This window comes from Pristis pectinata, chromosome 12 (assembly GCF_009764475.1).
Source record: "Pristis pectinata isolate sPriPec2 chromosome 12, sPriPec2.1.pri, whole genome shotgun sequence".
In the NCBI taxonomy this organism is placed as follows: domain Eukaryota; kingdom Metazoa; phylum Chordata; class Chondrichthyes; order Rhinopristiformes; family Pristidae; genus Pristis; species Pristis pectinata.
This window is the reverse complement of record NC_067416.1, coordinates 43203508-43470054: the sequence shown is the minus strand read 5'-3', so window position 1 is coordinate 43470054 and position 266547 is coordinate 43203508. Positions and strand designations below refer to the sequence as shown.

Below are 266547 nucleotides of genomic sequence, written 5' to 3'. Positions count from 1 at the left end.
CAAAATGTACGAAGGTGGGTAAATCTGCAGGGCCTGATTATGTACGGCCAAGAACACCATGGGAAGCTAGAGAAGAAATTGTGGCAGCCTTGCCTGAGATATTTGCATCTTTGTTAGCCACAGGTGAGGTGCCTGACAACTGGAGGGTGGCTAATGTTCTGCCTTTATTTAAGAAGGGCTGCAAAGAAAAACCTGGGAATTTGGAGGGCTCATCCATAGAAGCAATTTAGGTGGAGCTCAGAACTAGGACAGGTTCAATTAAGCTGATGGGTTTATACTATTGACCACCCCCCTACCCCTACATAGCCATTGAGATGTGGAGGAACAGAAATGAGGAAAGGTGCAGAAACAACAGGGTTTTCATAGTGGGGAACTATATCTTCCCCAGTATTGATTGGAATTTCCTTAATACAAGCAGCGTAGATGGGGCGGGATTTCTTCAGTGCATCCAAGAGGGGTTCTTGGAACAGTATGTGGAGAGTCCCACTGGAGGAGAGAACATACTGGACCTAGTTTTGCGAAATGAGCCAAGCCAGGTGACGGACCTGTTAGTAGGTGAACATTTTGGGAAAAGTGACCACAACTCATTATGTTCTAAGATAGTTATGAGTAAGGATCAAATTGGATCTTGCAGGAAGGTACTAAATTGGGGCAGGGCAAATTACAACAGGACAAGGCAGGAACTAAAGGGCGTTGACTGGGAGCAGCTGGTGTTGGACAAGTCCACGTTTGATGTGTGGGAGCTGTTTGAAGACCAGCTGATCAGAGTTCAGGATCGATGTGTTTTGGCAAGGAGCAAGGACACAGATGGTAAGATAAGGGAACCATGGATAACCTGAGAGGTCCTAAATTTAGTTAGGAACAAAAAGGAAGCATATGTAAGGTTTAGGAATCTAAAATCAGACTGGGCCCTTGTGGTAGCAGGAAAGTGCTCAAGCAGGCGATCAAGAAGGCCAAAAGGGGCCATGAAATTACCTTGGTGAGCAGGTTTTTATACTTGTATTAAGGAAAAGAGGATAACTGAGGGGAGGGTAGGTCCACTCAAGGATAAAGGAGGGAATTTGTGCTAGAGTCAGAACAAGTAGCTGAGGTACTAAATGAGAACTTTGTGTCAGTATTTACGGAGGAGAAGGAATTGGAGGATAGTGAAAACAGAGTGGGGCATGCTAATGTGCTGGGACATTTTGAGATTAAGGAGGAGATAGTGCTGGGTCTTCTGAAAAGCATTAAGGAGGATAAGACCCCAGGGCCTGATGGCATAGATCCCAGAATATTGAAAGAAGCAAGTGAGGAGATTGCTGGAGCTTCAACAGGGATCTTTGTGTCCTCACGAGCAACAGGTGAGGTCCCAGAGGACTGGAGAGTAGGAAATATTGTGCCTTTGTTCAAGAAGGGAAATAGGGATAATCCAGGTAATTATAGGCCAGAGGGCCTCGAGTCAGTGGTAGGGAAGCTATTGGAGAGGATACTGAGGAATAGGATTTATGGAAAGGCATGGTCTGCTTAGGGACAGTCAGCATGGCTTTGTGCAGGGCAGGTCATGTCTTACAAACTTGCTTGAGTTTTTTGAGGAGGTGCCAAAGGAGCTTGATGGGGGTAAGGCAGTGGACATTACCTACATGGACTTTAGTAAGGCATTTGATAAGGTCCCACATGGTAGGTTGATTCGGAAGATAAAGATGCATGGGATCCAGGGTAAATTGCAAGTTTGGATTTGGAACTGGTGTGCCCATAGAAGACAGGGAGTAGGAGTGGAAGGCTGTTATTCTGGCTGTAGGTCCGTGATCAGTGGTGTTCCACAAGGATCGGTGCTGGAATCTCTGTTGTCTGTGATATATATCGATGATTTGGATGAAAATGTAGATGGGTGGGTCAGCAAGTTTGTGATGACACCAGGATTGGTGGAGCTGTGGACAGTGTAAAGGACTATCAAAGAATACAGTGGGATATAGACCAGTTACAGATATGGGCAGAGAAGTGGCAGATGGAGTTTAATCTGGGCACATGTGAGGTGTTGCCCTTTGGGAGGTCAAATGAAAGGAAAGTGTGTACAGTTAATAGTAGGCCCCTTAATAGCATTGAAGTACAGGGTGCAGAAGAAGTTTACCAGGATACTGCCTGGATTAGAGGGTATGAGCTATAAGGACAGATTGGACAAACTTGGGTTGTTCTTCCTGGAGGGTCGGAGGCTGAGTGGAGACCTGATAGAGATTTTTTAAATTATGAGAGGCATAGATAGGGTAGATGGTCAGAATCTGCTCCCCAGGGTAGAAATGTCAAACACCAGAGGACATGCTTTTAAGGTTTGAGGGGGGATGTTTAAAGGTGATGTGAGGGGCAAGTTTTTTACGTAGAGAGTAGCAGGGGCCTGGAATGGGTTACCAGGGGTAGGAGTGGAAGCAGGCAGTTTGGTGGAGTTTAAGAGGCTTTTAGACAGATACATGAATATGAAAGGAATGGAGGGATGTGGATGATACACAGGAGGAGGACATTTAGTATAAATTAGCATCAGGATTGGCACAACATTGTGGGCTGAATGGCCTTTCCAGTGCTGTTTTGTTCTATGTTCCATAGACCAGTAAGCCAGATCTGTTGCAGGCGAGGTACTGGAGGGGATTCTGAGGGATAAGCATTTGGCAAGATGGAGGTTGATTAGGGATGGTCAGCATGTAATTGCACATGGGAGATCATGTGTCACCAATGTGAGGTTTTTGAAGAAGTAACCAAGAACGTCAATGAGGACAGGGCAGTATGCATAGTCTACATGGACTGCAGTAAGGTCTTTGATAAGGTTCCGCATGGTAGGCTGCTGTGGAAAGTTAGATCACAGGAAGAGCTAGCGAATTGGATACACAATTGGCTTAATGGTAGGAAGCAGAGGGTGATGGTGGGAGGTTGCTTTTCGCACTGGAGGCCTGTGACTGATGGTGTTCCCCAGGGGTCAGTGCTCGGCCCATTGCTATTTGTCATCTTTATAAATGATTTGGATGAGAATGTACAAGGTACGGTTAATAAGTTTGCACGACACTAAAGTAGGTGGTGTCGCTGACAGTGGTTCTCAGGATTTACAGAGGGATCTTGATCAGCTGGGTAAGTGAGCTGAGGAATGGCAAATGGAGTTAGTTCAGATCAGGGCCAGGTGTTGCATTTTGGAAAGACAAATGAGGGTAGGACTTTCACAGGGCCCTGGGGAGTGTCATGGAACAGAGGGACCTATGAGTACAAGTACGCGGTTCCCTGAAAGTGGTGGTGCAGAAAGACAGGGTGGTGAAGAAGGCTTTTGGCACGCTGGCCTTCATCGGTCAGGGCGTTGAGTATAGAAGTTGGGATGTTATGTTGCAGTTGTACAAGACATTGGTGAGGCTGCATTTGGAATTTTGTTCTGTTTTGGTTGCCCTGCTATAGGAAAGATGCCATTAAGCTGAAAAGAATGCAGAAAAGATTTATGAGGATTTTGCTAGGACTCAGGGGACTGTTATGGAGAGAGGTTAAGCAGGCTAGTACTTTATTCATTGGAGATTTGGAAAATAAGGGGTGATCTTATAGAGGTGTATAAAATCATGAGGGACATAGATGGGGTGAATGCACAGTCTTTTTCCCAGGGTTGGGGATTCATGAACTAGAGGGCATAGGTTTAACGTGAGAAGGGAGAGATTTAGTAGGAACCTGAGGGGCAACTTTTTCACTCAGAGGGTGATCCGTTTGCGGAATGAGCTGCCAGATGAAGTGGTTGAGGCAGGTACAATAATAACATTTAAAAGACATTTAGATAGCTACATGGATAGGAAAGGTTTAGAGGGATATGGGCCAACTGGGACTAGCTTAGATGGGAATCTTAGTTGGCATGGACCAGTTGGGCCGAAGGGCCTGTTCCCATGCTTTATGAGTCTATAACTACGGCCCTATAACAATGACGATGTCATTGGTTTCAAGTCTCGCCTCCTGACTTAGAAATAAACTTCCATTCCTTTGCTGGCATTGAGTGAATATTCTGAAATTCCCTAACTGTTTGTATTGCAAAGATGAGGCATTTCTCCATTTTTCCTTATGAAAGGAAGGAAACCATTGGGCCCATTGAGTCTACGCTGCTCTCAGAGCAGTCCCATCAATCCCATTTCCTCACTTCTCCTTTTCTCTCTCACATTTCCATTAACACTTCCCTGATCTTTCCACCAGCCACCTACATAAAGGGCAATTTACTGACCAACAGACCGCAATCGGTGAGGATAGGCAGCAGCACCTTGAGCATGATTATTCTCAGCACTGGTGCCCCACAAGGCTGCATCCTCAGCCCCCTACGCTACTCTCTATACGCTCATGACTGTGTGGCCAGATTCTGCTCTAACTCCATCTACAAGTTTGCAGATGAAAACACCGTCGTGGGCCATATCTCAAATAATGATGAGTCAGAGTACAAGAAGGAGATAGAGTGTTTAGTGACATGGTGTCATGACAACAACCTTTCCCTCAATGTCAGCAAAACAAAAGAGCTGGCCACTAACTTCAGGAAGAGGGGGGCGGTGTATATCAATGGTGCTAAGGTCGAGAGGGTTGACAGTTTCAAGTTCCTGGGAAGGAACATCAACAGTAGCCTGTCCTGTCCAACCACATAGACACCACGGCCAAGAAAGCTTACCAGCGCCTCTACTTCCTCAGGAGGCTAAAGAAATTTGGTTTGTCCCCTTTGACCCTCACCAATTTGTATCGATGCACCATAGAGAGCATCCTATCTCGATGCATCACGGCTTCGTATGGAAACTGCTGTGCCCATGACCGCAAGAAACTGCAGAGAGTTGTGGACACAGCCCAGTACATCATGGAAACCAGCCTCCCCTCCATGGACTTTGTCTACACTTCTCGTTGCCTCGGTAAGGCAGCCAACATGATCAAAGATCCCACCCACCTCGGACATTCTGTCTTCTCCCCCCTCCCATTAGGCAGAAGATACAAAAGCCTGAAAGCATGTACCACCAGGCCCAAGGGCAGTTTCTATCCCACTGTTATAAGACTATTGAATGGTCCCCTAGTACAATAAGATGGACTCTTGACCCCACAATCTACCTTGTTATGACCTTGCACCTTATTATCTACCTGCACTGCACTTTCTCTGTAACTGTTAAACTTTATTCTGCACTCTGTTATTTTACCTTGTCCTACCTCAATGCACTGTTGTAATGAATTGACCTGTATGAATGGTATGCAAGAGAAGATTTTCACTGTACCTCGGTAGTAAACCAATTTACCAAGTTACAGTATTTGAATAATCTGCCAGCCAGCAATTCTTTGGGATGTGGGAGGACACATCCAGAGGTAAAGCTCAGGGTCAACACAAAGCCTACACAATCAATGACCACAGTCATACAAGTGAGATAAAAAAATTTCTTTTATAATTTATTCCTGTGATATGGGTGCACTGCCACTGTGCTGCCTTCAGAACCACAATGTATAACAGTCTTGCCAGTGACAGCCATATCACAAGGATAATTTATGAAAGAAATGTTTTTCATCTCACTTACCACATTGAAAAAACCCACTATTTACTTCTGCCAACCACTCAATATTGTTACACTGGCCATTACACTTTGGTTGTAAATAGAAACATGCAAGAGATTTATATTTGACTGCTTTTGGAGGGGTCATTTAAACACATACACGTATTTGTACACATCCTTAATGAGACCACTGATCTCCAAACATCCCACTAATTTTTATCTTAAAGAGATTAAGATAAAATTTAGTGGGATGTTTGGAGATCATTTCAAATATCCTTGTTTATCCTTGTTCCCAAATAACTGCCGTATGTGGTTCTTATTACAAGATTGAACAGTTCTTTGAGTCTTGAGGCCACAAACCTGTTGCAGCTCAGAATGCATCATTTATCCAATTCATCAAGCATTAAGATGTACTCTAGTAGTTCCCTGTTAGCAATTGGATTCACTGAATCTCAGCTATCTATGTGCTGATAAATAGGATTAGTATTGATGCGTACTGCTTCTGTGCTGTGGGACTCTATGACTATATGTTGGTGAGGGACAGTGGATCCAAATGGCCAGTCTTGGCTGGTACCACTTTCCTATCCTTCCCTCTGGAGAAGTAGTAGACCAGTTGGCCAAAACTGTTGCAAAACAAAGTGCTGGAACACTCAGTTGGTCAGGCAGCATCTGTTGAGAGAGGAACAAAGATAATATTTCACGTCAATGATTGTTGGAGAGTTCAGTAAAGGGGTAGATGAGAGTCTAGTGCAGGTCTCCATAAAGAGAAGTTACTCGATGCCTTGGCAGGCTTAAGGGTGGATAAATCCCTAGGACTGGATGGGATTTATCCCAGCCTGCTACACGAAGCAAGAGAAAAAGTTGTTAGAGCTCTGGCTGAGATCTTTAAGTCTTCACTGGACACAAATGAGGTACTAGATGACTGGAGGACAGCAGATGTGGTTTCCCTTTTCAAGAAGGGCAGCTGGAAAAACCTGATAATTATAGACCTCTGAGACTTACATCAGTGGTAGGGAAGGTACAGGAAAAATTTCTGAGGTCGAGATTCAGAGATTCCCAACATGTCCTTGTCAAGTGCAGATCTTGTCTGAATTCTTTGAAGAGGTAATAAGGTGTATTGATGAGTGCAGGGCAGTAGATGTGACTTACATGGACTTCAGTAAAACTCTTAACAAGGTCCCACAGGGAAAATTGGTCCAAAAGGTTAGGGCCCATGGGATCCAGGGCAAGTTGGAAAATTGGATCCAAAATTGGTTGGCAATGGGAGACAGAGGGTGATGGTGGAGGATTGTTTTTGTGATTGAATGCCTATGACTAGTGGTGTCCCACAAGGATCGATGATGGGACCCTTGCTGTTTGTAATATACGCGAATGACTTGGATGTGGATGTGGGAGGCAAGATCAATATGTTCGCGGATGACATGAAGATGGGCGGAGCTGATGATAACGTGGAAGGTAGCCTTAGGCTGCAGAGAGAAATCGATATGTTGGTGAAATGGGCTGAAAAATGGTGTGTAATCCAGACAAATGTGAGGGAATGTTTTTTGGGAGGCGAAATGAGGCTAGAACCTGCACCATGATTGATGGGGTCTTAGGGAGGATTGAGCAACAGAGGGACCTCGGCGTACAAGCCCATAAATCCTTGAAGGTGGCAATACACATAGATAACGTGTCAGGAAGGCAAACAGGACACTGCTCCACATGAGTCAGGGCATTGACTATGGAAGTAGGAAGTTTACCGTCCAACTTTATGAAACCTTGGTCAGACGCTGGAGTACTGTGTGCAGTTCTGGTCGCTAAAGTATAGGAAGGTTGTGATAGCACTGGAGAGGAGATTCACCAGGTTATTGCCTGGGATGGAGCATTTTAGTTATGTGTGAGAAGAGACTGCAGAAGTTAGGCCTGTTCTCCTTGGAGTGGAGGATGTTCATAAGGGACATGATTGAGTTGTATAAAATTATAAAATGGTAGATTACAGGAAACTATTCACCATATCAGAGGTAGATAAAACTAGAGGCAAGAGACCTTCTTCATCTGTAGTGTGGTTAGTTCAGGATGGAGGGTGTTTAAAGACCAACTGCACAGAGTACAGGACAGGTATGTTCCAGTAAGAAAGAAGGACAAGGATGGCAAGGTAAGGGAATCTTGGATGACGAGAGAGGTGGTGAATTTAGTCCCATCAACAACATCAGGAAGTTAGGAGAGTCAGGAGGGGCCATGCAAAGTTCTTGGCAAGCAGGATTAAAGAGAATCCGAAGGCATTCTATACATACTGTACATCAATGGCAAGAGGAGAACTAGAGAGAGGGTAGGAGCAATCAAGGTTAAAGGAGGGAACATGTGCTTGGAGGCGGAGGATGTGGGTGAGGTCCTAAATGAGTATTTTGCATCGGTATTTACCAAGGAGAAGGACGTGGAGGATAGTGAGATCAGTGTAGAGCGTGCTAATATGCTAGGGCATTTTGAGATACAGAAGGAGGTAGTTTTGGGTCTCTTAAGAACATTAAGGTGGATAAGTCTGCAGGGCCCCAGGTTATTGAGTGAGACAAGAGATGAGATTGCTGGGGCCTTGACCAATATCTTTGTGTCTTCTCTAGCCACAGGTGAGGTCCCGGATGACTGGCTAGTAGCTAATGTTCCTTTGTTCAAGAAGGGAAATAGGGATAATCCTGTAAATTATAGACTGGTAAATCTCAGGTCAGTGGTAGGGAAGTTATTGGAGAGGATTCTTAGGAATAGGATTTATGAGCATTTGGAAAACCATGGCCTAATTAGGTATGGCTTTGTACGGGGCAAGTCATGTCTTAGTAACTTGATTAAACTTTTCGAAGAGGTAAAAAAAGGTGATTGGTGAAGGTAGAGCTGTGGATGTTGTCTACATGGATTTTGGTAAGGCGTTTGACAAGGTCTCTCATGGTAGGCTAATCCAGATCCATGGTGACTTGACTGTTTGGATTCAGAATTGGCTTGCCCATAGAAGACAGAGAGTAGTTGTTGATGGGACTTATTCTGGCTGGACGTCTGTGCCTAATGGTTTTCCACAGGGGCCTGTACTGGGATCTCTGCTGTTTGCGATATACATAAATGACCTGGATGAAAATGTGGATGGGGGGGTTAGTAAGTTCGCAGACAGTATGAAGACTGGTGGTGTTGTGGATAATGTAGAAGGTTGCCAAAGGATACAGCAGGATATAGATCAGTTGCAGTTATGGGCAGAGAAATGGCAGATGGGGCTTAATCTGGCCAAATGTGAAGTGTTGCACTTTGGGAGATTAAGTGTAAAGAGACAGTACACAGTTAATGGCAGGACCCTCAACAGGTTGATAGGGTGGTAAAGAAGGCATACGGCATGCTTGCCTTTATTAGTCGAGACACTGAGTTCAAGAGTCAGAAAGTTATCTTGCAGCTTTATAAAACTCTGGTTAGGCCACATCTGGAGTATTGCATTCAATTCTGGTCGCCCCATTATAGGAAGGATGTGGCGGCTTTGGAGAGGGTGCAGAAGAGGTTTACCAGGCTGCTGCCTGGTTTAGAGGATGTGCTATGAGGAGAGTTCGTACAAACTTGGATTGTTTTCTCTGGAGCGGTGGAGGCCGAGGGGAGACCTGACAGAAGTTTATAAGATTATGAAAGGCATAGACAGATGGTATCTTTATCCCAGGGTTGAAATGTCTAATACCAGAGGGCATGCATTTAAGGTGAGAGGGGGCAAGTTCAAAGAGGATGTGCGGGGCAAGTTTTTTACACAGAGAATGGTGGGTGCCTGGAATGAGGTGCCGGGGGTGGTAGTGGAGGCAAATGCAATAGAGGTGTTTAAGAGGCTCTTAGCCACAAGAATATACAGCAAATAGAGGGATATGGACTTGTGCAGGCAGAAGGGATTAGTTTAGTTAGACATTTAATTACTAGTTTAATTAGTGTGGCACAAAATTGTGGGCCGAAGGGCCTGTTCCTATGCTGTACTGTTCTATATTCTAAGTACCTGGAATGCACTGCCTGAGAGAGTGGTTGAAGCTGGGTCGCTGACAGCATTTAAGAAATGTTTAAATGAACACTTGAATCGCTAAGGCACAGAGATCTATGGAGAAGGGATTAATACAGACAGATGTTGGAGGATGAGTTGAGCCAAACGGCCTGTTTCTATACCGTCAGGTTCTATGATTCTATGGTTCTGATTAAAGGTTAATTTTGTTTTTCTCTCCACTGATGCTGTCAGACCTGCTGAGTATTTTTAGCTTTATCTGTTGTTATTCAGAGTCTCTTTTAATGATAACATCTTTTTAAAAGCTTAATTGCATCCTTCTATGGTGGCCAGAACTGCACACAATATTCCAGAGGATCTATCCTGGGCCCAACACATTGATGTAATCACGAAGAAGGTACACCAGTGCTGTGAAGCAGGTTTGAGGTCTCAAAGGACAAGGACTCTGAACACAGTCTTAGAGTTAAATGATTTATTTACAAAGACAAACATGGGGAAAAGGTAATGGGGGCAATACACACATGCGCACCGGTGATAGCAAGCATGGGAAAATCGCAACAAGGGTAAAATACACACATGCACACACAATGTACTGGGTACAGACAATCAAGGAAAAGCGATACAATACCCGCCACCCCTTGACTCAGTGCAGGCAGAGCTCTATGCTACTGGGAATAGTAACTTAGAATGCTCTTAACCCTGTTGAAGTGCATACCTTACCAACAGTCTTTCCAGCGTCATTTCACAATTCCTCAGAGCAATCAAAGAGAGCGAACCAGGCACATGTGACATTCTTTATAGTGCTGGAGGGCTGGGGGGGGGGTGGTCCAGCCCAGGTAGTTCAATAAGGCCAATGGCCTGGTGCCAGCAGGGGCTAATTGATCACAAAAGGCCAATGACCCGAGGCCAAGTACAAAGGTGCTTAAAGGGGCCAATGGTCAGGTGTGCACTGATGGGTGGGGTGGAGACAGACCTTGATTGACAGTGATATGTCTTTTGACCAGGTAATGGGCAGTGCTGTCACGTGACAGCCACGGCCCTCCACAATACAGCTAGTGGCTCTACTTCGTTAGGAGTTTGAGGAGATTTGAGGAAACTCTTACAAATTTATATAGGTGTATAAATTTTTGACTGGTGGCATCACAGCCTGGTCCTGAGCCTCCAATACACAGAATCACAAGAGGCTGCAGAGGGTTGTAGACTCGGCCAGCTCCATCACAGGCACAACCCTCCCGGCCATCGAGGGCATCTTCAAGAGGCGGTGCCTCAAGAAGGCAGGTCCTCACCTTCTGGGACATGCCCACTTCTCATTACTACCATCAAGGAAGAGGAACAGTAGCCTGAAGACCCACACTCAATAATTCAGGAACAACCTCTTCCCCTCCGCCATCAGATTTCTGAACGATCCACGAACCCATGAACACTACCTCATTATTCCTATTTCCCTTGCACAATTTATTCATTTTTGTAATTTACAGATTTTTATGTCTTTGCACTGTACTGCTGCCACAAAACAACAATTTTCATGTCATATGTCAGTGATAATAATTCTAATTCTGATCTTGTACAGCTGTAACATGACATTCCAACTCCTGTACTCAATGCCCTATCTGAAGAAGACAAGCGTGCCAGATGCCTTTTCACCATCTTCTCTATCTACGTTGGCACTTTCAGGGGACTGTGTACTTATACCGCTAGATATCTCTGCTCTACAACATTCCAGAGGGCCCTGTGTTAGTCCTGCCCTGGTTTAACTTCCTAAAATGAATCATCACACTTATATGAGCTAAATTCCACCTGCCATTCCTTTGCCCACTTCCCCTATTGATCTAGATCCTGCTGTAACCTTAGACAACCTTCTTCACTGTCCACCACACCACCAATGTTGGTGTCAGCCACAAACTTACTTATCATGCCGCCTTCATTCTCATCCAAATCATTAATATATATGACAAACAACAGGGGAGCCGGCATCAATTCATGCAGTACCCCACTGGTCACAGGCCACCAGTCTGAAAATCAACCCTCCTCTGACCCCTACCACCAAGCCAATTTTGTACCCATTTGGCTAGTTCACCCTGGATCCCATGTGACCTAACCTTCTGGACCAGTCTACCATGCGGGATATTGTAAGAAGCCTTGCTTAAGTTGATGTGGACAACATTCTACTACTGCATCCCTTATACCCTTCAAGGGATTTGCTTGATGCCAGTTGCCTATACCTGACATATGCCTCCTTTATCCTGACCACAGTCACTGAGTCATAGAGTCATACAGCAAGGAAACAGGCCCTTCAGTCCAACTCATCCATGCCGACTGTGTTGCCCAGTGAGCTAGTTCCATACGTCCGCGTTTGGCCTACAGCCCTCAAGAGCCTCAATGTCCCTTGTCAGCCAGGATTCTCTAATCCTGTCAGCCTTGCCCTTCACTCAAACAGAAACATATTGGCCCTGAACTCTCCCTATCTCACTTTAAAAAGCCCCTCACTTCCCAGACATCCTTTTATCTGCAAACAGCTTCTCCCAATCAATTTTTGCAAGTTCCTGCCTGATACCATCAAAATTAGCATTGCCCCAATGTAGGACTTTGACTTGTGGACCATCAAACATAGAACAATACAGCACGGTACAGGCCCTTCAGCCCACAATGTTGTGCCGATCTATATGACCATCTGCACCCTGACCAATCTAACCCTTGCCTCCTACACAGTCCATAACCCTCCATTTTTCTTGCATCCATGTGCCTATCTAAGAGTCTTTTAAATGACCCTATAGTATCAGCCTCTACCAACACCACTAGTAGTGCGTTCCAGGCACCCACCACTCCCTTCCAGGCACCCACCATATCTCCCATAAACTTTCCTCCTCTGACCTTAAACTAATGTCCTCTGGTATTGGCCATTGCTGCCTTGGGGGAAAGGTGCTGGCCTCCACTCTATCTATGCCCCTCATAATCTTATGAACTTCTATCAAGTCATCTCTCATCCTCTGTCGCTCCAAAGAGAAAAGAGAACCTTTCCTCATAAGACATGTTCTCTAATCCAGGCAGCATCCTAGTAAATCTCTGCACCCTCTCTAAAGCTTCCACATCCTTCCTCTTATGAGGTGACCAGAACTGAACACAATAGTCTAAGTGTGGTCTAACCAGAATTCATGGCTCTTGATCTCAATTCCCCGGCTAATGAAGGCCAGCATACCATATGCCTTCTTAACCACCCTATCAACTTGTGTGACAACTTTGAGAGATCTATGGACTTGGACCCCAAGATCCCTCTGTTCCTCCACACTGCTCAGAATCCTGCCATTAATCTTGTACTCCGTCTTCAAGTTCGTTCTTTCAAAGTGTATCACTTCACACTTTTCGGGATTGAACTCCATCTGCCACTTCTCCGCCCAGCTCTGCATCCCATTGTAACCTATGACAACCTTCTACACTATCCACAACACCTCAAACCTTTGTGTCATCTGCAAACTTACTAACCTATCCCTCCAGTTCCTCATCCAAGTCGTTTATAAAAATCACAAAGAACAGTGGTCCCAGAACAGATCCCTGCGGAACACCACTAGTCACCGATTCCTAGTCAGAATACTCTGCATCTACTACCACCCTCTGCCTTCTGTGGGCAAGCCAGGTCTCCATGGATCCCATGCCTCATGATTTGTCAAACACTTTACTGAAGTCTATATACACCACATCCACCGCTCTACCTACATCTATTTGTTTTGTCACCTCATCTATTTTTTTCAATGGGGAGCGAGAGGCAAGAGAGCAGAATCAGCCGAGGAATTCTGAACAGATAAGTTTTTTTTCTAACGGTTCAGGGATAGCAGGGAGTAACTGCGCAGTCAGTCGGTAGCACGCGAACAGTTTAAAACGAGAAGAAAAGTCTTCGGCGTTTTCGATTGGGAGCAAGAGGCGAGCGAGCGAAATCAGCCGAGGAGTTCCGAACAGATAAGTTTTTTTTCCTAATGGTTTGGGGATAGTGGGGAGTAACTGCACAGGTGTGTGACGTCAGTCGGTAGCGTGCGAACGGTTTTAAAAGAAGACCGCCATAACCAGCGGGCAGCGTCGGAGCAGGCAGTGGAGTGAGAGGGAGCAGGGTGTTTGGGCTTTGGCTCAACAGGCTTCGGCGTAAAGGGGCGAGGCAGGTGAGTAGCTGGTAGGTAAAGGTATGGTTTACTTGTTAGCTGTTACTGTTATAAATTTTTGAGTAGGATAAAACTAGGTAGGGAAAGAATTAGTTCAGATGGAGGACATGGTGGTGTGCTGCAGCTGTTTGATGTGGGAGCTCGTGGACCCTGCTGTGATATACGGTGACCACATCTGCAGTAAATGCTTGAGGCTGGAGGAACTTCAGCTCAGAATTGATGAGCTGGAGTCGCGGCTTCAAACACTGTGAAGCATCAGGGAGGGAGAGAGGTATGTAGATACCGTGCATCGGGAGATAGTCACCCCCCTTAGAGCAGGTACTTCTGCGTCCAGGGAGTAGATAGAATGGTGACTGTCAGGGGAGGGAAAAGGAAAAAGAAAATGAACAGGCAGATAGAGCAGAGGACCCCGGAGGCTGTTCCCCTCAGTAACAGGTTTTCTGCTTTGGAAGCTGTTGAAGGGGATGACCTGCAGGGGCCTAGCAGCAGAGGCCAGGTCTCTGGCACTGGGACCGGTCCTGCTGCTCAGAAGGGAAGGGAGGAGAAGAGGAAGGCGGTAGTGATAGGGGACTCGATAGTCAGAGAAACAGATAGGAGGTTCTGTGGCAGTGAGCATGAATCCCGGATGGTATGTTGCCTCCCAGGTGCCAGGGTCCGGGATGTCTCTGATCGGCTCCACAGTATTCTTGAGCGGGAGGGAGAACAGCCAGAAGTCATGGTACATATTGGTACCAACAACATAGGTAGGAAGAGGGATGAGGTCCTGAAAAGTGAGTTTAGGGAGCTAGGCAGAAGGCTGAAGAACAGGACCTCAAGGGTAGCAATCTCAGGATTGCTGCCAGTGCCACATGATAGTGAAGGTAAGAATAGGAGGAGATGGCAAATGAATGCATGGCTGAGAAGTTGGTGCAGGAGGGTAGGTTTTAGATTTTTGGATCATTAGCATCTCTTCTGGGGAAGGTGGGACATGTACAGAGAGGACGGGTTACACCTGAACCTGAGGGGGGCCAATATCCTTGTAGGCAGGTTTGCTAGGGTGGTTTGGGTGGGTTTAAACTAGTTTGCGAGGGGGATGGGAACCAGAGGGGTAGGTCAGAGGAAGAAGTGGATGGGGAAAAGTCAGATCTAACATGTAGAGAGGCTTTGAGGAAGGAGAAGCAGAGTACGGGGTATAAAAGTAGAAAGGTGGATGGGCTAAAGTGCATTTACTTAAATGAAGGAAGTATCAGGAATAAGGGTGATGAACTGAGAACTTGGATAAGTACATGGGACTATGATATTGTGGCTCTTGCAGAGACTTGGCTGTCACCAGGGCAGGAATAGATATCGAATATTCCTGGTTTTCAGTGTTTTAAAAGGGATGGGGGGGGGGAGAAGAGGAGGAGGGGTGGCATTACTGGTCAGGAATACTATTACAGCTGCAGAAAGGGTGGATAATGTAGAAGGATCCTCTCTAGAGTCAGTATGGGTGGAAGTTAGGAACAAGAAAGGAGCAGTTACTCTGCAGGGAGTATTCTATAGGCTCCCCGGTAGCAGCAGGGATACTGAGGAGCAGATTGGGAGGCAGATTTTGGAAAGGTATCATGGGAGACTTCAACTTCCCAAATATTGATTGGCACCTGCTTAGTGCCAAAGGTTTAGATGGGGCAGAGTTTGTTAAGTGTGTCCAGGATGGATTCCTGTCACAGTATGTTGACAGACCAACTAGAGGGAATGCCGTATTAGGTAATGAACCAGGTCAGGTGACAGATCTCTTGGTGGGTGAGCATTTGGGGGACAGTGACCACCGCTCCCTAACCTTTAGCATTGTCATGGACAAGGATAAGAGCAAAGAGGACGGGAAGATATTTAATTGGAGAAGGGCAAATTATGAGGCTATAAGGCTAGAACTTGAGAGTGTAAATTGGAATGACATTTTTGAAGGAAAATGTACTATGGAGATATGGTCGATGTTCCGGGATCTCTTGCAGGATGTTAGGGATACATTTGTCCCAGTGAGGCAGAGAAAGAATGGCAGGGTGAAGGAACCATGGGTGGCGAGAGAGGTGGAACAACTAGTTAGGAAGAAGAAGGCAGCATACGTAAGGTGTAAGCAGCAAGGATCAGACAGGGCTCATGAGGAATATAGAGCAGCAAGGAAGGAACTTAAGAAGGTGCTGAGGAGAGCAAGAAGGGGACATGAAAAGGCTTTAGCGAGTAGGCTTAAGGAGAATCCCAAGGCTTTTTTCTTGTATGTGAAGAGCAGAAGGATGACAAGACACTTTGGAAGGACAAACTCCAAGGCGGAGTACAAGGTTAATGGCAGGATTCTGGGGAGTGTGGAGGAGCAGAGGGATCTTGGGTTTCATATCCACAGATCACTGAAAGTTGCCTCACAGGTGGATAGGGTAGTTAAGAAAGCTTATGGGATGTTAGCTTTCATAAGTCGAGGATCGAGTTTAAGAGCCGCAAGATAATGATGCAGCTCTACAAAACTCTGGTTAGACCACATTTGGAATACTGTGTCCAGTTCTGTTGCTTCATTATAGGAAGGATGTGGAAGCGTTGGAAAGGGTGCAGAGGAGATTTACCAGGATGCTGCCTCGTTTGGAGAGTATAGATTATGAGGAGAGACTATGGGAGCTAGGGCTTTACTCATTGGAGAGAAGGAGGATGAGGGGAGACATGATAGAGGCATACAAAATATTAAGAAGCATAGATAAAGTGGACAGCCGGCGCCCTCTCCGAGGGCGCCAATGCTCAATACAAGAGGGCTTGGCTTTAAAGTAATGGGTGGGAAGTTCAAGGGAAATATCAGAGGGAGGTTTTTCACCCAGAGAGTGGTTAGTGCATGGAATGCGCTGCCTGGGGTAGTGGTAGAGGCAGGTACGTTGGTTGAGTTCAAGAGATTGTTAGATAAGCATATGGAGGAATTTAAAATAGGGGGATATGTGGGAGGAAGGGGTTAGATAGTATTAGGCATGGTTTAAAGGTTGGCACAACATGGTGGGCCGAAGGGCCTGTATTGTACTGTACTGTTCTATGGTTCTATGCCTCCTTCTTTTTCCTAACCAGAGCCTTGATATCTCTTGTCTTCCAGGGTTCCCTACTCCTGCCAGCCTTGCCCTTCACTATAACAGGAACATGCAGACCTTGAAATCTCATTATCTCACTTTTGAAAGCCTCCCACTTGCCAGACATCCCTTTGCCTGCAAACAACCTACTCCAATCAACTCTTGCAATTTCCTGTCTAATAGCATCAAAATTTGCCTTGCCACAATTTAGAAGTTAACTTATGGACAAAATCTGTCCCTTTCCATGGCTAATTTAAAACTAATAGAACTATGGTCACTGGTCCCAAAGTGCTCCCCAACTGTCACCTCAGTCACTTGTCCTGCCCTAGTTCCTTAGAGTAGGTCAAACTTTGCCCTATCCCTTGTTGGGCCTTCAATATATTGCGTGAGGAAATATTCCTGAACTCAATTAACAAACTCCACCCCATATAAGCTCTTATCACTATGGCAGTCCCAGTGTATATGAGGAAACTTAAAATTCCCTATTATGACACCCTATTATTCTTCTAACCTTCTTGCAATTTTCCTGCATATTTGTTCCTCTAATTACAGTTGACTATTAGGGGGCCTATAGTATAACCCCAACAAAATGATCATCCCCTTCTTATCTCCCAGCTCCACCCATAAAGCCTCACTGGATGATCCCTCAGTAATTTCATCTCAGACTACTGCCGTGACGTTGTCCTTAATCAGAATTGCAACCTTCGTTAGGAGTTTGAGGAGATTCGGTATGTCACCAAATGCACTGACAAATTTCTATAGATGGAGAGCATTCCAACTGGTTGCATCACCGCCTGGTATGGAGTCTCCAATGCACAGGATCGCAAGAGGTTGTAGACTCAGCCAGCTCCATCACGGGCACAACCCTCCCCACCATCGAGGAGATCTTCAAGAGGCGATCCCTCAAGAAGGTGGCATCCATCACTAAGGACCCTCACCATCTAGATCATGCCCTCTTCTCACTACTACCATCAGGGAGGAGGTACAGGTGCCTGAAGACCCACACTCAACAATTCAGGAGCAGCTACTCAGGAGCATAAACCCACTATTATGATATAATGACCCCTTATTTATAATGATCCATGAACCCAGTATTCCTTTTTTTACACTATTTATTTATTTTAGTAGTTTATAGATTTTATGTCTTTGCACTGTAATGTTTCTGCAAAACAGCAAATTTCATGACATATGCACTGATATATGCAGGTAAAAAACCTGCATATGATGGAAATCTAAAACAAAAAGTATAACAATGTATTATTATTTAGAGAAACACAGGCACTATTACTGCAGTCACAAGAGTTATTTGCAGTTGCAAGTGGATACCATTCATAGAAAGGTTTTTGATTGGGGAGAACATTACAGCAGTGCTTATGGAGGACATTCTTGGGAGATCATCCGGTAAGGCTATTTGGGTGGTATTTAGAAATAAAAAGGGGATGATCACTTTGCCGGGATTGTATTATAGCCTCCCACCCCCCCAGTAATCCACTGGAAATATGCAGGTAGGTTGCAAATAGCTGTAAGGATAATTGTATTAGTAGGTGACTTCAACTTCCCTCATATTGACTGGGACTGCCACAGTGCTAAGGGATTAGATGGGGCATAATTTAAGTGTGTCCTGGAAAGTTTTCTTCAAGTAATATGTAGATGGCTCTACTGGAGAAGGGGCAACACTTCACCTTCTCCTAGGAAATGCGGCTCGGCAAGTGACTGAAGCATCAGTGGGAGAGCACTTTGGGATCAGTGACCATAATTCTATTCGTTTTAAAGTAGTGATGGAAAATGATAGGGTTGGTCCACAAGTTAAAGTCCTAGATTGGCACAAGGCAAATTTTGAAGTCATTAGACAGGAACTTGCAAAGGATGACTGGCAGAGGCTGTTTACAGGTAAAGGGACAACTGGCAAGTGGGAGGCTTGTAAGAGTGAGGTAGAGAGAGTTCAGAGATGGCAGATTCCTGTTGGATTTAAGGGCAAAACTGGAACCCTGGATGATGAAGGATTGAAGATCTCGTCAGGTAAAAGGAGGAGGCATTTGACAGGTAGAGGATGCTGGGATCAAGAAAATCCCTTTGTGCATGGGAAATCACATCTCACAAATTTGATTGAGATTTTTGAAGAGTTGACCAAGAGGACTGACTAGGGCAGGACAGTAGACGTTGTCTACATGGACTTTAGCAATGCTTTTGACAGGGTCCCGTCATTAAGGCGGCATCCATCATTAAGGACCGTCACCACCTGGGACATGCCCTCTTCACATTACTACCATCGGGGAGGAGGTACAGGACCTGAAGACCCACACTCAATGTTTCAGGAACAGCTTCTTCCCCTCCTCAATTAGATTTCTGAATGGTCTATGAACCCATTAACACTACCTCATTATTCCTCTTTTGCGCTATTTATTTATTTCTGTAACTTAGTAATTTTTATGTCTTGCACCGTACTGCTGCTGCAAAACAACAAATTGCATGATATATGTCAGTGATAATAAACCTGATTCTGATTCTGATTCTGAAAGGATAGTTTGGAAGATTGGATCATATGGGATCCAGGATGAGCTAGCCAATTGGATACAAAATTGGCTTAGTGGAAGGTGTCAGAGGGTAGTAGTGGAGGGTTGTTTTTCTGATTGGAGGCCTGGGATCAGTGCTGGATCCACTGTTGTTTATCATACCTATTAACAATTTGGATGAGAATGTAGTTGGCATGGTTAGTAAGTTTCTGGATGACACCAAAATTAGTGGTACAGTGGAGAGTGAAGAGGGTTATCTAAGATTACAACGGAATCTAGATCCACTGGGGAAGTGGGCCAAAGAATGGCAGATGGAATTTAACTTGGATGAGTGTGAGGTGTTGTACTTTGGGCATGACTTACACAGTAAGTGGTAGGGCCCGCGGGAGTGTTGTAAAACAGAAAGGCCTTGGGTTCAGGGAGACGGGGTGGTGAAGAAGGTGTTTGGATGCTTGATTTCATCGGTCAGGACAGTGAGTACAGCAGCTGGGATATCATATTACAACTGTTCAAGTCATTGACGAGACCATACTTGGAGTATTGTGCACTTCTGGTTTCCCAGCTGTTGGAAGGATATCATAGAAAGGCTGCAGAAAAGATTCACTAGCATGTTACCAGGACTGGAGAGCTTGAATTATAAGGAGGGGCTGGGTAGGCTGGACTTTATTCCCTGGAGCATAGGAGACTGAGGGGTGACCTTATGCAGGAATATAAAATCACGAGATGCATAGAATGGTCACAGTCTTTTTCCCAGCATAGGGGAGTCTAAAACAAGGGCATTGGTTCAAAGTGAGAGGGAAAAGATTTAAAGAGGACCTGAGGGGCAATGTTTTCACACAGAGGGTGGTGGATATGTAGAACAAACTGCTAGAAGAGGCTGTAGAGGCAGATAAGGGCCAAACATGAGGAAATGAGATTAGCTTAGGTAGGCAACTCGGTTGGCATGGATGAGTTGGAGCAAAGGGCCTTTTTCTGTGCTGTACAACTCTATACCTATCACTCCTCTAAATCAGAATGTACAAGCCTGACCTTTCCAACTTTCCTCACAATACAACCTATCCATTCTAGGCATTACTCTAATAAACTCTCTCTGAACTGTTCCCAGCACGTATACAAGGAGACAAATACTGCATGCACTACTCCAGATGTGGTCACACTAATGCCTTAAATTAACTGAAGCATTACCTCCCTACTGTAGTGTGTAATTCACCAAACAATGAATATTCAGTTAGTTTTCTTAATTATTTGCTGTACCTGCAGATTAGGTTTTTTTTGTAAATCATTGACTAGGACATGCCGATCCCTCTGCAGGTCAGAGTTCTGCAATCTCTCACTGTGTAAATAAGATTTTTGTTTTTCCTGCCCAAACAGACAACTTCACATATTTCCAATTGTACTCCATTTGCCAGATCATTGCTCATTCACTTAACTCATCTATACCCCTCAGTAGCTTCCTTATGCTCTCTTTACAACTTACTTTCCAACCAATGAAAATCAAAAAAAAAATCAGATGCTAAAATCTGAAATAAAAATATAAAATGCTGGAATCATACAGCAGGTTGGGCAACTTGTGTGAAAAGATAAACAGTTAATGTTTGAGGTCAGACACTCTTCTTCAGAACTGAACAGAGTATACTGTACGAGATCAGAAGTGCAAGTGAAGACACTCTATAGATGCAGACGTGAAAGAATTCAGTCAGGCCTCCATTTGACAAATTCACTCAAGCTGCACAAGTGTGTCTCGACTGCTTGTGTCTTGATATTGGCGGGAAGGGAAAAGAGGAAAGGACAAGTGTTGCACCTCCTGCATTCATATGGGAAAATGCAATAAGATGTGGAGCGGTTGATGAGGAATGGGAGCAAGGATGAGTGTCGGGAAGGGGAAAGTCCCCTTGAAATGCTGAAAGGAGAGAGGGGAGGATGTATGTGTCTTGTGATGGAAGCGTTTTGGAGCTGGTGGAAATTGTGAAGGGTGGTCCATTGAATGCGAAGGCTGATGGGGTAGAAGGTGAGGACATGGGAACTCCGTCCAGGTGGAGAGGGGATGAGAACAGAAGTGCGAGGAGTACGGTCAAGGGCTCTGTCGATGGAAGATGGGAAGCTACAGTTCAGGAAGAAGGAAGATGATGAGAGGCACCTCTGCAGAAAGTCTCATCATTAAAACAAATATGACAGAAATGGAAGAACTAGGAATCATAGAGTCATTGCAAAGACGTAGGGGTAGGTTAATTTGGGCTTAAAATGGGCGGCGCGGACTCGTTGGGCCGGAAGGGCCTGTTACAATGCTGTAAATAAAATTGGTTAAATTTATTAAAAATTTATACATTTATTAAACTTATTAAATTTATTAAAATTTAATAAATTTTAAATGATTTAAAATTTATTTAAAAAATTATTAATTTATAAAAATTTAGTTGTACAGCACAGAAACAGGCCCTTCATATCACCATGACCATTCATGGCCATTCTGGTCTTCTTGCCCATCTACACCAGCTGGTGCAGCAGGGAAGGATTGAGGTATTTGGACCATTGTGTTCTCTTCTTGGGCGGAGGTCATCTGTACAAGAGGGACAGGTTGCACCTGAACTAGAGGGGACTAATATTCTGGCAGGCAGACTTGCTAGAGCTACTTGGGAGAGCTTTAACTAGACTGGCAGGAGAGTGGAACCCTAAGTGGCAGTGTGGCAGATGAGAAAGTTGAGGCAAATATAGAAGTTAAAGTAAGCAGGTCCAGTAGGCAGGACAGGGAGCAAGGAAGGTCTGATTGGCTAAGCGACATATCTTTAATGTAAGAAGCCTGACAGTTAAGGCAGATGAACTCAGGGGGTTTAGACAGATGCGTAGGTTTGTGATATTGTAGCTATTGCAGAAACATAGTTGAGGGATGGGCAGGACTGGCAGCTCAATGTTCCAGCGTACAGATGGTACAGGCATGATAGAGGAGGAGGTAGCAGAGAAGGGTGAGTTGTGATATTGATTGGAGAGAACATCACAGCAGCACTTAGAGACGATATTCCTGGGGGAATATCCAGAGAGGCTGTAATGGTAGAACTTAGAAATAAGAAAGGGGTGATCACTTTGATGGGATGGTACTATAAGGCCTCCCAATAACCAGTGGGAATTAGGAGAGCAAATATGAAAGGAAATCGCAGAAAGGTCTCGGAATAATGCAATAGTGGGTAATTTTAACTTCCCTCATATTGACTGGGACCACCATAGTGCTAAGGGATTAGATGGGGCAGAATTTGTCGAGTGTGTCCAGGAAAGTTTTCTTCAAGCAATATGTAGATGGCCCCACCAAAGAAGGAGCAACACTTCACCTCCTCTTAGGAAATGAGGTTAGGCAAGTGACTGAACTGTCAGTGGGGGAGCACTTTGGGATCAGTGACCATAATTCTATTGGTTTTAAAATAGTTATGGAAAAAGGTGGGACTGGTTTAGATGCGGCAGAATTTGTTAGGTGTATCCAGGAAGGATTCCCGACACAGTATGTGGACAGGACAACTAGAGGAGAGGCCATACTGGATCTAGTACTAGGCAATGAACCTGGTCAGGTGACAGACCTCTTGGTGGATGAGCATTTCAGAGATAGTGACCACAGCTCCTTGACCTTCAGCATAGCCATGGACAGGGATAGGAGCAGATGATATGACAAAGGTTTTAATAGGGTGAGGGCCAATTACAATGGTATTAGGCAGGAACTTGGGAGCATAAATTGGGAACAGATGTTCTCAGGGAAATGCACAGCAGAAATTTGGAGCCTGTTGAGGGAATACGTGCATGGGGTTCTGGATAGGGTTGTCTCACTGAGACAGGGAAAGTGTGGTAGGGTAGAGCAACCATGGTGGACAAGAGAGGTGAAACATTTAGTCAAGAGGAAGAAGGAAGCATACTTAAGGTTTAGGAAGCAAAAGTCAGACAGGGGTCTTCAGAGTTGTAAGGTAGCCAGGAAGGAGCTTAAGACTTAGTGGAGCTAGAAGGGGACATGAGAAGGCCTTGGCGAGTAGGATTAAGGAAAACCCCAAGGTGTTCTACACATGAGGAACAGGAGGATGACTAGAGTGAGAGTAGGACCGCTCAGGGATAAAGGGGAAAACGTGCCTGGAGACAGAGGAGCTAGGGGATGTCCTTAATGAATACTTTCACAAGATCACAAGACAAGGGAGCAGAAGCAGGCCATTCGGCCCATCGAGTCTGCTCCAAGGAAAGGGAAATAGAGATGAGAAATGGGGAATGGGGAAAGAAGAAGAAAAAAAAATTATTCTAATCCCAATTTCCGGCCTTATCCCCATATCCCTTGATATCCTGACTATTTAGATATCTATCTATCTCCTCCTTGAACGCCCCCACTGATCTGGCTTCCACTGCTGTACGTGGCAAGGAGTTCTACAAATTCACCACCCTCTGGCTAAAGAAATTATTCCTCATCTCTGTTTTGAAACTGTACCCTCTAATTCTAAGATTGTGCCCTCTGGTCCTGGACTCACCCGCCAAGGGAAACAGCCTAGCCACATTTACTCTGTCCTTTCCTATCAATATTTTAAATGTCGCTATGAGGTCCCCTCTCATTCTTCTGTACTCCAGTGAGTACAGTCCAAGAGCCGACAAACGCTCCTCATACGTAAGCCCTTTCATTCCTGGAATCATCCTCGTAAATCTCCTCTGAACCCTCTCCAACGTCAACACATCCTTCCTAAGATGTGGGGCCCAAAACGGCACACAATATTCCAAATGAGGCCTCACTAGTGCCCCGTAGAGCCTCATCAACACTTCCTTACTTTTATACACTATACCTCTCGAAATGAATGACAACATAGCATTCGCTTTCTTTACCACCGATCCGACCTGGTGGTTAACCTTTAAGGTATCCTGCACGAGTACCCCCAAGTCCCTTTGTACTTCCGTGCCTTGGATTTTCTCTCCTCCTAGATAATAATCTGCCCACTTATTTCTGCTTCCAAAGTGTACAACTGCACATTTCCCTACATTGAATCTCATCTGCCATTTCCTTGCCCATTCTCCTAAACTGTCTAGGTCCCTCTGCAACCTTCCTATCTCTTCAATACTCCCTACTCCTCCCCCTATCTTGGTGTCATCTGCAAACTTAGCCGCGAAACCATTTACTCCATCATCCAAATCATTAATGTACAAGGTAAAAAGGAGCGGTCCCAACACCGACCCCTGCGGCACACCACTAGTAACCGGTAACCAACCAGAACGAGATCCTTTTATTTCCACTCTTTGCTTCCTGTCAACCAGCCAATGCTCCACCCATTCTGTTATCCTACCCGTAATTCCATCACCTCTCATCTTATTAATCAGTCTCTTGTGAGGCACCTTATCAAAGGCCTTTTGAAAGTCTAAATACACAACATCTACCACCTCTCCCTTATCCACCTTACCTGTGATTTCTTCAAAAAACTCCAATAGGTTGGTCAGGTAGGATCTTCCCTTCACAAAACCATGTTGGCTAGGACCTATCCTGCCCTGCGCCTCTAGGTATTCCGTAACCCTGTCTTTGAGGATAGATTCCAATAACTTTCCCACCACTGACGTCAGACTAATAGGTCTGTAATTTCCTTTATGCTGCCTCCCACCTTTCTTATACAACGGAACTACATTTGCGACCCTCCAGTCCTCCGGAACCATGCCGGAATCTATCGATTTCTGGAAAATAATCGCCAATGCCTCCGCTATCTCTAAAGCCACCTCCTTCAGAACCTGGGGATGCACCTCATCCGGTCCGGGAGACTTATCAGTCTTTAGTCCATTTAGTTTTCCTAGCACCTTCTCCCTAGTAATCTTAACTGAACTCAATTCCATTTCGTGAGACTCCTGACTAACCGGCACATTGCTGATGTCCTCCACGGTGAAGACCGATGCAAAATATTCATTCAATTCCTCTGCCATCTCTCTATCGTCCATTATAATAGCTCCTGCACCATTATCAATAGGTCCTATATCAACCCGTGTCTCTCTTTTACACCTTATGTATTTAAAAAAACTCTTAGTATCTTTTCGAATGTTATCCGCCAACTTCCTTTCATAATTCATCTTTTCTTTCCTAATGACCTTCTTAGTTTCTCTCTGCAGGTTTTTAAAAGCTTCCCAGTCTTCTGTTTTCCCACTAATTTTTGCTTCTTTGTACGCCGCCCCTTTTGCTTTTATTTTAGCCTTCACCTCTCTCATTATCCACATTTGTGCCTTTTTTCCATTAAAAACCTTTTTTCTTGGAATATATCTATCCTGCAATTTCCTTATTTCCTGTAGAAATTCCTTCCATTTCTCCTCTGCCGTCCCTCCAGCCAGCTTACTCTTCCAATCAATTAGGGCCAACTCCTCTCTCATACCATTGTAATTTCCTTTGTTCCACTGAAATATCGATACACCAGTTATCAGTTTCTCCTTCTCAAACTTGAAACTGAACTCAATCATATTGTGATCACTGGTTCCCAGTGGTTCCTTTACCTTTAGTTCCCTAATCACCTCCGGTTCATTACACAGCACCCAATCCAAAACAGCCGATCCCCTGGTGGGCTCTTCAACAAGTTGCTCTAGAAAAACGTCCCTTAGATATTCCACAAACTCCCTCTCCTGAGTACTACCGCCATTCTGGATTTCCCAGTCCACCTTCATGTTAAAATCCCCCATAATTATCTTCACATTGTCACTCTGGCATGCTTTTTCTATCTCAAACTGCAACTTATCGTCCACTTGCTGACTGCTATTAGGGGGCCTATATATGACTGCTACTATTGTCCTTTTACCCTTGCTATTCCTTAGCTCCACCCACAAGGATTCCACCTCCTCTGACCCAATATCCTTCCTTTCTATCGATTTTATATCACTACTAACCATCATGGCCACACCTCCCCCTCTGCCTACCCGCCTATCCTTCCTATACACTGTGTACCCCTGGACATTTAGTTCCCAATCACATCCATCATAAAGCCATGACTCGGTGATTGCCACAATGTCGTATTTATTAACCTACTTTGCTTCAGTGTTCACTAGGACACTAGGGAGAGGGACTTTGATGAATGTGAGGTCAGCATACAACATGCTAATGTGCTGGAGCATGTTGAGGTTAAGAAAGAGGTAGCGTTGGAGCTTCTGAAAAACATTAGGATAGATAAGTCCCAAGGACCGGATGGGATATACCCCAGGTTACTATGGGAGGTGAGGGAAGTAATTGCTGAGGCGTTGACAATGGTATTTGCGTCCTCGCTGGCCACAGGAGTGGTACTGGAGGATTGGAGGATGGCAAATGTTGTTCCCTTGTTCAAGAAAGGTAATAGGGATAATCCTGGGAATTATAGACCAGTGAGTCTTACGTCAGTGGTGGGCAAGCTATTGGAGAGGATTCTTAGCGACAGGACTTACAAGCATTTGGAAAAGCATAGTCTTATTAGGGATAGTCAGCATGGTTTTGTGAGGGGCAGATCGTGCCTCATGAAACTAATTGAGTTTTTGAGGAACCATAGAACCATACAGCACAATGCAGGCCCTTCGGCCCACCATGTTGTGTCGACCTTTAAACCACGCCTAAGACTGTCTAACCCCTTCCTCCCACATATTTTAAATTCCTCCATATGCTTATCTAACAATCTCTTGAACTTGTCCAACATATCTGCCTCCACCACTACCCCAGGCAGTGCATTCCATGCACCAACCACTCTCTGTGTGAAAAACCTCCCTCTGATATCTCCCTTGAACTTCCCACTCATTACCTTAAAGCCATGCCCTCTTGTATTGAGCATTGGTGCCCTCGGAGAGGGCACTGGCTGTCCACTCGATCTATTCCTCTTAATATTTTGTATACCTCTATCATGTCTCCCCTCATCCTCCTTCTCTCCAAAGAGTAAAGCCCCAGCTCCCGTAGTCTCTCCTCATAATCCATACTCTCCAAACCAGGCAGCATCCTGGTAAATCTCCTCTGCACCCTTTCCAACACTTCCACATCCTTCCTATAATGAGGCGACCAGAACTGGACACAGTACTCTAAGTGTGGTCTAACCAAAGTTTTGTAGAGCTGCATCATTACCTTGTGGCTCTTAAACTCGATCCCACGACTTATGAAAGCCAACATCCCATAAGCTTTCTTAACTACCCTATTCACCTGTGAGGCAACTTTCAGGGATCTGTGGATATGAACTTCCAGATCCCTCTGCTCCTCCACACTGCCCAGAATCCTGTCATTTACCTTGTGCTCCGCCTTGGAGTTAACCCTTCCAAAATGTACTACCTCACACTTCTGCAGATTGAACTCCATCTGCCACTTCTCAGCCCAGCTCTGCATCCTATCAATATCCCTCTGCAGGCTTTGACAGCCCTCCACACTATCCACAACACCACCGACGTTTGTGTCACCTGCAAACTTGCTAACTCACCCTTCAACCCCCTCATCCAAATCATTAATAAATATCACGAAATGTAGAGGTCCCAGAACTGATCTTTGTGGGACACCACTAGTCACAGCTGTTATGAGAAAGGTTCTTTTGGTATCTTAAAGATAAAGGTATCTGGACACACAGTCTTTGTACTTTAAAAGAAGGATTTTATTCACAAAGACCGACATGGGAACAGAATGTGAAGGAACAAATGCACCCTCGCACACTCGCACTAGGGTGATCGTGAAACGTGGGGGGAGTTGCAACAGAAGTGAAGTGCACACACGCTCACACACACACACACACACACACGCACACACACACACACACACACACACACACAAAACGAACTAGTACAAGCGATCAGGGAACGAACAAATACATTGTCTGGACCCCCTGAATCAGGACAAACAACGACTCTACGCTACTGGGAATCTACTCAGGGTGCTCCTAGACCCCTGTGGAAGTGCACCCTCTCACCTGTGGTCTCAACCCCAGCAGCAGTCGGAAAAGAGAAAGAGAGCCCACGTGTACCATCTTTTATAGGGCTGTAGCGGGGTGGAGCCCACTCAGGTGAAACAAGCCAATGATTCAGGGTCAAGAACAAAGGTGGGTTACAAGCCAATCCTCAGGTGTGCTCTTTAATGGGTGGGGCGGAGCCGGACCCTTGATTGACAGTGGTGTAGCTTCTGACCCGATAGGCAATGCTATCATCCGACCATGGGGGTCAGTAGTGTTGTCATTGTCATCTGATCCCTGGCCTTTCATACTACAACAGCCCTCCAATCTGAACGCACTCCCTCCACCACAACCCTCTGCTTTCTACAGGCAAGCCAATTCTGAATTCACATGTCCAAGCCTCCCTGGATCCCTTGCCCTCTGACCTTCTGAAGAAGCCTGCCATGTGGAACCTTGTCAAACGCCTTACTAAAATCCATGTAGACCACATCTACTACACTACCCTCATCAATCTTCCTGGTCACCTCCTCAAAGAACCCTATCAGGCTTGTGAGACAAGATTTTCCCTTCACAAAGCCATGCTGACTGTCCCTAATGAGTCCATGATTCTCTAAGTGCTCATAGATCCTATCCCTTTCCAACAGCTTGTCCACCACAGATGTAAAGCTCACTGTCTGTAATTCCCTGGACTATCCCTACTACCTTTTTTGAATAAAGGGACAACATTTGCCACCCTCCAGTCCTCCGGTACCATTCCCATGGACAACAAGGACTCAAAGATTCTAGCCAATGGTTCAGCAATCTCCTCCCTCACCTTGTGAAGCAGCCTGGGGAATATTCCGTCAGGCCCCGGGGACTTATCTGCCCTAATATTTTCTAACAGCTCCAACACATCCTCCCTCCTGATATCTACATGCTCAAGAACATTAACCTTACCAACACTGTCCTCAGCGTCATCAAGTCCCCTCTCCTTGGTGAATACTGAAGAGAAGTATTTATTGAGAACCTCACCCACTTCCACAGCTTCCAGGCACATCTTCCCACCTTTGTCTCTAATCGGACCTACCTTTACTCTCGTCATCCTCCTGCTCTTCATGTATGAGTAAAAAGCCTTGGGATTCTCCTTAACCCTACTCGCCAAGGCCTTTTCATGTCCCCTTCTTGATCTCCGCAGCCCCTTCTTAAGTTCCTTCCTTGCTACCCTATATTCCTCACGAGCCCTATCTGATCCTTGCTGCTTGCACCTTATGTATGTTGCCTTCTTCTTCCTAACTAGTTGTTCCACCTCTCTTGAAGTTGTTCCGCCTCTCATGAAGTTGTTCCTTCACCCTGCCATTCTTTCTCTGCCTCACTGGGACAAATTTATCCCTAACATCCTGCAAGAGATCCCTGAACATCGACAACATCTCCATAGTACATTTTCCTTCAAAAATGTCATCCCAATTTACACTCTCAAGTTCTAGCCTTATAGCCTCATAATTTGCCCTTCCCCAACTAAATATCTTCCTGTCCTCTTTGCTCCTATCCTTGTCCATGACAATGCTGAAGGTTAGGGAGCGGTGGTCACTGTCCCCCAAATGCTCACCCACTGAGAGATCTGTCACCTGACCTAGTTCATTACCTAAAACTAGATCTAATATGGCATCCCCTCTTGTCAGCCTGTCAACATACTGTGACAGGAATCCATGCTGGACACACTTAACAAACTCTGCCCCGTCTAAACCTGGGTCAGGTACAGGCAACTGGGATCAGGTGAATCCCGGGAGGAGTACAGGGGATGCAGGAGTATATTCCAGAAGGAGATCAGAAGGGCAGAAAGGGGGCATGCGATAGCTTTGGCAGAGAAGATTAAGGAGAATCCAAGGAGATTTCGTAAGTATATTAAGGGTAAAAGAGTAACTGGAGAGAGTCCAGGCCTCTCAAAGACCAAAGTGGACATCTTTGTGTGGAGCCGCAGGTCCTCAATGAGTCCTCAATAGGTGTTTCTTCTCTGTTTTTACCATGGAGAGAGACATGAAGCCTTAAAACATTGAAATAGTTAATGGGGATGTCTTGGGGATAGTCTGCATTACTGCAAAGGAGGTTTTGCATGTCTTAAAACATATGAAGGTAGATAAATCTTCAGAGCCTGATTGAGTATATCCAAGAACACTGTGGGCAGCTAGAGAAGAAGTTGTGGGAGCACTGGCTGAGATATATGCATCTCCGTTAGCAACGGGTGAAGTGCCAGAAGACTGGAGGGTGGCTAATGTTGTGCCCTTACTTAAGAAGGGCTGCAGCGAAAAACCTGGGAACTATAGACAGTAAGCCCAACATCTGTTACTGAAGAGGATTCTGAGGGATAAGACATACAAGCATTTGGAAAGACAGGGGCTGATTAGGGATAGTCAGTATGGCTTTGTGCATGGGAGATCATGTTTCACAAATTTGATTGAGTTTTTTGAAGAAGTAACCAAGAAGGTTGATGAGGTCAGGGCAGTAGGCGTAGTCCATATGGACTTCAGTAAGGCCTTTGATAAGGTTCCGCATGGTAGGTTGCTGTGGAAAGTTAGATCGCATGAGATCCAGGGACAGCTCGCTAATTGGCTTGATGGTAGGAAGCAGAGGGTGATGGTAGAAGTTTGTTTTTCAGACTGGAGGCCCATGACCAGTGATGTTCCCCAGGGGTCAGTGCTGGGCCCATTGTTGTCTGTCATCTATATCAATGATGTGGATGAGAATGTACAAGGCATGGTTAGTGAGTTTGCAAATGTCACTAAAATAGGTGGTGTCGTTGACAGTGAAGATGGTTATCAGGAGTTACGGAGAGATCTTGATCTGGGTAAGTGGGCCAAGAAGTGGCAAATGGAGTTTAATTCAGATAAGTGCAAGGTGTTGGATTTTGGAAAGACAAATCAGTGTAGGACCTTCACAGTGAACAGTAGGGCCCTGGGGAGTGTCGTAGAACAGAGGGAGCTAGGAGTACATACACATGGTTCCCTGAAATTGGCATCGTAGGTAGACAGGGTGGTAAAGAAGGCTTTTGGCACGCTGGCCTTCATCAGTCAGGGCATTGAGTATAGCGGTTGGGATGTTATGTTGCAGTTGTACAAGACGTTTGCATTTGGAATATTGTGTTGAGCTTTGGTCTCCCTGTTATAGGAAAGATGCCATTAAGCTGGAAAGAATGCAGAAAAAATTTACAGGGATGTTGCCAGGACTCGAGAGACTGAGTTATGGAGAGAGGTTGAGCAGGTTGGGACTTTATTCATTGGAGTGTAGGAGAATGAGGGGTGATCTTATAGAGGTGTATAAAATCATTAGGGGCATAGACAGGATAAATGCACAAAGCCTTTTTCCCAGGGTTGTGGAATCAAAAACTGGAGGGCATGGGTTTAAAGTGAGAGGGGAGAGATTTAATTGGAACCTGAGGGGCAACATTTTCTCCAAGAGCTTGTCTGTATATGGAATAAGCTGCCAGATGAAGTGGTTGACGCAGATACCTTAACAACATTTTAAAGGTATTTGAACAGGTACATGGATAGGAAAGTTTAGAGAGATATGGGCCAAACATGGGCAAATGGGACTAGCTTAGATGGGAAACTTGTTCAGTATGGACCAGTTGGGCCGAAGGGCCAGTTTCCATGCTGTATCTTTGACTCTATGTTATTGTTTTAATTGTTCCAACTATAGTTCCTGAATGAAGGCTCTGTTACCATAAGAGATAGTTGACAAGTACCAAGGATATTTTGTTAAAGACTATATTTTCTGTGAGGGAGAGAAGCCTTATATCTGGAAGCATATGCAGTTTGAGACAATAGTGTCTTAGACCGCTGTTGTTCACTATGTAGACATTGGCCACAAGGTTATCCTTACTGCCTTCTATTGTGATGGAGGAATCAACTTACTACTCGTGAATGAAATTTTAAAATCAGAAATAAAGATTAACTTTCAGAGCATGATTTATAGGTTAAATGCATGAATAGCTTATATCCAAATTAGGAGTAGGTCACTCAACCCCTTGAGCCTGCTCTGCCACTTAGTAAGTTCATGGCTGATCTGATTGCAACCTCAATTCTGCATTCCCATATAACCATGGTAACTTTACACCCATTTGCTTATTATGAATCTATCTATCCCTTTCTTAAAAATAGTTAAGGACTCTGCTTCCACTGCCCTGTGGGGAAAGAATCCATGAAGTGCTTTGAGAGGCTGGTCATGGCACGCATTAATTGCAGCCTCCCAGACAACCTCAACCCACTGCAATTCACCTACTGCCGAAACGGGTCTATGGCGGATGCCATCTCCCTGGCCCTACACTCATCTCTGGATCATCTAGACAGTAAGGACACCTACGTTAGACTATTGTTTATTGACTACAGCTCCGTCTTCAATATTATAATTTCAAGCAAACTCATCACCAAACTCTGGGACCTGGGACTCAACACCTCCCTCTGCAACTGGATCCTTGAGTTTCTGACCAACAGACCACAATCAGTGAGGATAGGCAGCAACACCTCCAGCACCATTATTCTCTCAACACCGGTGCCCCACAAAGCTGTGTCCTCAGCCCTCTACTGTACTCCCTATATGCTCATGATTGTGTGGCCAGATTCTGCTCTAATGCCATCTACAAATTTGCAGACGATACCACCGTTGTAGGCCGTATCTCAAACAGCGATGACTCAGAGTACAGGAAGGAGATAGAGAGCTTAGTGGAATGGTGTCATGACAACAACCTTTCCCTCAAAGTCAGCAAAACAGAAGAGTTGGTCATTGACTTCAGGAAAGGGGGCGGTGCACGTACACCTGTCTACATCAATGGTGCTGAGGTCGAAAGGGTTGAGAATGTCAAGTTCCTAGGAGTGAACTTCACCAATAGCCTGTCCTGGTCTAACCATGTAGATGCCATGGCCAAGAAAGCTCATCAGCACCTCTACTTCCTCAGGAGGCTAAAGAAATTTGACATGTCCTCCTTGATACTCACTAAGTTGTATCGATGCACCATAGAAATCATCCTATCTGGATGCATCACGGCTTGGTACGGCAACTGCTCTGCCCAGGGCCGCAAGAAACTGCAGAGAGTTGTGGACACAGCCCAGCGCATCACAGAAACCGGAATCCCCTCCTTGGACTCTGTCTTTACCTCTTGCTGCCTTGGTGAAGCCAGCATAATCAAAGACCCCACCCACCCGCTCCCATTGGGCAGAAGATACAAAAGCCTGAAAGCACATACCACCAGGCTCAAGGACAATGTCTATCCCACTGTGATAAGACTATTGAACGGTTCCCTTGTAAAATAAAATGGACTCTTGACCTCACAATTTACCTTGTTATGACCTTGCACCTTATTGTCTACCTGCACTGCACTTCCCTGTAACTGTGACACTTTACTCTGTATTCTATATTGTTTTACCTTGTGCTATCTCAATGCACTGTGTGAACAATGCACGGTATGCAAGGCAAGTTTTTCACTGTACCTCAGTACAAGTGACAATAATAAACCAATTCCAATTCCAAAAAGAATCCTACAGACTCTCTAAGAGAAAAATATTTCACCTCACCTATGTCTTAAATGGGCAACCAGCCCCTTATTTTAAAATGGTGACCCCTCTTTGAAGATTCTACCAGAAGAGGAAACAAACTCTCCACATCCACCCTGTTAAGAACCCTCAGGATACTTTTTGTTTCCTGGAGTGTAGGAGGATGAAGGGTGACCTTATAGAGATATATAAAATCATTAGGGGGCATAAATAAGGTGAATAGTCAGAGGTTTTTCCCAGAGTAGGGGAGCCTTAAACTAGAGGGCATATATTCAAGGTGAGAGGGGAAAAATTTAAAGCAGATCTGAGAGGCAACTTTTTCACACAGAGGGTTGTTGGGTAGATGGAAAGAGTTGCCAGATGAAGTGGTAGGAGGTAGGTCCAGTTACAATATTTAAAAGATATTTAGACAGGTACATGGATAGGAAAAGTTTAGAGGGATATGGACCAACACAGGCAAATGTGACTAGCTTGGTCAGCATGGACAAGTTGGGCCAAAGGGCCTGGTTCTGTGCTGTATCACTCTATGACTCTTATAACGAGGAGAACCAGAATAGTGAGACAAGGGATGCGCAGTTCGATTGAATTTATCAAGTGGGGGTTTGATTGAATTCTTTCATGGATGCATCTATAGAACGTCTTTGTTCTCACTGAATCAAAGGCAGCAGGATAATCTGAGTCAGAGGAAGCTCCGTTCAACATCAAATACATGCACTCCTGAAACTCTTGTGCACTTGCTCTGGTCAACCATGATTTTTAACCTTGAAAGTGACTTCATAAGACTAATAAAAGTGAGAAAATTGACATTACTCTGAAGTTTGATTTAATTACGGATTCAGTAGTATGGTGATCCGTTACAATAGTACACCCATCGAGAGGTCATGAGGAGGGTCATCACTCTTTCCAAATGGATGCCTTAGAGTATTATTATCTTTGGGTGACCCTATAGTGCAAGGATCAATTCAATGGAGAGCAGAAAGACCTAGCTCTTACCTTTAAATGACTCCATTGTGATTAACTATTGGACCATTTCAGGGATCAGCACCTGCCTCAGTATGCCTTCACATTGTTGTTAATCTGAGAATTAAGAGTGCCATTGGTTGTCACTTCATGCTGTACTTGACTTCTGAAACAGGATCTCTTTTGCATCTGCTCCCTCTCCCCAGCACCCTCTCTTTCTGCCCTCTCAGTTGATGGCAAGACAATAGTTAACAGAAAGGTCTGTTTAGCACAAGGGAATTAACCCAGACAGGAGATCAATGATACAATTAGCAGGCAGTATATGAAATAAGACTGGTAGAATATAGCTTTACTAGTATCCATTATAAAGGGGCTGCAGTGTTTGGTGATCATATTGAATCAAATAATGTATTCAGTAAGTACTTGTCCTTTCCAGTTATCTCTCTGCATGGAAACCATAGATTCCAAGACTTGTGTAGATTGTGTAGCCTTCACCTAAAGGTTACACAATCTGAAAGATGAACACTGTGCTTCCATGTGATCTTTCTGATGTTTGTGTTAGTGGTTGGCTGCTGGAATAAGGAGGAATGCTGCATACTCCTTGGGATATTGTCCAAGCCACTTGACAAGAAAATTGCTGTGAACATTGCTCTAGTATGAATCAATTACAAACAATTACACTTTATAGAGAGTCATAGGGTCATACAGCACAGAAACAGGCCCTTCAGCCCAACTGGTCCATGCTGACTGTATTGCCCAGTGAGCTAGTCCCATCTGCCCATGTTTGGCCCATAGCCCTCTAAACCTCTCCTATCCATGTACTTATCTAGTTGGCATTTAGATGTTGCTTATGTGCCTGCCTCAACCACTATTTCTGGCAGCTCATTCCAAATACTCACCACCCTTTGCCTGAAGAAGCTGCCTCTGATGTCCCTTTTAAATCTCTCGCCTCTGATCTTAAACCTGTGCCCTCTTGTTTTCAGCACCTCCTCCCTGGGAAAAAGACGATGCGCTTTCACCCCTCATGACCTTACGTACCTCTATCAGGTCACCCCTCCATCTCCTATTTTCTGGGGAATAAAGTCCTAGTCTATGCAACCTCCCCTTGTAACTCAGGCCCCCAAGTCCAGGCAACATGCTGGTAAATCTTTTCTGCATTCTTTCTAATTTAGTAACATCATCCCTATAACAGGGCAACCAAAACTGTATACAATACTCCAAGCATGGCCACATCAACTTCTTATATAACTGTAACGTAACTTCCCAACTCCTATACACAGTGCCCTGACTGATAAAGGCCAGTGTGTCAAACGCTTTCTTCACCACCCTATCTACCTGTGACGCTACTTTCAGCGCAGTATGCACTTGCACTCCTTGGATCATCTGTTCCATAACACTCCCCAGGGCCCTACCATTCACCATACAAGTCCTACCCTGGTCTGATCTCCCAAAATGCAATAGTTCACATTTATCTGGATTGAAAGCCACTTGCCAGTCCTCAGCCCACATACCCAGTTGATCAAGATCCCCCTGTAATTTTTCTTTCTTTTTCAATCTTTTTATTGAATTTCAAATTAATATACATAACATTAATGATTATACACATGGTGCAAAGAGATTGGGATAACAACAATAACAGTTAATATATATACTCACAAGGAGTAAAATATATAATCTGGACCTCCTGATCTCTTGCTAAGTGAGCGTGATACAAAGAAAGTTGAAAAGAGATTTAATTATACGGAAAGAGAACCCCCAAATCAAAAAAAAATAAACAAAAGCAAACCAAAAACTTCAAAAAAAACTGGACTGATATTTCTTTGGTTAAAACAAAACATTATTATGTCGTTAGCTCGGCTCCTCTATATTCAAAGGTTATTGGAAGGGATTCGGAAAAGGTCTGCTTATATCATATGGAGATACTGAATAAATGGACTCCAAACTTCTTCAAATTTAAGCGAAGGATCAACAGTACCACTCCTAATTTTTTCTAACTTTAAACATGTTATAGTTTGAGAAAACCATTGAAATGTGGTAGGAGATATAGGGTCCTTCCATTTAAATAGAATGGATCTCTTGGACCCGGGTGCCAGGGTCCGGGATGTCACTGATCGGGTCCACAGGATTCTTGAGCAGGAGGGAGAGCAGCCAGAAGTTGTGGTCTATGTTGGCACCAACGACATAGGTAGGAAGGGGGATGAGGTCCTGAAGAGTGAGTTCAGGGAGCTAGGCAGAAGACTGAGGAACAGGACCTCCAGGGTAGCAATCTTGGGATTGCTGCCGGTGCCACGCGATAGTGAAGGCAGGAATAGAAGGAGGTGGCAGATAAATGCGTGGCTGAGAAGTTGGTGCAGGAGGGAGGGTTTTAGATTTCTGGATCATTGGGATCTCTTCTCGGGAAGGTGGGACCTGTACAGAGAGGACAGGTTACACCCGAACCAGAAGGGGGCCAATATCCTTGTGGCTAGGTTTGCTAGGGTGGTTCGGGAGGGTTTAAACTAGTTTGTGAGGGGGAAGGGAACCGGAGGAGTAGGTCAGAGGAAGAAGGGGATGAGAAAAAGTTAGATCAAACAGGTAGAGAGGCTTTGGGGAAGGAGAAGCAGAATACAGGCTATAAAAGTAGTAAGGTAGATGGACTGAAGTGTGTTTACTTAAATGCAAGAAGTGTCGGGAATAAGGGAGATGAACTGAGGGCTTGGATAAGTATGGGGGACTATGATATTGTGGCTATTACTGAGACGTGGCTGACGTCAGGGCAGGAGTGGATATTGAATATTCCTGGTTTTCGGTGTTTTAAGAGGGATAGGGAAGGGGGGAGAAGAGGAGGAGGGGTGGCGATACTGGTCAGGGACACTGTTACAGCTGTGGAAAAGATGGATGTTGTAGAAGGATCATCTCTAGAGTCCGTATGGATGGAATTAAGGAACAAGAATGGAGCAGTTACTCTACTAGGAGTATTCTATAGGCCCCCTGGTAGCAGTAGAGACATAGAGGAGCAGATTGGCTGGCAGTGTTTGGGGAGAAGCAAAAATAACAGGGTTGTTATAATGGGAGACTTCAACTTCCCAAATATAGACTGGAACCTGCTTAGTGCCAAAGGTTTAGATGGGACGGAATTTGTTAAATGTTTTCAGGAGGGATTCCTGATGCAGTATGTTGACAGGCCGACTAGAGGGAATGCCATGTTAGATCTAGTTTTAGGAAATGAACCGGGACAGGTGAAGGATCTATTGGTGGGTGAGCATTTGGGGGACAGTGACGATTGCTCCATAACCTTTAAAATTGTCATGGACAGGGACAGGTGCAGAGAGGACAAGAAGATATTTAATTGGGGAAGGGCGAACTATGAGGCTATAAGGAGAGAACTTGGGAGTGTAAAGTGGGATGCCCTTTTTGAAGGGAAATGTACCATGGAGATGTGGTCGATGCTCAGGGATCTTATGCAGGATGTTAGGGATAAATATGTCCTGGTGAGGCAGAGAAGGAATGGCAGGGTGAAGGGGCCGTGGGTGACGAGAGAGGTGGAACGACTAGTTAGGGAGAAGAAGGTAACATACATAAGGTATAAGCAGCAAAGTTCAGACAGGGCCTGTGAGGAATCTGGAGTAGCGAGGAAGGAAATTAAGAAAGGGCTGAGGAGAGCTAGAAGGGGACATGAAAAGGCGTTGGCTAGTAGGGTTAAGGAAAATCCCAAGGCCTTTTTCAAGTATGTGAAGGGTAGGAGGATGGCTAGGGTAAAGGTGGGTCCGATTAAAGACAAAGGTGGGAGAATGTGCCTGGAGGCGGCGGAAGTGGGAGAAGTTCTCAATGAGTACTTCTCTTCGGTATTCACCGAGGAGAGGGGTCTTGATGACGTGGTAGGGAGTGCTGGTAAGGGTAATGTTCTCGAGGTTGTAGGTATCAAGAGAGAGGATGTGTTGAAGTTGTTAAATAATATCAAGACGGATAAATCTCCGGGGCCTGACAGGATTTTCCCCAGGCTGCTTCGAGAGGCAAGGGAGGAGATTGCTGAACGGCTGGTAAGGATCTTTGAGTCCTCGTTGTCCACGGGGATGGTGCCGCAGGATTGGAGGGTGGCGAATGTTGTCCGCTTGTTCAAAAAAGGTAGTAGGGATAGTCCAGGGAATTACAGACCGGTGAGCCTTACATCTGTGGTGGGTAAGCTGTTAGAAAGGATTCTAAGGGATAACATCTATGAACACCTGGAGAATAATGGACTGATTAGGGACAGCCAGCATGGCTTTGTGAAGGGAAGATCTTGCCTCACAAGCCTGATAGAGTTCTTTGAGGAGGTGACGAGGAAGATTGATGAGGGTAGTGCGGTGGATGTGGTCTATATGGATTTTAGTAAGGCGTTTGATAAGGTACCTCATGGTAGGCTTCTTCAGAAGGTCAGAGGCCAAGGGATCCAGGGAAGCTTGGCTGTGTGGATTAGGAATTGGCTTGCCTGTAGAAAGCAGAGGGTTGTGGTGGAAGGAGTGCCCTTGGATTGGAGGGCAGTGACTAGTGGTGTCCCGCAGGGATCGGTTCTGGGACCTCTACTCATTGTGATATTTATAGATGACTTAGATGAGGGGGTGGAAGGCTGGGTTAGTAAGTTTGCGGACGACACTAAGATCGGCGGTGTTGTGGATAGTGTGGAGGGCTGTCGGAGCTTACAGAGGGATATTGATAGGATGCAGAGCTGGGCTGACAAGTGGCAGATGGAGTTCAATCCGGAGAAGTGTGAGGTGGTACACTTTGGAAGGACAAACTCCAGGGCAGAGTACAGGGTAAATGGCAAGGTACTTGGCAGTGTGGAGGAGCAGAGGGATCTGGGCGTTCATATTCACAGTTCACTGAAAGTTGCCTCACAGGTGGATAGAGCAGTTAAGAAGGCCAATGGGATGTTAGCTTTCATAAATCGTGGGATTGAGTTTAAGAGCCACGAAGTGATGATGCAGCTTTACAAAACTCTATTTAGACCACACTTAGAGTACTGTGTTCAGTTTTGTTCGCTGCATTATAGGAAGGATGTGGAGGTGATGGAGAGGGTACAGAGGAGATTTACCAGGATGCTGCCTGGATTAGAGCGTATGGAATATGAGCACAGGCTTAAGGGGCTAGGGCTTTATTCACTGGAAAGGAGGAGGATGAGGGGAGACATGATAGAGGTATATAAAATATTGAGAGGAATAGATAGAGTAGACAGCCAGCGCCTCCTTCCTAGGGCACCAATGCTCAAGACAAGAGGGCATAGCTTTAAGGTTATGGGTGGGAGGTTCAGGGGAGATGTCAGGGGGAGGTTTTTCACCCAGAGAGTGGTTGGTGCATGGAATGCACTGCCTGGGTGGTGGTGGAGGCAGATACATTGGACAGGTTCAAGAGTTTGTTGGATAGGCCCATGGAGGAATGTGAGATAGAGGGATTTGCGGGAGGAAAGGGTTAGATAGTGCGAGGGTCGTTTGATGGACGGCACAACATGGTGGGCCAAAGGGCCTGTTTTGTGCTGTATGGTTCTATGGTTCTATGGTAATGTAACAAAAGCAATCATACGACAAGCAGAAACAGATAAGTGGCAAGAATCCATCATTGGTAAGCCAAAAACTGCAGTAATAGGATGAGGTTGTAAATCAATATTCAATACAGTTGAAATAATGTTAAAAATGTCTTTCCAATATTTTTCCAAAAGAGGGCAGGACCAATACATATGTGTCAAGGAAGCCACCTCTGAATTGCATCTGTCACATGTAGGATTTATATGGTGATAAAAACGGGCTAACTTGTCCTTAGACATATGGGTCCTGTGAACTGTATCAAAGAGTGTCTAGCACACATTGAAGATGTATTAACTAATTGAAGAATTTTCTTCCATGTCTCTGTAGGTAAAAGTATCTGGAGTTCTCTCTCCCATTCATTCTTAATTTTATCAAGTGTCTCTATATGTATTTTCATAGTCAGATCATAAATTATTGCTATCAAGCCCTTCTGATCAGGATTAAAACCTAAGATTTTTTCCGTACTTTCAATTTTATATGGTATCGGAAAAGAAGGTAAAATAACTTTTAAAAAAATTTCTAATCTGTAAATATCGGAAAAAATGTGATCTGGGCAAATTGTATTTATTAGACAGCTGTTCAAAAGACAAAAAACAGTTAACACTGAATAAATCACGAAAGCATGTTATTCCCTTCATTTTCCATAAAGAAAAAGCTAAGTCAATTCTGGATGGTTGAAAGAAAAAATTAGATTGGATAGGACTTGATAAAATAAATTTATTCAATCCGAAAAATTTACGAAATTGAAACCTTATTCGTATTGTATGTTTAACTATTGGGTTAGTCATTTGTTTACTCAATTTAGTAAGTGCAAAAGCAAGTGAGGCTCCTAAAATAGAAACTAGTGAAAATCCTTGCACTGATTCATACTCAAGGTACACCCATCGAGGACGTTGAATTACATCTAAATCTAGTGCCCAGAAAATTAAATATCTAATATTAATTGCCCAATAGTAAAATCTAAGGTTAGGCAAAGCCATACCACCATCCTCTTTTAATTTCTGTAAATATTTCTTACTTAAAGTTGGGTTTTTATTCTGCCATATATATGAAAGAATTTTAGAATCAATAGTATCGAAAAAGGATTTCGAGATAAAAGTTGGAACTGCCTGAAATAAATACAAAAATTTTGGTAAAATATTCATCTTAGTTGCATTAATTCGGCCAATCAATGATCGAGACAATGGGGACCATTTAGTAAACAATTGTTTAACATGATCAATTAAAGGTAAAAAGTTAACTTTGAATAAGTCCTTGTGCTTCTTGGTAATTTTAACACCCAGGTACATAAAATAATCGGTCACTAATCTAAATGGTAATTGCCTATAAATTGGGACTTGCATATTTAATGGGAAAAGTTCACTCTTATTAAGATTTAATCTATAACCAGAGAAAACACTAAACTGAGCAAGCAGTGATAATACTGCAGGGATAGATTTCTCCAGGTTAAAGATATAGAGTGACAGGTCATCTGCATATAGTGATATCTTATGGGTCCCCTTTCCATGAGTGTTACCAAGTATGTTAGAGGAGTCCCAGAAGGCAATTGCCAAGGGTTCCAAAGCAATATCAAATAATAAAGGACTTAGAGGGCAGCCCTGTCTGGTGCCTCAAAAAAGCCTGAAAAAGGGGGATCTCTGATTATTAGTAAGTATTGAAGCCATAGGTGTATGGTAAATCAATTTGATTGCAGATATAAAATTTGGGCTAAAATTAAATTTCTCAAGCATGTTAAATAAATATTCCCATTCGACTCTATCAAACACCTTCTCGGCATCTAGCGAGATAACACATTCTGGAATTGTAGATGAGGGGGTATATACAATATTCATTGACCTCCTAGTATTAAAATGCAAATAACGATTCTTAATAAATCCTGTCTGGTCATCAGAAATAATTTGTGGAAGTACCTTTTCCAGTCTAGAAGCCAATATTTTGGAAAAAATTTTGGAATTCACATTCAATAAAGAAATAGGCCTATAAGATGCACATTCAGTGGGATCTTTATCCTTTTTAAGAATTAAAGAGATAGTTGCTTCATAAAAGGATTGTGGTAATTTACCAACTAATAGGGCATCTTTAAAAATTTTACCTAACCAGAGAGAGAGAAGATCAGAAAAGGATTTAAAAAATTCAACTGTATACCCATCGGGACCAGGTGTTTTACCCGAATTCATTGAAGAAATTGCTTTCTTTATTTCTTCCTCCAAAATTTCTTCCTCTAATATTAAATGTTCATCAAGTGATAATTTCAGAGTCTTCAAATTCCTTAAAAATTCATGCATTGATGTAGAGTCCTCAGGAAATTCTGGTTGATATAAAGAAGTATAAAATTCTTGAAAAGATTTATTAATTTGATCATGGTTCACTGTGTAATTACCATCTCATTTACAAACTTTAATAATCTGACGTTTAGTTGAAGCAGCTTTCAGTTGGTTGGCCAACAATTTACCAGAGTTATCACCACATATATAAAACTGACTCCTGGTTTTGAGTAATTGATTTTCAATTGGAAATGTTAATAATAAACTGTGTTGTAATTGAAGTTCAGTTTTCTTTTTATAGAGCTCCAAATTAGGAGCATCAGAGTATTTTTTATTGATTTCTTTAATCTTATCAGCCAATATACGTAATTCATTATTAGTTTATTTTTTCAATCCAGCAGAGTATGAAATAATTTGACCACGGATATAAGCTTTAAAGGTATCCCATAATATCCCACTGGAAATTTCTTCTGTAAAATTAGTTGAGAAGAAAAAGGAAATCTGTTCTTTAATAAAATGGGCAAAGTCTAAATCCTGCAATAGAGAAGGATTGAGTCGCTGTTGTCTGGCACCAGAGAGTACATCCGCTAATTTAATTGATAGTTTTAATGGCACATGATCAGAAATGGCAGTTGCATAATACTTACAGTCAATAACAAATGGAGCTAATTGAGAGTCAATAAAAAAAAGTAATCAATTCTAGAGTAGTTGTGATAGACATGAGAAAAGAATGAAAACTCTTCATCATGTGGGTGTAGAAATCTCCAAACTTCTAAAATTCTGGAATCAACTAAAAAGGAATTAATAAAGACAGCGGATTTGTTTGGAAGTACTTGATTTGACACAGATCTGTCCGTCGAAGGGTTTAAACAACAATTGAAATCTCCACCCATAATCAACATATATTTGTTTAAATTAAGTAAAGATGCAATAAATGTTTAAAAAACTCAGGATGATCAACATTAGGTGCATAAACATTAACCATAACAACTTTATTGTTATGAAGTAAGCCAGTAATTAATAAAAATCTACCATTCGGGTCTGAAGTTGTTTCATGATGAACAAATGAAATCGAGGAGTCTATAAAAATAGAGACTCCTTTCACCTTTGCTTGTGAATTGGAATGAAACTGTTGACCCCTCCAAAATCTACAAAAGCACTGATTATCCTCTCTCCTAATATGAATCTCCTGTGCAAAAATAATCTGAGCGTTCAGCCTATGAAAAACTTTAAAGATCTTCTTGCGCTTAATTGGATTATTTAAACCGTTCGTATTCCATGAAGCAAAATTAATCATCTTATCCATTTTAATAGACTAAAAAACATATGGTATGTAAAGGGTTAACCTTACTGCACAGGAGACTCATTAACAGGAAGAGGAAAAAGAGTTCGAAGAGGAGCCGGATATGACAACAATTCAGACATATTTGTAGTTTATCAGTCCAGAGGAAGAAAACAACTAACCTAAAAACAGCCCCACCCCCCACACACAAAAGCCCGAAAACTGGACAATAGACAGCCAGAATGCTGCCCACTAAATTACTTAACCCCACCTCTTTTGGTGGCAAATCTCCAAGTTAAAAAGAATGCAAGACACCATTGATAGTCAAAACATGAGGGTAGAAATACCCAAAACAAAATTTCAAAATGTAAACAGGCCTGCTGAAAAAGTTCTACAGAGACAAAAATACAAAATTCGACATTTAGGAAATGCAATCTTACTGATATTTCAAAAGAAAAAAAGCGATCAGTCACTCAGTCAGATTCTTAATTATTACAAAAACAATTAAAAATATTAAAGTAAAATAATAAAAAGAAAAAAAGAATTGTTACATAGAAACATGGTAAGTATCCATGTTCCAGAACCAAGCATCAGAGTGTTAACAAAGGGCAGGAAAATATCTCTGGACTTAGAAAACATTTGAATTTGTAAGTTAATTATTACCTGGTAGACCAAATAAGTATAAAAATCAAAGAATAGCACGTTTCTTAACCATCTGAAGTCAAAAGTTAATCTTTGAGAAATTCTTCGGCTTCCTTGACGGAATTAAACCATCGGTATGATTCGTTGGGGAGTACAATCCTCAAATGAGCTGGGAACAATAATGCAGGTTGATAGTTCCCTTGATAAAGTCACGACATAATCGGTTTATAACGCAGTCTCTCTTTCATTACTTCTGGGGTGTAATCTTCAACCAGACGAAACTTCCAATCTTTATATTGGATCATTCCTGGATGACGAGCGATTTGAATCAAATGCTCTTTAGTACTCACATAGTGAAATCTCAACATTACTGGCGGTGGTTTTTGCTCTGCCGGGGGTTTTGGTCTTAACGCTCGATGAGCACGATCATGTGTAGGACGTACAGAAAAAACTTCAGAGCCAAGCACATCCATCAGAAGTTTAGAAAAGAATTCAACAGGATTACCAGTTTCAGCATCTTCAGAGAGGCCAATGATCCTCAAATTATTTCTCCGACTGGCTTTCTAAATCAATAATCCTCTGTCTTTGCTGTTCCAGTCTTTGGTTGGTCACAGTTAAATCTTTTTCCAGTAAGCTCAGTCTACGATGTCTTTGCCAGCTTCATCCAGTTCAGCAATTAATTGCTGTTGTTTAGCATTATCCTGTGTGAGTGTTGTTTGTCTGTCTTCAATCTCCTTTAACAGAGTTTCCAAAGTGGCGAATCTCTGGTCAAGCTTTTTATCCAGTTGAGAAATAGCTTCCAAAGTGAGTTGACGGTCTCCATTACCCTTGCTATCAGCTGCAGCTTTAGCTCTGGTGTTCATTCCGGCAATTAAAGATCAAAATCAGTCTTGTAAAAGTATTATAAAAGTGTAATTAAAGGGTGGTGTACAAGAAATTAAAAGGTGAGTGGAGCAGAGCCAAGATGTGACCTACTCCATCTAGCGCCGCCAAGAGAGTCCTGTAATTTTTCATAGCCTTTTGCACTACCATAAGGTGATCCCTGACACCATGTCCAGTTTGAACTTGCCCTCCGCGTCACCTGGCATTGACCTTCTTCATTTGCACCTGATTTGGCTGGTGTTCATCGAGGCCCAAATACCTGTCATCCTCATCTTTTTATCTTCTTGCCTTTCTGCCATCCAGAAAGTCCTCAGGCAGGGGCTCTGTTTGCCATGTTGTGGAGTAGAGCAGGACCCCCTACCTGATCATTACTGAAGGACACCCCCAGAGTGTTGACCTTGAGGCTAACAATCACTGTGCTCCTTGTCCTTGTGGCTTTCATCGTAACAGTGCCCATTTGATAGGCTACAAAGTACACTGGAGTGAAAAGCCATGAAGGAGGGGGATGGCCTTTATCATCCAATTTCCATTCATCAAGGGAGCATGTTCCCTGAAAGATCTTAGGCACCTGTCATGACCTTGGAATGAAAAAGGAATATGCAGGCTTCCAGGATACTTTGTACAAAAAATTCTCCCTGATGGTCAACCACAGTGGCAACACAGAATGAGTGTAAACCTTTTTTATTCATGTAGAGTTCTGGGTACCATCTTAGAGGGCTTGGCAATGCTTGCAAATCTCTTCACCCATATAGCCTCAACTAATTTAAGGTAGATAAGTCATTCCTCCTGGAATATAGAGCAGTAATGGCCTCAGGTAAGGTGTGGTAAGCAGCAAACTGAAAGATCTGACCTAGATCAACAACAGCCATATGCAATGATCCTGGGGCTTGGAAGTTGAGTGTGACAGAGCAGTCCAGGCATCGATGTGGGTCTGTAGCTGAAGGTCATGGGTCTTCTTTACATCATGAAGCTACCGAGCACATGGGGTTTTAAACATTTATAGTTTGCTATAATTTGATTGAATTTCAAATGGAGATGCTGGCAAACTGCACAACTGCTGTGTCACTAGATGTTGGAAATGTAGCACTCTTGCAAATGTGAATCACTTTAGGAAAGGCCTATCATAATTTTCAGATGAAGTTATTATTGTATTTCATTCCAAAATATTCACTTGCATCATGCTGATAAAAGTGAAATGCAACTGATTTGCTCTACTGCCACGTTGAGGCCAGAGGCAGGTTGGAGGAGCAACACCTCACATTCCGCCTTGGGAGTCTCCAACCTGATGCCTCAACATCGATTTCTCTAACTTCTGGTATCTCCACCCCTTCTTTTTCTCCACCCCCCCACCCCCAACTCCTTTGTCTTCCCTTATTCCTGTGGCTCCCTTCCCCTGCCTTGATGACCTGCCCATCTCCTCTCCTCCCCTCCTCCATCCTTTATTTCATGGTCACTGTTCTCTCCTACCGGATTCCTTCTTCTTCAGCCCCTTGCCTCTTCTACCTGTCACACCTCAGCTTATTACATCCTCCCCCGTCCCACACCCACCTACCATCCCCCTATCACCTGAACTCACCTCTCCCCTGCCTGAGTGTGCTCCTCCCCCTCCCCCACCTTCTTATTCTGGCTTCTGCCCTCTCCCCTCCATGGATGCTGCCTGACCTGCTGAGTTCCTCCAGCACTTTTTGTGTATTGCTCTAGATTCCAGCATCTGCAGAATTTCTTGTGTCTCTGAATTTCCAAAACTATTTTCTCTTTCTTCTCCCACCCAACACTCTCCCTCTCGGACTTTCTCTTCCCCTTTCTCCTGTCCTCCATTTTCTCTTCCCCTGCCTATTAGTTTCCTTCCCATCTCTTATTCTATGTTCCTCATCCTATTTCTCGTCTCCTCACCTCCTCCCCAATCCTTTCTCTTCATTCTGTCTTCTCCCTTCCCAACACCTCCCATCACCTCCCTCTCTAGCTTTCTTACTCCTACCACACCCTCCTTCTCTTCCCCCATCCCCTTTCTTCCTCCCACCCTTTCTCTCTTGGGCTCCTGCTGCCCAGCAGGTCATAAGGGAGCTCAAATTAGAACTGCACAGTTAGTTACTTGCAGTCCAGGACATCAATAGATAGGGGGAGCTAACATCTGCCTCATGACAGTAGTGGGAGGGGTGAGAAGGGTCTGAGGTCCAAGGTCTGTAACTGGAGGGAAAAACTGTGACTGCTGTAGCTCTATAATGCACAAATTAGGAGTTTGATGGAATATTCAAGCAGGAGGGAGTTTAACCAGCTACTCTTGACATTCTGTAATGTTATCATTGCTGATTCAACTGAGATTCCACCGGACCAGCCATACAAATAACATGGCTACATGAGCAGGACAGAGGCGGGCATCCTTTGGTAAGTGACTCAACTCTTCACACTCCAAAGCCTTCCTATGATCAACAAAGCACAAGTATGGAGTATGATGAGATACTTTCCTGGATTTGTCTTCTTCTTCTCCTTAGGCAGGTCCTAGGGATCTAGGATGACTTGTTTCCACTCTGCTTGTAGGTCCTGAGGTGGCTCAGAGAGTCATAAAGCCTGGACGCATGCCAATTGATACACCACATTCCCACCGACAAATGGGCACTCATCTGTATTACCCCATTTATGCCACCACTCTCTCAGGCCATGCATTCCAGGTGCTCACCACCCTCTGGGTGAGAAAGGTCCCTCTCATATCTTCTCTAAATCTCTTACCCTTTGCTATAAATTTAAGTCTTCTATCTTTTCCTGAATAGGGAAAAGTTTCCCTCAGTCTACCCTATGTATATCCCTCGTAATTTTATGTATTTTGATCATGAGGTATATGAAACCTTATGATTAAGGTACATAAAACATCTTAACGTCCTCCACTCCAGGGAAAGCAGACCCAGTCTCTCCAGTTTCATGAGGTCAATGTGGGAATTGTAGACCCATCTGTGTCCCAATGACTCATGAAGCTTGACATCATCCAGGACAAAGTATCTTTTTTGATTGGCATGTATCCACTGCTCTAAACATTCACTCCCTTTGCCATTGCTGTATCTTGTCTGCAGAGCATACTGTCTTCAAAATGTACTGTGGCAAAATGCTGCAGCTTTGGTAGAATCTATCAAACCCACAACGTTTAACCTCCAAAAGGATAAGTACTTCAGGTACATGGGAAAATCACCACCTCACATTAATGATATATCCTAATGATATATACCTTCCATTTTTCATCAAAAGTTCCCTAGTCAACAATGCCTTCAAAACTGTAAAGGTTGTCTTCACCTTCACAAGGTTAACTAAAGATAGATAATAAATGCCGAGCGTGCCAGCGATGCCCTCATCCCATGGTGCAGGTAAGAGACGAGGGGGAGTTCTTGATGAAAGAGGACATAATAATGGTCCTTAGAGGGGATATTCTTGGGGGATCAGACACTGAGGCCATATGGGTAGAACTTAGAAAGGTCATTCTGATGGAATCGTATTTTAGGCCCCCCAAGTAGTTGGCGGGAATTGGAGGAGCAGATATGTAGAGAGATGGCAGCTAGTCGTAAATATAATAGGGTCATATTAGTGGGAGATTTTAACTTTCCTAATATTGACTGGACCAACCATAGTGTGAAAGGCTTGGACAGAGTGCAATTTGTGAAACATGTCCAAAAAAGTTTCCTTCATCAATACGTATATAGAGAGAACTACTAGAGAGGGTGCAACACTGGACCTCTTCCTGGGAAATGAGGTAGGGCGAGTGGTGTAAATGTCTGTCGGTGAGTACTTTTGGTCCTGTGACCTTATTCTATTAGATTTTAAATTGTTTTGGAGAAGGATACGACCGGTCCACGGATTAGGGTCCTGAACTGGGACAGAGCAAATTTTGGAGCCATTAGGTGGGATCTTGCAGAGATTGATTGAGTGAGATTGTCTGCAAGGAAAGGAGCATCTTCCAAGTGGGATGCCTTTAAACATGTGATGTCAAGAGCTCAGGGCCTGCATGTTCCTGTTAGGGTGAAGGGCAAGGTGGCAGGTTTCAGGAGCCCTGGTTGATGAGAGATATTGAGGCTCTGGTTAAGAAAAAGGAGGTATACACTTCACATAAGCAAAAGAGAATCTCTTGATGACTACAAGAAGTGTAGGTGTGCACTTAAGAAAGAAGTTAGGAGGCAAAAAGAGGATATGAGAAAGATCTGGCAGGCAAGCTATGGCAAAATCCCAAGATATTCTATAGGTATATTAAGAGTAAAAGGGTGGCGAGGGTGAGAATAGGTCTCCTTTAAAGATCAACATGGCCGTCTGTGTGAAACCAAAGGAAATGGGTGAGGTTTTTAATGAATATTTTTCTTCAGTTTTTACTGTGGAGAAAAGGATGGAAGCTAAGGAAATGGGGGAAATGAGTGGTGTTGTCTTGGACCACGTATGAATTAGCAGGGAGGGGGTATTGGAGGACTTAAAGTGCATTTAGGTGGATAAATCTCCAGGGCCTGACATAATGCATTCTTGGCCCTGGTGGGAATCTGGAGAAGAAATTGTGGAGGCCCTTGCAGAGATTTTTGCTTCATCTTTGGCCACAGATGAGGTTCTGGAGGACTGGAGAGTGGCTAATGTGGTACCATTGTTTAAAATGAGTAGCAAAAACAAGCCAAGAAACTACAGGCTGGTGAGTCTGATATCGGTGGTGGGTAAATTGCTGGAGGGGATTCTGACGCACAGGATCTACCAACATTTGGAGAGACAGAGTCTGGTTCGGGACAGTCAGCACAGCTTTGTGTGTGGGAAATCATGTTTGACAAATCTCTTGGGAGTTCTTCAAGGAGGTAACCAAGAGGGAGACGAGGGTAGGGCAGTGGATGTTATCTATATGGATTTTAGCAAGGCCATTTACAAGGTCTAGGCAGGTTAGTCTAGGTTAGATCGCATGGGATCCAGGGGGAGATGGTGGATTGAATTCATAATTGGCTCAGTGGTAGGAAGCAGAGGGTGATGGTTGAGGGCTGTTTCTCAGACTGTTGTTTCTGGTGTGCCACAGGGGTCGGTGCTGAGACCTTTGCTGTTTGTAATTTATATAAATGATTTGGATGTGAAAGTACAAGGCATGCTTAGTAAGTCTGCAGATGATACTGAAATAGGTGGTGTTGTAGATAGTGTAGAAGGCTATGAAAGATTACAGGGGGATCTTGATCAGCTGTGTATATGGACTGAGGATTGGCAAATGGCTTTCAATCCAGATAAAAGTGAGGTATTGCCTTTTGGGAGATCAGACCAGGGTAGGACTTGTACTGTGAATGGTAGAGCTCTGGGGAGTGTTATGGAACAGAGGGACCTTGGAGTGCAAGTGCATAGTTTGCTGAAAGTGGTGTCACAGGTAGACAGGGTGGTGAAGGTGGCATTTAGCATGCTGGCCTTCATCAGTCAGGGCACTGAGTATAGGAGTTAGGAAGTTATGTTGCAATTATATAAGACATTGGTGAGGCCACACTGTACAGTTTTGGTTACCCTGTCACAGGAACAATGTTATTAAACTAGAAAGAGTGCAGAAAGGATTTACCAGGATGTTGCCTGGACTTGGGGGCCTGAGTTACAAGGAGAGGGTGCCTAGACTAGGACTTTATTCCCTGGAGACTGAGGAGTGACCTGATAGAGGTATACAAGATTATGTGGGGCATAGAGAGTCTTGACAACATCTTCTATGTTCTATGTTCTTTTTCCCGGAAAGGGGTTGCTAAAAACAAGAGGGCATAGATTTAAGATCAGAGGCGAGAGATTTAAGAGGGGTATCAGGGGCAGATTCTTCACGCAAAGGGCGGTGAATATTTGGAATGAGCTGCCCAAAATAATGGTTGAGGCAGGCACATGAGCAACATTTAAAGGCCATCTAGATAAATATATGGATAGGAGAGGTTATGGGCCAAACACAGGCAGATGGGACAAGCTTGCTGGGCAACACAGTTGGCGTGGATGAGATGGACCAAAGGGCCTCTTTCCATGCTGTATGACTCTGTGACTCTTTTAAAAACTTTTTAAACTAAATTAAAAACTTTTTCACAAGAATCCTGGGAACAGGCTGAATGGGGATGGGGCTTTGCTGGGTATAAAACAATGTTAACACTTAATTTTAGAGAATACTCTTGGCTACTTTGTTACATCAGTTCTGGAACCAGGGAAAAAAGTTGGAGATTATCAAACTTTCAACGTCTGCATTCGCCCTGACACAGTCCTTATTTAATGTTAACCTGTGGGGTGCCCTCACCAGCTGTACATTTTGGGAAATTGCCATTCAACTTAAAGGAAGTAAAACTGCTCCTTGAGATTTCCCAATTTTGTGCTTCCAGTGAACAAAATGAGCTCATGTTTGCAAAATCACTTATTTATTTTTTTAAAAAAAATCAATTGTACACATATCCACTCAAAACCCCAAAAAATCACATACTCCCTGTCAGTATCAGCACTTCATTATATTATTGCAACCTAAAACCCAGAACTACCGGATAGGGGTCGGTGAATAATGTAAGCTAACAGCTTACACAGGAGGAATGGGTGCAATTTGGCCATCTTTGTAAATATAAATTTAATCAATACCAAGGGTAGCCCATATCCACAATTCATCCCTGGCCAAAATTATGAAAGATTACTTCTTTCTGATATTGTCTTAATTTGTGAAATGTTTAGTGTCACCTTGTGGTGGAACGGAAGGGTGTGGCAAACATCACTGTGCTACACTGAAGAGGCAGCAGCAAGATTGAGAGGTAGCAAACACCAAGTTGCAGCATAGCAGGGAAGCATGCTGGTTCTTACACCAAAACATGAGGAAATCTCACTACTGGCTTTTGAATGCCCAATACAATATAGTGCATCATTGCAGTAAATAGTAAGAACAAGAATTTGCAAAAAAATAGTAGGGCAGAAAGATATCAATCAAGGCAGCACAAAACATGCTGGTATACTAAGATCTGAAAATGCAGCTATACTAAAATCTGAGAATTTGAATGCTATCTTAACAATTTCATTGTGGTTTCTATCATATCTCACTGACATAGAAAATTATGCCTCATTCTCTATTAAACTTGCTGCAAGTTCCAAAATTGTTTTTCTTTATATCCCTGAGCCATCTGACAGATATAGATTTGTGATTTTGTTGCTCTAGTCTCTCTCTCTCTCTCTCTCTCTCGGGCTTTGATTATCAGAACCTTTACAAAGTGTTATAGAACTGTTGTACCTCCTTAGCATTTATTACACTATGTTGTTACCCCCTCATAACAAGTTTTATACAACATCATCAGGATTAGGTAAACACCAACAGCATCCTCTTCCTGATGCAGTGACATCTGCACCTTGATGTCCATAAGACCGTCCGCTCATCAGACCAATATCCACTGCATTGTACTCATAGATGATGTCCTCCACTCGGGTGGTATACAGCCAAGTTATCAGAACCCCAAAAAACTGTAAAACAGCAGAGAACAAAGCAGCAAGTGAAAAGTGGCAATAATATCCAAACTTAATGTTTTATAGTTGTTTCAGATAGTACTTGTGGTTTGTGTACAGTGATCCTCAGACTGCAACAGTCTTCAGAGTAAATGATAAGCATGTGCAATTTTACCTTTAAGCTAATCTTAAATTTAGTAATCAAATCTAGTGACTTTTAAAGGTGTCCTTGTAGATTTGAAGCTTTCTGCTTGAGGTTTCCGTTTCAGTTGAGGTAAACAAGTATAGTTAGGAGGGGACCCAATGCAAATGTAGACAAGCAAAATCTTTTAACCGAAGTCAGCTAGCTCCCCAGTGCTGCTTAGGAGTTTAATATGGGAGGTTCAGAGACCATAGTTTAGTTTGTATTGCAGTTGTCTTGAGAGAATAGGGTCTGTATCTCAATACAGGCTTTTGGTTTGACCATGTGACATTGGTGTAAGTTAGTTGATGAGTCTTTTCTGACATGCTTATAGTTTGTAAGTTATTAGTGAGGATGAGACTCAGCTGATGGGCACAGGGATTCAATAGCTGGGTCGGCAGACAAATATTTTTGTCGCTCTAGATGTGATTCCAGGATGGTATGTTGCCTTCTTCGTGCTTGAGTCAAAGGTGTCACTGAAGAGCTGCTGAGGGGAAGTTGGAAAAATAATAAGTGAAGTAAATAGGCAGCAAAGAAGGTCAAAGTCTGGAATTTGAAAAGACAAATTTAAAGGAGCTGTACCTGAATGCTTGCAGCATTGGTAACAAGATAAATGAATTAACACCACAAATAGAAATAAATGATGATGATCTCATTGCCATTATGGAACTGAGGCTACGAGGTGACCAAAGCTGGGAAATAAATATTCCACAATGTTCAACATTAGGAAGGATGGGCAAAAAGGAAAAGAGGATGGTGTGGCACAATTAATAAGGAGATCAGTACAGTGGTGAGAAATGACAGATCACGATGTAGAACTAGAATCAATTTGGGTCAAGCTAAGATATAGCAAATGGGAGAAAACATTGATAGAAGTTACTTACCGGTCTCCAAATATTAGTTGTAATATTGGATGTGACATTAATTAGGAAATCATATGTAGCAGGGATAACACAGAATCACGGGAGATTTTAACAATCCGGATGGACTGGATGAATATAATTTCATGTAATAGGTGGAAGATGAATTCATGAAATAAATTCATGAAATACCAGGTGCTTTTCTAGATGAATAAGTTGATGACCCAATTAGGGAAAAGGTTATTTTGAATTTCATATTGTGCAATGAGGGAGAATTAATTGATAATCTTGTTGTTAATGGGCTGTGGAGGAAAAGTGACCATAATACAATAGCACTTGACATTGAACTATATCACTTTTAAACTCAATGTGACACTAGGATCTTAAATTTACACACAGGAAGTTATGAAGTTATGAAAGGAGAGTTGCCTGTGGTTGATTGGGAGAAGACATTGAAAGTTATAGTAATGGATATGCAATGGTTGGCATTTAAATATGCAATGCACGAGGTTAAAAAAATCTTTTAAGTCACAAAAACCTAACAGGAAAAGTGATTCATTAGTGGCTGACAGGAGAAATTAAAGATACTATTAAGTCTAAGGAAGATGCTGATAAAGTTATAAAATTGCTCAGTTGATGATCACGAAAGGCAACACAGAATATGAGAGCAGAGTAGTGAGAATTATAGAAGTAGATTGTAAGAGCTTTTATCAGTAGGTAAAAAGTAAAAAATGAATGTGGGTACCTTACAGACGGGGAGAAGAGGATTTACAAGGGGGAATAAGGAAATGACAGAGGAAATAAAAATCACTTCTATCTGTCTTCAGAGAAAAGGATAAACAAAACCTGCCACATATATCAGAGAATCAAAGGTTTAGTGAGAATAAGGAACTAAGTATTAATCTAATAATGATGCTAGAGAAGTTGATATTCCAATAACCTGATGATTTGCATTCCAGAATTTTGAATGAGGTGGCTTTAGATATGGGGTATATTCTGGATATCATCTTCCAAGGTTTTGTACATTCTGAAATTGTTCCTTCCTATCATTTTCCAGGCAGCAAATGTGATCCCACTACTTAAAAGAGGGAGAGAGAAATGGGGAACTATCAACCTGTTAGCCTAACATCAGTAATAGGGAAAATGCTGAAATCTATAATGAAGGATGTAACAATCGAAAAGAACAGTAGAATTGAGCAGAATCAACATGGATTTACAAAATAAAAATCACATTTGACTAATCTGTTGGAATTCTTTGAAGATGTGACTAGCAGAATAAGGAGGAAGCCTGTAAATGTGGTATATTTGGATTTTAGGAATGACCTGCTTAGAGGACGTGAAGTTAGGGGTAATATATTGCTACAAATTGGGAATTGGTTATCAGACAGAAAGCAAAGAGTAGAAATAAATGGGTCTCTCTCAGGGTTGTAGGCTGTCACCGGTGATGTACCACAGGAGTCGGTGCTTAGCCCTCAGCTTTTCACAATCTATGTCAACAATTTGTTTGAAGGGACCAAATGTCATATTTACAAACTTACTGATGATACCAAATCGAGTGGGATTCTGAGTTTAAAGGAAGACGGGAAGTAGCTTCAAGGGAATTTGGACAGCTAAGTGAGTGGGTAAGAAGATGGCAGATGGAATTTAACATGGAGAAAAGTGAAGTTATCTACTTTGGTGCACGTGGCCTGAAAGCAGAGAACTTGTTAAATGGTGAGACAGTGGGTTATATTAATGTTCAAAGGAACCTAGGTGTCTTTGTGCACCAATCACTGAAGGCCAACTTGCGGGTGTAGCAAGCATTACAAGGGCGAATAGTATGAGAGGATCTGATACAAGGAAGTTTTAGTGCGATTTGGACAGGGCTTTGGTGAGATTACACCTGATGTACTGTGTACAGATGCAATGGAGGGAGTACAGCGAAGGTTCACAACTGGTTCCTGGGATAGTGGGTTTGCTGCATGAAGAGGGTGAGCAACTTGCATTCTTTAGAATTTACAAGAATGAAAGGAGATAGTGTAGTGGTTAGCGCAATGCTATTACGGCGCCAGCGACCCGGTTTCAATTCTGGCCACTGTCTGTGAGGAGTTTGTACATTCTCTTCGTGTCTGCGTGGGTTTCCTCCTAGTGCTCCGGTTTCCTCCTACATTCCAAAGACGTCTGGGTTAGGAAGTTGTGGGCGTGCTACGTTGGTGCCGGAAGCGTGGCGACACTTGCGGGCTGCCCCCCAGAACACTCTACGCAAAGATGCATTTCACTGCGTGTTTTGATGTACAGTACGTGTGACTAATAAAGATATCTTATCAAAATGTTCAAAATGCTTAACAAGCTTGACAGGCTAGATGCAGGGAACACGTTTACCCCGACTAGGGCTGGCAATCAGTTTCAGAATAAAGGGCAACCCACTTTGGACCTAGATTGAAGAAATTTCTTCATTGAGGAACCTTTGGAATTCTCTAGAGGACTGTGGAGGCTCACTCAGTCATTGCGTTCATTGAAAACACAGGAACGTGGGTGGCGTAATGGTGCAGGTGCTGCCTACAGCTCCAGTGTCTCATGTTCATTTCTGACCTCCAATGCTGTCCGTGTGGAATTTGCATGTTGTCCCTGTTATCCCGAAGTTTCCTCCGGGTGTTCGAGTTTCCTCCCACATCCCAAAGATGTGCTGGTTGATAGGTTAATTGTAGGTAGGTGGGTAGAACTGATGGGGATGTAGGGAGAATAGGTCACAGAAAAAATTGCTCTGCGAGGCAATATAGACTCAATATACTGAATGTTGTAAGGAAATAGGGACATGGACATTAAGGAGATCAAGGGATATGGAGATAGTGCTGGGAAATGGCGCTGATTTTAGTGAATGGTAAAGGTGGCTTGAAGGGGCAGATAGTCTACTACTCCTACTTCTTGTGTAACAGCCTTTCATCGAATAAGACAATCCTGGAAACAAATAATTTACAAACCTCATGTTTAAGAAAATCTCAGAAAATATTAAAACAATGTGCATTTATGCAGTAGCTTTATCAGAGAGAAAACTTTGCAAACTTTCAGGAAGACTGGGCTGAGAAATCCAGAGGCCCATGAAGGGAAATGTCCAACTTTCTGTCTACACATTTAAGTAACAACCTGGATTTGTATACTTTCAATGCATTAAAACATTCTGCAATATTTCACAAGATTCTAATCAGGCAAAGAATATGACACTAAGCTAAAGGAGGAGACAATAACATAACTTTGTCAATGATGTGGATTTTAAGGAGTGTCTGAACAAAATCTAGAAACTTTAGGGAGATGGGTCTTGCTAGAGGAAAATAACAGTTCAAAGATAAGGCAAAGTTCTCTGAGGAAAGTTAGGGCTGGAGCAAAGGAACCTTACAGTCATAGAGTTGTCCAACATTGAAACAGACCATTCAGCCCACAGCATCCATGCCGACCATCATGCCTATCGATATTAATCCCACTTCCTTGCATTAATTTCATATCCCTCTGCGTCCTGCGCTTTCAAGTACCTGTCCAAATGCTTAGAACCATAGAACAATACAGCACAGAAAACAGGCCATTCGGCCCTTCTAGTCTGTGCCGAAACTTTATTTCACTAGTCCCATTGACCTGCACCCAGTCCATAACCCTCCAGACCTCTCCCATCCATGTATCTATCCAATTTATTCTCAGAACTTAAGAGTGAGCCCGCATTTACCACGTCAGATGGCAGCCCGTTCCATACTCCCACCACTCTCTGAGTGAAGAAGTTCCCCCTAATGTTCCCCCAAACCTTTCCTTTTTCACCCTAAAGCCATGTCCTAGAAACATAGAAAAACTACAGCACAATTCAGCTGTGCCTATTCAGCTACATGTACCTATCTAAAAGTCTTTTGAAAGACCCTATCGTATCCGCCTCCAGCAGCCCATCCCACGCACCCATCACTCTCTGAGTAAAAAACTTATCCCTGACGTCTCCTCTATATCTACTCCCCAGCACCTTAAACCTATGTCCTCTTGTGGCCACCATTTCAGCCCTGGGGAAAAGCCTCTGACTATCTACCCGATCAATGTCTCTCATCATCTTATACACCTCTGTCAGGTCCCCCCTTATCCTCCATCTCCAAGGAGAAAAGGCCGAGTTCCCTCAGCCTGCTCTCATAAGGCATGCTCCGCATTCCAGGCAGCATCCTAGTAAATCTCCTCTGTACCCTCTCTATGGCTTCCACATCCTTCCTGTAGTGAGGCGACCAAAACTGAGCATAATACTCCAAGTTGGGTCTGACCAGGGACCTATATAGCTGCAACAATACCTCACAGCTCCTAAATTCAATTCCCTGATTGATGAAGGACAATACACCATATGCCTTCTTAACCACAGAGTCAACCTGTGCAGCCGCTTTGAGCACTCAGACCCCAAGATCCCTCTGATCCTCCACACTGCCAAGAGTCCTACCATTAATACTATATTCCACCAACATATTTGACTTACCAAAATGAACCACTTCACACTTATCTGGATTGAACTGCATCTGCCACTTCTCAGCCCAACTCTGCATCCTATCTATGTCCCTCTGTAACCTCTGACAGCCCTCCAAACTATTCACAACACCCCCAACCTTCGTGTCATCCGCAAACTTACTAGCCCACCCCTCCACTTCCTCATCCAGGTTGTTTATAAAAATCACGAAGAGTAAAGGTCCCAGAACAGACCCCTGAGGTACTCCACTGGTCACCGACCTCCACGCAGAATACGACCCTTCAACAACCACTCTTTGCCTTCTGTGGGCCAGCCAGTTCTTCATCCACACTGCAATGTCCCCTTGGATCCCACGTCTCCTTACCTTCTCCATAAGTCTTGCATGGGGTACCTTATCAAACGCCTTGCTGAAATCCATATATACTACATATACTGCTCTCCCTTCATTGATGTGTTTAGTCACATTCTCAAAAAATTCAATCAGGCTCGTAAGGCAGGACCTGCCCTTGACAAAGCCATGCTGACTATTCCTAATCATATTATACCTCTCCAAATGTTCATAAATCCTGCCTCTCAGGATCTTCTCCATCGGCTTACCAACCACTGAGGTAAGACTCACCGGTCTATAATTTCCTGGGCTATCCCTACTCCCCTTCTTGAATAAGGGAACAACATCCGCAACCCTCCAATCTTCCGGAACCTCTCCCGTCTCCATCGACGATGCAAAGATCATCGTCAGAGGCTCCGCAATCTCCTCCCTCGCGTCCCACAGCAGCCTGGGGTACATCTCATCCAGTCCCGGTGACTTATCCAACTTGATGCTTTCCAAAAGTTTCAGCACCACCTCTTTTCTAATATCTACATGTCCCCACTACAATCCCCTAGATCCTTTTCCGTAGTGAATACTGACGTAAAGTATTCATTAAGTACCTCTGCTATTTCTTCCAGATCCATACACACTTTCCCACTGCTGCACTTGATAGGCCCTATCCTTTCGCATCTCATCCTCTTACTCTTCACATACTTGTAGAACGCCTTGGGGTTTTCCTTAATCCTGCCTGCCAAGGACTTCTCATGTCCCCTTCTGGCTCTCCTAGTCTCTTTCTTAAGTTCCTTCCTTTTAGCCTTGTACTCTTCCAGATCTCTAACATTACCTAGCTCTCTGTACCTTTTGTATGCTTTTCTTTTCCTTTTGACTAGATTTATTATAGCCTTCGTACACCACGGTTCCTGTATCCTCTCGTGACTCCCCTGTCCCATTGGAACATGTCTATGCAGAACTCCACACAAATACCCCCTGAATATTTGCCACATATCTTCTGTACTTTTCCCAGAGAACATCTGTTCCCAATTTAATCTTCCAATTTCCCGCCTGAGAGCCTCATAATTCCCTTTACTCCAAGTAAACGCCTTTCTAGTCTGTCTGTTCCTATCCCTCTCCAGTGCTAATGTAAAGGAGATAGAATTATGATCACTATAACCAAAATGTTCACCCACTGAGAGATCTGACACCTGACCAGGTTCATTTCCCAATATCAAATCAAGCACAGCCTCTCCTCTTGTAGGTCTATCTACATACTGTGTCAAGAACCCTTCCTGAACACACCTAACAAACTCCTCCCCATCTAAACCCCTCACTGTCTGGAGATGCCAATCGATGTTTGGGAAATTAAAATCTCCCATCACAACAACTCTGTTATTCTCACACCTTTCTAGGATCTGCTTCCCTATCTGCTCCTCAATAACCCTTTCACTATTGGGCGGCCTATAAAAAGCACCCAGTAAAGTTATCGACCCCTTCCTGTTCCTAACCTCCACCCAGAGAGTCCATAGACAATCCCTCCACAACGTCCACCTTTTCCGCAGCCCTGACACTATCTCTGATCAACAGTGCCACTCCCCCACCTCTTTTGCCTCAGTCCCTGTCCTTCCTGAAACATCTAAAACCCAGCACTTGAATCAACCATTCCAGTCCCGGAGCCATACAAGTCTCTGTAATGGCCACCACATCATAGCTCCAAGCATTGATCCAAGCTCTAAGCTCATCCTCCTTGTTCACAACACTCCTTGCGTTAAAATAGACACATCTCAAACCTGTCTGAACATGTCCCTTCTCTATCACCTGCCTATGGTACTTACTCCTAGCTTCCTCTATTTGAGAGCCAAACACCTCTTCCCTAGTCTCTCCAGTACGGATCCCACCCCCCAACAATTCTAGTTTAAACTTTCCCCAGTAGCCTTAGCAAACCTCCCCGCCAGTATGTTGGTCTCCCTGGGATTCAAGTGCAACCCGTCCTCTTTGAACAGGTCATACCTGCCCCAAAAGAGGCCCCAATGATCCAGAAAACTGAATCCCTGCTCTTTACTCCAATCCCTCAACCACGCATTTAACCTCCTCCTCATTCTGTTCCTATACCCACTGTCACTTAGCACAGGCAGTAATCCGGAAATTACTACCTTTGAGGTCCCGCTTCTCAACTTACTTCCTAATTCTCTAGAGTCTCTTTTCAGGACCTCATTCCTTTCCCTACCTATGTCGTTGGTACCAATATGTACCAAGACCTCTGGCTGTTCTCCTTCCCCCTTCAGGATATCTTGGACGTGATCTGAAACATCCAGGACCCTGGCACCTGGGAGGCAAACTACCTTCCGAATTTCTTTCCTGCGTCCACAGAATCGCTTGTCTGCCCACCTAACTATAGAGCCCCCTATCACTAGTGCCGTCCCCTACCCATCTGAGCCACAGGGCCGGGCTCTGTGCCAGAGACACTGCCACTGTTGCTTCCCCCAGGTAGGCTGTCTCCCCCAACAGTACTCAAGCAGGAGTACTTATTGTCAAGGGGTACAGCCACAGGGGTACTCTCTAGTACCTGACTCTTCCCCTTCCCCCTCCTGACTGTGACCCAATTGCCTGATTCCGATGGTCCCGGTGTGACCACCTGCCTATAACTCCTCTCTATCACCTCCTCACTCTCTCTGAGCAGACGAAGGTCATCGAGCTTCATCTCCAGTTCCCTAAAACGGTCCCTCAGGAGCTGCAGCTCGACACATCGGGCGCAGATGTCGCCTTCCCGGAGGCAGGGAGACTCCGGGAATTCCCACACCTGACACTGAGTACAGGAAACTGCACTCATACCCCTTCCTTAACTCAAGTCACCTACCTTTCCTCGCTCCTTTACGCCGAAGCCCTTTGAGCCAAAGCCCAAAACACTCTGCTCCCTCTCACTCAGCTGCCCGCTCCGACGCTGCCCGCTGTATAGTCTGTTTGCTTTTTAAACTGCCCGCGCCGTGCCTGCGCAGTCCAGCCCCCACTCTACCACTTAAAACTTTTAAAACACTTATAAAAGTACTTTATAAAAAATCTAACCCTAGTAATTACAACCCTATTAAAAACTAACCCTTATAATTAATACCCTAATAAAAATGAAAAAAAGGAAAAACTTATCTGCTCCTCTCGTACTTATCTCTCCTAATCTAGGTGGAAAGCACCTACTCGCATTTACTCTGTCTATACCCCTCATAATTTTGTAAACCTCTATCAAATCTCCCCTCATTCTTCTACACTCCAAGGAATAAAGTCCTAACCTGTTCAATCTTTCCCTGTAACTCAACTCCTGAAGACATGGCAACATTCTAGTAAATCTTCTCTGCACTCTTTCAATCTTACTGATATCCTTCTTATAATTAGGTGACCAGAACTGCACACAATACTCCAAATTTGGCCTCACCAATGTCTTATACAACCTCACCATAATCTCCTATACTCAATACTTTGATTTATGAATGCCAGGATGCCAAAAACCTTCTTTACAACCCTGTCTTCTCAAATGTTATTGTTGTTCCTACCTCCACCACCTATCTGGCAACTTATTTCATATACCAACTACTCTTTGTGTGAAAAATTTACCACTCAGATCTGTTTTAAACCTCCTCCATCTCACATTAAACCAATGCCCTCTAGTTTTCGACATGGGAAACAGACACTAGGTATCTATCCTATCTATGCCTCTCATACTTTTATGTACCTCTATCACGTCACGTCTCAGCCTCCTTCACTCCAGGAAGAACAGACCTAGTCTATCCAATGTAAGATGAGATAAGATATTTATTTATTAGTCGCATGTACATCGAAACACATAGCGAAATGCATCCTTTTGCATTACTGAGAATGTGCTGGGGGCAGCCTGCAAGTGTCGCCATGCTTCCGGCGCCAACATAGCATGCCCACAGCTCCTAACCTGTACATCTTTGGAACATGGGAGGAAACCCATGCAGACACATGGGGAGAACGTAAAACTCCTTACAGACAGTGGCGGGAATTGAACCCAGGTTGCTGGCACTGTAATAGTGTTACACTAACCGCTACACTACCGTGCCATCCTGACGTCTCCTGATTACTCAAGCCCTCCAATCTAGGTAACATCCTTGCAAATTTTTTTTGCAACTTTCTTGCTTAATCACATCTCTCCTACAACCTGGTGACCAGAACTGCACATAATACTCCAAATGTGGTCTAACCGATGATTTATTAAGCTTACTAATGAAGAGTGGGTAAAATTAAAGTGCATGGGATTGTGGATAATGTACTGACATGGACAGAGATATGGTTGGCAGACAGGAAACAAAGAATAGGGATAAACAGGTCTTTTTCTGTGTTGTAGCTCGAGACTAGTGAGGGACTGCAGGAATCAGTACTTGCACCACGGCCATTCACAGTAAATATTAATTATCTAGCTGAAGGAATTGAATTTATTATCTCCAAGTTTACAGATGACACAAAGCTGGATGGGAGTATGAGCTGACAGGAAGATGTCGAGAGGCTCAAGTTTGATTTTGACAAGTTCAGCAAGTGGGCAAATGCATGGCAGAAGCAGGATAACGTTCATAAATGTGAGGTTATCCACTTTGCCAGCAAAAAAACAGGAAGGCAGATTATTACCTGAATGTTGACAGATGAGGAAAGGGGAGATGTGACCAGACCTGGGTGTCCTTGTGCACAAATCGCTGAAGTTAAGCATGCAGGTGCAGCAGGTGCTGAAGAGGCAAATAGTATGTTGTCCCTTGTAAAGGGAAGAATTGGATACAGGAATGGGGATGCCCTACTCCAATTGTGCAGGGCATTATTGAGACCACATCTTGAGTTTTGTGTACAGTTTTGGTCTCCTTAACTGAGGAAGGATGTTCTTGTTAAGGAAGGAGTGCAACAAATGTTCAGCAAACTGATTCTGGGATGGGAGGACTGATGTATGAAGAGATATTTGGGACGATTAGGCTTATGTTCCCTGGAGCTTAGGAGAAAGAAAAAGGACCTCATTGAAACTTATAAAATGCTGATGGGACTGATGCAGGAAGGATGTTCCCCAATGGTGGAGAAATTCAGAACTTGGGGGAGGGGGTCACAGCCTAAGAATGCAGGTTAATAAGCCATTTAGGACAGAGGGGAGGAGAAATTTCTCCAGCCAGAAGGTGGTGAACCTGTGGAGTTCACTACCACAAAATGCAGTTGAGGCCAAATCAAACCACATTCAAGAAGTTGTCATTCATAGTACCAGTAGCTAAAGAAATCAAGTAATAGAGTTGTGGAGTTCCACAGCACAGAAATGGTCCCTTTGACCCACAACATCCATGCTGACCATTTTGCCCTTCTACACTAATTCCATTTACACACATTAGGTTGGTATCCTTCTATGCATTGCAGAGAAGGATATGGACCTAATGGAATAGAACATAGAACTGAACAGCACAGGAACAGGCCCTTCAGCCCACGATGTTGTGCCCAACAAATTAAATTAATCAAATGCCCAACTAAACTAATACTGTCTGTCTACACAATGTCCATATCCCTTCATTTCCTGCACGTTCATGTGCCTATCCAAGACCCTCTTCAAAGCCTCTATCGTATCTGTCTCCACCACCACCCCCGGCAACACACTCCAGGCACTCACCACTCTCTGTGTAAAAAAACTTGCCCCGCACATCTCCTTGGGGGGAATGTAGGGATAAAGCTGGAATAGGGTATTTGATTTGAATGATTGACCATGATTATATTAAATGGTGGAGTAGGTTCAAAAGGGCCAAATGATATACTCCTACTCTTATTTTCTATGTTTCTTTGCAAGAGCTGCTCAGTTCTTGTTGGAGGAAAGGGTATAGTGGCTGGGAGGTGGGAGCAGAAAGGACTTTAAAGAATGAATTTATGCTGGAGAAGGGAGCCTGGGAACTACTTTTGCACTTCAGGCTAACCCCAGGGTGGTTGTTGAAATTACTTGAGCAGCATAAATGTTAACAATTGCTTGCCTTGGATTGAAGGAAATGATTCTGAGGAATGATTAAGAATTTTACAGGGAACAAGAGCCTCAAAGTACAAAGCAGGGAAGTGACTGAACAGCTAGGAAGTGTTATGGTAAATGGAAAATCAAATACTACAGAAATTATTTTTTGAAGGTAACTTGAAATTGGGGCAAGTTTTCTTTCGAAACAGGGTGGATAGTGAAGGAAAAGTGAAAGTATTGCCGATGAGGAATACAAGGAAGTATTTGGGTTCATCTTCACTGATTGACATAATGACAATAGAAACACTAAATGAGATGGTAATTTGGAGGATCAACCCATTAAGATTCACAAGGATGTTGGCAGGACTGGTGGGCTTGAGTTATAAGGAAAGATTGGATAGGTTCGGACTGTTTTCCCTGGAACAAAGGATCCTGAGGGGTGACCTTATAGAGGTTTATAAAATCGTGAAGGTCATAGATAAGGTTTTATACAGGGTTAGGGAGTCTAAGACCAGAAGGCATAGGATTAAGGTGAGAGGGGAAAGATTTAAAGGGGACCTGAAGGAGAGGTTTTTCACATGGAGGCTTATGGGCATATAGGATGATCTGCTAGACGAAATAGTAGAGGCAGGTACAATTATAACACTTAAGAGACATTTGGAAAGGTTTAGAGGGATATGGGCCAAATATAGAAAAATAGACTTACTTCAGGATGGGATCTTGGTTGACATGGACGAATTGGGCTAAAGGGCCTGTTTCTCTGCTGTATAACTCTAATACTCCATGAATATGGATGGTGTATTCTTAAAATATATATACTGATCTATCAGCCTCTGAAAACCGAAAAATTAAGTTGGATGGAGAGCCTTTGGCATAACTCATTCCAGCTTGCATGAATGACGAGAGATGTTGTAAGTTTAGTCAAAAAGAAAAAGGAAGCATATGTAAGATTTAGGAAGCTCAAATCAGACAGGGCCCTCGAGGAACAGAAAGGAATCAGGAAAGAACTTATACAGAGAATCAGGAGGGCTAAAAGGGGCCATAAAAAGTCCTTGGCAAGTAGGATTAAGGAGAATCCCAAGTCATTTGGGAAAGAACTGGTCATTGACTTCAGGAAAGGGGGTTGTGTACATGCACCTGTCTACATCAACGGTGCTGAGGCTGTGAGCTTCAAGTTCCTAGGAGTGAACATCACCAATAGCCTGTCCTGATCCAATTACATAGACTCCATGACCAAGAAAGTGCACTAGTGCCTCTACTTCCTCAGGAGGCTAAAGAAATTTGGCATGTCCCCTTTGACACTCACCAACTTTTATCAATGCACCATAGAAAGCATCCTATGGTATGGCTTGATATGGCAACTGTTTTGCCCAGGACCACAAGAAACTGCAGAGAGTTGTGGACACAGCGCAGCGCGTCACAGAAACCAGCCTTCCCTCCATGGTCTATACGTCTCAATGCCTTGGTGAAGCAGCCAACATAATCAAAAACCCCACCCACCCGGGTCATTCTCTCTTCTCTCCTCTCCCATCAGGCAGAAGATACAGGAGCCTGAGGGCACATACCAACAGGCTCAAGGACAGTTTCTATCCCACTGTGATAAGACTATTGAATGGTTCCCTTATACATTGAGATGGACACTTGACCTCACAATCTACCTTGTTGTGACCTTGCACCTTATTGTCTACCTGCAATGCGCTTCCCTGTAGCTGTGACACTTTACTCCATACTCTGTTATTGCTTTTTTTACCTGTACTACCTCAATCCACTCTGTACTAACTCAATGTATCTGCACTGTGTAATGAATTGATCTGTGTGAACGGTATGCAAAAGTTTTTCACTGTACCTCGGTACAAGTGACAATAATAAACCAATACTAATACCATTTTATATGCATATTAAAAATAATAGAGCAACCAGGGAAAGGGTAGGACAACTCGAGGGCAAAAGAGGGAATTTAAGCTTGGAGCCAGAGGAAGTGGGTGAGGTACTAAACAAGTACATTGTATCGGTAATCACAATAGAGGAGGATATAAAGGATAGAGAGATCAGGGAGGGGTATGCCAATATCCTAGGGCATGTTGATATCAAGGAGGTGGTGTTTGGTGGACAAGTCCCCAGGCCTGTTGGTATCTATCCCTGTGATTTGAGAGAGGCAAGAGAGGAGATTGCTGGGATTTTAACAGTGTGTCCTCTTTAGCCACAGGTGAGGTCCCAGAGGTCCCAATATTGCTCCTTTGTTTAAGAGGGATCATAGGGACAAAATAGGAAATTATAAGCCAATGAGCATTACATCAGTGGTAGGGAAATTATCAGAGAAGGTGCTTAGAAATATAGTTACTGACACCTGGAAAAGCATGGACTTATTAGGGATAGTCAGCATAGCTTTATGCAGGGGAGGTCACATCTTATGAACTTGATTAAGCTTTCTGAGTAGGTGAAGAAAACGATTGATGACTGGGTAGGGCAGTGGATGTTGTCTGCATGGACTATAGCAAAGCATTGAACAAGGCCCATCATGGTAGGCTGATCCAGAAGATCCAGGGGATCCACAGATACTTGGTACAATGGATTCAAAATTGGCTTGGCTATAGAAGATAGAGGGCAATGGTGGATGGGGTGTTATTCTCACCATTGTTTTTCGTACAGGGAGTGATAGGTGCCCGGAACAGCCTGTCAGGGGAGGTGGTGGAGGCAGATATGATAGCAACATTTAGAGGCATTTAGAAAACACATGAACAAGCAGGGGATGAAGGGATAGGGACCATGTGCAGGCAGATGGGATTAGTTTAAATTGTTCTGTTCCTGTGCTGTACTGTTCTATGTTAACATAGTCGCTAAGTAAGTCACTGCGGACTTCAAGCACTCTGTCGTTACTTGAATTCTCTGGTTTGTTTTTTTGAAGGTTAAGAGTTTTCAGACACTTAATTTATAGACACACAGATCGGGTAATTCCTAATGGAATTACTCGCTTTGAGTAAAAATCCTAACATGAAAGAATAAGTACCTGAAATATTATATCAAATGTTAACTTATTCTAAGGAAACGTTAGAAGTAAGAATGACATCTACTGTGATTTCACCCAATTACCATTAGCAAAAGTAATAAGAGTTTTCAGACCAACATTTACTCCTGGAGTTATAAAAATGAAGCACATCATTTGACCATTTGTCTTTGTGGGACACTTGCTTGCACTGAGGGGACAGTATATTTTTTAATTAATTCATGGGATGTGGGCATCATTGGTAAGGCCAGCATTTACTGCCCATTCTTAATTGCCCTTGAGAAAGTGGTGGTGAACCCTTATCTCAAACTCATGCAGCAAGTTTGGTGGAGGGAGTTCAGGATTTTGATTCCAGGGAGAGTCAGCATGGATTCATTATAGGAAGGTTGTGTCTGTCTGATTTGTTTGTTTTCTGAGGTTTCAAGGAGGGTGGAAAAGAGCAATGGATTTTAGGAAGGCTTGGCAAAGTGCCACAAGGTAGGCTGATAAGAAGGGAAAGACCCATGGAATCTCGGGGACAGTAACATGTTGGATTCAAAACTGGCTCAGTAACAGGAAACAAAAGGTAATGATCGATAGATGTTTTAGTGACTGGAAGGCTCTGTCATCAGTTTTTCTAAAGTATACCAGCGTTTGAGATTTATATTTAATTATCATGCTAAAGAAGTTTACAGATGATGGAAAAATTAGGTATGGGGTTGACAGTAAGGAAAAAAGCTTTACACTGTGGGAAGAAAGAGATGGTCTAGACAGTTGGGCAGGAAAGTGGCAAATGGAATTTAATCCAGAGTAGTCTCTGCATCTGGAGGTACAACAGAGCAAGGGATGTATACTAAATGAGAGGAAGGTGAGAGGTATGGAGGAATGAGGAACCTTGGAAAGTATGTCTCCAGATCCTTAATGTTGGTTGGATGAGTCAGTAGGTTACTTTGAAAGGAACACGGGATGCTTTCTTTATTAGCTGAAGCAGAGAATATCAGTGCCAGAAGTTATGCCAGAATTTTCTCCAATGCTAGTTAAACGAGAGATTTTGTATACTGTATGTAGAGTTCCGGTTATCATGTTACAGGAAAAGTCTGATTGCATTGGAGAGGACTGGAAATATTGCCAAAAGTAGAAAATTGCAGCTACGAGGGAATATTGGATAAGCTGGCATTGATTTCTTTGGGGCCAGGGTAGGGTGAGGGTTAGGAGAAATGTAACTGAGGTGTAGAAAATTTTGACGAATTTAGATAAATAGAAAGCTATTCTAAAAATACAGAAGCTAAAAAGGGGAAAGGGACATGTTAGTTTTGATCAAAAATTCTCTAACATCCCTGGAAAAGAATGATATAATTGATGGTTAAAAGACAATCTATTTGGTTAGCCTTAAAGAATGGTAGAGGAGCTAGATTGTTGTTGAGTGTGTATAACAAACAACCATATAGGAATAAATGAGAGGAGCAAACCTGTAACTAAATTTTAGAAAGAATTAAGAAGTGTCAGCATAAAGTCAGAAGGAATTCCTTAAATATGTACTGGATATCTTTCTTACCAAACTTCCAAGTCAACAATGTGCCTCTAGGATGAGCAGGTTCATAAACAGAATTTGGAAGATAGCAATCACAATATAATTAGCTTTCGAATTGTTGTGAAAAAGACCAAGGAACAATTAAAGATAAATTCTTCAATTGGAAGAGAACTAATTTCAATGAAACATGGGTTAGGTGGACTGGAATCAAAGTTGGGCAGAGAGGATCAAATAAATGACCCATAAATGGCTTTATATGAGCAGATATTTAATGTACAAACTAGAGAAACCCTGGGTTAAAGGAGAAGAGTATGAATTTAGATCTTTATGGATGACTAACGACCTAGAGGGAGAAATTAGATAATGCTGAAAATGGGATGTGCGGATAGGTTGCTCCAGTGTTAGTACTTCTTCATGAAGTGTAATTTTGGGAGCTGCTTGAATTACTCGTGACAACTGGCACTGACCGATGCCATGACTGTACCTCTTAAAAGGAGAAAGAAAAGGGTATGGTCACCTTAAATGGAAGGTGTTCAAATCATTCCACCATTGCTGGAAGACACTGCTTAGCTTTGGAGAGACTTGTTATAATACCACAGCAGGGTTGGGACAAGAACAAGCAGCCAGATTTTCTGAAAGTATTGAGAACTTCGATTTTATTTCTTGATAGTTAATGATATTGACATTTATTGTCCATTCCTAATTAACCTTAAACTGAGCCGGCAGTTAATAGTTAATCACATTAGTGAGTTTGGAGTCACATACAGATGATGATAGCAGATTAACTTTCCTAAAAGATATTAGTGAACCTGAGGGACTTTTTTATGACAATTGGCTGCAGTCCAGTAACTTAACCACTATGCTATCACACCAGTAACTTCCTAGTTAAAGACATAGAGAGTAGGAGAGGGGCCCAGGAAGAACCCCAGGTCCAAAACTGACGGGAGGAAACTATGGGGTCAAATTGACAGGTTGTGCACACAAGACTGAATTCAACACCAATAATTAGACCACTAACTCTTGATGCTTCATGCTATACACCTTCATCAAATGCCTAACAGTGTAAACTATTAATCAGAATTCTTACCTCCATGCATACATCTACCATACTATCACACATTTAGCAGTATTTCAGTAACACAACATCTCCCACTTAAACATGCTCCCACCTGTTTGATCATTGCTGGCTAATCAGCCAGACATTTAGAAATGCATTCATAAATACACTTCCATTTCTTACGAGAAAAGGTGGCACACAATCACTTCCAGCAACAATAGATGAGAGGTAGCCACTATTATACCCATCAGTGGAACATGGGCTGCTCTTGGAGTAGACACCAGAGTATATGTTGAGCAGCAGCACAGACTTTGTTCAAGGTTACTGTGCTCATATCTTGCATCCCATTTCAACAGCAATCCTTTCTGATTTACAAGATGCAGATGACATATGCACACACTTCTTACTTGCCCCTCACACTCATTGGCTATGTTCTTGTGTTTTCTCCTTTCATAAAACCCCTGCTTGCTGGGCTAAGCTCAGTGAACAGAACATCTCTCATGGGCCAAACATAAGTAAATGGGATCTTGGTCAGCATGGACAAATTGAGGCAAAGGATCTATTTCCATGCTGTATAACTCTATGAATCTATGAATAGGATAGATTGATTCAAATTTCACAAGTTCTTTATTGGCCATTTTTGATTGTAATTGTAAATCCTATATCACAAGGGAAGTTAAAGTCTTAAAGTTGTTTCCATGGTTGTAGTTTGCTAGATGTCTTTAACTTTATGCTGCGTTTGATAGCAGATCACAAGACCGAGGTTTTGAGTATTTTAAGAGGAGGGGACTCTAATGTGTTGCTGCCTGCAGGAACACTGTGCCTCAGACAGCAGTCAACCACTTGCACAAGTTATGCTGTGGAGGAGAGCAAAACCAGTCAGGGAATCCAAGTACCACGTTAAAATGAATAATAGAAACTTAGAAAATGAAGGATGTTCACTTGTTTGAATCCTGTTTAAAAATAGCATGTTAATAAACATTAATCCTCATTAGAACAAATACCTAACGCAATGGAAATTATGAACCATTTGACATTGTCTGTGTTGCAAGTGAAAGATGTTGAATTTACATCCACTGTTTTTCCTCTTCATACTGTCCTACATTCAACATTAATAGACCAACATGACATTCTGAGTTGAGTATTCAATCCAATGCACAATCTTTGCAGCTACAAACATAACAGAAAATCTAAACTGATCCCTACGACCGACAAACCTGCCATTAGTAACGCAGTCTGTGAGCGAGTTGTAAGTTGTCAGTTTGCTTACCTGACATACTGGCTAAAAACATAAGGAGTAGGAGTGAGAATGGGGCATACAGCACCTGATCATGGCAGATCTTTTACCTCAGGAAACTAACAGAAATTTCTTCCAACTAAATAAAGGGTCTCTCCTTCACAAATGTGGTTCTGAATCTAGCCCACTTTCACATTTTTTCCCTGTAGAAGGCCCACTCCTAATCCTTTCTCACCTCCTACTCCCAACATTTTCCTTTTTCAGTTTATGTCCAACAGGCACCAGCCACCACTATCCCTCCCCCAGCACAGCACACTCCAACAAGGCTACAGCCAGGTGGTTCTCACACACCTTGGCAATAGGAAATGGAGGGTGATGGTGGAGGATTGTTTTGTAGTTGGATGCCTGTGACTAGTGGTGTCCCACAAACATCGGTGTTGGGCCCCCTGCTGTTTGCAATATACACATATAATATATGGATGCGAGAAGCAAGATCAGTAAGTTTGTGGATGATACGAAGATTGGAGTTGTTGATAGTGTGGAAGGTTGTCTCAGGCTGCAGAGAGATATCAATATGTTGGTTAAATGGGCTGAAAGACGACAGATGGAATTTAATCCAAACAAATGTAAGGTGATGCATTTTGGGAGTACCAGTGGGAGGGGAGGAACACTGTTGGTGGGGACACTGTTGATGGGGATAGCCTCTCTAGGGAAAATAGTAGCAGTGGCCAGTTCAGTAGCACCATGACTAGCTCTGCTGTAGAGCAGGAAAGCAATAGTGAAAGGGGACTTTCTAGTCAGGGGCAGAGACAGGTGTGTCTCTATTTTGGAAAGGCAAGGTCTGACTGGGAATGGTTAGCATGGTTTTGTGCGTAGGAAATAGTTTCTCATAAATTTGATTGAGTTTTTTTGAAGGGGTGACCATGAGGATTGACGAGGGCAGGGCAGTAGATATGGTCTACATTGATTTTAGCAAGGCTTTTGGCAACGTCCCACGTGGTAGGCTGATCTGGAAGATTAGATCATATGGAATCCAGGGTAAGTTAGCCAATTGGATACACAAGTGGCTTGGTGGAAGGAGGCAGAGGGTGGTAGTGGAGGGTTGTTTTTCAGATTGAAGGCCTGTGACCAGTGGTGTGCTGCAGATATCAGGTTTGGGTACACTGTTGTTTGTCATCTATATTAACAATTTGGATGACAACATTGTTAAAATGGAGCAACACACAAAGGAGCTGGAGGAACTCAGCAGGTCAGGCAGCATCTGGAGGGAAATGGACAGTCGACGTTTCGGGTTTAGACCCTTCATCAGGACTGGAAAGAAAGAGGGGAGATGGCCAGTATAAAAAGCTGGGGGGGAATGGGCGGAGTGAGAGCTGGCGGGTGATGGGTGGATCCAGGTGAGGGGGGTGATGGACAGGCGAGGGAGGGAGAAGAGTGGGAATAATGTCAGAAGCTGGGAGGTGATTGGTGGAAGTGACAAAGGGCTGAAGAAGATGGAATCTGATAGGACAGGACAGTGGACCATGGAGTAAAGGGAAGGAGGCAAGGAGGGAAACCAGTGAGAGGAATGTGTGGGTGACGGGCAGATCAAAAGGGTGGGGGAGGGGAAAGAGATGGGGTGATGGAGGCCGGTGGGGTAAGGGAAAAAAGGGGGACAGAGGAGAGTGGTTACCGGAAGTTACAGAAATTGATGTTCATGCTGTCAAGTTGGAGACTACCAAGGAGGAATACAAGATGCTGCTGGAACCTTAAGTGTTGGAATACTGAGGTGTTGGAATACTGGCTGCAGTTCTGGTCGCCTAGCTATTGGAAAGATGTCATTAAGTTGGAAAGGGTACAGAAAAGATTCACAAGGTTGTTACTGGGACAGGAGGGCTTTAGTTAGGAGAGACTGGACAGGTTGGAACTGTTTTTTGTGGAGCAAAGGAGGCTGAGGGGTGACCTTATGGAAGTTTATAAAATCATGAGGGGCATCGATAAGGTGATTGTCATTGTCTTTTTCCCAGGGTAGTGGAGTCTAAAAGGTGAGAGGGGAAAGATTTGAAAGGTATCTGAGTGGCAACCTTTTCACATAGAAGGTGGGTGGTATATGGAATGAGCTGCCAGAGGAAGTGGTAGTGGCAGGTAAAATTACAACATTTAAAATACATTTGGATAGGCACATAGATAGGAAAGGTTCAGAAGGATATGGACCAAACATGGGAAATGGGACCTGCTCAAGCAGATAACTTGGCTGGCACGGACAAGTTGGGCCAAAGGGCCTGTTTCTGTGCTGTATAACTCCACAAATGGTAGGGTCTTAGGGACTACTGAGGAACAGAGGCACCTTGGAGTACAAGTCCATAGATCCTTGAAGGTAGCAAAGTGGGTAGGTAATGTAGTTAGGTGGGCATATGGGATACTGGCCTTCATTAGTTGGGGCACTGAATACAGCAGTAGGAGGTTATACTCCAACTTTATAAAACCTTGGTCAGACCTCAGCTGGAGTACTGTGTGCAATTCTGGTCACCACGCTGTATGAAGAATGTGGTTGTGCTGGAGAGGGTGCAGAGGAGATTTACTAAGATGCTGCCCGGAAGGGAGCAGTTCAGTTATGAGGAGGGACTGGAGAAGCTAAGTCTGTTCTCCCTGGTGTGTTGGAGATTGAGAAGGGACATGATTGAGATATATAAAATTATGAGCAGTATAGATAGGGTAGACTGCAGGAAACTTTTCCTCCATATCAGAGGTAGATATAACCAGAGGACACAGATCTACGGTGAGCAGAAAGTGACTTAGAGGGGATACGAGGGGAACCTTCATCACCCAGAGAGTGGTAAGCATCAGGAGTGTACTGCTTGAGGGAGTGGATGAAATGGGGTCACTGACAGCATTAAAGAAGTGTATGATGCGCATCTGAATCACCAAGGCATAGAAGGCTATGGACCAAGTACTGGGAGATGGGATTAATATGGAAGGGTTGGGCTGAATGGCCTGTTTTCATGGTCCACAATTCTATGACTTTATGACCGCTCTAAATGCCCACAATTAACCCATTTTTCTCACCTCTCCGCTGCCAGCTTTTCACTTTTCCATTCCAATAAACCTCTTCCCACAAGGGTCACCCCCCCCCCCGACAAAAATCCAGTACCTGCCCCACATCACACACAGCATGTTCCACATTCTCCCAACCGGCATTTCTCTCCATGGGGGCCAGGGAAGGTGGTAATGGGGGCTCAGAGCAGCCTGCATGTGTCAGGAACTACATCTTATAGTCTCTCCTTGTTTTATTAAGAAGAACAGAGGGGAAGTACATTAGGCTGGTGGTGAGGGTAGAGTGGAATCACACGTTGGAATTTTGAAGGGGAAGAGGACTGAGGAGACACTGGGCAAATATAAATGGTGTGGGAAGGAGGAAAGACTGGATTTGGACAGGGAGGGATATGAAAGGGCACGGTGAGTGAGAAGACCAGATATGGTGCTTTATTGAGGTTGCAGGATGGAGAGTATGGACTGCTTGGGATATTAAAAGGTACAAGTAGTGAGCGGAGAGGGGGAGAGTGGATAATTAAGGACAGTGGGAGTGAGAAGCAAGTAGGATTATAGAGATTGCAATTATTCTGATAAAGCCTCTATTGTAGGAAATAAGATTTTAGAATAGCCTTGATGGACATTCTCATTTCCTGCTCTGACAGCCTTTAGGACAAGGAATGGTACCAAACAAACAGGAGTAAGGTAACCATCCATCCCTAATCAGTTGTGACTGTCCTGACTTCCCGGCACTATATTGAATGATTATGGCCCAGAATGTCTCAAGAATAGTAGGTCCTAGGGAATATTGAGGAACAGAGGGACCTCAGTGTACAAGTCCAAGTATCCCTGAAGTTGGCAGGACAGGTAAATAAAGGCATATGGGATATTTCCCTTCATTATCCAGGGCATAGAACATAAGAGCACGGAGATTACGGTACAACTTTAAAAAACAATGGTTAGGCCAGAACTGGAGTACTGTGTACAGTTCTGGTCATCACACTGTAGGAAGGAGGTGATTGAATTGGAGACTGTGCAGACAATATTTACCAGATGTTGTCTGGGATGGAGCATTTCTGTTATAGTCATAGAGGATAGTGTTCCCATGCACCCGAGTCCCTTGTCTTTCTTGGTGGTGCAAGTCTTGGATTTAGGACATGCTGTCAGATTAGCTGAAGCGAGTGGCTGCAGTGTAGATCAGTGCAGGAGGGACTGCAAGAGTACCCGAGGGAACATGGAGTGCGATCTAGGAGGAGGGCTGGTCTGGAGGAAAACTCTGAAGATGTGACAAAGCACATTGATGAGGGTTGAGCAGTGGATGTGGTGTACATGGATTTCAGTATGGCATTTGATAAAGTTCCTCATGGAGGGTCATTCAGAAAATCAGGAGGCATCGGATCCAGGGAAACTTGACTGTGTGGATTCAGAATTGGCTCGTCTGCAGAAGACGAGGGTTGTGGTAGATGGAGCGTATTCTGCCTGGAGGTTGGTGACCAGTGGTGTTCCGCACGGATCTGTTCTGGGACCTCTGCTCTTAGTGATTTTTATAAATGACTTGGATGAGGATGTGGAAGGGTGGGTTAGTAAGTTTGCTGATGATACAAAGGTTGGTGGTGCAGTGGATAGTGTAGAAGGTTGCTGTAGGTTACAACAGGACATTGATAGGATACAGAGCTGGGCTAAGAAGTGGCAGATGGAGTTCAACCCGGAAAAGTGTGAAATGATACACTTTGGAAGATTGAATTTGAAGGCAGAAGACAAGGTTAATGGCAGGACCCTTAGCAGTGTGGAGGAACAGAAGGATCTTGGGGTTCACATCCATATATCCCTCAAGGTTGCCACGTAGGTTGATAGGGTTGTTAGGAAGGTTTATGGTGTGTTGGCCTTCATTAGTCAGAGTATTCAGTTCAAGAGCCGCAGGTAATGTTGCAGCTCTATAAAACTCTGGTTAGACCACACTTGGAGTATTGTGTTCAGTTCTGGTCACCTCATTATAGGAAGAATGTGGAAGCTTTAGAGAGGGTGCAGAGGAGATTTACCAGGATGCTGCCTGGATTGGAGAGCATGTTGAGCGAGCTTGGGCTTTTTATTCCCTTTGGAGCAAAGGAGGATGAGAGGTGACTTCACAGAGGTGTACAAGATGATAAGAGGCATCGATCGAGTGGACAGTCAGAGACTTTTTCCCAGGGCGAAAATGGCTCACACGAGGCGGCATAATTTTAAGTTGATTGGAGGAAGGTATGGGGGGGAGGATGTCAGAGGCAAGTTTTTTTTTACACAGAGAGTGGTGGGTGCGTGGAATGCACTGCCGGCAGAGGTGATGGAGGCAGATACATTAGGGACATCTAAGAGGCTCTTAGATAGCCACATGAATGATAGAAAAATGGAGGGCTATGTGGGAGGGAAGGGTTAGGATAAAATGTCGGCACAACATTGTGGGCTGAAGGACCTGTACTGTGCTTTAATGTTGCATGTTCTAAGAGAATCAAATACAATAATAAAAGAACAAAGATTAGGGGAATGGCAAATGATGAGGAGGCCTGTCACTGGAGGTCATGAATCATTTAGGTAGAAACTCAACTGGACATAACCGAAACATAAATATTGAACATAATACAGTATAATGTGGTATGGGCTCTTTGACTCATTGGTTTTGAGTGGGTTTATTGGTTGTATAAAAACTGTGCACAAGAATTTAAAATGAGTACATTGGTCATTTCCAGTGTGAATATTTAATTAAAGTTCTCCTTATTTGATGACCTCAAAGCAAAGGGCATCTCCGGTGGTGCAAATTCTTTTTGGCTTCAACTCAACAGCAGGAAGCTTTATGTAGAATTATATAATATTTTATTTTCTTCTTGTTGAAAATCATTTACACGCTGCAAGTCTTGAGTATAAATACAGCGAAAGTTGATTTTCACTGTGGTTTTGAACATCAATCTGTAAAGTGGCGAAAGGGCAGCAGACTGTGGAAGAGTAACCTCATTCTCAAGTTTATAGAAAGCTGCTCTGTGGTGTGCTAGGCTCTATATTCCAGATGATTATCAAGCAGCTTTACTGAAATTTCTTTTATTCTGGGCTGGTATAGTCATGGAAGATTGGGAAAAGTGATTGATCTTCCATTAGCACCATCACCCAAGTCATTAACATCTGAATTAAGCCCTTTCAGTGTTCTCATTGGGGGGTGGAGGAGTGGAACAATATTAATTAGTGCATATCCCAGGAAGAAATTTTAGTGATTCTATGACATGAAGTAAGATATAGTAAAGTTACCTGTGGCACTATTATACCCAATAAAAGTGCAGCCATAACCACGTAGTGTGCCAAGAACCAATTCAGTACGGTATCTGTGCACCCACGAATGTGGATGATTTGAAGAACACTGAGGCGCTGTGGATAAAGTATGAAATATGGGTGTCAGTCTTGACTCAGTTGATAGCACACACACCTAAGATTCAGAAAGTTGAACTTGAGGGACAGGAGCACAAAAATTTAGGCCAACACACCAGTGCTTGCAGTGTCAGAGGTGATAATGTTTGGAAGAAGTATTAAATTCTCTGCCCCCTCAGATAGATGTAAAAGATACTATTGCATTGTTTTGAAGAAGAGTAGGGGAATTATTCCCTGTTCCCTGTGCCTTAGGCTTGGAAGAAACAACAAACATACATAGCAGCCAGAAACAGTAACCTTGCAGATAGGACTTCAAAATATCAACTACAAGTGCACCGGCCTTGGGAACCAGAAGCTTGTGCCATGCACAAAATCAGGAACTGTCTGCACAGAACTTGGAAGAAGTAACTAGTGTGAATAAAAATCTCAGAACCTTGCAGCAGATCCCTAACATGATAAATACAGGAATAGTAACAGGACTTGAAAGCAGCTCATCGATGGGCTTCAAAACCAAATTATTCTAATGATCTGAGGTGCAGAACGTGGGTCCAGGAAGCAGGTCAGGTGCAGGAGCCAGTCCGTGCAAATATACTAAAACCTGCTTCCACACTATGCACAGAGCAAACTGAAAACAGGAACTGAAACCGATCTATGCATAGTTAAGCCTAATTATTTTGCAAACAGCAACTGTAAGCAATCTGTGTGTGGGAATCCTAAACAACCTCTGTTCTTGTATTACCACCGGCCTCCAGAGAGGACTGCGAACCAACCTCACAACCAATGTGATGCCGCCTATATTCATGCCTCCGCATACACAAATTGTAACCAACCTGCAGACTTAAGTCAGAACCCAAGGCCTGCAATCTATCTGAGCAAAGCATCTGCCTTTGGACAGAACTGATCACCAGCTCGTGCAAGGAAATGGTAACCCATCTGAGTGCAGCACTTGGACCCATCTACTGGTATGTGGGACTCATATGTACAAATTGTTTATCCTAGGTGGACAGTCGGGACCAGGAAGTTATTTATTCAAAGATCTTGGAATTTGCTTTTACACAGGATGACAAACCAGCCTGCATGCGCGACTGTCAACCAGCCTTTGCATAGGAACTATGGCTAATGCTTATGGGTCTACTATTTAACTTCAAAGTTGGAACTGTAATCAGTTGGTATACAGAATCAAGGAACAATAACCAGCACGTGCACAGGAAGTGGAACCAGCCAGCCAGCAACCTACACAGTACTTAGAATCAGAAATCATTCTGCATATAGGACTTGAAAGTTGCACACAGAGCCTTGGACAAGTTCTTTGCTTGCACATTACTCACAACTCATGAACATCTTTCAGGACCACTGCAAAGACCTGTGAACTTGCCCTTGCAATGGAATTTTAACTAAACTGCACATAGGAATTCCATCAAGCCTCTGAATAGATCTCCTGTGCAACCCGAATGCAAAAATGGATAAACCTTTAGCGAAATCAAGCAATACCGGGTAGTGTATGAAAGTGCCACCGAGGTAAATATCGGCCACAAATCCAGCCATTAACCCCATTAGTCTATTGAACGGCAGAGCAGGCATGAGGGGTAGAATGCCCTAATTCTAATTCTATTTCTTATGTTTTAATATAACCAGCTTGTGCAAGACTTTGAGCCAACTGGTATACAACAAAAGTTACAGGATTTAACGTACAGCATGAAATAATAAGGTTGTGCACTGGACTTGGTAGCAGACCATACAACTACATGGAATCATCCTGCATACAGGAATCATAACTATAGCAATTTAGCCACAGTACAGCACAGCCAATGACTTGTCATCATTACGCCCTTCCATGCCTCTGCAACAAGAACATTGTTTAATTTAGCCCATTAAGATTGAAAGAGGTATAGCCTTGGTTAATATTTTTAAAAATGAATTCTCATTACGTGAATGTTGCCTGCATGGCTATTTATTGCTAACCCCTAGGCTTTGAGAAGGAGGTGGTGACACAGTTTCTTGAATTACTATAGTCCAGATTGACCTTCCATTTTGCAACTACAAGCAACTTTGTAAGTGCCTGGTATTTCTCCTACTGCTAGAGATCATCCCATCCCCATTGTGAAGGACAATCACCTTCTCCAAACTTTGGTAATTGAGCTCTTTTGCCATATATTGTCTATCAAGTCTGTATTGAGGTCTTGACCAAATGGTGTTTGAAAATCCAATAAAGTCCTTAAAAAGAGCAGAACAATCTAGCCATTTGTTGCTCCACTGGTCTATTTTTAGTTTGCAGCAAAGTGATGGACAATGCACTAATGTGGCACTTATTCACCATTAATCTCCTCACTGATGCTCTGTTTGGGATTTGCCAGTACCACTCAGCACCAGCTCTCACTATGGTTTTGGTCAAAGCATGGATCAAAAAGCTAAGGTCCTGAAATGGCGTGAGAGTTACTGTCACTGACTGTGTGAGAAAGCAAGGAGCTTTATCAAAATGTAAGTCAGTGAGAATCAAGGGAAAATGTTTCCACTACAGTTAGACCTAGACCAAGAGAAGATAATTTTGTTGTTGGATGCCAATCACTCCAGCTGTAGGATATCACTGAGAGAAGTCCTCAGGCCATATCTTCTATCATAATGTCGTAAGTGGGGATGTTTGTTCATCATTATGTTTGTTGGTACCATAACTCCTCAAATGCACACATGGGCTGATAAATACATCTCAAAGTGCACAATAAAATGCAATGCAACAACCCATCCATGGTTTTGATGTTGGCATCTTCCAAACCTGCAACATTAACACCCAGAAAGACAAGCATGTTTGGGAACACCACAACTGCAAGTTCTCTTCCAAGTCATTCTCTATCTTGATATGGAAATATGTCACCATTCCTTCATCATTGCTGGGTCTAAATATTTACAGTATTTTTACTGGAAGGACTGAAGCAGTTCAAGAAGAGTGCTCATCACCATCTACTGCAATACAGTTATGAATGAACAATCAATGCTCGTGCCACTGACATTCCCTCAAATGAATAGACAATGGAAGTGTAGCTGGTTTGGGAAATGACCAATACATCACTCATAGTAGAGAAATAAAATAGAAAAGCTTGCTGGAAGTAGAGTGGGAAATAAATTACATTTAAAAATACATACATGCTTGTGAAGAGTTTTATAGCCACACATTGTATTGGCAACATCTGTCTAAAATGAGAAGGAAATATACAATTAATTTTTCACAGAGCAAAATATTTTCAAACATCCTTTTCTAATAATGTCATCATTCCCACATCGTTTCACTGATATAAATCAGTGAGAGGGAAAAGGTTTAAGAAGGACCAGAGGGGAGATTTCACACAGAGGCCAGTGTGTATATGGAACAAGCTGCTAGAGGAAGTAGTTGAGATAGGAACAATAACAACATTTAAAAGACATTTGGACAGGTACACGGATAGGAAAATATTTGGAGGTATACAGGCCAAATGCGGGCAAATGAGACTAGCTTAGATGGGCATCCTGGGCCTAAGGGCCTGTTTCCATGCCGTAATACTCTATGACTGAGCAATACATCACAGAAACAGACCCTTCAGCCCAACTTGTCCACACTGACCAAGGTGCCCATCTATTTGCCTGTGTTTGGCCCGTATCCCTCAAAATCTTTCCTATCCATGAACCTGTCCAAATGTCTTCCAAATGTCATTATTGTACCTGCCTCAACTCCTTTCTCTGGCAAAATTGTTCCATGTATGCACCAACATCTGGGTGAAGAAGTTGCCCCTCAGGTCCCTTTTGAATCTTTCCCCTCTCACCGTAAACGTATGTCTCCAAGTTTTTGGTTCCCTTTCTTTGGGAAAAAGACTGTGTGCATTCACCCTATGACTCCATGAGTCTAATTAGCAATGAGTAGGTCCTGCAGAAGTACATTTTTAATGTACAGGTGACAATTTTTGGACTTCACCTAGGAGTTCTGAATACTGAAATTTTTCTTTGATGTTTGAACTGGAATTAAGGAAAATTTCAGTATTCCAGGTGAGGCAGTCCTTCACTTGTGAATCCATTGATGTCATTTATTGCATCCGGTGCTCCTAGTGAGGCCTCCGCTACATCAGTGAGACCCGATGCAGATTGGGGTATCACTTCACTGAGCACCTTCACTCTGTCTGCCATAACAGCCAGGATCTCCTGGTGACCAGCTGTTTTAATTCCACTTGCCATTCCCTCACCGACTCCACTGCCAAGTTGAGGCCAGACGCAGATTAGAGGAACAGCACCTCATATTCTTCCTTAGTAGTCTCCAACCTGATGGCATGAACATTGGTTTTACCAACTTCTGGTAACCACTCCTCTCTGTCCCCCCTGTTGTTTTCCCTTATCCCACCCGCCCCAATACCCCTTCTCTTTCCCCTCCTCATCCTCTTGATCTGCCCATCACCCACACATTCCTCCATCCGGTTCCCCTCCTTACCTCCTTCCCTTTATTCCATGGTCCACTGTCCTCTCCTATCAGATTCCATCTTCTTCAACCCTTTGCTTTTTCCACCTATCACCTCCCATCTTCTTACATCATTCCCATCCCCACTCCTCCACCTGCCTATCTCCCCCCCTCACCTGGATCCACCTATCACCTGCCTGCTCTTGCTCCTCCCCCTCCCTCCACCTTCTTATACTGGCTATCTCCCCTCTTTCTTTCCAGTCCCGAAGAAGACCCTTGACCCAAAATGTTGACTGTTCATTTCCCTTCATGGATGCTGCCTGACCCACCGAGTTCCTCCAGCATTTTGTGTGTTGCTTAAGGAAAATTTTGGATAGTTTGACTACTCACTATCTCACTAGCTTGAGTGTGATTCATCTCCCTCTTCTTCTGGTTAGTGCCTACCCAACTCTACATCCTCAGTGCCTTTTTCACCCTTCACCCCCTTTATTTTTGTTTCCTGGGGTTGCCATGGAAAAGGTGACAGAAACAAAGCAAGCAGAAACAATGGTACAGTTCTTGAAGTTCCTTCCATTGCTCTGGAGGGCTCTGTAGCAGTCCCTTGTTCTCCAAGTCTAGTCTCAAACATTCACCCACTAAAGCTACCCTTCTGCCTTCCAGCACCTGATGCATGGATAAAGATGTTGCAAAAATCTCCACCAGAGCCCCAACAATCTCCTCCTTTGCTTCCCATAACACCCTGGGGATTTGTCCACCATAATGTGCATCAATTTCTCTAACACTTCCTCTTTCCTGATACACACACATTCCAAACCATCAGCATACACTTCCCCTCACACTCCATCCTCCCCATTCTTTTAACTGGTTAATAATGATGCAAAGTATTCATCGAGGATACCACATATAACCCCTGGCTCCACACAATGACTTCCGCTTTTGGTCCCCGAGGGGCTCCACTCTTTCCCTAGTTACCCCCTTGCTTCCTATATATATAAAAGGTTTTGGAATTCTCTTTAATTGGTTCCTTTAATTCCATTTCAGTGACTTTTTCAAGATCTCTCCTATATTTTCTACAAACCTCAAAAGACTCGCTTGATAACAATTTCCTATATTTGACATACATTTCCTTCTTTTTTCTGATCAAACCCTCAATTTCCTTTTTTAACCAAGGTTCCCTAATCTTATCATCTTTGCTTTTTACCTTACAGAAACACGCAGACTCTGAACTCCTACTATTTTGCTTTCAAACACCTCCCGTTTAACGGATGTTGTTTTCCCCTCTGGCAGCTGCTCCCATTCTACTTTTGCCAGGTCTTGCCTTATACAATTGAAGTCAGCCCTCGCTTAATTTAAGACCTTATCTCGAGATTTGACCTTATCCTTTTCCATGACTACCTTAAAGCTTGCCAAATTGTGGTCACTGTTTGCAAAGGGTTCCTCCCACCTCATTCCACAAAATAAGGTTGACTACTGCTCCCTTCCTAGTAGGCCTCCCTACATATTTGTTCCTTCAAATCCCACCAATTATTTGAAGGTCTAGAGTATAATCCCATCAAAGTGATCGTCCTTTATTATTCCTAAATTTTCTGTGTTCAATTCTAGTCGCCTCATTATAGAAAGGATGTGGAAGCTTTAGAGAGGGTGCAGAGGAGATTTATCAGGATGTTGCCTGGATTGGACAGCATGTCTTATGAGGATAGGTTGAGCGAGCTAGGGCTTTTCTGTTTGGAGAGAAGGAGGCTGAGAGGTGACTTGACAGAGGTGTACAAGATGATAAGAGGCACAGATGATCGAGTGGACAGTCAGAGACTTTACCCCAGTGCGACAATGGCTAACTCAAGGGGGCATAATTTTAAAGTGATTGGTGGAAGGTTTAAGGGGGATGTCAGGGTAAGTTTTTTACACAGAGAATGGTGGGTGCATGGAACGCACGGCCTGCAGAGGTGTGGGGGCAGATACATTAGGGACATTTCAGGGACTCTTAGACAGCCACATGAATGATAGAAAAATAGGGGGCCATGTGGGAGGGAAGGGTTAGATAGATTTTAGAGCAGGATAAAATGTCGGCACAACATTGTGGGCCAAAGGGCCTGTACTGTGCTGTAGTGTTCTATGTTCTACTAATGTAGCTTCATTTGCCAACCCCTCCAGGACATCCTCCATGAATACTGCTGTAATGCTCCCCTTGATCAGCAGTGCAACACCTCCTCCCTTGTTGAACACCAACCCCCCCATAATACCCAGGAACACCGAGCTGCCATTCCTGCCCATCCCTCAGTCCTGTTTCTGTGATTTCCACAATATCATAATCCCCTATCAGATTGCCCTTTTGAGTTCTGAGGGACAGGATCTACCAGCATTTGGATAGACAGTCTGATTAGCAGGAGTGAACATGGTTGTGTGGTGGAAAGTTATGTCTGACGAATCTTTAAGAGCTTTTTGTAGAGGTAATCAAAAGCGTAGATGAGGGTAGGGCTGTGGATGCTGTCTATTTGGACTTTAGCAAGGCCTTTGACAATGTCCCGCACTGTAGGCCAGTCTGGAAGGTTAGATCCCATGGAATCCAGGGAGACCTATTTGGGTGGATTAAAAATTGGCTCGGAGGTAGGAAGCAGAGGGTGGTGGTTGAAGGTTGTTTCTCGGAATGGAGGCTGGTGACTAGTGGTCTGCCGCAGGGGTCGATGTTGGACCATTGTTATTCGTTATTTATATAAATGATTTGGATGTGAATGCACAAGGCTTGTGGATGACATGAAATTAGGAGGAGTTGTTGATAATGAAGAAGGTTATTGTAGATTACAGGGGGATCTTGATCAGTTAGGGAAGTGGGCTGAGGAGTGGCAAATGGATTTCAATACAGATAAGTGTGAGGTGATGCATTTTGGAAAGTCAAACCAGCGTAGGACTTATACTATGAATGGAAGGGCACTAGAGAGTGTAATAGAACTGAGGGACCTAGGAGTACAAGTGCATTGTTCGTTGAAAGTGGCATCACAGGTAGACAGGGTGGTAAAAAAGGTGTTTAACATACTGGCCTTCATCATTCAGGGCATTGAGTATGGGAGTTGGGAGATTAAGTTGCATTTGTATAAGTCATTGATGAGGCCGCACTTGGTGTAGATAAGATCTTTATTAGTCACATGGACATCGAAACACACAGTGAAATACATCTTTTGCGTAGTGATTTTGGGGGGCAGCCTGCAAGTGTCGCCATGCTTCTGGCGCCAACATAGCATGCCCATAACTTCCTAACCTGTACATCTTTGGAATGTGGGAGGAAACTGGAGCACCCGGAGGAAACCCACACAGACACGGGGAGAACGTACAAACTCCTTACAGACAGTGGCCAGATTTGAACCCGGGTCTCTGGCGCTGTAAAGCATTATGCTAACCACTATGCTACCACAGTTTTGGTCACCCTGTTATAGGAAATACATGGTTAAACTGGAAAGAGTGCAGAAAAGATTTACGAGGATGTTGCCAGGACTAGAGGGCCTGAATTATAGGGAGAGGTTGGCCAGGCTAGGTCTTTATTCCTTGAAACATAGGATAATGAGGGGTGACCTTATAGAAGTGTTTAAAATTATGAAAAGGAATAGATAAGGTGGATGGTAACAGTCTTTTCCCCAGGGTAGGGGAGTCCAAAACTAGGGGGCATAGGTTTAGGGTGAGAGGGGAAAGATTTAAAAGGGACCTGAGGGGCAACTTTTTCACGCAGAGGGTGGTGAGTACATGGAATGAGCTGCCAGAGGAAGTGGTTGAGGAAGGTACAATAGTATCACTGGCACTTGGATAGGTACATGGAGGGGAGGGGCTGAGACAAATATGGGTCGAACACAGGAAATTGGGACTAGCTGGGTGGGCACCGTGGTCAGCATGGACTGGTTGGGCTGAAGGTCCTGTATCTGTGCTGTATTGCTCTATGACTCTATATGCTGATCTGCGCTCTTAGCTTATTCGTCTTACCTGCAAGGCTCCTTGCAATAAAGTAAATGCAGTTAAGCCTACCAGCCCTCTTAAGCTCCCCCACATATCCCTGGCTGCTCTGTCCACTAGGCTTGCCTGCTCCATTTACTACACATGTTTCTCTCTCCCCTCCTGCTACACTGTCCTTTAGGGTCCCAACCCCCTGCATCACCAGCTTAAACCATCCCGAGTAGCACTGGCAAACCTCCCTGTCAGCATATTGGTTCCTTCTCCAGTTTAGGTGCAACCTCTCCTTGGAACATAGAACAGTACAACACAGGAACAGGCGCTATGGCTCATGATGTCTGTGCCAACTATGGCGCCAATTTAAACTGCATATCTGCCTGAACATAGTCTATATCCCTCAATTCCCTGACTGTTTATATGTCTGCCTAAATGCCTCTTAAATGTTGCTATCATATCTGCTTCCACCACTTCCCCTGGCAGTGCACTCCAGGCACCTACTACTCTCTGTGTAAAAATAACTTGCCACATACATCTTTAAACTTTCCCCCTCTCACCTTTAACTCATGCCCTTTGGTATTTGACATTTCCACCCTGGTAAAAAGACTCTGATTATTTACCCTATCTATACCTCTCATAATTTTATATACTTCTATCAAGTCTCTGACATGCCAGAGAAATCAATCCAAGTTTGTCCAACCTCTCCTTGCAGCTAATACTTTCTAATCCAGGTAACATGCTGGTGAACCTCTTCTGCACTCTCTTCAAAGCCTTTCTGTACAAGTCACCCAACACAAAAATGAAGAAACATAAGACAGATCTAAATGACGTGTACACAGGAATAGTATCATCATTACCAACCACTGCTGCTCAAAAACTGTTGAGTGCAATAGTCTAACAGGTGGCCCAGAAGTGGTTTGATGCCGGGTCCTGCTAGACTACATAAAGCATTATTAGGCCCCACTGTTATCTACCAAGACTGCTTATGAGTCCAGAACTATTTCAGGTTGTTTTTTAAACTCTATTGCAGCCTTATCATTTCCAACAGCTCTTTGAAGATGCAGGTCTGAGCAGTGGGAGACCTTCAAGTAGGAGAACAAATCTTTGCAGCCTTTCTTGAATAAAGGCACAACATTAGCCACCCTCCAGTCTTCCAGCATTTCACCCATTGCTAACAATGATGCGTCTATCTCAGCTAGGGCTCCCGCAATTCATTCTTTAGCTTCCTACCATGTTCTTGGATATACCTGATCAGGCTCTGGAGATTTATCTACCTTCATAAGTTTTAAGACATCAAGTTACCTCCTCTACTGTAATGCAGACTATCCCCAAGACCTTGCCATTAACTATCTCAAGGTCTGAAGTTTTCATGTCTTTCTCCACAGTAAAAACAGCAGAGAAATATTCATTGAGGATCTCACCCATCTTCTGCAGCTCCACTCAAAGATATCCACTTTGAGGGGCCCTATTCTCTCCTTAGTTACTTTTTATCCCTTAATATACTTACAAAATCTCTTTGGACTCTCCTTAATCTTCTCTGCCAAAGCTATCTGATGCCCCCTTTTTGCCTTTCTGAATTCCCTCTTGAGTACACTCCTGTATCCCCGATACTCCCCCAGGGATTCACTTGACCCCAGCTGTCTGTACCTGACCCATGCCTCCTTCTTTTTCCTGACTACAACCTTAATATCCCTCGTTATCCACGATTCCCTACTCTTGAACTCTGCAAATCTTGAACTCCTGATATTTCACTTTTAAAAGCCCCCCACTAGCCAGACATCCCTTTGACTGCAAACAACCTACTCCAATCAACTCTTGCAAGTTTCTGTCTAATACTGTCAAAATTTACCTTGCCTCATTTTAGAACTTTAACTTGTGGACCAGATCTGTCCCTTCCATAACTAATTTAAAATTAATAGAACTATGGTCACTGGTCCTAAAGTGCTCCCCCACTGACACCTCAGTGTCCTGCCCTATTTCCCAAGAGTAGGTCAAGCTTTGCTCTCTCCCTGGTAGAGCATTCTTATTTATTGCCTGAGGAAACTTTCCTGAACAGACTTAACAAATTCCATCCCACCTAAGCCCTTATCAGAGAAACAAAGGACTGCAGATGCTGGAGGAACTCAGCAGGCCAGGCAGCATCCGTGGAGAAAAGCAGGCAGTCAAGCAGTCAAGATTTCAGGTCAGGACCCTTCTTCAGGACTGAAGATAGGAAAAGGGGAAACCCAATATATAGCAATACACAAAAAATGCTGGAGGAACTCAGCAGGTCAGGCAGCATCCGTGGAGGCAAATAAACTGTTTATTACCTTCCATGGATGCTGCCTGACCTGCTGAGTTCCTCCAGCACTTTTTGTGTATTGCTCCAGATTCCAGCATCTGCAGAATTTCTTTTGTAGGCCAATATATAGGAGGGAACAGCAGAGCAGTGATAGGTGGACAAAAGAGGGGAGGCGGGTGGGCACAAGGTGGTGATAAGTAGATGCAGGTAAGAAATAGTGATAGGCAGGTGTGGGGGAGGAGGGGAGAGTAGATCCACGGAGGGATGGGTCAAAGGTAGGGAGGGAAAAAAGGGGGTAGAAGAAAGAGACATTGGTTAGGAGAGGGAAAAAAAGAAGAGGCGTGATTGGGGGCGGATGTGGGGAAGGGGTGTGGGGATTACTTAAAGTGGGAGAATTCAATGATCATTCCATTAGGCTGCAAGGTTCCAAGACGGAAAATGAGATGCTGTTCCTCCAGTTTGCGCTTGGAATTCTCCTGGCAGTGGAGGAGGCCGAGGACTGACATATCAGTGATAGTGTGGGAGGGGAGTTAAAGTGACTGGCAGCGGGGAGATGCAGATTGTGGTTACGGACGGAGTGCAGGTGTTCTGTGAAACGGTCATCTAGCCCTCAGCACTATGGCATTCCCAGTCTATATTAAGAAAATTAAAATCCCTACTCTGACAACCCTATTATTCTTGCAACTTTCTGCAATCTCCCTGCATATTTGTTCCTCTAATTCCTGTTGACTATTAGGGGGCCTACAGTACAATCCCAAGAAAATGATCATCCCCTTCTTATCTCCCAGCTCCACCCAATAAAGCCTCACTTCATCTCAGACTACTACTGTGATGTTCTCCTTAGTCAGAAATGCAACTCTCCCTCCTCCCTTTCCTCCACCTCTATCCCGCGTATAGCACCTGTACCCTGGAACATTTAGCTGCCAGCTCTGTCCCTCCCTGAGCCACGTTTCTGTAATGGCTACATTATCCCAGTCCCATGTAGCTATCCGTGCCCCGAGTTCATCCGCCTTACAGGTCAGGCCTCTTGCATTGAAATAGATGCAATTTAGTCCAATGGTCTTTCCTCACTCCCTGCTACGCTACTGCCTGTCTTGTCTGCTCACTTTACTGTCATAGAATTCTGTCTCAACTTCCAGCCTCCCATCTGCCTCACTTCTGCTTTGGATCCCATCCCTCTGCCAATCTAGTTTAGCACCAGCAAATCTGCTTGCCAGAATACTGGTCCCCCTCCAGTTCAGGTGCAACCCTTCCCTCTTGTACAGGTCACCTCTATCCCAGAGGAGATCCCAATGGTCCACAAATGTGGATGACACCAAGACTGGGGGCATACTGGACAGCGAGGAAGGCTATCAAAGCTCGCAAAGTGATCTGGACCAGCTGGGAAAATGGGCTGAAGAATGGCAGTTGGAATTTAATGCAGACAAGTGTGAGGTGATGCACTTTGGAAGAACAAACCAGGGCACTGAGTTGTGTGGTAGAACAAAGGGACCTGGAAATACAGATCTATTATTCCTTGAAAGTGGCATCGCAGATAGATACAGTCATAAAGAGAGCTTTTGGCACATCGGTCTTCATAAATCAGGGCAGTGAGTACAGGAGTAGGGATGTTATGTTGAAGCTGTGTAAGACATTGGTGAGGCCAAATTTAGAGTACTGTGTGCAGTTCTGGTCACCTACCCATGGGAAAGATATCAATAAGCTTGAAAGAATGCAGAGAGAATTTACACAGATGTTCCCGGGACTTGAGGACCTGAGTTACAGGGATAGGTTGAATAGCTTAGGACTTTATTCCCTGGAGTGCAGAAGAATGAGGGGAGATCGTATTGAAATATACAAGATTATGAGGGGTATAGATAGGGTGAATGAATGCAGGCTTTTTCCCCTCAGGTTGGGTGAGACTAGAACTAGAGGTTATAGGTTTGGGGTGAAAGGTGAAATATTTAAGGGGAATCTGAGGGGAAACTTCTTCACCCGGAGGGTGGTGCAAGTGTGGAATGAGCTGCCAGCGGAAGTGGTGGATGTGGGTTCAATTGTAACATTTAAGAGAAGTTTGGATAGGTACATGGATGGGAGGAGGTTTGGAGGGCTATGGTCCAGGTGCAGGTAGATGGGACTAGGCAGAAAACCAGGCTGGCATGGACTAGATGGGCCAAAGGGCCTGTTTCTGTGCTGTAGTGCGCTATGACTCTTAATATGAATCCCTGCCCCCTGCACCAACCCTTTAGCCAGATATTCATCTGCCATATCCTCCTATTCTTACCCTCACTAGCTTGTGGCACAGGGAGTAATCTGGAGATTATTACCCTTGAGGTCCTGCTTTTTAACCTCTTTCTTAAGTCTCTATATTCATTCTGCAGGACCCTATCCCTATTTCTACCTATATCATTTGTGCCAACGTGCACAATGATTACTTGTTGCTCACCCTCCCCTTTGAGAATGTTCTGCAACCACTCAGAGGCATCCTTGACCCTGGCACCAGGGAGGCAACACACCATCTTAGAGTCTCTTTTGTGCCAACAGAATCTCCTGTCTGCCCCCAGGTGATTTTACCTTCCCTAATATTGACTTGGATTGCCCCTGTGCTAAGGGATTAGATGGGGCAGAATTTGTTAAGTGTGTTCAGGGAAGTTTTCTCAAGCAAGTGTACTAGTGTGCAACACTTGACTTCCTCTTAGGGAGTGGCTGATGTGTCAGTGGAGGAACATTTTGGGATCAGTGAGCATAATAAACCAGTGCAGGACAGACACAGTGAATGACAAGGTCCCGGGGAGTGTGGTAGAACAGAGAGACCTAGGGGTACAGGCACGTAGTTCTTTGGAAGTGGTGGCACCGGTAGGTAAGGTGGTAAAGAAGCCATATAGCATGCTTGCCTTCATCACTGAGTACAAGAGGTGGGACATCATGAGGTGCATAGATAAGGTGATTGTCACAGTCTTTTTCCCAGGGTAGGGGAGCCTAAAACTAGAGGGCATAGGTTTCAGATGAGAGGGGTATGATTGAAAGGAGACCCGAGCAGCACGCTTTTCCACACAGAGAGTGGTGGGTCTGGAGAACAAGCTGCCAGAGGAAGTGGTGGAAGCAGGTAAAATTACAATGTTTAAAAGACATTTGGACAAGTTCATGGATAGGAAAGATTCAGAGGGATATGGGCCAAAGGCATTCAAATGATTCTTGATCAGGAAGGCAGCCAAGTCAGCATGGACTAGCTGAAGTTGTTCCATTGTGATGAAGGGCCTGTTTCCATCTGTATAACTCAATGACTCTGTGAGGTTTAGTATAAAAATGGGCACTTGATGTTCAGTGTGGACTCTGGGCAAAAGGGAATGTTTCGATGATGTACCTCATGAATCTATATTATTCCAGGGTTTGGGGTTCTAGAATTAAACAACTGAATCATCTCAGATCTGGTAAGAAAATCTGAGATAAGATTATCCTTGAAAACAGAAAGCTGACAAAGCAGATCCCAATCAATGCTTGGGTAATTACACCACAGTTCTTGTACACCTTTGTAATTCCAGTGCATGTTTGCTCCTTTGTCTCCCTCCAACTACTTGCCTCCATACCCCCAGAATTATGACAGCGCTATTATTCCTTCTTAACTCCAACTAACTGAATTCTGTCTTTATACCACAAGGTACGTCTCTCTCTCTCTCTCTCTCTATAATGTTTCCCTTAATCTTTACTGCCACCCCACCTCCTTTACTTACTTCCTAATTTTCTTAACATTTTGCCTTTTTTTTAGTTATGTTTCAATTAATGCCACACAAGTCTATTTCCACCTACAGCTTAACTTTATTTTTCTTACTGAGTCTCCTCCTGCAATTGACAATGTCCTAGTTCGTTTCCAATGACTAAAACTTTTTCCTTTCTTGGCAGTGAAAATCATAATTAGCACCAAAACATTACAGTTCGCCTTAATGTACTGTATAATTCTGCAACTGCATTAATTTTAATAAATATACATGTTCCACCAGAGGACCTTCATTTCATCTAACGGATCCAGAGAGTTGTAATGGTCACCATTGCTAAACTTTTCTAACCAGTTAGAAATGACACAACAGAAGAACAAGTCCTACCTTATTACGTATACAACATGAAAATGGTACACCACAAGCTAGTGGACCAGTTACACTTCCTTCACAACGATGGTACATATTTGCTGACCAATCTGTGAAATCACGTGCACCGCAGCATTTAAACTGCAAACAAAAAAGGGTCAAGTCACAAGTCTGATATAAACAATATTTTAATTTATACATAAAGAATGCAGTGTAGTAAGGGGAAAGAAAACAGAGCCAATAAACTAGCTCAACACACTCCTAACTACAATTTCTCTAAAGTACTCTACTTTTTATTGAGTTCATATATTAGGTACGAATGTTACAAATTAATTTCTACATTGCATATAAATGCTTAGAAGTTAGACAGTCCAGCTCTATAGTTTTGTGTGCTGCATCATTCAATTTCAGTGAAAAATAAAACACAATGAAAACACTGATGCAAGTTGGACAAAATTCCCATTCTGCTAGGGTCCTATGTCTGACAAACTAACAAATGGAAGAGCCCAGACAGCTGAAGTCTGGCACTGGGAACCCTGCCTAGGTTGGTGCACTTAGTTAGCCAGCTCTTTCTCAGGAACCCCATCCCCATGCAGCAGTGAAGCCAGCACCAACACCTGGAACCCAAAGCCGCCCTCCCAAAAGCTCACAACTCTTGTCTGATGCACCCCTCCCATCTCAGTCTGCAATCTGCTGAGCTGACACAATATTCCTCACCCCACGCTTCCCACCGTCTCCCATTCAATGCTACAATCTGCCAATCACCACCAATTCACAATTTCCCTGACCAACCACCAGCGATAGGATAAGTGTCTTCTCCTACCCTTGATTAATAAACCCAAGAAACTGACACATCTCAGCACACCTAACGTACCTTTGAACCACCCCAGTACTGACCACTTGGCCCAAAACCTCTGCTCGATCCCCAAGCCTCTGAATCACATTCAATCTCCTCTCACTCAGGACATCCTGCTAATGCCAGAGCAGGTAAAGACATTTTGTCATGCAAGGCCACAAGAGTGTTATCAATCTCACCATTGTTAAACTGATTGTTTAATATACCCAAACAAGTGCCTTTCTATTTTCAGGCAAAAGCTGGTACATCTTCCATAAATATGAGAAATACTGAATCTGCATTTCCTGCCTCGTCACTTTACTTTTCGATTTTGATTCATGCTTTTTAGGTGCATTAGTGGACTCCTTATGGGAATAAAATGGTAAATTGGTTTATTATTGTCACATGTACTGAGGTACAGAGAAAATCTTGTCTTGCATACTGTTCATACAGATCAATTCATTATACAGTGCATTGAGGTAGTACAATGGAAAACAATGACAGAATGCAGAATAAAGAGTTACAGCTACAGAGAAAGTGCAGTGCAGGTAGACAATAGGGTGCAAGGTCATAACAAGGTAGATTGTGAGGTCAAGCATATATCTTATTGTACTAGGGAACTGTTCAATAGTTTTATAACAGTGGGATAGAAGCTGTCCTTGAGCCTGGTCGTATGTGCTTTCAGGCTTTTCTTTCTTTTTCAATCTTTTTATTAGTTTTCAAATTAATACAGATTGATATATAGCATCAGTATTTATACATGTAATCTAAAGAGATCAGGATAACAATCATAGCATATATAATCATAAAGAACAATAAAATATAAAAAAACTGTAGATCCAACGATCTCTTAGTAAATGAATATAATATAAAAGAAAGGAAAGAAAAAGATTTATTATATAAATTTTTTAAAAAACTCAAATCAATAAAAAAATTATAAACAATATAAACTAGACAAACAAAAACTTCTTAAAAGAAAAACAAACAACAAAAAAAAAGAAAAAAAAACTGGGCTAAAATTTCTCAGTAGAAACAGAGCAATATTATGTCGTCAAGTCCGTTCCTCCAAGTTGGAAAGTTATTGAAAGGGGATCTGCATCATTTGAAAATATTGAATAAATGGACTCCAAATATCTTCAAATTTAAGCAAAGGATCAACAGTACCACTCTTAATTTTTTCCAAGTTTAAACATGATATAGTTTGAGAAAACCATTGAAAAGTAGTAGGGAGTATTGGATCCTTCCATTTAAGCAAAATGGATTGTTTGGCCATTAATGTAACAAAAGCAATCATACGGTTAGCGGAAGGAGATAAATGGCCAGACTCTATCCTTGGTAATCCAAAAATTGCAGTGATAGGGTGAGGTTGTAAATCAATTTTCAATACGTTTGAAATAATGTTACTTTCAGGCTTTTGTATCCTCTGCCTGATGGGAGGGGGGAGAAGGGAGAATGTCCTGGGTGGGTGGGGTCTTTGATTATGCTGGTTGCTTTACTGAGACAGCGAGAAGTGTAGACAGAGTCCATGGAGGGGAGGCTGGTTTCCGTGATGTGCTGGGCTGTGTTCACAACTCTCTGCAGTTTCTTGTGGTCACAGGCAGAGCAGTTGCCATACCAAGCCGTGATGCATCCAGATAGGATGCTTTCTATGGTACATCAATAAAAATTGGTGAAGGTTAAATGGGACCTGCCAAATTTTCTTTAGCCTCCTGAGGAAGTGGAGGAACTGGTGAGCTTCCTTGGCCATGGTGTCTACATGGTTAGACCAGGACAGACTATTGGTGAGGTTCAGTCCTAGGAACTTGAAGCTTTCAACCTTCTCAACCTCAGCACCGTTGATGTAAACAGGAGCATGTGCACTGTCCCCCTTCCTGAAGTCAATGACCAGCTCTTTTATTTTGCTGACATTGAGGGAAAGGTTGTTGTCATGACACCATGTCACTCGGCTCTTTAATACACACAAGCATGCAAGAACTCATTTGGGGACCATGATTTGGAAGCAAGAATGGATGTACAATAAAATGCTTGGTACATTGTGTGGCCTGTGAACTTGTATGAAGTCATAACAGCATCACTTCCACTTTGGACAATAAAAAATCAGCCATGATTGAATGGTGGAGCAGACTCGATGGGCCGAATAGCTTAATTCTGCTCCTATTTCTTATGGTCTTTTGGTCTTGTGTACTTCTCCAGCAGCAGGATCAGTTTTCAACTGAAGTCAATGGAGTCAGAGCACAGAAGCAGGCCCTTCAGCCCATCACATCCATACTATCTGTTGTATCCATCTACACTAATCGCATTCACCCGCATTTGGTCTGTAGCCTTCCAGGCTCTGGCAATTCAAGTACTTGCCCAAATGCTTTTAAATGTCATGAAAGTATCTGTCTCCACCACCTCTACAGGCAGCGCATTCCAGACCCCAACCACTCTCTGTGTGAAAATATTTTGTCTTAGATCCTCTCTAATCTTCCTGCTACTTACCTTCAACCCATGCCTTCTTCTTTTAGACATCCCTACTATGGGAAAAGATTTTTATTACCTACTCTCAATATCCCCCTCATACTTTTATGTACTCTATCAGGTCATCCCTCTGCTCCTCTGCTCCAAGGAAAGCAAGCCCAGCCTATCCAGTCTCTTCTTATAACTGAAATACTCCAGTCCAGGCAACTTCCTGCTGAATCTTCACTGCACCCTTTCCAGTGCAATCAGATACTTTCTACAGCGCGGCGACCAGAACTGCATGCAATACTCCAGGTGTGGCCTAACCGGTATTTTGTATAGTTTAATATGACATCCCAGCTCTTATGTTCTCTGCCATGGCCGACGAAGGCAAGCATTCCATGTGCCTTCTTCACTACTGTATCCACTTGTGCTGCCACTTTCTATGGAGCTGTACCTCAAGGTCTCTCCTCTGTTCATCAACACTCCATAGGGCCCTACGATGACTCTACATGTCCTACCCTTGTTTGTCCTCCCAAATGCATCACCTCACACTTGTCAGGATTAAATTCTATTTGCCATTCAGCAGATCTCTATCACGCTGTAGCCTTAGGCGAACTTCCTCACTATCTGCAACACCATGGATTTTCAGACCATCTGCAAACTTACTTATCACACCTCCTGCATTCATATCCAAGTCCTCAACATATATTGTAAACATCAAAGGTCCCAGCACTGATCCTTGTGGTACACCACTGGTCACAGACTTCCAATCAAAAAAGTAACCCTCCACCACCACGACCCTCTGCCTCCTTTTACCACTTTTGGGTCCAGTTTACCTCCTGCCCTGGATCCCGCGGGCTCTAACCTTCTAGACCAGTCTACCATGCAAGGCCTTGTAAAAATATACACAACAAATCTACTGCACTCTTCTCATCAATATCTTAGTTACTTTCCTCAAAAAAATTCAATCAAATTTGTGAGGCAGGATTTCCCATAAACAGTACCATGCTGACTCCCCCTAATCAGTGCCTGACTTTCCAAGAAAAGATAAATTTTGTCCTTTAGAACTTTTTCCAATAGTTTCCTTACCACTGATGGAAGACTCACTGGCCTGTGGTTATCCCTGCTGTCCTTCTTGAATAAAGGAACGACATTTGCTATCCTCTGTACTTCAACTGTGACTAACAAAGATGTAAAACTGTATGATACTTTATGACTAAATAGATCCAAGACTGATCTGTTTAAATCCTAATGCTTTGTTATCCATCACCTAGAGGACATTGTTGAGTAATCAGAAGTAGATTGGTGTTGATGCAAATGAATGATCGGCTGCAGTGATGGATCAGACTGAAAGGGGGGGGGGGGAAGGGGAAGGGGGCATGAGGGTTGGCTTTCCTGGGGCATCAGGACCAGTTCTGGAGAAAGCAGGACCCAGGACCTAGATAGGTTGCACCTCAAGCTAATGAAGGGGGGAGGAAATTGAAAAAGTGAAGTTGAGGGGTGGGGAAAATGGCCATTTTGGTTCAAGGAACTGTCACAGCTGTGAGAAGGAATGATTTGCTAGAAGGATCGTTGAACGATGCTGCAAGTTGAACTGAAGAATAAAAAAATGGGTACTTACACTATTGGAACTGTACCATGACTTCCAAGCAGTCCAAAGGGTAAATTTGTAGGCAAATTTCTAACAAGTGTAAAATTAGTTATAGTGGGGGAATTTCAATTATCCTTGTACTAAGTGGGATATGGTCAATGTAAAAGGCATAAAAGGAACAGAAGGCACAGAAGAACTGCTTTAGCCAATACTAGTAGTGGCCATTTCCGATGGAAGTTTGTCCATCTCCATACAGATTTTTCCTCTCTTAGAGATGCTGTGTGATCTGTTGGACATTTTCAGATTCTCTTTTGTTTGAGATTCCCAGTAATTGCTTTGTTCTTCCTCTCACTGTTCCAGCATGTTCATTTATTTTTTTCGAACTAACCTCACTCATTTATTAAGCATTGTGCCATCTGGACAACCCTGGGCCAAAGGAGGGCCGAACAGAGAGACCTAGTGGTATAGATACATAGTTTTCTGAAAGTGGGGACATGGGTAGGCAGGGTGGTGAAGAAGGAGTTTGGCACGTTTGCCTTCATCAGTCAGAGCATTAAGTATAGGAGTTGGGATGTCATGTTACAGCTGTACAAGTCGTTTGTAAGACTACACTTGCTGGAAAGGGTGCAGAAAAAATTCATAATGATGTTATCAGGACTGGAGGCTTGAGCGGTGACCTTATAGAAGTATACAGGTAAATTGAATGGTAACAGTCTTTTTCCCAGGGTAGGGGAGTTTAAAACTAGTCATCATAGGTTTAAGGTGAGAGGGGAAAGATTTAAAAGTAACCTTATGAGCAAACTTTTCATACAGAGGATGGTGGGTGTATGGAAAGAGCTGCCAGAAGCTGTAGAGGTGGGTACAATTACATTTAAAAGACATTTAGACAGGTACAAGGATAGGAAAGGTTGAGAGGGGTATGGGTTTAACACAGGTAAATTGGAATAACACAGATAGACAACTTGGTCGGCATGGACGAGTTTGGCCGAAAGACCTGTTTCTGTGCTGTACAACTGATTCTGTGGTCTCTGCCCTATCATGGATATTCCCTGTGTGTATCTGTCCTCTCTGTAACTCTGTTTTCTCGTTTACCATTGCTGAGGAAGGGTAGTTGACACAACACATTAACTTTGTTTCTCTCTCCACAAAATGTTGCCTGACCTTTAGTAATTTTTCATTTGGGCCTGGTAACATACACATTTTCAAAGTTTCTAAAATAAAGTTAAAAAAGACAAATGCATCATCTACAACAGGGTTTTCTGAGCCCTGGCCTCCATTATATTCAAATCTTACGATGAAACTACATTATCAGACTGTGGAACTAGCAATGTATGTAAAGCTTTATACAGTATATATATCGAGCCACCAAAATTTAGAAATCCTACACACCTCCTCTTGGACAAAATCCATTATGTTCTTGAAATCCAGGTCATCATAATAATGCTCAATTCCGTGGCGGATGTTTTCATTTATAAAGTCTAATGTCTGGGGAGAAAATGACAAAAGTTAAACCTTGAAAGCTTTCATGCAGTTAATAATCAATCAAAAATTATGATGACTAAATATGTAATTCAGACATCCTGAGTATTAATATTTAGAGATATAACAATTACCCATCAATTACAACCATATCTGTAACTAAACCAGTTTGTCCTTTAGAACAATGATTGAATTTCAACTTTAATGATGTATTATGGTGATACATAAGTTTAACATTATATTCATTACATTATTATGCAGAGGGCTCTCCTAGCAGACATTCAAATGCTGGTAAAATCACCACAAGAAGTAATGTTTGAATAGATAAGACTTTCATACCTTAGGTGATTCTCAGGAGCAAGTTTCCCCTACCCAAACCTCCGAGCATGTCTATCTTTACCTTTAAATGTATACATATAAACTTATACGTAAAACGGAGCACATAATCATGCAGTTTCCATACTCCTCTAGAATTAACCCTGGTCCTGTCTATGTTCTGAGAAACACAATGATCCCCTACAGAAAAGGCTGAACTAAAAATAAGAAAGTTACGTGGGTACTCTCAACAAGAACTGACAAAACATTTTGGAAGACTGCAGCTGTGGAGGACAGAAGTTCAAGGAAAGAAGGCAAATGCTATAAATCAGGGAATCTTTCTAAGTTTCTGTAGTTTGTAACTCCATACATGGACCAGGACACCCAGACTATAACTCATGGGCAACACTTAGCTTGATCTGATGAAAATGAAGTTATAATATTCTACTGTGTTGTTGAATAGGCCCTTCCTTTGCAATCTCCCATCAAAGCAGAGAGTTTGAGTTGGAGGAAGTATTTGCACAAGGTGGTACAATGGGATAACAGTTAATGCTGCTGCCTCACAGCTCCAGTGACCTAGGTTCAATCCTGACCTTTGGTGGAGTTTAAATGTCCTCCTTGTGATCATGTGGGTTTCCTCTGGGTGCTCTAGTTTCCTTCCCCATCCCAAAGACATGCTGGTTGGTTATTTGGCTACAGTCAATTGCCTTTACTTTGGGTGGTGTTAGGAGAACGGGGGGAAATTTATGGGAACACAAGAGAGAATAGCTTACAGAGAAATAAGTGAGAAAATGGGACTCGTGGGAGCAATCTGAGAAAGACTTGATTTGCCAAATGACCTCATATGTTGTGAGACAATATGAATTGAGGATTGGAGTGATCGGGCAGATAAATATAGGCAGGAGGAGTTGAGGAAATGATTTAGGGTTGGGGTGGTGTGAACAGTAAAGAGAAAAGAGAATGGTGATACTCTCCAACAGCAATTTAAGCAGCTTTGGAAATGTTAAACCAACGTCAAAGCAGGCTTCAATCCTCTGATTAAAAATTTGTTCCACATTCTTGTGGGCTTAATGCACAGTAGAATATTGTGCAACAGTAAGCAAGTGTTGTATATGGTGTACTGGTTGATGTCACCATACAAAAATCAGCACATGCACTCAACACCAGTGTGGACGCCTGTGCTGGCAACAATTTTCTGCAATAACTTAAAGTGGCCTCCCAACTCCCAAATTTTGAGCATCTCTATCATAGATTTATCTTGCAGGACCAAGTTATTTTGACTTACATAATTTTCAAGCAGGATTTTCATCTTCACAAACCAGCAAACATCTCTATTCTTTTTGTGAAACTATGCAAATATTTGGTTTTGTACTCAGGAAGAATGTCTAAGTTTAGATTTAAGCTACTGGAATTTATCCCAAGCATCTCTCCAGTCTTTTTGAGCAGTACAAGTTCACATTAGAACTTGCTTCATGTTTAAAATACCAAGCAAATGTATTAAACAAAGAACAATCAAATAATGCAAATACCCTGTTGAATGACATCAACCTGGAATGAATGCAATTGCAGACTAACTCCATGGACATTAGATTGCATTGTGCTGTTTTCTCAGCATTATACAGTGAAAAATGTCTTTCAACTTTAAGTGCTATGCCATTGGAAATTAAACTTGATGTTTGCATTTCCAACATCTGAAAAGCAGCCAATGACATCAATACCCTTGCAGTATCATCTAATAGAATATCTTTTGAATGGGAGTTTCAGGTCAGGTGCCACAAATACCAAAGGTGATACCAGCAGACCTGAGGAAGGAGGCAGAAGACATACACAGGGTTTAATGACCATACCTCCACATGGGGACACATGTGCCTGGAGCACGTTGCCCAAGGTCATGTAGTAATGACTGGTCTACATCACACCTCACAATTTAATGCTCACTGCAGCATTGTGGAAGCTGCTGCTACTTTGTATTCTAGAAGGTGGTACTTCTGTACTTTTCCCTCAGTTGTTCCCTCAGTCAAATACAGCAGGCAGAAGGATTTGCCAGCATTTTCTGCTTCTCAGGCTGTAATCAACTGCACTCACGTGGCAATCCAGGAACACAGAGCTCCTCCTAAAAAGTCAGACATTACTGGCTTAATGTGAAAGTTATCTTTGGCCATGAGAGGAATTTAGCTTACTTGACTCCTCCATTCTAAGGAAATGCACTTTGTCAGGCATCTGTGCAGGCAGTAGTGACCTAAGGGCTACATCTTGACTGACAAGAGTTACCTGCTGCTTCTGTGGGTTTTCATATCTAAACATAGTCCATCCATTCCACCAGAGCATTACTAGAATGAAGGACATGGCACCACCTGGACCACAGTGAAGAATGCCAACAGACTTTTCAAGATAACATTCCACTATCCCAACCAGGTTTGAGAGCACCTTGCAGTATTTATCAAAATCATCTGGATATTTTGTTGTGGTTTGTTACACCTGGTCAGCCCTAGCCAAGGCAATAAAGGAAGCAACAATGCAAGAGTAGGACTGTGAGAAGTTGGAGAGGGAGGGGGGTGAGCTGAAGAAGAAGAGCAGCACAACATTCAAACTAAGATAATCAAATTATTACTAAGGTCCCCCTCAACTGCCTCCTCCAAAGAACCAAAGGATTGCACGAATCAGAGTGGATTCCATTCACCTAGAGCAGAATAGACATAATCTTCACTGCACAATAGAGACACAAGGTCCGGTGCAGAAGCAGGCTCTTCAGCCCAACTCATCCATGCCAACTAAGGTGCATTCCTGAGCTGGTCCCAGTTGCCTGCATTTGGCACATATCCCTGTAAACCTTTTCTATCCATGTACCTGCCCAAATGTCTTTTAAATGTTATAATTGTCCCGCCTCTACCACTTCCTCTGCCACCTTGTTCCATTCACCCATCACCCTCTGTGTGGAAAAACTTGCCCCTCAGGTCCTCTTTGAATCTTTCCCCTCTCACATTAAACCTCTGCCTTGTTGTTTGAGACTCCCCTACTCTGAGAAAAAGACCTTATCTGTGCACCTCATGGCTTTATAAACCTCTGTAAGGTCACCCTTCAGCCTTCTTTGCTCTAAGGAAAACAGTCCCAGTCTATCTACTCTCTCCTTATAACTCATGGCCTCCAGTCCTGGCAACATCCTTGTGAATCTTTTCTGCGCCTTCTCTAACTTAATCACATCCTTCCTATAGTGTGATGACCAGAACTGCACACAATACTCCAGATGTGGTCTCACCATGTTACAGCTGTATAGGACATTGATGTCCCAACTCTTGTACACAATGCACCATCCCTTGTAGACAAGCATGCCACACACCTTCCTCATCACCTTGTCTACCTATGTCACCACTTTCAGGGAACCAAGCACTTGTACTCCTAGGTCTCTCTGTTCTACATCATTTACTGTACAAGTCCTGCCCTGGTATAACTTCCCAAAATATATCACTTCGCACTTGTCCGGGTTAAATCCTATCTGCTCTTCCTTTGCCTACTTCCCCAGTTGATCAGTATCCAGTTGTAACCCTAGACAACCTTCTTCATGGTCCACCACACCGCCAATCTTGGAGTCATCCACAAGCTTACTAATCATGCCGTCTATATTCTCATTCAAATCATTAATATAACTGACAAACAACAGTGGACCCAGCACCGATCCCTGCAGCACACCACTGGCCATAGGCTTCCAATCTGAAAAACAACCCTCCACTACAACCCTCTGACCCTTTCCACCAAGTTTTCTTAATTTTGTGTCTGATTGGCTAGCTCACTCTGGATCCCATGTGATCTCACCTTCTGGACCAGTCTACTATACGGGACCTTGTCAAAAGCCTTGCTAAAGTCCATGTGGACAAATCCTTCAACCCTGCGCAATAACCAAGAAAAACTTGGGGAGCAGCAGCAACCACTGTAGTAGCCTTTTTTGACCTCACAAAAGCCTTAGTGTTGCCAGTTAAGAAAGACAGTGGAGCACACTTTTCCAATTTAGCAGCCCTCAGAAATTTACCTCAATTCTATGGCTATTACATGATGGATGCAAGCTGTGATCTTAATCATGCATCCACAACACACCCGATCTCAGTGCAGATGGGTGTCAGCAAGACCGCATCATCACCCCAATATTTTTCTCACTGCAATGCTGCACCCCATCTCTAACAAGCTTTCTACTGGGGTGGAGCTATTCTACAGGACAAGCTGAAAACTGTTCAACCTGTGTCATTTGCCACTCTACCCTCAGTAATCAGACTGCATTTGCAGACAATGCTTGTGTGTGCCCAGGTCACTTCGCACTTGTCCAAGATCCAACTCATCATCACCTTGTTCACTGAAGCACACAAGAGAATGGGCCGACATGGTCAGAGTCAGAGTTGTTCAACATAGAAGCAGGCCCTTCCGCCCATCATTTCCATGCCAGCCATTAAATACCCATGTACTAGCACTTGGTCTGTAGTCTTCTATAACTTCACAAATTAAGAGCTCATGTAGACACTTTTATTAAATTTTGTGAGAGTACTTATCTTGACCACCCACCGAGGCAGTGCACTCAGACTCCAACCACCCTACGGGTGAAAAAAATTCCTCCTTGGAGCCTCTAAAGCTCTTACTCCTCACCCTAAACCTATGCCCTCAGACAGTTTCAGATGTCTCTGCTGTTGGAAAGAGTTTTATATTATCAATCCTACCTAAGCCCCTCATATGTTTGTATACCTCCACCAGATTCCCCCTCAGCCGCCTCCACTCTGAACTCAGCCTTGTAACTGAAGCACTCTATCCCAGACAACATCATGGTGAATCTCCTCTGTGCCCTCTCCAATACAGTCACATCCTTCCTATAGTGTGGTGACTAAAACTGCTCACTTGTGGCCTAACAACGTTTTAGAAAATGTTGTGCCACAAGCTGTAAACTCTTATATTCTATGACCCAGCTGGTGAAGGCAGTATGGCTTCTTCACCATCTTACCTATACGGGCTGCTGCCTTCAGGGATCTTTGGATTTGTGAAACCAAGTTTCCTCTATTCCTCAATATTCCCTCGGTCTTACCATTCATTGTTGTTCTTTATTACCCTCCCAAAATGCATCACCTCACACTTATGAGAATTAAATTCCACCTACCATTGTTCTGACAAGTATCCACAAAATAATGGGAATTACAGCAAAACTGCCTGTAGTCAAAATCTGAAACAATTATTAGAAAAACTCAAATGCCATCATTAAAAATTGATACTTAAAGGCCAATTTGTGTTTTTTTTGCATAGAATCATTCTAATTATCCAACAATATGAGTTAAGCAAAGCAAAAACAATAGCAAAATGGAGTATAAAAAGATTAATTCAGAAACCTTGAGTTTAACAATTCAAAGTTTGCTAATATGTATTATGATCAATTTATGAAATTTTAATTTCTTACCTGATTCCTAAAGATCAATGCCACAATTCCACCCATCAATTCAAGTATCAATCCAATTGCAAGTGTATAGAGAAACTATATTAAAAAAAACAAAAATAGTTCTGTTTCATTCCTAAACTTAATAAATGCACCAATATTTTTAGAAATATTATTTGTGGGTTCAGGAAATGCAAGTCAGGTTTTGATATGGCAGATATTACAAGTGGCCTTAGCAATCATGAGAAGAAAAATGTCACGGTAAGTTTTAATGTAATTTTAGTCGATTATAATGTCCCTTATTGTCAATACTTCACATGAAGTTTATATTTGCTGCTTTGGCAAAGCATGGGATGGCTACTGCAGCAACATAACAAGAAACTGGAGTAGGCCATTCAGCTTCTCATACCTGCTCCACCATATGCTTGGATCTAAAACAAGCCCCGTCTCCATCAGTTCCACCCCACCCCCCTCCCAGCTGCACTATTCCACAAATCAATACGGTGAACCTTGAACAACAAAAGTGGAAATACTCAGCAGGTCAGCCGGCATCGAGAAACTGCATCATGTATCTTCACTCCTGTACTCAAAACCTTTTGCAATGGTCAACATACCATTTACCTTCCAAGCATGTTGTACCAGCATATTAACACCAGGCACAATAACGCCTGGGTCTCTATGAAAACTAACATATTTCAATCTCTCACCATTTAAAAAAAAGTCCACGTTATTATTTTTTCCGACCAAAGTGAATAATCTCATGTTTTTACACATTATATTTCACCTGCCAGATACTCTCATATTCAATTGGTCTGTCTACATTGTCTTAGAGTCTCTTTGTATTCTCTTCACCACTCACACTGCCACCCAGTTTCATATCCTTATCAATACTTGGTCCCCATGTCTGAATCATTGAAATAGATTGTAAAGAGCTGGTGCTCCAGCACTGATCCCTGCAACGTGTCACTGGTCACAGCATTCCACCCAAAAACAATCTATTTATTCCTACTCTCTGATTTCTGTCTGTTAAACAATCTGTCTGTTAGAAATATTTAAGTAGGAAAAAACTAGGTAGGGGGATAAAAGAATTAGTTCAGATGGAGGACAGGGTGGTGTGCTGCAGCTGCTTGATGTGGGAGCTCATGGAACTTGCTGTGGTCTACGATGACCATGTCTGCAGTAAGTGCTTGAGGCTGGAGGAACTTCGGCTCAAACTTGATGAGCTGAAGTTGCAGCTTCAAACACTGCGGAGCATCAGGGAGGGAGAGAGTTATGTAGATGCTGTACTTCAGGAGACAGTCACTCCCCCTTAGAGCAGGTACCTCTGGGGACCAGGAAGTAGGTAGAAGGGTGACTGTCAGGGGAAGGAAAAGGAAAAAGAAAACGAACAGATAGTGGAGGGGACCCCGGAGGCTGTTCCTCTCAATAACAGGTTTTCCGCTTTGGAAGCTGTTGGGGGGATGACCTGCAGGGGCCTAGCAGCAGAGGCCAGGACTCTGGCACTGGGACCGGTCCTGCTGCTCAGAAGGGAAGGGAGGAGAAGAGGAAGGCAGTAGTGATAGGGGACTCAATAGTCAGGGAAACAGATAGGAGGTTCTGTGGCAGTGAGCATGAATCCCGGATGGTATGTTGCCTCCCAGGTGCCAGGGTCCGGGATGTCTCTGATCGGGTCCACAGTATTCTTGAGCGGGAGGGAGAACAGCCAGAAGTTGTGGTTCATGTTGGTACCAACGACATAGGTAGGAAGGGGGATGAGGTCCTGAAAAGTGAGTTTAGGGAGCTAGGCAGAAGGCTGAAGAACAGGACCTCAAGGGTAGCAATCTCGGGATTGCTGCCAGTGCCATGTGATAGTGAAGGGAGGATAGGCAAATCCTCTTCAAAGGGAGATGGCAAATAAATGCGTGGCTGAGAAGTTGGTGCAGGAGCGAGGGTTTTAGATTTTTGTATCACTGGGATCTCTTCAGGGGAAGGTGGGAGCTGTACATAGAGGACGGGTTACACCTGAACCTGAGGGGGGGGGGGGGGGGGTGCCAATATCCTTGTAGCCAGGTTTGCTAGGGTGGTTCGGGAGGGTTTAAACTAGTTTGCGAGGAGGAGTAGGTCAGGGGAAGAAGGGGATGGGGAAAAGTCAGATCTAACAGGTAGACAGGCTTTGAGGAAGGAGAAGCAGAGTACAGGCTATAGAAGTAGTAAGGCAGATGGGCTAAAGTGCATTTACTTAAATGCAAGAAGCATCAGGAATAAGGGCTGATAAGCTCAGAGCTTGGATAAGCACATGGGACTACAATATTGTGGCTATCACAGAGACATGGCTGACATCAGGGCAGGAACGGATGTTGAATAATCCTGGTTTTCAGTGTTTTAAAAGGGATAAGGAAGGGGGAGAAGAGGAGGAGGGGTGGCGATACTGGTCAGGGACACGGTTACACCTGCAGAAAGGGTGAATAACGTAGAAGGATCCTCTCTAGAGTCAATATGGGTGGAAGTTAGGAACAAGAAAGGAGCACTCTACTGGGAGTATTCTATAGGCCCCCTGGTAGCAGTAAGGATACTGAGGAGCAGATTGGGAGGCAGATTTTGGAAAGATGTGAAAATAACAGGGTTATTATAGTGGGAGACATCAACTTCCCAAATATTGATTGGCACCTGCTTAGTGCCAAAGGTTTAGATGGGGTGGAGTTTGTTATGTGTGTACAGGACAGATTCCTGTCACAGTATGTTGACAGGCCGACTAGAGGGAATGCCATATTAGATCTAGTTTTAGGTAATGAACTGGGTCAGGTGACAGATCTCTCAGTGGGTGAGCATTTGGGGGACAGTGACCATTGCTCCATAACCTTTAGAATTGTCATGGACAGGGATAGGAGCAAAGAGGATGGGAAGATATTTAAATGGGGAAGGCGAATTATGGGGCTATAAGGTGAGAACTAAAGGGTGTAAATTGGGGTGACATTTTTGAGGGAAAATGTACTATGGACATGTGGTCGATGTTCAGGGATCTCTTGCATGATGTTAAGGATAAATTTGTTCTGGTGAGGCAGAGAAGGAATGGCAGGGTGAGGGAACCATGGGTGACAAGGGAGGTGGAACAACTAGTTAGGAAGAAGAAGGCAGCATCCGTAAGGTGTAAGCAGCAAGGATCAGACAGGGGTCATGAGGAATATAGAGTAGCAAGGAGGGAACTGCTGAGGAGATCGAGAAGGGGACATTAAAAGGCTTTGGCGAGTAGGGTTAAGGAGAATCCCAAGGCTTTTTACTTGTACGTGAAGGGCAGAAGGATGGCTAGAGTAAAGGTAGGTCTGATTAAAGACAAAGGTGGGAAGATGTGCCTGGAAGCTGTGGAAGTGGGTGAGGTTCTCAATGAATACTTCTCTTCAGTATTCACCAAGGAGAGGGTTCTTGATGACGCTGAGGACAGTGTTGGTAAGGTTAATGTTCTTGAGCATGTAGATATCAGAAGGGAGGAGGTGTTGGAGCTGTTAGAAAATATTAGGACAGATAAATCCCCGGGGCCTGACGGAATATTCCCCAGGCTGCTTCGTGAGGCGAGGGAGAAGATTGCTGAACCGTTGGTTAGGATCTTTGAGTCCTCGTTGTCCATGGGAATGGTACCGGAGGATTGGAGGGTGGTGAATGTTCAAAAAAGATAGTAGGGATAGTCCAGGGAATTACAGACCAGTGAGCCTTATGTCTGTGGTGGGCAGGCTGTTGGAGGCGATTCTTAGAGATAGGATCTATGACCATTTAGAGAATCATAGACTGATTAGGAACAGCCAGCATGGATTTGTGAAGGGTAGATCTTGCCTCACTAGACTGATAGGGTTCTTTGAGGAGGTGACAGGAAGATTGATGAGGGTAGTGCAGTGGATGTGGTCTACATGGATTTTGGTAAGGCATTTGACAAGGTTCCATATGGTAGGCTTCTTCAGGTCAGAGGCCAAAGGATCCGGGGAGGCTTGGCAGTGTGGATTCAGAATTGGCTTGCCTGTAGAAGGTTGTGGTGGAGGGAGTGCATTCAGATTGGAGGGCTATGACTAGTCGTGTCCCACAGGGATCGGTTCTGGGACCTCTACTTTTTGTAATATTTATTAATGACTTGGATGAGGGGGCGGAAGGGTGGGTTAGCAAGTTTGCAGATGACACAAAGATCGGTGGTGCTGTGGATAGTGTGGAGGGCTTTCGAAGCTTACAGACGGATATTGATAGGATGCAGAGTTGGGCTGACAAGTGGCAGATGGAGTTCAATCCAGAGAAGTGTGAGGTGGTACACTTTGGAAGGACAAACTCCAAGGTGGAATACAAGGTAAATGGCAGGATTCTGGGCAGTGTAGAGGAGCAGAGGGATCTGGGGGTTCATATCCACAGATCACTGAAAGTTGCCTCGCAGGTGGATAGGGTAGTTAAGAAAGCTTATGGGATGTTAGCTTTCATAAATCGTGGGATTGAGTTTAAGAGCTGTGAAGTAATGATGCAGCTTTACAAAACTCTGGTTAGACCACACTTGGAGTACTGTGTCCAGTTCTGGTTGCCTCATTATAGGAAGGATGTGGAGGAGTCGGAATACCAGGATGCTGCCTGGATTAGAGAGTATGGATTATGAGGAGAGACTAAAGGAGCTAGGGCTGTTCTCATTGGAGAGAAGGAGGATGAGGGGAGACATGATAGAGGTATACAAAATATTAAGAGGAATAGACAGAGTAGACAGCCAGCGCCTCTTTCCCAGGGCACCAATGGTCAATACAAGAGGGCATGGCTTTAAGGTAATGAGCGGGAAGTTCAAGGGAGACGTCAGAGGGAGGTTTTTCACCCAGAGAGTGGTTGGTGCATGGAATGCGCTGCCTGGGGTGGTGGTGGAGACTGATACGTTGGGCAAGTTCAGGAGATTGTTAGATAAGCATATGGAGGAATTTAAGATATGAGGTATAGTCTTAGGTGTGGTTTGAAGGCTGGCACAACATGGTGGGCCTAAGGGCCTGTATTGTGCTGTATTGTTCTATGGTTTTATGGTTCTATGGTTTCCTTTGATTTAATACTATCTTTAACTCTCTTTGTTAGAAGAATGATAGCCTAATGCAACATTGCTTTAAGGACAGGAGGGCGAACAAATTAAAAAAAAATTAAGACTCTTAAAATTCTTTTACTACTTAAAACGTGTTTCTTTGTCTGCTTAATTACTTCCTTTTTCAAATGCTCTGTAAGACTGGTTATTATCTATTTCTCTCTCTACAAGTCTCCCAACACAAGCTCAAAGAACAGTGTCAAATGGACACCTCAGAGACTCTGCAACTAACAAAGTCATTTAAAGTAATGAGCATTTCCACAATTCCACAATAGAAAGCATCCTACCTGGATGTATCACAGCTTGGTACGGCAACTGCTCTGCCCAGGACCGCAAGAAACTGCAGAGAGTTGTGGACACAGCCCAGCGCATCACGGACACCAGCCTCCCCTCCTTGGACTCTGTCTTTACTTCTCATTATCTTGGTGAAGCAGCCAGCATAATCAAAGACCCCACCCACCCAGGACATTCTCTCTTCTCTCCTCTTCCATCGGGTTGAAGATACAGGTGCCTGAGGGCACGTACCACCAGACTTAAGGACAGCTTCTACCCCACTGTGATAAGACTATTGAACGGTTCCCTTATACAATAAGATGGACTATGACCTCACGATCTACCTTGTTGTGACCTTGCACCTTATTGCACTGCACTTTCTCTGTAGTTGTGACACTTTACTCTGTACTGTTACTGTTCTTACCTGTACTACCTCAATGCACTTTGTACTAACTCAATGTAACTGCACTGTGTAATGAATTGACCTGTACGATCGGTTTGTAAGATAAGCATTTCACTGTACCACAGTACAAGTGACAATAATAAACCAATACCAATACCAATATCAACCAATTTTTCTGTTTTACAGTATATCAAATCTCTAGTATCCAGAGCATTTGCTGTGGTAATTTCAGATAATAAGTCTTTCTTCCATTTATACCTCCTTTGAAAGTTTTCTTTCTTTATCTGTCCCTGTAGCACCGTGCTGTGCCTTGCACGATCACTCCTTTTGTCATTTATCCAATCTGAGACCTTTGCTTTTTTTCTCTCCTCCCTTTACCTTGTTTCTATACCTGTGAATTTGTTCATCTCTAACTTTTCCCATTTCTGAAAAAAGATCATTGACTTGTGACACCAGCATTCTTGCTCCACAGATGCTGCCTGGCCTGCTGAGGATTTTCAGATTTTGCAGGTTTTTATTCTATATTTAATTGGGAATGTTATATTTCAAAGTTTGCTGATGCTACAAAACAACTTGGTAGAGTGGAGGATATAAAGAAGCTTCAAGAGGATATAGACAAGCTGAATGAGTGTGTGAGAATATGATATATGGAATACAACGAGGAAATTTGCAAAGTCACCTACCTCAGTGTATAAAACAGAAAAACAGACTATTTTTAGATGGTGACAGATTGGGAAATGTTGATGTTCAAAGGGACCCAGGTCCTTGGTTACAAGTAACTGGAAACTAACATGCAGCAAACAGTTGAGAAGGCTTATGATATGTTGCCTTTTAAGAAAGGATTTGATTAAAGACATCTTGCTACATTTATATCGGATCTTGGTGGACCTATACATGGAATATTGGTCTCCTAGCTTAAAAACAGGATATACTTGCCTCAGAGGGAGTGCTATGAAGATTCACAGATCTGGTTCCAAGGAGGCAGGGTTTCCATATGAAGAGAGATTGAGTAAATTAGATCTGTATTTTCTAGAGTTTGGAAGAATGAGAGGTAATATCACAATATTCCAATAGTGCTTGACAGGGTAGATGCAGGGAGGACGAGACAGTCTCAGGATAAGGGGGAGGCTATTAAGGAATTATAAGGATATGAGAAATTTCTTCCCTCCGAGGGTGGGGAATCTTTGGAATTCTCAACCTTGGAGGGCTGTGGAGGCTCAATCAGTCAGAACAGAAATGGAGAGATATCTGGATGCTATGGGAATCAAGGAATATGGAGCAAGTGCAGGAAAATGGAGCTGACATGAAAGATTAGCCATGATCTTGATGAATTGCAGAGCAGGTATGAAGGAGCCAGATGGCTTACTCCTGCTCCTAATTCTTATATTCTTTTGCATCTGCTGCATTTTGCTGCTGTACTTTCTTGACCAAGATATCCTAATATGTGTGTTGGCAGTGCACTGATGTGTCAGCCTTAATTAAACACTCAAGTTTTTGCTGAGCAACTAGTCAATCTGCCTAAATTTGTTTAGATTACTGGTGTAAAACATTTCAATCCTTATCCTGGAAAGGTATTTTTCCAAATTCACATAAATTAGCATAAGTCAGGGTAGTAATGTAGCTAAATTATCTAAGTTTTCATCATGTTAAACATCAACGAGAGAAAAGAGATTCATAAACAACTGAATACTATATACAGTTGTACTGCATTAAACATCTAAGATAGAACATATATTGCTTTTGTTAGACCAGGAGAGAAAGGAATTCGACATAAATATATTGAATGTTTATCTGATAACATGACCATTTCCAGACAACTGAAAATTATCAGTTATTATATTTCAAGAATTTTCCTCCTAGTGCAATCAGTCTTTTTTAAAAATACAAAATGATTTCCAGCAAAACCTTGTTTATCAGGCTAAACAAATAATGTTCTTTTGATGATCACACAACAAAGATAACAACACCAACATCAGATGGTCTTGGTAATTACTGGTTCTCAGGTGAAGCAGATATTTATATTCATTACGTCAGCAGCAATGACTTCTATTTCACATCATTATTACTTGAATTTTCCCTGGGTCTGCGTGAAGAGTTCAGGAGGAATTAGGCAAAGTAACCAGGCTACTTTGAAACAAAGTACAGAGGTGAAAACTCAATGCAAAAACGGTTATAAACAGAGAATATCTTACCACTCTAAGAAGACACAAGTTATCCCGGAGAGATGCTAGGACACCAATGAAAGAAACCACAAACATCAGAATTCCGAGGACAATCAAGATAATAGCTGGAGCAAGAAAGGCACCTTGCAGTGTTTTGTATTTCTGTCTTTCAACCTCTGCATATATCCCAATACAGAGGATTAATCCTCCTATTATCTGAAAAACAGAAAAATGACACATTAAAAATAAATTGGTACAAAAAAATCAATGTGAAATTCTGTTGTTGTAAAGACAAGTTGCACCCAAATATTAACGCCCCTCTCCTAAACTCTGCGAGTGAAGGTGAAGCTCTACCAGGAAACCTGCAATTATGCTTACAAGCTTGTCAATAATTATTTGACATTGAAACTGCCACATAATATTCCTGTTTATGAATCATAGTGAGGTACAGCCAGGAAACAGACCCTTCAGTCCACTGAGTCCACGTCAACCATTAAGCACTCATTTTTACCAAACACATTTTAGCCCAATCCTTATTTGAAATCTGCATCTTTCACTCGCTGCATTATTATATTTGTTGTTATCTTACCTAGCACTAGAGTTTATGTTAATCAGAAGGTGGAGCATTTCAAACAAAGAGATCCATTGAGTAAAAGTTAATTAATCTAAGGCAACAAGGGCATAATTACAATATAATAATGCCATGTAAGAACTGCACAATAGATTTGGAAATATAATGACATTTAAAAACTGCATAATAGATTTGGAAATATAGTTTGTGAAAGGTTAACTTACAACCATCTACATTCAGATGATACTCAAATAGGAAAACAAAATCCAAACAGAATTTAATGGTGTATTAAAAAAGCAGGCAGCAGACAGACACAAGAAAAAATAGGAGGGGCAATCAAAGATGTTCCATTGGCTTATAAGAGCAGTTATAAAGATTAGCAAAAGCTCCAAAGCTCATTGACACAAAAGCTACTTATCTGTAGTGTGGCAAAGACAAGGAGAACTCAAAAAATACAGGCAGAAGAAAGCAGAGCCCACTGGGGCTGCATTGCAGGACTTCATGGGGAGAAGGGCAAGGCCATAAAGGAATTAAGTACATTAATGAGAATATTAGTTTTCTGCCATCTAAATACCTGAGCACAGAGGTGATTGTTGAACAAAATAGTGTGGGTTAAAATACAGTTTGGGATATGTTAAATTTTTGAAGGATCATGAAGGATTAATACAACTATCACCAACAGAGACTGTAAGTAAAATGAAAAAAAGATGCACATGGAAGAGGAGGATGATAAGTTTTGGCAAAGGTGTAATCAGAAACCACAGTGAACTAGGCATATGAACCATTTCCCAGGAAAGCCCTGCTAGAAGAATCTGGCACATGCATGCTAACTTTTCAACAAGCAACGAACAAGATTTTTGAACATAATTGGCAAATCATTGGAAACAATGCAATAATTACAAAAAAAATCTTAACAACACATCTGCAGGTACTCAGTTCCCTGAACGCGGAGGCACAGGTAGGGTGGTGAAGAATATGTTTGGCTTGCTTGCCTTCATTGGTCAGGGCACTGAATACAAGAGTTGGGATGTCATGTTGCAGCTGTACAAGACTTTTGATGAGATTGCACCGTTCTGGTCACCAGGAAATAGGAAGGATGTCATTAAGCTGGAAAGGGTGCAGAAAAGATTCACGAGGATGTTATGGGACTGGAAGGCTTGAGCTAAAATGGGAGACTAAATAGTCTGGGGCTGTTTTCCCTGAAGTGTAGGAGGCTGAGAGGTGACCTTATAGAGCTTTGTAAAATCATGAGGAGCACAGATAAGGTGAATGGTCAGTCTTTTTCCCAGGGTAGTGGATTCTAAAACTAGAGGGCATTGGTCTAAGGTGAGAGGGGAACCATTTAAAAGGGAATGGAGGGGCAACTTTTTCACACAGAGGGTGGTGGGTATATGCAACGAAACGTGGGTACAATTACAACAGTTAAAAGACATTTAGACAGGTATGTGGATAGGAAAGGTTTAGAGCAATATGGGCCAAATGCAGGGAAATGGGACTATCTCAAGTGGACAACTTGGTCTGTACAGACGAGTTTGGCCAAGGAGCCTGTTTCTGTGTGTGCTGTGCTGCTATGACTCGATCCTGTTTATCATTTACGATGACAAGAAAAAAGTGGGAGGATTATTTTGTAGGCATGGAATTTGTGCAAAAATGCAATTCTCTATTGAGCAACATTGCTTGGATAAAATGTCAGCACATTCAAAAAGCCACAGACTAATGTGATACATCTGTCCACTGATTCTGCAAGCTATATAGTGAAGTTATTCCATGACTTGAAATTGACCTAAACTGATTTTAAAAGGAATATGTGTGCAGGACTCCTGTCTCTTGTTCGATGTGGTGATATTGCCTAAATTAATGCTGCTTCTTCAAAGAAGCAGTGGAGTTTGTCATTCATGCTAGTATAATAATTCCATCATGCTCTAAAATTGAAGTAAATTTACTTTGCTGTCTGTCAGGAAAGGTGATTCTGTAAATCACATTTTCTTGGTTTGTTTTACTAAGACTCTCAGCTGCTAGGTGGAATACTGCAGATTGTTCACACACTCTGTTAGATGACACATTCCCAAGCAAAATCTCTCTGAATCAACAACTTGATCTTTTCTCATGAGAAAGATGCCTCTGACGTTGCCAGCTTGAGTTATGGTAAGAGAACATAAAACATACAGCACAGGAACAGGCCCTTCAGCACATCATGTCTGTGCCAACCACAATGCTAATCTAACCTAATCCCACCTGCCAGCAAGTGGTCCATATCCCTCTACTCCCTGCCTGTTCATTTGTCTGTCTAAGTGCCTCCTTAACGGTGCTCTCATATCTGCTTTTACCACCTCCCCCAGCAGCATCTACCACTCTCTGTGTAAAAAAAACTTGCCTCGCAAATCTTTTTTAAACTTTCCCCCCTCTCACCTTGAACTTATGCCCTCTTGTATTTGACATTTACACTCTGGGAAAAAGACTCTGACCTATCAATGCTTTTCATAATTTTATATACTTCTATTTGGTCACCTCTCAGCCTCCGATGCTCCAAAGAAAACAATCTCAGTTTGTCCAACCTCTCCTTATAGCAAATACACTCTAAATCTAGGCAACATCCCAATGAATATCTTCTGCACCCCCTCCAAAGCCTCCACATCCATCCTGCAGTGTGCACAATACTCCAAATGTGGCCAGAAAATAATCTGGTTATTTTCAAATCTGCAAGTTCTTTCAGGAGTCCAAGAATGAGTTGAAAACAACTTGGTGCTTCACAAAGTTTTATTAGAAAAGTTTAAAACAAAGAAACAGTCACAGAGCACATGGCACTAGCTTTATTACTGGGAGATGAGCTGAGACAAAAGGAACTAAAGATGAGCTAGGGCTGGCGGGGGCGGGGGTGCTTAAGAGAGATAGAGGCAAGAGAGTGACTAACAAAAAACAACACCTTTTATACCTGAGATAAGAGGTACTCCTTAGCTAACAATAGTCCAATCAGGAAACCTATTAGATACCTGTGGCAAAACCAACCAATGAGAAAACACATATTCACCTGATGGACAAACCAATAAGCTAGGAAGCAGCCATTCCTTGTGCAGCCACTTGAGGTGTATTAAACACTATACATGTTAAAAAAAACTACTTAAAACAATCGAATCCAACACTTGTCAACCTTTATACTCAATGCCCCAACCGATGACTGCAAGCATGCCTTCCTCACCACCCTATCCACTTGTGTTGCCACTTTCAGGGAGTGATGACTTGTAGCCCCAGATCCCACTGTACATCAATGCTCCTAAGGATCCTGTCATTTATTGTATACTTGCATCTTGCATTTGACCTCCTAAAATGCAACACCTCACACTTGTCCAGGTTAAACTCCACCTGCCATTTCTATGCCCAAATTTAAACTGATCTATATCCTGCTGTATCCTTTGACAAGTTTCCAGCAAGTTTTGTGTAGTCTGAAACTAACTTATCAGACCTACCTACATTTTCATCCATATCATTTATATATATTACAAACAACAGTCCCAACAATGAGACTTGTGGAACATACAGAGAACTCCATTCGCAATGGAGGTCACTGACCTCCATTCAGTAAAACACCCCTCCACCACTACACTCTGTCTTCCATGACCAGGCCAATTTTGGATCCAATTGACCAACTCACTGTGGATCCCATGTGACTTAATTTTCTGGACTAGCCTACCATGAGAGACCTTGTCAAATGCTTTACTAAAATCATGAGACAACATCCACTGCCCTACCCTCATGAATCATTTTTGCCAGGTCCTCACAAACTCAATCAAATCAAACCAACACTATCCCTAAGAAGTCCATGCTTTTCCAAATGTAAGCAAATCCTGTCACGAAGAACCTTCAATAACTTCCCTATGACTGATGTAAGGCTTACCAGCCTATAATTTTCTGGTTTGTCCCTGTTGCCCTTCTTAAAAAGAAGAACAACATCGGCTAGTTCCCAGTCTTCTGGCACCTCACCCATGGCCAAAGAGGATACAAAAATCTCTGTCAAAGCCCCAGCATTGCCTCCTCAGTGTCCTGGGATAGATCCCATCAGGCACCTTAATGTTTTTCAACACTACCCAACATCTTCTTCTTCTTGCCCTAGAATATCAACATACCCCTCCCTATTCTCATGATCATCCATATGCATCTCAGCCGGGATCATATTGAATGGTAGGGCAGACTTGAGGACCAGGTAGGCTAATCCTGCTGTTTTCTTATGTTCTTTTGTTCTTCTTGTGACTCCTACCCCTGAAATTCCGGCATTTGCCCCACATCACAAAGATCCGAAGCAAATTCTATTCTCGGAAGTCTTAATGACTGTATAATATTACTATAACCACTTGATGTATTTACACTGTTTCTCCATTTGATGTGTCTATTTGTGAAGGCCTACACAAAAAGGTTGGTGCACCTCATAAAAATCCATCAGGCATTTTTTACAGCTATTAAACAGTATATTAAGCACAGGATTTAACACAGGACTTCCACTGCCAGAGCTCCTGTATTACTGCTAAAGGATAACAAAATACGCTTTGTTTTGAGAGTTACAAGATTATATCACATGATGCATATCAAGGCCACTGATTTACCATAACTCGGGTGTTGTGTAAGAATTGGCATGTTCTCCATGTGACCATGTGGGTTTCTCTCAATTTCCTCCCACATTCCAAAGGCATGCTTGTAGATTAATTGTCTGTGGTAAATTGCCCCTGGTGCAGCTGGAAGGGCAGGAGATTCAGTGATGAATTGATAGGCATGGAGAGAGAAAAGGTTGCAGAGAGATAAATGGGAGTTTGGGGCCAATAAAGGAGCCCAGCATAGATTTGACGGGTGAAGTGGCCTCTTTCTGGGTAATAAGAAATTATGATAAATATGAAATGGACAACCCCTTATTACCCTACAGGGTGAAACTTCCTCTCAATATCTACCACAAGAGTGCTCCTCAGAATTTTTCATGTTTCAGTAAGATCCCTTCTCTTTCTTCTAAAGTGCAAAGTGTATAGGCCCAACCTACTCAATCATCCCTTATAACCCACTGCCTAAAAGTGTGATAGAGGCAGAAATTCTCAACACACTAGGAAGTACTTGGATGGAAGGACTGCAGGGCTGTGGACTGAGTGCATGAGATTGAGTTTTGGCTGGACAGTTCATTCTTGACCAACCAGGCAACGTGGGATGAATTGTCTCTTTCTGTGACATAATTCCTCCATGATGCTCAGACACCCCTTCATCTTGGGAATCAATTTAGTGAACCTCTTTCTTAACTGCTTCCAATGCATGTAAATCCCTCTTTACATAACATGTCCAAATTTGTATTTAGTACTCCAATTGCAGCAATAGTTTCTTATTCTGGATCTCCACCCCCTTTGCTATACAAGCCAAGATTCCAATTACAGATCTCTCTCCACTGCACTATCCTTTAGTCTCTCTCAATTTCTATAATATTCTGCTTTTCTACTCTTCCTACAAAAATTGGATAACCTCATATTTATAAGCTCTGTCACATTTTGCCCCTTCACTTAATCTATCTTTGTCGCTTTGCAGGGCCTGCATCCTCCTCAGAACTTACTCTCCCACCTATCTTTGTATGGTCTAGAAAAATGGGTCCACTACACTCATTTACTTCATTTAAGTCATTAATATAGTCTGTAGATAGTTCAAGCCCCAGCACTGATCCCTGTGGCATGCCACAAAATAAAGCTTCCCATTCAGAAAATGGCCTACTCATGGTGACTCTGTTAATGAACCAGTTCCCTATCCATGCTAATATATTTGCCCAACACCACAAGCTCTTATTTCTTACATGGCATCTTATCGAATGCCCTTTAGAAATACAAATACACAACCTATATCTGGTTCTAATACATTTGCCATACGGTACTACCCTTCCAAAAATGATGCCAGCTCTGTTTAATTTTAGATGTTGTACTGTCACTTCCTTGGTAATGAATTCCATTACTTTTCTAATGACAGAATAATTGGTCTGTTGTTGTATTGCTTCTGTTTCCCTCAGGTGGGACATTTTCAGGACCTGGAAATTTGTGGAAGATCATAACAATGCATCCACTATTTCTGTGGCTGCTTCTTTTAAGACTCTACAATGCAGGCCATCAGGTCCAGGAACGTCAGTGTCATTAGAGAAAATTGAAGTTCCTCCTTTCTTTTGCCAGTTGATTTTCCACAATTATTGGTATACTTTATTGTTTTCTACGATAATTACAGATTAATGTTCAAGTCTCTGACTTTTCCTTACTTCCCATTATCTATTTCCAGTCTCATCCTTTAAGGATTACTTCAGCAAGTTGTGTCCATATATTTAATCACAGGAAGTCTCCAGAGGCAATGGTGCAAAGCTATAGCTTTAAATGCCAATGAAATGAGAGTGAAATTAATGACAGTTTATTAGGACAGAGGAACTTTGTGCTGTCCATTCCTTAACTATGCCACTGTGCTTCATCCTGATGTTGTGAACCTCCTGCTGGAAAACTGAAATGAGAAAATACTCAGCAGGCTAGGCAGCAGGGATCCAAACAATCATTCCAGGTGAAGCAGCGATTCACTTACACTTCTTCCAATCTACTGCATAAGTTCACAATGTGGCCTCCTCTGCATTGGAGAAACCAAATGCAAATTGGGTGATTGCTTTGTGGAGCACTTGTGCTTGGCCCATGGGGGTGATCCTTCCCATTGCATGTCACTTTAATTCTCAATCCCACTCCTGTTCCAACGTATCTGTGTGTGGTCTCTTCCACTGCCGTAGTGAAGCCCAGCGTAAACTTGAGGAACAACAACTTATCTTCCATCTGGGCACTTTGCAACCTTCTGGAATGAGCAATGAATTTTCCAACTTCAGGTAAACTGATTTCCCATTATGCTCACATCCCTTTTTCAACTTGCCTCCCTCCATTGATACTCATGCTCCCTATCACCTGATACGTCTTAACCAATCTCCATAATTTTTGTCTTATACCTCACTCATTTTCCCAGCTGTTTTGAAAACTGTATCCCCTCCGCTTTTCCCCCAGTTCTGAGGAAGGGTGCCTGACCCAAAATGGTTTCTCTAGCCACATGTGCTGCTTGACTGGCTGAGTTCTTCCAGAATTTGTGTTTTTGTTTCAGTTCTGACACTGAAATCGATGAACTGTGTCTTCACTCCTGAGGTACTTAATACATCAGATTGGACAATGAGCTGCTACACCTTCAGTTTATGTTGAGCTTCATCAAAACAGTAGAAAAGGCCAAAGGCAGAGAGGTCAGAGTTCTGATGAAAGATCACCCATCAACATTATTCCAGCAACTGCAATGTTTTGAATCTCACTACTCTCCCTCCCATCATCTCCTTACCAAAACCTTTCAGAGCATTCAATCTTTCATGCTCTCTGCCCTATCACAGGTACTCCTTACTTCATGGAACATAGAGCAGTAGAGCACAGGAACAGGCCCTTTGGTCCACGATGTTGTGCCAAATTAAATAAGTAACCAAATGCCCAATTTGGGTAACTCCTTCTGCCTACACAACCTCCATATCCCTCCATTTCCTGCACATTCATGAGCCTGTCTAAGAGCCTCCTGAAAGCCTCTATTGCATTTTCCTCCACGATCACGCCTGGCAACACATTCCAGGCACCCACCACCCTCTGTGTAAATTCCCTTCCCTTTCCCTTTATTCTCTCTAATAACCACCCCCAATCCACCTTAATTTGCTCTGTTACTTGAAACATCTTTCATTTTCAACTTTTCCTAGTTCTGATGAAAAGGTTATTAAGCTGAAATATTAACAGTTTTTTTTGCCATAAACACTGCCACACCTGTTGACTACTTCCAGCATCTTCTGTTTCTATTACTGTACAGCCAGTATTTTGCCCTAACTTTGTCCCCTCAAACGATTCTCTCCAGCCATAAATGAAGGTCAACATCTTTCTCAGGATTCAGAATTTTCACATCATGCACAAAACTGAAATCTTTACTCTTGATTTCATTCTATAGATATTCAAAAGTACAAGTCCAGGACTAGGCAAATAAAAAACCTTTCCATTTACTTAACACCTTTTGTGACTTCCAGATATCCCACTTTACCAGGCAAGTTAATACTTTTGAAGTATAGTCACTGGTAATATCAAGAAACAAGGTGAAACATCACAATCACACAAACAGCATGAGATAAGTGGCCACAAGTGATTGCTCTTGGCAATATATTAACCAAACATGGACAGAACTCCAATGTTCTTCACATCATAAATGTTTATGCTTGCTAGAGAGGCTAGTTCAATTTCACATCTTATGTTGGAAGGCAAAAAGAGAAGAAATTAAGATTTTCATTTCACAACCTTAATTAATTAAGGGCGGCACAACATGGTGGGCCGAAGGGCCTGTATTGTGCTGTATTGTTCTATGGTACCCCACAATATTTTGAATACTCTCCTCACAATAATACTGTGATGTATTTTCAGGCATTATCTTGGTGACTCACAGCTGGATTCCTGAGCAATACTAGACACTACATCTTATCAAGAATACACTGGGCTTGCACGTGATACACTGTACATATACCATGATATCTGAGCACCTTGCATCCTTTCTGTCTCATTATAGAATTTAACAGTTTGTATCAGAACTGGCCATTTCTGCTGTAAGGTTATCCACTTGTAGTATTAACTGAGTGTTTTTTCGTCCCACTACACTACACCTGTGCATTTTCTGCATTCTCTTTTTGGTTTCAGCTTCAACCCAGCTCTGATTTGCATTTTACAGCTTTAACATGTCCCTTTGTTTGTTTTCTCCCTCTCTTTTTCTACCTGCCCTCATTAACCCATTAACTATTTGGCTCTGTAAACATTGGAATCACTTCAGCAACCCTTTCAAAGATATTCCCTTTGCCCTATGCTCATAATGAAAAACATGCTGATGCTGGAGGAACTCAGCAGGCCAGGCAGCATCCGTGGAGAAAAGCAGGCGGTCAACGTTTTGGGTCAGGACCCTTCTTGAAGACCCGTGCTTTTCTCCACGGATGCTGCCTGGCCTGCTGAGTTTTTCCAGCATCATAGTATTTTTCATCTCGATTCCAGCATCTGCAGTCCTTTATTTCTCTAATTTTTTTTTGCTCACTTACCATTTCTGATAATGGGTTTTAAACCTGAAACATTAACCATTCCAAATGTGCTACCTGACCCGAATATTGACAGCATTTTGTGCTTTCATTTCAGATTTCCAGTATCTCCTTTTTTTAATTTTCAGTTCTAGAGTGGGGGAGGGGATAGGTCCCTGTTGACCATAAAATTAACTGAACAAACCAGGTGAACACTACAGCTACAAGAGCAACCCAGAGGTTGTGTATTCTGAAGTGGGTGATTCACTGCTCAACTCCCCAAAGCCTTTTCATTGTCTGCAAGATACAAGCCTGGGCTTGACGAAAGACTCCTATTTTCTGGAATAGTGGGGCTCAATTAACAAACAAGAAACTCACAGTATCCAGGATAAAATAGACAATTGCCTCTCTAACCACTACCTTTCTGTGCTGTACAACTCTATGACTTAAACATTCAGCTGGATTCTGAGAGTACGTTGCCCCTCGTGAGGTACAGGTCGTGTTGAACCTCTCACAATTTTATACACTTCAGTTCATGGAACTGAACACTGCAGAGTAAACATTCCCACTTCTAACCTTATCAAGGATATTGTCATGAATAAAACAGATGAGTATAGTGTGAGGAAATGTGAGGTTATCTACTTTGGGAGGAAGAACAGAAATGCAGAATATTGTTCAAATGGATATAGATAACAGAATAAAAATGCAAGAACAATATGCCTGGAAAATAATAATATGACTGAGTAGAGTCAGCAAGGAATTATGAAAAACACACCTCATTTGACAATGTATTGGAATTCCTTGAGTAGGTGATTAGTAGAATAGATAAGGGGGAACCAGCATACAATAGGTATTTGGATTTTTGGGAAGCTTTTGATAAGGTCCCTCACCAGAAGTTGATCAACAAAGTTAGAACACATGGTGTTTGGGGTAATATAATGGCATGGATCAAGACTGGGTTAACAAACAAGAGAGAAAGTAGTGGAAATAAATGAATTTCCCTCAAGCTGGCAGGCTGTGAGTAATGGGGTGACACAGAGAATGGTGCTCGAATCCAAGCTATCCTCAATCTACATCAACCCATTGGCTGAGCAGACCAAGTGTCAAATTCCTAGTTTCGGGTCGAAAGCTTACATCAGGACTGAGAGTGGAGAGGGGAGATGGCCGGTATGAGGAGGGGAAGGGGAGTGGTGAGACCAGAGCCCAAGGCAATTGGTTGTCTGCCTCCATCTATCATCCACCTGCCATTGTCTCCCAACTTCACAACAACCCCTCACCACCAACCCCCCCCAACTCACTTGGTGCAACCTTTCACCCTTCCTCAATCCACCAATCACCTCAGGCTCCCGTCTGACCACTCCCACTCTTCTTTACACTGGCCATCTCCCCTCTCTACTCTGTCCTGATGCAGCGTTTTGACCTGAAACGTCGACAATTCCTTTCCTCCCCACTGAGTTCCTCCAGTAGATTGTTTGTTGCTCCTGATTCCAGCATCTGCAGTCTCTTGTGTCTCCATCAAATTCCTAGTTTGCTGATGATACAAAACTAGATGGAATTATGAGGAGGATGTAAAAAGACTTTAAAGGGATATAGACAAGCTAAGTGAGAGACTGAGAATATGGCAGATGGAATTTACAGTGAAACTCTGACAATCCATTATCTGACTATTCGGAAATCTCCAGGGGTTTGGCGTCTGGCTCACCATCTGCTACTTCCTGCTCTCCCTTTCACTCAATGGAGTGCTGGTACCCTCAATCCCTTTAAACTCATTGGGGCCCAGGTTCTCGTGCTCCCTTGAAACTCACCTGGTTCTGTTTCCCAAGCTTCCTTTAAACTCATCAGGTTTATTGGAAAATGTAATATTCTATGTATAACATCTGAAAAAAGTGAATTAAAAGTGTGTTGGAGTAGTAATGGGGATAACAACCAATAGTCCAGAAAATCTACAGTCCCTAGTATGTCGGGTCATTTTAGATGAATATTATTTAGATTAGACAGAAAGTTGCCTGGAGAGAACTTACATAATTGTGTACATTAACATTGTACAGATGTTAAGAGTTTGTATGGATCAAGTCCAAACATATAAATTAGTTGTCTATTCAGTGTTAGAGTGGTTTCACAGGACAATGTGCAGAATTACATTGTCACAGAACAATGGAGCACAGAAACAAACATTTTGGCCCAATAAGTCCACTGATTTTAAAGCACCTATTTACACTAATCCTACACTAATCCCATTTTACTCTTCCCACAGTTCCATCGACTTTCCCCAACTTTACTACTCACGTACACACTAGAGAGAATTTAAACCAACCAATTAACCCACTAGCCTGCATATCTTTGGGACCTGGGAGGAAACGCACAAGGTCACAGGGAGAACGTGCAAACTACACAAAGATAGCACTGGAGGTCGGGATTAAGCCTGGGTTGCTGGAGCTGTGAGGCAGCAGGTCAACTGGTTGTGTTACTGTCCCAGCCAGATACATTGTACCCACAGGTGAGGTCCCAGAGGGCTGGGGAACAGCTAAAGTTGTTCCTTTGTTCAAGTAGGGATAATCCTCAAAATTATAGGCCAGTGAGTCTCACGCCAGTGGTAGGGAAGCTATTGGGGAGGATTCTTAAGGATAGGATTTATGAGCATTTGGAAAACCGTGGTCTAATTAGGGACAGTCAGCATGGCTTTGTGTGGGGCAAGTCACGTGTTAGTAACTTGATTCAGTTTTTCAAGGAGGTGACCAAAGGTAGAGCAGTGGATGTTGTCTATATGGATTTTAGTAAGGCGTTCAACAAGGTCCCTCATAGTAGGCTGATCCAGAAGATTGAGATGCATGGTGACTTGGCCATTTGTATTCAGAATTGGTTTGCCCACATAAGACAGAGGGCAATAGTCAATGGGTCTTATTCTGGCTGGAGGTCCTTGATTAGTGGTGTTCCACAGGGATCTGTACTGGGACCTCTGCTGTTTGAGATATATATAAATGACTTGGATGAAAATGTAGATGAGTGAGTCAGTAAGTTTGCCAATACCACAAAGACTGGTGGCCTTGTGTGAGGAAGTAAAGTAAACTATAACTGTATTCATATCTTAAGACGCATGAGAATTACGGCTACTCAAAATACTGATTTAAAAAGTGTCTTTCAGGCCAGAGCAGCCACACCACAGTTTTCCTGGGCTGGGTGCTGTGTGGTAATTGCTGTGTCTGGAACTTAATTGGATTCCCATCATGTTTAACTATAGGGATGATAGTCAAGCTTAACGGGAAATGGGAAGGCTGTCTCAAACAATGAAGGTGATACCTGTTTTTGTCTCTCCCGATTGCAAAACGATTAGCTGAACCTGGGGTGTGAGGCTGCTCTTTGCCCATCTGCAGTAGCCCTTTGTCCGTTTTCTGCTCAACCCAGAACTGTGGCACCTGGCTAATTAAATTGTGCATGACAATGTTTGTATAAAAAACTGCTTACTCCTTTGTACTTCGGAGAACTCCACTGCAGGCTCCACGATAGAGTAAGGAGATTTCTCCCTAGTGATATATTGCTAAATAAACGCGTTTGAAGTAAACTGTGGCACTGTGTGATCTTCCAACAGACAGAAGGGGAACTTCAAACTCGGGTTAACAATTTGGTGAGACAGCCAGGAGTCCAAGACGAGGTTTCGGAAGTGGTGTGAGCGATCGACAGGGACATCGACTACCTGAGACGGAAGGGCCCAACTTCACCTTGATCCCTCTCGGGCAGCCGGACTCCTGACCGATCCCTTTGCTTATTGGAAATCCTCTGACGGACTCCTCGCGAACCTGTCTGAGTGTCGCAGGTAAGAAGGGGTTTGAATCCCCTGTCTTGGGTTTTGGGTTTAAGGTTTGGGGTTCGAGTCCCCGGTTGATTTAAGGTTTGGGGTTTGAGTCCCCGGTTAATTTAAGGTTTGGGGTTTGAGTCCCTGGTTGATTTAATGTTTGGGGTTCGAGTCCTTGGTTAATTTAAGGTTTGGGGTTTGAGTCTCCAGTTGATTTAAGGTTTGGGGTTCGAGTCCCCAGTCAGGATTAGTTTAAGTTTGCGAATTTTGAAGTTTAGAGCTCTAAGTGTTGAGATCGGTTCTCTAGTACTACCACCCTGCCTTAGACCGGTTCTTAAGTGGGGAAATCCCCCATGGGAAGGTCAGGAAGCTGAAGTGGGTGAAGGAAAGAGACCGATCGATGTTATAGATAATCGCAGCGACCTGTACCGTACGGTTAAAAAAAAGGTAAGAAAAATAAGAAAGAAAAAAAATGGGACAAACTCTCGATAAGTCTGGGTCCAATACCCCACTATCTAAATTATGTAAAGACGACCCGAAAAATGAGTATAACTTCCGCAGATTATCGGCATGCCTCAAAAATAAAATTGGGAAATGAAATACGGCCATTAGGGGGAACCTGGGATTTGGATAAGTGCCAAAAGGCAGAAAAGGCGATTTGGGAACACAATACTGGGGAAAAATGGAAAATATTAATGTCTACTAGGAGAAAAACGGCCGAAGACCTAACAAGTAGGTCTAAGCAGAATAGTTGGGAACATAATGCACATAGAAGAGGGATTAGTTTGTGTGATGAGAAAGGTAATCCCAAGAGTTGGGAAGTTCTGAAGTCTCAGTGTGGAGACCACGACGCGGAGAGAAGCATAAGGGAAAGGGGGAGGGATAGATCAGAAGAATAAGGAAAAACGTAGAAATAGTAATAAAAAGAATAATAGCAAGGAGAAAGTGGAGGTACCTTCCGACATGTCAGGTGTGCCCCTGTTGTTCCAAAATAACGATACGGATGAGAGTGAGGAGGATTGGAGGGTTCGACCCACAGCCCCTATCTACCCCCCAAGTCCACTGCCGCCTCCATACATTGTGGCTAGCCCACAAACCATTAATGCCAGCCAAGCCCCGTCAGGAGAACAGTCCCTTGACTCCTGTCACGTCCCGAACCAGAAATCAGCTTAGACAGAGAGAGAGGGCGCTTCTGAATGGGTCAAACGCCACAGACATACGGCGGAACCTTTTGGTAGGGGACAGACCTATAATGGATCCTCGGTTGGACAACGACTATGACTCCGATTCTACCACTTATAATGACGACCCTAGAGGTCCTGACCCATTGCCTATACTGAATAAGGGAAAGGGAATTAAGACTAAAAGACAGCTCCCCAATAGGAGTGTCCCCAGTCCCGATCCAGCCTGAGTGCTCACTAATCCCACGATCCAAATTTACACCCCTTGGAAGCCTCAGGAGATGTGTTTAATCATGAGTCAGGCGACCAACCGTAAAACAAACCCGGAGGATTTTATAGATTATGTCATTGGGACAATTCAGATGTACCAGGCAACAGCCGCATCTTGCCTGTCCCCAAAAATCTTGCCTGTCCCCAAACCCGGTCAGGCAGAATACAAGACCTGCGTAAGCTCAATGATATAGTGGAGCCACTGCATCCCGTGGTCCCAAACCCGGCCACAATTCTCAGGAACATCCCTGCTGACTCTTGTACTTTTACACTTATAGATCTCCAGCATGCATTTTTTGCAAATCCTCTATCTCCCGAATCGCAGTACCTGTTTGCTTTCACTCTCCAAGGTCAGCAATACACCTGGACGCATCTCCCGCAAGGTTTTATACACTCCCCGACTATTTTCTCCCAAGTTTTGCAATAAACAACTCCAAGAATAACAACTTTCTGACAAATCCAATGTTGTCCAGTATGTCGATGACCTTTGATTGGCAAGCCCCTCGGAGACCGCCTACATCGCGGACACCAGCAGACTACTTAACGCACTCCATTCTTGGGGATACGTGATTAAAACGTAAGTAAAACGAACCCAGCACCAGGTAAAATTTCTGGGCATCCTTTTAAGTGCTACTGAGCGGTAGCTCACTCCTGAACGTATTGCACCCATCATTGCGACCCCACCGCTTGCTACCACGAAGGGTATGTGTGCCTTCTTAGGTTTAGTAAATTTCTGCAGGCAGTGGCTACCTAACGTGGCCCTCCTTACTAAGCACCTCACACCCCTGGCTTCAAGACAGTCTGTGGGACCCTTTGAACTTACAGAGGAACAAAAGGAGGCCTTTGATAAGCTCAAACAGGCCCTTGCCAGCGCCCCGGCCCTGGGATGCCCTCTAAATGATCGCCCATTTCAGCTCTTCGTGAATGTCCTGGAGGACTGCGCTACAGCCATCCTTACTCAAACCCATGGGGATAAAAAAGACCGGTGGCATACTACTCCACTCGGCTGGACCCAGTTGCTAGGTGGCTCCCGCTGTGCTCACAGATGCTTCCAGCAATCTACTCCCTGGTAACAGCAGCCTCCAATATAACCCTGCAACAGTCAGTGGTTGTTTATTCTTCCCATACCGTAACGGCACTCCTGACCTCCCATCAGACCCAACACCTTACCCAGGCCCGCTTAAACCGATATGAGATAGCACTCCTGAATAGCCTGCTCCTCTCCTTTGCATACTGTACCACCATTAACCCTGCCACCTTCCTAGGGACCCCACCTGAGGATCTTGAAGACCCACCACATGATTATTTACTGCGTAATCACTTCTTAACTGCACCCCGTCCGGACCTTTCAGATAAAGCCTTCCAGCCAGCAGACTTAAACCTGCATGTCAACGGCAGTTTCTCTCTTTCAGAGCAGGGAATCCGCCTTTGTGACTACGCTATAGTAGATGACTCCCACATTGCAGAGTCTGCATCTTTGCAGCCTCCAGTCTCTGCCCAAAAAGCAGAACTCTTTGCCCTGACCAGAGCTTGTATTTTAGCCAAGGACAAAGTAGCTAATATCTTTACTGATTCCCGCTATGCTTTTGGAGTTGCCCATGATTTTGGCCAACTATGGGTGCACAGAGGATTTCTGACCTCTGCAGGCAGCCCCATACAGAATGCGGCTTACGTGAAGAACCTCCTCCAAGCCATCCTCCTCCCTAATAAATTGGCCATCATTAAATGCTCAGCCCACCTCTCAGACCCCTCCCTAATAACACAGGGCAATAACAGGACAGATGCAGAGGCAAAATTGGCAGCACACCGGGGGACTAATATCGTTTCGACTGCGGAAAAACAGGCAGTTGTTTGTAAACCGACAATAGCAATGCAGGGCACCCCAGACATGGTTATTGTGCAGCACTTACCGGGGGACGCCCCTGACTCAAAAAAACAATTATCGAAGACGCACGGGTGTATGCCCTCTGCACCACACGGCCTCTGGGTTACTCCAGTCGGTCAAGTATGTATACCTGATTCTTTGTTACCAATGCTTATTGACTGCCTGCATTCTGACATCCACCTTGGCAAGGGGGGGAATGAGTAACATTTTGCTACATACCTGGTGGCACCCCAGATTGGAGGAAGCAGCACAAGGCAAAATACGAGTATGTTTAATATGGCAACAAACCAATGCTGGGGAAGGGGTGAGGTGCACTCCAGGCAGAACCCCCTTGCCAGGTGGTCCTTTTGAACGTATAAAACTTGATTTTATTGAATTATCACGTGTACATTGTTATAACCAAGGTCTTATTATTGTTGATGTATTTAGTTGATGGATTGAAGCTTTCCCAACCACCAACAATAAGGCCTCAACGGTGGTGAAGTTATTGCTTAGAGAGATCATACCAAGGTTTGGGATACCCCGACAGATAAGTTCAGACAATGGTCCTCACTTCATAGGGAAAATAAATAAGGAGCTGTGCAAGGCACTGCATATCGAACAGTTTCATTGCACCTACCACCCTCGGGTAGCGGGTATAGTAGAACGAGCCAACGGCACCCTGAAGAATAAATTAGTTAAATTGGTATCAGAGACAGGTCTAAATTGGCTGAAGGTTCTCCCATTAGCTTTATACCACATGAGAATTACTCCCCAGTTGGCCACCGGGGTGTCGGCTGCCAAAATCGTTTATGGACGCCCGGGAAGAACCCCCATGGGATGCTGACACCCAGCCCCCCACCCAGGTCGACCTTAATATTATGGAGAATGAACTACAATGATATTTCAGACAACTTATGACCTCTTTGAAGTTCCTTCATTCACAGGTGAAGAGCGCCTTTACGCAGCAGGGCAGAAACGATGCGGAGTTGCCTAACCTGGAAATTGGAGAGTTGGTGCAGATATGGGACTGGGTGCGACCTAAGCTGGGATCTCGGTGGAAAAGCCCCTCCAGATACTACTCCAGACCCCTACAACGGTGAAAGTACAGGGCCAGGAACGCTGGATTCATCTAAGTGACTGTAAGCGATGGCCACCAGAGGGAAAATGACGCTTCTTAAATTTGGACTCTTTATCATTACCGGTACTCGTGTGTGGGCATTAGAGGACAATTTATTTTACAAAGCCCATATACAACTGCATGCCAATCACACCGTTTGCTACCCCTTGGCAGAATCAGTGAAAGGTCTTTTTGTAGCCACACCAAGCTGGAGCCCCAGGGCTCTCTTAAGATATGAATACTCAGAAACAAAGTGCATTGGGCAGACGGGATCTTACGGGAGGGTTCTGCCAGGTAAATGTTTGTAAGGAACCACAGCAGACCCTAGCAGCACAACTAGCTACCAGTCCTTCCCCCACTGCTTCAACGGCAAGGGATGGGGTTGTGGGCTAGCGATAGTACAGCACCAGATATCATGTGCCACCACCACTTGTAGAGAGAGAAAGTGTGCATTAAGGGGAGGATGGTTTAGGTGTGAGTGTGTCAACACTTGGTGTGTTGAACTACTTGCAGGGGAGCAATGGGTTTGTGGGGAAGGGAATGGTACCCATGTGAAGGGGTCTAATGTCTCTTTGGAATGGCTAACCAGGGAAAGTTATCTGAGAATTCATGGAAGGAGAGTTGCTGGAATCACTTGGTATCTCAGATGCCTAGTCCACGGCAAACGGGTAATATAACCTGTTACCGGGCCAAGGAAGGGTATGTGCTCCTTTTTTAATGGTAACTACACCACCGCCACCCCCACTCTGCTGGCCTGGTTCACAATAGGAGTGATTGGGCCAGTCACGGTCCCCTGCCCCCAGAAGGCTCGTATACGACGAAGACTTGCAGCACGGTCAGTAAGTAAGGAATTCTGCGAAGAATGGAGGGATCCTGTGGTAGTGGGATCATCGTTAGGCTATGCGTTCCCGAGTGCTCTCTCTCAAGGGGATTCGGTAGGAACCATGGCTGCAAACAATCGGAACTACCTCGTCTGCGGACTGACTGTGCTGGGAAACAACACCATCAAGGGCCTGGAGGCAGTGAACCAGGAAATGGTGGAACTTCGACTTTATGCCCAACAGACCCGGTACGCTGTGGACTACCTGTTAGCTCAGAAAGGAGGAGTAAGTGCCAAACTAGGGGATAATGTGTCACCAATGTTAGGGATGGGTCCTACAATATTTCCCACGCCATTCTGGATATTCAGAAGCAAGTAGATAACTTTAGGCAAGGACTTGCAGCAGGGAAGGGTTGGTTGGGGTGGCTGCTGGGAGGATCAGGGGCATCATACCTGCTGCACGGAGCTGTAGGGCTAATCATTATTATTATAATATGCTGTGTGCTGCTGACCTGCTTGAATACTTGTTGAAAGGCCCTTATTAATAAACTCTCGACTCCGTTCTAGGCACCCCTCTGGGTTGTCATGATATGATAAAAGGGGGGAATGAGGAAGTAAAGGATTAATAAACTATAACTGTATTCATATCTTAAGACGCATGAGAATTATGGCTACTCAAAATACTGATTTAAGAAGTGTCTTTCAGGCCAGAGCAGCCACACCACAGTTTTCCTGGGCTGGGTGCTGTGTGGTAATTGCTGTGTCTGGAACTTAATTGGATTCCTGGTCTACTGGTTGTGTTACTGTCCCAGCCAGATACATTGTACCCACAGGTGAGGTCCCAGAGGGCTGGGGAACAGCTAAAGTTGTTCCTTTGTTCAAGTAGGGATAATCCTCAAAATTATAGGCCAGTGAGTCTCACGCCAGTGGTAGGGAAGCTATTGGGGAGGATTCTTAAGGATAGGATTTATGAGCATTTGGAAAACCGTGGTCTAATTAGGGACAGTCAGCATGGCTTTGTGTGGGGCAAGTCACGTGTTAGTAACTTGATTCAGTTTTTCAAGGAGGTGACCAAAGGTAGAGCAGTGGATGTTGTCTATATGGATTTTAGTAAAGCGTTCAACAAGGTCCCTCATAGTAGGCTGATCCAGAAGATTGAGATGCATGGTGACTTGGCCATTTGTATTCAGAATTGGTTTGCCCACATAAGACAGAGGGCAATAGTCAATGGGTCTTATTCTGGCTGGAGGTCCTTGATTAGTGGTGTTCCACAGGGATCTGTACTGGGACCTCTGCTGTTTGAGATATATATAAATGACTTGGATGAAAATGTAGATGAGTGAGTCAGTAAGTTTGCCAATACCACAAAGACTGGTGGCCTTGTGTGAGGAAGTAAAGTAAACTATAACTGTATTCATATCTTAAGACGCATGAGAATTACGGCTACTCAAAATACTGATTTAAAAAGTGTCTTTCAGGCCAGAGCAGCCACACCACAGTCTTCCTGGGCTGGGTGTTGTGTGGTAATTGCTGTGTCTGGAACTTAATTGGATTCCCATCATGTTTAACTATAGGGATGATAGTCAAGCTTAACGGGAAATGGGAAGGCTGTCTCAAACAATGAAGGTGATACCTGTTTTTGTCTCTCCCGATTGCAAAACGATTAGCTGAACCTGGGGTGTGAGGCTGCTCTTTGTCCATCTGCAATAGCCCTTTGTCCGTTTTTTGCTCAACCCAGAACTGTGGCACCTGGCTAATTAAAGTGTGTGTTACAATGTTGGTATAAAAAACTGCTTACTCCTTTGTACTTTGGAGAACTCCACGATAGAGTAAGGAGATTTCTCCCTAGCGATATATTGCTAAATAAACGCATTTGAAGTAAACTGTGGCACTGTGTGATCTTCCAACAGACAGAAGGGGAACTTCAAAATCGGGTTAACATGTGGATAGTGTAGAAGTTTGCCAAAGGATACAGTGGGATATAGATCAGTTGCAGATATGGGCAGAGAAATGGCAGATAGAGTTTAATCCAGGCAAGTGTGAGGTTTCATGGGTGGAACTGAGAAATAAGAAGATGATCACCTTGTTAGGACTGTACTATAGGCTCCCAAGTAGTCTTTGGGAATTAGAGAAACAAATGTACAGGGAGATTGAGGAGTTGTAAGAATAACAGGGTTGCCATCATAGGAGATTTTAACTTTCCTAACATTGACTGGAATTGCCATTGTATCAAAGGTCTAGATGGGGTAGAATTCATTCAATGTGTTCAGGAAAGTTTCCTCAGACAGTATATAGAGGGCCCTACCAGGGACTTCTGAGAAATAAGGAGGAGCACGTGACTGAGGGCATAGTATTTTTAAAATAGTTATGGAAAGGGACAGAAAAGGTCCGCAAGTTCGAGTTCTGAATTGGGGCAAGGTGAATTTTGATGATACTAGACAGGAGCTTGTAAAGGTTGATTGGGCTAGGTTGTTTGTGGGCAAAGGGACCTCCAGCAAATGGGAGGTTTTTAAAATGAGATAGCAAGAGTTCAAGGACTACATGTTCCTTTTAAACTAAGAGGCAAAGTTGCTGGGAGTTGGAAACTCTGGATGTCAAGGGATATTATAACTCTGTTCAAGAAAATGGTGGCTTGGGTCAGATACAGGCAGCTGGGATCAAGCGAACCACTGGAGGTATATAGGGGATGCCGGAGCATACTCAAGGAGGAAATTAGGATGGCCAAGAGGGGGCATGGAATGGCTTTGGGAGAGAAAATTAAGGAGAACCTGAAGAGATTTTTTTAAGTATATTAAGGGAAAAAGAGTGACTCAGGAGAGAATAGAGCCCCTCAAAGACCAAGACAGAAAGCTACGTGCGGGCAGAGTTCACAATGATTATTTCTCCTCTGTTTTTACCATGGAGAAAGATGTGAGGACTTGGGAACCTGGCAAAATTAATGGCGATGTTTTGGGAGCAGTCCATATTACTGTAGAAGAGGTGTTGCATGTGTTAAGTTGTATGAAGGTAGACAAATCTGTAGGTCTGGATGAGGTATATCCAAGAACACTATGGGAAGCTAGAGAAAAAACTGTGGGAGTCCTTGCTGAGATATTTGCAACATCGCTCTTCTCTGGTAAGGTGCTGGAAGACTGGAGGAAAGCAAATGTCGTGCCTTTATTTAAGCAGAGCTGTAAGTATAGACCTGGTAATTATAGACCAGTTAGCCATGGTAGGTAAGTTGCTGGAAAGCATTCTGAGGGATAAGATATACTTACATTTGGAAAGGCAGTGGCGGATTAGGGGTAACCAGAATGGCTCTGTGCATGGGAGATCTTGCCTTATGAATTTGAATGAGTTCTTTGATGAAGTGATGCTGAAGTTTGACTAGGGGGTGGTGGTAGGCCTTGTATATATGGATTTCAGTAAGGCTTTTAATAAGGTTCCGCATGGCAGGCTGCTCTGGAAGGTTAAGTCACATGGCATCCAAGGAAAACTAGCAAAATGCATACAAAATTGGCTGGCTGGTAGGAAACAGAGGCTGATGGTGGAGTACAGGTGCATAGTTCCCTTAAAATTGAGTCACAGGTAGACAGGGCAGTGAAGAAGGCTTTTGGCACATTGGCCTTCATCAGTCAGGGTATTGAATATAGAAGTTCAATATATATACCGTGGGATGTCACGGTAGCGTAGCGGTTAGCGTGACGTTATTACAGCGCCAGTGATCAGGGTTCGATTCCCATTGCTGTCTGTAAGGAGTTTGTACGTTCTCCCATGTCTGCATGGGTCTCCTCCGGGTGCTCCGGTTTCCTCTCATGGGTACGTTAATTGGGTTTAAAATGGGCGGCGCGGACTTGTTGGGCCGGAAGGGCCTGTTACCATGCTGTAAATAAAATTTAAAATTTAAAAAAAAGTTGCGTGATTATGTTGCGATTGTACAGGACATTGGTGAGGTCACACTTGGAGTTTTGTGTTCAGTTTTGGTTACCCTGTTACTGGAAGGATGTGATTAAATTAGAAAGAGTGCAAAAAAGATTTACAAGGATGTTGCCAGGACTTGAGGGACTGAGTTATAGGGAGAGGTTAGACAGACTGGGACTTTACTCCTTGGAGCATAGGAGACTGAATGGTGATCTCACAGAGGTATATAAAATCATGAGGGGTATAGATAGGGTGCGCTGTCTTTTTTCCAGGGTTGGGGAATCGAAAACTAGAGGACATAGTTTTAAGATTAGAGGTAAAAGCTTTAATAAGAATCTGACGGGCAACTTTCTTTTACACAGCAGATGGGAGATACATGGAACCAGCTGCCAGAGAAAGTGGTTGAGGCAGGTACATTAGATACATTTAAGAAGTATGTGGACGGGTATATGGATGACACGAGTTTAGGGGGATACAGTATGTGCCAAGTGCTGGGAAATGGGATGAGCTTGAAAATACATCTTGGTTGGCATGGACACGTATGGGCCAAAGGGCTTTTTTCCGTGCTGTACAACTCTATGACTCCATGACTGTGAGGTGTTGCACATTGGGAAATCAAATGTAAAAGGAAAGTACATAGTTAAGGCAGGATCCTTAACAACCTTGATTAAACTCTGGTGAGGCCGCATCTGGAGTATTGCATTCAGTTCCAGTTGCCTTGTTATAGTAAGTATGTGGAGGCTATGGAGAGGGTTCAGAAGAGCTTTACCTGGATGCTGCTTGGATTAGAGGGGATGTGCTATAAGGAGAGGTTGGACAAAACTAGGTTTGTTTTCTCTGGAGTGGCAGAGGCTGAGGGGAGACCTGAAAGAAATTTATAAAATTATGAGATGCATATCTTTTTCCCAGGGTTGAAATGCCTAATACTGGAGGACATATATTTAAGGTAAGTTCAAAGGGGATGTACAGGGCAAGATTTTTTTACACAGAGAGTGGTGGGTGCCTGGAATGCGCTGCCAGGGGTGCTGGTGGAGGCAGATATGATAGCGGCCTTTAAAGAGGCTCCTACATAGGCACATCAATATGCACAGAATGGAGGAATATGGACCATGTGCAGGCAGTAGGGATGTCATTAGCTTAACTAGTTTGGCACAACATTGTGGGCCAAAGGGCCTGTTCCTGTGCTGTAATGTTCTATGTTCACAGTAGTGCCAGATAATTGCCTAATATACAAGTTCCAAGGCGTGACCTTTAGAAATTTACAACAGCTTGTTTGCTTTCTTTTCAACTGACGCACATCTAGGTGGAAGGAAGACAATTTAAATTACATAAAGGGCAGTGAACGGACTGGATAGTCAAGGAGACACATGTCTGCCATTCTCTAACCAGCTGCATCCCTAGTATGCAGCATTCATTGATAAGCGATGTGCCTGCTGAACCCCCAGCGGGTTTGGCAGGCTGATCCTGCAATAAATTTGGGCCACTCTACATGTGGCAGAACATAGGAATAGAAGGAGTACGCCATTTGCCTTCGTAATTGCTTGCTGTACCTTCATGTAATCGGTGTACAAATCTCACACCATTCAAAACATACTCAGCTTTTCATTTCATTCTATCAAGTGGATGACTTAGATTTTTCCACATCATCACCTTTCCCAGTCACCGAGCCTCTCTATGTTCCCTTAGCCTCTCAACATGCCTGCTCTGCATTCTCCATAGAACTCAAACTGCCACCCAGTTTTGTTTCATCAGCCAATTTGGATTCATTACACTCAGTCCCCTCATCCAAGTCTTCAAAACTGATCATGAACAGGTCACTAAAGCCTGCAGCAGCGTTCCAAACCAAAAATGACCTCCTTCCTGCCTGCTTAGCAATCCTCAGCCCATGGTGTACCCATGGTAATTATCCCAATTTCATGGGCTCTAGTTTTTGTTAGTTTTATTTTATTCATTTTTGTGACCCAGGCATCAATGGCAATTTATTGCCACTTCTAATTACCCTTGAGAGTGCGGTGAGCCACCTTTGTGAACTGTGGCAGCCCTTGTGGTGAAGTTACCCTTACACTGCTGGTTGGTAGCGTGTTCCAGGAGTTAGGCATAGTGATGGTGAATGACCAGCAACAGATTTTCCAGTCAGCAAGCGTGACTTGGAGGGGAAACTGCAGGCGGTGATGTTCCCAAACACTTGCTGCCCTTGCCCTTATTGATGCCGATTGCCGATTTGGGAGGTGCTAGTAGAGTAGCCTGTGCAAGCCATGAATCACTATTTCATGGAGTTACTGAGTTGTACAGCACAGAAACCGGCACTTTGGCCCAGCACATCCATACCGACCCTTCTGCCCACCAACACTGATTCCATTTGCCTGCACTCGGTCCGTTTTCTTCTATGCCTTACCGTTTCAAGTGCCTGCCTAAATGCTTCTCAAACATCTGACTCCACCTCCTCCTCTGGCAGCAGGTTCCAGATATCAACCCCTGTCTACGTAAATAAAATTTCCCCTTAAAGCTCCTTCCTCTCACCTTAAACCTGTGCTCCCTTGTTTAATCTATCTAATCTATCTATTAATCTGTCTAATCTATCTATGCCTCTTGTAACTCAGTTCACCCCTCAGCCACATTTGTTCCATGGAAAACAAACCCAGCCGATCCAATCTCAACCCAAAACTAAATTCCTCTAATCCAGGCAACATCCTGGGAAATCTCCTCTGCACTTTCTCCAACGCAATTGCATCTTCCCTTTGGTGTGGTGACCAGAACCATGCACAATATTCCAAGTCCGGTCTAGCCAGCGTTTTGTAAAATTGCAACATAATGTGCTGACCTTTAGATTCTCTGTGCTGACCTCTGAAGGCAAGCATGCCATATGCATTTTTCACTAGTGCTGCCACTTTCAGGGAACTATGGACTTGAACCCAAAGGTCCCTCTGTTCATCAACATTCCTTAGCATCCTACCATTCACTGTCTATGTCCTACCCCCTACTTGGCTTCCCAAAATGCATCACTGGGGAGGAGCCAGCGGAGTTTAAAACTTGTGTTATGGGGAAGGACTCGTTGTTTTTGAGACCCAGCAGCTTTAGCAGGAGAGGGGAGGAGCTAGCGGAGTTTAAAACTTGTGTTGTAGGGATAAAAGGGAGGCAGGCTCTACTGGAGCAGCCACTGGAGGGTGGGTCTGTTTGAGCGCTAAGTGCAGTGTTTGAGGTTAAAATGCTGAGGCTTTGGCCGTCAGGCCTCGCCGAAGAGGCTGAGCAGAGGTAAGAGTCAAGGTTAGCACAAGTATGGTTTTTCAACTTCAATCTTCATACTTGGTGAGTCAAGATGGCAGTTAGGGCATTGGTACGCTTGTCCTGCAGGATGTGGGAAATCAGGGACACTCCTAGTGTCCCCGAGGACTACACCTGTAGGAAATGTGTCCAGCTGCAGCTCCTAGCTGACTGTGTTAAGGAGCTGGAGCTGGACGCACTTAGGATTATCTGGGATGCTGAAAACGTCATGGATAAAAGTTTCAGTGAGGTGGTCACACCAAAGGTGCAGGCTGCAGGTAGTTGGGTGGCCATCAGGAAAGGTAGAGGGGTTGACAGATAGTGCAGGATTCCCCATAGAACCATAGAACAATATGGCACAAAACAGGCCCTTCGGCCCACCATGTTGTGCCGCCCTTCAAACCGCACCTAAGACTATCTAACCCCTTCCTCCCACATATCCCTCTAACTTAAATTCCTCCATATGCCATATGCCCCTGTGGCCATTCCCTTGGAAAACAAGTATACCGTTTTGGAGACACAAGAGACTGCAGATGCTAGAAATCTGGAGCAACACACAAAGCGCTGGAGGAATTCAACGGGTTAGGCAGCGCCTATGGAGGGAAGTGGACAATAGACATTTCGGGTCCAGATGAACAGTCTCAACCCAAAATGTCGACTGTCCATTTCCCTCCATAGGTGCTGCCTGATCTGCTGAGTTCCTCCAGTGCTTTGTGTGTTATACCATACTGTTGGGGAGTATGACCGTTCAGGAGAAAGCAGCAGCCAGGTCTGTGGCACCAGGACTGGCTCTAAGTCTCAGCAGGGAAGGGTGAAGACAGAAAGGACAATAGTGATAGGAGATGATAGGGGGGATTCAATAATGCAGTGCATAGTGAACATAGCGAGGTTCAATACTAAGGAGCTGGTGCAGGAAAGAGGGCTTCAGATTTATGGATCACTGGGCTCTCTTCCAGGGCAGGTGGGACCTGTACAAACAAGATGGTTTGCATCTTAACTGCAGGGGAACCAATATCCTCACCAGGAGGTTTGCAAGTGCTACTGGGAGGGTTTAAACTGGAGTGACGGGGGATGGGAACCACAGCAGCAGGGCAACAGGTGGTAGGGTTGAGGGCAAGAAAGATGGTCTGACAAGTAAGATTGAAAGAACAGCAGGGAACAGGTGAATAAATGTGGTGGGACTGATGGGCTGAAATGTGTTTATTTCAACGCTAGGAGTATTATGGGTAAGGAGGATGAACTTTAAGCCTGGATCAGTGCATGGATGATGATGTTGTTGCCATTACAGAGACCGGGATGTGAGAGAAGACTGGCTGCTCAACATTCCTGGGTTTCGTTGTTTTAGACGTGATCGAGAGGGGGGTAAGAGAGGTGGAGGGGTTGCACTACTGATAAGGGAGAATGTCACAGCAGCACTCGGAGAGAACACACTGGAGGGCTCATCCACAGAGGCAACTTGGGTGGAGCTCAGAAATAGGAGAGCTACAATTACACTGATGGGATTATACCATAGGCCACCCAATAGCCACTGACAGGTGGAGGAACAGATATGTTAACAGATTATGGAAAGGTGCACAAACAACAGGGTTGTGATAGTGGGGGACTTTAACTTCCCCAGTACTGATTGGAACTTCCTCAATACAAGAAGCTTAGGTGGGGCGGGATTTCTTCAGTGCATCCAAGAGGAGTTCTTGAAACAGTATGTGGAAAGTCCAACTAGAGGAGAGAACATACTGGACCCAGTTCTGGGAAATGAGCCAGGTCAGGTGACAGACCTGAGAGTGGGTGAACATTGGGAATAGTGACCTCAATTCATTATGATTTAAGATAGTTATGAGTAAAGATCAAATTGGATCTTGTGGGAAGGAACCAAATTGGGGGATGGCAAATTTCAACAGGATAAGACAGGAGCTAAGAGGCGCTGATTGGGAGCGGCTGCTGTCAGACATGTCCACGTCTGACATGTGGGAGTTATTTAAAGACCAGCTGATCAGAGCTCAGGATCGGCAGGTTCTAGTAAGGAGTAAGGATATGGATGGAAAGATAAGGAATCTTTGGATGAGCTGAGAGGTCCTAAATTTAGTCAGGAAGAAAAAGGAAGCATCCGTAAGTTTAGGAAGCTAAAATCAGACTGGGCCCTTGTGGAATATAAAGATAGCAGGAAAATGCTCAAGCAGACGATTAGGAAGGCCAAAAGAGGCCATGAAATGTCCTTGGTGAGCAGGGTCAAGGAGAATTGCAAGGCATTTAAATTAAGAAAAAGAGGATAACTAAAGAGAGGGTAGGTCCACTCAAGGATAAAGGATGGAATTTGTGCTTGGAGTCAGACCAAGTGGCTGAGGTGCTAAATTAGTACACTTTGTGTTGGTATTTACTGAGAAGAAATTGGAGGATAGTGAAAACAGAGTGGGGCATGCTAATGTGCTGGGACTTTTGAGATTAAGGAGAAGATAGTGCTGGATCTTCTGAAAAGCATTGTGGATAAGACCCCAGAGCCTGATGGCATATATCTCAGGACATTGAAAGAAGCAAGTGAGGAGATTGCTGGGGTTTCGACAAGGATTTTTGTATCCTCACCAGCAACAGGCGAGGTCCCAGAAGACTGGAGAGTAGCAAATGTTGTGCCTTTGGTCAAGAAGGGAAATAGGGATAATCCAGGTAACTATAGACCAGGGAGCCTCATGTCAGTGGTCGGGAAACTACTGGAGAGGATACTGAGGGATAGGATTTATGCACATTTGGAAAGGCATGGCCTGCTTGGGCACAGTCAGCATGGCTTTGTGCAAGGCAGGTCACGTCTCACAAACTTGATTGATTTTTTTGAGGAGGTGCCAAAGGAGCTTGATGAGGGTAAGGCAGTGGACATTATCTACATGGACTTTAGTAAGGCATTTGATAAGGTCCCTCATGGTAGGTTGATTCAGAAGATAAAGATGCATGGGATCCAGGATTCGGAACTGGCTTGCCCATAGAAGACAGAGAGTAGGGGTGAAAGGCTGTTATTCTGGCTGGAGGTCCGAGACCAGTGGTGTTCCACAAGGATTGGTGCTGGGACCTCTGTTGTCTGTGATATATATCGATGATTTGGATGAAAATGTAGATGGGTGGATTAGTAAGTTTGTGGATGACACCAGGGTTGGTGGAGCTGTGGACAATGTAAAGGACTATCAAAGAATACAGTGGGATATAGAACAGTAACAGATATGGGCAGAGAAGTGGCAGATGGAATTCAATCTGGGCAAGTGTGAAGTGTTGCACTTTGGGAGGTCAAATGAAAGGTGAAAGTATACAGCAGGTCCCTTAATAGAATTGAGATACAGAGGGATCTTGGGGTCCAGGTCCATAGTTCACTGAAAGTGGCTAAGCAAGTGGATAAGGTGGTAAAGAAGGCATATGGAATGCTTGCTTTCATTGGTAGGAGTGTTGAGTATAAGAGTAAGGAAATCATGCTACAGCTATGTAAAATTTTAGTCAGACTGCATTTGGAATATTGTGTGCAGTTCTAGTTGCCACATTATAGGAAGGATGTGGAGATTGTAGAGAAGAGGTTTACCAGGATGCTGCCTGGATTAGAGGGTATGAGCTATAAGGACAGGTTGGGCAAACTTAGGTTGTTCTCCTTAGACTGTTGGAGACTGAGGGAATACCTGATAGAGGTTTTTAAAATTATTAGAGGCATAGATAGGGTAGACAATTAGAATCTGTTCCCCAGGGTGGAACTGTCAAACACCAAAGGACATGCTTTTAAGGTTAGAGGGGGGAAGTTTAAAGGCAACGTAAGGGGCAAGTTTTACGCAGAAAGTAGTAGGTGCCTGGAATGGTTACCAGGGGTAGTAGTGGAAGCAGGCAGTTTGGTGGAGTTTAAGAGGTTTTTAGATAGACACATGAATATGAATGAAATGGAGGAATATGAATGATAAACAGGAGGAGGACATTTAGCATAAATTGGCATTGAGATTGGCACAACATCGTGGGCTGAATGGCCTGTCTAATGTTGTACTGTTCTAGAAGGGAAGTGGATTGTCACCACCCACCCTGACATCTTCCAATGCAACTGAACCTGTGATCACCGCTGAGAACGTAAGATCAGTCTTCTGGAGAGTGAACACGAGGAAAGCATCTGGTCCAGATGGTGTCCCTGGCCGTGTGCTCAGATCTTGTGCTGATCGGCTGGCAGAAGTATTTGCAGACATACTTAACCTCTCCCTGCTTCAGTCTCAGGTTCCCACCTGTTTTAAGAAGACCACTATCATCCTGGTACCGAAGAAAAGCAAGGTAACATGCCTCAATGACTACCGATCAGTGGCTCTGACATCCATCATCATGAAGTGCTTTGAGAGGTTGGTCATGGCACGCATCAACTCCAGCCTCCCAGACAATCTTGACCCACTGCAATCTGCCTACAGGTCTACAGCAGATGCCATCTCCCTGGCCCTACACTCAGCTCTGGAGCATATGGACAGTAAAGACACCTACGTTAGACTATTGTTTATTGACTACAGCTCTGCCTTCAATACAATAATCCCAAGCAAGCTTGTCACCAAATTCCGAGACCTAGGACTGGATCCTTGACTTTCTAACCAACAGACCGCAATCAATGAGGATAGGCAGCAAAATCTCCGGCACAATATTCTCGACACTGGTGCCCCACGAGACTGCTTCCTCAGCCCTCTACTCTACTCCCTGTGTGGCCAGATTCTGCTCTAACTCCATCCACAAGTTTGCAGATGATACCACCATTGTAGGCCATATCTCAAACAGCGATGAGTCGGAGTACAGGAAGGAGATGGAGAGCTTAGTGGAATGGTGTCATGACAACAACCTTTCCCTCAGTGTCAACAAAACAAAAGAGCTGGTCATTGACTTCAGGAAAGGGGGCGGTGTACAGGCACCTGTCTAATCAATGGTGCTGAGGTCAAGAGGGTTGAGAGCTTCAAGTTCCTGGGAGTGAACATCACCAACAGCCTGTCCTGGTCAAATCACGTAGATGCCACGGCCAAGAAAGCTCACCAGTGCCTCTACTTCCTCAGGAGGCTAAAGTAATTCAGTTTGTCCCCTTTGACTCTCACCAACTTTTATCGATGCACCATAGAAAGCATCCCATCTGGATGTATCATGGCTTGGTACGGCAACTGCTCTGCCCAGGACCGCAAGAAACTGCAGAGAGTTGTGGACACAGCACAGCGCATCACGGACACCAGCCTCCCCTCCTTGGACTCTGTCTTTACCTCTCACTGTCTTGGTGAAGCAGCCAGCATAATCAAAGACCTACCCACCAGGGTCATTCTGTCATCTCTTCCATCGGGTAGAAGATACAGGAGCCTGATGATGGACTATGACTTCATAATCTACCTTGTTGTGACTTTGCACCTTATTGCACTGCACTTTTTCTGTAGCTGTGACACTTTACTCTGTACTGTTATTGTTTTTACCTGTACTACATCGATGCACTCTGTACTAACCCAGTGTAATTGCACTATGTAATGAATTGACCTGTACGATCGGTTTGCAAGACAAGTTTTTCACTGTACCTTGGTACAAGTGACAATAATAAACCAAAACCAATACCAATATTCTATGCTGTAGGTGCAAAAGGGGCTCCAGGATGGTGTGTTGCCTTCCTGGTGCCAGGGTCGAGGATGTCTCTGAGTGGTTGCAAAACATTCTCAAAGGGGAGGGTGAGCAGCCAGTAGCCCTTGTGGACGTTGGTACAAATGATGTGGGTAGAAAAAACGATGAGATCCTGCAGAGTGAATATAGGGAGTTAGGAAAGAGGTTAAAAAGCAGGACCTCAGGGGTAGTAATCTCTGGATTAATCCCTGTGCTACGAGCTGGTGAGGGCAAGAATAGGAGGATATTGCAGGTGAATGTGTGGCTGGGTCAGGGGCAGGGTTTCAGTTTTTTGGACCATTGGGATCTCTTCTGGGACAGAGGTGACAAGAGGGACGGTTGCACCTGAACTGGAGGGGGACCAATATCCTGGCAGGCAGATTTGCTGGTGCTTCTAGGGAAGGTTTAAACTAGATTGGCAGGGGTTGGGATCTAAAGCAGAAGTGAGGCAGATCAGAGTCTGGAAGTTGAGATAGAATTTAACACCAATAAGGTCAGTAGACAAGTTATAAAAACAACAAGATGCTGGAGGAACTCAGCAGGCCAGGCAGCATCCATGGAGAAAAGCAGATGGTCAACGTTTCGGGTCAGGACCCTTCTTCAGGACTGAAGATAGGAAAAGGGGAAGCCCGATATAATGGGGGGGAAACAGAGCAGTGATAGGTAGACAAAAGAGGGAAGGCGGGGTGGGCAGTGTTGGGTAGATGCAGGTAAGAGATAGTGATAGGCAGGTGCAGGGGAGGGGGGGAGAGCAGATCCACCGAGGGATGGGTCAAAGGTAGGGAGGGAAAAAAGGGGGTAGAAGAAAGAGAGATTGGTTAGGAGAGGGTCAAAGGTATGGGGGTGGGCACCCCATGGGGGAAGGGGAGGAAAAAATAGCCAAGGAGAAAAAAGAGAGAAAGGCTAGGAAAGGGAAGAAAAGAAGAGGCAAGGTGGGGGGTGGGGGTTTATGGGGAGGGTTTGGTTTACTTAAAGTGGGAGAATTTGATGTTCATGCCAATAGGTTGTAAGGTCTCAAGATGGAAAATGACATGTTGTTCCTGCAGTTCGCGTTTGGACTTCTCCTGGCATTGGAGGAGGCCAAGGATATCAGTGATGGAGTGGGAGGGGGAGTTGAAGTGACTGGCCTCGGGGAGATGCAGATCGCAGTCAGAGGAGGCCACACTTGGAGCACCGAATGCAGTAGATGTTATTAAGGGAGGTGTGAAGTAGGGAGTTGCGGAGAGAGTGGTCCCTGTGAAAGGCAAAAAGGGGCGGAGAGGGGAGGTGGGTTCCCATTAGAGATGGCACAATCTGCACAGTTTTGATTAAGTTTTTTGAAGAACAAACCAAGAAGGTCAATGAGGGCAGGGTGGAAGACGTTGTCTATATGGACTTCAGTAAGGCCTTTGAGAAGGTTCCGCATGGTTGGCTGCTGTGGAAAGTTAGATCACATGGGATCCAGGGAGAGCTGGCTAATTGGATACACAACTGGCTTGTTGGTAGGAAGCAGAGAGTGATGGTGGAAGGTTGTTTATCGGACTGGAGGCCTGTGACTAGTGGTGTTCCCCAGGGTTCGGTGCTGGGCCCATTGTTGTCTGTCATCTATATCAATGATTTGGATGAGAATGTACAAGGCATGGTTAGTAAGTTTACAGATATAATAATATAAGTGGTGTCATTGACTGTGAAGATGGTTATCAGGATTTACAGAGGGACCTTGATCAGCTGGGTAAGTGGGCCGAGGAATGGCAAATGGAGTTTAATTTGGATAAGTGCGAGGTGTTGCATTTTGGGAAGACAAATGAGGGTAGGACTTTCACAGTGAATGTTAGGGCCCTGGGGAGTGCTTTAGAACAGAGAGACCTAGAAGTACAAGTACATGGTTCCCTGACATGGCAGACAGGGTGGTGAAGATTGGCATCTCTAGACAGTGAGGGGTTTTTCGATTGGCATCTCCAGATAGTGAGGGGTTTAGATGGGGAGGAGTTAAGTGTGTTCAGGAAGGATTCTTGACACAATATGTAGATAGGCCTACAAGAGGAGAGGCTGTGCTTGATTTGGTATTGGGAAATGAACCCGGTCAGGTGTCGATCTCTCAGTGGGTGAACATTTTGGTGATAGTGATCATAATTCTATCTCCTTTACGTTAGCACTGGAGAGGGATAGGAACAGACAGACGAGAAAGGCATTTACTTGGAGTAAAGGGAATTATGAGACTCTCAGACAGGAAATTGGAAGATTAAATTGGGAACAGATGTTCTCAGGGAAAAGTATGGAAGAAATGTGGCAAATATTCAGGGGATATTTGTGTGGAGTTCTGCATAGACATGTTCCAATGAGACAGGGGAGTCACGAGAGGATACAGGAACCATGGTGTACAAAGGCTATAATAAATCTAGTCAAAAGGAAAAGAAAAGCTTACAAAAGGTACAGAGAGCTAGGTAATGTTAGAGATCTGGAAGAGTATAAGGCTAACAGGAAGGAGCTTAAGAAGGAGATTAGGAGAGCCAGAAGGGGGCATGAGAAGGCCTTGGCGGGCAGGATTAAGGAAAACCCCAAGGAATTCTACAGGTATGTGAAGAGCAAGAGGATAAGATGCGAAAGAATAGGGCTTATCAAGTGCAATAGTGGGAAAGTGTGTACGGATCCAGAAGAAATGGCAGAGGTACTTTACGTCAGTATTCACGATGGAAAAAGGTCTGGGGGATTGTAGTGGGGACTTGCAGCAGGCTGAAAAGCTTGAGCATGTAGATATTAGGAAAGAGGAGGTGCTGAAACTTTTGGAGAGCATAAGTTGGATAAATCGCCGGGACCAGATGAGATGTACCCCAGGCTGCTGTGGGAGGCGAGAGAAGAGATTGCGGAGCCTCTGACGATGATCTTTGCATCGACGATGGAGACAGGAGAGTTTCCAGAAGATTGGAGGGTTGTGGATGTTGTTCCCTTATTCAAGAAAGGGAGTAGGGATAGCCCAGGGATTTATAGAGCGGTGAGTCTCACCTCAGTGGTTGGTAAGATGATGGAAAAGATCCTGAGAGGCAGGATTTATGAACATTTGGAAAGGTATAATATGATTAGGAATAGTCAGCATGGCTTTGTCAAGGGCAGGTCCTGCCTTACGAGCCTGATTGAATTTATTGAAGATGTGACTAAACACATTGATGAAGGGAGAGCAGTAAATGTAGTGTATATGGATTTCAGCAAAGTGTTTAATAAGGTACCCCAAGTAAGGCTTATTGAGAAAGTAAGGAGGCATGGGATCCAAGGCAGCACTGCAGTATGAATTCAGAACTGCCTGGCCCACAGAAGGCAAAAAGTGGTTGTTGAAGGGTCGTATTCTGCATGAAGGTCGGTGACCAGTGGTGTACCTCAGGAATCTGTGCTGGGACCCTTGCTTTTTGTGATTTTTATAAACGACCTGGATGAGGAAGTGGAGGGGTGGGTTAGTAAGTTTGCGGATGACACAAAGATTGGGGGTGTTGTGGATAGTTTGGAGGGCTGTCAGAGGTTACAGAGGGACATAGATAGGATGCAAAGTTGGGCTGAGAAGTGGCAGATGCAGTTCAACCCAGATAAGTGTGAAGTGGTTCATTTTGGCAGGTCAAATATGATGGCAGAATATAGTCTTAATGGTAGAACTCTTGGCAGTGTGGAGGATCAGAGGGATCTTGGGGTCCAAGTCCATAGGACGCTCAAAGCGGTGGCGCAGGTTGACTCTGTGGTTAAGAAGGCATATGGTGTATTGTCCTTCATCAATTGGGGAATTGAATTTAGGAGCCGTGAGGTATTGTTGCAGCTATATAGGTCCCTGGTCAGACCCCACTTGGAGTACTGTGCTCAGTTCTGGTCATCTCACTACAGGAAGTATGTGGAAGCCATAGAAAGGGAGCAGAGGAGATTTACTAGGATGCTGCCTGGAATGCAGAGCATGCCTTACGAAAGTAGGTTGAGGGAACTCAGCCTTTTCTCCTTGGAACGATGGAGGATGAGGGGGGACCTGATAGAGGTATATAAGATGATGAGAGGTATTGATCGAGTAGATAGTCAGAGGCTTTTCCCCAGGGCTGAAATGGTGGCCACAAGAGGACATAGGTTTAAGCTGCTGGGGAGTAGGTATAGAGGAGATGTCAGGGGTAAGTTTTTACTCAGAGAGTGGTGAGTGTGTGGAATGGGCTGCCGGAGATGGTGGTGGAGGCAGATATGACAGGGTCTTTTAAGAGACTGTTGGATGGGTACATGGAGCTGAGAAAAATAGAGGGCTATGGGTAAGCCTAGTAATTTCTAGGGTAGGGACATGTTCAGCACAGCTTTGTGGGCCGAAGGGCCTGAATTGTGCTGTAGTTTTTCCATGTTCTATGTTCCAAGAAGGCTTTTGGCACACTGGTCTTCATCCGTCAAAGCATTGAGTATAGAATTTGGGATGTTATGTTGCAGTTGTACAAGATGTTGCTGAGGCCGCATTTGTAATATTGCATTCAGTTCTGGTCACCCTGCTACAGGAAAGATGCCATTAAGCTGGAAAGAATGCAGAGGAGATTTACAAGGATGTTGCCAGGACTCGAGGGACTGGGTTATGGAGAGAGGTTGAGCATGTTGGTACTTTATTCATTGGAATGTAGTGGGAATGAGGGGTGATCTTACAGAGGTGTATAATATCATGAGGGGGATAGACAGGGTTAATGCGCACAGTCTTTTTCCCAGGGTTGGGGAACCATGAACTAGAGGGCATACAGTAGTTTAAGGTGATAGGGGAGAGATTTAATAGGAACCTGAGGAGCAACTTTTTCACTCAGAGGGTGGTCAGTACATGGAATGAACTGCCAGAGGAATTGGTTGAGGCAGGTACATTAACAACATTTAAAAGGTACTTGGACGGTACATGGATAGGAAAGGTTTAGAGGGATATGGGCCAAATGGGGCAAATGGGAATCTTGGTCGGCATGGACCAGTTGGGCTGAAGGGCACATTTCTGAGCTGTATGACACTCTGACTCTATGAGCTTGCACTTGTCTGGATTAAATTCCACCTGCCAATGCTCCATCCAATTTTCCATCTGATCTATATGCTCCTGTAGCCTTAAGCAATCTTCCTCACTATCCACAACACCACCAACTTTCCTGTCATCTGTAAACTTATTAATCATACCTCATACATTAACACCCAAATGGCTAATATATGTCACAATCAAAAAGGGTCCAAATGAGGGTTCATTCTTTTCTGTTTATTTTTCATGCGCATCTAATTATTATTTGAGATTTTACATGCATTCTAAAGGATTTTGGGTAGTTGAGTTGCTAAAGAATTACTTGAAAATGCAACGACAACATGGTGTTCAAGATGATCCACAGGCATTAGCTCTTAAAAACTAATCAAGTAGTGTACTAAATTTAAATTCTTATTTATGTTCTTGTGCCAATGAAATAAAGCAAACCATGCTAAAATTGACTGCTAAAATTGATTTTCCAGACATCTAGCAGAGAAATTTTCCCCTATTATGCCCATGATTCACAAACACCAAACATCTATAAGACACGGTAAGATTAAAGTTGAACTAGTGATATATCATTGCAATGTGAAGGCACCAAGGGGAGATGGACTCATCTTTCAGACCAGACAGGTGGAGAGAAATATCAAATTGAACAATTATTTTTGTCGTACTTGTAGTGCCTGATTTGGCATAATTTGACTAAATCACCTTGCCATCTACGTAGAAGGCAAATGCTGTAGAGTGCTGGGCAAGTTTTCTGAAAAATTTAACAGTTTAAGACATGGAATAAACAATGTAATTGTGTCAACAAAATCCATAACTGCATGAACATAATTGAAAGCACAATGGATAGATTACAGAGTAGAAGATAATAGTGCAGAAAATATTATCTCAATCAATTTTTGCTGTTGGATGTAGTTGCTGATCACACTCTGGCCTGAATATAGTACTCTAGTAATCAACATATACCTGTCAATATTTCTACCCATTACCCTATAATTCTTCAGTGGAGGATATCAGCCAGACAAACCCAAATTTCATGCTTCCCTCTCCAAGAATTTTAAATACAGATATAATGTTATCACAGTATACTTTTAGTGGAATTTCTCTTTGTTTAATGTTTTTGATGATTAACTAATGAAATTCTGAAATGTTTAACCTTGTTGTTTTATATTTAGTTATCTACATCATGCCGATTTTTTTAAGGGTTTTGCCTAGGTTAGTAGATAAAAAGTAGGCTACTTTGTGTCATCTCACCTACAAGTGGAAATATAAATGATATGATATTTATCCTTGTGCGAGGGTTCACCACCCAATTTTCCTTCTATGAACAAAAACTCCCCAACATAAAGTGGGTGAGGTTATTTTCAACTGCTGGGACATGTTGGTACAATATTTCAAGCTAGTTTGCCAATCACCAATCATGTTTGCCTTTTGATTTAAAATGGTGAGATTTGATCACTCGTTTCTTTTTTGAAAAGGTAAAACTATGTGCTTTTGCTAATTCTCTGCCAAGATCAGGCAAAAAGAATTGCAAAACGCGACATCTTTCTCATTTATGATTATTAGCAACCCCACCCCTCCACACATGCACAGCTCAGCATTCTCCCCTCTATTTCTCCAACATTTCCTCATTCTCCTCCCACCACCCAAGTTTCAGATTAAGCCAGAGACTCCTGTTCCTTCCTGAGATCTCACTTAAGCCTCACTGAGAATTCAGTGACTCATGGGTGACTGGAAGTGTAGGCTGTCCACTGACAGTAGGTTCAGGAACTTCTATTCCCAGTGGTGTGGCTGGGGACCAACTTCACTGGCAAGCAGGTCTTCTGTTTGGCAATTCTGCTAATCTGCCTAATCTTTAACCAGAAATGAAAGGCAGTTATGGCTCTGCATGGTTTAGGTGGTCCAGCCCAATATGTAGAAAGGCAGACAAGATGAAAAGCAACATGTAAAGGCTATTAACCTAACCAAACCCTTCTCTTCCACTGCAACCTATAAATTAATATTGCTCTAAACTTACTGATCTTCTCCAATTCTACGTCCTTTAGTAAGACCATTACATTAGGCAAATGGAAAGAAATTAGACATTTCATCATTCTTACACATACAGAAACAGATAATGGAAGTGTCAAATGTGTAAAAATAAAGGGAATGTCTAAGGTAAGCATTAGTTCCTTGGAGGCAGAGGCAGGATAATTTATAATGGGGAATAAAGAAATGAGTACATTGATCTCCACAGTGGAAGCCAATAAAATATAGCAGAAACTGTGGGGAACAGATCAAATGAGAATGAATGACTTAAGGCAAATTAATATCAGAAATCAGATAGCACTGGAGAAATCAAGGTAGTGGTGCACAATTTATGTTGGCGGAGGGCCAATTCTGAAGGCCACACTGTACGTGAAGACACAAATGCTAGAACCAAACCACCTAGTTTCTGTTTATATTGCTATGTTTAACAAGCAGCTACAGGCAAAGGTTTCCACATTTAAAACACAGGAAATTATGGTGGTTTTGTGTGTTTAACAGCATAAATCACTTCAATAATTTTTAGCCTTTATCAGTCCTTACAGAATTTATAGCAGTGTGAGCCTTTATCCAGAAAACACTCAAATATGAATTGCTGTGGAAATCAAATTAAACTTCTAATAACAAAATAGAGCAAATTAATTCCCATCTCCCAGTATCATCAAAGCATGGTGAAAGTTAATTTGTTTTGCTTTTTTTTGATCACCTGATTATGGTGAGAATAAACACCATTTTTTTTAAAGTGACCTATGGGAAGCTGATTGCAACATAAAACATAGAACAGTAGAGCAAAGGAACAGGCCCTTCAGCCCACAATCTCTGTGCTGACCATGATGCCAGTTTCTACCAATTGCAACTGCCTGCACATGGTCTATATCCCTCAGCCCCTCCCTATTTATATGCCTGTCTAAATGCCTCTTAAATGTTACTATCATATCTGCTACCACCACCTCCCCTGGCAGTGTGTTCCAGGCACCTACCAGTCTCTCTGTTTAAAACAAAACCTGCCTTGCAAGTTTCCTTTAATCTTTCCCCTTCTCACCTTAAACCTATGGCCTCTCGTATTTGACACTTCCATCCTGGGGAAAAGACTCTTGACTATCTACCCCCATGTATGCCTCACATAGTTTTATATACTTCTATCAAGTCACCCCTCAGTTTCTGACACCCCAGAGAAAACAATCCAAGTGTGTCCAACCTCTCCTTATAGCTAATACTCCAATCTAGGCAACATCCTGGTGAACCTCTTCTGTACCCTACCCAAAACCTCCTGTAATGTGGCATCCAGAACTGCACAAAATACCCCAAACGTGGCCTAACCAAAGTTTTATACAGCTGCAACATAATCTCCCAATTTTTATATTTAATGCCCCAACCAATAAAAGCAAGGATACCGTACACCTTCTTTAGCACCCTATCTACTTGCATTGCCGTTTTCAGGGAACTATAGACATGCACCCCAAGACACCTCTGTACATCAGTGCTGTTAAGGGTCCTGCCATAAACTGTATACTTTCCTCTTACATTTGACCTCCCAAAGTGCAACAGCTCACACTTGTCTGGATTAAACTCGATCTGCCATTTCTCCACTCATAGTTCCAACTGATCTGTATCCTGCTGTGTCCTTTGACAACCTTCCTCACTATCCACAGCTCCAGCAAGTTTTGTGTCATCTGCAAACTTACTAACCAGCCCACTGATATTTTCACCCAAATCATTTATTTATATCACAAACAACAGAAGACAGGGAAACAGGCACCTTCACTGATTCACCTATCTTTCCATGAGGAAAGCCTGTAAATAGGAGAAACCATAGGCAGACCATCAAAGGTAAAGTCAAGGCATCCACCTTCAAACTGACATCTCCCATTTTTTCCCCTCATTTATAATATGTTCTAGCTCTCGTTTCCTTTACTTTCCTCTAAGTCTGCAGCTTATATTATTCCGATATCCTCGGCATCCAAAATCCTCCCTCTTACATCATTCTTCAATGATGTTACAATGTTGATGTCCAATAACCATTTCTCTTCTCCTATCGCTACGGCTCTGCCTGTCTTTACCTTTCCCTGCTGAGCCTCAGAGCCGGCCACAGTGCCATTGACCTGGCTGTTGCTGCTGTGCCCTGCTAAGTCATACCCCCCCTCCCCCAAAGCAGCACCCAAAGGGGTATACGTTGCTGAGAGGAATGGCCATAGGGGAACCCTGCACTGTCTGTCTCTCTTCCCCTTACCTCTCCTGGTGGTCACCCAACTATCTGCAGCCTGTACCTTAGATGTGACCACCTCGCTAAAACTCCTGTCTATGATGCTCTCAGCATCCCAGACAATCCTAAGTACGTCCAACTCCAGCTCCAGTTCCTTCATGCGGTCAGTCAGGAGCTGCAGCTGGGTGCACTGCCTACAGACACTGGCAGTCTCCCTGATCTCCCACATCCTGCAGGAGGAGCATGCCACTGCCCTAATTGACATCCCAGCTACTCTAATAGGGACAATAATTCTGATGAAAACCTCACCTGCACCTACCTGCTCAGCCCCCTCTCACCGAAGCCTCCTGAACCAAAGCCTCAGCACTCATACTCAAACACGGCACTTACAGCTCAAAGACACGGCCACTCCCAAAAATGGCTGCTCCAAAATGGGTGCTCCACTAGACCCTGCTTCCCTTTTATACCTGCAAAAAACAACTAGACAAACAAACTCTTAAATGAAAAACAACTTTCAAAGAGCTGTTGGCTCCTCCTCTCTGCTTCTCTGGCTGCTGCAATTGTCAAACATACTCAACTGAAAAACAACTTCCGGACCTACACATTTTTAAAAAAGTGCACTGAAAATTCTCATCCATTTCTGCTGTCCTACTACACAGCCATACATCCTTCTTTCTGCTGCACTGCTCCATTCCATTAGTCTCCTGTGTAACAACTTCTGAAGCTACGAGCTTAAACACAAGGCTGCATCCTCATCCCTCTACTCTACTCCCTATATACTCATGACTGTGTGGCCAGATTCTGCTCTAACTCCATCTACAAGTTTGCAGATGATACCACCATTGTAGGCCGTATCTCAAACAATGATGTGTTGGGGTACAGGAAGGAGATAGAGAGCTTAGTGGAATGGTGTCATGACAACAAGCTTTCCCTCAATGTCAACAGAAGAGCTGGTCATTGACTTCAGGAAAGGGGGCGGTGTACATGCACCTGTCTACATCAATGGTGCTGAGGTTGAGAGGGCTGAGAGTTTCAAGTTCCTAGGAGTGAACATCATCAATAGCTTGTCCTGGTGAAATCACTAGATGCCACAGCCAAGAAAGCTCACCAGTGCCTCTACTTCCTCAGGAGGCTAAAGAAATTCAGTATGTCCCCTTTGACACTCACCAACTTTTATCGATGCGCCATAGAAAGCATCCTATCTGGATGCATCACGGCTTGGTATGGCAACTGCACTGCCCAGGACCGCTGTGTGGACACAGCCCAGTGCGTCACGGAAACCAGCCTCCCCTCCATGTACTCTGTCTGTACCCCTCACTGCCTTGGTGAAGCAGCCAGCATAATCAAAGACCCCACCCACCTGGGTCATTCTCTCATCTCTCCTCTTCCATCAAGTAGAAGATACAGGATCCTGAGGGTACGTACCACCAGGCTTGACAGCTTCTATTCCACTGTGATAAGACTATTGAATGGTTCCCTTATAAGATGAGATGGACTCTGTCCTCATGATTGTTGTGACCTTGCACCTTATTGCACTGCACTTTCTCTGTAGTTGTGGCACTTTACTCTGTACTGTTATTGTTTTTACCCATCAATGCACTCCATACTAACCCAGTGTAACTGCACTGTGTAATGAATTGACCTGTACGATCGGTATGCAAGACAGGTTTTTCACTGTACCTCGGTACAAGAGACAATAATAAACCAATACCAATACCAATTTTGTTAATGGCATCTAATTTGTCTGCAGGAGGTGTAAATGGATGGAGGTCAGAAAAGAAATAACAACTAGCTGGAACAGTGGAATACAGAACACAGCAACTGCTGGAAATCATCGTCTGGCTGAACTTGTTCTCACGTGAAACAAGTCCTTGAATTCAACTTACTTTTTTCATGTCAGCCATTGAGCTTTGGGAACCTGCTATGTCTTTGTGGGACATACTGTAATTCATGGGTCATAATTCCCTGAAAGTGGCGTCACAGGTTGAATGGGTTGTAAAGAAGGCTTTTGGCATCCTGGCATTCATAAATCAAAGTATTGAGTATAGGAGTTGGGATGTTATGGTGAGGTTGTATAAGACATTGGTGAGGCCAAATTTGGAGCATTGTGTGCAGTTCTGGAAGGATATCATTAAGATTGAAAGAGTGCAGAGAAGATTTACTAGAATGTTGTCGGGTCTTCAGGAGCTGAGTTACAGGGAAAGATTGAACAGGTTAGGACTTCATTCCTTGGAGTACAGAAGAATGAGGGGAGATTTGACAGAGGTTTACAAAATTATGAGGGATATATACAGAATAAATGCGAGTAGGCTCTTTCCACATATTAGGAGAGATAAGTACGAGAGGACCTGGCTTTAGGGTGAAAGGGGAAAGGTTTAGGGGGAACATTAGGGGGAACTTCTTCACTCAGAGAGTGGTGGGAGTGTGGAACGGGTTGCCATCTGATGTAGTAAATGTGGGCTCACTCTTAAGTTTTAACAATAAATTGGATAGATACATGGATGGGAGAGGTCTGGAGGGTTATGGACTGGGTGCAGGTCAATGGGACTAGTGGAATAAAGTTTCAGAACAAACTAGAAGGGCCGAATGGCCTGTTTTCTGTGCTGTAGTGTTCTATGGTTCTATGGACACTTAGAATAATACAAGTGTACAGCACAGGAATGGGCTCCTATGGCCCACCTCGTCCATGCTGACTGTAAATGCCTCCCTTCGCTCATCCCAATTGCTTTCTTTAGACACATTTCCCTCCATCACCTTTCCTATCCCAAGTACCTATCCTAAAGTCTTTTAAACATTGTAATTGTATCTGCCTCTACTATGGCAGCTCTTTTGAATCATTGAACTCCCTCTGTGTGAGAAACATACCCCTTAGATCTCCTTTAAATTTCTCCCTTAAACCTGTGCCCACTCGTTCTAAACTTCCCTGCCCTGAGAAAAAGACTATGACTATCCTCTCTATGTTTCTTAATTTTTGTAAATCTCTGTATAGTCACCTCTTAGCCTCCTATGTTTCAGTGAGAATAAACTGGTCCAATCTCTCCTTGTAACTGCAGCCCCTGTAAAGGCAACATTCTGGTGAATTGCTTCTGCACTGTCTCTGTTGCTACCACATCCTTCTTGTAGTCCGGCAACGAGAACTGTACACAATATCCCAAGAGCGGCCGTACCAATGTTTTGTACAATTGCAACATGACATCCCAACTCTTATATTCAATGCCTCGGCATACGAAGGCAAGCATGCCAAATGCCTTTTTTGTATTTGCCCTTTTTTGCATGGTTCTGCTACTTATTGAAACTAGAACATTGAAACAGTCCTGGTTTCAATATGTCACTGAAACATGCAACATTGCCTCAATATCTGTTTTTCACTGCATCAATGATCATTGTTTATTAATCACTTTTTAGTTTGACGTTTTACCTCATTGTAAAATCAGCATGTAGCTCCTGCAGCAGCTAATTAAGTAAATGAAAGAAAAAAGAATTTAAACAAAGACGTTTTAAAAGGTTTCAATCAGGCAAACAATGGTAAACATTTGTCTGAAAAGTATGCCAGTGTCAGTTGAAAACATTTCTAATGCATAATCAACTGAGAAATGCTTTGGCTTAAGTCTTCAGGTCACCCATTTACCTGCATATTCACAAAGAAAAATACATAGCTACAATTAAGCTTTCAAATAGCTGATTATCAATGAAAACCCACTTTTCCCTATATATTCCTAATTTTACTTGGGTGTAACAGGTCTCCTAGAACTAGAGGAATAATCTCAGGTTAAGGGATTGATCATTTAAAAGACATTTCCTTTACATTGCAACTGTCTTCTCTAGAGGCCTATGGTTGTTCATACATTGGATTCGTTCAAGGCTGAAACTGATAGGCTAATAATGTCCAGGGCGCTTGATTTAGAACTTTAATACAATCAACTCAAACAAATTACAGATATAAGACCCCTTTAAGTATATGAATGAACGAATATTATAGTCACAGCTATACAGAATGGAAACAGGCCCTTCAGCCCAACTCTTCCATGCCCAACAAGCTGCCTACTTGAGCTATTCCCATTTGTCTACATTTGGCCCATATCCCTCTGAACCTTCCCTATCCATAAACCTGTCCAAATGTCTTTTAAACATTGTAATTGTACCTACTTCTACCACTTCTTCTGATAGCTCGTTCCGTATTCCCACCACCCACTGTATGGAAAAAGTTGCTGCTGAGGACCCTTTAAATCTTTCCCCTCTCATCTTAAATCTATGTCCTCTAGTTTTAGACACCCACTACCTTGGGCAAAACACTGTTACCATTCACTCTATCTATTTCCCTCATGGTTTTATATGCCTCTATAAGGTCATTCCTGAGCTTATACACTCGAGGGAAGTAAGTCTCAGCCTATCCAGCCTCTCCTTATAACTGAAGCCCTACAGTCCTGGTAACATCCTCGTGAATCTTTTCCGTTCCCTTACCAGCTTAATGACATCCTTTCTATAGCTGGGTGATCAGAACTACACACAGTACTCCAAGTGTGGTCTCACCAACGACTTGTACAGTTGCAAAATGACATCCCAACTTCTGCACTCACTGCCCTGACTGATGAAGGCAAGCAAGCCAAATGCCTTCTTCACCACCCATTCAACCTTTGTCACCACTTTCAGGGCACTATGTACCTGTACCCCTAGGTCTCTCTGTTCTATAACACTCCCCAGGGTCCTACAATTTACTGTGTAAGTCCTGTCCTGGTTTGTTTTACACCTCACAATTATCTGAATTAAATTCCATCTGCCATTCCTCAGCCCACTGGCCCAGCTGTAATCTCAGATAACCTTCTTCATTGTCCACTGTGCAACGAAGTTCAGTGTCATCCACAAACTTATTAACCACATTCTCATCAAAATCATTTATATAAATGATAAATACATATAAATACAACAGCAGACCCAGCACTGATCCCTGCGGCACACTGCTGGTCACAGCCCTCCAGTCTGAAAAATAACCCTCCACCACAACCTTCTGTCTTCTACCATCCAGCCAACTTTGTATCCAATTGGCTAGTTCACCCTGGACCCTATGTGATCTAACCTTCTGGACTAGCCTACCATGCGGGATCTTGTCAAAAGCCTTGCTGAAGTCCACGTAGACAACATCTACTACTCTACCCTTGTCAATCCTCTTGGTCACCTCTTCAAAAACTCAATCAAATTCGTGAAACTCAATTTCTCACACCCATGCCACGCTGACTATCCCAAATCAGTCCTTGCCTTTCCAAATGCAGGGACATCTTGTCTCTCAGAATCCCCTCCAGCAACTTTCCCACCACTGATGTTAGGCTCACCAGCCTGTAGTTCTTGTAGCCCTTCTTAAATAAAGGCACATCATTAGCCACCCTCTAGCCTTCCGGTACCTCACCTGTGGCTAACAATGATACAAATATCTCTGCCAGGGCCCCAGCAATTTCTTCCCTAACTCCTAACTCCTAGGATACACTTGGTCATAACACTTGGTCAGTCCCTTGATAAATTCCATTTACAAGTTTGCAGACAATACCACTGTACTAGGCTTTATTTCAAATAACGATGAATTGGAGTACAGGAAGGAGATAGAGAGCTTAGTAATATGGTGTCACGACAACAACGTTTCCCTCAACGTCAGCAAAACAAAAGGGCTGGTTATTGACTTAGGAAGGGAGGGGGGGCGGCGATGCACATGCACCTGTTTACATCAACGGTGCTGAGGTCGAAAGGGTTGAGAGCTTCAAGTTCCTAGGAGTGAACATCACCCATAACTTGTCCTGGTCTAACCACGTCAACACCATCACCAAGAAAGCTCACCAGCACCTCTACTTCCTCAGGAGGCTAAAAAAATTTGGCACGTCCCCACCGACCCTTACCAATTTTTATTGATGCACCATAGAAAGCATTCTATCCAGATGCATCACGGCTTGGTATGGCAACTGCTCTGCCCGTGACCACAAGAAACTGGAGAGAGTTGTGGACAGAGCCCAGAGTGTCACGGAAACCAGCCTCCCCTCCATGGACTCTATCTATACTTCTTGCTGCCTCAGTAAAGCAGCCAGCATAATCAAAGACCCCACCCACCCACCTCTTTTCCCCCCCCTCCCATTGGGCAGAAGATACAAACACCTGAGGCACTTACCACCAGGCTCAAGGACAGCTTCTACCCCACTCTTATAAGACTATTGAACAGTTCCCTTGTAAAGTAAGATGGACTCTTGATCTCACAATCTACCTTGTTATGACCTTGCACCTTATTGTCTACCTGCAATGCACTTTCTCTGTAGCCGTTACACTTTATTCTGCACTCTGTTATTATTTTACCTTGTACTACCTCCATGCACTGTTATAATGAATTGATCTGTACAAGCGGTATACAAGACAAGTTTTTCACTGTACCTTGGTATATGTGACAATGATAAACCAATTCCAATATTAATCCACCTTTATGGACTTTAAGACCGTCAGCACCTCCTCTTTTGTTATGTGGATATGTTCCCAAACATCACTCTTACCTTCCCCGAATTCCCTTGCTTCCATAACCTTCTCCATAGTAAATACAGATGGGAAATATTTATTTAAGACCTCGCTCATCTCCTGTGGCTCCAGACACTGGTCCTTAAGGGCCCAATTCTCTCCCCAGTTACCCTTTTGCTCTTAATATATTTATACAATCTCTTCATCTTTTTAAAAGTGAGAAGCACTTTTTCCCATTTGAAGGTTAGCAAACCACCATTTTAATACAGCCATGCATTTAGCATACATGCTTTTCAGAACCACTGAGATCTCAGTGTTCAGACAGTGACTATTAATCGACCAGAGTAAACCTGCATTCCACGGAGGTTGCAATTTCTACTGAAGAAAATTTTCATCCTTGAGATAAAATTTCTGTACCAATCTGTTCAGAATTAATCTACAGATCAGAACATGAAATTTAAAAAAAAATTAAGCCTGAGGCGATCTGCAAATCCTTTTTGATGAAAACTTTCTTGCTACAGTATTGTCCTGAGAATCAGGAAAACAGATAAATCAGACACACAAGAGCCTGCAGATGCTGGAATCTGGAGCCAGAAACAGACTGCTGGAGCAGCAGAGGATCGAGCAGCATCAGTGCAGGGAGAGAAATTGTCAACATTAGGAGTCAAGACCCGGCAACATTACAGACAGTGGAGAGGGAAGATAGTTGGTATAAAGGTGAGGGGGGAGGGGTGAGAGGGGCTAGTAGGTGACAGATGGGCTGAGGAGGGATGAACAAATATGGGCAGGAGACAGGTGGGGGGAGGGAGAGGGGTGGAGTTGGGAGACAGAGGCAGATGGGTGATAGGTGGAAGCAAACAAGGAAACAAAAGAGAAATGTAGAGAGAAAAGGGCATGGGGGAAGGGAAAAAGACAAAAGTGAAATGGAACTAACACTGGGAAAAGCACAAAACTGGCGGCGAAGAGACAATGACGCTTTAGACTTGAAATTGTGATGTTTTCTATTTAAAGAAAATTGTAAAAGATATAATTGCAGTTAACATAATTGTGATTAACTGTCCACATTTCTGAGTATAATGTACAGTGCAGTAATGCAGAAAAATATAAACTATAAGACCAAGACAAAACAATGACTGGAAAAACAACAACTGATAGTGATAATAATTTTCCGAGTCACAGTTAAACAGGTGGGACCATAATGACTCCCGTCATCAAAATGCAAATCTAATTTTGTTAAGCCATATAACAACACTGAACTTTGAAAACAATTAAGGTCAGAAATAGAAGACCAAGGGATAATAGAAATCTTTAAAAATATGAAAAGTTTTGCAGAAATAGGTACAGGGAGAATTTCCTGGCTTGAAGAAAGAACAAATCCACACACTATCAAACAAAGTTAGTCACTAAGAAATGAAATAACAAATTCAGAAGGAACTTCTTTACCCTTAATGTGGCGAGGCTTTGGAACTCATTATGCAGCAGGTTGTTAAGGTGAATAACACAGACGCATTTCAGGGAAAACTAGATAAGCACAGGGAGGAATAGGGAGTAGTGAAATAGATAAACACATGCAATGAGAATTATTCATATTTTGGAATGAGGGCATCACTGGCAAGAACAGCTTTTATTGCCCATTTTTAATTACCTTGTGCAGGTAGAGGTGAACCACCTTCTTAAACCATTGCAGTACATCAAAGATTCTTAGATTGATAGATATTAGGGAATCAACGAATAAGGGGCTTGTGCAGGAGAAGGCACTGAAGTAAACGATCAGCCATGACCTTATTAAATGACAGAAAGGATACTGGGGACAAATGGTCTACTCCTGCTACCATTTTTTGCAAAGCAAAAGGTACAGATGTTGGAAATATGAAATAAAACAGAAAATGCTGGTAAATACTCAGCAGATCAGGCAGTATCTGTAGAATGAGAAACAGATTTAACATTTTGGGTTGATGAAAATTCAGAAAACAGCCGTGTTTAAATTTGCAGAGAAGGGGCAAGTGCAATGTCTGTGATAGAGAGGTAAAGGGTAGAGATCAGAAGAAAACAGATGATATAAATTGACTTTGACTAGGAAAGGGTGATGAAAACTTCTTTATGGCATCAAATCTACTGGTGGAGGTTTACATCGAGGAAGAATAGAAATAAAACTGCTGGAACTATGAGATACAGAACCTTCAGCTGGTCAAAGTTGTCCCTACATCAAACAACTTCTTTAACTCCACCCACTTTCTCCAAATCAAAGGTGGAGCAATGAGAATCCACCTGCCTCTTTGCAAGATATGTGGAACAGTCCTTATTCCAGTCCTACACAGGCCCACTACCTTCCTCTTTTATAGTATATGATGACTCCATTGGTGTTACCTGCTTTCAGTCAGAACTCAGAAGTTTTATTATCTTTGCTGCCAATTTCACATGGTCCATCTCCAACTCCTCTCTTCCTTTCCCTAACTTCTCTACTTCCATCTCAAGGGATAGGTTGCAACCAATATCCATTAGAACCCCACAGCCTTTCATGACTATCTACCTCCTCTCACGCTGCTTCATGTAAGGGCTCCATTCTTAAAGAATAAACATCACTGGGGACTAATTAGCTGAATGGCCTATCTCTATTGCTGTTCATTCCACATAATGCTATGTGATATGATAGGTTAGGAGACAATAGGCAATGACCCAGCTACCAAGCCCATGTTGTCTCCTTAGAAAGTCATTCCTCGGTCTTCCTCCAAAGGCCTGCAAGTTATTCTCCCTTATGCCCATATAATCCCTTTTTGAAGGTTCTGATTGGTTCTATTGCCATCACTTTTATAAACCTTGACTACCACCAGCCTTAAAAGGTTTTTCCTCACTTTTCACTGTCTTTTTTCATCTGTGTTCCTTGGGCCTTGAACTATCTACTAATGAGAACAAATTCCACCTCTTATCTGGCCCATCACAATTTTGTAGTCATAAAGTTATACAGCACAGAAACAGGCCCTTCGGTCCAACATGTCCATGCTGACCATCAAGTACCCATTTATACTAATCCCATTTTGCAGCACTTGGTCCATAGCCTTCCATGCCTTGGCAATTCAAGTGCACATCTAGATCTTTAACCATAGTCAGAGTCATGGAGAGTTGCAGTATGGAAATAGGCCCTGCAGCCTGTGCCATCCACACCAACCATCAACCACCTATTTTTACACTAATCCTACGTTAACCCTTGTTATTTTCCCCACATCCCCAGATTCTACCATTCACCTTCCACATTAGGGGCAATTTACAGTGGCCAATTCACCAACCAATCACACATTTCTGAGACATGGAAGGAAACCAGAACATTGCAGGAAGCCCACACACTCACGAGAAAGACACGCAAGCTTCGATCAGACAGCAGAGCAGGTGAGCCCAGGTGGCTGAAGCGGTGAGGCAGCACTTCTACTAGTCTGTGAGAGTACTTGCTGCCACCACCTACTCAGGCAGTGTTTCAGATTCTAACTATCTTCTGGGTGGAAAAAGTATCTGAGGCAACATCCTGGTGAATCTCCTCTGCATCCTCTCCAGTGCTATTATCTCCTTCCTATGTTCTGGCCCCAGGACCTGTACACTGGTGGGACCTAACTAACTGCACAAATACTCCAGCTGCAGTTTCATCAAAGCCTTGTACAAATGCAATAAAACTTCCTTACTCTTATAATCAAACCCTCTCATAATGAAAGCTAACATACCATCTGCCTACGTAGTGGTTTGCTGTGCCAGTATGTTGACTTTAATGACTTGTGCACAAGCATACAAAGGTCCCTTTGAATATTAAAACTAACTAATTGTTCACCATTCAACAAATACTCTGTTTTTCTGTTATGTGCATCAAAGTGGATGACCTCAAATTTTTCCATATCTGCCAAGTCCTCAAGGTTCCAAGACGGAAAATGAGGTGCTGTTCCTCCAGTTTGCGCTTGGAATTCTCCTGGCAGTGGAGGAGGCCGAGGACTGACATATCAGTGATAGTGTGGGAAGGGGAGTTGAAGTGACTTGAGTCATAGAGGTATATAGCAAGGAAGCAGGCCCTTCAGACCAACTTGTCCATGCTGACCAAAGTGCCTACCTGAGCTGGTCCTTTTTGCCAGCGTTTGGCCCATAGCTCTCTAAACCTTTCCAATCCATTTACTTGTCCTCTGGTGGGTCTATCCACATACCCACCACCCTCTGTGTGGAAAACCTGCCCCTCGGATCGTCTCACCTTAAACCTATGCTCTCTTGTTTTACCTGTACACTGGGAAAAAGACTTGTTGACCATTCACCTTATCTATGTCCCTCATGATTTTACATGCCTCCATAAGGTCATCCCTCAGCCTCCTTCACTCCAGAGAAAACAGTCCCAGCCTATCCAGTATCTCCTTATAAGCCAAGCCCTCCAGTCCCAGTGAGGTCCTTGTAAATCTTTTCTGCACCCTGTCTAGCTTAATCACATCCTTCTTAAAGCTGGGCAACCAAAACTGCACACAACGTCTGTACCCATGAACATCTTATATAGCTGTAACATAAGGTCCCAACTCTTGTACTCAATCTCCCGACCAATGAAGACAGGCATGCCAAACATCTTCTTCACCACCCTGTCTACCTGTGTCACTATTTTCAGGGCACTACAGGACCTTATACCCCAAGGTCTCTCTGTTCTACAATACTCTCCAGGGCCCTGCCATTCACTGTGTATGTCCTGTCCTGGTTTAACTTCCCAAAGTGCATCATTTTGCACTTGTCTGAGTTAAATTCCATCTTCGATTCCTTGCCTCAGTTTCCCAGTTGATCTAGAACCTGTTGTAACCTTAGACACCTTTCTTCACTGTCCACCATTTTGGAGTCATCTGCAAACTTACTAATCATGCCACTTACATTCTCACCCAAATCGTTAATATAGATGACAAACAATGGGGAGTCAGCACCAATCCTTGCGACACACCACTGGTCACAGGCCTCCAATCTGAAAAACCCTCCACTACCACTCTCTGACTCCTTCCACCAAACCAATTTTGTATCCAGTTCCTAACTCACCCTGGATCTCATATGATCTAATATTCCGGACCAGCCTAGCATGCGGGACTTTGTCAGAGGCATTGCTAAAGTCCATGCAGATGCCTGCCATCCTGCCCTCCTAACCTAGTCACTCCTCTTGCTCACCTCTTCTAAAAACTCAATCAAATTTATGAGACACGATGTCCCATGCACAAAGCCAGGTTGACTATCCCCAATCAGTCCTTGCCTTTCCAAATGCAGATAGATCCTGTCTCTTAGAATCCCTTCCAGTAACTTTTCTATTACTGAAGTTAGGTTACCGGCCTGTAGTTCCCCGTCTTGTCCCTGCAGCTCTTCTTAAATAAAGGCACAACATTAGCCATCCTTCAGTCCTCACCTGCGGCTAACAAAAATACAAAAATCTCTGCCCAGGCCCCAGTGACTTCTTCTCTTGCTTCCTACAATGTCCAAGGATACACTTGGGGCAGACCCTGGCGATTAATCCATCTTTGTGTGCCTCAAGACTGCCAACACCTCCTCTTTCATCATATCAATATGCTCCAGGATATCATTATTCCCCAGAAATCACTACCTTCCATGACCTTCTCCATGATAAATACAAATGAGAATCATTCAGTTAAGACCTTGCCCCTGTCCTTGTTCACACATAGACAACCACACTGACCCTTAATGGGACCTATTATCTCCCTAGTTACCTTTTTGCTCTTAATATACTAATAGAATCTTTAAGGATTCTCCTCTACCTTATCTGCCAAGGATATCTCATGTCCACTTTTAGCCTTCCTGATTCCCTTCTTAAGTGTAGCCCTGCATACCTTTCACTCCTCTGGGGATTCACTTGATCCCAGCTGCCTAAACCTGCCATACACCTTCTTCTTTTTCCTGACCAGAGCCTCAATATCCCTCGTTAAACAGGGTTCCCTACTCCTGCCAGCCATGCCCTTCACTCTAACAGGAACATAGTAGCCCTGAACTCTCCCTGTCTCACTGTTAAAAGACCCCCACTTGCCGGACATCCCCTTGTCTGCTCGCAGCATCTTCCAATTAACCTTTGCAAATTCCTGTCTAACGCCTTCAAAATTTGCCTTGCCCCGAGTTAGGACTTTAACGTGTAGACCAGTCCTATCTTTTTCCATAACTATTTTAAAACTAGTGGAATTATGGTCACTGGCCCCAAAGTGCTCTCCTACTGAGACTGAAGCTGGGCAAGAAACATAAGGTTCTTGCCCAGCCTCAGTTACAAACAGGAAGTGCTGCCCCCTCTCTAGTAGGGCTATCTACATATTGTCTGAAAAGACTTTCCTGGACACATTTAATAAATTCCACCCCATCCAAGTCCTTTGCACTATGTCAGTCCTAGTCAATATGGGGGAAGTTAAAGTCACCTTCTAATACAACCCTACTATTCTTACAGCTACCTGCAACCTCACAGTATATTTCGTATTGGTATGTTACTGTCACTTGTACCGAGCTACAGCGAAAAACTTGTCTTGCATGCCGTTTGCACAGATCAATTCATTACGTAGTGCATTGAGGTATTACAGAGTAAAAACAATAACAGAATACAGAGTTGTGGGGGCAGATACGTTAGGAACATTTAAGAGGCAGAATGACAGAAAAATAGGGGGCTATGTGGGAGGGAAGGGTTAGAAAGATCTTACAGCAGGATAAAATTGTGGGCCAAAGGGCCTGTACTGTGCTGTAGTGTTCTATGTTCTACGTAAAGTGTCACAGCTACAGAGAAGTGCAGTGCAGGTAGACAATAAGGTGCATTAAGGTGCAAGGTCTCCTCTAATTCCCATGGATTATTGGAGGGGCCTATAATACAATCCCTTCAAAGTAATCATCCCCTAATTATTTCTAAATTCCACCCATATAGCCTCACTGGACCATTCCCAAAGAATATCCTCTCTAAGTACTGTGTGATGTTCTCCCCAATCAATATTGCAATTCCCCTTCCTCTCTTACCTCCCCCTCTATCATGCCTGTGGCATCTATACGCTGGAACATTGAGCTGCCGGTCCTCCTCCTCCCTCAACCATGTTTCTATTATGGCAATAATATCTCTGTTCCATGTAGTAATCCATGCCCTGAGTCCATCTGACTTACTTAGAACCATAGAACCATACAGCACAAAACAGGCCCTTTGGCCCACCATGTTGTGCCGTCCATCAAACCACCCTCACACTATCTAACCCTTTCCTCCCGCATATCCCTCTATCTCACATTCCTCCATATGCCTATCCAACCAACTCTTGAACCTGTCCAATGTATCTGCCTCCACCACCACCCCAGGCAGTGCATTCCATGCACCAACCACTCTCTGGGTGAAAAATCTCCCCGACATCTCCCCTGAACCTCCCACCCATAACCTTAAAGCCATGCCCTCTTGTCTTGAGCACTGGTGCCCTGGGAAGGAGGTGCTGACTGTCTACTTTATCTATTCCTCTCAATATTTTGTCTCCTCTATCATGTCTCCTCTCATCCTCCTCCTTTCCTAACCCTAGCACCTTAAACCTCTCCGCATATTCCATACGCTCTAATCCAGGCAGCATCCTGGTAAATCTCCTCTGCACCCTCTCCAATGCCTCCACATCCTTCCTATAATGCAGGGACCAGAACTGAACACAGTACTCTAAGTGTGGTCTAACTAGAGTTTTGTAAAGCTGCATCATCACTTCGCAGCTCTTGAACTCAATCCCACGATTTATGAAACCCAACATCCCATTGGCCTTCTTAACTGCTCTATCCACCTGTGAGGCAACTTTCAGTGAACTGTGGATATGAACCCTCAGATCCCTCTGCTCTTCTACACTGCCAAGTACCTTGCTATTTACCTTGTACTCTGCCCTGGAGTTTGTCCTTCCAAAGTGTACCACCTCACACTTCTCCGGATTGAATTCCAACTGCCACTTGTCAGCCCAGCTCTGCATCCTATCAATATCCCTCTGTAAGCTCCGACAGCCCTCCACACTATCCACAACACCGCCAACCTTAGTGTCGTCCGCAAACTTACTAACCCAGCCTTCCACCCCCTCATCTAAGTCATCTATAAATATCACAAAAAGTAGAGGTCCCAGAACCGATCCCTGCGGGACACCACTAGTCACTGCCCTCCAATCCGAGGGCACTCCCTCCACCACAACCCTCTGCTTTCTACAGGCAAGCCAATTCCTAATCCACACAGTCAAGCTTCCCTGGATCCCTTGGCCTCTGACCTTCTGAAGAAGCCTACCATGAGGAACCATATCAAACGCCTTACTAAAATCCATATACACCACATCCACCGCACTACCCTCATCAATCTTCCTCGTCACCTCCTCAAAGAACTCTATCAGGCTTGTGAGGCAAGATCTTCCCTTCTTAGGTTCCTTGCCTTAAAGTAAATGCAGTTTAGTCTATCAGACTTTCCTCGCTTCCTGTCTGGCCCCTGCCTGTCCTGTTTACTGAACTTGCTCACTTTAACATTTATATTTGTCTCAACTTGCCCATCTGCTGCACTACTGCTTTGGGTCCCGCCCACCTGCCAGACTAGTTTAAACCCTCCCAAGTAGCATCAGCAAATCTCCCCACCAGGATATTGACCCAGTTCAGGAGAAACCCGTCCCTCTCGGGCAGGCCAGAAGAGATCCCAATGGTTCAAGAACCTGAACCCTTCCCTCCTGCACCAGCTCCTCAGCCATGGATTCACCTGCCCTAACCTCCTATTCCCATCCTCACTAGCACACAGCACCAGGAGTAATCCAGAGATATTACCTCTTGAGGTCTTGCTTGTTAACCTTCTGCCTAATTCCCTATACTCACTCTGCAGGATCTCATACCCTTTTCTACCTATGTCGTTGGTACCAATGTGTACAACAACTTCTGGATGCTCACCCTCCCCCTTGAGAACATTCTGCAACTGCCCAGAGACATACTTGACCGTGGCACCTGGGAGGCAACATATCATCCTGGAGTGTCATTCACAGTGACAGAGTCTCTTGTCTGTCCCCTTAAATATCGAGTCTCCTATCATTACAGCCCTCCTTGTCTCCACCCTCCCCTGCCGGGCACCAGAGACAGTCACTGTGGTCCAGGTACCATTCACGCTCCACATGCCCTTAGCAGTGCCTGCACATACTCAGGTGAATGTTGCAGATGACTATTCCTTCTATGGACAAACGTACTATCACAAAGATTGTGACTTTATGTTACTCATAGTTAGGGTGGGCGACTCCAATCACTCTGCACCTCCAACGCCCACTAGGAAGTCTGGAGCCAACTGATGCAATGCTGCTGCTTGTGCAGGCACTATCTGCTATTTGCCAAATACCACACTTACAATAATAGTGGAATTAAAATTAAGCCATGAGTATTGTTGTCACACCCACTCAGCTGAAATAAGCTCACTCAGTTGCAAAGCCTAGAAATAAGTTATTACAGCAGCTATGTTGCAGTGCATCTGCTAAATGCATTGCAGAAAATTTTAGATCTTCCACCTGTAAGCGTCAAACCCTCCCCCAACTTTCACTTCCATTTTCAGTGCTTTGAAAAGTTAAGATGGAAGACACATATATACATCAAGCAGCAACAATCTGCTGGAGGAACTCGGTGGGTTGAGCAGCATCTGTGGGAGGAAAGGAATTGTCAATGTTTCAGGTCAAAGCCCTGCATCAGGACCTTGATGCAGAGTTTCAACCCCAAATGTCAATGGTCCTGATGCAGGGGTTTGACCCGAAATGTCTACCATTCCTTTACTCCCACAGACGCTGCTCAACCCACTGAGTTCCTCCAGCAGATTGTTTGTTGCTCCAGATTCCAGCAGCTGCAGTCTCTTGTGTCTACATCAAGCAGCATTTGAGTATGGCAACAAGAAACTCAAGTGAAACTTAAATCAACAAGGATCAGGGGGAAATCAGGAATCCATTCCTGGACTTGAGCACCTGGGTGTATTTTAATGAGAGAAATATAGTGAAATTACAGAGATGTGCATTGGGAAACTTGAATTACTACCATACTGACTGGGATAATGTTAGAGTAAAGGGCAAATAATGATAAGCATTTCTGAAACGTATTGAGAATTACATTGATCAATATGCATTCAGTCCAATGAGGTAGAAGGTGTAGCCAAATGAAGGGTTTCAGCCTGACACATTAACTGTCCATTTCCCTCCACAGATGCTGCCTGACCCGCTGAGTTCCTCCAGCAATTTTGTTCGTTGCTTTAAGTAGAATGTGTTGCTGGGTCTAGTTCTGTGGAATAGGTGGCTCAAGTGTCAGTGGGAAAACAGTAGGGAACATAAATCACTGTAACATAAAAGTTTAGATTGGCAATGAAGGAGGCCAAATAACAATCTAAGGCAGAACATTTTAATTAGAGGGCTGTCTTAATTGGGATGACAGGAGAACTTGGCAGAGAAGGACTGCAATGCAACATGGAAACAACACACAGAAAATGCTGGAGGAACTGAGCAGTTCAGGCCACATCTATGGAGGGAAATGGACAGTCGATGTTTTGGGTCAAGACCCTTCATCAGGACTGGAAAGGAAGAGGGCAGAAATGGAAAGGCTTTTCCCTAAGAAAAAGATATGTCAAATTTTGGCCAGATGCATTTCCACGGGGGAAGTTCGGGAAACCAACATCAGATCTCCCAAGGATGACAAAGGAGATGGAGACAAAATGAAACAAAAAAAGTGGGTGCAAAACATGGAACAAGTGAATAATTCAAGGGAGAACCAGGCTAAATAGAGGGCAAAAAAAAAGAAAATAAGATGGATGAACAGTGGATATGACAAAAGAATAGCAATTAATATAAAAAGGAACCCAAAGATCTTTGACAGGCTTTATGGTTGAAAGAAGGTTAGGACTAGCAACTCAATCTTCCAGTGTATGGAATCTTCAGGCATGACCTGGGAGGATGCAAAAGAGGTGGTGGAATTGCTACATTGATCAATGAGTCCATTGCTCTAATAATGAGGAAAACTCTTACAAATGAGGCCACTAGGGTAGAAATTAAGAGCAAAAAGAGGGTATTACCTTGCTGAGGCACACCACAGGCCTCCACTCAGTCAGCAGGAAATAGAGGAGCAGATATATTGGCAAATCAGGGAGAGATAGGTGCAAGAGTAATGACAGGTGAAAGTAGTAGGTGGTTTCAATGTCCCCAATGTTAATTGAGACTGTTTTAATGTGAAAGACTCAGATGGGCTGTAATTTTTCAAGTGTGTCAAGGCGAGGTTTTTGAGATGGTACAGCTGCTGCCTCATAGTGCCAGAGAGCTGTGTTCAATCCTGACCCTAGGTGCTGTCGGGGTAGAGTTTGCACATTCTGTATGTGACTGTGTGGGTTTCCTTCAGGTGCTCCCACTTCCTCCCACATCCCAAAGACATGTGGGTTGTTAGGTTAATTGGCTACTGCAAATTGCCCCTTGTGTGTAAGTGAGAGGTAGAATCTGGGTGGATTTGATAAAATGTGATTAATGTAGGATTAATGTAAATGGGTGGTTGATAGTCGGTGTGGACTCAGTGGGAGCATAAAGAAGGAGCATGAAATATCACTGGTAGGTAAGATTAAGGGTAATCACAAAACTTTTTATCAGTATATTAGGGGCAGGAGGGTAACCAGTGGAGCCCATTGGGGACCAAAATGGCAAGCTGTGTGTGAGCCAGAGGATGCAGTGAAAACAGATGAGAAATATTTATTAAAAAGCTCACCCAAGGAAGAGATTGTAACTGGAGAATTCAGGGACCAGGAGAAGTGAAATTCTAGAACATGTTGGCATTAAAAAGGAGGAGGTATCAGCTTTCAGAATGGGTTTAAAGGTAGATAATATGCAGCTTTGCAAAACACTGGATATACCACACTTGGGATATGGATACACAAGAGACTGCAGATGCTGGAATATGGAGCAAAAATCAAACTGCTGGAGCAATTCAGTGGACCAGATAGCATCTGTGGAGGGAACTGGACAGTCGACGCTTCATCTGGACCCTTTGTCTTCGAAGTGAAAGGCAAAGTTGGAATACATTGTTAGTGCGTAGGTAGGGGTTGTTTCTCAAATCTCAATAGGATTGGAAATAGTAGAGACAATGGATGAGTGAAACATCAGTGGTTGTGCTTAAGGTTAAGGTCCAGATGAGATGCATTGTAGTTTGTTGAGGCAAGTGAGTTTGCAGAAAGTCTTGCCATAACCTTCCAGTCCTGACTTGATACAAAGGACTGGCAAATAGGTGCATGGACAAGCCCAACAAATATAGGTGGGTCAGCTTAACATCTGTGGTGGGGAAAGTTTAAGAAACAACAAATCAAGGAAAATGTAATAGGTATTTGAAGAAGTTTGGAGTCGGTAAAGGAGAGCCAACACAGATTTGCTAAAGGTAAATAATGTTCAATTAATCTGATTTTTTTTATGAGGGTGAAGTTGGGACAGTGGCTTTTCCAATATTTAGTAATGGGACAACTGATACATAAAAGACTGAAATATGAACATACAAAGTAAAATTTCAAAATTTGCAGTATCATCAAACATGTGGTATGGTAGACTGTGAAGAGGACCCTGATGGGCTAGCAGAATGAACAGGGAAATCAATGAAATTTCATACAGAATGCTTGGATTTTTACAGTTCTGGTTTTAGCAATTCTGGTTATCACAATAAAGGCAGTGAAGGTCCAAGAGAGGAAGCAGAAGAGAAATACCAGAATGGCCATAGGGATGAGTAATTACAGCTTCAAGATCAGATTGGAGAAACTGGGGCTATCCTTTCCTTTCAGCAAAGAAAGTTGAGATGAGATTTGAACACTAGTGGACATGTTCATGAGGGGAATGAAGATGAAAAACACGATGATGCTGGAGGAACTCAGCAGGCTAGGCAGCATTCATGGAGAATAGCAAGCAGTCAACACTTTGGTCAACCCAAAATGTTGACTGCCTGCTTTTCTCCACGGATGCTGCCTGGCCTGCTGAGTTCCTCCAGCATCATAGTGTTTTTCCTCTAGATTCCAGCATCTACAGTCCTTTGTTTCTTTGTTCATGAGGGGGTTGGATACAGAAAAAATAGAAAAAGCTGTTCTCATTAGCAGATGTTCAAGGAGCAGGGACACAGATTTAAGCTGATAGGCAGAAGATAGAGGGGGAACATAAGGAAAATTTTAGAGTGCTTATGATCTTCACTGAATATCTGCAAGGATGATGGAAACTAACCATTCAGCAATTTAAAAAGGAATCTGAAGAGGCATGAAGGAAGGGAATGGGAGAAGAGCAGGCAAATTGAACTGCAATTTGTCCTACAAAGACATTTTGCTACGTAGACTCAATGGTCATAGCAACCTGTTTGTGAATGGCAATTGAAAATTGTGATTGGTGGAGCCCAATCACAGCCCCAGAAAACTGTTGTATTGGTTTTACTAGCAGTCTTCTCAGTGCAACTATCTTTGATTGCTTCCAGAAATAATATGTTTGCATCATGCGGCTCTATTTGCAATTCTAGCAAGTAAACTAAAAAGTAAAATTTTAGTAAGAAACAGGTCTTTTTGACCATCAATTGTATTCCCATCACTGAATACTTGACCCTTACTACTAAAAGGGTAATCATGCATTCGCCTGGAAAATTTACAAAAATACTGACTGCAAAGGCAATTTAAAGGAGTTTAAGAGGCTTTTAGATAGACACATGAATATAATGGATGATAAACAGGAAGAGAACATTTAGTATAAATTGGCATCAAGATCATGGGCCAAATGACCTGTCCAGTGCTGTACTGTTCTATGTTAAAGGCTGAGAATTCTGCAGTGAATGGGTCACCTCTTACAATCAAAAGGTCTTTTATTCAGTAATATGGCACAAGTCTGAGCTCTGGAGGAATACTCGTCACTTGTCTGAATGGCTGTGCCATCAACAATACTCAAGAACCTTGAGCAAGAACTCTGAACCTTGAGTCCAAAGCAGCTCATACCAAGAAAATTTGTGTTGGAAATCTGAAATAAAAAGAGAAAATGCACTCAGGCAGCAGCTATGGAAAAAGAAACAGAGTTAACTCATGCAATTGGCATTCATCTAACTAATTAAACATCCACACCTCCCGTTATTAATATAAACTTTGGCTGCAATGTGTATCATTTACAAGTGTACTGCAGCAAATCAATCATGCTTCTTTGGCAGCACATCCCAGAATCAGAACTGTCCCCACCTAGAGGTTCATAAGGAAGTAGGTGAATGAAAATACCATTACCTCCAGTCACACAGCGTCTTGCCTTGGCTATTTGTCAGTGATCATTCATTACCAGTAGTCCTAAAACTCCCTACCTGACACCATTGTTGGAAGATCTTCATTACATGAATTGCATCAATTGAAAACAATTGATTATAGCAACTAATGCCAGAAACACCAAAGAGTATTTTACAGAAACATCAGCAATGTCCTTCCATAACTCGGGAATCTCAAAGCTGACTTGTATGCCAGCTACCACAGTATGACTAACTGTGCTGGTAGTCAACAATAAGTTGCTATCACATAGCACTTCCAATGTGGAAGTCACAAAGGATCCCACAGTGATGTTATCAAAACAAAACCAAGCAATGTAGGGAAATATTAAGCAGGTAGCTAAAAGCTTGTTCAAAGAGGTTGGTTGTAAGGTCTTTGGAGTATGAGAGTGACCATGAACTTAGATGGAAATTTTCAAAGCTAAGGCTGAGGCAGTGCATGCATTACATGTGTAAGAGGTCAGCTTTGGGGGACTGGAGAAACCTAGGAGGTCAAAGTCTGGATAAAGTTAGATGTAGAGGGGCAAGGCCCTACAGAGGCTCGAAAACAAGCATGAGAATTTAAAAAGTAGCATCTAGGAATTGGTTGCCAACATAGGTAAACAAATATAAAGGCAAAGGATGAGCACGACATGATACAAAGTGGGAACAGTAGCACTGTGAATGGTTTCCAGTTTACATGGAATGCAAGGTGAAAGATCTGCCAGAAGACCACTGAGCTGTTGTCCAGGAGGTAATAAAGGCAAACATGATGGTGCAAATGAAGTGAGAGAGGACGGAAGGACAACATTACAGAGATAAAAGGTGGCAGATTTAATTGCAGACCAGATATGTAGTCTGGGCTAAGTCTGTGAGATATCTGAACATAGAACATAGAACGTTACAGCACAGTACAGGCCCTTCAGCCCACAATGTTGTGCCGACATTTTATCCTGCTCTAAGATCTATCTAATCCTTCCCTCCCACATAGCCCTCCATTTCTCTATCATTTATGTGTCTATCTAAGAGTCTCTTAACTGTCCCTGATGTATCTGCCCCCACAACCTCTGCAGGCAGTGTGTTCCACGCACCCACCACTCTCTGTGTAAAAAACTTACCCCTGACATCCCCCTTATACCTTCCTCCAATCACCTTAAAATTATGTCCCCTCGTGTTAGCCATCGTCGCCCTGGGAAAAAATCTCTGACTGTCCACTCGATCTATGCCCCTTATCGTCTTGTACACCTCCATCAAGTCGCCTCTCATCCTCCTTCTCTCCAAAGAGAAAAGGCCCGGCTCACTCAACCTATCCTCATAAGACATGCTCTCCAATCCAGGCAACATCCTGGTAAATCTCCTCTGCACCCTCTCTAAAGCTTCCACATTCTTCCTATAATGAGGCGACCAGAACTGAACACAATACTCCAAGTGTGGTCTAACCAGAGTTCTATAGAGCTGCAACATCACCTCGCGGCTCTTGAACTCAATACCCCGACTAATGAAGGCCAACACACAATACGCCTTCTTAACAACCCTATTGACTTGTGCCGCAACCTTGAGGGATCTATGGACATGGACCACAAGGTCCCTCTGTTCCTCCACACTGAAGAGTCCTGCCATTAACCTTGTATTCTGCCTTCAAATTCGATTTCCCAAAGTGTATCACTTCACACTTATCTGGGTTGAACTCCATCTGCCACTTCTCAGCCCAGGTCTGCATTCTATCAATATCCTGTTGTAATCTATAGCAACCTTCTACACTATCCACTGCACCACCAAGCTTTGTATCATCAGCAAACTTACTAACCTACCCTTCCACATCCTTATCCAAGCCATTTATAAAAATCACAAAGAGCAGAGGTCCCAGAACAGATCCCTGCGGAACACCACTGGTCACCGACCTCCAGGCAGAATATGCCACCACCCTCTGTCTTCTATGGGCGAGCCAATTCTGAATCCACACAGCCAAGTTTCCCTGTATCCTGTGTCTCCTGACTTTCTGAATAAGCCTTCCATGAGGAACCTTATCAAATGCCTTACTAAAATCCATGTACACCACATCCACTGCTCTACCTTCATCAATGTCTGGTTGAACCTCTGATAGTTGCAAGGGAGTCGGTGCTTGGGAAACAAAATTTATGGTGAGGTCGCGGAAAAACATTTTGGTCTTCCTAGTAATTAATTAGTGTGAAAGCTTTCATTCCATTTGCTAAGATGTGTGTGGCTCTAAAACATTCAAGAAGTTCTTCAAGCAGGGCTAAGCAAGCCACTGCCAGCACACTGTATACCATCCACAAATACATTGCAATTACTCTGGCTACTCTGACAGCATCTCCTAAATTGAAGACCTCTAGCATCAGGAAAGAGAAAGGCAACCAGCAGAAGAGAACACACACTACGTACACTATCCTCACTTGGAGATATTACCAAGTTCTGGAGTTCCCTAATCAACATCACCAGAAGGACTGTGGTGACTCAAGAAGGCAGTTCACTTCCACCTTCTCAGGGATATTATGCATACTGATAGCCATAAATGCTCCCTATACCAACATAACCCACATCCCATAGATAAATAAATATAATTTTAAATTATAAATTTAAAAATTGCCAGGTGTACAAATTTACCAACACCTGATTTCTTCACATAAGCATGCTTATCCAATTTCTTTCAATCATAGGCTTCATATTTTGCCTCTATCAAAGCATCATTGTCATATATTATCACCCTAACTTTCCTAAACTGTACTAGGATAAAGAATGCATCATCCAAGTCCCATGAATGGGGATGGGGGAGGGAGCAGTTTCTTTATTAGTCTCTATAACGACAAGAAAGAACATTATCATTTTTATATCTGGCAAGATGCAATGACACAAGAGAAACTGCATATGCTGGAATCTGTAGAAAAAAACAAACTGCTGGAAGGACTCAGCGGGTCAAGCAGCATCTGTCGAGGCAAAGGGATGGTCGATGTTTCAGATGCATCAGATGAACTGACACTTGGTTCCATCACTTCAGTGTCACAATCACACTATATTCTGTAGAGTATCTGTGCCCCCAATAAAGGATTTTGTCAATTGTAAGCATATCCCATATTAGCCAATATTAACTCAGTCTCACAGTAGTTCATGGAGGACAGGATCAACTCAATTTCCTATTCACCTCTTCAATGTTTATTCTGCCGCTTCTGGTGACACCCTACAAACACTGATTCACAAATTAGCTTTAGCTCAGTGTTAGTACTTTCACCTTGGAGTCAAAAGGTTCAAATTGCATTTGAGGTATTGTACTGAAGAACATGTTACTTAGACTGATATTCCAGTTCAAGGAGCACTACACTACCAGCACGGTACTTTTCAGATGATACACTGAACTGAGGTCCTACTGGCTTTTGCAGAACCACACAAAAGATCTCAACTGATTGCAGAAAGAAAGGCAGGGAAGTTATCCCTGTTGCATTTAGCAATTTTTGTTTCTCAATTCACATCACTTTAACAGTTAAATTTGTTAAAAGTCTGTTGGAGCCTGCTGCTTGCAAATTGACAGTAGTGTTTCCTAATTTGCAAAAGTAACTATATCATTGAATGAAGGCTCTTTGGGGTGTACTACCATAGAACCATAGAACAATACAGCACAATACAGGCCCTTCGGCCCACCATGTTGTGCCGCCCTTAATTAAGGTTGTGAAATGAAAATCTTAATTTCTTCTCTTTTTGCCTTCCAACATAAGATGTGAAACTGAACTAGCCTCTCTAGCAAGCATAAACATTTATGATGTGAAGAACATTGGAGTTCTGTCCATGTTTGGTTAATATATTGCCAAGAGCAATCAGTTGTGGCCACTTATCTCATGCTGTTTGTGTGATTGTGATGTTTCACCTTGTGACTATACTTCAAAAGTATTAACTTGCCTGGTAAAGTGGGATATCTGGAAGTCACAAAAGGTGTTAAGTAAATGCAAAGGTTTTTTATTTGCCTAGTCCTGGACTTGACAAAGCATGTGGAAACTTTCAACTCTTCCAAGGGACAGAGCCAGATGTAGGTTTGCAATACTAAGTCTGGGGATGCGTCAGTGCCATGCTTCCTGGTACAAACATTCAGGGCACTCTGTTTATGTTGTGCCTTACATAAAGCAAAACATCCCAGGTATTTAACTGCAGCATTATTATTAAAGAAAATCTTATACCAAATCACATAGAAATTTTAGACCAGGTGAACAAGAGAGCAATCAAAGATGCAGCTTTTAAGGAGCATCTTAAAAAAGGTTTAAGGAAGGAATTCCTAAAATGAAGGCCTTGGAATTTGTAAGCAAAACTACTAGTGATGCAGTGATTAAATCAAGGTAGTTCAGAATTGAGGAGTACAAATAACTCAAGACAGTTTTAGGATAGGAAGAAATTGCAGTTCTTGGAGTATTGTGTGAAGTTCTAGTCAACACACTACAGGAAGAATAGACTGCACTGGAGACGATACTGAGGAGATACACTTCAGTTATAAGGAGGAATTGGATAGGCCATTTTCGCTGGCGATGAGAAGGATATGGGGAGACCTGATAGAGGTCTACAGAATTATGAGGGGGACAGAGAGGGTAGATATTAAGAATCTTTTTCCCATGGGTTTAAGGTGAGAGGTTTACAGCAGAAGGGATCTGGGATTGGGGGGGTGCGAGGATATTTCTCACACAGGGAGTGGTTGGCATTTGGAATGCACTGCCTGAGGAGGTGGTAAGAGGTAGATTCTCTCACATCATTGAAGAAGCATCCAGACAAGCACTTGAATCATCAAGGCAATAAAGACCACAGACCTAATGGAGGTAAGCAGGATTAGTGTAGACGGGTGCAATGATTGGCATGGCTGAAAGGCCTCTTTCTGTGCTGTATGTTTCTATGAAATCAGAAGCGGCAAGCCAATGCAGAGATGTGTAAACAAAGGGTGAGAATTTTAAAAATTAAGGCTTGACTTAACCAGGAGCCAGTTCAGCCAACAAGCAGGTGATGGTTGATAAATACTGGCAAAAGTTTTGGATGACCTGAATTTTGCACAGTATGGATAGGGGGAGGACAAGCAGTGTGTTGAGCAGCCAAGTCTCCTCGTAACAAAGCCATATGGATAACGGGCACAGTCAAAGAAATCTAATTCACATTGAAAAAGTTGTCAGAAAAGAGTTCCATATGCTGCCGGCCAATGGCACCTTGCTCCCGAGGTTTAGTTGCTCTGTTGGATGACACTTGGGCAGGGGCTGTTCACACCGGGACGTCCAGTGCTCTCCCTCCCTTCACATGAGCTGCCGCCCAGCTGCTTCCTCCACCCCTGTCAGTTGACACTTACCCAGAAGAATGTAGCGTACGCGACCAGAGTGAATTTGAGGCAGATGTAATCGAGGCGCCGGCAGAGGTTGCGCGATCCCAGCGCACGATTCCCCATCCTGGCTGTTGACGGTTCACCTTGGCTGCCGAACGAGATCAGGTACTTCGCGAAAAATTATTTTCCGGTTTACCTGAACTTGATGCCGCCCAACTCAGCCATCCCGCCCCCATACAGTTACCAATTAGCAAGCCGATCGTCTGTGACTGACATTGCAGCCACCAATCACAGTGGGCCAAGCCCCTCCCAAAACCCAACCGGGGAAGCAGAGCGCCCTCCAGCCTCGGTGGAGGGTGTTCTACCTCTCGCCCTTGCCAAGTGTGAGAGCGGCCGAGGGAGAGGAGCGAACAGCCCAGTGGGGTTTTAGGCGCTAAGTTAGTTATACATCAACAGCTCTCTTTCCACAAATAGTTCCCCCGAATATAAAAACTTTATCTCTGGAGTTATGTCGAATTAGCAAGAAGGAAAATAAGTATCTGGGTTGTCGAAACTTGTCGAAAATCCCGTTCACAGACGAAGGATTACGAGAATTCGTGACCATAAAAGGGTTGTGAGTTGCAACAAGGGAAGATCCAATGTACAAGCAAAACTACAGGTTGCAACAAGGGAAGATCCAATGTACAAGCTAAATAACAAATATAGATGCAGCGCACATAAAATGCTGGAGGATCTCAGCAGGTCCGGCGGCATCTATGGAGGGAAATAAACAGTCGACATTTCGGGTCGGAACCCTTCATCAGGAAGTCCTAACCTGTTCAATCTTTCCCTGTAACACAACTCCTGAAGACCCGGCAACATTCTAGTAAATCTCCTCTGCACTCTTTTAATCTTACTGATATCCTTCCTATAGTTAGGTGACCAGAACTGCACACAATACTCCAAATTTGGCCTCACCAATGTCTTAGACAACCTCACCATAACATCCCAACTCCTATACTCAATACTTTGATTTATGTATGCCAGGATGCCAAAAGCCTTCTTTACAACCCTGTCGACCTGCGATGCCACTTTCAGGGAATTATGTATCTGAACTCCCAGATCCCTTTGTTCCTCCGCACTCCTCAGTGCCCTGTGTATGTCCTACCTTGATTTGTCCTTCCAAAATGCAACACCTCACACTTGTCTGCATTAAATTCCATCTGCCATTTCGTGGCCCATTTTTCCAGTTGGTCCTGATGCCTCCGCAAGCTTTGAAAGCCTTCCTCGCTGTCCACAACACCTCCAATCTTAGTGTCATCAGCAAACTTGCTGATCCAATTTACCACATTATCATCCAGATCATTGATAGAGACATGTCAGTATGCGAGTGGGATGCGGAAGTGAAGTGGCTGGCCACCAGGAGGTCCTTGCTTTAGTGGTGGACGGAGCGAAAGTACTCGACGAAGTGGTCTCCCAGTCGGCGTCAGGTCTCACTGATGTAAAGGAGACCGCACTGGGAGCACCAGATGCAATAAATGACACCCTCAGATTCACTGCCTCACCTGGAAGGACTGTTTGGGGCCCTGAATGGTGGTGAGGGAGGAGGTGTAGGGACCGGTGTAGCACTTTGCATGGTCGCATGGATCAGTGCCTCGAGGGTGACGGGGAGGGATGAGTGAACACGGGAGTTGCGAAGAGAGCGATCCCTGTGGAAAACGAAGGGAGGGGTTGTGGGAAGATGTGCCTGGTGGTGGGATCCCGTTGGAGATGGCGGAAGTTGCGGAGAATGATGTGTTGGATGCTGCAGCGGCCAGGATCCCCCAGTGACCAGCCACTTCAATTCCACTTCCCATTCCTACATTGACATGTCTATCCACAGCCTCCTCTGCTGCCACTTTGAGGCCAGATGCAGGTTGGTGGAGCAACACCTCATATTCCGTCTTGCTAGTCTCCAACCTGACGGCATCAACATCAATTTCTCGAATTTCTGGTAACCACTCCCCTGTTTTCCCTTCCTCCCCTTTGTTTTCCCTCATTCCTGTGGCCCCCTTACCCCTTCTCTTTCACATCCCTCACCCTCATGACCTGCCCATCACCTCCCTCTGGTGATTCCCCACCTCCTTCCCTTTATTCCATGGTCCACTGCCCTCTCCTACTGGATTCCTTCTTCTTCACCTATCACCTCCCAGCTTCTCACATCACTCCCTTTCATCCCTCCTCCCCCACCCACCTATCTTCCCCCTCCTCACCTGGATTCACCTATCACCCACCAGCCTGTGCTCCTCCCCCTCCCCTGACCTTCTTATTCTGGTTTCTGCCCTCTTCCTTCAGTCCTGATGAAGGGTCTCAACCCAAAACATCAACTGTTTGTTTCCCTCCATAGATGCTGCCTGACCTACTGAACCATAGAACCGTAGAACAATACGGCACAATACAGGCCCTTCGGCCCACCATGTTGTGCTGCCCTTCAAAGCACACCTAAGACTATCTAAACCCCTCCCCCCACATATCCCTCTAACTTAACTTCCTCCATATGCTTATCTAACAACCTCTTGAACTTGTCCAATGTATCAGTCTCCACCACCACCCCAGGCAGCGCATTCCATGCACCAACCACTCCCTGGGTGAAAAACCTCCCTCTGACATCACCCTTGAACTTCCCACCCAATACCTTAAAGCCATGTCCTCTTGAGTATTGGCGCCCAGGGAAAGAGGCGCTGGCTGTCTACTCTATCTATTCCTCTCAATACCTTGATATCTTGTATATCTTATACTGAGTTCCTCCAGCATTTTATGTGTGTTGCTCCAGATTCCAGCATCTGCAGAATTTCTTGTGTCTCAAATATCGATAAATGGGGAACATCAGTGAGTCATTTCTCATGGTGCTTTTCAAAAGATTACAATTGAGACGATATATTTGTGGGTTTTGAGGCCTATTGAGCCACAATGTGTAAAAGCTACTTTAAGAATTGTACTGGGAAAAGATTATTTCAGAAAGCTGAAGATTATGGCCTGTGAATGCAATGCAGATAAGATTATGGCCTGTGAATGCAATGTCAGCCTTACAGGACTGCTTTGAAAAGAGAAGCAGCCACCTATGACCATACCATCAATTTGGAGGAGTATGCAGCTGTGGTGACTGGCTACATCAACAAGTGCATTGACGATGTCACTGTCATCAAAACCTTCAGCACACACGTCAACCAGAAGCCATGGTTGACAGCAGAGATACATCAAATGTTGAAAACTCGAGACGCTGCCTTCAGGTCAGGTGATGTGGTAGCCCTCAGGACAGCGAGGGCCAACCTCTTCCGTGGCATCAGGGAGGCAAAGAGGAGTTATGCCCAGAAGATCCAGGGCTACTTCTCTGATACCAAGGACACAAGACGTCTGTGGCAGGGCATCCAGGCCATCACGGACTACAAGCCCCTACCTCGCACTTGCCACAATGATGCCCCCCACCCAGATGCACTGAACGACTTTTATGCTCGGTTTGATGTACTTAAAAACAAACCTGTGAGCAAGACACCTCCACCGCTCAATGACCAGGTACTTTGTCTTTCCTCAGCTAGTGTGAGGAAGATATTATCCAGGGTTGATCCTTGGAAATCAACGGGACCTGATAACATACCGGGCCATGTGCTCAGGGATTGCGCAGACCAGCTGGCAGATGTATTCACCGACATCTTTAATGTTTCTTTGAGCTAAGCAGTTGTCCCCGTATGCTTCAAATCTACCACCATTATACCAGTGCCTAAAAAGACGCCTGTAACCCGTTTAAATGACTACCGCCCCGTGGCACTGACTTCAGTCATCATGAAGTGCTTCGAGAGGTTAGTCTTGCAACACATCAAATCCATTCTCCCTCCCTTACTGGACCCCTTCAGTTTGCATACCTCCCCAACTGGTCAACCGAAGATGCAGTGTCCTTTGCCTTCCACCTGGCTTTGTCTGACCTAGATCAAAAGGACACTTATGTTAGGATGTTCTTTATAGACTTCAGCTCCGCCTTTAACACTATCATCCCACAGAACCTTATAAGGAAGCTACACCTACTGGGCCTTCGCACCTCCACCTGCAATTGGATTCTGGACTTCCTCTCTGAAAGGCCACAGTCATTTCATATTGGAAATACCATCTCAAAAATCACCAGGCTGAGCACTGGAGCCCCCCAGGGTAGCGTGCTCAGTCCACTGCTGTTCACACTGCTGACCCATGACTGTTCTGCCAACTCAAGCTCCAACCATATCATCAAGTTTGCTGATGATACAACAGTGGAGGGCCTCATCAGCAGGAATGATGAAACAGCTTACAGAGAGGAGGTGGCGAGGTTGGCGGATCGGTGCTCAGTCAACAATCTCTCCTTGAACGTGGACGAAACAAGAGAGATGATTGTGGATTTTAGAAAGGCTCAGGCTGACCACTTACCCCTGTGCATCAATGGCATCATTGTACAGAGAGTCAGCTGTTATCAGTTCTTGGGAATACATATAGCAGATGACCTGTCCTGGTCAACTAACATCTCTTCCCTCGCCAAGAAGGCACAACAGTGTCTCCACTTTTTACAGCGGCTGAAGAGAGCAAACTTGCCCTCCCCCACCCTCACCACATTCTACAGGGAAACCATTGAGAGTGTCCTGACCAGCTGCATCTCTGCCTGGTACAGTAACTGTAACATCTCTGACCGTAAGTCTTTGCAGAGAATTGCAAGTACAGTGAAAAAGATCATTGGAGTACTTCTTCCCTCCATCTCGGATACTTACAAAACTCGATGTACACGTAAGGTTTATAGAATCATAGATGACCCTCCTCATCCCTCCCACGACCTATTTGTCCCACTGCTGTCTGGCAAGCGGTACCGGAGCATCCGCGCCAGAACTACTAGATTGCACAACAGTTTTCTCCCCCAGGCTGTCAGGCTCCTGAATACCCTGGTAGACAAATGCCGCGTCAAAAGCTCTGGTTTGCACAACGGCGTATAAGAACTTTGGCTGCTGCTGAACATGTTTATACAATGAGTACAACACACTGAGCTTGTATTTCTCTTGTCCAACTCAGTTTTGCACTAACTCTGCACTAAATTTGTATTTTGTATATACCGTTTTTTTGCACTATTTGTACTTGCACTTTTTTTTTGATTTTTTTTGTTTTTTGTTTGTGTTTATTGTATGTCTTCTGTTGTATGTTGTGTGAGTCCGGGGGAAACAACATTTCATTCCGCCATGTGTTTTTATAGCATGGATGAATGACAATAAAGTAACTTGAACTTGATTGAACTTGAAAAGGGATGCTGCTGTTGATCTGCCATGAAAAAGTAGTGTTGCAGTTCTAGTCCACAGACACAGTGTACTGATGAACAGTGGCAGTTTCATGCCAAGCTGAAAATTCAGGACTCAAACATGGAAGTTTTGAAATTCCTCGGAGGTCTTCACTGCTAATGTTCAAACTGCTTCAACCATTGACTCCACATGGATATTCACAAATCTTTCAAGAAAGCTTTGATGGCTGGTTCAGGCTGACTTCGTTTTGGGAAGTCGAATGGAAGTAGGACACACTGTAAGTGGTAGGGTGCAAAGGAATGTTGAGGAACAGAGGATCCTTGGGATTCAGGTACACAGTTCCCTGGAAGTGGCAACCCAGATAGGTAGGACGGTGAAGAAACCATACAGCATGCGCGCCTTTTTAGGTCAGGGTATAGAATGTAAAAGTTGCAACTTTGCAGAACACTGGTGGTATTGTGTGCGTTTCTGACCACCACACGATGGGAAATATGTAGTTATGCCAGAGAGAGTGCAGAGGAGATTCACCAGGATGTTGTCTGGATTAGAGGATTTTAGTTATGGGGAGAGATTGGATATACTGGGTTTGTCTCCCCGGAGCCAAAGGGACTAAAGGGCGACCTGATAGAGGTATATATAAAATTATAGGAGGCATAGACAGGGTAAATAGTCAAAATCCTTTTTCCCATGGTAGGGGTATCAGAAACAAGAGAGCCTCAGTACTCTCCTCCTCACCTGAGTCACCAGCCTCTGCCTCACCTGGAAAGGCTGTTTAGGTCCATGGATGGTATTAGGAGTGGAGGTATAGGAACAGGTGTTGCATCTCCTGCAGTTGCAGTGGGAAAGCGCCCCAGGATGGGGAGGGGTGGTTGAGGAGGGATCAGTGGACCAGGGTATCACGGAAGACTGGTCTTTGCAGAAAGCAGAAGGAGGAGGGGAAGGGAAGATGTGACTGGTGGTGGATCCTGTTGCAGCTGGTGAAAATGACAAAGGATGATCTGCTGGGTACAGAGGATAGTGGGATGAAGGGTGAGGACCAAGGAAGGAGGACGGGGTGTGAGGGCTGAAGTCTAGGAAATGGAGGAAATACAAAAGAGGGCTGCATCAACCACAGTAGGGGGGAACCATGTTTCCTGAGAAAGAAGGACATTAGAGAAAGCTTTACAGAGGGCGCAGAGGAGGTTTACTAGGATGCTGCCTGGATTAGAGGGCATGTGCTATAGGAGAGGCTGGACAAACTTGGGCTCTTTTCTCTGGAGTGGCAGAGGCTGAGGGGTGATCTGTTGGAGGTGTATAAGATTATGAGGGGCATAGATAGGGTGGACAAGCAATATCTTTTCCTCATTATTGATCGATCCAATACCAGAGGGCATGCATTTAAGGTGAGAGGAGGTAGGTTCAGAAGAGATGTGAGGGGTACATTTTTTACTCAGAGTGGTGGGTGCCTGGAATATGTTGCCTGATAGGGTGGTGGAGGCAAATTCATTGGGGACTTCTAAGAGGGGCTTGGATGAGCACATGTAATGAGAAGAAAATGGAGGGATATGGAGGCATATATAGAGAAAATGGAGGAATTCTGTAGGTAGGAGGGATTAGCTATGTTGGCACAACATTGTGGGCCGAAGGGCCTGTTCTGTGCTGTACTGTTCTATGTTCTATCTATGTTCTATGTTCAGATATCCTGGAATGGAAGATCTCATCTTGAGAGCAGATGCAGTGGAGATGGAGAAATTGAGTGAAAGGGACGGCATCCTTACAAGGGACAGGGTGGGAAGAGGTGTACTCAAGCTCGCTGTGGGAGTCAGTGGGTTTGTAGTAAATGTCAATGGACCGTTTGTCTCCTGAGATGGAGATAGAGGGATCCTGAAAATGGAGAGCAGTGTCAGAAATAGTCAAAGTGAACATACACTAACATACAGCACAGGAACAGGCCCTTCCACCCATGATGTTGTGCTGAACTGATTAAACGTAATTAAAAGCCTACTAAACTAGTACCTTCTGCCTATACAAGTTCATATCCCTCCATTCTCTGCATATTCACGTGCCTGTCTAAGGGCCTCTTAAACACCGCTATCATATTTGCATCCACTACCACCCCTGGCAGCACACTCCAGACACCCACCATTCTCCATGTAAAAAAAAAATTTGCCCCGCACATCTCCTTTGAACTTACCTCCTCTCCCCTTAAATGCATGGTGAACCTCAATGCAAAAATGAACTTGAGAGTGTGGTAGAAGTTCATAGCTAAGTTGATAAAATTGACAAGTTCCGTACTAGTGCCGGAAGCAGCATCAGTGTAGTGGAGAAAGAGTTTTTGTGGTACTAGACAAAGTTTGGAACGAGGACTGTTCCACATTGGTATTGGTTTATTATTGTCACTTGTAACGAGGTACAGTGAAAAGCTTGTCTTACAAACCGATTCAGCTAAAAACAGTAACAGTACAGAGTAAAGTGTCACAGCTACAGAGAAAGTGCAGTGCAATAAGGTACAAGGTCACAACAAGATAGATCGTGAGGTCATAGTCCATCTCATTGTATAAGGAACCATTCAATAGTCTTATCACAGTGGGGTAGAAGCTGCCCTTAAGTCTGGTGGTATGTGCCCTCAGGCTCCTGTATCTTCTACCCTATGGAAGAGGGGAGAAGAGAGGATGTCCCGGGTGGGTGGGGTCTTTGATTGTCTACACCAAGACAACAAGAGGTAAAGACAGAGTCCAAGGAGGGGAGGCTGGTGTCCGTGATGCGCTGGGCTGTGTCCACAACTCTCTGCAGTTTCTTGCGGTCCTGGGCAGAGCAGTTGCCGTACCAAGCCGTGATACATCCAGATAGGATGCTTTCTATGGTGCATTGGTAAAAGTTGGTGAGAGTCAAAGGGCACAAACCAAATTTCTTTAGCCTCCTAAAGAAGTAGAGGCACTGGTGAGCTTTCTTGGCCGTGGCATCTACGTGATTTGACCAGGACAGGCTGTTGGTGAATGATCACTCTCCCAGGAACTTGAAGCTCTCGAACCTATCGACTTCAGGCACCATTGATGTAGACAGGTGCATGTACACCGCCCCCTTTCCTGAAGTTAATGACCAGCTATTTGTTGACATTGAGGAAAGGTTGTTGTCATGACACCATTCCACTAGCTCTCCATCTCCTTCCTGTACTCCGACTCATCGCTGTTTGAGATACGGCCTACAATGGTGGTATCATCTGCAAACTTGTAAATGGAGTATAGAGCAGAATCTGGCCACACAGTCATGAGTGTATAGGGAGTAGAGTGGAGGGAGGACGCAGCCTTGTGGGACACCAGTGGTGAGAATAGTCGTGTTGGAGGTATTGCTGCCCTATCCTTACTGGATTGCCATCTGTTTGTTAGAAAAAAGTCAAGGAGCCACCCCCCCCCCAGTTACAGAGGGAGGTGTTGAGGTTCCTAGGTCCTTGGAGTTTTGGTGAACAAGCTTGCTTGTGGAATTATTGTATTGAAGGCGAGTAGCTGTAGCCTAGCATAAGCGATAGTCCTAACGTAGATGTCTTTACTGTCCAGATGCTCCAGAGCTGAGTATAAAGGGACAGGGTGATGGCATCACGCTGTAGACGGCGCTGTTTGCCGGATAGATGAATTGCATATGGGATCCCAGGTTGTCTGGTAGGCCTGGAGTTGATGCGTTGCCCATGACCAACCTGTCAAAGCCACCTTCATGATGGTGGATGTCAGAGCCATTGTCGGTAGTCATTGAGGCATGTTACCTTGCTTTTCTTTGGTACCGGGAATGATAGTGGTCTTCTTAAAAACAGGTGGGAACCTGAGATTGAAGCAGGGGAGAGGTTGATATGTTCCGCAAATACTTCTGCCAGCTGATCAGCACAAGATCTGAGCATGCGGCCCGGGACACAATCTAGGGCTATGTGCCTTTCCTCGTGTTCACTTCTCCGGAAGACTGACCTTATGTCCTCCACTGTGATCACAGGTTCAGCTGCATTGGTGGCTGTCAGGGTGGATGTGACAATCCACTTCCCTTTTGTTCAAAAACGTGCATAGAATGCGTTAGGTTTCATCAGGAAGGGATGAGCTGTTGTTAACTATGCAGCCCGACTTCGTCTTGTAGCCTATTATGGCATGTAAGCCCTGCCATACCTGACGGCTGGTCAGGGACTCTATTTTGAGTTGGCATTGCCTCTTCGCATCCCTGATAGCTTACTGAAGGTCATATCTCGATTTCTTGTACCAATCAGGATCACCAGATTTGTGTGTAGCAGTCCTCGCCTTCAGTAGGGAGTGGATCTCCTGGTTCATCCATGGCTTCCTGTTTGGGAACACCTGTATTGTCCTCTTTGGTACAAAGTCCTCCACACACTTGCTGATAAAGTCTGTGATGGTGGTGACATACTCATGAAGGCTGGCAGCTGAGTCGTTGAACATGGGCCAGTCCACTGTCTCAAAGCAGTCACGTAGGAGCTCATCTGCTTCCTCAGACCAGCACTGCATGACTCTCCGTACTGGATCCTCCCGTTTCAGTTTCTATTTGTATGCAGGGAGAAGGAGCACAGCCTGGTGGTCTGATTTCCCAAAGTGAAGACGAGGGGTGGCTCGGAAGGCATCTTTGATGGTTGTATAGCAGTGGTCAAGGGTGTTGGTGCCCTTGGTGGAGCAGGAGATGTGCTGATAGTATTTTGGTAACACACTCTTGAGGTCAGCCTGATTGAAGTCCCCTGCGATGATGAAGAGGGCTTCAGGGTATCCTGTCTCAAGATTGTTGACCACGGAGTATAGCTCATTGAGTGCAGGCTTCATGTCCGTCTGTGGTGGGATGTAGACTGCCATCAGGATAGCTGGAGTGAACTCCCTTGGCAGGTAGAATGGTCGACACTTCACTGTGAGATATTCCAGGCTGGGCGAGCAGGAGCTTGCCAGGACCATCACGTCCAAGCACCATAAGTTATTGATTAAGAAGCAGACCCCTCCGCCTTTAACTTTACCTGAGGACGCTGTACGGTCCATTCGATGAATTGAGAAGCCGTCAGGTTGAATAGCACAGTCAGGTGAAGCAGGTGTGAGCCACGTTTCAGTGAGACATAGTACACAACAGTCCCTCAGTTCTCTTTGGTCTGTCTTTGGTCTATGGTAACTCTGCCTATGGCCTGTCTGTCATAGCTGACAAAAAGACAGGCATAGCTAGGGCCCACGTGAGTGCCCCTGGCTGCACTGTTGATTTACAGGAAATGAGAGGAATAAAAAGAGAAGTTGTTGAGGGTAGAGGCACGAGTTCTGCCAGGTGGATGAGATTGTTGGTGGAGGAGAATTGACTGGATATTTGTTGCAGAAAGAAGTGGACGGATCTAAGACCTTCCTGACTGGGTATAGATGTATAAAGACTGGACATCCATAGTGATAAGGAGACATTGGGAGCCAGGGAATCAGAAATTGTCAAAATGGTGGAGGGGATGCAAGGTGTCTTGGATAGAGTTGAGAAGAGACTGCACAATGGGAGATAGGAGAGTGGATTTATGGGGTGGTACTTAGCTGGATTGGGCTTTCCTGCTGAGTGTGGATAGTAAACATCCCGGAAAGTATGAAATCTCAGATTGGTACTTAATCAAGGGATTACTGTAAAGGTGCTGAATTTCAGATGAAGGGGTAAACTGAGGTCCTATGTGCCTCCTCATATTGATGTATAAGATTCCTTGCATTATTTTGTAGAAGATCAGGTTAGTTCCAGATGTTCAGGCCAATATTTATTCCAATCAGTATTACTGTCTGTGGAAACTTGCTGTGAACACATTGACTGCCACTTTTACTACGTTACAACAGGGACTAGAACCATAGAACACTACAGCACAGAAAACAGGCCATTTGCCCTTCTGGTCTGTGCCGAAACTTTATTCCGCTAGTACCACTTACCTGCACCCAGTCCATAACCCTCCAGACCTCTCCCGTCCATGTATCTATCCAATTTATTCTTAAAACTTAAGAGTGAGCCCGCATTTACTACATCAGATGGCAGCCCGTTCCATGCTCCAACTACTCTTTGAGTGAAGAAGTTCCCCCTAATGTTCTCCCTAAACCTTTCCCCTTTCACCCTAAAGCCATGTCCTCTCGTACTTATCTCTCCTAATCTAGGTGGAAAGAGCCTACTCGCATTAAATCTGTCTATACCCCTCATAACTTTGTAAACATCTATCAAATCTCCCCTCATTCTTCTGTGCTCCAAGGAATAAAGTCCTAACCTGTTCAATCTTTCCCTGTAACTCAACTCCTGAAGACCCGGCAACATTCTAGTAAATCTCCTCTGCACTCTTTTAATCTTACTGATATCCTTCCTATAGTTAGGTGACCAGAACTGCACACAATACTCCAAATTTGGCTTCACCAATGTCTTATACAACCTCACCATAACATCCCAACTCCCATACTCAATACTTTGATTTATGAATGCCAGGATGACAAAAGCCTTTTTTACAACCCTGTCTACCTGCGGCGCCACTTTCAGGGAATTATGTATCTGAATTCCCAGATCCCTTTGTTTCTCCGCACTCCTCAGTGCCCTACCATTTACTGTGTATGTCCTACCTTGATTTGTCCTTCCAAAATGCAACACCTCACACTTGTCTGCATTAAATTCCATCTGCCATTTTCTGGCCCATTTTTCCAGTTGGTCCAGATCCCTCTGCAAGCTTTGAAAGCCTTCCTCGCTGTCCACTACGCCTCCAATCTTAGTGTCATCAGCAAACTTGCTGATCCAATTTACTACATTATCATCTAGATCATTGATATAGACAACAAACAACAATGGCCCCAGCACAGATCCCTGAGGCACACCACTAGTCACAGGCCTCCCATTTGAGAAACAATCGTCTACTACCTCTCTGTCTTCTCCCACACAGCCAATTTCGAATCCAGTTTACAACCTCTCTATGGATACCTAGCGTCTGAACCTTCTGAACTAACCTCCCATGTGGGACTTTGTCAAAGGCCTTACTAAAGTCCATATATACAACATCCACAGCCTTTCCTTCATTTACTTTCTTGGTAACCTCCTCGAAAAACTCTACAAGATTCGTTAAACACGATCTACCAAGCACAAAGCCATGCTGACTATCCTTAATCAGCCCTTGGTTGTCCGAATACTCGTATATCCGATCTCTCAGAACACCTTCCAATAATTTACCTACTACTGATGTTAGGCTCACTGGCCTGTAATTACCTGGTTTACTTTTAGATCCTTTTTTAAACAATGGAACAACATGAGCTACCCTCCAGTCCTCCAGCACTGCACCCTTGGCTAAGGACATTTTAAATATATCTGCCAGGGTCCCTGCAATTTCTACACCAGTCTCTCTCAATGTCTGAGGAAATATCTTATCAGGCCCAGGGGATTTATCTACCTTTATTCACTGTAAGGCAGCAAGCACCTCCTCCTCTTTAATCTCTATATGTTCCATGACACTACTGCTTGTTTCCCTTCCTTCCATATCCTCTCTGCCAGTTTCCTGACTAAATACTGATGCAAAAAAATTGTTTAACATCTCCCCCATCTGCTGAGGGTCCACACATAGACGACCACTCTGATCTTCTAGGGGATCAATTTTGTCCCTTACTATCCTTTTACTCTTAATATACTTGTAGAAGCCCTTTGGGTTTACCTTCACATTATCTGCCAAAGCAACCTCAAGTTTCCTTTTTGCCTTCCTGATTTCCTTTTTTAGTATTTGAAAAAGTGTAGTACTTCAAGTACTACACTTGAAGAATTCTGCACTGGCTACAAAGTGTTTTATGATATCCTGAGGTTGTACTATAGATGTACAAGTAGTGTTTAGTGATTAGTATTTTACTGTTAGCTAAACTATAAAATTGCCTTAAATCTAAAAAAAAATTGTTTTAAGTAAGCATGGCAAAACGATTGAGGCTTGCACATCACGAGCCCTGTGGATTCTCCACGATCCTTTGTTTTGTCCTGGTAAGCCGCACATGTATAGGATGGGGTCATCATCCACATGCAAAGGGTACAATTACTCTAGTGGGGTAGGGTGCTGTAAATGTAAAATAATTTTGAAAGGCAAGGGACACAAGGATGCAACAGTAAAGTGGACAGAAAGAATGGTATTGAAAGCCCAAGGAAAGGATGGAGGAAAAAAGACAAGCTAACTACCATGGAATTGGAGTGGATGTATGTTAATGCAATATATGTTTCAAATTGGGCTGGTGAGTTACAAGGGTGGTTTGCAGAATCGGTTTAGTGTCTAAAACTGGGACCTGGCTAAAATGTGAGGAAAATAAAAAATTCTGATTAAAAAGCAGGGTAAAATGCTAGTTTCAGTAATGATGAATTATTGTACTGTCATAAAAGCCCATTTGGTTCAACAACATCCTTCATAGAAGGAAATCTGCTGTCTCTAGCTGGTCTGGCCCATACATGACACCAGACACACTCTGAACTTCTGTAATATCCTCTGAAGTATCCACTACGTGGCCTAGAAAATCATGGCTTTTGAGTTCCACTGGAAGGAAATGGTGTGATGGAGAGATGATGTTGGAGACAATTCTGCATTTTACCAGAAGTTAAAAAGTAAAGCATTTGTGCTGTTCTGTGCCTTAACTTTGTTTCATGAAAATACTTAATGTAAACACTACATATACGTAACTGAAATTACAATAATGTCAGCTTGAAGGAAAACCAGTTACAAAGAAAATTAACCACACTGCTGATATTAAGAGAACAATTTCCTGTGATTTTTGTTTGCTATTTTACCCCATTGTGTACTGTGATTACTCAGATGCTGTTGCTCACAGCCATTAAGTCTCCATAGACCAGTATTGAAGTGATATGGAGATATGTTCTCAGTGTTATCAGTCTACCATTACAACCAACCCAGGGGACCTTTATATCTATTGACTTTTCAGGATGTGAGCGTTGCTGGCTGGGCTAGGATCTCTAATTGCCCTTGGAAAGGTGATGATGATCATTCTCCCTGACCTCTGCTGTCCCTCAGATTAACATACTCACACAATGCTTTCAGTTTTATGGTATGAAGGAGTGGTAAAAAATTTCCAATTCAGAATGGTGACCGACTTGGACAGCAACCTGCTCCCTTCCACCTGCTGTCTTTGTGCTTCTTAGTGAAAGAGGCTGCAAGTTTGGGTGGTTCTGTCAGAGTAACCAACGTCAGCAGTTGATATGCATTTTGTGGATGACACACACTGCAGCCAGGGTGTACCTGTGATGGGATGAATTAATGTTTAGGGCCAAAGATGGGAACTGATCAAGTGGGCTTCTTCAGTTTGTTTGAATATTTTGCAACTGTACTCATCCAAACAAACGAAGAGCATTCTATCACACCGCTGACTTCTGCCTTATGGAAGGTGGGAAGGCTTTGCTTTGTCAGGAGATGGGTCACTTGTCACAGGATACCCAACCTCTGACCTGCCCTTGTCCAGCTGAGTTTTTGGTCTGGTTCAGGAGGGCACCTCAGCATCAGTTGCAATCAATAATGAGGAGCCAATCTGGGGAAGCTGCAACACAAGACTGATTAAGATAAGGAATCTTTGTTAGTCACATGTACATCGAAACACACAATGAAGTACATCTTATGCTTAGAGTGTTCTAGGGGCAGCCTGCAAGTGTCGCCACGCTTCCGGCGCCAACATAGCATGCCCACAACTTCCTAACCTGTATGTCTTTGGAATGTGGGAAGAAACCCGAGCACCTGGAGGAAACCCACGCAGACACGGGGAGAACATACAAACTCCTTACAGACAGTAGCCGGAATTGAACCCAGGTCACTGGTGCTGTAAAGCGTTACGCTAACCGCTACACTACCATCTTAATGCTTAAGTGCAAAAGCAACATACAATAGATGGAGTGAAGTGATTGCACAACCTACAGATCAGTTCAAAGCTCCACAGTCTGCCATATCCAGTCACAAATGAGAGTAGACTTTTAAACAATTAAAGGGAGAAGGATATTCAAAGGATATCCTCATCCACAATGACGGTGGAGCCAACATGTGAGTGCTAAAGAAAGGGCTGAAGAATGCTCAACCATGTTCAGCTTCATCTTGAAGAGCCGTAGTCGTATAGCACAGAAACAGGCCGTTTGACCCACCATGTCCATGCCAATTATCAATCCGTAGCCTTCCATAATTAAAGTGCCCATATAACTATTTCTTAAATGTTGTGAGAATGTCATAATCTTCCTGCTCTTGTATTCTGTGCCCTGGCTAATGAGAACATGTATCCCACATGTCTTCTTCATCTCCTTAACATAGAACAGAACAGCACTGGAACAGGCCCTTCGACCCACGATGTCAGTGCCAACCATGATGCCAATTCAGACTAATCCCATCTGTCTGTACGTGGTCTCTATCCCTTCATTCACTGCCTGTCTAAGTGCCCCTTAAAATTTGTTATTGTATCTGCATTCACCACCTCCCCTGGCAGAACATTCTTGGACTTACCACCTTCTGTGTAAAAAAAAAACTTACCTTGTATATATTCTTTAAATTTTCCTTCTCTCACCTTGAACCTATGCCCTTTAATATTTGAAATTTCTACCTTTCTATCAGGCCCCCCCCAGCCTTCGATGCTCCTATGAAAACAATCCAAGTTTGTCCAACCTCTCCTTATAGCTCATACTCTGGTGAACATCTTCTGCACCCTCTCCTAAGCCTTCGCATCCTTCCTAATTCAGAGATCAGAAGTGCACACTTTATTGCAAATGTGGCCTAACCAAAGTTTTATACAGCTGCAACATAAGGGTAAGAATAAGACTAGTCTTCAGGTGAAAGTGCTAAATTGGGGGAAAGCTAATTACAAAAGTATCAGGCAGGAACTGGAGAAAGTAGATTGGAGGTGGCTGTTTGGGGGTAAATCCACATCTGACATGTGGGAATCTTTTAAAGGCCAGCTGGTTACATTCCAGGATCAGTATGTACCTGTGAGGCTGAGAGATATGGAAGGCAAGGTGTGCGAACCCTGGTTGACAAGAGATATTGTAAGTTTAGTCAAAAAGAAAAAGGAAGCATATGGAAGGTCTAGGATGCTGAAATCAGACAAGACCTTTGAGGAATATAAAGGTATCAGGAAAGACCCTTGAGGAATATAAAGGTATCAGGAAAGAACTTTAGGACAGCTAAAAGAGGACAAGAGGAAATGCCCTTGGCAAATAGGATTAAGGAGAATCCCAAAGCATTTTAAACATATTTTAGGAGCAAGAGGGTATCTAGGGAAGGGGTAGTTCACTGAAGGACAAAGGAAAGATTTTATGAATGTAGCCAGAAAAAGAGGGCGAGGTCCTTAATGAATGCTTTATATTGGTATTCACCAAGGACAATAATGTGGATGATGGTGAGGAACTCCAAAAGTGGCTTAACCAAAGTTTTATACAGCTGCAACATGACTTGCCAACTTTTATACTCAGTGCCCTTGACTGATGAAGGCAAGTATGCCATATGCGTTATTTATCACTCTGTCTACTTGTGTTGCCACTTTCAGGGAGCTATGGGCTTGTACCCCAAGAGCCCTCTGTACATCAATGCCCTAAAGAGTCCTGCCATTTACTGTACACTTTCCTTTTACATTTGGCCATCCAAAATGCAACATCTCACACTCATCTGGATTAAGCTCCATCTGCCATTTCTCTGTCCTCATTTCCCACTGATCTATATCCTGCTGCAGCCTTTGACAACCTTTCTCACCTGGTACAGCCAATTCCATTTGCATCATCTAATATCAAAAAACATCTGAAAGCACTAGTTTCAGCAAAGGCTATGAGGCCAGACAACATCCCAACTGTAGTACTGAAGACCTGGGCTCCGGAACTGAAGGCCCTTGGCCCTCTGGCCAAGCTTTCCCAGTGCAATTACAACATTGGCATGTTCTTGACAATAAGAAAAAATTCCCAGGTATGTTCTGACCCCCAATAAAAGCAGGACAAATCCAACCTAGCTAATTACTGCCCAAACAATCCACCCTCAGAAAAGTGAGAGATGACAGCATTAATCGTGCTTTCAAGTGGCACATTCACCGATAATCTGCTCAACAATGCCCTGTTTGGTTTTCGTCAAAACCACTTAGCTCCAAACCCAATGAGTTCAATTGCAGAGGTGCAATAAGATTGACTACCCTTGTCATCAAGACACAAGGAACCCTGGTAAGATGGAAGTTAACTAAGTAGTAGGAGACTAATGAATACTGATGTTGAGAAAGATCTGCTGTCCTTTTACTAAAGACTTAGGTAGGTAGCTTGAAGGTATGGAAATATTAGGAAGCCAAATGAATGGTTGATCTTTATTATAAGTGGTCAAAAGGAGGGGAGTCTTGCTTTAAATGTACAGGTCTTTGGTGATATCACACATGATACTCCACGTAGTTTTTGTCTCATTATTTATGGAATAAGGTATTTTATTAAACTATTTTGGAGGCTGTGCAGACAAAGTTCATTATAGTGATTTCAGGGATGAGGGGTTTGTCTTATGAGGAAAGATCTCTTGTACAAGGATACTCAGCGTTTGACCTGCTCTTGTTGTCATGGTATTTGGACTGGAGACAGAGACTGCAGGCGCTGGAATCTGGCCAGAGGAACTGTTGAAATGATATCCTGCTGCTGGGTTAATTGACAGCCAAAAACTACAGCGTTTTCCCTGGTACAAGGTTTGACACCTACCACTGAGTGCTTTCCCCTTGCTCTCCATTGACTTCAGTTTTACCATGGCTCCTTGATATCATGTTAGGTCAAACACTATCTTAAAAGTGAGCCAGTCATTCTCATGTCACCTCTGAAATCCAGCTGTAATAAAAATGGAAAATGCTCGAGATCCTCAGCAGGTCAGGCAGCAAGTATGGAGAGTGAAACAGAGTTAAAATGATTCTTCATCAGAATCTTCTGACAAATGGTGAAATGTTAACCCTTTGCTGTATCACATAGAGTGAACTAAATTTGCTGCAGACTGCCTTCAGTAATGATGGGAATATTAGTGGAGGTCTGCTGAAGATTTCAGCAGATGGAATTCAGTCCTGATAATTCCGAGGTAATGCATTTTGAGAGGTCGAATAAGAAGGAACTTGGTGTATAGGTTCAAGAATCCCTGAAGGTGGCAGCACAGGTAGATAAGATATTCTGTAGGTAGTGTAGATAGAGTTTCTTACCCAGGGTGGAAATGTCAAAAACTAGAGGGTATAGGTTTAAAGTGAGAGGGGGAAAGTTACCATGGTGATACTTAAGAAGCATTTAGACAGATACATGAACAGGTGGGGAATAGAGGGATATGGATCTTGTGCAGGCACATGGGATTAGTTTTTGTTTTTCTGTATCTATTCAGGCTCGTGAGTGCATTGGGTATTAGATGTGGAAGCAGAGCAAAGTCTGAACCTGAATTTCAGGATGTTTATGATGGTAGGATGTTACTGAAGAGTAAGTAAAAATAGATATTTTAAGACCATTAATAATCCTGATTAATGAGTGGTTTGCTTCACATATGTTATTAGATCATAACAGCACAGAAGAAAACCATTCAGCTTTTAAGTCCATTTAAACACTAAAAAATTGGTGTTTTTCCTGATGTGTTTAGCTTACAGTCATGACTTAAATAAATGAATGAAATGTTGGAATGTAAGGAGCTGGTGGCTTATTCTGTTACAGGGAGTGCAGACCAAAATAGCATTGTTTTTTTCACATAAGGACATAAGAATATGAATTCCTTCATGCCAATTTCACCTCAATAAACATCACAGCTGAAAGTCTACATCACCTCTACTTTCCAGGACTACATTCATTTCCTGTGACTTTGTGCCTGAATGTCAATCTCAGGTTTGAATTTCTGTTTCACCGTTCTTCCCTTGACTCCCCCACTTTATACTCCATCTCAAACTACTTGCCCAACACTTAAGCAGATATATCATTTGCAGCCGCTCCACATCTTGTACTTTATTGTCAAATAACTTCAATATTTTACATTTGGTCCATTACTGTCATAGTTTAGAAATTGATCCTTATATCATTCTGCTAGGTATTCCCATTATCCTGATTGTAACTTAAGTGATCCTGAACTACTTGCCAATGTGGTTTTTCCAACCTTTATAAAGAACACTATCCCTATAACTATTGCATTACCTGTAAAATCAATATATTTATGGAACAGAAGGAGGCCATTCAGCCCAAAGTATTCATGCAGTGCAAGAAAGGGCTGCTGAGACATCCCACTTTTCATCTTCCAGCCCAAAGCCATTTCAGTTACGGCACAACATGAATGCATTCAGAGATTTACGAATGTGTTTTTTTTTCTGCATCCAGTGCCCTTTCACAAGTTCCAAGCCCCATCACTCTTTGAGCTAAGTACTTTTATACTCCCCTGACCTCTATGTCTATAAAGCTACACTGAGCTTTCTGCTAAGGGCAACAGGTCCTCTTCACACTGCCTCGGCCTCACACTGTGTGATGCACCTTGATTTAAAACACTCCTCAGTCTCCTGTTCCAATGGAAACAACCCCATATTTTCTTAGAACTTCTCAATTTCTGTGTCTTCACTAGTGCTATCATATCTTTGCTATAATGACTTGCCAATATTTGGCACCTTAGCTCTGGCCAGTCTAGTGTTTCATACAGTTCCAGATTCTCCTTCCAGCCCACCTATTCTACATTCTACATGGCCTTCAGGGATCTGTGGCCATGCACTCGTAAGTTGTTCTGCTCTCTACACTTCTCAGTATCTTCTGATTTTGTGTATTCCATGCCTTGTTCGTCTTTCACAGAAGTATTACCTCGCCCTTCTACAAAATTATTTATATTTACCACTTTTCTACCTATCCAAAAGTTCTGTTACATCGAAGAGGTTTTGCCAGTTGGGTAATGATACAGTCAGCATCAGCAATGGGACCACAATTCTATAACGGACCCTAGGGAACAGCACTCAAGTGGCAGATCTGTTTTTTGTTCATTTACCTTTATCCTGCACTCAGATTCCTTTGGATCCTTACAATATTTCACTGCAAATAAGGTTATACTGTAGCTGTACTGAAATTGTTGTAAAAAGTTTTGCAAGGCTTGGAAAGGGTTGGAGTGGCACTAATAGATGATGCCCGTAGAAAATAGTTGCTTCTTCGGTATTGTTAGGAGCAAAGATGACATTGTCAATTTACTGACATGGCAGACATATTAAAGAGAGAGTACATATTACAAAATATCAGAAATGTGCAGGAGAGCGGGTTGTGAATTACCAACTGCTGGAATAGTGGTGAAGGTCTCCCCAAGTGCAGGATACTGACCAAAGTCTCCACGGTTGCTGAGATAATGGGCTAGGTCTCTCCGGGAACTGGGACAGTTTGCATGTTCTCCCTATAACTGCGTTGGTTTCCTCTGGGTTCTCAGGGTTCACCCCACAGCCCAAAGACATGTGGGTTGGTAGGTTGAATGGCCCAGAGTGTTGGTGAGTAGTAGAATCTGGGCTGGGTCTCTCCTGTTCTTGGAAAGTGGTCTAGCCATCTCTGTGTGTTGGGAGAGCAGTCTAGGTTCCTCCAGGTTCTGGCACAGTGGTCTGTATCTCCCTGGGTGCTGGGATGATGGGTTGGTCCCCCGGGTGCTGGGATGAAGGGTTTGATCTCCCTGGGTGCTGGGATGATGGATTCTGTCTCCCTGGGCACTGGGATGATGTATTCTGTTTCCCTGGGTGCTGAGATGATGTATTCTGTCTCCCTGGGTGCTGGGATGATGGATTCTGTCTCCCTGGGCACTGGGATGATGTATTCTGTTTCCCTGGGTGCTGAGATGATGTATTCTGTCTCCCTGGGTGCTGGGATGATGGATTCTGTCTCCCTGGGTGCTGGGATGATGGACTGGGTCTTCCCAGGTACTGGGTTGAGTCTCCTAAAACTGCTCGTGTGGTGGTGGCCAAACTCTGGATTAGAATTGTGGGATTGTGCCGGCCCTGTGCTAAGTCTCCCAGAGTCTGGAATAGTGGCTTGGTCTCCCCAGATACAGGGTGATTGGATAGTGACTTACCAGCTGCTGGAATGGAGATGTGGGTCTCCCCAGCTGCTGGGATAGTGACCAAAGACTGTCCAGTTGCTGGGATATTGGGCTGGGTCTCTCCAGGTGTCAGAATAGTGGCCTAGATCTCTCCATAAGCTGTGATAGCAGGCTAGGTCTCTCTAGAAGCTGGGATAGTGGGCTAGGTTTCTACAGGAGCTGGGATCATAGGCTGGATCTCTCCAGGAGCTGGGATAGTGAGCTAGGCCCCTCCAGGAGCTGTGATAGTGTACTAGATCTCTCCAGGAGCTAGGATAGGGGATTGGGTGTCAGTGGAAAGCTGAATTGGTTTGCTTTGGTTCCAGCATGCATTCTACCAGGTACCAGCATAGTGGTCTCATTTTCTTTAGTTGCTGGACAGCTGCTGGTTGTTTAGTTGCTGGTTGTTTCTAGTTCCTGACAGATTTGACTACATAGAACATAAAGCAGTACAGCACAGGAACAGACCCTTCAGCCCACAATGTCTGTGCTGAATGCAAAGTCAAGTCAAACTAAATCTCTTCTGCCTGCACGTGATCTATATCCCTCCATTCCCTGCACATTCATGTGTCTATCTAAAAGCCTCTTAAACACCACTGTTGTATCTGCTTCCACCACAACCCCTGGCAGCGCATTCCAGGCACCCACCACTCTCTGTGTAGATAAAAATCTAGCCCCACACATCTCTCTTAAACTTTCCCCTCTCACCTTAATTGCATGCCCTCCAGCATTTGACACTTCTGCAGATTCTACAGATCTACATTCTTTCAGATGCCGACTGTCTACCCTATCCATGCCTCTCATAATTTTATAAACTTCTATCAGCTCTCCCACAGCCTCTGACACTTCAGAGAAAACAACCCAAATTTGTCCAACCTCCCCTTTTATTTCATATCCTCTAATCCAGGCAGCATCCCGGTAAACCTCTTCTGTACCCTTTCCAAAGCTTCCACATCCTAAATTCTGACTGGTTCCTGGGATAATTGACTATACCTTTCGTGGGGCTGGTCCCTTTGGGTGTCAGGAGAGTGGAATGGTCCTTTCCATTTGTTGGTGAGGCGAGAGTGGGGCTGGTCTCTCCCGGTGTGAGGAGAGTGGGGTTGGTCTCTCCCGGTGAGGCGAGAGCGGGGCTGGTCTCTCCCGGTGAGGCGAGAGCGGGACTGGTCTCTCCCGGTGTGAAGAGACTGGGGCTGGTCTCTCCCGGTGAGGGGAGAGAGGGGCTGGTTCCTTGCACCCGTTGAGATAGTCCGTTTGTTGCGTCCGGCCACTGAGGGCAGTTTCTCTGCCGCTGTCGGGAGTCTGGGGTGGTTCTTCACGGCTGCTACAAGTGTAGGCAGGTTCGTCCAGCTGTCGAGAGGGCGAGCCGCTGTCGTGGTCCGGGACTCTGGTCTCGCTTCTCTGGGAGCAGGAGAACGGGCTGGTTTTCCTAAGGTGCCGGGATAGTAAGCTGGGTCTTGACGGGAACTGGGATTGCGGGCTGGGTCTTCCAAAGAACCGGGATAGCGGACTGGTGTCTGCAGGTGCCGGGATAGCGGGTTGGGTCTGCAGGTGCCGGGATAGCGGACTCCGCTTCGACCATGGGACTGTGAGCTGCCTCTCGAGTTTCTGTGGAAGCGATCGGGATCTTGAAGACATTTCAGGAAGAGGTCGTAAAGCGGCGTCCCCTCCCAGCGCACGGCTTCGGGTCTGAAGGGCGGTGGCAGCGCCATGGAAGGCGAGCTGAACCACACCGCGCTTGCTGGCAACGAGACCCTGGGCAACGTGTTCGCCCAGCCCACATGGCAAGTGTGCCTCTGGGCAATCGCCTACTCGGTCATCGTGCTGACCGCCGTGTGTGGCAACGTGATCGTGGTGTGGATCATTCTGGCCCACCGGACGATGCGGACGGTCACCAACTACTTTCTGGTGAATTTGGCGGCGGCGGACGCCTCCATGGCCGCCTTCAACACCGCCTTCAACTTCATCTACGCCGTGCACAACGACTGGTATTTCGGTCTGCACTACTGCCGCTTCCAGAACTTCCTGCCCATCACAGCCGTGTTCGCCAGCATCTACTCAATGACAGCCATTGCCTTGGACAGGTGAGATTGACTGGGCTCTGGTCCACGGCTGAGGGGGTGTCTTCCCTGAGGGGAGAGTAGACCGGGAATGGGAGCCCGATGCTCACTTCGTGCCCTGCTGGTCAGTTGAAGTCCTCAGACGCTGCTTGGCAGGTGTTTAGTTACTGGGGCCGCTATCCGTCTTTTGTTTACAGTGAAGCGATCAAATTCGGTACTTCCAGCTCAACCAGTTCTATCTGAATGTTTTACCGTCCTCACCTAGTCTTGTTTTAAAAGACTGGATTCCGCTTATTGAGGGGATGGAGACAGTTAAAGTCATAGAGTAATACAGCCTGGAAACAGGCCCTTCGGCCCGATTCGTCCATGCTGCCCACCGAGCCCCCGCTATTGTGGACGCTATTCGGGCGAAGTGGCAGTAAAGTACCTGTTAAATAATAACAGGGCTGGGTAGAGGTTACATCGATTTATAAGGGGGACTCGTCTGTTGGAGTGGTTTGAGTTTGCAGCTCGCAGAATATCGAAGGGTGAACCAGTGGATATGGTGCATTTGGACTTTAAAAGGGGTTACCATAAGATGCCAGAGTTAGTGAACAAGAGGTGACGGTGTTCAGAAGGGCCGAAGGATCCTGACACGTAAATCACTGAAAGTGAAGCTTCAGGTGCAGCAAGCAATAGAAAGGCAATGGATTATTGACCTTTATTGCAAGAGGAAATGAACAGGAGGGAAGGCATCTTACTAAAATCAGTGCCTCCCCGAGACAGCACCTGGTCTCACCTTATAATGACAGAGAAGGAAGTTACCTGGTCCACCCGATCCCTGCCAGCTCCCAGGGAGCAATCCCATTACAGTAAAACTCCTGTGGCAGACTTTCCAGACTATTGGATATTCTTTGGTATTGGTTTATTATTGTCACTTGTACCGAGGTACAGTGAAAAACTTGTCTTGCAAACCGTTAGAACATAGAACATAGAACAATTACAGCACAATTAAGGCCCTTCGGCCCACAAAGCTGTGCCGAACATGTCCCTACCCTAGAAATTACCAGGCTTACCCAGAGCCCTCTATATTCTTCTGCTCCATGTACCTATCTAACAGTCTCTTGAAAGACCCTATCGTATCAGCCTCCACCACCATCACTGGCAGCCCATTCCACCCACTCACCACTCTCTGAGTAAAAAACTTACCCCTGACATCTCCTCTATATCTACTTCCCAGCACCTTAAACCTATGTCCTCTTGTGGCCATCAATTCAGCTCCAGGGAAAAGCCTCTGACTATCTACCCTATCAATACCTCTCATCATCTTATACACCTCAATCAGGTCCCCCCTCATCCTCTGTCTCTCCAAAGAGAAAAGGCTGAGTTCCCTCAGCCTGCTTTCATAAGGCATGCTCCACATTCCGGGCAGCATCCTCGTAAATCTCCTCTGCACCCTCTCTATGGCTTCCACATCCTTCCTGTAGTGAGGTGACCAGAACTGAGCACAATGCTCCAAGTGGGGTCTGACCAGGGACCTATATAGCTGCAACAATACCTCATGGCTCCTAAATTCAATTCCCTGATTGATGAAGGACAATACACCATATGCCTTCTTAACCACAGAGTCAACCTGCGCAGCCGCTTTGAGCGTCCTATGGACTCTGACCCCAAGATCCCTCTGATCCTCCACACTGCCAAGAGTCCTACCATTAATACTATATTCCGCCAACATATTTGACCTACCAAAGTGAACCACTTCACACTTATCTGGGTTGAACTGCATCTGCCACTTCTCAGCCCAACTCTGCACTCTAGCTATGTCCCTCTGTAACCTCTGACAGCCCTCCAAACTATCCACGACACCCCCAACCTTCGTGTCATCCGCAAACTTACTAACCCACCCCTCCACTTCCTCATCCAAGTCATTTATAAAAATCACAAATAGTAAGGGTCCCAGTACAGATCCCTGAGGTACATCACTGGTCACCGACCTCCACTCAGAATACAACCCTTCAACAACCACTCTTTGCCTTCTGTGGGCCAGCCAGTTCTGGATCCACACTGCAATGTCCCCTTGGATCCCATGTCTCCTCACTTTCTCCATAAGCCTTGCATGGGGTACCTTATCAAACGCCTCGCTGAAATCCAGATCAATTCAGTCCAGATCCAGATCCAGTTTGTACAGATCAATTCATTACACAGTGCCTTGACAGAGTGCATTGACGTAGTACAGGGTACAAACAATAACAGAATACAGATTAAAGTGTCACAGCTACAGGGAAGTGCATTGCAGGTAGACAATAAAGTGCAAGGTCAAGCAAGGTAGATCATGAGGTCAGAGTCCATCTCAACGTATAAGGGAACCGTTCAATAGTTCTATCACAGTGGGATAGAAGCTGTCCTTGTGCCTGGTGGTATGTGCCCTCAAGCTCCTGTATCTTCTGCCTGATGGGAGAGGAGAGAAGAAAGAATGACCTGGGTGGGTAGGGTCTTCACCAAGGCAGCGAGAGGTATAGACAGAGTCCATGGAGGGGAGTCTAGTTCCTGTGATGCGCTGAGCTGCGTCCACAACTCCCTGCAGTTTCTTGCGGTCCTGGACAGAGCAGTTGCCATATCAAGCCATAGAACCATAGAACAATACAGCACAATACAGACCCTTCAGCCCACCATGTTGTGCCGACCTTTAAACCATGCCTAAGACTATCTAACCCCTTCCTCCCACATATACCCCTATTTTAAATTCCTCCATATCCTTATCTAACAATCTCTTGAACTTGACCAACATATCAGCCTCCACCACCACCCCAGGCAGTGCATTCCATGCACCAACCACCCTCTGGGTGTAAAACCTCCCTCTGATATCTCCCTTGAACCTCCCACCCATTACCTTAAAGCCATGCCCTTTTGTATTGAGCATTGGTGCCCTGAGAAAGAGGTGCAGGCTGTCCACTCTATCTATTCCTCCTAATATTTTGTATATCATGTCTCCCCTCATCCTCCTTCTCTCCAATGAGTAAAGCCCTAGCTCCCTTAGTCTCTCTCCTCATAATCCATACTCTCCAATCCAGGCAGCATCCTAGTAAATCTCGTCTGCACCCTTTCCAACGCTTCCACATCCTTCCTATAATGAGGCGTCCAGAACTAGACACAGTACTCCAAGTGTGGTCTAACCAGAGTTTTGTAGAGCTGCATCATTACCTTGTGGCTCTTAAACTTGATCCCACGACTTATGAAAGCAAACATCCTATGGGTAGTTAAGCTTTCTTAACTACCCTATCCAACTGTGAGGCAACTGTTGGATCTGTGGATATGAACCCCCAGGGTTCTGTGGGATATGAACCACCAGATCCCTCTGTTCCTCCACACTCCCCAGAATCCTTCCATTAACCTTGTACTCTGCCTTGCAGTTTTTCCTTCCAAAGTGTACCACTTCACACTTCTCTGGATTGAACTCCATCTGCCACTTCTCAGCCCAGCTCTGCATCCTTTCAATATCCCTCTGCAAGCTTTGACAGCCCTCCACACTATCCACAACACCACCAATCTTTGTGCCGTCTGCAAACTTGCTAACCCACCCTTCCATCCCCTCATTCAAGTCATTAATAAATATCATAAAAAGTAGAGGTCCCAGAACCGATCCTTGTGGGACACCACTAGTCACAGCCCTCCAATCTGAATGCACTCCCTCCACCACAACCCTCTGCTTTCTACAGGCAAGCCAATTCTGAATCCACACGGCCAAGCCTCCCTGGATCCCTTGGCCTCTGACCTTCTGAAGAAGCCTACCATGTGGAACCTTGTCAAACGCTTTACTAAAATCCATGTAGACCCCACCTACTGCGCTACCCTCATCAGTCTTCCTGGTCACCTCCTCAAAGAACCCTATCAGGCTTGTGAGACAAGATCTTCCCTTCACAAAGCCATGCTGGCTGTACCTAATCAATCCATGATTCTCTAAATGCTCATAGATCCTATCTCTTAGAATCCTTTCCAACAGCTTGCCCACCACAGATGTAAGGCTCACTGGTCTTTAATCCCTGGACTATCCCTACTACCTTTTTTGAGTAAGGGGACAACATTTTCCACCCTCCAATCCTCCGGTACCTTTCCCATGGACAACGAGGACTCAAAGATCCTAGCCAACAGTCCAGCAATCTCCTCCCTCACCTCACAAAGCAGCCTGGGGAATATTCTGTCAGGCCCTGGGGACTTATCTGTCCTAATATTTTCTAACAGCTCCAACACATCCTCTCTCTTGATATCTACATACTCTAGAACATTAACCTTACCAACACTGTCCTCAGCATCATCAAGGCCCCTCTCCTTGGTGAATACTGAAGAGGTATTCATTGAGAACCTCACCCACTTCCACAGCTTCCATGCACATCTTCCCACCTTTGTCTCTAATTGGACCTACTTTACTCTAGCCATCCTTCTGCTCTTCATGTATGAGAAAAAAGCCTTGGGATTCTCCTTAACCCTACTCGCCAAAGCCTTTTCATATCTCCTTCTTGTTCTCCTCAGCTCCTTCTTACGGTCCTTCCTTGCTACTCTATATTCCTCATGAGCCCTATCTGATCCTTCTTGCTTACACCTTATGTATGCTGCCGCCTTCTTCCTAACTAGTTGTTCCACCTCTCTTGTCACCCATGGTTCCTTCACCCTGCCATTCCTTCTCTGCCTCACCGGGACAAATTTATCCCTAACATCCTGCAAGAGATCCCTGAACATCGACAACATGTCCATAGTAGATTTCCCTTCAAAAATGTCATCTCATTTACACTCTCAAGTTCTAGCCTTATAGCCTCATAATTTGCCCTTCCCCAATTAAATATCTTCCCATCCTCTTTGCTCCTATCCTTGTCCATGACAATGCTAAAGGTTAGGGAGTGGTAGTCACTGTCCCCCAAATGCTCACCCACTGAGAGATCTGTCACCTGACCTGGTTCATTACCTAAAACTAGATGTAATATGGCATTCCCTCCAGTTGGTCTGTCAACATACTGTGACAGGAATCCGTCCTGAACACACTTAACAAACTCTGCCCCGTCTAAACCTTTGGCACTAAGCAGGTGCCAATCAATATTTGGGAGGTTGAAGTCTCCTATGACAACAACCCTGTTATTCTTGCACCTTTCCAAAATCTGCCTCCCAATCTGCTCCTCAATATCCCTGTTGCTACCGGGGGACCTATGGAATACTCCCTGTAGAGTAACTGCTCCTTTCTTGTTCCTAACTTCCACCCATACTGATTCTAGAGAGGATCCTTCTACATTATCCACCCTTTCTGCAGCTGTAATAGTGTCCCTGACCAGTATTGCCACCCATCCTCCTCTTCTCCCCACCTCCCTATCCCTTTTAAAACACTGGAAACCAGGAATATTCAATATCCATTCCTGCCCTGGTGACAGCCAAGTCTCTGCAAGAGCCACAATATCATAGTCCCATGTACTTATCAAGCTCTGAGTTCATCTCCCTTATTCCTGATGCTTGCATTTAAGTAAATGCACTTTAGCCCATCCACCTTTCTACTTTTATACCCTGTACTCTGCTTCTCCTTCCTCAATGCCTCTCTTCATGTTAGATCTGACTTTTCCCCATCCACTTCTTCCTCTGACCCACCCCTCTGGTTCCCATCCCCCTCGCAAACTGGTTTAAACCCTCCCCAAACACCCTAGCAAACCTGCCTGCAAGGATATTGGCCCCTCTCGGGTTTGAGTGTAACCCGTCCTCTCTGTACTGGTCCCAGCTTCCCCAGAAGAGATCCCAATGTTCTAAAAATTTAAAACCTACCCTCCTGCACCAACTCCTCAGCCGTGCATTTATTTGCCACCTCCTCCTATTCCTACCTTCACTATCACGTGGCACTGGCAGCAATCCTGAGATTGCTACCCTTGAGGTCCTGTTCTTCAGCCTTCTGCCTAGCTCCCTAAACTCACTTTTCAGGACTTCATCCCTCTTCCTACCTATGTCAATGGTACCAACATGAACCATGACTTCTGGCTGTTCTCTCTCCCGCTCAAGAATCCTGTGGACCTGATCAGAGATATCCTGGACCATGGCACCTGGGAGGCAACATACCATCCGGGATTCATGCTCACTGCCACAGAACCTCCTATCTGACTATCGAGTCCCCTATCACTACCACCTTCCTCTTCTCCTCCCTTCCCTTCTGAGCAGCAGGACTGGTCCCAGTGCCAGAGACCTGGTTACTGCTGCTTGATCCCTGTAGGTCATCCCCTTCAACAGCATCCAAAGCAGAAAAGCTGTTATTGAGGGGAACAGCCTCCGGGGTCCTCTGCACTGTCTGCCTGTTCGTTTTCTTTTTCCTTTTCTCTCCCCTGACGGTCACCCTTCTATCTACTTCCTGGACCCCAGGAGTATCTGCTCTAAGGGGGGGTGACTGTCTCACGATGCACAGTATCTGCATAACTCTCTCCCTCCCTGATGCTTCGCAGTGTTTGAACTGCGACTCCAGCTCATCAATTTGGAACTGAAGTTCCTCCAGCCTCAAGCACTTACTGCAGATGTGGTCACGGTGCACCACAGCAGGGTCCACTAGCTCCCTCATCAAACAGCTGCAGCACAATCGCCATGTCCTTCATCTGAACTAATTCTTTCCCTACCTAGTTTTATCTTACTTAAAAATTTATAACAGTAACAGGTAACAGGTAAACCTTACTTTTACTTACCTGCTACTCACCTGCCTTGCCCCTTTATGCTGAAGCCCCTTGAACCAAAGCCCAAACACTCTGCTCCCTCTGACTCTACTGCCTGCTCTGACGCTGCCCACTTGATAAGGCAGTCTTCCTTTTAAACAGTTCGTGTGCGCTACCAACTGACGTCACGTGCCTGTGCAGTTACTCCCCACTATCCCCGAACCTTTAGGGAAAAAAAACTTATCTGTTCTTAACTCCTTGGCTGCTTCCGGTCGCTCGCCTCTCGCTCCCAATCGAAAAAAAGCCGTGATGCATCCATATAGGATGCCTTCTATGGTGCATCGATAAAAATTGGTGAGTGTCAAAGGGCAAGTGCCAAATTTCTTTAGCCTCCTGAGGAAGTAGAGGCGCTGGTGAGCTTTCTTGGCCGTGGATCTACGTGGTTGGACCAGGACAGGCTATGGGTGATGTTCACTCCTAGGATCTTGAACCTCTCAACCTCAGCACCTTTGATGTAGACAAGTATAGGTACACCGCCCAGTAATGGGATATTATTCCCATTAATAGCCCAATGTCTGCTTTTAGTTCATTCTTTTTAGATGTTCCATAGTATTAAAATAAAATTTCCAGTGAGCCTGGTAAACTTAAACAGAGCGTGGGATTCAGCATGCTGATGAGTTTAAAGGTAATCCTGGAAAATGCTGGTGCCCTGATTCTTGCACTCACTTTCAACTCCTTTCTCTGCCATATCTTAACATATTATTTGGAGTTCTTTTTCAAGCTCTATTGAGTATTTTGTTAAAGTAGTTCAAACCAGTAGTAGAGGTAATACAACTGATGTTGCATCTTTGGAGTTCTGTAATCGGCTTCAATTCTTTGAACATGTCTACAGGATTGAAAGAGCACTGTAGCGTGCATACAACATTTGACACTAGAAATCAGCGAGTAGTGTGATTTTCAGACTAGAAGGGAACAGTGATAGGTAACAGAGCATGTATTTAAATATTAGTAAAAAGTTTGAACAGTGTTAACGTCTGCTTTAATGAGAACAACTGCAACTTCTTTAGTTTTTCTGCAATACAACTGTGCCTTACTTCTGGCATGGCTCCAGTAAATCTCTTTTGTCCCTCTGTAAAGCCTACAGCTGAATCATAATCAGTATTTTTTTAAGGTTTAGCATAACATTCCTTGCTTTTGTATTCTATGCCTCATTACATAAAACTAAGGATCATATATGTTTCTATAATATAAATAAAAATAGTAAATGCTGGATTCAGTCATCAAGTCAGGCAGCATCCGTGGAAAGAGAAACAGAGTAATGTTTCAGGTTGAAGACCCTTTGTCAGAACTGGTTTTATAACTGTTTTTATGACGTGTCTCACTACCTTCAAAGATTTGTGTTTGCAAATGCCTTTGCATGTGGTTTTACAGACACAAATGGGACTGGAGTTTCTGCTTATAAAATAGATATATATAGTAGAGAAATATATACATATTTACTTCATACAAACGCAGAAGAATTTACATAGCTTATTCATGATGTTGTTGTGGACTTCCAGGCAACCTGGAATACCTCTGGAGTGATTGTAACAATGGTGACACAGGGAATGGTCCACCCCCAGACCGTATAGAATAACACTGTGATTATTTCACACCTTATCTGCAACTTCTCGCTGACTATAGCGAGGAACTGTCCCACTCACCCAACTAGCTTCTATTTGGTCTTTGCCGATCATGAAAATTCAGCAGAAGTGGGAAAAGAATGATAAAGTAAAAGCAGGAGGTGGGGAGAATGGGACTGCAGTGGAGAGAGCAGTGCTTAGCTACCTGTCATTGACATTACACCATATTGGCGGAGAAATGACACCTTATACAATAACTCTGCAATAATCTCTTCAACTAACCCATGTATTGGTGATTGCAGTTATTTAACAGATGCATCTGAGTGCAGTGTCCACAGATTGATAGGGAATTTCAGTGAGGTAAGGGTGATGGAGAAAGAGCGAAATGACTAAATTAAACATTCACCAGGATGTCAAAAACAAACTGCTGGATGAACACAAGAGGTTCGAGCAGCATCTGTGGGGGAAAAGGAATGGCTGGCGTTACGGGTCGGGTCCCTGCATCAGGGCAGTTGCTTGTACCTCTGCATTCATTGGGATGTTGTCTGGAATGGAGGGCTTTAGTTATAAAAGAGATTTGGATAGCTGGGATTGCTTCACTGGCGCGCAGGGGGCTGAAGGATGCCCTTATAGAGGTTTATTAAATTATGAGGGGCATAGATGCAATAGATAGTCATGGTCTTTCTCCCAGGGAAGGAGAACTAAAACTGGAGGACACAGGTTTAAGGTGAAAGGGAAAAGATTTAAAGCAGATCTGAGGGACAAATCTTTCACACAGAGTTGCCAGAGGAGGTGGTAGAGGCAAGTACAATCACAGAGTTTAAGAAGCGCTCGAACAGGTACATGGGTAGGTATACGAAGGTTAGATCACATGGGATCCAGGATGAGCTAGCCAACTGGATACAAAATTGGCTTGGCGGTAGGAGGCAGGTAGGTGGAGGGTTGTTTTGCGGATTGGAGGCCTGTGACAGTTGTTTGTCATCTATATTAATGATTTGAATGAGAATGTAGATGGTATGATTAATAAGTTTGCAGATGACTCCAAAATTAGTGGTACAGTGGACAGCGAAGAATCTAGCTCAACTGGGAAAGTGGGCAAAGGAATAGCAGATGAACATAGACAAGTGTGATGTAATGCATTTTGGGAAGTTAAACCAGGGTAGGACATACACAGTAAATGGCAGGGCCCTGGGACGTGTTGTTGAACAAAGAAAGACCTAGGGGTATAAGTATGTAGTTCTTTGAAAATGGTGACCATTTATACAGGGTGGTGAAGAAGGCTTGTGTTTATTGTTCAGGGCATTGAGTACAGGAATTGGGACATCATGATACAACTGTACAAAATGTTGAAGAGACCACACTTGGAGTATTGTATGCAATTCTGGTCACCAAGCTATAGGAAGGACATGATTATGCCAGAGAGGGTGCAGAAAAGATTCGTAAGGCTGTTGGCAGGAATGGAGAGCTTGAATTATAAGGAGAGAGTGGATAGGCTGGGACTGTTTTCCTTGGAGTGAAGGAGGCTGAGGGATTACTTTATAGAAGTTAATAAAATCATGATGGGCATAGATAAGGTGGAGGGTCACTGTCTTTTTTTCCCAAGGTAGGGGAGTCTAACACTAGAGGGCATAGATTTAAGTGAGTGGGCAAAGATTTAATGGGGATCTGAGGGGCAAGTTTTTCACACAGAGAGTGGTGGGTATATGGAACAAGCTACCAGAGGAAGCTGTAGAGGCAGGTACAATTACAATGTTTAAAAGACATTTGGACAGGTACATGAATGGGAAATGTTTGGAGGGATATGGGCCAAACACAGGCAAATGGGACTAACTTAAGTAGGGACCTCAGTCAACATGGACGAGTTGGGTTAAAGGGCCTGTTTCCAGGCTGTGTACTTTTGACTCTATGACTTCTAGGAATGCAATAGAGGAATATGGGTCAAGTGCAGGAAAATGGGATTGGATAGGCATGTCCATAGGCCCAAGGGTCTGTTTCTATGCTGTATGACTCTGACAGTGGTACAGGAGGCCATTTAAGTTGGGGGAGTAAATAGGTACCACTCCCTACCTTCACACTGTGAGTCCTACAAGCTGTGTTGGCTGGGTTAAGATATTTTCTTGGAGTCAAGAAAGTGGGATGACAGAAAAGATTCAGTGATTATGGCCCATGTGGAGACCAATGACATGGAACATGAAGTTTTGCTGAAGGAACATGAGCAACCGCAGCCCAAATTATAAAGCTGAATCTCAAAGGTGATCTCAACTTGAGTCGTATGCAGATTGGCGTAGAGTCAATATGTACAGAGAATTGAATACATGGCTTAAAGAGTTAGTGCGGGTGAAGTGGATTTCAATCCATGGGAACGTGGCACCAGTAGTGGGTGGGGAAAGAGGAGCTGTACCATTCAAGTGGCCTTCATTTGAATCAGGCCTTGTGGAACCAATAACTAGGGCTGTATAAAAGTGGTGGGGAGGGGGTTGGGTGGGTGTTGGGGGGGGTGCAGGGCGGGGTGGGGGGAAAATTTAGAAGGTGAAAGAGAAAGGACAAAATGATAGTATAGGGTAGCAAAACTGGTCATGACACCAGAATCTCTCAGGGAGGTTTAGTGTGTGGGAGTATTGTTTTGTTGTCAGAGCAGGGAAAAATGGTACAAAAAACAAAATGAAGACTCTCTATCTGAATCCATGGAACATTCAAAACAAGGTAGGTGAATTAATAGCACAAATGGAAATAAATGGTTACATTCTAATAACTACTACAAAGACATGGTCCCAAAGTGACTAAGTTTTACAATTAAGTATTTCAGGAAACTTAACCTTTAGAGTTATGTAGTCATACAGCATGGAAACAGGTCCTTTGGCCCTCAAAATCTGACACTTGCGGGCTACCCCCAGAATACCCTATGCAAAAGATGCATTTCACTGTGTGTTTTGGTGTACATGTGACTAAGTACCCATCTACACTAAGCATATTTATTCCTACCACATTCCCATCAATTACCCCAGATTACTGACACCAGGGGCAATTTACACCGGCCAATTAATCAATTGACCCGCACATTGTTAGATGTGGGAGGGAATTGGAACACCTGGAGCAAGCCCACACGGTCACAGGGAGAAAGTGCAAACTCCAGACACACAGTACCGGAGGTCAGATTGAACTTGAGTCACTGGAGCAGCGAGGCAGTGGGTCATTTAGCTACCCAAGTATATAAATAATTTGGATGAGGAGATTGCGTGTGTTATATCCATGTTTACTGACGATATAAGGTAAGGGTAGCAGTGCGGGCTGCGAAGAAGGAGGAGATAGTTCAGGTGGATATAGAAAAGGGAAGGACATGGCAGATTTAATATAATGTAGAAAAATATGTTTTCCCACTTCAGTAGAAACAAGCAGAAATTTGGAGTACTTTTTAAATGGTATGGAATTAGTATTGGTTTACTATTGTTACTTGTACCGAGGTACAGTGCAAAACTTGTCTTGCATATCGATCGTACAGATCAATTCCTTACACAGTGCAGTTGCATTGAGTTAGTACAGAGTGCATTGATGTAGTACAGGTAAAAACAATAACACTTAACAATAACAAGTGTCACAGCTACAGAGGAAGTGCAGTGCAGGTAGACAATAAGGTGCAAGGTCACAACAAGGTAGATTGTGAGGTCAGAGTCCATCTCATTGTATAAGGGAACCTTCCAATAGTCTTACCACAGTGGGATAGAAGCTGTTCTTGAGTCTGGTGGTACGTGCCCTCAGGCTCCTGTATCTTCTGCCTGATGGGAGAGGAGGGAAGAGAGAATGATCCGGGATCAGATAAGCTTTTTTTTCTAACAGTTTGGGGATAGTGGGGAGTAACTGCACAGGCGTGTGACATCAGTCGGTAGCGCGCGAACAGTTTAAAAAGAGAAGGGAAGTCTTCGGCGTTTTCGATTGGGAGCAAGAGGCGAGCAAATGGTAGCAGCCGAGGAGTTCCGAACAGATAAGTTTTTTTTTCTAATGATTCGGGGATAGCGGGGAGTAACTGCGCAGGCATGTGACGTCAGTCGGTAGCGCGTGCGCGCGCGCGTGAACAATTTAAAAAGAAGACAGCCATATCCAGTGGGCAGTGTCGGAGCGGGCAGCAGAGTCAGTGGGAGCAGAGTGTTTTTGGGCTTTGGCTCAACGGGCTTCGGCGTAAAGGGGCGAGGCGGGTGAGTAGCTGGTAGGTAAATGTAAGGTTTACCTGTTATCTGTTATAAATTTTTAAGTAGCAAAAAAACTAGGTAAGGAAAGAATCAGTTCAGATGGAGGACATGGTGGTGTGCTGCAGCTGCTTGATGTTGGAGCTCATGGACTTTGCTACGGTCCACGATGACCACGTCTGCAGTAAGTGCTTGAAACTGGAGGAACTTCGGCTCAGAATTGATGAGCTGGAGTTACAGCTTCAAACACTGCGCAGCATCAGGGAGGGGGAGAGTTATGTAGGTACTGTACATCAGGAGGCAGTCACCCCCCCTTAGAGCAGGTACTTCTGGGGTCCAGGAAGTAGAGAGAAGGTTGACTGTCAGGGGACAGAAAAGGAAAAAGAAAACGAACAGGCAGATAGTGCAGAGGACCCCGGAGGCTGTTCCCCTCAATAACAGGTTTTCCGCTTTGGAAGCTGTTGAGGGGGATGACCTGCAGGGATCAAACAGCAGTAACCAGGTCTCTGGCACTGGGACCGGTCCTGCTGCTCAGAAGGGAAGGGAGGAGAAGAGCAAGGCGGTAGTGATAGGGGACTCGATAGTCAGAGAAACAGATAGGAGGTTCTGTGGCAGTGAGCATGAATCCCGGATGGTATGTTGCCTCCCAGGTGCCAGGGTCCAGATGTCTCTGATCAGGTCCACAGTATTCTTGAGCAGGAGGGAGAACAGCCAGAAGTCATGGTTCATGTTGGTACCAATGATATAGGTAGGAAGAGGGATAAGGTCCTAAAAAGTGAGTTTAGGGAGCTAGACAGAAGGCTGAAGAACAGGACCTCAAGGGTAGCAATCTCGGGATTGCTGCCAGTGCAACGCGATAGTGAAGGTAGGAATAGGAGGAGATGGCAAATAAATGCACGGCTGAGAAATTGGTGCAGGAAGGAAGGTTTTAGATTTTTAGATCATTGGGATATCTTCTGGGGAAAGTGGGACCTGTACAGAGAGGATGGGTTACACTCAAACCCAACAGGGGACAATATCCTTGCAGCCAAGTTTGCTAGGGTGGTTGGGGAGGGTTTAAACCAGTTTGCGAGGGGGATGGGAACCAGAGGGGTGGGTCAGAGGAAGAAGTGGATGGGGAAAAGTCAGATCTAACATGTAGAGAGGCATTGAGGAAGGAGAAGCAGAGTACAGGGTATAAAAGTAGAAAGGTGGATGGGCTAAAGTGCATTTACTTAAATGCAAGAAGTATCAGGAATAAGGGTGATGAACTGAGATTTTGGATAAGTACATGGGACTACGATATTGTGGCTATTACAGAGACATGGCTGACATCAGGGCAGAAATGGAAATTGAATATTCCTGGTTTCCAGTGTTTTAAAAGGGATGGGGAGGTGGGGAGAAGAGGAGGATGGGTGGCGATACTGGTCAGGGACACTATTACAGCTGCAGAAAGGGTGGATAATGTAGAAGGATCCTCTCTAGATTCAATATGGGTGGAAGTTAGGAACAAGAAAGGAGTAGTTACTCTGCTGGGAGTATTCTATAGGCCCCTCGGTGGCAGCAGGGATACTGAGGAGCAGATTGGGAAGCAGGTTTTGGAAAGATGCAAAAATAACAGGGTTATTATCGTGGGAGGCTTCAACTTCCCAAATATTGATTGGCACCTGTTTAGTGCAAAGGTTTAGACGGGGTGGAGTTTGTTGAGTGTGTCCAGGATGGATTCCTGTCACAGTATGTTGACAGGCTGACGAGAGGGAATGCCATATTAGATCTAGTTTTAGGTAATGAGCCAGGTCAGCTGACAGATCTATTGGTGGGTGAGCATTTGGGGGACAGTGACCACTGCTCCATAACCTTTAGCATTGTCATGGACAGGGATAGGAGCAAAGAGGATGAGAAGGTATTTAATTGAGGGAAGGCAAATTATGAGGTTATAAGGCGAGAACTTGAGAGTGTAAATTGGGATGACATTTTTGAAGGGAGATCCACTATGGAGATATGGTCGATGTTCAGGGATATCTTGCAGGATGTTAGGGATAAATTTGTCCCGGTGAGGCAGAGAAGGAATGGCAGGGTGAAGGAACCATGGGTGACAAGAGAGGTGGAACAACTAGTCAGGAAGAAGAAGGCAGCATACATAAGGTGTAAGCAGCAAGGATCAGATAGGGCTCGTGAGGAATATAGAGTAGCAATGAAGGAACGTAAGAAGGAGCTGAGGAGAGCAAGAAGGGGACATGAAAAGGCTTTGGCGAGTAGGGTTAAGGAGAATCCCAAGGCTTTTTTCTCGTATGTGAAGAGCAGAAGGATGGCTAGAATAAAGATAGGTCCGATTAGAGACAAAGGTGGGAAGATGTGCCTGGAAGCTGAGGAAGTGGGTGAGGTGCTCAATGAATACTTCTCTTCAGTATTCACCAAGGAGAGGGTTCTTGATGATGCTGAGGACAGTGTTGGTGAGGGCAATGTTCTAGAGTATGTAGATATCAAGAGAGAGGATGTGTTGGAGCTGTTAGAAAATATTAGGACAGATAAGTCCCTGGGGCCTGACGGAATATTCCCCAGGCTGCTCCACGAGGTGAGGGAAGAGATTGCTGAACCGTTGGCTAGAATCTTTGAGTCCTCGTTGTCCATGGGGATGATACCGGACGATTGGAGGGTGGCAAATGTTTCCCCTTATTCTAAAAAGGTAGTAGGGATAGTCCAGGGAATTACAGGCCAGTGAGCCTTGCGTCTGTGGTGGGTAAGCTGTTAGAAAGGATACTAAGAGATAGGACCTATGAGCACTTAGAGAAACATGGACTATTTGGGGACAGCCAGCATGGATTTGTGAAGGGAAGATCTTGCCTCAAAAGCTTGATAGGGTTTTTGAGGATGTGACTCGGAAGGTTGATGAGGGTAGTGCAATGGATGTGGTCTACATGGATTTTAGTAAGGCGTTTGACAAGGTTCCACATGGCAGGCTTCTTCAGAAGGTCAGAGGCCAAGGGATCAAGGGAAGCTTGGCCGTGTGGATTCAGAATTGGCTTGCCTGTAGAAAGCAGAGGGTTGTGGTGGAGGGAGTGTATTCGGATTAGAGGGCTGTGATTAGTGGTGTCCCACAGGGATCGGTTCTGGGACCTCTACTTTTTGTGATATTTATTCATGACTTGGATGAGGAGGTGGAAGGATGTGTTAGCAAGTTTGCAGATGACACAAAGATCGGTGGTGTTGTGGATAGTGTGGAGGGCTGTCGAAGATTGCAGAGGGATATTGAAAGGATGCAGAGTTAGGCTGAGGAGTGGCAGATGGATCCAGAGAAGTGTGAGGTGGTACACTTTGGAAGGACAAACTCCAAAGCGGAATACAAGGTAAATGGCAGGATTCTGGGCAGCATAGAGGAGCAGAGGGATCTAGGGGTTCATATCCATTGATCACTGAAAGTTGCCACACAGGTGGATAGGGTAGTTAAGAAAGCTTATGGGATTCTAGTTCATAAGTCGTGGGATTGAGTTTAAGAGCCGCTAAGTAATGATGCAGCTTTACAAAACTCTGGTTAGACCACACCAATGCTCAATACAAGAGGGCATGGCTTTAAGGTAATGGGTGGGAAGTTCAAGGGAGACGTCAGAGGGAGGTTTTTCACCCAGAGAGTGGTTCGTGCATGGAATGCACTGCCTGGGGCCGTGGTGGAGGCTGATACGTTGGCCAAGTTCAAGAGATTGTTAGATAAGCATATGGAGGAATTTAAAATAGGGGTATATGTGGGAGGAAGGGGTGAGATAGTCTTAGGTGTGGTTAGAAGGTTGGCACAAGATGATGGGCCGAAGGGCCTCTATTGTGCTGTATTTTTCTATGGTTTTATGGGTGGGGACTTTAGTTATGCTGGCTTCACCAAGGCAGTAAGAGGTAAAGACAGAGTCCATGGAGGGGAGGCTGGTTTCTGTTACGGGCTGGGCTGTGTCCACAACTATCTGCAATTTCTTGTGGTCCTGGGCAGAGCAATTGCCATGTTCATGTTCAGTGGGATCTAGCTGTCCTTGTATATAAATTGCTGAAAGTTAACATTCAGGTTCAGCAAGCAGCTAGGATCCAAATGGTACGTTGGGCTTCATTGCAAGAGGATTTAAGTTGAAGGGTAAAGATGTCTTTCTCCAATTATATGTCGCCTTGGTGAGATCACCTCTGGAATATTGTGCAGCAGAAGGAATGCAGGGAAAGTTCACCAGATTGATTTCTGGGATTGTGGTTTTGTCGCATGGGGAGTGATGAAGCAGAATGGCCCAAAACTCTCTATAGTTTGGTTACAGATTCATACAGCAAGAAGACAGGCTGTCGGTCCAATGCATTCATGCCAACTGAGATGTCTAATACACTAATCCTATTTTCCTGCATTTGATCCATATCCCTCTGTTCCTTTCCTGTCCATGCACCTGTCCAAATACTTTTTAAATGCCATAATTGTATGCACCTCTGTCACCTCCTCTGGCAGGTTCCATATACACACCTCTATTTGTGTGAAAAACATGCCCCTCTGATCTGCTTTTAATATTTCCTCTCTCACCCTAAACCTACGTCCTTTAGTTTTAGATCCCCAACCCTTAGAAAAAGACTCTATCTACCCTGTCTATGTCTTGCCTAATTTGATAAACCTCTATAATGTCACCGCTCAGCCTCCGGCACTCCAGTGAGAGCAATCCCAACCTATCCAATCTCTCCTTGTAATTAAAGCCCTAAATTCCAGGCATCATACCCGGTGAATCTCTTCTGCACTTGTTCTAGTGCTACCACATCCTTTCTGAAGTGTGGTCTAACCAATGTCCTGTACAGCTGCAACATAATGTGCCAGCTGTTATAAATACCTCTGCCTATGAAGGCAAGCTAAAATGGCGAAGTCCCAGAGGACTGGTGAGTAGCAAAAGATGTTCCTTTAGTTCAAGAAGGGAAATAGGGATAATACTGAATATTATAGACTGGTGAGTCTCACGTCAGTGGTAAGGAAGTTATTCGAGAGGATTCTTAGGGAAAGGATTTAGGAACATTTGGAAAACCATGGCCTAATTAGGGCAGTCAGCATGGCTTTCTGCAGGGCAGTCAGCGTGGCTTTCTGCAGGGCAGATCATGTCTTACTAACATGACTAAGTTTTTCGAGGAGGTGACAATAGTGATTGGTGAAGGTAGAGCTGTGGATGTTGTCTACATGGATTTTAGTAAGACATTCGACAAGGTCCCTCATGGGAGGCTCATCCAGAAGATTAAGATGCATGGGATCCACGGTGACTTGGCTGTTCAGATTCAGAATTATCTGGCCTATAGAAGACAGTGATCAATGGGTCTTAATTTGGCTGGAGGTCCATGACTAGTGGTGTTCTGCAGGGATCCGTACTGGGACCTCTGCTGTTTGTGATGTATATAAATGACTAGGATGAAAATGTGGATGGGTGGGTTACTAAATTCACCGACAATACAAAGATTGGTGACGTTGTGGATAGTGTAGAAGATACAGTGGGATATAGATCAGTTGCAGATATGGGCAGAGAAATGGCAGATAGATTTTAATCCAGCCATGTGTGAGATATTGCACTTTGGGAGATCAAATGTGAAGGGACAGTACACTGTTAATGGTAAGATTCCTAACAGCATTGATGTACAAAGGCACCTTGGGGGTCCAAGTTCATAGCACCCTGAAAGCAGCTACACAGGTTGATAGGGTGGCAAAGAGGGCATACGGCATGCTTGCCTTTATTAGTTGAGGCACTGAGTTCAAGAGTCAGGAAGTTACATTGCAGCTTAATAAAATTCTTAGATAAGCACACGAATATGCAGAGAATGGTGAGGGATCAGTTTAATGAGACGTCATTAGTTTAATTAGTTCAGCACAACATTGTGGGCCGAAGGGCTAGTTCCTGTGCTGTTCTAAATGCCTTCTTCATTATCTTGTCCACTTGTGTTGCCAATTTCAGGGAGCTATGAACTTGCACCCCAAGGTCCCTCTGTACATTAAGGCTTCTACTGTCCCTACTGCTCGCTGTATACATCTGGCCAGTATTACACAACCCAAAACGCATTACATCACACTTGTCTGGATTAAATTCCTCTGCCACCACACCACGCAACTTTCCAGCAGATCTATGTCCTTCTGTATCCTTTCACAACCTTCTTTGCTATCTAGTTCTTATTTATCAGATTGCAGACATTCTCATCCAAATCATTCATAAATCTATGACATCCAGCAAAGATCCCAACACTGATCCCTGTGGTACACCACTGGTTCTAGACTTCCAATCAGAAAAACAAGCCTTCTCCACTCCCCTCTGCCTGCTATCACCAAGCCAATTTTGGATCCAATTTGCCAAAACACTTCGGATCCCATGTGCCCCAACTTTCTGGACCAACTTACCGTGCAGGAGCTTGTCAAAGGCCTCGCTAAAGTCCACGTGTCACATCTATTTCCCTGGCTTCATCAATTTTCTTCGTAACCTCCTCAAAAAACTCAATCAGATTTGTGAGGTAGGATTTCCCATGCTCAAAACCAGGCTGACACCCTCTAGTCCTTGCCTTTCCAAGTCATAGAGTCGTATAGCACGGAAACAGGCCCTTCGGCCCAACTCGTACGTGCTGACAAAGATGCCTAAGGATAGGATTAAATGAATGGTCGGTGATCTCATTGAAGTGTACAGACTCCTTTCGGGGCTTGACAAGGTAGATGCAGGGATGATATTTCCCTTAGTTGTTGTACGTAATACTGGGGTCAGGAGGTGTGGAGGTGGTAGGTGGGGGGGGGGGGATGTTTGCAGTCCCAAAATAAGGGGTCAGTGCATTGAGGACAGAGGTGAGAGAAGATGAGGGCAGTAAGTCTTTGGAATTCTCTACTAAGGGTATCAATGGATATGAGGTTAGCACAGAACGGTAGAGCAGGCAAGAGGGGCTGAATGGCCAACTTCTGTTTCTGCTTCTTATGTTCAAGGAAAGTGGATTAATAAACAAGAAAGAAAGGAATAGAATTAAATGCTGGTTGAGTTAGACAAACTAAGGTGGGAGATAACTTATTTGGATCTTAAATATGTTTGGCCAAGAAGCACATTTCTGTGCTGTGTAATCTCTACATTTGTGGATTGTGGATGGTAATACACAGGAGTAAAAATGCTACGTAACACTTGTTCTGCTTCACTGTACAGGTACATTGCCATCATCTATCCCCTGAAGCCGAGACTGTCATCCAGCTCAACTAAGATAGTGATTGCTATTATTTGGCTCCTGGCGCTGGCTCTGGCATTCCCGCAGTGTTTTTATGCTCGGATAGAGCATTTGGGCAGCAGAGTGATCTGTAAGGTGGACTGGCCTGGGGATATTGGAGGACAACATCAACTGACGTAAGAACCTGTTTATCAGTTCCCTGTGATCTCAGTGCTTCTGTTACAATGCTAATTGTGAAATTGTGGATTATTTTCCAAATTAATTTCCATAGGGAAAAGTTGCCACAAATCTGTTTACATTGCTTCCTATAATAGATGCTTTCTGGGTAAACTACTTGTGCTGCTGCTGTTAGATTTAGTGTGAAAATGGGCTAGGCATCATGGTAGTGTAGCGGGTAGTGTAATGTTATTGCAATGCCAGTGACCCAGGTTAAATTCCGGCTGCTGCCTGTAAGGAGTTTATATGTTCTGTCTGTGTCTGCATGGGTTTCCTCTGCGTGCTCTGGTTTCCTCCCACATTTTAGACATTTAAATATGTTATGTCAACTGGTTTCCTCCTAATCAATTCTACCAGTCACATTCTCAAAGAACTCCTAGGGATTAGTTAAACATGGTTTCCATTTCATAAATCCATGTTGCCACTTCTCAATCATATTGTTCTTTTCTAGGTGTGCACATGACTTATTCTCAATATTGGAGCTTTGCTGATACTTAAGTTTACCTTAATGTTCTTATGATGGAAATTCCATTTTATTTTCGGAGGCCATTTCCACACTACAGCAATCTTTCAAACAGTAAGTCTTGAGTGCCAAGTTCATGGACTTATTCATCCATTAGTCCATGAACTTATCTCTCAGTGTGTGATCCAGAAATGCACCAAAGTTTTAATACTAGTTAAGTGTATAGTCCTGAATTGTCTCTCCTGACCTCTGGATACAGATTCTAAACTTATAACTTACTGACGGTATGGGGGTGAAATGATTTTGAAACTTCATTAACTTTGTTAACTGAGACGACAAATGCCCCAGCAGATTCAAATAAGTTTGCCTAAATCACATAAGTATCTACGAACAAGATTGCCTCCTTGCATTCAACTATTGCCTGATTCTGGACTCCTTCAGCCTTGCCCACCATTTTAGTATGTTATTCACCCAAAAAAAATTCTATTGCTTCAACATACAAGTTTATGGGCTCTGGCACCTTATTATAACTACTGAAGTTTCTGATATAACTGGTCTGTGATTGACCTGCCAACTTTCTACTATCTAGCACTTTGCCAGTTACCAGGCTTGACTATTAATTTCCCCTCAATTTTGCAAGTGCTACATTGGTTTGCAGCAACACACACAAAATGCTGGAGGAACTCAGCAGGTCAAGCAACATCTATAGAGAGAAATGAACAGCTTATTTCAAAGGGTCTCAGCTGGAAACGTCATCTGTTCATTTCCCTCCATAGATGCTGCCTGACCTGTTGAGTTCCTCCAGCATTTTGTGTGTGTTGCTCCAGATTCCAGCATCTGTAGTCTCTCTTGTGTCTACATTTGTTTCTTTCTTTCAATCTGCATCTCGGACATGCCAGGATTAAACATGAACTTCACAGAGAGACCCTACTAACACAGCCATCCTCAATGATCTTGTCACTTTTAAGGGCTGTGATTCTTTGTTCCCCTCATCACCAGTATGTGCGTTCAGTGGGTTAACCTCTAAGTCTATGGCAGAATGTATAAAGTTGAACCAATGAGTTGAGAGGAAGTTTGTACAGTTTATTCAAAAGTCCTTTACTGTCTCTGAAGCCTTTACATTGTTGCATCCCAGACAACAGTGATGCACGGGATTCAGTCCTTAAATTGTTGATGGCCTTAAAGTAATAATCATTGTTTGCAACCAATATTACACATGAGGCACTCAAGAGCACAGGCCTGAATTGAATGTATTCTGTGAAATAGATTCCACATTTCCTATCTCTCAGCTGGTTTCTTATCCCTTTCCAGAATTCATTCTCAACCCCCAAAGTTTTGACTTTATGTAATGAGCTTTCATGACAAACTTTGCAGAGATCTTTTGGAATTTTTAAGATTTGTCATCACTGCTGATTATTGTGTGTTCCAGGTACCAGCTTGTGGTGATAGTACTGATTTACCTAATGCCACTGATGGTGATGGGAGTCACGTACACAAAGGTGGGACTAACATTGTGGGCCAGTGAAATACCTGGAGATTCAACAGAGAGATATCATGAGCAGCTAAAAGCGAAACGAAAGGTTTGTGGCAAAGCTCATCATTTGTTTATAGAAGATGAATATTGTATAGTCATTCGTAAGCAAACTTAAGACTCTTTGTTCTGCCACGGGCTTACAAAATCAGGACTGCACAAAGACCTGTTAGCCAGCTGGAATAATTTATTTAACCTGACGTCGAAGTTGCCACGTGTACATTGAAGGTGATTGTGGGTTTAAATTGAAGCATTACTGCTAAGGTTCTCTGAATATTATCTCTAACTATGGAAAGGACATAACTGGAGGCTAGGAAAGGGTGGTGAAAAGTTTAATGGTATCAGAAAATATCACAGATATAACCAAAGGCTCTGCTTGTTGTAGCTGAACATATTCACTGATATCTCCACCTTGAATGGAAATTTAGTAGTACCTGTCTCAGTGGCACATAGAGTCTGCATATCTGTAAGTGACTGAGATTGTTTCACATGTTTTCTTCATTTTGCTGGACAGTTCACTGTGCTTTTGCCATAAGTTGCTTTAATTTCAGACACATATCTGTTTCCTCCAGTTCATTGAGATATTTTAAATAACCCGTCGATTGCTTGTACTGTTTAAATAAACCGCACTGAGTAAATAAACTTTGTTTGCTGTGAAATGGACTATTTGCCTTAAGTCCTGCCCAGCTTCTAACTCAATGGCTGAATACCGTTAATAAACAACCCTAGCTTGATATTCCTTTTTGAACAGCGAGGCAGCTGATCAGCGAACATCTATTTCACTCCCAGCAATGTTTTTTTGTTGATGACTTTCTGTACTGGTAATCATTCCTGATATTATTGACTGTTTTGGCAATCTAAGTTCCAGGTGATCACTGAGTCTTTTTTGATAATCTACTCCACTGACTTAAATGGAACCAAATTTCAGAAAAAGATTCTTCAATTATTTTTTAGGAGGATGGTATTACTGGCATGGACAGGATTTTCCATCCTTAACTGCTGTCAAGAAAAGTGGTAGTGAGTCCCCTGAACCACTGGCATCCTTCTGGTGAAGCTATTCTAATGGTATTGTTCGGTAATAAGTTCCAGGATTTAGAGCAGAGACAATGAAGAAATAACAATGTACACACAAAGTCAGTATGGTATGTGAGTTGGAAGGGAACCTGTGGTATTCCCACCAACCTGCTGCCATTGTTATCCATGGAGGTGGCGTCAAAGTAGTTTTAGGGAGTAACTGCATTTTGTGGCCACCTTGTGCCAGCTGTGCAGGGTGGCGGATGAGGTAACATTCAGGCTACTTTGTCCTGGATGGTACAAGCTTCTTGAATGTTGTTGGAGCTGCATTCATCCAGCTGAGTATTTCACTGGATTCCTTATGTGCCTTGTAATGTTGGAAAGGTTTTAGTATGCCAGGAGATCGTTCACTTGCAGCAACATTCCCAACTTCTGATCTACTTTTGTGGTGATAGTATTTATGCAGCTGGTCCAGTTAAATTGGCACCCCCAGGGGAACTTAGTGTTGTTAATGACGTTGGATGTCAAATACAGCTTGTTAGACTCTTGTTAGACTTAGTTATTGCCTGGAATTTTTGTACTACAAATGTTACTTGCAAAACCTGTAGACCAAAGACTATCTTACTGCATGGAGGCATGGACTGCTTCATTTACTGAAGAGTTTGGAATCCAATTGAACATTGTGCATCCATCAGCAAACATCTCCACTTCCGAACTTATGAATGTTAGCTCGATCAATTGGTGTGGGGTCATGTAGCTCTCTTGATTGCAAACTGCTTTCACTGTTTGGTATGCACATTGGCTTGTGGCTGTGTCTCAGTTGGCATCTAACTTTAAGGAAACCTGATGCTGCTTCCAACTCTTCATGCACTCAGTAAGTCAAGGCTGCTCTCCCAGCTTTTGACAACAATGGTGAAATGAGGAGTACTCTGGGTCATGGGGTAAGAAAGATCAGTCACTCTGTTTTGTTCATCAATTCCTCAGAGTAATTGTTCATAAGTTTCTAAGCCTGAGAGCAATGACTCTTTGCTTTGGTGACCTGTTCTGAGATCAGTGACTGTCAATTTTGATCACCTGTTTTTGAGAGCAATTAACCTATTTCAGTAATGCTCTATTCCTGAGGGCATTGACTCTCTGATTAGCTCATATCCTGAGAAAGATGACACCCAACGTTGCAATGCCACTGAATCTGAGAATAATGACTCTATTACTTTGGAAATCTATTCCTTTGATCAATAACAATACTTCTTGTTTACTTGAGATCTGTGCCTCTGTGTTGCTAATCTATTCCTGAGACCAATTAATCTGTTTTGGTTACCTATTGAAAGCTCTGACTCCTTGATATCAATGGTTCTTTCTTCTCAGAGGATAATCACTTTCCATTTTGGCAATAATGAGTTCAATGACTTTCTGTTTTGGTAATGTATTCAAGAGCAATGTCTGAGTGTTTTGGTTAACGTCTTAGTCAATGACTTGGTTTTGGAAATTTGTTCCAGAGTACAATTGTTATCTGTTCTGGTATCATGAGGTCAATCAGTCTTTGCTTTGGTTAACTATTTCTGAGAACAATAACTCAATGTATTGTTCATCTATTCTAGGCATCAATCATCTTTGTTCAAATTATATTCCTGAGAACAAAGGCTCAATGATGTGCGAATAGATAATGCAGAAATCAGTCACTCTGTTTTGTTTGTCTGTTGTTGGGAGCATTAGTCATGTTTTCCTGAGATCAACAACTCTCAGTTTTGGCAATCCAAAAAGAGTACAATAATTCTCTGATTTGAAAATCTATTCTTGAGAGCAATTACCTTCATTCTGGTAATTTGCTTCAGAGGACAACCAAATGTGTTTTGGCAACTTAATGCTGAGGTCAATCATTTCTGCATTATATGCTAATAAATCATTGCGTCATCGTTCTTGGGGATGGATTACAAGAAAAGTGATTGATGCTTGGAATAGATCAACAAAACATCATGTCATTGCATTTAGGGATAGCTAACCAAAACAAGATTGGTTGATCTCACAAATAGACTAATAAAACAGATATTAATTTCTCTATTCCTCAGAGAAATGGTCAACTTTTTGGTAATCTGTTCTTGAGAGCAATGATAATCTATTTCTGAAATCAAATAATTTCTGTTATGGCAATCTATTCATGAAATCCATCAATACCTCTTTTGGTCATCGCATGGATTTGTGCTTTGGAAATCATTTCTCACAAATGTAAATTTAGAAATAAGAAGGGATTGTACTATAGGCCCCCTAAAAGTCAGCAGGAATTAGAAGAACAAATATGCAGGGAGATGGCAGAGAGCTGTAGGAGTAATAGAGTTGTAATAGTAGGTGATTTTAACTTCCCTAATATTGACTGGGACTGCCAAAGTGCTGAGGACTTGGATGGGGTAGAATTTGTTAAGTGTGATCAGGTAAGTTTTCTTAAGCAATATGTAGATGGTGCTACAAGAGAGTGAGCAACGCTTGACCTTCTACTCAAGTCATAGGGTCAGCATGGATAAGTTGGGCCAAAGGGCCTGTTTCCATGCTGTATAACTCTATGATTGGGTTTTCTGAAGAGGTGACAAAGGTTGACATAGGCAGGGTGGTAGACAATAGCTACATGGACTTTAGCAAGGCCTTTGACAAGTTCCTGCATGGTAGGCTGGTCTGGAAGCTTAAACACATGGGATCCAGGGTTAGTTAGCAAATTGGATACAAAATTGGCCTGGTGGAAGGAGTCAGAGGGTGGTGGTAGAGTATTGTTTTTCAGATTGGAGGCCTGTGACCAGTGGTGTGCCGCAATGATCATTCCTGGGTCCTCTGATGTTTGTCATATATATTAATGATTTGGAAGAGAATGAAGGTGACCTGATTAGTAAGATTGCAGATGACACCAAAATTGGTGGTATAGTGGACAGTGAAGAACATTGTCTATTGCTACAAAAGGATAAAGATCAATTGGTAAAGTGGGCTAAGGAATGGCAGATGGAATTTAAGTGCAAAGTGATACACTTTGGGAGTTAAAGCGGGGCCCTGGAGTACTGTTGAACAGAGAGACCTTGGAGTACAAATACATTGTTCCCTGAAAAGGGGAGCGTCAGAACAGGCAGCGAAGTGAGGGAGAGCAGAGTGGTTGGGCTTTGGCTCAAGGGGCTTCGGCGTGAAGGGGCAAGGAGGGTTAGTAGCTGGTAAGTAGGCAACAGCTACTAACAGGTAAGAAGGTTTACCTGTTGTCTATTATAGACTTGTAGGTGGGATTAACTAGGGGAAAAAAAAGGTAGTCAGATGCAGCTGTTTGATATGGGAACTCGTGGACCTTGCTGCGGTCCAAGATGGCCACATCTACAGTAAGTGCTTGAGGCTGGACGAACTTCGGCTCAAGAGTTGATGAGCTGGAGTCGCAGCTACAAGCACTGCGCAGCATAAGGGAGGGAGGGAATTATGTAGACACGGTCCATCAGGAGGCAAGTAACCCCCCCTTAGAGCAGGTACATCTGAGGTTCAGGAGGCAGATAGAATGGTGACTGTCAGTCGAGGGAAGAGGAAGAAGAAGTCAGGCAGGCAGACAGAGCAGGGAACCCCGGAGGCTGTTCCCCTCAGTAACAGGTTTTCTGCTTTGGAGGCTGTTGAGGGGGATGACCTGCAGGGGCCTAGCTGCAGTAACCAGGTCTCTGGCACTGGGACTGGTACTGCTGCTCAGAAGGGAAGGGTGGGAAAGAGACATGCGGTAGTGATAGGGGACTCGATAGTCAGGGAAACAGACAGGAGGTTCTGTGGCAGTGAGCATGAATCCCGGATGGTATGTTGCCTCCCAGGTGCCAGGGTCTGGGATGTCACTGATTGGGTCCACAGGATTCTTGAGCGGCAGGGAGAGCAGCCAGAAGTTGTGGTCCATGTTGACACCAATGACATAGATAGGAAGGGGGATGAGGTCCTGAAGAGTGAGTTCAGGGAGCTCGGCAGAAGACTGAGGAACAGGGCCTCAAGGGTAGCAACCTTGGGATTGCTGCCAGTGCCACGTGACAGTGAAGGCAGGAACAGGAAGAGGTGGCAGATAAATGCGTGGCTGAGAAGCTGGTGCAGGGGGGAGGGTTTTAGATTTCTGGATCATTGGGATCTCTTCTCGGGAAGGTGGGACCTGTACAGAGAGGACGGGTTACACCCGAACCAGAAAGGGGCCAATATCCTTGCGGCTAGGTTTGCTAGGGTGGTTCGGGAGGATTTAAACTAGTTTGTGAGGGGGAAGGGAACCGGAGGAGTAGGTCAGAGGAAGAAGGGGATGGGGAAAAGTTAGATCAAACAGGTAGAGAGGCTTTGGGGAAGGTGAAGCAGAATACAGGCTATAAAAGTAGTAAGGTAGATGGACTGAAGTGTGTTTACTTAAATGCAAGAAGTGTCAGGAATAAGGGAGATGAACTGAGGGCTTGGATAAGTATGGGTGACTATGATATCTTGGCTATTACTGAGACGTGACTGACGTCAGGGCAGGAGTGGATATTGAATATTCCTGGTTTTCAGTGTTTTAAGTGGGATAGGGAAGGGGGGAGAAGAGGAGGAGGGGTGGCAATACTGGTCAGGGACACTGTTATGGCTCCGGAAAGGATAGATGTTGTAGGAGGATCATCTCTAGAGTCTGTATGGGTGGAAGTAAGGAACAAGAAAGGAGCAGTTACTCTACTAGGAGTATTCTATAGGCCCCCCGGTAGCAGTAGAGATATAGAGGAGCAGATTGGCAGGCAGTGTTTGGAGAGAAGCAGAAATAACAGGGTTGTTATAATGGGAGACTTCAACTTCCCAAATATAGACTGGAACCTGCTTAGTGCCAAAGGTTTAGATGGGACAGAATTTGTTAAATGTGTCCAGGAGGGATTCCTGACGCAGTATGTTGACAGGCTGACTAGAGGGAATGCCATGCTAGATCTAGTTTTAGGAAATGAACTGGGACAGGTGAAGGATCTATTGGTGGGTGAGCATTTGGGGGACAGTGACCATTGCTCCATAGCCTTTAAAATTGTCATGGACAGGGACAGGTGCAGAGAGGACAAGAAGATATTTAATTGGGGAAGGGCAAACTATGAGGCTATAAGGAGAGAACTTGGGAGTGTAAATTGGGATGTCCTTCTTGAAGGGAAATGTACTATGGAGATGTGGTCGATGTTCAGGGTTCTTATGCAGGATGTTAGGGATAAATATGTCCCGGTGAAGCAGAGAAGGAATGGCAGGGTGAAGGAACCGTGGGTGACGAGAGAGGTGGAACGACTTGTTAGGGAGAAGAAGGTAGCATACATGAGGTATAAGCAGCAAGGTTCAGACAGGGCCTGTGAGGAATATAGAGTAGCGAAGAAGGGACTTAAGAAAGGGCTGAGGAGAGCTAGAAGGGTACATGAAAAGGTGTTGGCTAGTAGGGTTAAGGAAAATCCCAAGGCCTTTTTCACGTACGTGAAGGGTAGGAGGATGGCTAGGGTAAAGGTGGGTCCGATTAAAGACAAAGGTGGGAGAATGTGCCTGGAGGCGGCGGAAGTGGGAGAAGTTCTCAATGAGTACTTCTCTTCGGTATTCACCAAGGAGAGGGGTCTTGATGACGTGGAAGGGAGTGCTGATAAGGGTAATGTTCTCGAGGTTGTAGATATCAAGAGAGAGGATGTGTTGAAGTTGTTAAATAATATCAAGACAGATAAATCTCCGGTGCCTGACAGGATTTTCCCCAGGCTGCTTCGAGAGGCAAGGGAGGAGATTGTTGAACCACTGGTAAGGATCTTTGAGTCCTCGTTGTCCACGGGGATGGTGCCAGAGGATTGGGGGGTGGTGAATGTTGTCCCCTTGTTCAAAAAAGGTAGTAGGGATAGTCCAGGGAATTACAGACCAGTGAGTCTCACGTCTGTGGTGGGTAAGCAGTTAGAAAGGATTCTAAGGGATAGGATCTATGAACACCTAGAGAATCATGGACTGATTAGGGACAGCCAGCATGGCTTTGTGAAGGGAAGATCTTGCCTCACAAGCCTGATAGAGTTCATTGAGGAGGTGACGAGGAAGATTGATGAGGGCAGTGCGGTGGATGTGGTCTATATGGATTTTAGTAAGGCGTTTGATAAGGTTCCTCATGGTAGGCTTCTTCAGAAGGTCTGAGGCCAAGGGATCCAGGGAGGCTTGGCTGTGTGGATTAGGAATTGGCTTGCCTGTAGAAAGCAGAGGGTTGTGGTGGAAGGAGTGCCCTCGGATTGGAGGGCAGTGACTAGTGGTGTCCTGCAGGGATCGGTTCTGGGACCTCTACTTTTTGTGATATTTATAGATGACTTAGATGAGGGGGTGGAAGGCTGGGTTAGTAAGTTTGTGGACGACACTAAGATCAGCGGTGTTCTGGATAGTGTGGAGGGCTGTTGGAGCTTACAGAGAGACATTGATAGGATGCAGAGCTGGGCTGACAAGTGGCAGATGGAGTTCAATCCGGAGAAGTGTGAGGTGGTACACTTTGGAAGGACAAACTCTAGGGCAGAGTACAGGGTAAATGGCAAGGTACTTGGCAGTGTAGAGGAGCAGAGGAATCTGGGGGTTCATATTCACAGTTCACTGAAAGTTGCCTCACAGGTGGATAGAGCAGTTAAGAAGGCCAATGGGATGTTAGCTTTCATAAGTCGTGGGATTGAGTTTAAGAGCCGGGAAGTGATGAGGCAGCTTTACAATACTCTAGTTAAACAACACTTAGAGTACTGTGTTCAGTTCTGGTTGCCGCATTATAGGAAGGATGTGGAGGCGTTGGAGAGGGTGCAGAGGAGATTTACCAGGATGCTGCCTGGATTAGAGCGTATGGAATATGAAGAGAGGCTTAAAGTGCTAGGGCTTTATTCACTGGAAAGGAGGAGGATGAGAGGAGACATGATAGAGGTATATAAAATATTGAGAGGAATAGATAGAGTAGACAGCCAGCGCCTCCTGTCCAGGGCACCAATGCTCAAGACGAGAGGGCATGGCTTTAAGGTTATGGGTGGGAGGTTCAGGGGAGATGTCAGGGGGAGGTTTTTCACCCAGAGAGTGGTTGGTGCATGGAATGCACTGCCTGGGGTGGTGGTGGAGGCAGATACATTGGACAGGTTCAAGAGTTTGTTGGATAGGCATATGGGGGAATGTGAGATAGAGGGATATGCAGGAGGAAAGGGTTAGATAGTGCGACGGTGGTTTGATGGACGGCACAACATGGTGGGCCGAAGGGGCTGTTTTGTGCTGTATGGTTCTATGGTTCTATGGAAGCACAGGTAGACGGGGTGATGTGGAAGGAGTATGGCATGCTTGCCTTCGAAGGCCGATGCATGTTCGCCCCATTATAGGAAGGATGTGGAGGCTTTGGAGAGGGTACAGAAGAGGTTTACCAGGATGCTGCCTGGATTAGAGGGCATGTGCTATGGGGAGCGGTTGAACAAACTTGGGTTGTTTTCTCTGGAGCGGCGGAGGCTGAGGGGAGACCTGATAGGAGTTTATAAGGTTATAAGATTAAAGTAGACAGCCGGTGTCTTTTTCCCAGGGTCGAAATGTCTTTTACTAGAAGGCATGCATTTAAAGTGAGAGGGGTTAAGTTCAAAGGAGATGAGTGGGGCAAGTTTTTTACACAGAGAGTGGTGGGTGCTTGGAATGCGCTGCCAGGGGTGGTGTTGGTGGCAAATACGATAGAGGCATTTAGATGCTCTTTGATTGGCACATGAATATACAGAGAACGGGGGGATATGGACCATATGCAGGCAGAAGGGATTAGGTGTCATTTGCGTAATTAAATTAAATTTAAATTAAAATTTAAATTAAGTTCAGCACAACATTGTGGGCCTAAGGGCCTGTGCCTGTGTGTACTGTTCTACGTTTTATGTTCCATGTTCATTAAGTATAAGAGTCCTGGCATAATTTTACATTTGTATAAAACATTGGTTAGACTGCATGGAGTATTGTGTGCAGTTCTGGTCACTGCATGATAGAAAGGATGTGATTCAGCAAGAGAGAGTGTAGAAAAAATTCACAATTATGTTCCCTGCATTAGAGGGCTTGAGTTATCAGGACAGACTGGATAGGCTGGTTCTGTGCTCCCTGGAGCAAAGGAGGCTCCGAGGTGGCATGATAGAGGAATATTGTGTGAGGCCTAGATTTCCAGTGTCTGTTTCCCATGACAGGCGTGTCTAAAATTAGAGGGCATTGGCTTAATGTGAGAGGGAGAAGGTTTAAAGGGAATTTGAGGGGTAAATCTTTCACACAAAGAGTGGTTGGTATCTGGAACAAGCTGCCAGAGGAGATGGTGGAGGCAGGAACAGTGACAACATTGAAGAGGTATCTGGGCATCAAGGATTATGAAATTAATGCAGGCAAGTGGGATGAGTGTTGATGGGCATATGGTCGGCATAGACATGGTTGGCTGAAAGGCCTGTCTCTATGCAGTACAACTCTATGATCCTATGGTCTTCCTGACGGTGGTGACTTCCTGCCATGTTAACCTGTTCCTGCTATCAATGACTCCCACTTTTCATAATCTGCTCTTGAGGGCAATGGCTCTTCGGCTTTGTTGCTCTCTTCCTATGAATAACGACTCAGTTTTGGTAATTATAAAGAGAAAGGGAAGGGGTCTAATGAGATTGATCACCTGGAACCGCGTGGATCTAATGGACCAAATGGCCTCCTTCGGTGTTGTTATAAATTTAGGATTCAAGGATGTTTGGTAAGCAGCTATATTGATCAATAGCGATTAGCTTTGGTATCCAATGACTGGGATCAATGGCACATTGTTTTCTGAGGGCAATGTACTCTATAAGATCAACTTCTCTTTGTTTGGTAACTGCTGCAGATAAGAATGACTATTTCTTTTAGTAATTGACTCATGAAATAATGGTGTTCAGTGTTTGGTTAATCATTTCTTGAGATAATAAACCTTGTGTATTGCGAGTCTATTTCTGAGAACAATAACTGTTTTGGTAGTCTATTCCTGAGATCAAACCCTCATCGTTTTTGTAAAATGTTGCTAATAAGGATCATTCTCTGTGGTTACCATCTGTTACTGAGAATAATGACTTTTTATATGGTCTTGGGGTCCAAGTCCACAGCTCACTGAAAGTGGCGACGCAAGTTGATAGGGTGGTAAAGAAGGCATATCACTTGCTTGCCTTCATTAGTTGTGGCATTGATTTCAAGAGTCAGGAAGTTATGTTGCAGCTTTATAAAACTCTGGTAAGGCCACATCTGGAGTATTAGATTCAATTCTGGTCGCCCCGTTATAGGAAAAACTGTGAAGGCTTGGGAGAGATTTACCAGGATGCTGCCTAGATTAGAGGGCATGTGTTATAAGGAGAGGCTGGACAAACCTGGAAAACAGAGGCTGGAAAACAGAGGTTGTTTTCTTTGGAGCGGTGGAGGCTGAGGGAGATGTGATAGAGGTTGATAAAATTATGAGAGACATAGATGGAGTGACAGCCGGTATCTTTTTCCCAGGGTCGAATGTCTAATACTAGAGTCTGTACATTTAAGGTGAGAGGGGGTAAGTTCAAAGGAGATGTGCAGGGCAATTGTTTTTACACAGGGAGGGTTGGGGTGCCTGGAGTGCGCTGCCAGGGGTGGTGGTGGAGGCAGATACGATAGAGGGTTTAAGAGGCTCTTAGATAGACACATGAATATGCAGAGAATGGAGGGATATGAACTATGTGCAGGCTAGAAAGGATTAATTTAATTAGGTGTCATTAGCTTAATCAGTTGGCACAATATTGTGGCTGAAGGGCCTGTTCCCGTGCTGTTTTGTACTATGTTCTATGTTCTATTTTGTTAAACCAATCCCTAAATTCATGACTCCGGTTAATAAACTATTTCTGTTATGGTAATCTATTTTGGACATGCTGATCTGGCTGTCTGTTGCAGAGTTTATCTCTGATGGTTCTCTATTGCAATTGCAATGAATCAGCAGCAGCAGCAGGAGAGTATTCCATCCATCCCTCACTCGACCATTACGTTCAAACTAGGCAATCGACCCTCACTCCATGAGAAGCATAGACGGAGATGCTGAAAACAAACTCAGCTACGTTAAAACTGAGATCCCAACCTGGTGGAAATTCAACGCAGAGCCACATGTGCTAAATAGCAAAAATAGACAGCATACAGTAGATGATGCCAAGCAGCCCTATATCGAATGGATCAGATGAAAGCTCTCCAGTCTGTCCACAAATTGTGATGAATAATGTGGGTGATTAAACAACTTACAGAAGGAAGTTTAAAGACATCCCTATTCACAATGATGGTGGAGCCCAGCAAGACAAATTCAACCAGATGTGTCATGTAGAAGATCCATCTTCAACTCCTCCTGAGATTTCTGCTGTGAAAGGAGCCAGTCATTAAATTCCATTCACTTCATAACAAATCAATAAAAGGTCAAAAGCACTGGATAGACCAGTTTAGAAGACTTGACAATGTAGTTCTCCTTTTCAAGAAGGGCAACAGGGAAACGCCCGGTAATCACAGACCCATGAGCCTAACATCAGTAGTTGGAAGTTATTGCAAAATATGCTGAGGAACAGGATTAATACTCATTTGTTAAGGCAGGGACTAATCAGAGATGGCTTTGTCAAGGGCAGATCCTGTGAGACCAATCTGACTGAATTTTTTGAAGAGGTAACAAAGTGTATTGATGAGAGCAGTGCAGTCACTGTAGTTACAGACCTTAGTAAGGCCTTTGACAAGGTCCCACATGGGAGTCTGATCCAGGGAAAGTTGGTAAATTGGATCCAAAGTTGACTTGGCAACAAGAGACAGAGGGTGATAGCAGAGGCTTGTTTTTGTGATTGGATGCCTGGTATTCTACAGGGATTGGTGCTGGGATCCTTTGCTGTATGTAGTATATGTGAATGATTTGGCTGTGGTTGTGGCATGATCAGCAAATTTACAAATATCACTAAAATATGTGGAGATGTTGATAATGTGGAGGGTTGTCTTAGGCTACAGGGTGTTGATGAAATAGGTTGAGAAATGGCAGATGGAGCTTAATCCAGACAAATTTGAGGTGATGCATTTTGGGATTACTAATAAGGCTAGAACATATGCCATGACTTGTAAGACCTAGGAAGCTTTGAGGAATAAATGGACCTTTGTATGCAAGTGTAAAGTCCATGGAAGTGATAGTATCGGTAGATAACATGGTTAGGAAGGCACATGGAATGCTGGCCTTCATGAGCTGAGGCACTGAAATACAAGAGCAAGAAGGTTATGCTCTAACTTTATAAAACATTTGTCAGACCACAGCTGGAGCATTGTGTGCGGTTCTGGTCACCACACTTTTGGAAAGATGTGATAGCACTGGAGGTTCTGTGCAGAGGAGGTTCACCAGGGTGTTGCCTGGGATGGAGCAATTCAGTTATGAGGAGGGACTGGAGAGGCTGGGTCTGTTTTCCCTGGAGCAGAGGAGGTTTATAAAATTATGAGGGTAGGCTGCAAGAAACTTTTAACCAATTAGAGAATAGATAAAGGACATAGATTTAGGGGTAAGAGATTTGGAGGGGATCTGAGAGGGACCATTCTCACCCAGAGAGTGGTGAGTACCTGGAATACGCTGCTGAGAGAGCGGTGGAGGCAGAGTCACTGGCAGCTTTTTACAAATATTGAAATGAGAAGTAGAAGTCTATGGGCCAAATGCTGGAAGATGGGATTAATACAGATGGGTACCCACTGGTTGCCATGGACACGGATGCCGAATGCCTTGTGTCCATGTTGTGTGATTATGACTCTATGACTCTATATTCCATCTGTAGTTCTGAGTTTTACTTTACAGGAGTCAAGACTTGGTGCGAGAGCGGGAGAGTTTAAAAGAGGTAGGTCTCGGGCCTCGCTTGTGGGTTTCACTTTACAGGGCTCTAAAAGAGGCAAGTTTGAAAATTATTAGTTAACAGTTGATTGGCTAATTAGCTAATTAACAGCAGCCAATAAAGGGTCAAGCGGAGCGGCCATTTTGGAGCGGCCATTGTGTCAGTGCAGGAGTGGGAGCTGAGGCTTTCGCTCAAGAGGATTTGGCGTGAAGAGGCTGAGTAAGTGGCCCAGGTGTTGGGAGTGAGAGTGGATCTTTGAAAGGACCAGTGAGGAGGCACAGGTAAGAACAGGTAAAGTTATATTTTGATGTTGATTCTTAATACTTGATTCAGTGTAGGCAGGATGGCAGTCAGGGCAGTGGAATGCTCCTCCTGCAAGATGTGGGAAGTCAGGGAACCTCACGGTCTCCCTGATGACCACATCTGTGGGAGGTGCACCCAGCTCCGGTCCCGACAGACCCGATGAAGGAACTGAAGCTGGAGTTGGATGTTCTCAGGATCATCTGGGAATCTGAGAGCATCATAGATGAGACTCTTACGGAGGTGATCTCACCCAAGGTACAGGCTTCAGATAGATGGGTGACCCACCAGAAAAATAAGGGGAGTATACAGTCAGTGCAGGGTTCCTCTGTGGCCATTCCCCTCACTAACAGATATACCTCTTTGGATACTGTTGAGGGGGATGATCTTTCAGAGGCTAGCAGCAGTAGTCAGGTCTCTGGCACTGTGACCAGCTCTGAGGCTCAGAGAGAAAGGCTGCAGTCAGACAGGGTGATAGTGATAGGAGACTTGATAGTGAGGGGGGCAGACAGGAGATTCTGTGGCTGCAGAAGAGATGCCAGGATGGTGTGTGACCTCCTGGGTACCAGAGTCAAGGAAGTCTCTGAGCAGCTGCAGAAAATACTGGAGGGGGAAGGGCGAACTGCCAGAAGTCGTTGTACATGTTGGTACAAATGACACAGGTAGAAGAAGGGATGAGGTCCTGCAGGATGAGTATAGGAGAGTTCGGTGAGAAGTTAAGAAGCAGGGCCTCGAGGGTGGTGATCTCTGGATTACTCCTAGTGCCATGTGAGAGCAAGGTCAGAAATAGAAGGATAGGCCAGATGAAGGATAGGCTGAGGAGTTGGTACAGGAGGCAGAGATTCAGGTTCTTGGACCACTGGGATCTCTTCTGGGGTAGAGGGGACCTGTACAAGAGGAATGGGTTGCACTTGAACCAGAGAGTGAACAATATCCTTGCAGGGAAATGTGCTAGTGCTACACGGGAGGGCTTAAACTAGACTGGCAGGGGTTGGGACTCTGAGCAGGAGCAAGTCATGGGATAAAGCAGTAGCCATCGAGAGCAAGTTTAGTGATCAGCATAGTCAGGGGTACAGTAAAGGCAGGGAAAGGACTACCCAGGTAAACTGCATTTATTTTGATGCATGAGGATCAACTGGTAAGGTGGATGAACTCAGAGCATGGATTGGCTCTGAGGACTGGATGTTACAGCCATTAACAGAAACATGACTGAGAGAAGGGCAGGACTTGAAGCTCAATATTCCAGAATACAGATGCCTCAGGTGTGACAGAGATACAGGTAAGGGAGGAGGGGGTGTTGCCGTTCTGATACGGGAGGACATAACAGCAATGCTTAGAGATGACAGTCTTGGGGATCGTCCAGAGAGGCCCATATGGGTAGAACTTAGAAACAAGAAGGGGAGCGTCCTCTGGTGGGGCTGTATCATAGTCTCCCTAGTAGTCAGCAGGAACTTGAGGAATGAGAGAAATTGCGCATAGTTGTAAGAATAACAGGGTTGTATAAGTGGGAGATTTTAAATTCCCCAGACTACCCAGAGTGTTAAGTGCCCAGACGAGGTGGAATTTGTGAAATGTGTCCAGGAAAGTTTCCTGAGTCAGTATATAGAGGCCCTACTCAGGAGGTGCAATACCGGACCTCCTCTTAGGGAACAAAGTAGGGCAAGTCAGGGAGCACTTTGGCTCCAGTGACAATAATTCTATAGTTTTAACACTAATAGAATTAACCAGATCCATAGGTTAGGGTCCTAAACTGGAGCAGGGCTAATTTTGAGGGAATTAGGCAGGATCTAGCAGAGGTCGATTGGGTGAGCCTGTTAGAAGGGAAGGAAATGAATAGCAGCTGGGAGGCTTTTAGATATCAAGAGTCCAGGGGCAGCATGTTCCTGTTGGGATGAAGGGTAAACCTGGCAAGTTCAGGGAACCTTGGCTGACAAGGGATATTGAGGATCTGGTCAAGAAAAAGAAGGAAGCATACATTGGGTTTAGGCTGGGGACAAGTGAATCCCTTGATGACTATAAAAAGATTAAGAACACTCTTAAGGGGAAAATCAGGAGGGCAAAGAGAGAGTATGAGGTGGATGTGGAAGGTAAGTTTAAGGAAAAGCCCAAGAGGTGGCCAGGGAGAGATTAGGTCTCCTTGGAGATCTGCAGGGCTGCCTATGTCTCGAGCTGTAGAAGGTGGGTGAGATTTTTAATGAATATTCCTCCTTGATATTTACTGGGGAGAAAATCGTGGTTGCTCAAGAGATAAGGGAAACTAGTGGAGATGTTTTGGAGAAAATTCATATTACCAGGGAGGAGGTATTTGCATCCTTACAGCACATTAAGGTGGATAAATCCCCCAGGGCCTGACTGAGTGCATCCTTGGACATTGTGGGAGGCTAGAGGAGAAATTGCGGAGGCCCTTTTGCGGAGATATTTGCTTCATTGTTAGCCACTGGTGAAGTTCCCAAAGGTTGGAAGGTGGCTAATGTTGTTCCATTGTTTAAGAAGGGTAGCAAGGACAAGCCAGGGAACTACAGGCTGGACAGCCTGACATCAGTAGTGGGGAAGTTACTGGAGGGAATTCTGAGGGACAGGATCACTAACATTTGGATAGACAGAGTCTGATTAGGAGGAGTCAGCAAGGCTTTGTGCATGGAAAGTTGTGCTTGATGAACCTTTCAGAGGTAAGCAAAAAGGTACATAAGGATAGGGCAGTGGATGTTGTCTGTTTGGACTTTAGCAAGGCCTTTGACAAAGTCCCGCATGGTAGGCTGGTCTAGAAGTTTGGGTCCCATGGAATCCAGGAAGAGCTAGATAGATGGATTCAAAATTGGCTCTGAGGCAGGAAGCAGAGGGTGGTGGTTGAAAGTTGTTTCTCAGAATGGAGACCAGTGACTAGTGGTGTGCCACAGGGATTGGTGCTGGGACCCTTGTTATTCGTAATTTATATAAATGATTTGGATGCGAATGCACAAGGCTTGATCAGTAAGTTTGCAGATGACATGAAATTAGGAGGTGTTGTTGACAGTGAAGAAGTTAGGGAAGTGGGCTGAGGAGTGGCAAATGGATTTCAATACAGATAAGTGTGAGGTGATGCATTTTGGAAAGTCAAACCAGCGTAGGACTTATACTATGAATTTTAGGGCACCAGGGAGTGTAATGGAACACAGGGACCCAGGAGTACAAGTGCATAGTTCATTGAAAGCGGCATCATAGGTAGACAGAGTGGTGAAAAAGGTGTTTAGCACGCTGGCCTTCATCAGTCAGGGCAGTGAGTACAGGAGTTGGGACATTATGTTGCAGTTATATAAGTCATTGGTGAGGCCGCACTTGGAGTACTGTGTACAGTTTTGGTCACCCGTTATAGGAAAGACGGGGTTAAACTGGAAAGAGAGCAGAGAAGATTTACGAGGATGTTGCCAGGACTAGAGGGCCTGAGTTACAGGGAGAAGTTGGCCAGGCTAGGTCTTTATTCCTTGGAGTGTAGGAGAATGAGGGGCAACCTTACAGAAGTGTTTAAAATTATGAGAAGCATAGATAAGGTGGATGGTAACAGTGTTTTTCCCAGGGTAGGGGAGTCTAAAACAAGGGGGCATAGATTTAGGGTGAGAAGGGAAAGATTTAAAAGGGACCTGAGGGGCAACTTCTTCTCACACAGGGTGGTGAGTACATGGAATGAGCTGCCAGAGGAAGTAGTTGAGGCAGATACAACAGTATCATTAAGCAACACTTAGATAGGTACATGCTGGGGCAGGGATATGGACTGAATGCAGGAAATTGGGACTAGCTGGGTAGGCACCATGGTCAGTATGGACTCGTTGGGCCTGAAGGGCCTGTATCTGTGCTGTATGGATCTATGACTCTATGAAGACTTGCACTCCAGAAATAGCCAAGCTGTTCCAGTACTGTTGTAAAACTGACATCTAACCAACAGTATGGAAAACGTTATTTATGTCCCATCCACAGAAGCTAGGGACCGTCCTATCCAGTTGATTATCATCCAATAATTCTACCCTAATTAAAACAAAATGATGGAATCTATCATTGACAGCTCTTATTCATTAATAAAATCCTCACCCATACCCGATTTGGGATTGTTTTAGCTGCAGATATTGTATGTTTTTTACATTTCCATGTGACATAGAAGGAGACCATGTGGCCCTTTAAGTCCATGCTGTCTCTCAGAGCAGTCCCATCAATCCCATTTCCCCACTTGCTTCTCTGTAACCTACTCTCTCTCACCTGCCCAGTAATACTCCCCTGATTCTCCCACTGGCCACCAGGACCAATTTACAGTCAAGAAATAACCTGATAGCCAGCTTGTCTTTGAGGGATGGAGGAAGCCAGAATATCCAGGGGAGACCCAAGCAATTAGAGGAAGAACATGCACACTCCACATAAATAGCATTGGAAATGAGAATTGAATCTGGATTGTTGGAACTGTGAGACAACGGTACTATCTGCAGTGTCCACTGTGCTGCCTTATGCCACTCTGCCACATCAGTCTTGTTCAAGATCTGGACCAAAGAACTGAATTCCAGAGGCAAAGCGAGGATACTGCCCTTGACTATGTTGCTTTATATAGCCCTGGTAAAACTGAAGTCAATAGCCATAAGGGGGGAAAGCACTACAATGGCTAAGGTCATACTTCACCACAAACAAATATGGTTGTTGGGGGTCATTATTCCAGTGCCGGGGTCAGTGTTGCAGAAGGCCCTGAGGACTATTTACTCAATGACCTTCTTGCATTACAATGTTAGAAATAGGATAAAGGCAGCAAATGCTGGAAGTACTTCGCAGAACAGGCAGCTTCTATGGAGGCAAAAACAGAGTTAAAATTTCACTGCTTCTTCTCCACAGATCCTGCCTGATCTGCTGAGTATCCACAGAGTTTACAGTTTCTCAGTTCAGATTTCCAGCATCTACATTTATTTGCTTTTCAGAAAAAGAGATGTTTGCTGATGATTACACAACGTTCATTACCATTTCGTGTCTCCTCAGATGATGAATGCAGTGACACCTAGACAACCCTTAGGCATGGACTGATAAATGACTAACATTTGTGCCACAAAAACGTCAGGAAATGATCATCTCCAGCAAAGAGAGTCTGACCACCTGTCTTTGATATTCAATGGCATTATCACCACCAAGATCACCCCTCCTCCTGTCACATCCTGAGGTCATAATTGGCTGGAAACTCAGCTGGACCCACCACATAAATACTTGGCTGTTAAGAGTAAGTCAGAGGTTCTCCAGAAAAGATTTTCCACCATTGACAAGAAATATGACGGGATAGACTCCCCTTCTCTGAAAGAATGCAGCTCCAACAATGCTCAAGAAGCTCGACACTATGCCCATCAGTGACAAACCAAAGTAAAAGCATCTTCCTTGACTGACATCCAATCCAGCATCCTAAACATTCATTCCTTCACCACTGGCATCCAGTGCATACCGTCTACAAAATACACTGCAATTCCTCTCTTAGGCTCCTCCAAAATCACTTCCCAAACCTGCAAGTCAATGCCATATTGACTTGGGAATATGTTGCCATTCCTTCATCGTCACTGGGTCTAAATCCCAGAACTCCCTACCCAACAGTACAGAGTGAGTAGCTTGTTCTTCTGCAGTATTCAATAGGATGGCTCAAGTGCAATTAAGGATGAACACTAAATACTGGCTTTGCCAACAAAAGCTACTCTGGTTCAGATAACCTAGCCACAGGAACAGAACAGGCAAGAGATTAATTCATGTATTTAACTTTTTAAGTATTGCAGGAATGAATTGCTTATTCATCACAAATCGCAAATAACGGCTTATAATTAACACTAGTAATACTAACAGCTACTAACATGAGTCATGATAGATTTGATTTATGCTCTTCTGTGCATGTTATGTGCACAGACCCAAACCAAGTGGAGATGACATCAGTAGTGCAATGCATAATTGGTCCTTCTCTTGTCAAATTGGTTAATGAATGTGCGATTGGCACAGTGTGGGTTCTGCTGCAGAAACACGCTGGACAACAGAAACAAGCTTGAAACGTTACTATTTAATCGGATTATCAATTTCTTACACATTTATTGGGGACCAATTGGAAAAGAGTTTGTTGAGTCTGAGGTACAAAACTACAAAGTAGAAGCAGTCTTTTTTTATTCTTCAGAACATTTATGGAAGCAACCATTTATTCCTTAACAACAAAATTGGTGATTTTGTAGCAGCCCCTTTCGGGATGGATGACAGCAAAGCCTCCTTGACAGAGTAGGCTAAAAGATAACAGGAAGAAGGGCATTTGTTGGATGGCCCTGTGCTCCTACCTTCATCTGAGGAGGAATGTATCAAAGATGTTGGTGACATTGAAACCCATACTTGGCAGCCAGTGATCGATGCCTGGACTGCAATACCTGTAAACATCATGGTTACTCAGGATTTCTTAGTTTCTGGATCACTGCAGGTTGCGGTAGTTGATCTGTCACAGTTTGTAGAACATCAGAGACTCCAGGCTCAAGGACAAGGGAATTCATCTCCTTCTCCTTGAATAGAGAGCATCAGGCAGCTCAGATAGGCTCAAAAAATGGACTTCCTGAGGGTTGAGGAGTGTTGACTGCACATATGTAGGCTTCATATGACACCCCCCAAAACATCAGAAGCCATCTTCTTCAGTTCTACAAATTCCCTGGCCGTGGAATCCACCTTTCTCCATGGCAACAGCTTGAGAGTGAAATACGCTGTTTGCTACCTTGCTATCACACTTGACTTTGAATTTAATTTTGAAACTCATTTCCGTGACAACGCTAAAGATCATCTGTTTTCATCACTATTCTACTTCTGACTCATTTCATCTGTTGTTGAAAACCTCATCTATGTGTCTGTAATTTCTATTCTTGATTAGTCCAACACATTACCGAATGGTATTCCTTATTTCACTCTTTGTACCCTTGAGGCCACTGATTCTGTTGCCCACGTTCTAACTTATTTCATCTTAGTCTATGCTTTCTCCCAGTTTTAATGCCTCCATTTTTTTCAGTTATTTTCAAATCTATTGTGGTCTCGCTGCCATTCCTTCAGCCCTATAACCCTCTGAAATATCTGGGCTCCTCCAGTTTCGGCCTGTCATAGAGTCATACCACTGTGTCCACATCAGCTGTCATGTACTTATCCAGACTAATCCCATTTGCCTGTAGACTTCTATACAACAGCAATTTAAGTGATGATCTAAATACTTCTTAAGTGTTGTGAGAGTACCTACCTCAACCACCACCCAGGCCGTGTGCTCCAGGTTTCAACCATCCTCTGGATGAAAAAGATTATTCCTCAAATCCCCTATAACTCCCTACCATTTACCTTAAACCTATTCCTCTCCTTATACACTTCTCTGCCATTTCTCATTATCTACCCTATCTATGCCCCTCATAATTTTGTATACCTGAATCAGGTCACCCCTCAGTCTTCTCTGCTCCAAAGAAAACAATACCAGCCTATGCAATCTGATCTTATAATTGAAATGCTCCACCTCAGGCAACATCTTGGTGAATCTCCTCTGCACCCTGTCCAGTGCAATCAGATCTTCCCATAATGTAACGGCAAATTACTCCAGCTGTGGCCTAATTAATGATTGTACCATAACCTCCCTGCTTTAGTTCATCCTTGAATTTAATGGCAGCTTTGCCCTTGGTTACCTGGGTCCTAGGCTCTGGAATTCTTTCTACCTTTAATTGCTGTCCTTAAAACCTAACTTTTTGATCAAACTTTTGGTCATCTGTCCCAATACTATCCCATGTGCCTTTTTCTTTGTATGATAAACTTGTCTCTGATAATGCTCTTGTGAAGTAAGTGTAGGTCATGTTAAAGGTGCTCTATATTATTATTAACATGTTATTGTTTATCAGGCACCTTTAATATACAAAACATCTCAACGTTTTCCTAAATGTAAGTGAGTATTATCAATAAATTCACAGAAGCACTTTACTTCTCATTCCTTCATCCAAATCACTAATAATGGTCTCCAAAATCCTTGGTCTCAACAGGGATCCATATCAGTGTCTGATAGAGACAGGATGCCACCCATAAATGCCAGAAATTATCTGGACAACTCCAGCCAATTCACAGTCAAGCCTAAGAGACGTCTGTTAACACTACAGGATGCAACTTCTCTTAAAAGAAGGATCGAAGGATTACTGAGAATTACAATACGTAATATTTGACCATTTATTATTACAAACAATCACTTTTTCTCAATATTCAAACCAATTCCGTGAGATTGGACCTCTGTTGCCAAAAGTCATGTTTGGCATCCCCAGTAACCATTGTTCTTTTAAAGTGTTCATGAAGCTCAACTCTGATAACAGTTTAAAATATTTTTCTAAGAACAGCTTTTAGCAACTTGATAAAAGCTGTTCTTAAAAATATATTTTAAGAACTCAGACACAACTTTAGTCTTTATCCCATTTCCAAGGCTTTTGTAAATAATAATCAGAACTATTCAGAGAGAAATAAAACCATTATGTTCTGTTATTGTGCAAATGATTTGTTTCCAGGGTTGTTCTGAATGTTGAAGCTTAATCTTCAATTCCTCAAGACTTTTGGGTTGATAAATCCCATTGCTTTAATGACTACTTCTTTTCTCTAACCTATGTTAAGTACACTTTCCAACAACTCATTGGAAGCTCTTTACTTACTTGCAGGTTGTAAAGATGATGATCATCGTGGTGTTGACCTTTGCAGTTTGCTGGTTGCCTTACCATTTGTATTTCATCCTGGGGAGTTTTAATGAAGACATCTACTTTGAAACCTACATCCAGCAGGTGTACCTGGGAATATTCTGGCTCGCCATGAGCTCCACTATGTACAACCCCATCATTTACTGCTGCCTTAATAACCGGTGAGTGCAACAGAATGTCACAGGTAGAAAGGCTACAGGCAAATGGATAGATGGAGAGCCAGACAGTTGAGCAGATTCAAGTATGGACCTGACAGTGATGTGTGTGATCAGGCAGGAGCAGAGAGAAGCAGACAGGCAAACATGAAAGAGATGGGAGATGATAGGGAGATGGGCCCATCATCTGAACATATAGGCCAGACAGTTGGGAGACTAACTGGGCAACAGCAATGCAAACTGGTAGCAAGACAGCAGTAGATAACTACACAGAGAGCCTGCTCCACTAACAACAATTACTTGCTTTTATGAGCCTCCTTTAGTGGATCCTTGGAGGAATGGCAAGCTGTCTACTGCTGTTTGGAATATATTGCTTCCACCAGTGTGCCACCAGATGCATTCATCTGACAGGAGGTCGGATCCCAATTTAAGTGATAGGGGACTCCATAGTTAGGTGGACAGACAAGAGATTCTGTAGATGCAGGAAAGAAACTCGGAAGGTAGTTTGCCTCCCAGGTGCCAGGGTCCGGGATGTTTCGGATCGCGTCCAAGATATCCTGAAGGGGGAGGGAGAACAGCCAGAGGTTGCGGTACATATTGGTACCAACGACATAGGTAGGGAAAGGAATGAGGTCCTGAAAAGAGACTCTAGAGAATTAGGAAGGAAGTTGAGAAGCAGGACCTCAAAGGTAGTAATTTCCGGATTACTGCCTGTGCTAAGTGACAGTGGGTATAGGAACAGAATGAGGAAGAGGTTAAATGCGTGGCTGAGGGATTGGAGTAAGGAGCAGGGATTCAGTTTTCTGGATCACTGGGGCCTCTTTTGGGTCAGGTATGACCTGTTCAAAGAGGACGGGTTGCATTTGAATCCCAGGGGGACCAACATACTGGCAGTGAGGTTTGCTAAGGCTACTGGGGAGAGTTTAAACTAGAATTGTTGGGAGGTGGGATCTGTATTGGAGAGACTGGGGAAGAGGTGTTTGGCTCTCGAGTGGAGAAGGCTCGGAGTGGGTGCCGTGGGCAGGTGATAGAGAAGGGACATGTTCAGACAGGCTTGAGATGTGTCTATTTTAACGCAAGGAGTGTTGTGAACAAGAAGGATGAGCTTAGAGCTTGGATCAATGCTTGGAGCTATGATGTGGTGGCCATTACAGAGACTTGGATGGCTCAGGGACTGGAATGGTTGATTCAAGTGCTGAGATTTAGATGTTTCAGGAAGGACAGGGAGGGAGGCAAGAGAGGTGGGGGAGTGGCACTGTTGATCAGAGATAGTGTCACGGCTGCGGAAAAGGTGGACGTCGTGGAGGGATTGTCTACGGAGTCTCTGTGGGTGGAGGTTAGGAACAGGAAGGGGTTGATAACGGTGCTGGGTGTTTTTTATAGGCTGCGCAATAGTGAAAGGGTTATTGAGGAGCAGATAGGGAAGCAGATCCTGGAAAGGTGTGAGAATAACAGAGTTGTTGTAATGGGGGATTTTAATTTCCCAAACATCGATTGGCATCTCCAGACGGTGAGGGGTTTAGATGGGGTGGAGTTTGTTAGGTGTGTTCAGGAAGGGTTCTTGACACAGTATGTAGATAGACCTACAAGAGGAGAGGCTGTGCTTGATTTGATATTGGGAAATGAACCTGGTCAGGTGTCAGATCTCTCAGTGGGTGAACATTTTGGTGATAGTGATCATAATTCGATCTTCTTTACGTTAGCACTAGAGAGGGATAGGAACAGACAGGCTAGGAAGGTGTTTACTTGGAGTAAAGGGAATTATGAGGCTCTCAGGCACGAAATTGGAAGATTAAATTGGGAACAGATGTTCTCTGGGAAAAGTACGGAAGATATGTGTAAATATTCAGGGGATATTTGTGTGGAGCTCTGAACAGACATGTTCTGATGAGACAAAGGAGTTGTGATAGGATACAGGAACTGTGGTGTACAAAGGCTATAATAAATCTAGTCAAAAGGAAAAGAAAAGCATACAAAAGGTACAGAGAGCTAGGTAATGTTAGAGATCTGGAGGAGTTCAAGGCTAAAAAGAAGGAACTTAAGAAAGAGATTAGGAGAGCCAGAAGAGGACATGAGAAGGCCTTGGCAGGCAGGATTAAGGAAAACCCCAAGGCGTTCTACAAGTATGTGAAGAGTAAGAGGATGAAATGCAAAAGGATAGGGCCTATCAAGTGCAGCAGTGGGAAAGTGTGTATGGATCCAGAAGAAATAGCAGAGGTACTTAATGAATACTTTACGTCAGTATTTACCACAGAAAAGACCTGGGGGATTGTAGTGGGGACTTGCAGTGGCCTGAAAAGCTTGAGCATGTAGATATTAGAAAAGAGGTGGTGCTGAAACTTTTGGAAAGCATCAAGTTAGATAAGTCACCGGGACCAGATGAGATGTACCCCAGGTTGGGGTGGGAGGCGAGGGAGGAGATTGCGGGGCCTCTGACGATGATCTTTGTGTCGTCAATGGAGATGGGAGAGGTTCCAGAAGATTGGAGGGTTGCGGATGTTGTTCCCTTATTCAAGAAGGGGAGTAGGGATAGCCCAGGAAATTGTAGACCGGTGAGTCTTACCTCAGTGGTTGGTAAGCTGATGGAGAAGATCCTGAGGGGCAGGATTTATGAACATTTGGAGAGGTATAATATGATTAGGAATAGTCAGCATGGCTTTGTTAAGGGCAGGTCGTGCCTTACGAGCCTGATTGAATTTTTTGAGGATGTGACTAAGCACATCGATGAAGGGAGAGTAGTAGATGTAGTGTATATGGATTTCAGCAAGGCGTTTGATAAGGTACCCCATATGAGGCTTATGGAGAAGGTGAGGAGACATGGGATCCAAGGGGACATTGCAGTGTGGATCCAGAACTGGCTGACCCACAGAAGGCAAAGAGTGGTTGTTGAAGGGTCGTATTCTGAGTGGAGGTCGGTGACCAGTGGTGTACCTCAGGGATCTGTACTGGGACCCTTACTATTTGTGATCTTTATAAATGACCTGGATGAGGAAGTGGAGAGGTGGGTTAGTAAGTTTGCGGATGACACGAAGGTTGGGGGTGTTGTGGATAGTTTGGAGGGCTGTCAGAGGTTACAGAGGGATATAGATAGGATGCAGAGTTGGGCTGAGAAGTGGCAGATGCAGTTCAACCCAGATAAGTGTGAAGTGGTTCATTTTGGTAGGTCAAATATGTTGGCGGAATATAGTATTAATGGTAGGACTCTTGGCAGTGTGGAGGATCAGAGGGATCTTGGGGTCCGAGTTGATAGGACGCTCAAAGCGGCTGTGCAGGTTGACTCTGTGGTTAAGAAGGCATATGGTGAATTGTCCTTCATCAATCAGGGAATTGAATTTCGGAGCCGTGAGGTATTGTTGCAGCTATATAAGTCCCTGGTCAGACCCCACTTGGAGTACTGTGCTCAGTTCTGGTCACCTCACTACAGGAAAGATGTGGAAGCCATAGAGAGGGTGCAGAGGAGATTTACAAGGATGCTGCCTGGAATGCGGAGCATGCCTTATGAAAGCAGGTTGAGGGAACTCGGCCTTTTCTCCTTGGAGAGACAGAAGATGAGGGGGGACCTGATAGAGGTGTATAAGATGATGAGAGGTATTGGTAGGGTAGATAGTCAGAGGCTTTTCCCCAGGGCTGAATTGGTGGCCACAAGAGGACATAGGTTTAAGGTGCTGGGAAGTAGATATAGAGGAGATGTCAGGGGTAAGTTTTTTTACTCAGAGAGTGGTGAGTGCATGGAATGGGCTGCCGGAGATGGTGGTGGAGGCTGATATGATAGGGTCTTTCAAGAGACTGTTAGATAGGTATATGGAGCTGAGTAAAATAGAGGGCTATGGGTAAGCCTAGTAATTTCTAGGGTAGGGAAATGTTCGGCAAAGCTTTGTGGGCCAAAAGGCCTGAATTGTGCTGTAATTGTTCTATGTTCTGTGTTAAGTCCTTTCCAACCATAAGCAACCAGTTCTGCCCCAAGGCCTACAGCTGGTGTAGTCTCATCCCTGGTAAAACCGGGTCTCAAAGCTGTGTTCAATGATTACAGAAAGCTTTCACGTGGTAGAAGAATCAGTTCATAACCTGGGAGCTCATAATGATTATCATGGCTGAGCAAAATGTATTTTGGTCTGTTCTAAAAAATCCTCTGCTAATTTCAATCTTCTTGATTTCCAATGGAAGCTGACTTCCTCTTGAAATGCTGTGTGGGACATGTGTATCAACTAAGATTACAAAGTGTGGGGAATGTATGATCACCTTCAAAAGTCCCACTGAGGGAAACCACTCCTTAGACGAAAATTTCTTGAGAAATAAAACAAAAGCAAATGTAAATCTGAAAAATGTAAACTAATCCAACACAGGCACCCCATTTTAAAATGAGAGCCCTTATTATTAATAACATCGAAAGATTTGACTGGTGGTCTGAGCTACTGTAGTGATACTGCTGTGGGAATATTAAGAGAAGAACGTGAAAAAATTGAAACGTTATCAACATTGTTATCAACTGTAACTTCTGCTCTGAAGCTGAAACAACAGCCTTTCATTAGCACAGTTCAGAATGTGAACAAGTGAATGGCTGAATAGCTGTCTCTATCGCATTGCCCCCTCCCCCAACATCACCTGGCCCCCTCCCACCACCTCCATGAGGTTCACCAACAGAAACAAGAGTGAAATGAGCAGGGAGCGTGTTTTGAGAGTTTACTCAGGTCACACAACACTTGCTGGCCTCCTGTGCTCCTGGCATGCTGACTCAGGTCAGTGCAGCCTGGGCTGATGGGCACAGGGGACACTGAATGATGTGGGGAACAGCAGTTAGCATTGGAATGGTCTCAATGAAGACCTTGGCTTTACATCACAGTGTCTCTTATGACTTATGTCCTGAAACTCAGAAGATGTGACAGGGATAACCAACAACATGCCTTCAGAAGATGTGGTAGGTTTAACCACTAGCATGCCTTCAGAAGATGTGACAGGTAAAACCAACAACATGCCTTCAGAAGACCTTCCACAAAGTAAGGACCGAAGGAGGATTTCAGGAGCATTATCAAAAATTGATACTGAGACAGACAAATAGATATCTGTGGCAAAAGTACAAGTTTTAAAAGGAGGAGAGGCGAAGGTTTGGTTCGTGGCCCAAGCAGCTGGAGGTATCTCTGATAATGTGGAATGGAACAACCAAGAATGCTGAAGACATCAGAATTAAGGGGGCTCAGATCTTGGAGAATTGTCGGGATGGGTGATATTATGGCAATAGAGGGATGAGGCGTGAGAGTTTTAAATATAACAGGTGTCAGGCTGGTAACAATTGTAGATTATCAATGGGACGGTGCAAGTTCAGCATGGGCAGCACAGATTCAGATGCTGATCAGGAGAATGCTGGAATAGGGGTATAACAAACATGGACATGAGATTCAGCAGCAGGTGACAGTGAATTCAACTGTTACTAAAAATTTAAAAAAATGCTGATGCTGGAAATCTGAACTAAAAGCAAAAAATGCTGGCCTGACCTGCACAGTATTTGCAACATTTTACGTTTTAATTTCAGCAGTAGGTGATTGAGCAAAGGCCAGAGAAAGTCAACACTGAACAGATGAAATTTAGGGACCGAGGTACTTCTATATGATCAGATGCTCATTATGGGTCAACTATGATATCATTTATAAATAGACTGAATTAGCCTGAGCCTTTGGTAGAGAGATAGATGGTGTCCTTGGATGGGGAATGGGGCCTCCAGCAGTGACTAGAGTGTTTCTCTTGTTCCTCCTAAAGTTTTGGTTGGAGCAAATTTCTACTCATCCTGTAATGGGTGTTGAATAAGGAGTGCAATTAGATGCAGAGAGATGCATCAGGTTGAGAGGTGTGGAGGTAAGGTAGAGCTGTGTGTCATTAGTATACATACAGAAACTGACGCTGTGTTTTTGGAAACAAAAAACTATATCTGACATGTGGAGGGTGTTTAAAGACCAACTACACAGAGTACAGGACAGGTATGTTGCAGTAAGAAGGAAGGACAAGGATCCTGGCGGGGAGGTTTGCTAAGGCTTCCAAGGAGAGTTTAAACTAGAATTATTGGGGGGGTGGGATCTGAATTGGAGAGACTGGGGAAGAGGTGTTTGGCTCTCAAATAGAGAAAGCTAGTAGTAGGTACGATAGGCAGGTGATAGAGAAGGGATGTGCTCAGACAGGTTTGAGATGTGTCTATTTTAACGCAAGGAGTATTGTGAACAAGGCGGATGAGCTTAGAGCTTGGATCAATACTTGGAGCTACGATGTGGTGGCCATTACAGAGACTTGGATGGCTCAGGGACAGGAATGGTTACTTCAACTGCCAGGTTTTAGATGTTTCAGAAAGGACAGGGAGGGAAGCAAAAAAGGTGGGGGAGCGGCACTGTTGATCAGAGATAGTGTCGTGGCTGCAGAAAAGGTGGACGTCATGGAGGGACTGTCTACAGAGTCTCTGTGGGTGTAGGTTAGAAACAGGAAGGGGTCAATAACTTTACTGGGTGTTTTTTATAGGCCACCCAAACAGGGATATCAAGGAGCAGATAGGGAAGCAGATCCTAGAAAGGTGTGAGAATAACAAAGTTGTTGTGATGGGAGATTTTAATTTCCCAAATATCGACTGGCATCTCCAGACAGTGAGGGGTTTAGATGTTAAGTGTGTTCAGGAAGGATTCTTGACGCAATATGTAGATAGGCCTACAAGAGGAGAGGCTGTGCTTGATTTGGTACTGGGAAATGAACCTGGTCAGGTGTCAGATCTCTCAGTGGGAGAGCATTTTGGAGATAATGATCATAATTCTATCAGAACAAATGTTCTCAGGGAAAAATACGGAAGAAATGTGGCAAATATTCAGGGGATATTTGTGTGGAGTTCTGCATAAGTATGTTCCAATGAGACAGGGAAATTACGATAGGATACAGGATACAGTTACGATAGGATAGGATATAGGATACGGTTCCTGTACAAAGGCTGTAATAAATCTAGTCAAAAGGAAAAGAAAAGCTAGGTTCAGAGAGCTAGGTAATGTTAGAGATCTGGAAGAGTATAAAGCTAACAGGAAGGAGCTTAAGAAAGAAATTAGGAGAGCCAGAAGGGGACATGAGAAGGCCTTAGCGGGCAAGATTAAGGAAAACCCCAAGGCATTCTACAAGTATGTGAAGAACAAGAGGATAAGATGCAAAAGAATAGGACCTATCAAGTGCAACAGTGGGAAAGTGTGTATGGATCCAGAAGAAATAGCGGAGGTACTTAATGAATACTTTACATCAGTATTCACTATGGAAAAAGATCTGGGTGATTGTAGTGAGGACTTGCAGCGGGCTGAAAAGCTTGAGCATGTAGATATTAAGAAAGAGGAGGTGCTGGAGCTTTTGGAAAGCATCAAGTTGGATAAGTCACTGAGACCAGATGAGATGTACCCCAGGCTGCTATGGGAGGTGAGGGAGGAGATTGTGGAGCCTCTGACAATGATCTTTGCATCATCAATGGAGACGGGAGAGGTTCCGGAGGATTGGACGGTTGCGGATGTTTTTCCCTTATTCAAGAAAGGGAGTAGAGATAGCCCAGGGAATTATAGACCAGTGAGTCTTATTTCAGTGGTTGGTAAGCTGATGGAGAAGATCCTGAGAGGCAGGATTTATGAACATTTGGAGAGGTATAATATGATTAGGAATAGTCAGCATGGCTTTGTCAAGGGCAGATCCTGCCTTACAAGCCTGATTGAATTTTTTGAGGATGTGACTAAACACATTGATGAAGGGAGAGCAGTAGATGTAGTGTATATGGATTTCAGCAAGGCGTTTGATAACGTACCCCATGCGAGGCTTATTGAGAAAGTGAGGAGACATGGGATCCAAGGGGACATTGCAGTGTGGATCCAGAACTGGCTGACCCACAGAAGGCAAAGAGTGATTGTTGAAGGGTCATATTCTGCATGGAGGTCAGTGACCAGTGGTGTACCTCAGGGATCTGTTCTGGGACCTTTACTCTTTGTGATTTTTATAAATGACCTGGATGAGGAAGTGGAGGGATACATTAATAAGTTTGTAGATGATACAAAGGTTGGATGTGTTGTGGATAGTATGGAGGGCTGTCAGAGGTTACAGCGGGACATAGAAAGGATGCAAAGCTGGGCTGAGAAGTGGCAGATGGAGTTTAACCCAGATAAGTGTGAAGTGGTTCATTTTGGTAGGTCAAATATGATGGCAGAATATAGTCTTAATGGTAGGACTCTTGGCAGTGTGGAGGATCAAAGGGATCTTGGGGTCCATAGGACACTCAAAGCAGTTACACAGGTTGACTCTGTGGTTAAGAAGGCATATGGTGTATTGTCCTTCATCAATCGTGAAATTGAATTTAAGAGCCAAGAGGTATTGTTGCAGCTAAATAAGTCCCTGATCAGACCCCACTTGGAGTACTGTGCTCAGTTCTGGTCATCTCACTACAGGAAGGATTTGGAAGCCATAGAGAGGGTGCAGAGAAGATTTACAAGGATGCTGCCTGGAATGCGGAGCATGCCTTATGAAAGCAGGTTGAGGGAACTCGGCCTTCTCTCCTTGGAACGACGGAGGATGAGGGGGGACCTGATAGAGGTGTATAAGATGATGAGAGGCATTGATATAGTCAGAGGCTTTTCCCCAGGGCTGAAATGGTGGCCACAAGAGGACATAGGTTTAAGCTGCTGGGGAGCAGGTATAGAGGAGATGTCAGGGGTAAGTTTTTTACTCAGAGTGGTGAGTGCGTGGAATGGGTTGCCGGCAACGGCGGTGGAAGCGGATACAATAGGGTCTTTTAAGAGACTGTTGGATAGGTACATGGAGCTGAGAAAAATAGAGGGCTATGGGTAAGCCTAGTAATTTCTAAGGTAGGGACATGTTCAGCACAGCTTTGTGGGCCGAAGGGCCTGAATTGTGCTGTAGGTTTTCTATCTTCTAAGGATGGCAAGCTAAGGGAATCTTGGATGTTGAGAGAGGTGGTGAATTTAGTCAAGAATGAAAACAAAGTGTATCTAAGGTTTAGGAAACTAAAATCAACAAAGCACTTGAGGATTATAAAGAAGCTAGAAAAGAACTCAAGACGGGAATTATGAGAGCGAGGAAGGGCCATGAAATGTCCTTGGCAAGTTGGATTAAATAGAATCCCAAAGCATACATACATACAGCAAGAGCAAGAAGCTGACTATGGAGAGGTAGGACCACTTAACGATAAAGGAAGGAACATGTGCTTGGAGGCAGAGGATGTGGATGAGGTCCTAAATGAGAACTTTGTGTCAGTATTTACAAGAGGATGGATGTGGAGGATAGTGAGATCAGTGTGGAGCATGCTAATATGCCAGGGCATTTTGAGATAAAGAAAGAGGAAACTTGAGTTGTTTTCTCTAGAGCGGTGGAGGCTGAGGGGAGACCTGATAGAAGTTTATAAGGTTATGAGAGGCATAGAGAGAGTAGGCAGCTGATATCTTTTTCCCAGGGTTGAAATGTCTAATACCAGAGGGCATGCATTTAAAGTGAGAAGGTGTTTGTTCAAAGGAGATGTGCAGGGCAAGTTTTTTACACAGAGAGTGGTGGGTGCCTGGAATGCACTGCCAGGGGTGGTGGTGGAGGCAAGTACGATAGAGGTGCGTAAGAGGCTCTTAGATAGGCACATGAATATACAGCAATGGAGGGATATGGACTTGTGTATGCAGGAGGGATTAGTTTAGTTAGGCATTTAACTACTAGTTTAATTAGTTTGGTACAACATTGTGGGCCGAAGAGCCTGTTCCTGCACTGTACTGTACTGTGTTCTATATACAGAGGGAGCTAGGTGCTATTCTGTACAAATTACAGCAAATTAGCAGGCAGGTTAGGAAAACGAATGGCATATCGGTGTTTATTGCATGAGGATTGGAGTTTATAAATAGGGAAGTATTGTTACAATTGCAAAGGATACTGGTGAGGCCACACCTGGAGCACTGTACATAGTTTTGTTCCACTTATTTAAGAACAAAGCTGTTCAAAAATGATTCCCTCAGGTATTTCCTGGGATGTGCTGGTTGCACAATCTTGGGTGCCTAAAGAAATTAGATCTATATGTCCAAACTTTAGAAGAATGAAAGTGATCTGACTGAAATATATAAGATCCTTAAGGGGCCTGATAGACTAAATGTCAAGGTGTTTCCACTAGTGGAGGAATGTCAAACAAGCCTGGAAGTCTGTGACTAGTGGTATTCAAGATTACAAGATTACAAGACTGGGTGGCACGGTAGTGTAGCGGTTAGCGCCAGTGATCGGGCTTTGATTCCCGCCGCTGTCTGTAAGGAGTGTGTATGTTGTCCCCGTGTCTGCATGGGTTTCCTCTGCGTGCTCTGGTTTCCTCCCGCATTCCAAAAACGTGCGGGTTGGTAGGTTAACATGAGTGTATTTGGGTGGCGCAGGCTCGTTGGGCCGGAAGGGCCTGTTACCATGCTGTATAAATAGTCTTTTTTTAGAAAGATAAGCAGGTTGTCGTTTAACTTCTTACAGAGAGTGGTGAATCTCTGGAATTTCCTATGCTTGAGGTTGTGGAGGCATTGGGGGCAATCATCGAGGAAGTAGATAAGATTTTGAAAGATCTGGGAATTGAGCTGTATAGGAAATTGGCACAGAAGAGATGAAGCCTTGAGTAGATCAGCCACGATCATATTGAACGGCGAGGCCGGCTTGAGGATGCTGAGAGGCCTACTGCAACCCCTACTTTGTTATGTTTTTATGTGCCAGTTATGACTAATGCTGATAGAGGAATATAGACCCATCCATCCAACTCCAACAGAAGGTTGCTTGGCACAGGAAATACAGTACATGGCAGCACCAAGTTTCAAAGGGACATCAGTAGGTGAAGTGAGTAAACAGAACATGTTTAATGTTTAACCTCGGGAAATGGATCAGATGGATTTTCTAAATGGCAGGAAGCCAGGAACTGTGAAGGAGGAAAGAGATGCAGAGGCCCAAATATATAAAAGGCAGCAGGCTAGTACAGAACTAATGAATAACTGGAGCTGGAGTACAGAAGGGAGGAAGTTATATTGCAGCCATACCCCAATCTCTGGTTAGATTGTGTCTGCAGTCCTGCAATCATTTCTGGGTATTTCAGTAACACTATGGCAATGCCAGTGACCCAGGTTCAATTCCGGCCAATTGCGTGGGTTTCCTCCAGTGCTCCAGTTTCCTCCCACATTCCTAAGAGGTACGGGTTAGGAAGTTGCAGGCATGCTATGTTGGCGCTGAAAGCGTGGCGACACTTGCGGGCTGCCCCCAGAGCACTCTATGCAAAAGATGCATTTCACTGTGTGTTTTGATGTACATGCGACTAATGAAGAAATCTGATCTGATCTCACCTCAAGACAAATTCAACAATAACAATTCAAATGATATAATGTCTTCAATTTAGCATTAATCGCCCAAACTGCTTCATACCTCAAATAATCTCCATCCTTTTGTGAAGAGCTGATCTCAGAATGACTGCGCTTGATATTGGCAGAATTTGACAGAGTGAGGCATTAAGGAGACCTGGTGAAACTGGGGTCAACAGCCATCAAGGGAAACAAAAAGGGCCGATGAGGGCAGTGTGTTTGTTGTATCATATGTGGATTTCAGCAAGACTTTTGACAGAACAAGCTGGTCAAGGAGTTAAAAGCCCAAGGTAGTGCAACAAGCTGCATCCAAAATTGGCTCAGTGGCAAGAAGCAAAGGGCGATGGTTGACAGGTGTCTTTTATACAACTGGAAGGCTGTTCATCAGTGCATTCCCAAAGGCCTCTATATTTGGTCCCCAGCTTCTTGGAAGGTACGTTAATAATTTAGATTTAAATATTAGGATGCATAATATAGAAATTTGCAAATGACACAAAAATTGGCAGTGTGGCTGACAGTGAGGAAGAAAGCTCTGGGCTGCAGGGAAACTCAGGTTGTTTTATCAGCTGATGGAATTTACTTTAGAGAGGTGATGCATTTATGGAGCTACAACAAGGCTAGGGAAAAGACTATAAAAGGGAAGATACTGTGAGGTGAGGAGGAACGAAGAGGCATTGGAGTGTATTTTAAAGGTAACATGACAGGTAAAAAAGGTAGTAAAAAGTTAAGTGACCTTTATTAGCTGAAACATAGAATATAAGAGCAGGGAGTTCAGCTATAATTAACAATTAGATCGGCTGGAACTGTTTTCTTTGGAATAGAGAAGCCTGTGGGAAGTCTTAACTGAGGGATTTATGAGGGACTTAGTACCAGTGGGACTGGTACCATTATGAGGGATTTAGATATGTTCTTCTTATTACTCTGTTTTCTTCAGTAGACACACCAAAGTCCCCAGATTGTAGGATATGATATTGCAGGGTATTAAGTTAATGTACCAGTAATCCAGAGACCTGCATTAACAATCAAGAGTCCTGAGTTCAAATCCCACCATTGGCAGTTGTGGGATTTAAGTTCAGTCAATAGGTCAATAATCTGGCATTAAAAAAAAACACATTGTCATGAAAAAATGATGACTGCCAGCTTGTTGTAAAAACCTGTCTGGTTCACTAATCACCTTCTGGGAAGGAAATCTACCATTTCATGGTCTGGCTGATATATGACTCCAGACCCACCAAAGTGGTTGATGCTGAAATGGCCAAATCAGTCATGGGCATTGAGGAATGGACAATAAATGCTGGTCTTTGCATTCATGGCCAGTTTCTGAAAAATGAATAATAGATTGGTAGGATTAAAGGGGAGATGAGGAAAAGCTTTTTCACTCAGTAGGGGCCTGGGAAAATAAGGGGCAAATAAGCCACATCACATTTCAAAAGTACTTGGGTGTACACTTGAGTCGTGTCCTTCAGATAAAGTGCTCAAAGCTGGGACTATGTTGGGGAACTGACATGGGCCCTGTGAGCCGAATGACCTCCCTGTATTGTCACCTCCATGTAACCATTTCTCTCTCACATGCTCCTTAACTCCACTCTGATTCTCCTGTCACTCATCTACACCAGCGAATTTACAGCGGCCAATCAACCTATGAACCGGCTCGCCTTTGGGATGTGGGAGGAACCCAGAACCCCCGCAGGAAACCCACGTGATCACAGGGAGAACATACAAACTCCACACTGAATTGAACCTGGGTGGCTGGAGATGTGAGGCAGCTGCACTACCTGCGGCACCACTGCTGTGCCACAGTGTTGCAGCAGAAGGTGAAGGGAAGATCTAATTGAGCTGCTTAAATTAAAATATTTCATGTGGGAGGAGTCCTGGACAAGGAGAGGTAACCTTAAAAGTCTTCAAGGGCAATAAGTGCCACAAAACATTACGATTTACTTCCACCATAATCTAACTGAGTGAAGAGAAGGGCTTAAAAAATTGAATTATGTGCTGCTGTACTCAAGTTGCAAGCCTCCTCTCCAGGTAAACTGTTGATATCATATAACCAGGAGGATTCAGGGATGTTCCCCAGTAATATTTTACAATTTCATGAGCACAAATTAAAATTGAGAAAGTTAGGACACAAACATTGCTGGATGAAACAAGACCAAAGTCTTCATAGTTCACCTTCAGTCATCCTATCAATCTGACATCCTTGGGCGGCATGGTAGTGTAGCGGTTAGAGTAACACTATTACAGCACCAGCGACCCGGGTTCAATTCCCGCTGCTGTCTGTTGGAGTTTGTATGTTCTCTCCATGTGTCTGCGTGGGTTTCCTCCGGGTGCTCCGATTTCCTCTCTCATTCCAAAAAGGTACAGTTTAGGAGCTGTGGACCTGCTATGTTGACGCTGGAAGAGTGGCGACACTTGCAGGCTGCCCCCTGAACATTCTCAGTAACACAAAAAGATGCATTGCACTGTGTGTTTCGATGTACATGTGACTAATGAATAAATGTCTTATATCTCACATGATAACACGGAAATGGAGCGGCCGACTACTTACAGCATCACCTTCTATCAGTTCATCTACGAAGGGGGATGGTATGAGAAGAAGAATATTGCAGTAGTGAAGGGCTTTGGGAATCAGAAGCTCAAAAGTCATCTGTTCCTCCAAAATCTGCTGAATTCATCACTGCATCTTTCAATTTCTGCAGGACTGCTCCCAATTTAGGAATAAGAGGAGACATCTAGAAGGACTCCGAAGGGCAATAAGGTTGTGGAATAAATGGTATAGAGAAAATTGGTAAAATGGAGATTGACAGTGATGAGATGAAGTGTGGGTTATGTGGTAACATAATAAAATATTCTCAGGTTTGGTATTTATGACCAATTTCATGGTGTGTTCAAGCATTGGGTTTCTCTAACAGGGAAATGTGGGGACTGATCTGGGAAAAGATGTTAGATCTTACAGTACCTCACTAAACATTATTTTACTATAATTTCTCAGATTTCGCATCGGATTCAAGAGAGCTTTCCAGTGTTGTCCCTTTATACAATTCAGTAGACATGATCACCAGGAGCTAACAAAAGCAATGAGCTTCCGAATGACTCGAAGCAGCAGTTACACCACCAGCAGAATGGAGATAATGGTGACCAGTCACATTGGTACCAATTGTGATGAAGCAGAAGAGACAAAGGGAGAACTCTTCAGCTCCGGAACTGTTCTATGATCAATGCATTGCCCCCAACAGGATTGTTATCCTCTTCAAGAAGGTCATGAAACATGACTCCCATGTAGATCCACCTTCATCAAAAACATGGAGGACCAGCTATGATCCTAGGATCTTAATTCTCCAATCCTGGTTCTGTTCTCTGATCATGGGTCCTGATTCTCAGTCCTAGATCCTGATTTGTTCAAGCTTGGTCCCCTCTTACTTCAGACTGGTTCCTAATGCCTTGCTCCTTGTTCTCAATTCTCTTATTCCAACTCAGGATTCTCCAATCCTGATTTTCAGTAATTTGGTTTCCATTCAGAATTGATTGCACACTGAGAAGAGAAGGTTGCACAAGCCTCAGTTTTTGTGCTGAACAACTTTCAACAGAGCTTTGGTGAATCAGAGATTGACACTAAGATTTCCAATGCTGATTCCTATTTCCCTGATCCTGCTTCTTGATTTGGAGATCCTGGCTCCTGAATCATCCCCATTTTGGTTCCTGGTTCTTTGATCATAACTCCTGAACTTGGTTCATAATTTGCTAAAAGCAAAAAAAAAACTGCAGATGGTGGAAATCTGACACAGATGGATAATTCTGGAATTATCCAGCATCTGAGGAGAGAGAAAAACCATCAGCATTTCAGGTCAATGACCTTTCACGAGAACTGTGAAAACTTAGGAATGAAAGATGTTTTAATTTGTATCGAAAGGGGAGATGGAGAGACAAAGGAGAATGTCTATGGTAAGGTGAAGATCACGAGAGGCTAAATGAGAGAAGAAGTGGTTCTACCAGCTGTGACGGACAGCGGTGGAGGAGCTATAAATTGGAGACAAATAAAATCTGAGGAGGAAAGAAAAAAAGACAACAAAGCTGGAACTATGAGCTACACACCAGAGAAGGATCAAACTGTAGGTATTGGAAACCTGAAATAAAAACAGTTGATACTGGTTACTTGTAGTATAAACTGGAAAGGTCTCTTATCTGGAATTGTTGGAATCAATTTTGAGTCTCAAGGTCTGCAATGTTCCTCGTCGGAAGACGAGGTGCTGTTCCTGAAGCTAATGTCAGAGGCCAAATGCAGAGAGGTCAAAGTGGGAATGGGATGGAGAATTAAAGTAACAGACAATTAGAAGCTCAGATCACACCTCATTCCTCCAAAGCTCCAGAGAAAAAAAACTCAAGTCTGTCCAGCCTCTTCTTATACCTCATACCCTCTGCCAGGCAACATCCTAGTAAACCAATTCTACACTTTTCCATAGCCTCCACAACCTTCCTGTAATGGGGCCACCAGAATTGTACACAATACTCTAAGTGTGGCCTAACCAGAGTTTTATATAGCTGCAACATGACTTCCATACTCTTGTACTCAGTGCCCTGACCAATGAAGGCGAGCATGCCATATGCCTTCTTTACCACCCTATCTACTTGCGTGGCCGCTTTCAGGGAGCTATGGACTTGGACCCCAAGATCCCTCTTCACATCAATGCTGCTAAGCTCTTGCCATTAATTGTATACGTTCCCCTTATATTTGACCTCCCAAAGTGCAACACCTCATACTTTCTTAGATTAAACTCCATCTGCCATTTCTTTGCCCATATTGGATATGATTTGGATAAGAATGTACAAGGCGTGGTTAGTAAGTTTTCAGATGACACTAAAATAGGTGGTATAGTGGACAATGAAGAAGGTTACCAAAAATTACAGGGGGATCTTGATCAGCTGAGTCAGTGGGCCAAGGAATGGCAAATGGAGTTTAATTTGGATAAGTACAAGGTGTTGCATTTTGGAAAATCAAATCCAGGTAGGACTTTCACAGGTAGACAGGGTGGTAAAGAAGGCTTTTGGCATGCTGGCCTTCATAAGTCAGGGCACTAAGTATAAGTTGGGAGGTCATGTTGTGGTTGTACAGGATGCTGTTGAGGCTGCACTTGGAGTATTGTGTTTAGTTTTGGTTATTAAACTGGAAGGAGTGCAGAAAAGATTTACAAGGATGCTGCCAGGACTTGAGGGACTGAGTTATAGGGAGAGGTTGACCAGGCTAGGACTTTATTCCTTAGAGTGTAGGAGACTGAGAGGTGATCTTACAGGGATGTATAAAATTATGAGAGGCATCGATGGGGTGAGTGCACTCAGTATTTTTCCCAGAGTTAGGGTATCAAGGACTCGAGGGCATAGGTTTAAGGTGAGAGGGGAAAGATTTAAAAGGAACTTGAGGGGCAACTTTTTCACACAAAGGGTGGTATCCACATGGAATGAGCTGCCAGAGGAAGTGGTTGAGGCAGGTACATTAACAACTTTTAAAAGACAGTTGGACAGGTACATGGATTGGAAAGGTTTCGAAGGTTATGGGCCAAATGCTGGCAAATGGGACCAGCTTGGATAGGCCATCTTGGTTGGCATGGACCAGTTGGGCCAAAGGGCCTGTTTCCATGCTACATAGCTCTAGGACTCTATGTCCCAATATCCCACAGATGTGGACTTCAAAGTCAAAGTCGAGTTTATTGTCATAAACTCGCCATTATTGCCATGTATCCACAGGTGCAGTGAAAAACTTACCTGCAGCAGCATCACAGGCACATGACATAATATAAGCAATATTCGCAAGAAAAACATAAATTAAACATAAATTATACACAATTTTTGCAAGAGAAAACACAATTAGAACAAAAAAAGGCAAAGTGGTCAGAGTGGTCATAGTGTTGCTAAACTGTAGTGGTGATTAGGGTTTTGTCAGTTGGTTCAAGAACCGAATGGTTGAAGGAAAGTAGCTGTTCTTGAATCTGGTGGTGTGGGACTTCAGGCTTCTGTACCTCCTGCCTAATGGTAGCTGTGAGAAGACAGCATGGCCCAAATGGTGGGGATCTTTGATGATGGATGTTGCCTTCTTGAGGCAGCGCCTCCTGTAGATACTACTGATGGTGGGGAGGGATGTGCCCATGATGTATTGGGCAGAGTCCACAACTCTCTGCAGCTTCTTATGTTCCTGAGCATTCGAATTGCCATACCAGACCATGATGCAACCAGTTAGGATACTTTCAACAGTACATCTGTGTAAGTTTGTTGGAGTGTTCGGTGACAAGCTGAACCTCCTTAACCTCCTAAGAAAGTAAAGATGCTGGCACACTTTCCTTATGATTGCATCTATGTTCTGGGCCCAGGACAGGACATCCGATAATGTTAACATCCAGGAATTTAAAGCTGATGACTCTGTCCACCGCCAATTTCCCCAATGTAAACTGGCGCATGTTCACCCTCCTTCCCCTTCCTGAAGTGAACAATCAGCTCTTTAGTTTTGCTGACGTTGAGAGAGAGATTGTTGTTGCAGCACCACTCAACCAGATGTCCTATCTCATCGTCACCTGTGATTCATCCAACAACAGTAGAATCGTTGGTGAATTTGAAGATGACATTGGAGCTGTGCTTGGCCACACAATCATATGTGTATAGAAAGTAGAGTAGGGGGCTAAGCATGCAGTCTTGGGTGCACTTGTGTTGGTGGTCAGCGAGGAGGAGATGTTGTTACCAATCCTCATTGATTGAGGTCTGCTGATGAGGAAGTCGAGTATCCAGTTGCAGAGAGAGATACAGAGGCCCAGGTCTTGAAGCTTGATGATGATTTGGATGGGATGATTGTATTGAATGCCGAGCTGTAGGTGATGAACAGTAGCCTGACGTTTGAGTTTCTGTTGTCCAGATGGTCCAGAGCAGAGTGAAGAGCAGAGAAGTCGCATCTGCTGTTGACCTGTTGTGGCAGTAGGCAAATTGGAGCAGATCCCGGTCATCTCTGAGGCAGGAGTTGGTTTGCACCATAACCAAACTTTTGAAGCACTTCATTATGGTCAATGGAAGCACTGCTGAACAGTAGTCATTGAGGCAGGTCACCTTGCTCTTCTTGGGCACCGGTACAATCGATGCCTTTTTGAAGCAGGTGGGAACCTCAGACCACAGAAGCGAGAGGTTGAATAAGTCCGTAAATACTCCAGCCAGTTGGTCTGCACAGATCTTTAGTACTTGGGTAGGCATGCCGTCTGGACCAGATGTCTTTCGTGGGTTCACCCTCTTGAAGGACGCCCAGCCGTCGGCGTCAGGGACTGAGATTATAGGGTCACCCGGAGATTACAGGGTCACCCGGAGATGTGGGGGCTCATGTGGGTGGGCCATAGTTCTCCCTATCAAAGCATGCATAAAAAGCATTGAGCTCATCCAGGAGTGATGGGTCATTGCCACATATGCTCCCAGATCTTGCCTTGTAGGAAGTTATATTGTGCATGCCCTGCCACAGCTGTCGAGCGCCCATCTGTGATTCCAGTTTAGTCTGAAATTGCTTCTTTGCACTTAACTTGCCTGACAACAGCTGCTTACAACTAATTTCCAACCAGCTCCTGTCTTATTATGTTGCAATTTACACTCCCCTAGGGAGTTTTAAGATAGCTATGAACTTACGAGAGCTAGAAATCTCAAGGCATTCTACACATACATCAAGAGCAAGAAGATAACTTAGGGGGAGGGTAGGCCCACTCAAGGATAAAGAAGAGAACTTGTGTTTAGAGCCAGAGGGTGTGGGCAAGGTCCTAAAAGAGTACCATGTGTCTGGTATTTATCAAGCAGAATGATGTAGTGGATGGTGAGATATGAGGTAGTGTTAGGTCTCTTGAAAAACATTAAGGTGGATAAGTCTGCAGGGCCTGATGGGAATCAGAATCAGAATCAGGTTTATTATCACTAACATATGACATGAAATTTGTTGTTCTGCGGCAGCGGTACAGAGCAGGACATAAAAATCTATAAATTACAAAGATAAATAAGTAGTGCAAAAAAAAGGAATAACAAGGTAGTGTTCATGGGTTCATGGACCATTCGGAAATCTGATGGCGGAGGGGAAGAAGCTGTTCCTGAAACATTGAGTGTGGGTCTTCAGGCTCCTGTGCCTCCTCCCTGATGGTAGTAATGAGAAGAGGGCACGTCCTAGATGTGAGGGTTCTTAATGATGTATGCAGCCTTCTTGAGGCACCGCCTCTTGAAGGTGTCCTCGATGGTGGGGAAGGTTGTGCCCGTGATGGAGCTGGCTGAGACTACATCCTCTGCAATCTCTTACGATCCTGTGCATTGGAACCTCCATACCAGGCTGTGATGCAACCAGTCAGAGTGCTCTCCACCATACATCCATAGAAATTTGTAGGAGACATACCAAATCTCCTCAAACTCCTAATGAAGTAGAGCTGCTGGTGTGCCTTCTCTGTGATTGCATCAACGTGTTGGGCCTAAGATAGATCCTCTGAAATGTTGACGCCCCAGAACTTGAAGCTGCTCACCCTTTCCACCGCTGCCCCCTCAATGAGGACTGGTGTGTGTTCTCCCGACTTCCCCTTCCTCAAGTTCACAATCAGCTCCTTAGTCTTGCTGACGTTGAGTGCAAGGTTGTTGTTGTGACACCACTCAACCAGCCGATCTATCTCACTCCTGTAAGCCTTCTCATCGCCATCTGAGATTCTGCCAACAACAGTGGTGTCATCGGCGAATTTATAGATGGTGTTTGAGCTGTGCTTAGCCACATAGTCATGAGTGCAGAGAGAGTAGAGCAGTGGGCTAAGCACGCATCTTTGAGGTGCACCTGTGTTGATTGTCAGTGAGGAGGAGACGTTATTACCAATCCGCACGGACTGTGGTCTCCCAATAAGGAAGTCGAGGATCCAGTATCAGAGGGAGGTACAGAAGCCCAGGTTTTGAAGCTTGTTGATTAGTACTGAGGGGATGATGGTGTTGAACGCCGAGTTGTAATTGATAAACAGCAGTCTGATGTGTGTTTTGCTATTGTCTAGGTGTTCCAAAGCAGAGTGGAGAGCCAGTGAGATTGTGGCAGTAGGCGAATTGCTGTGGGTCCAGGTCCTTGCTCAGGCAGGAGTTAGTTCTAGCCATAAGCAACTTCTTGAAGCACTTACTCCAGGTTACTGAGAGAGGCGAGAGATGAGATTGCTGGAGTGTTGACCAAGTTCTTTGTATCTTCGCTAGCCACAGATGTGGGGCTGGAGGACCAGCGGGTAGCTAATGT

General features: G+C 44.0%; 2 protein-coding genes across 2 annotated transcripts; one reads left to right on the top strand and one right to left on the bottom strand.

Annotated features, from left to right (window-relative positions):
• Positions 1–51471: 51471 nt before the first annotated feature.
• On the bottom strand, positions 51472–179078 carry tspan15 (tetraspanin 15). Its single transcript, XM_052027514.1, has 8 exons — positions 178887–179078; positions 112195–112380; positions 104292–104366; positions 98462–98557; positions 92223–92345; positions 80657–80704; positions 77402–77518; positions 51472–52560 (listed from the first exon to the last, which is right to left on the bottom strand). Exons 1-8 carry the CDS (start codon positions 178980–178982, stop codon positions 52381–52383), a joined length of 921 nt encoding a protein of 306 aa, XP_051883474.1. The 5' UTR covers positions 178983–179078; the 3' UTR covers positions 51472–52380.
• A 22752-nt stretch (positions 179079–201830) lies between these two features.
• tacr2 (tachykinin receptor 2) lies at positions 201831–260512 on the top strand. Its single transcript, XM_052027786.1, has 5 exons — positions 201831–202186; positions 221740–221934; positions 223867–224017; positions 245756–245952; positions 260290–260512. The coding sequence occupies exons 1-5, from the start codon at positions 201984–201986 to the stop codon at positions 260510–260512; spliced, it is 969 nt and encodes a 322-aa protein (XP_051883746.1). The 5' UTR covers positions 201831–201983.
• Positions 260513–266547: the final 6035 nt, after the last annotated feature.

Coding starts and splice junctions, on each gene's coding strand:
- tspan15 (XM_052027514.1), bottom strand. CDS start 178,982: ATGGGGAATCGTGCGCTGGGATCGCGCAACCTCTGCCGGCGCCTCGAT. Junction 104,367..112,194: donor ACTTGTGTCTTCTTAGAGTG/GTAAGATATTCT, acceptor TTTTTAATATAG/TTTCTCTATACACTTGCAAT. Junction 98,558..104,291: donor CATTGATCTTTAGGAATCAG/GTAAGAAATTAA, acceptor TTTTCTCCCCAG/ACATTAGACTTTATAAATGA.
- tacr2 (XM_052027786.1), top strand. CDS start 201,984: ATGCGGACGGTCACCAACTACTTTCTGGTGAATTTGGCGGCGGCGGAC. Junction 221,935..223,866: donor GGAGGACAACATCAACTGAC/GTAAGAACCTGT, acceptor TGTGTGTTCCAG/GTACCAGCTTGTGGTGATAG. Junction 245,953..260,289: donor TACTGCTGCCTTAATAACCG/GTGAGTGCAACA, acceptor ATAATTTCTCAG/ATTTCGCATCGGATTCAAGA.